The sequence below is a fragment of the Monodelphis domestica genome, chromosome 1 (assembly GCF_027887165.1).
Source record: "Monodelphis domestica isolate mMonDom1 chromosome 1, mMonDom1.pri, whole genome shotgun sequence".
Taxonomy (NCBI): Eukaryota; Metazoa; Chordata; class Mammalia; order Didelphimorphia; family Didelphidae; genus Monodelphis; species Monodelphis domestica.
The window spans coordinates 694726289-695007368 of record NC_077227.1 but is presented as its reverse complement, the minus strand read 5'-3'; the positions used below and the strand labels follow the sequence as shown (position 1 = coordinate 695007368).

At 41.5% G+C, this 281080-nt stretch overlaps 4 protein-coding genes and 1 pseudogene across 8 annotated transcripts in view; 4 read left to right on the top strand and 1 right to left on the bottom strand.

The window, feature by feature from the left end:
* The first annotated feature begins 85151 nt into the window (after positions 1-85151).
* On the top strand, positions 85152-86577 carry LOC100016009 (L-lactate dehydrogenase A chain-like; annotated as a pseudogene).
* Positions 86578-112035: 25458 nt separating this feature from the next.
* Positions 112036-114361, top strand: AGRP (agouti related neuropeptide). The gene is made up of 4 exons (XM_056806027.1): positions 112036-112095; positions 112394-112571; positions 113091-113179; positions 114105-114361. Exons 2-4 carry the CDS (start codon positions 112397-112399, stop codon positions 114282-114284), a joined length of 444 nt encoding a protein of 147 aa, XP_056662005.1. The 5' UTR covers positions 112036-112095; positions 112394-112396; the 3' UTR covers positions 114285-114361.
* Positions 114362-116156: 1795 nt separating this feature from the next.
* On the top strand, positions 116157-225167 carry ATP6V0D1 (ATPase H+ transporting V0 subunit d1). Its single transcript, XM_001364793.4, has 8 exons — positions 116157-116453; positions 177877-178048; positions 208388-208566; positions 212681-212760; positions 223273-223350; positions 223589-223765; positions 224002-224079; positions 224237-225167. Exons 1-8 carry the CDS (start codon positions 116324-116326, stop codon positions 224396-224398), a joined length of 1056 nt encoding a protein of 351 aa, XP_001364830.1. The 5' UTR covers positions 116157-116323; the 3' UTR covers positions 224399-225167.
* A 1132-nt stretch (positions 225168-226299) lies between these two features.
* Positions 226300-240017, bottom strand: HSD11B2 (hydroxysteroid 11-beta dehydrogenase 2). The gene is made up of 5 exons (XM_056805900.1): positions 239575-240017; positions 229834-230046; positions 227801-227986; positions 227552-227689; positions 226300-227235 (listed from the first exon to the last, which is right to left on the bottom strand). Exons 1-5 carry the CDS (start codon positions 239831-239833, stop codon positions 226868-226870), a joined length of 1164 nt encoding a protein of 387 aa, XP_056661878.1. The 5' UTR covers positions 239834-240017; the 3' UTR covers positions 226300-226867.
* A 27163-nt stretch (positions 240018-267180) lies between these two features.
* The window catches only part of ZDHHC1 (zinc finger DHHC-type containing 1), a 58488-nt gene continuing 44588 nt past the window's right edge, over positions 267181-281080 (top strand). Inside the window, exons 1-2 of one of the 5 annotated variants that reach the window (XM_007477161.3) lie at positions 267181-267536; positions 276323-276565. In XM_007477161.3, the coding sequence (XP_007477223.2) occupies positions 267393-267536; positions 276323-276565 (387 nt within the window). In that variant the 5' untranslated portion in view covers positions 267181-267392. Of the gene's footprint in view, positions 267537-276322; positions 276582-281080 lie in introns of all 5 variants that reach the window. The other 4 variants (XM_056805591.1, XM_056805731.1, XM_007477165.3 and 1 more) reach the window with 4 other exon arrangements.

The following is a 281080-nucleotide window of genomic DNA, read 5'->3' as shown; positions in this document are numbered from 1 at the left end:
ACTCATCAGGCAAAGAGGGTGAGAGGAGACATCCTAGGCATATTCTAGGGGCATAAATTGTAAAAGTGTGTCCCTTTCCATGCTGAGTCTGAGCAGAGTGGCTTCTAGGATCATATATTTAGAGCTGGAAGGGATATTAGATATCATCTCACCCAGGAAATCTTATCTTGAGATCTGTGAACTTGGATGGGCAAAAAAATTATATCATTATTTTTACCTCAGTCTAATTGAAATTTGGAATTTGCTTCAATTATGAAGGTATATAAGTGACAACGGTTGTGTTAGTGGTATCTGTGACTTACTTGCCAATAGAAATCAAAGATATTTTCAAATCACAGTTGATGACAACATCTCAAAATATTATTTATCCTCATCACTCTTTTCAAATAACTAAGGGATACAGTGGAGATAGCCCTTGGAGTCAGGAAGACCTGAATTCAAATCCAGTCTCAAACATTTACTGTGTGACTAGGTAAATCATTAGACCCTGTTTGCCTTAGTGTCACATTGTTGGAGGATTTAAATGTTAAACAAAGGAATTCCTCAGGTGAGTCTCCCTGGTTTTCCTGTTTCTTCGTTTTTCCTCTGCTCTATCTGTAGCACTCCCCACAGTGCCCTATTCTATTTCTTAGAAGGACATAACCATCAAATGCTCACCCAAGTGAGCTTTTCAGCTTCTCACCATTTCAACTTCTTAGCTATTCCTTGATCTAAAATAAAGCAATGAGCTAACTAGTTTTGTTATAGAAAAAAACTTCAAGCCATTAGTTGAGCCTGTGGATGGGTGAGACAGTATAGGAACAAGTTACATTTTATGCAATATAATTGTTGCTTTTCTAAAAAATGTAAAGGACCTAATAGTGCACAAAGGGACAGCTAAGTGCTGAAGTGGATAGTGAACTGAGCTTGAAGTTAGAAAGATTTCCCTGGGGTTCAAATCTGGCCTCAGACACTAGCTATGTGACCCTGGGCAAGTCACTTTACCCTGTTTGCCTTAGTTTCCTCATCTGTAAAATGAGCTAGAGAAGAAAATGACAAAGCACTCCAGGATCTTTGCCCCCCCCCCCCAAAACCCCCAAATGGTTTCATAAAGATTTGGATACTACTGGAAACCACTAAACAACATATATTTGTCACAAGGATTTAAAAAAATGTTTGATTTTTTCCAATGCAGGATATAATAGATGGGAAGTAGAAGAACATAAACACAGGAAGGAGCAGAAAATAATTGAAAAAAATTAGAAGCAATAACAACAAAAGAGGTCAAAAGGCTCAACCTCTATGGAATCCTGGATAATATGCTCCTAAAGAGTGTCCATTGAGGCAAGCTGAGAAATGGAAGTGAAATAAGCAAGACTTTAGGGAAATAGGGAGAGAGAATAGTTCCAGTGAGATTTTTCCAGAGGGTCCAGGCTGGCTGACTTCTGAGAGGAAGCCAATTTTCATTCTAGCCAGTGAGTACATTGAGAGGAGACAGGGAACAAAGGGCAGTTTCTTTACTCTATTTAAGAATCACGTCCCTTCCCCATTTCTACATCATCCCTGTCTAGGGAGGAATACAAAACTGTACTCATTTTGCGTATGGGGGCAGGCAGCCTTTGAGAATTTAATTCCTTTCCTTGTGATTCATATTGTTTTAGTTCTTGCTAAAATGTTTTTGCAATTAGGAAAAAGAAAAGAAAAGAAAGCCATGTTTCTTTGAAGAGAGGTAAGAGGAAGCTCTTAAGCTCTAAGAGGTGTATGACAGGTCAATCTGACCCAGTCACCAGTGCATTATTCTTAGGCAATTACTCTCCTGATCTCTGCCTCTGTTTCCTGGTCTGTCAAATAAGGAGGTTGGACCAAATGGAGGTTTAAAGCTTCTTCTAGTCCTGCCATTATAGAATGATCTAGTCCAGGCTTATTATTTGAGAGATGAGAATTGGTTTCTAGGTTCTTATGTCCTCTGGATAACCTTTCTGAGGCTTTAGGACAAAGGGATTACTTAAGTAGAAGAAACCTGAATGTTTCATAGAAATTAACTGCCTTCGATGGGACTTGATGACAGAGGGTTACATAAGAAGTGCATCTGTAATTTAAATCCATCATTGCTCAACCCCAAGTGGTTTAACATTTGTAACAAAGCTCTGGCTGATGTTTAGAGTATGTGGGGCAAGCATCTCTCCTATGAGAACCAAGGAAATCTGCCTTTGGGACACTTACTCATCTAATGACGACTAGAGAGACTGAAACATTTGTAGGCATTCTGGTCGGCTAACAACATGATAAAGAAGAGGTCTTTGATTGGCTGGGGAGTCATTCAAAAAGGCCTGAGAGCTCTTGGGGGAGCTCAGAGACTGGTGAAGGAGTGGAACCTATGACTTCATGAGTTGGAAGGATCCAGATAGCTCCTCAGTCTCCCATCTTGTTCCAGAGTTCTGGGTTTACAGCCAGCCCATTAATCCCAAGACATAAAGGAAGTGGAGTTTCCTTCAGCACTCTAGCACCCCAGAGTCCAGATTTGCAACCAGTTCTGCCTAGGTGTTTCTAAAGAGCAAGAGTTGGCTTTTAGAAATAACTTTTAGAATCTTAGACAAGTATCAGCTGACACAAGGAACTATTATTTATTTATTTACATAATTTTCTTAATACATTTTTCCTACAAGACTATTTAAAAGCCTCTGCAAGGGGAAGCTATGTGACTCAGTGGACAGAGAGCCAGGTCTAGAGATGTGAGATCCTGGGTTCAAATCTAGCTTCAGACACTTCCTAGCTATGTGACCCTGGACAAGTCATATAATCCCCATTTCCTAGCCATAACTGCCACTCTTCTGTGAATCTTGAAATTTCTCAGACTTGTGAATGCTAAAAATTTCCACACTGGGGAATTCTCCATTGGAACAATTCCCTACTGGGAACATTCCCCATTTTGACAGTGAGCACTCTACTTGGATCAGAAATGGGAGGACCTCTACTCCACCCATACTTAAGACTGCTTTAGGGGAGAAAACTCCTTGCTAAACAATGAAAGTACTTAAACCCATACTTATAATGAGGCAAAAAGATCTTTAAGCCATGCCTATTTTTTAGAATTAATACAATGGGGTGCTAAGTACCAATTAAAGGTCAGGCAACTTGTAAACTTGCCAGGAGCAAAGAGGTGAAAACTTATTCAGAAGTTTTTTCTGGTACAAGCTTACTAAAGGGATTAGTCGACCCAGCAGTGTTTTTAGAATGGGCTGTCCTTTGGAAAACGTCTACAGTGATTGGTAGATGGAAGAACTTAGGGGAGGTGACATAGGAGAAAACCCCCTATATAAGAGAGATTTGCTTGAGAAGAAATCTCTTATGAGAATCCTTTTGAAGAATCTCTTGAGAGAGGCTCTGGAGAAGGGAAGCTCTTGGAGGACAATCTCTAAGCAGGTCTCGCTGGAGCTCCTCTGAGGAGACTCTGTCCCTCTGGAGGCTCTTGAGAGAGGCCCTTTGAAACAGTCTCTGGCTGGAAGGCTCTTTGAGGAGGACTCTGGCTGGAACTCTCTCTGAGGAGACTCTGTCACTAGAATCCTTGCTTAGACAGACCTTGTGGTGAGTGATAAAAGACTGATTGACTGATCTCTCTCTCTTAAGACTCAGGTCTAGGCCATGTTGGCTTAAGGCCCTTCATACTTATTTCTTTACTCTTTCTCTCTTTTCTTTAATTCCTCGTTGTATTATTAATTAAATTCTCTATAAAACCCAGTTGACTTGGGTATGTTCATAATTGGGAATATTTCCCTGGCGACCACCTTATATTTGATTTAAAACCAAGACACTGTAGTGAAACATATTTTCTGCGGTCACAAATTTACTCACCCACTCTTATATCTATCACAATTATATCTTCAACTATTTTAACTCTTACAGTTTATGGCATATACTATTTTAAATATAACAGTTTATGGTATCCACTCTTTTAAATGCCACACTTCTGCCTTAGAACCAATACACAGTATTGATTCTAAAGCAGAAGGAAGGTTTTTTTTAAAAAGCTTCTGTAAATTAACATACACATATAGCATAGTAACAATACATTAATGAATTAAATTAACAAAAACCCCATGCTTATTTCAAAAATTATGAAATGCTAACCTCCAAATTATCTGGAATTAGAAGATACAAATTGTTATGAATGCGCTATGCAAATTAAATCCTGAATTAAAGGAAAAACTATATAAAATATTCAACAAATTATTCTGAGCTTCATCCAAACATAAGCCTAGGAACTTGGAAAACTTCTCTCTCCATTTCAGCAATTAAGTTTTCATATTTTTTCCCCACATAGAGCAGCAGCCTAGAGATAAAAGTAGTGAAAAATAAATACCTTACAAAATATCCATTAGATGAAATTCCCTTTGCCTTCACCATTTAAAATTGGTCCTTCATTAAGAAGTGGCAAAGCTGCACAGAGGCTCTCCCAAAGGGGAATAAAGCCATCCTCAACTGAGCAAGTCTTAGGAAATCAATCATGAATTTGATTGGATTCTTTGGATTACATTCTGCTTTTTTTTTTTTTAACCCTACACCTTCATCTTAGAATCAATACTATGTATTGGTTCTAGAGCAGAATAATGGTATGGGCTAATCAATGGGAGTTGAGTGACTTGCCCAGGGTCACACAGCTAGGAAGCATCTGAGGCCAGACTTGAGCCTGGACCTCCCTTCTCCAGGCTTGGCTCTCAATATACTGAACCACCTAACTGCCCCCTTGCATTCTGTTTTTAACTTTTCCTTTGTAGATGCCTGGCTGAACTTGAGATCATGGTGTGCATTCAAAGAAAAAGGTTTTACTCTTGCTCCATCACCTAGTTTTGTTTTTGAGCCTTGCATCCATAAGAAGAAAGTTTGAGATCATCTTTACTTTAGAATCTGAGAATGCAGAAACTTCCAAGTTGGGAGGAAAATCCCCAAATCCATTTCCAAGTCTAGGGAACTTAATAAGAAGTAAATGCACTATGAAATTAGCTAACTTTGGTATCTGAATCCAAAATGTTTACCAACAGTAACTATGGGTAGAAATGACTGAGGGATCTGCAGCATTTAACAAATTCCCAAGGGCCCCTTTATATGCATGTTTGATATACTTTGGAATTCACCTTCTCTGTGAAGTCCAGGCCCACAAAACTTAGGTTTCTAGTTGCATCCCCTCCCCACCCCCTAGAGTCAGCAATGCTGCCTATGGAAATGAATTTGGTGTTGGAACTGAGCTAGGCTGAACCTACTTGTCATTAGGGCCTGAGGCAGAAGTATGCTCCCAAATCATTCCTGAAGAGAATAGTGGTACTTTGCTCTTGCTGGACCTTTAAAGTAAATAGCCCTTTGTCAAAATTATCCAATGGTTAGTGTTTAAGTAGAAGGGGTTCCATGGTCATAGACCTCTTAAATTTGGGAGAAGAATGTAGTCAATGGGAGTTTGAGCCAATGCCAATAGCAAAGAAACACCTTGTACTTAGCTTTGCACAGTACCCAACTAGTCATAGGCATTGAGAAAAAGCTTGTTGTTGACAACCAGATGATTTCAGACAACCCAGACACCACAGATGACCTTAGAATTCTGAGGGTAGTACAGGTCTGGCCTGACACAGTGGGGTCAGGGGGCATCCATGTGTATACATTTGAAATCTCAGGATTATGAAATATGTGGAAGGTCTGTGCTTTGTCTAAAGGTTTATAAAGTGAGGAATTGATCTTTGTGATCTTTGGGGATGACCAGGGTTGGATTTTTGTGGGCATTTTTTTGTGGACGTGTTTACCTTTCTTTTCTTTTCCTATTTTCCATTCCATGGCAGGTGAGGGGGGAGAATGGAAAGAAGGAAGTTGTTCATCTCATTGATGCCACAGAAATGTGGGCAAAGTGGCCAGAACAATTTATGCAAACCAGAGGTCTTCCAGTTGACCTATGGAATTCAGCTCAACACATACCCACGAAATGCCTATTGATAGTAGGTGCTGGGGATAGAAGCACAAAAACCATCATCCTCAGCACAAAAATCTCATCAACCATCATTCTGTCTGAGGGAGGTGGTGATAAACATGTAACCAGATAATTATAATGCAAGGTTATTTAAGAAGACCATTTTGAGTTGGGGCTGAAGAGGAGGTTTAATGGAGGTGGTTGACTCCCAAGCTGAGTCTGGAATGATTCTGAGAAGCAAAGATGGGGAAGGAAGACATTCCAGCTACAATGAGGATGCAAATATCTCCACAATTCAGGGATGAAAGAAGCATCATAATAGGCAGTTCTTCCCTTAAATGCTTCTGGGGACATCCCTGAAGAATCCTGTCAAGCTGTCCTGGGGAGAATTCTCTGGGTATTGGGAGACAATCTGGGGGAGAATCTGAGGTTCTAGACCCATGGGAAGAAGTGTTTTCCTGAGGTTCTAGATCCATGGGAAGCAGGAGACACACTGCCTGCACTCTGGAAGAGAGGATAGCGAATTGTGATTGGTCTTGACAATCAACTCTGCTCCTAGTAAAGAGTTAATCCCTAACCCTTGGGATTTCTCTTAGGTGAGGACAGAACCTGCAAGGGTAGGAGTCCCAAGACTGGAGTTAGATTTTGGTGTTATGACTAGCTACCAGAGACCCCATCACTCAGAGAGAAACAGTGTTTGGGGGGAGGGTAGGAAGGAAGAGGGATGGGTGTGGGAGAAAGGATGAAGGGAGGAAGAGAAAGAGGGAGGAGAAAGAGAGAGAAAGAGACAGACACAGAGAGAGATTGAGAAGGGGAAGACAGACAGATAGAGAGGAGAAAAGAAGAGAAACGGAGCAAGCAGGAGAGAAGAAGAGAGGGAGAGAAAGGGGAGAGAGGATGAGAGAGAGGGAAAGAGGAGAAAGGAAGAGACAGAGAGAGGGACAGAGAAAGTGGAGAGCAGGAGAGGAGAAGGAGAGGAGGAGGAGAAGAAGGGGAAGAGGAAAAGGAAGAGGAGAAGGAGGGGGAGAAGAAGAGGGAGACAGAGAGAGAGCTGGGAGAGAAGGAGAGTAAGGAAGAAAGACAAAAACTGGTCAATTGGAAGAGGGAATGGGGGCCGTTTGCATTTGTTTGGAGCTGAAAAGGCCTGTGAGAAGTATGAGCTGGAAGCAGATCTTTCTGAAATGTGGAGAAAGGACTGAAAGAGAGAGGAGCCTGTCACCACTTGTTCAGAGTTTTTGAAGATAATAACCAGAGGAACCAGGGTAGGGCATCTCTTGACAGGGAGGAGCAATTCCATGTGTCCCTTTATTGAATCCCAATTCTGGCCAAAACCTCCCCTCTCCCATTATAGAAGCAAACAAACAAAAAACCCCAAAACCCTTTAGAGAAAGATGTACAGTTAAGCAAAACACATTCCCAAACAAGTCCTGCAAAAATGTTTGTCTCACTTTGCATCATGAGTCCCACATTTTTTCTTCAGGAGGTAAGTAGGATTCTTCTTCCTTCCTTGGTCCTCTGGAATCACGAGGTGGAGTCATTTCATTGATCACATTTGTTAAGTCTTTCAAAGATGCTTGTCTTTATAATATTATTGTCTAAGTTGTTCTCTTGGTTCTGCTCACTTGGCATTTCTCTGAAACTATCCCTTTTTTTAGTCCTTACAGTGCAAAACATCACATTCATTCATATAACATGTGCCGCCTGAGTCCCAAAGCCTATTGGCATAGGACTGTCTCCTCATTGGTAGAGATCAATCTCCCATGCCTACATCAAGGTTGGAGTAAAGTGGGTGAGAAGAGGGATTCAGACTTGACTTTTTTCTGCCCTTTTCAGTTTCTTCAGATACTATAGTTGCTTTGGGTGCTTCTGGCTTCCAGTTTCAAGAAAGAAGAGTGATGATGCCAACCCCACTTCAGATTGTTGACAAGAGAATAAGACTCTGGGAAGAACCAACAGGAGAGAAAGGGGTTGTCTCCTTCAAGTCCCTATCCTAAGCTTTCCAGAGATTTGAGAGTATTTCCCTTTTGAGTGAGATCTGGGACTCTCTCTTAGTTGAGTGGAGTTATCTCACTCCCAATGGGAGAGTTTCTTTACTCAATATGTCTGTCTTCTGTGTATATATTCTCTGACTTCTGTTTTGCTATTGACATGGATACATGGGTTTCTTTGCTATCTGATATGTGTGTGTTCATTGTGGCACTAGAATTTGGTGGTAAGGGAGTCACGCCCTAGATAAAAAGGTAGAATTCCCCAATTAAGAAATAGCAACCAGAAGTTTAGCTTAAACCTGAAAACCACATTCCCTAGACATAATATTTAAGGAAACAGACATAATTCCAGACTAGTACCAAGCTTCTGGTTCTCCCTCCTGCTTCTCCTCTTTGCAAAAAAATAAAGTCTTTGGATAAAGGTCAGGGAAAAACAGACTAGAGATGTCTATTCTGTCTCCCTTTGAGCCACACAAGGACACTCCCATGCTACATGTTGGGGATAGCTTCTCTACACAGTTTGTTCATTCACAGATATCCCCTTAGCCTTCAGTTTTTTGCCATTACAAGAAAGATCATATATGTGTGTGTGCACATATTTATACATATATGTCACGTGTACAAATACATATGTACACACATATATGTGGTATTTATATAGTTTAGAAACTTTGGGGACATATTTCCAAATTACTTTCCAAAATTATTGAAACAATATATAGTTTATATCAAGAGTACATTAATTTACCTTTCCTCCCAATATCCCTCCAAAAATTGTCATTTTCCTTCTTTTGTCATCTTTGTCAGTTTGATGGAAATGAGGTAGATAGAAACTTAGTTTTTTTAGTTCACATTTCTCTAGTTCTTAGTGATTTAGACCATTTTTTTCAAATGATTATAAATAGCATGAGTTTTTTTCCTTTGAAAACTGCCTATTCATATCCTTCATCACATATAATTTGGGAATGACACATGAATTTGAATTAATTCTATAGATCTGTATCTTAGAAATGATACCTTTATCAGAGGAACTTGTTGCAATGATTCTCCCCTAGCCCAACCTAGCTAATTGGTGCCTTTATAATATTAGCTGGATTCAAACTACATTCTCTATTATATTATAAACAGGGAGAAGTAAAGAGAGAAAGAAAGAAAGGAAAACAATTCTTGCAACATGCAAGTCTCAAAAAATATACAATTCCAAATATTTACAGTTACAGAATCACAAAACTACTATATGTAAATAAAACCTATTCTTATTATACACTATAGAAATAAGAACCTAAAAATATGAATTCAAATAAATCTTATAGCTACTATGCACATATTACATATTAATAAATAATTACATATTAATAAATAAGAACCTTATATACATTAATAAACATCTAATATATACCTTATATACATATTATATACATCTAATATTAGCCCCCTGAGGTGAATCTAATATTAATATCCCCCCTGAGGTGGGTGTTGATCAGCACTTACTTACCATTTACATATCAATTAGTTATTATAATCCCATACAAGTATATAGTTATTAATATAGAAATAGTTATCATAATGCTATAAAAGCATATTACTAATAATTAATTTTAAATGGAAATCCTAAATTTTATAATATAAAAAATTATACCTTAACTATTGAGTATTATTTATTCTGTTTTGAACCTTTATAAGAAAAGAAAATCTTTTTATTGCACAGCAACAAATTAGTTCAGGAGTTCATTGAAATGTTCCTGAAAATGGAGTCCAGATTTCTTTGTAGTCTACTTCTTGATGCCAAGAGTTCATTGTCATTGTCTTTGTAGTCTTGTTCTAGATTGCAGTAGTCTTTTCATGTGTGAACAATGGATCCATAAAGTCCTCTCTCCTATCTTGATGGCTGAGGAGGTTGTTAACAGTACTTGGAATGGACCTTCCCAGGTCTGATGAGTTCCTCCAGTGTGTTGAAAGTTCTTTATATACACTGTGTCCCTGGGATTTAGATCATGTAATGAAAAGTCACAGGTCCAGCTTGCACTACATCTCCCGATTCATGTAGTTCTTTTATCTTAGCTTGTAAATCTCTGATATATGTAGCAATAGTTGTATCTCCTCCTAACAATGACAAATAGACAGGATTAAATGGTTTAACATGCACAGGTGGATGACCAAACAGCATCTCAAATGGTGAAATCTTTATAGATCTCCCCTTGTTCTACTTCACAAATAGAACAATGCTAGCTAACAGGAGAGCATCAGGCCTTTTCAAATGAGTTTCAGTACATAATTTTCCTATCATTGTCTTTAATTCCCTATTAATTATCTCTACTTGCCCTGAGCTCTATGGGTAGTATGGCACATGAAATTTTGGTGTTATAGCTAGGCAAGAATATATTTGGGATAAAACCAAAATTGCAAAATGTGTTCCCTGTCCAAATCAATTCTTGATGGTAAACCAAATCTAGGTATAATTTCTTTTAATATTTTGGCTACAAATGCTGCTGTTGCTCATGTTGTTGGAAATGCCTCCAGCCATCTGGTTAGTTGGTCTACTATCTCTAAATAAAATATGTAATGTCCAGCTTTTGGCATTGCTATAAATCCAATTTGGAGATGTTCAAAAAGTGTGTAGGCTATAGGCTTGGCAAGTTGTACAAGCTGCACATACTTTTGACGTGATGTTTATTATGTCAGGGGCTATCCATACTTTGTTCATTAAATCTACAATGCCTTGTGATACAAAATGACCGTTTTTATGAATTGATTGGCATATTTCTAGATAAAAAGTTTTTGGAAGTATTGGTTTACCTTCTGATGCCACCCATACACTATTAATTTGTTTTGCCTTAAAGTTTTGTTTCCATTTTTTAACCTCTTTCTCATTATACACAAGGGACAAATCTGCTTCATTTATAATTGTCAAATTTAAAATAATTTCAGGGCCTTCCATGGCAGTGAGTTTTGCAACAACATCTGCTCTGTGGTTTCCTTTTGAAACTGGGTCATTTCCACCTGTGTGGGCAGAGCAATGTACAACCACCAGAGATTATGGTAGTTGTAAAGATGCAAGAACTTCAATGATAATTTTGCCATTCATGATGGTTTTGCCAGCTGATGTTAATAAATCTCTTTGTAGCCAAAGGGTACCTACAGTGTGACATATTCCAAAGGCATATTTTGAATCTTTATAGATTGTTGCTTTTTTGTCTCTTGCAGTCATATGGGCTTATTTCAATGTTTTTAACTCTGCACCTTGTGTACTTAGATTTGATGGAAGTGAAGCTAACCACAGGGTTGTAAATTCTGTGACTACAGTTGCTCCAGTATACTGTAAACCATCTCTCATAAAGGACAAATCATCCATAAACAAAATTAGATCTGCATTTTCTAACAGTGTCTAGGAGATTTTCACAAGGCTTTTCTGCCATAGACACTAATGATTCACAACTATGTAATGGTTCTCCTGAGATTGGTAAATCTGGAAGCAATATAGCAGGACTGAGTGTTGTATAGAGTTTCAAAGTGATGTTTTCATTGCCTAGTAAAATTATTTCATATTTTGTAAACCTTTGGTTTAAGAATGTCTGTGTTCTATGTTTTAATAGTAATACTTTTACTTCATGTGGGCATGTTATTGTTAGTGGGCATCCCAACACTAAATCTGCAGCTTTTGTCACTAAGAGGGCTATAGCAGCAACATCTCTCAGGCATGGGGGCACACCAGCAACTATTGGATCTAACTGAACTGAATAATATGCAATAGGACATTGAACAAGTCCTAAAGCTTGTGTTAACACACCTGAGGTTACTCCTCTTCATTCATGCACATGCAGAATGAATGTTTTTTTTTTGTAATCTGGGATACCTAGAGCAAGGGCAGATAAAATTGCCTGCTTTAATTTCGTAACTACTGTTACATTTGGTTAGATTGGTTAGAGTGACTCTTCAAATGCGCATTGCGCCTCGCCATCCATAATGTGCCCAGACAGTTTGCGCATTTTACAATGTGAGTTGTCTTAGAGATCCATCTTATTTGCAAACATTCCAGTCCTGCCTGGATGACAAGCTGTCTGCCAAGGGACCACTCACTGGAAGCTCAACCGAGAAATGGAACCAGTTCAGAGACGCAGTGAAGGAAACATCAAAGGCAGTCCTAGTCCCCAAACAACACAACCACCAGGACTGGTTCGACGAGAACAACACTGCTATTGAAGACCTATTGAGCAAAAAGAACAAAGCCTTTATGGAGAGGCAAAATAACCCAAACTCTGCTCCTAAAAAGGACATATTCAAGTCTCTCCAAGCCATGGCGCAGCATGAGATCAGGAAGATGCAAAACCCATGGTGGGAAAAAAAAGGCAGAAGAAATCCAGTGTTTTGCTGATACTAAAAACTACAAGCAATTTTTCAGTGCCCTCAAGACTGTCTATAGGCCATTAAAACCCACCACCACTCCCTTGCTATCCTCTGATGGTGACACTCTCATAAAAGATAAAAAAGGCATCAGCAACAGGTGGAAAGAACACTTCAGCCAGCTTCTCAACCAACCCTCTTCAGTAGACCAAAGCCCTTGACCAGATCCCCCAAAACTGCACCATTGAACAACTTGACGTCCCTCCTTCAATAGAGGAAGTCCAAAAAGCCATTAAACAAATGAGTGCAGGCAAGGCACCTGGTAAAGACGGGATCTCAACCGAGGTATACAAGGCCTTAAATGGAAAGGTGCGCCAGGCATTCCACATAGTGCTGATGTAAACCTTAAAATTTCTTAGACTTATAAATGTTGGAAATTTCACCATTGGGAAATTTCATACTTGAAAAATTCCCTATTGATAGTGGGAACTCTATTGGAATGTGAACCCTATTGGCATGGGAGATTCCTCCTCCTCTCTTCTTAAGATTACTTTAGGACAGAAACCTTTTGCTGAACAATGGAAAGGGCTTTGACCTATGCTTAAGCACAGAACAGGAATTTCTTTGAGTCATGATTGATTTTAGAATTGATACAATAGAGATACAATTTCCACCCCACTCAGTCCTAACAGGATTTAGGAAGGGCTGCAGCAAAGGATCACGATTTAATTATTTGAGAATATGACCTTCAACAGACATGTGCAAAGCCACAGACCTCTGGGAGGTCCTGGGTTAAGCTAGAGCCACCATTGGCACAGGGAAGACATAGACAGTGATTGGTAGATGTGAGAACTGAGGGGAGGGAACTTGGATGGTTTCCTTAAAGAGAGAAGGGTCTGAGGACTGAGGGGTGGTTGGTTGGAGAGGTTTTTTGTCTGAGAGGTGGTGCTTTGAGGATTGGCTCTGAAGGAAGCTGGAGGTGGAGGCCCCTGAGACTGTTTCTCCATTTTGGTCACGTGAGTAATAGGGACTGATCTCCTTTCTTTGCCCCAGCTATCTAAGGGCTTGGGCCTTTTGGCCCAGCCTAAACAGAAGGGGTATTTAAGCCCTATTCCCTTCTCTCCCCTTTCTCTCTCCCTCTCTCTTTCTATCTCTAATACCTTTCTTCATCCTGTTTGTAATTAAACTCCATAAAAGGTTGACTGCTGACTTGAGTTTTCATTTACGAATTACATAGCTGAATTCCTTGGTGACCTTAAATTAATATATATCAGTCTTTTAAAGTGATTTCCTTGTCACACTGACCAGAATATGGGAAGAGGAAGGCATGCCCCCAGAACTCAGAGATGCCTCCATCGTAGCCCTGTACAAGAACAAAGGCTCACGAGCAGCCTGTGACAACTACAGAGGCATCTCACTACTCTCCACTGCTGGAAAGATCCTCACCCATGTTATACTCAACAGACTCCTGTCATCTGTTTCAGAGCAGAACCTGCCTGAATCACAATGTGGCTTCCGACCAGATCGCAGCACCATCGACATGGTCTTCACGGTGAGGCAAATGCAGGAAAAATGCCTTGAGCAGAACCTGAGTCTCTACATTGTCTTCATAGACCTGACAAAGGCGTTCGACACAGTGAACAGGGATGCATTGTGGATGATCCTCAGCAAGCTTGGTTGCCCAGCAAAATTCGTCAAAATGATCCAACTCTTTCATGTCGACATGACGGGAAGTCCTATCTGGTGGAGAGACTTCCAATTGCTTCAACATCTCCAATGGTGTGAAACAAGGCTGTGTCCTCGCTCCGGTACTATTCAACCTATTTTTCACCCAAGCATTATGACATGCTGTGATGGATCTAGACCTGGGCATCTACATCAAATACCGACGGGATGGCTCACTAGTTGACCTTCGCTGCCTGACTGCAAAAACAAAGACAACAGAGAGACTCATCCTGGAAGCTCTCTTTGCAGATGACTATGCTCTCATGGCCCACCAAGAAAATCATCTCCAAACCATTGTGGACAGGTTCTCCACTGCAACAAAACTGTTTGGCCTATCAGCCTCAGCAAAACAGAGGTGCTGTTCCAACCTGCACTAGGGAGGCCAACTAACCAGCCGTGCATTACAATAGACAGCATGCATGCAGCTTTCTAACGTCAGCACTTTCAAGTACCTGGGCAGCACCATCACCAACGACGGGTCCCTAGACCACGAGATTAATGCCAGGATCCAAAAGGCCAGCCAGGCACTCGGGCGGCTGCGCTGCAAAGTCCTCCAACACAGAGGTGTAAGCACTGCGACGAAGCTCTAAGTGTACAACGCAGTGGTCCTCAGCTCGCTCCTGTATGGTTGTGAGACATGGACACTGTACCAGAAGCACATGAAACAGCTGGAGCAATTCCACCAATGCTCTCTCCGGTCAATCATGAGGATCCGATGGCAGGACCAAATCACCAATTAGGAAGTCCTCGACAGAGCCAACTCCACCAGCATCGAAGTCATGGTCCTCCAAACCCAGCTACGATGGTCTGGACACGTCATCCGCATGGACCCACAGCAAATACCAAGACAGGTATTCTATGGTGAACTGTCAGCTGGACTCAGGAAACAAGGCCGACCAAAGAAAAGATTCAAGGATCAGCTAAAGTCAAACTTGAAGTGGGCTGGCATTACACCAAAGCAACTAGAACTTGCTGCCTCTGTCAGAAGCAGCTGGCGAACCCACATTAACCATGCCGCCGCCACCTTTGAAGATGAGCGATGTTGACATATCGCCACTGCATGTGAACGCCCCAGGCCACAACCGCACCTCCCGTAACAACTGGCGTCCCAGGCCCCATGTGCCACAGACTCTGCGCCTCAGCCTTTGGACTCCAAAGCCACATGAGGGTACACCGTAGATGAAACTGCACAAAGACAATAGTCATTCTCGGTCACCGAGAAACTACCACTATACTGTTAACGTGTTCTGTATCCAACTTAAGTGGTTCAGTGACTGCATTCTTTGTTAATGCTATAAGAGGTTTTGTAATTTCTCCATAGCAAGGAATCCATTGCCTGAAAAAAAACTGTTGTTCCCAAAATTGCTCTCAATTATCTTTTAAGGGATGAGGCATTTAATTTTTGGATATTCTCAATATGTTTAGGAGAAATGAAATGTGAACCTTCGTATAAAAAAATTCTAAATATTCCACTTTGGGGAGACATAACTGAACCTTTGATTTTGAGATTTTGTGTTCTCTTTTATATAATTCCAACAGGAGATGTTTACTATCTGCTTGGCATGTTTCAATATTTGGCAAGGCCAAGAGGAAATCATCCACAAAAATATATTAAGTGACTCTCCTTAAATTCAGTATTTGCCAAATCTTGGGTCAAAATTTGGTAAAATAAAGTAGAACTTTCTACATAACCTTGAGGCAGATGGCACCACATATTTGAGACTCATTCCATGTCAATGCAAATATGTTTTAGGAATCTTCATGGATGGGTATTCAAAAAAAGGCAGAGCATAGATCTATTATTGTGAAATATTTTGTGGTACTAGGAATAGAGGAAGTAATAGTTGATGGACTTGGAACAACAAGATGTCTTTTGATAACATGATTATTAATAGTCTTTAAATCTTGGGCAAACCGATACATAGGTTTTCCATTTTTGTCTGATTTTGGTTTTTTAAATTGGCAAAATAGGTGTATTATATTCTAATTTGCAGGGAATTATTATTTTCTGTTTGATTAAGGAATTTATCACTGGGGTAATTCCTTTGATAGCTTCTTTTGAGAGTGGATATTGTGGTATAGACAGAGGTGGACCACCTCTTGTTCTAATTTGGACTGGAACTGCTGGTTTCAGAAGGCCTACATCTGTAGAAGATGTAACCCAAAGAGATTCAGTTATACTGTTGGTATTTTAAAGGTTGGAGTTTTATCTACTCCTGATTATCTAGAAAGAGTACTAGGAACCAATTTAGAGATTTTTCAGGTAGTTCTAATGTAATATCACCATCCTGAGTACATATTATCAAGGTTCTTAATTTATACAACCAATCTCTCCCTAATAGATTCATAAGGGAGTTAGGCATTAGCAGGAATGATAGTTCCACAGATAAAGGTCCAACAGACACCATTTGTGGTCAAAGATTTTGGATTTCCAAAGATGTTTGGGACACTGACAACACTAATGGAGCCAATGGAATTACAATTAGATTGGATGTATTCATTAGCATAGATCTTGATGCCCCAGTATCTAGAAGACAATCATATAACTAATTCCCTATTTTCAGTGTAACATGTGGTTCAGTGCTATCTAGGGGAGAATGGACTGGGATAACTGGTGAAATTATGTCGGTATCTGGAAAATCAAATGTTTCACTATTTGATTCCAGGTCCTTTCTCCCCTGGAAAACCTTCATAAAGGACCATGTGCATGCCTCTGAGATTCCTCTCATTGAAGAAGATTTACATTTTGGCTAATACATGGATGTGCCCCATAATGGATATATTGTAACAAGTCATTTGCCTCAGTTTGATTACTGTTTCTATCATTCCCATAATTTTCAACATTGTTATTTTGGAAATTGTTTCTGTTATTATTTTTATTTCTAGGATCGTTGTTGTTCCTAGAATGGTTATTCCTATAGTTCCCACCATTATTTCTAAAAATTGCTGAATACTACAGGAGTAAAAACACCAAAGAAAAACAACTGCTTGAACACATGGGTCGAAGGGATATGAATTGGCTGTGGGAAGAGTGAATGGAGAGAAGGGAGGGAAATAATGTGATTATTGTAACCAAGGAATAATGTTCTAAATTGACTAAATAAACTTATTCAAATGGGGAAAAAACAAATGAAAAAAAAAACAAAAAAATAAAAAAATAAAAATTGCTGAATATTTTATTCCATCATCTGCAATGTATCATCGTGTTCCCCTTTTCTGCACAAGTAACACATTGGTCTTTGGTTTGTATAATTCTCTTTGGATTGTACATTCTTGCACTGGAGTCATGGCTACTCCAAAACTTGTATCACCTCTTTCAAGTTTGTCAATTTTTCCCTTTAATGCTTTTATATCCTTTCTTAATGCATCCACTAAATCACTATCATCAGCATCTTTCATTTCATGCCCATTATAAACATAAACTACCACTCTCCTTAATTCATCAAGGTCCATATATTCATTCAGTTAGGGCAACTAGTTTAAAAACAGTTCTTGACTACTTTGCAACAATTTTTTACAAACTGCCTTCTCAATTGTCTTATGTCTCTTTCTCTTGTTAAGTCAATGTCTGTGTATCTTCCTCACAGTTTTATAAGTTTGTCCATGAACTAAGAAGGAATTTCTCTTATCTCTTGTTTTAAATTTTCAAATCTAGTCCAAGTACCAGGTCTATATGAACATGCTCTCATTGCATTCAGAACTGCCTCCATAGCATGACAATCTCTCATATTCCTTTTCATCATTAATGTCCCAATGAGGATAATTTTCATGCCACTGAGTTGCACCTCATTCTTCATTGGTAAGCTTGATAACTTTTTCATTTTCCCCTTAGTTAGTAAGTCATCTAGAAGATATTCAAAATCAATGCAGGTTGGATCAATTTGCCTATATATCTTCACTAGCTTTTTAAAAATCACAGCTATGGACTCCTCCTCAAAAGAAGGAATGGTGTATTTAAATACCTCCATATTCTGAGGGGTAAATGGCTTGTGGTGCCTAATGTTTATGAAATCTCTCTTGTTTGGATTAAAAGTTGGAATAGGCTAGGGTTTGTATCTTCTTTCTTTTGTTTTTGGGGGTTTTTTTCAGTCCTGGTGGGAGAATTAGAAACAGTAGTAGAGTTAGTTTGAGTCAAACCAGAGATAGTTTCAGTCAATTGTGAGATACTATCTTCAACTTTAGAGATAGTTTCAATTTAGTGGGCCATAGTTTTAGTCAGTTGAGAGATGCAGTCCTCAAGATATGCAAATCTAGTCTCTATTAATCTCTCTTTTAGTTGTTTCCTTTTCTTAGTAAGGATTAAACTAAATACTTGATACAGATAGAACCCTGGAAACAATGTGGACAGCACAAATACTCCCATAAGTGGTACTATCTGGAGACAAAAAAAAATCGTGAGATTTAAAATCTCAGTGAAGGTCCCAGGAATTGGGAGTTGTCTGAGGTAACTTGGCACCACCACCTTCACTAATTGTACCATGCTATCAAGAACCATAGTTACATTCCTATCCTATTCCTAATATTGGAAAGAACAAAAGATCAATAGATTAATCAAACTCCTAGCTGGCTCTCCAGGCTGTGAAGGGTTAAATTTTTGGCATAGGATTTTGAACAAAAGTAAGGAGAGCAGCTTCTTAAACACAAAACACTTAGTTTATTATTATTAGGAAAGTATGGATAGGAAATAGAAAGGAGGAGAGTGAGAGTAATCTTATAATAGCTTATAACAATATCTAAGATCCCAATCCTGACTAAAAATTTCTAGAAAACCCTAAATCTATCTGCCTTCAAGGGCAGTTGCTTCTGCCAGAGCTAGGCTCAAGCCCAACTTTTCTACACTCTCTATCTTAGAATATACCCACTATCCATCTACCTATCTATCCAAGATAATCAATAATCAATAAGGCTGTTAAGGCCTTAAATCCATTTCTCTGTCTCCTCACAGTCCCAGAGAGAGAGAGATCCACACATTCCTCTCTCTAGGGGACCCAGAGACCAAAAAACCCTTTTCCAACTGCCAGCTATAACTGACTACCTCTCAGCCACACCATTCTAACTGTCACTAACTGAAAGTTTGCACAGTAGTGGAGCTTCTTCTCAGAAACCTTTTTGCTCCCTTGCCTCTTACACAGAAAAAGGGAGAAATTAAGAAAAACTCTCTTAACACTTCAATTTGCATAATTTCTTGTTATTCGTTCCAGATTTTTCTAAAAGCATCCCATTTGTCATTTTTTATAGCACAACAGTGTTCTGTCACAATTACATACCTCAATTTGTTCAGCTATTCCCCATTTGATAGGTATCTCCTTAATTTTCAATTCTTTGCTACCACAAAAAGAGCTGATAAAAATATTTTGGTACAGATAGGTCCTTATCCCTTATCTCTAATGCCTTTGAAATACAGACCCAGTAGTGGATTGCTGGGTCAAAGGATATAAATAGTTTAGTGACCCTTTGATATGGTTCCAGATTGCTCTCCAGGATGGTTATATTAGTTCACAGTTCCACCAGCAGTGTATTGGTGTCCCAATTTTCCCACATCTCTGCTAACATTTATCATTTTCCTTTTCTGTCATATTAAGCAATCTGATATGTGTGATGTGGTGTCACAGAGTTATTTTAATTTGCATTTCTCTAATCAATAGTGATTTAGAGCATTTTTTCAAATTACTATATAGCTTTGATTTCTTAACCTGAAAACTGTTCATATCTTTTGACCATTTATGAATGAGGAGATGATTTGTATTTGTATAAATCTGAGTCAGTTCTCTATATATTTGAGAAATGGGGTCTTTATCAGAGAAACTTGCTGTCAAATTTTTTTCACAGTTATGATTACTATTGTGTATTTCCCTCCATCCTATTTTCTCCCATTTATCCTTCTATTTTTCCTTTCTCTTTGTCCCTCCTTAAAATTGGTTTGCTTTTGATCACCACCTCCCCAAATTTGTCCTCCCTTTTATCACTCTTTCCCCTTTTCCTATCCTCTTCCCATCCCAATTCCTTGTAGGGTAAGATAGATTTATATACTCAACAAAGTGTGTGTTATTCTCTATTTGAGCCAATTCCAATAAGAGTAAGGTTCAATTGTGGTCTGCTACCCCCTCCTCTATCATCCTTTACCACTATAAAAGCTCTCTTTCCTCTTTTATTGGAGATAATTTATCCTATTCTACCTGACTATTCCTTCTCCTTTCTCTCAGTTGATTCTTCCTTCTCAACCATTAATTTTATTTTTTTAAATATCACCCCATCATATTTAACTAATGCAGATGCCCTCTGTCTATGCACACTTCTTCAAATTACCTAGTAATACAAAGATCCTGGACTTACAAGTATCATCTTACCATGTAGGAATGAAAACAGTTTAACTTTACTGAATTCTTTATGATTTCTCTATCCTATTTAATTTCTATGCTTCTCTTGAGTCTTGTACTTGAAAGTCATTTCTTAAATTCAGTTCTGGGCTTCTATTGAAAATCCTCTTTCATTAAATATCCACACAACCACCCCCCACCCCCCACACCCATTCTACCAAAGGATTATACTCAGTTTTTTGCTAGGTTGGTTATTCTTGGTTATAATCCTAACTCATTTGCTCTCTGGACTATCATGTTCCAGGTCTTTTGATGCTTTAATATGGAAGCTACAAATCTTGTGTTATCCTGACCACAGTATTTAAATTGTGTTTTTTTTTTCTTGGCTATTTACAATATTTCCTGCTTGATCTGGGATATCTGGGAATTTGACTATAATATATTTAGGAGTTTTCATTTTGGGATTACTTTCATGTGGTGATAAATGGATCCTTTCCATTTCTACTTTATCCTCTGGTTCCAAAATATTTAAATATTTTTTAAAATTTCTTGAAAGATGATGTATAGACTTTTTATCATATCTTTCTGTAGTTCTTAATTTAAATTCCTAAATTATCTCCCCACCATCCATTTTCTAGGTCAGTTGTTTCTTCCATTAGATATTTCACATTTTCTAATTTTTCATTCTTTTGATTTCATTTTATTGTTTCTTGATGTCTCATAGAGGCATTAGCTTCCACTTTCCCAGTTATAATTCTTAATAAATTATTTTCTTCAGCAAAACTTTTCCCTCTTTTTCCACTTGACCAATTCTACTTTTTTAGAAGTTCTTTTCTTTAGAGAATTTTTGTACATCTTTTCCCATGTGGTCAATTCTGCTTTTTAAGTTCTCTTCATGGGATTTTTGTACTTCTTTTTACCATTTGGTTTATTCTTTTTTTAAATGAATTAATTTAGTCAATTTAGAACATTATTCCTTGGTTACAAGAATCATATTCCTTCCCTCCCTTCCCTCCTCCCACCCTTCCTGTAGCTGACACGCAATTCCACTGGGTATTACAAGTGTCCTTGATCAAAACCTATTTCCATGTTGTTGATGTTTGCACTTGGATATTCAATTAGAGTCTATATCCCCAATCATATCCCCTTGACCCATGTAATCAAGCAGTTGTTTTTCTTCTGTGTTTCTACTCCCACAGTTTTTCCTCTGAATGTGGATAGTGTTCTTTCTCATAGATCCCTCAAAGTTGTTCAGGATCACTGTATTGCCACTAATGGAGAAGTCCATTATATTTGATTGTAAAACAGTGTATCAGTCTCTGTGTACAATGTTCTCCTGGTTCTGCTCCTTTTGCTCTGTATCAATTCCTGGAGGTCATTCCAAATCCCATGGATTTCCTCTACTTTATTATTCCTTTGAGCACAATAGTATTCCATCACCAACAGATACCATAATCTGTTCAGCCATTCCCCAATCTAAAGCCATACCTTCATTTTCCAATTTTTTGCCACCACAAAGAGTACACCTATGAATATTCTTATACAAGTCTTTTTCCTTATTATCTCTTTGGGGTACAAACCCCGCAGTGCTATGGCTGGGTCAAAGGGCAGACAGTCTTTTAGCACCCTTTGGGCATAGTTCTAAATTGCCCTTCAGAATAGTTGGATCAATACACAACTCCTCAAGCAATGCATTAATGTCCTGACTTTGCCACATCCCCTCCAACATTCATTACTTTCCATTGCTGTCATGTTAGCCAATCTGCTAGGTGTGAGGTGATACCTGAGAGTTGCTTTGATTTGCATCTCTCTGATTATAAGAGATTTAGAACAGTTTTTCATATGCTTATTAATAGTTTTGATTTCTTTAACTGAAAATTGCTTATTCATGTTCCTTGCCCATTTATCAATTGGAGAATGGCTTGATTTTTTTACAATTGATTTAGCTCTTTATAAATTTGAGTAATTAGACCTTTGTCAGAGGTTTTTGTTATGAAGATTGTTTCCCAATTTGTTGCTTCCCTTCTAATTTTGGTTGCATTGATTTTGTTTGTGCAAACCTTTTAAATTTGATATGATCAAAATTATTGATTTTACATTTTGTGATTTTTTTTCTAGCTCTTGCTTGGTTTTAAAATCTTTTCTTTCCCAAAGGTCTGACATGTATACTATTCTGTGTTCACCTAGTTTACTTATAGTTTCCTTCTTTATATTCAAGTCATTCACCCATTCTGAGTTTATCTTGGTGTAGGGTGTGAGATTTTTATCTAAACCTAATCTCTCCCATACTGTCTTCTGATTTTTCCAGCAGTTTTTATCAAATAGTGAATTTTGTTCCCAGAAGCTGGGATCTTTGGGCTTATCATAGACTGTCTTGCTGAGATCACTTATCCCAAGTCTTTTCCACTGATCCTCTTTTCTGTCTCTTATCCAGTACCAAATTGTTTTGATGACCTCTGCTTCATAGTATAGTTTGGGATTGCAAGGCCACCTTCTTTTGTATTTTTTTCATGATTTGGCCTATTCTTTTTTAAGAGAGTATTTTCTTCAATATTCCTTTGTGCCTCTTTTACCAAACTGTTGACCTTTTATTGTGTTTGATTTTTTTTGCCTCACTCTCATTTCTTTTCTCAATGTTTCTTCTGTCCTATTTGAGTTTTAAAATCATTCTGAGTTCTTCTATGGATTCTTTTGGGGGCTGAAACCATTTCACATTTTTCTTTGAGGTTTTGGATGAAGATATTTTTATTTTGTCTTCTGAGTTTGTTTTGACCTTCCATGTTCATAGTAATTTTCTATGATCAGATACCTTTTTGTCATTTTCTCATTTTGCTAGATGACTTCTTGACTTTTAACTTTATGTCAAAGTTCGGCTTTGTTCCTGGGGTACAATGGGAACTGTCTCAAGCTTCACTTTTTTATAATGCTGTTTTCAGAGTGACTTATGGGGGGTCTGTAATTTTTAAGTTCTTCCAATGCTACTGATGTTAGTTCAGTTAAGCATCATAGATTTTACTATGAACTTTTATTTTAACCCTTAATTTTGTTTCAAGTCTGTTTCTTGTAAGCAAAATATTGTTGGGTCTTGTTTCCTAATCTATTTTGTTATCTTCTTCTCTTTTGGGGGTGAGTTTATCCCATTGACATTCATGTGTGTAATTAGAATTGTCTTTCCAGGTCTCTCTTTCCCAGCAGTCACTTTCCTTCTCATGTTACATGCTAATGTAGGGAGGATATAGTAGCTCCACCTTCTCTCTGTTTTCCCCTGATCGAGTTTTGTGGAGGTGGAGTAAATGCCCCGCAGGAGAATTTTTCTTAAATGGTTTTACATAGGCTTTTACTTTTGTTCTTGTATTTTTTCTACTTCAATTATTGATTATTGATAAACTATAAAATATAATATTTGGAGTTATTGGATATTAATTTTAACCTATATTTCTGGCAAGCCAGTCAGGATAGAAACCTTGATTTTTTTTAAAGATAGCCTCTGAGTAAAGATAAAAAAGTAGGTCATTTTGAAAAAATCATGTTTCTTTTCTGCTGTTCCTTTCACCCTTCCCCTCTGGAGGACTCTTTTCAGAGGTGGGGACCTGCCTAGGAGAGGAGTTGAGCCTACTGCCCACACGCTACATCTCTTAAACATACTGCTGGGGTTCCTGTGTGAAAGGTAAAGTATGTTTCCCCCATATTGCTAACAGCTGATCTAGCACTGGCCCCCTGCCTCCTGGTGTGGCTACACCCCTCCCCCCCCCATATTGGTCTCAAGCATGTGGTAGCACTTTAACTTCTAGCTTGCAGCTGAGGCTACTCTTAGACCACTGAGCAACTTTTTCCACACTGGCCAGCCCCACTCTCCTAACTTCCAAGATGATTTTTAAGCTGGGGGTTTTCATGATCTTGTCTGAGAGGGTGGAAACTGAGGGGTTAGCCCACATGAGGGTCTCCCATGTCACCTTCTAGACCCAGCCCAGCACAGGGGTAGCTAGCAGTTCAGTGGATTTAAAGTCAGATTTTGGAAATTAGCCTCTGGGTTTTCTGACCCAAACATGAAGTTAAGCCTATATTCTTTACTCAAACACCCTTTTGTTCTCCATGGTGTTTTGCCCCTAATAGGGAGGGGAAGGGAGAATACTTTCTCAAACCTCTTAGCTAACTCCTAAGGGTTTTTTTTCCACATTCAGGAAAGTGTGTTTTGTTGTATCTGTAATCAAACCATAGAGCTTATCTGAGTAGAAAGATGCTACCAAGCATGGTTCAAACTCTAAGGGAACAGGTTTTGTTCCCAGACAATTTTAATGAGTTAGAAAAACTTACAAGTTCATATTGGCTCTGTTTAATACTGCTCCTGGATCTGTTTATGTTCATTCTATATTTTACACTTTATTTGCTTCTCCTCAAGAATAAACAACAGAAAACTAGCCTGCTTAAATTAAAAACTCAAATGGTGTAAACAGGAGTTCTTTATTCCTTTTCTATAATTTAATGGGGACCCGGAAGTCTTCTTACCATAGAGATGTGTAGGGATGAATCAGTCCACAGTGGAAGGGAGTAGAAATCAGAGAGACAGGGAATGAGGTAAGAAGGGGATATAAAAGGACCAGCATGAGTCAGTCCGGGGAATCAGTTGCTGACAGTTAGGTGCTGGCAGTTGTGGAGAAGTTAGCTGCTGGGAGTGTGTTGGGTTGGTGGCTAGCATTTAGTTGCTGGAATATAAAAGGTTACTGAAAGGGCTTTAGCCCTTAGAGGGATTTTGGACTTTTGGTTTGGACTGTTAGTTTTTTTCTTTCTTAAACTTTTTGGGAGGTGGTTGGTCTTCGTTGACAGACATAATTGGGGTTGAATTAAACATTGATTAGGTTAGTTTTAATTGGGTGGATTGGGTTGGAACTTTGTTGGGTGGTTCTTATTAGCGGTAGTTATAGATAGTTATAGGTAAATATAGGCAGTTTTAAATAGTAATTGTAGGTAGTTATGGGATAACTAGTATAGGCATTAGGAAAATTTCTTTCTCTACCTCTTTCCTATATTTGCCTCCTTTACTATATTCATTTTACTATATTCTTTTACTATCTCTATTTTAATAAAATAAAATTGTTAATTGTTAAAAGCTGCTAGAAGTTTTCTTTTCTCTGGCTTAAAGGGATAATATTAATTTACAACTCTATTATAGTCTCATTAAAATGTAATTCATTATAAGTTGCTCTCTTATTTTGTCAGTCTCCTATTTTAACCCTTACAATGGACAATTTTGAAAGAATCTTGAGTGATCTGAAGATCCAAAAGGAAGATCTAGGCCTAAAGTTGAATTTCTCCTCTCTCACCTTGTGTAATTCCTGGTCACCCCTCCCTACCCCCTTCTCCAACTTCTTCCCCTCCTCTGTCCCTTCTCACTGCCCCCAGTCCTCTCACTCTGCCTGCCCATCCCAAGACCAATCTCTCCCTCTCAGCTCACCTACTCCTCCCCCTACCTTTCCACTTATTTACTCCATAGCAACACAGACATCCAGCCAAGAAACAAAAATTCAATATAATTCTGTTAAAGGCCTATTTCCCTTAAAGAAAGTACCCACTTTCAATAAAACTGGAGATGTGGTGTCCTTAAGGCACCACGCACTTTTTATTCTCCAAGATATTGAGAGATTCAAGCGAAATATTCCTTCTTTTGAAGATGACCCTATTGTAATTATTAAGAAGCTTGGAAACATTTTTTTGTACATATGATCCTGCATATCAGGACATGGAAAATTGGCTCCAAGATTTTTTGACATATAGAGAGAAAAATAAAATTGTTTATCTTGTTAATAAGGCCCAAGGAAAGAAAGTGATTCACTAGCTGGGAGAAGACCCTATATGGGTGGTTATTGAAGAAGATTATTTACAACTATGCCAAGCTAGAGAGTCATTACTAAAAGCAATGAGAGATTGTTTTGACTGGCCAGGTACATGGACAAAGTTTGAGAGTCTTAAGCAATAACAGGAGGAAACTCCATCACAATTTATGTATAGACTTATTGAGCTAGGAGGTATACACATAGATCTAGATCTCTCCAAAGAGAGAGGTGTCAGGCAAATTAAGAGTCAGTTTGTAACTAACAGTAGCAAAGTGGTCTAAGATTATTTTAAGACAAACTGCTCAAACTGGCCTGATATGGACCTTGAGAAATTTAGGAGAGTCACAGTTTATGTATCTAAAGGCCATGAACAGAAAAATGATGAGACCAATGAGTTAGTAGTGACATTAAGGAAGGAAATAAAAGCTTAAACTGAAACATTTGGGAAAATAAAAAGCAGGTCAAGCAGAGGATATTGCCCCTTTGCAGGAATCCAAACATTAATCTTTAACATGTCACTTCTATGGAAAAAGGGGTCACATAATGATGAACATAAGAAGTGGAATTGGTTGATTAGAAATAATAACAACAACAGAAATAATCCAAATGAGGCAAATGCTAATTCATACTAAAATACCCAATAACAATATATCAAAAATGAAGCTTGTTCACGCTCTACTAAGGATAAAAATGCCCCTTGGCAGTCCCAGAGAAATAGCCAAGGATCTTTATGTAGGTGAGTGTCAGGGAGGGGTAAGGGTGCTGGAATAAGAGAGTGAAACCTTTGATTTCCCAGAACCTAATGTTTTAATGCCAATCATCCTTAACCATTCCCCCTTCATAGTAATGAACCTCATGTAACCCTGAAAGTTGGAAATACATATTATCCTGGAGTCTTCAGATCTGTATTAATGAGTATACTTGATTCTAATTGTGATTCCATTGGTTCATTAAATGTAGTGGGGGTATCAGGGGTACCCCTTAAAGGCCCCAAAGCTTTCCCCTTGAATGGTGGGACTCCTATCAGCAGAACATTCTTTCCTTCTAATGCCTAACCGCCCTATAAATTTGCTAGGGAGAGACCTTTTGTGCAAGATTAGAGCCATAATAACTTGCTCTCCAGATGACTCTATGTCACTAGGATTGCCTGAGGAATCCTTAAATTTTCTCCCTGTACTTCTTTCAGACAGTCAGGAGATGAAGGTAACTTACACCTTTGAAATCCCAGCTGATATATGAGTCTCTCTGGGCCACATCAAGTTCCAATGTTGCCTAACTTAAATTTGCTGATCCTGTTCAAATAAAGACAAAAGATGGTCTGCTTCCTTCCATTCCTCAGTATCCTCTATCAAAAAAGGCAATTGAGGGAATTACCCCTGTGATAGATTCATTAATTGAGCAAGGAATAACAATCCTATGCAAATCTGAATATAATACACCTATGCTACCTGTCAAAAAGTCAAAATTAGGAGACTGCACTGAGAGATCTCCTGACAAAACTCCAAGAGGGGAGACTGAGAGAAGACCCCAAAACCAAAAAAGTGAGAGGAGCAAGAGCACAGAAAACTGTGAGGAGTAAAGAAGGGGGTAAATATGAGCAAACAACAGAAAAAGAAATAACAATCTACAGCTTCTATACAGGCAATGAACAGAGAGCAAATGAAACAGAGGAGGATCAAAGAACATCAAGCAAAAACACAGAAACTCCAGCAAATTGGACACAGATTTTGGAAAAACTCAAAATACAATAAAAAAAAACAATTAAGAGAGGCTGAAGACAACTGGGTAAAGAACTTAAAAACTAAGGTAAGTCATCTGGAAACAGAAAATAGTGTCTTGAGAGCCAAAATCAACCAGCTTGAAAATGAGGCAAAGGAGATGAAAGATGGGGTAAAGAGGATGAAAGATGAGGCAAAGGAGATGAGAGATGAAATAAAGAGAATGAAAGATGACCTCCAAAGAAAATCAGACCAGAAGGAGAAGGATGACTAAAAAGCCAGGGATGAAATCCAGTCTTTAAGAATCAGAATACAACAACTAGAATTAAGTGACCTCACAAGGCAGCAAGATACTATAAAACAAAACCAAAAGAATGAAAAAATTGAGGAAAATATGAAGTATCTCATTCACAAAATAGAAAATCGCTCAAGAGACAACTTAAGAATCATTGGTCTACCAGAAGACCATGACAAAAGAAAAAGCCTGACATAATACTACAGGAAGTTATCCAAGAAAACTGCCCCAATATCCTAGAACAAGAGGGGAAAGTGGAGATTGAAAGAATCCACAGATTACCTCCTGTACTTAATCCCCAACTAACAACACCCAGGAATGTTATAGCCAAATTCAAGAACTATCAGACCAAGGAAAAAATATTACAGGCTGCCAAGAAGAAGTCATTCAGATACCATGTAAACATAGTGAGGATAACACAGGATCTGGCTGAATTGACACTGAAGGACCGAAAGGCATGGAATATAATATTCGGGAAAGCAAGGGAACTAGGTCTACAACCAAGAATCAACTACTCAGCAAAATTGACTATATTCTTACAGGGGAAAGTATGGTCATTCAACAAAATAGAAGAACTCCAAGGATTCATAAAGAAAAGAGCAGACCTGAACAGAAAATTTGACGACCAAACACAGAATTCAAGAGAATCACCAAAAAGAATAATAAAGAGGAGGAATTCCATGGGAACTGGAATAACCTCCAGGAATTGATGCAGAGTTAGAGGAGCAGAACAAGGAGAACATTGTACACAGAAACTGATACACTGTGGTACAATTGAATGTAATGGACTGCTCCATTAGTGGCATTGCAGTGATCCTGAACAACTTGGAGGAGTCTATGAGAAAGAACACTATCCACATTCAGAGGAAAAACTGTGGGAGTAGAAACACCAAAGAAAAACAACTGCTTGAATACATGGGTCGAGGGGATATGGTTGGGGATGTAGACTCTAAATGGACATCCTAGTGCAGACTTCAACAGCATGGAAATAGGTTCTGATCAAGGACACAAGTAATACCCAATGAAATTGTGCATCGGCTACAGGAAGGGTAGGTGGAGGGGAGGGAGGGAAATATTGTGATTATTGCTACCAAGGAATAATGTTCTAAATTGACTAAATAAATTAATTTTAAAATGGGAAAAAAGTCAAAATTAGGTTCAATGGAAAAACTGTCTATAGATTTGCCCAGGATTTCTGGGCTGTAAATAATCATGCCATAAAGAAACATCCTGTGGTTCCAAATATAGCCACAATTATCTCCTCTATTCCCAAAACAGTAAAGTATTTTACTGTGTAAGGCCTCTGTTCAGCTTTCTTCTCAATCCCTATTCATGAGGATTCCAGGAATATATTTGCCTTCACCTGGAAAGGTTCCAAATGGACCTGGTTCCATTTTCCCCAAGGATATGTTGACAGTCCCACATTGTTCTCACGGATTTTAACACAGGATTTAACAAATATTATGTTTAAAAAGAGCTACTTGATACACTTTTTAGATCATTTGCTCTTGACCTCACCAAATGCCATTGTATGCCAGAAAGATAGCAAACATCTCCTTTTAGAGCTGCATAAGAGAAACCATAAGATCTCAAAGGCAAAAGTTCAGTGGTCTCTCCCCAAAGTGAAATATTTAGGGTTTATTTTAACTGCTGGGGCCCATTTGATTTCCCCTAAGTGCATTAAAGATATTCAGAAATTGAGTGCACCCTCCACTAAGAAACAGTTGAGGGCAATTCTTATAGCAACAGGGTTTTGTAGGCAGTGAATCCCTTGCTTTGGGGAAATCACTAAACTCCTTATAGCACTGACAAAACTTCAGTCCCTGAACTGCTTAAGTTAGAGGTGGGAACACCTGTCAGTTCTTTCTAACTTAAAACAGGTTATCCTGTCTGTTCCTGCTCTAGGCATAGCAGATTGCAACAAGCCATTTACTTTGTATGTACATGAACAGAGAGAGATAGCTTCAGGTTTTCTAACTCAAACTTTGGAACCTGCTCAGCACCCAGTTGCTTATTAATTGGCCCAGCTGGATCTAGTAACTTCAGTAGCATCACTATGTCTTAGAGACATAACTGCCACAGCCTTGCTAGTAACTAAACCTGCTGATTTAGTCTTGGGATGCTCTATAATCATAATGCGCCCACCTGAAGTTGAAGCATTGTTGCTAAGACATAGAACATAGGCATTTTCTGATCAGACTTGCAAGGTACAAAGTCATCTTGTTAGGTAATGAAAATATTGCCTTGAAACACTGTACAGTTCTAAATCTTGCTGCCTTGCTTCATAATTTACTCATTTCAGGAGAACTTTTTATACAGCTGTGAATTTTTAGTGTCCATGGCAAAAAAGCCTTGAGATAATCTTCTGAACACTCCTTTAGACAATCCAGATTTAATCTTATTCACTGGTGGTTTTTCTTTCATGAGGGATGGCATTTGCCACACTCGAGCTGCTATAGTCACAGAATTTGCCATTGTGTGGTCAGCTTCACTGCCCTCAATTTTAAGTGCCCAAGGTGCAGGACTGATAGCTCTGAAACATGCCTGTATAATTGCCAAAGATAAGAAGGCAACAATTTATACAGGTTCTAGATATGCAGTTGGAATATCTCATTCAGTGGGTATGCTATGGCTTCAAGGGGGATTTTTAACCTCAGCTGGAAAATGTATAGCAAATGTAGAAATTATTAATAAAGTTCTTTCTGCCCTTCAGCTCCCTGAATCCCTAGCTGTGGTTCATTGCCCTGACAATTCAGGTGACACTGATCTTGTTTCTAAGGGGAACAACCAGGCAGATACCACTGCAAAGCTAGCAGCCTTAGAAGGGCCTGAGTCAATTTTAACATTGGCAGACCTGCCATTGCCATTTAACATTGGCATGACTTAAATTTGTCCCTTTCTTATAATGAAAATGAAGTGGGAAAATGGAGGCATAAATTTAAATCAAAATTGATAAATAGAATATGGGTATCATCTGAAGGAAAACCCCTACTCCCTAGAAATTTTTATCACCAAATATGCCAATCCGTTCACAAAAATGGTCACTTTGGTACCCAAGGCACTGTGGACTCTGTTAAAAGAGGATGGAGAGTCCCTGACATAACTATAATAGCCTTTAAAGTGTATGCAGACTGCCTGCCAAGTATATAATCAGCATGCCTTTCATGGTGTATAAATAAAAATCTGTTACCCTACAGGGGAACTACATTTCCCAAGAGCCCATTGACTTCCTGTCATTATGTACTTCCTATAAACCGGGAATAAATATCCAGGAGGCAGTGCTGCTCGAGCTCTCTTTGGCATGATGCAGCAATCAGTGGTAATGGTGGTAAGGTGGAGATTTTGAAAATGGCTAACTAGCCATGGGCATGTAGTTTTTATTTTGTATCCTCTTTATTCCTTGATTCCTAATGATCATTTAATAAACCTTCTAAAATATATTTTTATTATTTGAGATTGTAATTTTAATTTTTACAATGACAGAGCTTTTGGTGGGCATCTCCTGGTTTACACATCTCTTGAACCCTACAAATTGATTTTATCACTATGCCAAAAGCTGGACAGTATAAATTTTGTCTTGCCATAGTGGATCGGCTGACCAGATGGCCTAAAGAATTTGCTACTGCTTGAACAACAGGTGCTTTTGTTCCCAAGATGCTCTTAAAAGATATTATTCCTCACTTTGGCCTGCCAGCACAAATTGATTTAGACAGAGGAATTCATTTTACTGATTTGGTTCCATCTCAGATTTATTCTTGTTTGGGGATAACTCCCAAATTCCATGAACCATATCATCCCCAGAGCTCAGGCCAAGTTGAAAGAATGAATAGAGATCTTAAGACTATGGTTGGCAAATTATGCCCTGAGACTCATTTTAAATGGCCTGAAATTCTCCCCCTAACTCTATTTTATCTTTGAAGCAGGCTCAGGGGAGATCTACACATCTCACCATTTGAGATGCTCTTTGGACATCCCCCTATCCAGGCTAAGCCTTTTTTCTCCTGCATACACATCATTACTAGGGGGATAAACTTCTTTGCCTCAAATATACAGGATTTACAAATCAAACTGCAAGAACGCCATGATTTCTGGATCTGCTGTACAAGCAGGATTTGTAGATTTCTTGCTTCATGACTTACACCCAGGTGACAAGGTAAAGAACTTTCAGCACACTGGAGGAACTCAGCCTGCCTGGGAAGGTCCATTCCAAGTCTTATTAACCATTCCAACATCTATCAAAATTGAAGAAAAGGACTCTTGGATCCATTGCTCACATATAAAGAGAGCACCTTCTATAGATAATAAGTGACTATCATGCTTATTATATTTGCTGATTGTTTATTTTAAGATTTAATTTTGTTTTTAAGTTTACATATTATTTTAATCTATAATATTCTGTTATACTATGTCACTTTCTGTTACTATGTTTTGGGTATTAACTATATATATTCTGTTGCACTGTCTTTATTTCTACTATCTTGTTTCTGGACTGGAGAAAATACCATTATAAAAGTTCATAAACCACTTGGACAAAACCTCTATTAGTAACATTTGAAGAATTAATGTGCTCTTGTCTTTTGGGGATTTTGGTACTTCTTTGAATGTGCATTAGCTGGTGTACTGTTTTATAAAGCTGTTACATGGTGAAAATTATGTACACTCACACTGTGGATCATGGCCAAGTTAAAAAGGAAATGGATCTCATTTTTGAGTGAGAAGCCTTTGTATTGGGTCTCTGTTTCACTAACATAGTGTTTCATGGAATGTGAACTATATATTTTGATTAAAAAAAACTTATTATTGATTTTCCTTGTATGAATATTTGAGTTTTCTTTTTTCTCTCATTTTTTGTACTTGAAGCACATGTTACCAGTATTAATAGTTTTTTTTTTATTTTCTACTAGGATAAGTTTAAAATGTCCATTAGCCTTTATGTCAATGCATACTCAAAAGCTTTAGACTATGGGAACCCACCATTGATTGTTAAATATTATGGGACTTTGATTAATGATTGTGTCTGATTCCAGAAGAAGGGATCACAAAGGAGCCACTGCACAGTGCCAAGTAGCATGAAGTTAACCTGCACAGTGTCCAGGAGCACAAGGTTCAGGACACCAAACAATCTCAGTGGAATTGATGAGATTCTGCATCAAGACAGGGGACTTGAACTTATTTTGGGGTTTGAGGAAGCAACTGTTTGCAAAGTCAGATGCAGGATTCTCTTATGCCAGATCCAGATCTCTACCAAGTACCTCAGTTTGGCTGCCATTTTGACTCTCCTATCCCTGAGAACGAAGGTAAAATCAGACCAGGGAATGATATTTCCCTTTTGCTTCAAAGTCTAGTCCCTTTTCTCTCTCTTTCATAGTATGGAAATTCCTGGGTGAGTGCATAATTGCTACTACATGCTTGTGGGACATAAATCACTTTAATTGGGCCCTGATTCTAGGACCTGTTATAGGTTTGTTCTTCTTTACTTTAGAATTTTTACATGAGACTTTGATATTTTATGTTTCATTCAGAAGTTACTTTTTTCTCTTTTATTTGAGATTTTTTTTGATGTTTTGGTTTTCTTTTGACAATTTATTCATATACTTCATAACTCAGTAATGTATCCTGGAATGATCTGTGTGTTGGTCAACATCCTCCATGGGGCGGGGGGGAGGAGATTGTATTATTGTCATAGAATTCTAGATTTATAAATTTTTTTTCTTGTTTGAGAGTAATTTTAGAATAAGAAACTTGCTACATCCTTGAATTAAGAAAGTGAACTGTTTGGAGAAGGCCCCATAAAGATGCCTGAAAAACCACACACTGTACCAAAAGATCCAGAATGAACTTTGGGATGTAGTGAAATTGAACTGTGAGGGGTTGAACACATTTATTTTGAATGTATACTCTTATGCCTAAGGAGAGTGCCCCCTAATTGACTTTTTGTCAGTGTTCCTAGCAATTATTGGTTTTGTTCTCTTTCTCTTTTATTTACATTTTATCCCCAAATTATTGAATTTCCCTTTAGAAAGTGTGATATTGTATATACCTCTAGTTAGAGATCTTTAGAGATATAAGTTGGTTATGTGTACTGATTCATTGGGGAAACTAGGCAGGTAAATCTGGGATATTTCTACATGTTTGTTTCTCAGTGGAATCATAGGGGGATTGTGTAATTAGAATTGTTTTTCCAGGACTCCCTTTCCCAGCAGCCACTTTACCTTCTCACATTACATGCTAATGTAGGGAAGATATAGTTTGAGTGTAGCTCCACCCTCTCTCTCTCTTTTCCCCTGATCAAGGTTTGTGGAGGTGGGGTAAGTGCCAGGTAGGAGAATTTTTCTCATGTGGCTTTCCTTGGGCTTTTACTTTTGTTCTTGTATTTTTTCTACTTCAAGTTATTATTAATAAACTTTATAAATATAATACTTAGAGTTAATGGGTATTAATTTTAATCTTACACATAGTGTTGATGATTAATTCTATAGTTCTCTCCATCCTACTCTCTTATACTTTTCCTTTTTGCTCACTAACCTCTTATTCTTTCTTTTTACTTTCAAACCTCTTTCTCCCATTCCTATTTTGAGTTTAGGACTGGTTTTCCTTATGGTTAAGCCCTTTATGAATGTGATATTCTTCACTCCTCTTGCTCTTTGCTCCTGTTTCCCTGTTGAGGGATGTATATGTATATCTATACCAAACTTTTATATGTGTGTTGTAGTCTTTAAGAAATTCAGGCAAAAGTGAGGGTCAAGTGATGTCTGCTCTCCTAACTCCTTTTTAATTTATAAAACTCCTTGATTATTTGAGACATTTCCAACTCCTACCTCTCCCCTGCTTATACTCTGTGTCCTTTTTCCCTCCCTTTCCTTTCTTCTTTTAAACTCATCGCAACAAAACCATTTCCATGACCTCTGTCTCTTTCTTATTTGACTCTCTCTCTGACCTATGATGACATGAGAATTCTGAAAGGACACTTGTCCTCCTCCCTCCCCAATTAGATTGTAAACAATTTATCCATATAATATTCCTTCTCATTGTTCACTTTTCTTTAATTTATGTTCCTTTTCCACAAATATATGCTTACCTTTTAATGTTTTTACTGGGCTCTGATCTATTCTTTGGGAATTCTTAGAAATCCTCCATTTCATTGAAGTCCCATTTTTTCCCTCCTTTAGAATTAGATTCAAGTTTTCTAAGTAAGCTATGCTTTATTATAGACCTATATCTCCTAATTTTTGGAATAGTGTGTTCCATGTCCTCTGCCTCTTTATGGTGATAGCTACTAAACCTTGTGTGATTCTGACTGTGGCTCCTTGGTACTTGAACTCTTAATTTCTTGCTGATTGCAATATGTAACCTTTGATGTGGAAGCTATGGATTTTGGCTCTGAAATTTCTATTTTGGGATTTCTTTCAGGAAGTGATTGATGGACTTGTTCTATTTTTACTTTTCTCTCTTGTTCTATTACATTTAGGCAATTTTCTTGCATCATATCTTCAAGTATGATATCTAGGCTATTCTTTTTGGTCAAGACTTTCTTGTATTTTTTTATTCCCATATTGATCATGTTGTGGAAGAAGTACATATACACATACACAGAACCCACAAAGAAAACAAAGAGAAAAACTGTATGCTTTGATCTTATGACCCTAGTTAGAAAGTAAAACGTTCTTACCAATGGGATGAAGATTGAGCTCCCAACCTTGAGACAGGAAAAATTCCTCTCTCCTATGTGATTCCCAACTATGTCCTTATGCTATAAACTTAGGAACCTTGGTAATATAAGTATAGGATTGACTACAAGTGTTTATGAGAAATAATATAAAATTGCAACAATGTATTCTTTAACAGAATAAAAAAAGTTAAAACCCTTATCTTCTGTCTTAGAATTGATATTAAGTACACATATCATTTCCATATCTCAGGGGTATGTAATTATCCTAAAATCCAATATTTAAAATATTTTGGAGAAATTTCAGGAAAAGAAACTTTCCATTACCCCAAATCAAGAAAACAGATCCTTTTGGAGAAGGTGCTATAAAGATGCCTGCAGAAGCCACACACTGCATCAAAATATCCAGAATGAATTTTGGTATATAATGAACTAAACTGAAAGGAGTTGAACAAACTTATTCTGAATGTAACTCTTATACCAAAGGGGACTGTCCCCAATTGGCATTTTGTCACTGCGTCTATCAATCATTTTTTTCTGTTTTCTTCTTCTCATATTTCCCTCTTATCTCTAGCTATTATAGCTTCCTCTTAGAAAGTGCAGTATTTTATGTCCTTTTAACTAGAAGATATTTAGACGTATAAGATAGTTATGTTTAAAGGATCCATTAGGGAGACTAGTCTCCCAAAGGATCACAGGGTGGTTGTGCAGAGGGAATTTCATCCCCTCCCCGTCCTAGATTGCCAACATGATTCATCAACATTTTTCACATGCCAGCTCTGTGTCCATGAATGTAAATAAAAGAGAGTGGGTGAAGCCCACCTGGGTCTTTTGGCACTGATTTACATTTGAGGCACACGATACCAGAGTCAACACTGGCATAATTTTTTTTCCCCTGAACTATCCCAATAGCATGTTTGGTCTGCTCACTTCATGTCTCTCCCAACTCTGGTCCATCCTCCACTCCACTGTCAAATTGATTTTTCTAATGGGCAGGTATGATGTCTCCTGAACTCCCTTTAATCAACTCCAGAGGCTTCTTCTTGCCTTAAGAATAAAGTATAAAATCCTCTGGGGCTTAAAAAATTTTTTATTTTTTAATATTTCTGCCTTAGAATAAATACTGTGTATTGGTTCCAAGAGAGAAAGACAGTGTAGGCTAGGCAATTTAGGGTTAAGCGACTTGCCCAGCGTTACACAGCTAGTAAGTATCTAAGCCCAGATTTGAACCTAGAACTTCCCATCTCTAGGTCTGGCTCTCTATCCACTGAGCCACCTAGCTGACATCCAATCCTTTGGTTTTTAAAAGATCTTCATAACCTGTCCTCTTCTTCCCTTTCTAGTTTATATTTTATTTTCCTCCATATATTTTGAGATCCAGTCTCCTTGCTGTTCCTTACATATACACTCTACCACCTGATAGCAAGTATTTTCCCTAGCTGTCCCTTATACCTAGGATATTCTCTCTTTATTTTCTGGCTTCCCCAAATTCCTTCATTTTCCACTTAAGTGGTATAGTAGATAGATTGCCCAGCCTAGAGTCAGGAAGACCTCCAGTCTCAAACACTTACTACTTATGTGACCTTGGGCAAATCACTTCCCTGTTTGCCTCAGTTTCCTTATCTGAAAAATGAGCTGGAGAAGGGAACAGCAAACTACTTTACCATTGTTGCCAAGAAAACTCTAAATGGGATTACAAGGAGTTGTAAGTGGTTGATTTGGGCAGCTAGCTGGCAAAGTGGATAAAATACTATCCCTGGAGTCTGGAGGATCTGAGTTCAAATCTGACCTCAGGCATTTATTAACTGTATGACCCTGGGTAAGTTACTTAACCCTGTTTGTCTCAGTTCCTCATCTGTTAAATGAACTGGAGAGGGAAATGTCAAACCACCCTAGTATCTCTGCCAAGAAAACTCCCCCCAAATGAGGTCATGAAAGAATTAGACGCAACTGAAACAATTTAATGACAATAAAAGTTTAACCTTCTATAAGATATTTTTCTTGGTCCTTCTTAATCTTAGAACCTTCCCTCTGAGATTAATCCCCCACCCATTTTTTCTATATATATCTTATTTATGTTTGCTTAATAATTAAATATCATTCACTTTCATGATTTAATCTAACTTAATATTTATCTCTAATAATCTTAGTCTGTACATATCATATATATGTACATATATATACTCTATATATAATTGTATGCATGTTCTTTCCATTAGATTAGGGGATCCTTGACAACAGAGACTATTTTTTTACATTTCTTTATGTTCCTAGCTTTTAGCATAGTGCCTAGAATATGGTGGGTGCCTAATAAATGCTTGTTGACAACTCTGATTGTTCCATTTTAATTTTTAGGGAAAAGTCCAGAAGACTTAAATTTAATCCTCCTTCAGCCACTAATAGTTTGACCTGGAGCAAGTCACTTAACTTTTTTCAGTCTCAATTATCTCATCTCTAAAATGCAGATAATCACAGTACCTACATCCCAGGGTTGTTGTAAGGATCAAATGAGATGACAATTGGAAAGTGCCATAGAAATGCTAGTGATCACAAATGTTTGCTTTTTTTTTTTTGCCTGAACATTGGTTCATTTGATTAATGTATATTTGCTGAAGTTGATTGGGGTTCTACTTTTATGCCTCCTCAGAATGTATAAGTATGTTTGCATTTTCAAAGGTTGGAGCAGTAGGGAAAAAAAAAGTCCAAGCAGATCCTACAAGGCTGAAAATGACTCACTCATGGGCCTTGAGATTTCAGGTCTATCATGAATGCCAATAATGGTAAATTTAGAGACAATTCTTCCTGAATTGTTATCTTTGACATTATAACTTTTTGAGGCTCAAAAACTCTTGAAAGTAGTTTTCTAGGATGAGGGACAATTGAGAGCTACATTGTTGGAATGAGTTATGTAGTCTAATGCAATTACAATGAAAACATAAAAATTGTTGTAAAACATGCAGTTGGATCCCTGAATAGAGCACTGGATTTGAAGTCAGAAAGACCAAGGTTTAAATTTTACCTCAGTTGTTCAACTCTGGGCAAATTACATTAATTCTGTGCTTTAGTTTTCACTTCTTTTTTTTATTTAATATTATTTTATTTGGTCGTTTTCATACATTATTCACTGGAAACAAAGATCAAAGATCGTTTTCTTTTCCTCCCCCCCCCCCCCCCCCCCCCCCCCCGCCTTTCCCTCTCCCATAGCCGACGCATGATTCCACTGGTTATCACATGTGTTCTTGACTCGAACCCATTTCCCTGTTGTTGGAATTTGCATTATAGTGTTCATTTAGAGTCTCTCCTCAGTCTTATCTCCTCCAACCCTGTAGTCAAGCAGTTGCTTTTCAGCGGTGTTTTTACTCAAATGTTTGCTTTTTATTACTTGGGTAAGAGCTTAGCTCTTGTGGCAAGCTTTGAATTCTCTATCTAATATTCTGCTCTATAGGTCTCTTTTTCAAATTCTTTCCTCTAGCCTTTTCATCTTATTTGTAATGCCACTGTAATTGGAAAAAAATTATCTTGCATCATTTCTCTTAGGAATTCCAACTGATTTTATGGCAAGGCTGTTTCTTTCTTTGAGCTTTTGTTTGTAGATGCTTTTTCCTTTAAACCTTTACTTTCTTCCTTTCTTTCGTTTTTTTAAATAAACTCTCACCTTCCGTCTTGGAGTCAATACTGTGTATTGGCTCCAAGGCAAAAGAGTGGTAAGGGCTAGGCAATGGGGGTCAAGTGACTTGCCCAGGGTCACACAGCTGGGAAGTGTCTGAGGCCATAAACCTTTACTTTCTGTCTCAATTAGTATCAATTCTATGATAGAAGAATGACAAGGGCTAGGCAATCTGAATGAAGTGACTTACTTAGGGTCACACAGTAAGTGTCTGAGTCCTGATTTGAACCCAGGACCTCATGACCAGTCCTGGTGCTCTATGCCACCTCGTTGTCCCAATGAAGGTGATTTTAAGGTATTCTTTTCTGGTTTGGGGTCTTGGACATGGTGATAACACTTTGTTTTTTGGCTTATTCATTCACCCAGCCTTACTCCCTAGATGGGGATCTTGTTTTAGGACTAGGTTTAAGGCATACCTTGAGGGACTACATTGGCCCTGTCCTCTCTTATCCGATGTCCTTCTCTTGGAGTCAGCCTTCTCTTGATTTAAAACAACAACTTTCTTTCACTCTTGGAGACTGGTTCTGAGATTCCAAACCACCCCTCTTTCTCAGGTCTGGTCAAGCCACTTGACTATGGGCACCATTTGTGATCTTGTGCTGCTCGAAGGATACCCACTATGATTTCTCCTTTGGTTCCTGGTCACTACTCAATCTGGGCTGGGCTCTTCCATAGGGTTGTTGTTAGAGGAGAGATCCTCCTTCCCAAACTGAGATTGTTTCCCTCAATTGTCACTTCTAGACAGATGACTCCCATTTCCATAATCTAGCCCAAATCTGTCTCCTGAACTCTGCTTGGCATTGCTGGAAATCAGCTGGACGTCACCTGCATGTTCTTTTGCTACAGCCACAAACTTAACAAACTTCAAATTGAGTGTAACTGCTTTCCTTTTCACCTTGACTCTCCTCCAAACTTTTCTGTCTCTGTAGAGGATACTACCATTCTGCTAGTTACAGCTAATAAACTGGGGAATTAAGAGTAGAACTTAGGTATTCGGCAAAACAGAACAGGGTTCTTTATGATCATAAAAATAACAAATAACAAAAATTTACATGGCACTTACTATGTGCTGGGTACTGTAATAGAATAGATAATGCCTTCATTGTCCTGCAAATCTTCTCACTCTTCATTTCTCTTCCACAGTACTGTGCTAAAAACTTTACAATTATTATCTAATTTAATCCTCATCACAACTCTAAAGCATTATATTATCTCTTTCATATCTTCATGTGCTTTCATTATCTCCATTTTACAGATAAGGAAACTGAGGCAAGACTTGCCTAAGGGTCACCAGCTAGTCAGTGTCTGAAGCCAGAGACTTTCTCCTACTCACATAGCCACCCTTCTGTCCCCTCAGCTTCCAGGCAAGGCTGAATCCCTAGGCAGAGGGGTTGACATGATAGCTGTGATGACAAAGTGGAGATTTCTGGAAAGAGGCCAAAGTGCTGACTGTCGATTTTTAACTCTGTGGTACATGTCCACCCCAACCCTCTCCCAGAATTCTGAAGGAAGATGACGTGAGCAGGAAGGAATGCTTTTGGCCCTGCTAAGACTAGATGCATCCCAATTCATCCTCAAAAGCCAATGATTCCCCTGAACTCGATGAAGGCAGCTGGCATTAGCTCAGAGTTCCATGGGGCCAGGCTCTGGGAGGATTCTAAGAAGCAATGCTTCCTACTTTCCCAGAATTACAACAAAAACAATAAACATTTATTACTAGTTCCTTCCTGTGGGGCAGGGTGTAGTTAGTTCTCTGTAAATTTAGGCACAATTTTAAATTCCTGGAATCTAAGAAAGTTAGAACTGGAAGGGACCTCAACCATCTAATTTTATAGAGGAGAAAACTGAGCCCTAGAGAGCCAAAATGACTTCTCCCACATAATGGTAGAGGCAGAGTCAAGACTAGAATCCAGGTCTTCTGTCTTTTGCCCAATATTATTTCTACTGTGTTGTTGTTCAGGCATTTTAGTTAAATCTGATTCTTTGTGACTCCCTTTTCTAGTTTTCTTGGCAAAGATACTAGGGGTTTGCCATTTTCTTCTCCAGTTCGTTTGATGGATGAGGTTGAGGCAACCAAGGTGAAGTGACTTGCCCTGGGTCACACAACTAGTATTTGAACTCAATCTGAATTCAGGTCTTTCTGACTCCAGGCCATATGGTGTTGAGAGAGATACTACAGAAATGAGCTATCCTTCAAGGAGTTGGTTTAAATACTATAAAGTGACTGTAATTACTAACTCAAAAGTCTCGTCTCTTCCCAGTTGGAGTTCATGGCAGGATCCTGGAGGGTCTCTCTAACCCCAGCAGCTTGAGGATTGTTCTCCCATAGTACCTTAAGAAAATAAAACCCTTATATATTCTGTCTTAGAATGGATATTAAGTGTTGGTTCCAAAGAAGAATAGTAAGGGGATAGGTGGTTGAGATTAAGTGACTTGCCCAGGATCAGACAGCTAGGAAGTGTTGTAGGTCAAATTTGAACCCAGGACCTCCTATCTCGAGGACTGGCTATCTATCTACTGAGCCACCTAGCTGCCCCTCGCATAGTGTCTCAATTAGGGAAGACTATCTAAGAAAACTTGAGCTGGGATTTCTGGCTACTCCTTTTGCTTTGTTTTTATTAGCTGGATAGTAGTAGGTGACAGAACAGCATATTCTGACTTGGAGGCAACCTTCTGGCTTCTACACTGGGGAAGACAATCATCAAGACAGAGCTCAGTTCCTGGCTTGTTTGGCCAGTAACCAAGAACTTTGAGGGGAGACTGTGCAGAGTGTTCCAGTGTTTAAGCCACAACCTTGCATGAGGGTACAGCTGTAGTTATAACTTGCTGCCTGTTTCATTTCCTATCAGTGCTGGTTTGTGGAAGCCTTTTGTGTTTGGCGTTGTATAGAAAAAATTAATACGGGACAGGTAGGTGGCTCAGTGGATTGAGAGCCAGATCTGAAGAAAGGAAATCCTGGGTTCGAATCTGGCCTCAGACACTCCCTAGCTGGGTGACCCTGGGCAAGTCACTTTAATCCCCATTGCCTAGCCCTTGCTGCTCTTCCACTTTGGAACCAATACATAGTATTGCTTCTAAGATGGAAGGCAAGGGTTTAAAATAAATGAATACCTGCCTCCAATCTGATTTACATTGAATTCTGGGTCATGTAGAGTTGGGACAGGACTAAGAATCTAAATGGGAAAGGAAACATGTATTTGGAGATTTTCCTGGAATTCCAGATTGGGGGTCAGATATAAGACAGTTTGAGGAAAATTTATGAAAAGTCATAGCCAAATGATTCTTACATTCTGAGCTCTAGATTGAGCTGAGAAAAACTTATGCCAAAGTACGGGTGTAAATGCTTCTGAACTCAGGAAAACTTCTTCAACGCTCAGCAACTATAGCATCAGTTTCTTATGTGTGAACAGTACCAAGCCCATCCCCTTGTTCTTGTTGAGTCACTTCAGTTGTGCTTCAGTCTTTGTGACCCCATTTTGAAAGGGTTTTCCCAGCAAAGATACTGGAGTGGTTTGTTATTCCTTTCTCCAGCTCATTTTACAGATGAGAAAACTGAGGCAAACAAGATTAAGTAGCTTTCCCAGGATCACACAGCTGGTAAGTGTCTGAGGCTGAATTTTAATTTAGGTATTGATTCCAAGACCACTGATATATCCACTGAGCTACATACCTAGCTTCAACCATCCATTATGTATTGTAAAATTTAAAATTATATCTCAAATAATAAAAATATTACATTTTAGGAGGTTTATTAAATGATCATTAGAAATCAAGGAATAAAGAGGATACAAAAAATGCCCATGGCTGGTTAGCCATTTTCAAAATCCCCACCTTACCACCATCACCACTGGCTGCAAACCAAAGAGGCAGAAGAGCTTCAATGCCCACTCCCTTTATCCTCTGTCTACATAATGACAGGAAGTCAGTGGGCTCTCTGGATATGTAGTTCTTTTTTAGGGTAACAGATTTTCAATTATACAGTATTATAAATAGTCTACTCTTGTGAGGTACATCCTACTTTATAAGTAACTTAGACTACACTATTTAAGTTTTCATTAGATTTTTTTTTCACTTTCATATTGCCATTGATTAATACCAAATTTGTAATCTCCAAATTGCCTTTCTCTTATAATTAAATTTTTTCAGTTAGCAAGCATATATTTCTCTCATTTCACTTCTCCTTATTAAAAAGAAAAAGAAAACCTTTGTAACAAATATGCATAGTTAAGCTAAATAAATTTTTATATCAACATGTCAAAAATATGTATCTTGTTCTGCATATTAATCTATTACATCTCTGCTGGGTGATGATGGGTAGTCATGGTTTCATTTGTTTGGTCCTCTGGAATTGTGTTTGTGTCTTTTTTTTTTTTAGACTCTTACCTTCCATCTCAGAATCAATGTTCTGTATGGTACCAAGGTAGAATAATAGTAAGGGCTAGGCAATGAAGGTTAAGTGACTTGCCCAGGAACACAAATCTGAGGCCAAATTTGAACCCAGGTCCTTCTAATTTCAGGCCTGGTGTTCTATCCACTGTGCTACCTACCTACCCTGGGTCATAGTATCTTAACCTTAAGTCTTTCAAAATCAATTTGTCTTTATAATGTTGTTATCATATTAATTTTTCTCCTGTATATCCTCACTTCACTCTGTCAGGTCATACAATTCTTCCTAGATTTCTCTAAAATTGTCCCTTTCATCATTTCTTAGAGTTTAATAAGTATCCTATTACATTTATATACCATCATTTATTTAATCATTCTATAATTGATTATCCCTCCTGTAGGTTCTAGTTCTTTGCTCCTAAAAAAAGAACTGCTTTAATTATTTTTGTTTACACAGTATTTTTTCTTCTTTCTATGATCTTATTGGGGTGTAGACAAAGTAGCAATGTTACTCTGCCAAAGAATACTGACAATTTGATAACTTTTCCAAATTGCTTTCCAGAATAGTTGGAGCAATTCACAGCTCCACCAATAATGTATCAGTGAGGCTGAAAGTCCTTCTAACATTTGTCATTTTCCTTTTTTGTCAACTTTGCCAATATGATGTATATGAGGAAGAATTCCAGGGTTTTTGTTAGTATTTGTCTAATTATTACTATTCTGGGAACTTTTCTATATAAAGGACTTAGATTTCTTCCCCTGAGAACAATCTGTTCATATCCTTTGACCTTTAATTAATTGAGAAAGGCCTCTTAAAATATAAATCAGTTTGTCATTTCTTCGAAATGAGACCTTTGTCACAGGAACTTGATGCGAAGATTTTTCTCCCATTTACTTGTTTCTCTTCTAATCTTAGTTGCATTGGATTTGTTTGTGAAAACCCTTTTAAATTCAAATTATCCATATTAACGTCTGTAATCTTCATGTCTTATTTGGTCACAAACTCTTCCCTTATTCATAAATCTGAAAGGAAATTTCTTCATTGCTCCTCTAATTTATTTATGATATGACCTTTTGTATTTAGGTTATATGTCCTTTTGGAGCTTATTTTAATATATAGTATAAGGTGTTTCTCTAAACCAAGTTTCTGACAGGTAACTTTTGTCTAGTTTTCCCAAAAGGTTTTGTCAGAGAGTGAATCCTCCTTCCCCTTAACTGCCCCACCTCCCCAAAGCTATGGTCTTTGGGTTTACTGAGCAGCTGGGGACTTGAATAGAACTTTAGAAAAATTAGAGATAATGGCTCTGTGGTGATTACTAAGTCAGAATAAAACACATTCCTTACCTATATATGGCATCTTCATGAAAATTGACCAAGTCAGGGGACATAACTAACTGACTGAAAATGGGAAAAAGTAAAATATTAAATGCATTGCTTATTGACTATAATGTAATAAAATTATATTCAATAAAGGGTTTTTAATGAGAAAATTAAAAATAATTGGAAACTCAATAACATAATTCTAAAGAATTGGTGTGTCAAAAAACAATTATGGATGGCTCATTAGATATAGAGACCAGGCTTGGAGACAGGAAGTTCTGAGTTTAAATCTGGCTTCAGACACCTTGAAACCAATACTTAGCCTCAATTCCTTTTTTTTTTAACCCTTTTCTTCCACCTTAGAATCCAGATTTTGTATTGGTTCCAAGGCAGAAGAAGAGTAAGGGCTAGACAATGGGGGTTAAGTGACTTGCCCAGAGTCACACAGCTATGAAGTGTCTGAGGCCAGATTTGAACTAAGAACCTCCCATCTGTAAGTCTAGCTCTCACACTGAGCCACCCAGCTTCCCCACTTAGTATTGATTCTAAAAGAGAAAGTAAGGGCTATTAAAAAATTTATGGAAACAAGAGAAAATGTATCAACAAAAATGACAATAATGAGACAACACTCCAAAGTTATGTGATACAACTAAAACAATTCTGAGAGAAATTCTAAAAACTTTAAACAAAAAGAGAGAAAGGAAAAAATAAACTGACCACGCAAGTAAAAAAACATCACCAACAAAAACCAAATTCTTCCAACTTAAAAAAAAGTCTAAATTATGCAAATGTTTAAAAATTAAGGAAATTGAAAGCAATAACACCATTGAACTTAAATGAAAAACCAGGAATTGCTTTCCTGAAAAAATAATAACATTTATAAATGACTAAACTGATTTTTAAAAAATATATTTTATTTTCCCAATTACATGTATTTCTATATATGTTTTCTGAAGTTATAAGAACCAAAATTTTTCCCTCTCTCTTTTCCTTCCCCTCTCCTGGAGATGGTAGGCAATTTGATCTAGGTTATACATATATTATCCTTCAAAACCTATTTCCATATTGGTCATTGTTATAAGAGAATACTCATATAAAACCAAAACCCCCAAATAAAACTTCAAATATACTAAAGTGAAAAATTGTATTATTTGATCTGCATTCTGATTCCAACAGTTCTTTCTCTGGAGGAAGATAGCATTAGATAGCATTCTTTGTCTTAAGTCCTTTAGAATTGTCTTGAATCATTGTATTGTTGAGAGTAGCTAAGTCTTTCACAGTTGATCCATACAATATTGCTGTTAGAGTATACAATGTTCTCCTGGTTCTGCTTATTTCACTCTGCACCAGTTCATGAAGATCTTTCTAGCTTTTTTTGAAATCGTCCTATTCATCATTTCTTATAGCAGCACAACAGTATTCCAGTGCCATCATATACCACAATTCTAACCAATTTTTTTTTTAAACAGGGAAGAAAACCAACTTGTTCATTTAAAAATTAAAACAAGGGGCAGCTGGGTGGCTCAGTGAATTGAGAGCCAGGCCCAGAGACAAGGAAATCCTGAGTTCAAATCTGGTCTCAGACATTTCCTAGCTGTGTGACCCTGGTCAAATAACTTATTCCCCATTACCTAGGCCTTACCTTTCTTCGACCTTAGAACCAACACACAATATTGATTCTAAGATGGAAGGTAAGGGTTTAAAATTTTTTTAATTAAAATTAAACCAGAGAAACCATAACAGTTGAAGAAAAATAAAGCAAATGAGAAGTCATTTTGCAGTTATTAAAATTAATGGCAATAATAAAAATATTGTATTTTAAGGGATTTATTAATGATCATTAGAAATAAAGGAATAAAGAGGATACAAATAAAGACCATGTGCCCATAGCTGATCAACCAGTTTAAACACCCGCCTTACCACCACTAAGTTCGGGCCAGGAAATAAAGCAGAACCCTCCATATTCCCACCTAATATACAGGAAGTACGTAATGACAAGATGTCAGTGGACTCTGGGAAAATATAGTTCTTTTTTAGGGTAACAGATTTTCAGTTATACACAGTTATATGCAAATAAAACTGTTAATTTAGAAGAAATCCATGAATATTACAAAAAATATAAAATGGAGTAGTAGTAGTAGTCTCTCGGTAACCAAGGATGACGATTGTCTTTGTCTCAACTCAAAAAAAGAAATAGACTATTTAAATAACCCAGTATCAGAAAAAGAAATTGAAGAAATAATAAACTCATAATGAAAAAGTCATGGGTACAGATGGATTCAGTAGTAAATTCTATCAAACATTCAGGGAACAGTTAATTCTAGCATTACACAAACTGATTGTAAAAATAAGAAAAGAAAGCACCGTTTTAATATTTCTGAGATACAAATATGACCCTGATACCCAAAGATAAGGCAGAGAAAGGAAACTATAGACCAGTATCCCTAATGAACATTGATATAAAAGTTTTCCTCAAAAAATTGCAAGGAGACTATAAGAACATATTGAAAAGGTTACATACAATGGCCAGATTAAATTTATTCTTGGAATGCAACATTGTTTCAATGTTAAAACAGGCTATAAATTTAATAAGCAGTGCTAATAATGTAAATAATGAAAGCCTTATAATCATATCAGTAGGTGACAAAAAAAGCTTTTGACAAAATCCAATACTCAAAGTCAGAGGAATGAATAGCCTTTCCTTTAATATAATAAACAATATCTGACTAAATCAAAGAGCAAATATTATAATGGAGAAAAGTTAGAAGCCGTTGATCAAGGAGAAAGTAAGAACATCCATTCATGCCATTACTGTGTAACATAACAGCTAGGTGTCACATTGGATAGAGCACTAGGTTTGGAATCAGAAAGACTCACCTTCCTGAGTTCAGATACAACTTCAGACATTTACCATCTATATGACCTTAGGGAAGTCACTTAACCCTGTTTGCCTCAGTTCTTCATCTATAAAATGAGCAGGAGAAGGAAATGGCAAACCATTCCAGTATCTTTGCCAAGAAAACTCCCAATGGGGTCACAGTTGGACCCCATGTCAGTTGGACACAACCAAAAAACAACTGAACAACACAGCATTTAACAGTGTTATAAATGCTAGCTTATAAAAGCTAGAAGAAAAGAAACCGAGGAACTAAAATAAGTTGTTTTTGCTTTTTTTTTGTAGGTACTATGATGTGTAGTTAAAGAGCCCTATTGAGGCCACCAAAAGTAAATTGAAACAGTTAAAAATTAGAGAATCAGGTTTAGAGATGAAAGGTCCTGTGCTAAAATCTAGTCTCAGATACTTCCTGGCTGTGTGACCCTGGGAAAGTCACTTAATCTCCATTACCTAACTCTTATTGTCCTTCTGCCCTGGAACCAACACAGAGTATTGATTCAAAGATAAGGTTTGCTTTTTAAAATTCAGCAAAGTTGGAGGATAGTAGATAAATCCATAGAAATTGGTATTCTTATGTTTACAACAAAACTCATTAGAAAGAGTTAGAAATGGACATTTCTTTCAAGTAACTACAGAAGCTATAAAATATTTAGGAGTAACAATCAGTATCACATCTCAAACTTTACTGCAAAGAAGTCATCATTAAAATGACTGAATTGTAAATAAAGAGACAGAAAAAAAAGATGTTGGGGCAGGAAGAGAGAGAAAGAGAAACAGACAGAGAGACAGGCAGAGAGGGAGAGTCAGAGACAGAGACAGAAAAAGTGACAGAAAAAGACAGAGACAGAGATGGGATAGGGGAGGAAAGGGAGAGAGAGAGTGGAGAGGAAGAGAGGGAGACAGAGAGACAGAGACAGAGTGGGGGAGAGAGAAGGGAAGAGAAAGGGAGAAGGAGAGGGAAAGAGGGAGTGAAGAAGAAGAGAGAAAAACAGAGAGAAAGAGAGAAAATAGAGAGGGAGAAAGAGGGGCAGAGGGAGAGGGAGAAGGAGAGCTAGAGGGAGATGAGTGAAACAGATTAGGTACATAATATGCAGAAGCAAATTAGCCCAAAGACCCCAGTTGCTATACTAAGGACTCACTGTTTATCAAAAACTTTTGAAAAATCTATATAGCTGTCAAGTAGAAAAATTAAGTTTAAACTAAGACTTCACATCATGACATTAAGATAAACTCCAAATGAACAAGACAGTCACTCATTCATTCAAGAAGAGATCACCAACCCAGTGATAGTGTATAGCTAGTGTATCTAAAAAGCCATTTCTACACTTCTCCTCTGATTTATTTGACTGCTATCTCTTAGTTTTCTTTCTTCTGCTCTGATGGCTCCTTCTTAGTTTTGCTGGCTTTTTCTTTCTTTTTCTGACTCTTCATCCAAGTAACATCTTCTAACTTTGAGTGTTCCCTAAGAATCTGTCCTAGGTTTTCTCCTTTTCCTTTTTATACCATTTCTCCTGGTGATCTCTTGTTAATGACTAAGTATGTTATAGAAAGATACTAGATCAATTTGGCAATTTTGATTTTTAAAAAGTTTGCCATTTTTGCACAAAATTAATATATTAAAATTTTTTTAAGGAAGCAGGAAACTGGGGAAAGATCTTTACAGTTTCTTTGTTTCTTTGATTAAGGTCTCATTTTCAAGATATTTAAGGAACTGATTAAAATTGATGACTGATTAAAAGCCATTCTCTATAGATAAATGGTCTAAGAATATAGATAGGCAGTTTTCAATTAAAGAAATCTAATCTTTCAACAATTATGTGAAAATGCTTGAAATCATTCATAATTAGAAAAATGCAAATTAAAACAATTTTTGGTTCCATCTTACACCTTCCAGACTGGTAAAGATGACAGAGAAGAAAATAATAAATGCTGGAGAGGCTGTGAGAAATCAGACACATGAGTGCAGTGTCTGTAGAGTTGTGGATTGATTCAGCTACTTCAGAGATCATTTTGGAACTCTGCTCAGAGAAATGCCAAACTCTGAAAACCCATCACCCCAAGTAGACCACTACTAGGTCTATGTCCCAAAAGATATCAAAGTGGGAAAAGTCCAATATGTACAAAAATATTTGTTTGTTTTCTTGTTTCTCAAAAACTGACATTTAGGGCAAGTGTCCTCCTATAAGGGTGTCAATCTGAAAAACACAGACCTACCAACATAGTTATAATGAAGGTCTTTAATCGAAGTAGGCACATTAAACTGGGAAGACTCACAAAACAGCAGTTCTGGGACTTCCAGTGAACTGTAGAACACGAGGTGCTTATATAGATTTTGGAGATGGGGAAGGGCATAGGCCCTTCCACCCAAGGATGAAGCACTAGACACAGTTTAAAGTGGCTGGAAGAGACCTTCATGCAATAGTCAGAGGCTAGGGTGATGGGATGAGCAGTTAATTAAGATTTTGATTGACTTTAGCTGAGTTCTGGCTTGAGTGACTAAAAGGTACCTGAGGACAAGGGTTAGTCTGGGGGGTTTCAGAAGACAAATTGTCAGGGGAACAGTTAAAAAAATTGTCATATATTAACGCATTAGGAGATTATTGGGTCATAAGAAATGACAAAATAAACAATTTCAGAAAAAAATGAAAAGACCTTGGTGAATGGATACAAAGTGAACTGAGCAAAAATTGGAAAATAATTTATATATAACATTGGCTACTCTGGTCTGCACTACCTCAAGACTAAGTAGTTTAGATTTCACCACTCTTTCAGGGTTCTCTAGTTTCCTTATGGGAAGTTAGTGGGGTTGTCTAGATTAGCCACAAATCCAACAACCCCCCTCAAGTGTATTGGGGTGCTTGCTTTCATTCCAATTCCATTTGGATATTAACAGATTTAGCTTTTACAAAGTAATCTTCAAAAAATATAATAATAAACATATAAACTCACTTCCCCAACATGTGGGAAGCAAACCCCTCTTCTCTGTGCATCCCCTTCATATTCTTGTGAAGGAGAAGAGGATTAGCTTCATAACTTAGTTTAGTTCCTATGGAGTACAATCTCAATTCTAAGTTCACTTCTGCCCCATTGGCTCAAGTCTCAGGCTTCTTAGGACTTCCTTGCACCATTCTGCCTGGAGTCCTAGCTCCAAGGCTGCCATGCTCTAACTTCTGGATCTGGTGAAAGGTCATGGTGTATCCCTGAAGCTGAGAAGGACAAATGGTACAGAGAAGAAGCAAACCCTCTCAGGTCCACTTTTAGTGCCTGGAATAAAAAGAGAAGGGGAGCAATGGAAGGAAATCCTTCTTTTTCCTCTCTTAGCTCATACTGGTCAAGTTGTGGGTAAACACTGATCCTTAATTTCCAGGTGCAGCAGGAAAGAGAGAATGTCCCAGAAAGAAAATGGCAGAGACGTTCTTAGTCTCACCAATCATAGGCTACACCTACCTACATGGTAAGGACTCAGAGCACCTCCATAGTAGGAACAATCTGGGTATGCTTAGGCAAGCCCCCTTAAGGGTGCCTCCATGTTAGATAATATGAGTGTGCTCTAAAGACTCCATTATATATATAATAATAACAGCATTATAGAGGGAAATGATTTTAAAAGAATTTTAAACTGATCATTGTAATAATAAATCACGAGCCCAAAAGAATGAAGATGAAGCACATCTCTACCAGCAATAGAAATTATGTTAGACATACATTTCAGATATTGCTATGTGAATTTGTTTTTCTGGATTATGCAGGTCAGTATTGAGGGATTTATTATTCATTGATTTTTAATTTGCATACTAGAAGTTAGTAGAGGTAAAGGGGCAGATTAATTTAGAAAATATTTGTTAACTAAAAAAATAACAAGCTACTAAAAAAAAGGTTACTTCATTTCTTCTAGGAATTCTAATTGATCTTGATATCAAACTATGTTTTTTCTTGAGGCTTTGCTTATAGTTGTTTGAAGTTATTCTCCTTCTGGAATTACACTACAGTTTTATCTTTGGTATCATAATAGCTTTTCATGAGTTTTTGTTTGTTTGTTTATTCATTCTTCTAGTCTTGCTTCCTGTTTTGGGATTTTGTGTTAGAATTAGGCTCTTTGCCCTTCTGGTGGGCAGCTAGGTGGACTGAGAAGCAGGCCTAGAGATGGGAGGTCCTGTGTTCAAGTCTAATTTCACATACTACACAGTATTCATTCTAAGACAGAAGGAAAGAAAGAGAGAAAGAAAGAAAAAAGGAAGAAAAAAGGAAGAAAGAAATAGTGAAAGAAAGAGGAAGAGAGAGAGAGAAAGAGAGAGAGAGAGAAAGAGAAAGAGAGAAAGAGAAAGAGAGAAAGAAAGAAAGAGAGAAAGAAAGAAAGAGAGAAAGAAAGAAAGAGAGAAAGAAAGAAAGAAAGAAAGAAAGAAAGAAAGAAAGAAAGAAAGAAAGAAAGAAAGAAAGAAAGAAAGAAAGAAAGAAAGAAAGAAAGAAAGAAAGAAAGAAAGAAAGAAAGAAAGAAAGAAAGAAAGAAAGAAAGAAAGAAAGAAAGAAAGAAAAATTGTTTTCAGCTTATTGCAATAGGGATGCTTATTGCACTGATGGGCACAGCCCAAATGCGTTTATAAAGGGAAATGCTTTCTTCTTTTCCCCTAAGAGAACAAGGAAAGAAACAATGAAAAGAAAAAAATCTTGGGTTCTACTCATAAAAGATACCTATAGTGTCAGGACCAATAAGACTTTGGTTTATTACTCAGGAAAGATGACCTAAAAGTCAGTTATTTTGATGGGGTCAAAACAAAAGTATTCAAAGGAATGTTAAGATTAAAATTTAAGGCCAAACTGTGGCAGGTAAAAATTAGTTTTACTCTAGAAGTATTACATTTTTATGAGGTTTAGTAAAGATTAAGAACTTAAGAAAATACAAGTGAGAAAGCATGTGCCTAGGTGGGCTGAGAGGCCCATTCAATTTCATTTACATCATGAGAGATGCGTCTGCTTGGAAGCGGAAACAGGAAGAGAAGAGCTCCTTTAAATAATAATTTGTGATCTTGCCCAGGTGAGAATTCAGGTGAGGTTACAAAGCATCCTCGGAACCAGAGCAAGGACTTCTGGGGATTGGAATCCGGGGTTCAAGTCTCCATTTTTACAGGAGTTCTCTTAAATCTTCAGACCTTCAATATTCTTAGCCACTCTTCAGGTGAGGCACTGCTGACATGTATCTCCTGGAGCTATTATGTTGCCCTCTGGAAAATTCTAGCTCTATATTTGGTGCTGTCTACTAAAAGCTCTTGCATCAGAAAAGGTCAGTAGTCTGAGGCATCAGTTCAGTTTCTATGGAAAGAGGAACTTAGCATTGAAGGAAGCCAATTATATTTCCTTTCTAACTTTAAACTACATTAGATTTGTTTCTGCAAAAACATTTAAATTTTATTTTAAATGTTCCAATTTATCTTGTATGAGCCTCTCTCTCTTGTTTAGTCATATACTCTTCCCAATTCTCAGCTCCTAAAGGTAATTTCTTCCTTGCTTCTTTAATTTGTTGATGATGTGACCTTTTATATCTAGCTCATGTCTTTATTTGGGGTTTATCTTGGTATGTGGTTTGAGGAGTTGGACTAGCGCTAATTTCTACAATCTCTATTGTTTAGTTTCCCTAGCAGTGTTTGTCAAATAGCAATTTCCTTAACTCAGTAACTGGAGTCTTTATTGTTTATTAAACACTATACTACAGTGTCTCTTTGCTTCTATGTGGTGTTTGGTCCCACTGATAAATTTGTCTTTTTTAAAGCCAATATCAAATAGCTTTACTTTTTAAGAACTATTTTGTAGTATACTTTGAAATTTAGTACTGATAGACCCCCTTCCTTCCAGGATAAATTCATCCCTTCTTAACTCATTCTGTCATTTGAGTCATGTTCAACTCTTTGTGATTCCATTTGGGGTTTTCTTGGCAAACATACTGAAGTGGTTTGCCATTTCCTTCTCCAACTCCCTTTATAGATGAAGAAATTGAGGCAAACAGTCTTAAATGATATGTCCAAGGTCACACAGCTAGTAAGTGTCCAGATTTGAATTCAGGAAGATGAGTCTTCCTGTCTCCAGACCCTGTACTCTGTCCACTATGCCACTGAGTTGCTCAAACTAGACTCGTTGCTGTGATGCTAATTTGATTGCCACAATTTTCCTCAGCCTCTTCTTTGCTCTAATTGGAGTGATGCAGGGAAGAGAACCTGATTCCTTCCAATGCCTTCCTTTATAGAAGGTAGAAACTGGATTGTCAGCTCATTCAACTTTGCATTTATTGCTCTGCCTGGTTTCATCTTGATAAGGATGAAAGGAGAGTGCAAAAGTTGGCTTGAAGCTTAACAAAAACAAACAAACAAACAAACAAAACAACCTAAGATCTTGACAACTGGTCCCATCACTTATATGCAATGGAGAAGAAATGGAAGTATGTCAGATTTTATATTCTTGGACTCAAGGTTCACTGCAGACAGTGACTGTTGTCATGAAATTAAAGGATACTTGCTCCCTGGAAGGAAAGCTATGACAAATCTAAACAGCATACTAAAAAGAAGAGAAACCACCTTGCCAACAAAGTTCTGCACAGTCAAAACTATGATTTTTCCAGTAGTCATGTGTGGCTGTGAGAATTGGACTATGAGAAAAGCTGAACCACACAGAATTTACTTTCATATAACACTAGAGAACACTTTTGAGAGTCCTTTGGACAACAGAGAGATCAGATCAGTCAATTTTAAAAGAAATTAATTCAGACATTAGAAGGTCAAACACTAAAGTTGAAGCTTATTCTGTTCAAATAATGAGGAGACAGGACACATTGGAAAAAATCCCAGTGTTGGAAAAGATTGAAGGCAAAAGGAAAGGGGGACAGTAGGGGATATGATAGTGTCAGGAAAGCCATAAAACATGAGCTTGAAAAGACATTGGGAAAGAATAGAAGAGCCTGGTGTGCTATGGTCCATGTAGTCACAAAAAATTGGACATGACTGAACAACTAAACAACAATTACAACATGTAAGGATAATTTTATAGTTGTGACTTAAAATCTATTTTAATTTCGTCACCAGGGAAAATCCCAAATAATAAAATACCCAAGTCAGCTGGAAATTATGGTGATTTTAATTAATATAGAGAGAAGGAATTAAGGAGAAGAGAGAGAGAGAGAGAGAGAGAGAGAGAGAGAGAGAGAGAGAGAGAGAGAGAGAGAGAGAGAGAGAGAGAGGAAAGAGTTAATTTAAACTGCTCCTGCTCAGGTTGAGCCAGGCAGGAGTTAAAGGCCTTGGCCAAAGTGGCCTCCCTGAGACCAAGGGATAGGAAGTCAGTCTTACCCAAGTCACCATGAGACTGTCTCAAGGAAGCTGAGTCTGAGGAAGCTCTTCCAGGCTGAGTTCCACACCTGAACTGACTCCCCAGGCTGCTCATATAAACCTCTTTTTAAAGATCTTTTCTCTTGGTTTACCTCTCCTAAATTTTCATGTCTACCAATCATAGCAGATGTTTTTCTCCAGGACTGCCCATTCCTTAGTTCTCACCTTCTTTGATTAGATTTTTGAGTTACTTAACACTTCTTTGTTAAGCTCACCTTTTGTTAGTTACTTGACCTTTTTGTGATTAATTTAACCTTTATAGGTACTTAACATCTTTTTGTATTAAGGTCTAAAAATAGACTTATCTTAATGTTCTAGCTTCACTATAAGGTGAAAACTAAGTACCTTCATTGTTCAGTCAGGAGATACCAACTTTATCTTCCCCTAAAGTACTATCTAAGTAGGGTGGAGTAATTTTAACATTCACAAACAACTAGTTTCAACTTCACAGAACAAAATGCTTCCAGAGCCAGGTAGCACAGGATGTCCCATTGCCCTTCTCTGCTTTCCTGCCTTCTTTTGTGTGTTGTCTCTTCCCTTAGATTGTTAACTTCTTGTGGGCAGAGACTCTTTTTGTTTATCAGTTGTATTCCTAGTGTTTAGCACAGTGCCTGGCATGCTGTAGACACTTAATAAGTGTTTGTTGGATAAAAATGGAGAGTGGTGCATTTCTGAACCCCACTGTAGTGATTGTGTAGGTCCAAAAAGTCCAATGTATAAGAAAAAACAACTGAGGCAAATCTCCAAGCATATATCAATTTATTAGGGAGACTATTAGTCCCCAATCATTTGGAACCAAGACTCTTCTATCTGTCAGAGATCCTTCTGTTTATCAAGAAATTGATATGGGGCATCTGGGTAGTTCAGTAGATTGAGAGCCAGGCCTAGAGATAAAATCTGGCCTCAGATACTTCCTAGCTGTGTAACCCTGGGCAAGTCACTTAACCCCATTGCCTAGTCCTTACCACTCTTTTGCCTTGGAACCAATACATAGTATTGATTCCCAGACATAAGGTAAGGGTTTTAAAAAAAAGAAATTGCTTCAATAGACATGGGGAGAATACTAAAAATAAAATGAGGCTTTGTGATTCATATTTGGTCATCTTCAAGAGTGGAAGAAATCCTATGATAAGCTAAAGGAGATGTTCATCAATCACCAGTTTTTAGTCAGAGTTAATGAAGAGGATTATGGGTCTTTCCACAAGCAAGATATAGAGAAAATGTGATTTTTCAAGCACAGTTCTCCTAGTACAACCATAAAGGGTAGCACGAATATAACAGATCTCTACCTCTATCTCTAATACAAGTTAATATAGGCCTAATTAACAAAGTATAAATCTACATCTAAAACTATATAAATCTACCCTATAAATCAAATAGAAGTAATATAAGTAATCAATACATAAAGGATTAATTCATTTTAACACACATAACTCCTATTCTTATAATGTTAAATAACTCAAATTCAATTCTGTCCTACTTAACCCCCTTAAAGACTCATTGATGTTTAGTAAAACAAAATGAACTGAGTCAACACTGAATTTGAATAGCTGTATCAAAATTATTCTCACAATTAGGAGGTAGCTAGAGGGAAATCTGGGTTTCTCCATCTTAGCATGCCATGATCTTCCCACTGTCTCTCCAAGACCAGAAAAAGAAATGGAAAAAAAGCCCTTGGATCTTATCAAGTGTGCTCAGACTTAAAATATTTGCTGCAAAGCATTTATCTCACCAAGTTCACTTTCAAATGTAGCATTGTAAATGGGTGAATTCACTTTGGAAAATGGCGCCATATACAGCTCACTCCTGAGTTGATTCTACAGGTCACTGCTTGGACTTACCATGCTAACAAAAGCTGGCACGGTCTCCCATCATAGGCCTTGGCTTTCCTGATGTTCTGAAACTCACGAACTTTATCTGCCTTGTCCATTCTGCCTCTGATATACCTTTGGCTAAGGCAGGATGGATTATACACAATATAGAGAACAATAGTAAGTAGGGAACTCATGGCTTCATGTCATCTAAAGTGGGAGTGACTAGGCTATTGGCATTCTCCCTACTGGGAGACTTATAGTAATTATTCCCTTCTTACTAATAATGCAAGCAGGAAACAGAGAAAACAAGAATGAGTCATGGTGGCCTTTGGTAGGCATATTCATAAAAGTGAGCTGAAAAGCCTTTCTTCCACCCATAGTAATACAACAGAAAACAATTATAGAATACCTGTGCATTCTCTAAAATGGCCTGGCCCCTTCCTAATACCTTGTCAAGCATTTCTAAGAGCTGGCCCACCAAATACACCTGTGCCAGGGGCTGAGCCCCTTTTGGCCAGGTCCTCATTCCACTGAGTGGGATCATAGCAGAAGAGATTAACGTGACCCTTTCAGTAGTAGTGGCAGAGTTTCGTTATTTTTTTAAAACCCTTTACCTTCTGTCTTAGCATCAATACTGTGTATTGGTTCTAAGACATGGGTGCAGTAAGAGAGAGTCAATGAGGGTTTAATGACTTGCCCAGGATCACCCAGCTAGAAAATGTCTGGGGCCATATTTGAACCCAGGATCTCCCTGTCTCTAGGCTTGGCTCTCAATCCACTGGCCAACTAGCTGCTCCAAATAGAGTTGATTTGATCATTGTTCCAGAACTGAAGAGTTGGGGAAATAGGGAAGGGGCTATGCATATAAGTTAGTTGACAGGTGATAAATAGTCAGGGGACAGGGCGGGATGAGGAATTTTGCTAGGGCCTACCTAAAAGTACTGGACAGATAGGTGGTGGAGTGGATAGAGTGCAAGGTCTGAAGTCAGGAAGACCCATTTTCCTGAATTCAAAACTGGCCTCATACACTTACTAACTGTGACCCTGAGCAAGTCACTGAACCCTGTTTGTCTCAGTTTGCTCATCAGTCAAATGAGCTAGAGAAATAAATGACACTAGTTGTGTGACTGGGCAAATCACTGAATCCTGTTTGCCTCAATTTCTTCATCTGTCAAACTAGATAAACTAGAAAAAAGAAATGACTTACTAGTTATGTGACCCTGGACAAATCATTGAACCCTCTTTACCTCATTTTCCACATCTGTAAAATGAGCTAGAGAAAGAAATGACATACCACTGTAGTATCTGCCAATCAAACACCAAATGGAATCAGAAAGAGTCGGATGAGACTGCAACAACTGAACAAACCTGAAGTACTGGGCAAAGTGGAACACACAATTCCTCTAATTTCAGTTTAGCAATCTTTCCCCAGTACCATTTTCCTTTGATAAGATATTTAGTTAATAAGAGCTCTGAGGCACCTTTCCTGATCCTAGCTAACTGCAGGGGAACTTTGGAGACACCTTTCAGTCATAGATGACTCATTATTTGGGGGCTCACAGGAACAATAATATAGAATCCCTTAATTTGTTGCTGAGCTGGAGGAACTGATGACTCAGTGATTTACAAGAGACTGATTCACTCTCTTCCTTTCCAGCTCTGACCAGAGTCAGATTTTTTAAATCTCTTTTGTTCTCTCTCCCTTCCTTCCTTCCTTCCTTCCTTCCTTCCTTCCTTCCTTCCTTCCTTCCTTCCTTCCTTCCTTCCTTCCTTCCTTCCTTCCTTCCTTCCTTCCTTCCTTCCTTCCTTCCTTCCTTCCTTTCTCTTACACACCTAGGGTCGGGAAGGCTCATCTTCATGAGTTCCTATTTGGCCTCAGAAACTTAATTACTTGAGCATCCCTAGGCAAGTCATGGAACCCTGTTTGACTCAGTTTCCTCATCTGTAAAATGATCTGGAGAAGGAAATGGCAAACCATTCTAGTACCTTTGCCAGGAAAACCCCAAAAGGGATCACAAAGAAGGATTCACACAATTGAAAAGACTCAATAAAAACAACAGTGTGTAAGCTGGGTTTGTGTTTGCTTTATTCAAAAAGAATCTCTGTCCCCTCCAGGCTTTGAGGGACTTGGCAGCTAAACTTACGGGGAGATGAAATCTCAGAGTCTAATGGGGGAGAGACATTAGGGTCATTTTTCTGTTTCATAAACAGGGAAGCATCTGAGCTGAGCTGTCCCAAACCCAAAAGAAAGCCTAGAAGATCTCCTTGTGTTAACTTTTTTTGCCCCCAGATGTCACTATGTCCATTCTAGATTTTGGTTGGGCAAGGGACAGTGTTCAAAAACAGAGTATAGGTCAGAGAATTTAGAAGCAGTACATTTAATTCAACAAGCATTTATATGCTGGATATTTAAACCTGGTACAAAATCATTTAACCTCTGAGTGTCCCAAGAACCTTTCAAAGATTCAGAGTTGTAAGAGTTGATAACTTGTATTGCTGGAGGGAGTTTCTTCACTGGGAATTCCCTACAGTGATCTTTGAAGTAGGGAGTGAGGTCCTCTGAAGAACTATGGAATAGCTAAAAGAGTTGTGTAATTGATGAATCCAAAGGTTGAATAATTGACAAATCCAAGGGTAGGAAAATTAATCACATCCCATTATTTCCATAACTGACACGGGATTTTATTCCAGCACAGTCACATTTATCTTTTACCCATTGTTGCCCAGCATCTCCCATTCATTCCCCTTTCCAGTGCTATACAGGATCTCAATATTCCCCTTTTAAAAGCCTAGAATCAAACCTTCAAGGCAGTTATAACCTAACCTCAACCTGGGCACCCATAGGAACATCTGTTTAGGTGCCATTGGGAACAAGCCTCCTCACCTCCATGGGTCAACTAGGTGGATCAGTGGATAAAGAACTAGGAGACAAGAGGTCCTGAGTTCAAAGTTGACCTCAGACACTTCCTGGCTGTGTGACCCTGGTCAAGTCACATAACCCCAATTATCTAGCCTTTCCTACTCTTCTGCCTTGGAACCAATGCTTGGTATTGATTCTAAGATAAAAAATAAGGATTTTTAAAAATAAAAATAATTACAGATGGGGTTTATAATAAAAAAAAAGTCTAATGATCCCTGTCCTACAAGGTGAAATCACAGGTTAGGATTAATAAATAATTTTTATTTTCATTATTTTATGTTATTTTTATTTATATATTATTATTACATAAAAATAATAAATAAATAAATAAATAAAATGACACTAGATATACAAAGCTCTCTAGTCATTTCACTTCCCCAGGCCTTAGTTTCATCTATAAAATGAAACATCTAACATTCTAGCTAGATGGCACCCTGGGGAACAGAGTGCTGGATCTGGAGTCAGGAAGTTTCATCTTCCTGAATTCAAATATGGCCTTAGATACTTACTAGCTGGATGACCCTGCCCAAGTCACCTAACCCTCTCTACCTCAGTTTCCTCATCTCTAAAATGAGCTGGAGAAGGAAATAGCAAGCCACTCCAGTATCTTTGCCAAAGAAAACCCAAATGAGGTCACCAAAAAATCTGTCTTGACTGAAAATGACCGCAAAGCAACAAATTCCTTCCAGTTCGAAATCCAATGATCCAATGAGCCCTACTGCACAAATCCTAGCATGTAGCAGACACATAATGAGGGCTTACTGGTTATCTCCTCCCCAACTCCTAAGTGAAAGAGTTCAAAGAGTAGAAGCTTCTTCTCTAGGGCAGTCTTCTCTTCAGGTTTTGCATAGATTTAATCTATGAATTTCCAGCTTTATCCTAGCTTAACCATCAAATGGTCTAGCTATGCACTGATTTTATTTTATTCATTAAAAACAAACAAAAAATCAACCTTGGGAAGTCCCATGCCCAAGCTGGTTGTTAGGCATTCCACCCCCCTGAAGAGTAGCCCTGGAGAAATGCTATGTTTTTATGCTTTTCATAGCTCAGATGACTGGGTAACAGTACTCTTTTGTAAGCTCTAGCAGGTTGGTGGGGGGGGGGGTTGTTTGTTTGTTTGTTGTTGTTTGTGGTTTTTTTGTTTTGTTTTGTTTTGTTTTTGGTGTTTTAGGACAGCTAGGCAGTACCAGGGCGTTGAATCAGGAAGACCTGAGCTCAAATCCAGCCTCAGCCACTTACTAGTTGTGTGACCTTGAGCAAGTCACTTAACCCTGTTTATCTCAATTTCTTCATGTGTAAAATGAGTTGGAGAAGGAAATGGCCAACCACTCCAGTATCTTTGCCAAGAAAACCCCAAATGGGGTCATAAGAGTTGGACATGACTGAAACAACTGAACAACAAATTTCTGTTTGCCCAATCAAAAGGAACTCTGAACCCCCACCTTCCCAAACCCCTACATCTTTCCTGATTGGATTTCATTCATACCTAATCATGTAATGTCAACATAATAGAGTAATTCTCTTCATCAGTTCCCCCACCCCATGGAAATAGACAGTCATTCTTAGATATTATATGAATCATTTTGCTTTTTTTCTATAGAAAGTATAAGAAAAGGGGGAAAAATACATAATAGAATGCCTACAGCAGGTGTTATACCCATAGCTATGTACTCTGTCAATAGAGTAAACATAGATCTAAACATAGATCAATAGAGTTCTAAACATAGATCTAAACAGTGATCTAAACAGTGATCTCAACATAGATCACTGTCCAGTAACTCAGAGAGCTAAACAAATAAGAGTTAATCTTTGATGGAATTTCCTAAGTAGATGTAACATTCCTGGGTGAGTCTGTGTATGCAGACCCAACCAAGCTACAACCAGAGGCAATGTGAGTCCTGGGCTTAGGATCAAGAGCCTTGGGTCTGGATTCCACAGGTGGGCCATGGCATGAATTTGACCAAAACAAATCCCCACTTGGGTTTATTTCTCAAATAGAGGGTGGAGGTCTGACTATAAGATTTTTTCTAGTTCCAACTCTATGTACTAAGCATAGTGGAGGATACTGATGAAAGGAGCTGAATTCCCAACGAAAAAGATTCAAGAATGATTCCCCTAGAGATAAGTTGTTGAAGGATATGAACAGGCAGTTTTCAAAAGAAGAAACAAAAGCTATCAACAACCATATAAAAAAAATGTTCCACATCACTAATAGTAAGAAATTTAAATTAAAACCACACAAAAGTTTCACTTCCTACCCCTTGGGTTGGAAAAGATGCAAAAGATACACAAGGGCATTGTTGGTAGGGTTGTGAATTCATCCAACCAGCTGGAAAACAATTTGGAAATATACCCCCAAAGTCACTAAATTCTACCTATCCTATGATTTATCAAACTTGTGATTAGGGACATAACCCAATGAGTTCAAAGATAGGGGGATAGGGATCAATGTATATAAAAATATGTAGAGAAACATTGTTATAGCAAAGATCTGGAAACAAAGTGGGTGCCCAGAAATTGGGGAATGACTAAACAAAATGTGATATATAAATATAAGCAAATGGGGTTTTTTGCCATAAGAAACTATAAATACGAATGGAAGAGACTTGCCCTGCATATGCCCAGACAGCCCAACATGGAGGCACCTTACTTTTCCCATTTTTTGCCACATGGGGTAGGGAGGGGGGAAGGACTATTTCCTTTGATTGACTGTATAGCTGGAATAGATGGTGTCTTTAAAAGTGGCTAGTTTGGGGCAGCCTCTATCTTCCCTTCCATCTTTCCTGAGTACTTTTTACTACTACCTTTCAGAGGGTAAAGATCACAGTTCATCCATAGTTCAGGCACCAGGAGCAGAACCAGTGAGAGGGGAAGGACTTTCTTCTTCTGCTCCCCCTTTCTCTTTTTTCTGGGGGTGCTTTTTTTGCTTTCTCCAGGCAGTCCATTCCACTTGGAGACAGCCATAATAGTCAAGATCCTAGGAGTGAATCAGAGCTGAGAGAAAGACTACTAAGAAAACTTGTTGTAGTGTTTTGTTTTTTTTAAACCCTTACCTTCCATCTTGGAGTCAATACTGTGTATTGGCTCCAAGGCAGAAGAGTGGTAAGGGCTAGGCAATGGGGGTCAAGTGACTTGCCCAGGGTCACACAGCTGGGAAGTGTCTGAGGCCAGATTTGAACCTAGGACCTCCCATCTCTAGGCCTGGTTCTCAATCCACTAAGCTACCCAGCTGCCCCCGTAGTGGTTTTTTTAATGGAATTATTTTACCATTTATTTTTATTTTTTACATATAACAATGTGTAACATAATAATATAATACATATGATTTGTTACATAAATATGTAACATATTATATAATATGTACTGTATTATAAATAACATAATAAATTACAATTAATATACTTATCCAAAAGAAACAAATTCTCACATTAGTTATGTCTAAAAATCTCTTTTTTCTTCCTCTATCCTATCCTTTCCCTCTCCCCAAGAAGGTAGGTAATATGATATAGGTTGTACATATATTATCATATAAAACATATTTTTAGTTTATCATGTTGTAAAAAATATACATATTGCTTACACTAGAAAAAAATTCATGAAAGAAATAAAGTGAAGAATGGTATGTTTCAATCTGTATTCAGACTCTGTTCCTTCTATGGCAGTAGATATCCTTTATAGTCTTGAATTCCTTGGAGTCATCCTGGATCCTTGCCTCATTGTTAACAGTTTAGTCATTCACAGTTGATCATCATATATAATTGTTGTTACTGTGTACAATGTTCTCCTGGCTCTCCTTACTTCACTTTGTATCAGTTCATTTAAGTCTTTCCAGGTTGTTGTTTTTTTGTGATCATCTTGTTTATAATTTCTCACAGCAGCAAAGCATTCTTTTACAATCATATACCCCAACTTGTTCAGTCATTCCTCAACTGATAGACATTCTTTCAGTTTCCTGTTCTTTGACACCACAAAAAGAGCTGCTATAAATATTTTAGAACATATAGTTTCGTTTTCTTTGACCATCTTAGGAAATAAACCTAATAGTGGTATTGGGTAAAAAGGTATACAGTTTTATCTTTGAGTATAATTCCAGATTGTTTTCCAAAATAGTTGGATCAATTCATAATTCCTCCAACAATGTATTAAGGTCCCAATTTTTTTCACAACCCCTCCAACATTTGTCATTTCACCTTTCTTCATGTCAGCCAATCTGATAGTTGTGTGATAATGTCTCAGAGTTGTTTTGATTTGCATTTCTCTAATCAATAATGATTTAGAGCATTTTATATTGTTATATATAGTTTTGATTTCTTCATCTAAAAATTGTCTATTCATAAATTTGTATTAAAAAGTGATTGATGACTGTGTTTTAGTTAGGTTTCTTTCCTATATAATCCTCTGTAGTTTATTTTATGCATTTAAGAGCAGGATTCTGAGGAGTCATTAGATGGTCCAGGACACAAGAAAAGTTAAGAACCTCCTGCTGGAGAGCAGATTCCATTCCTGAGAGATGTAACTTTTGTTTTTGTACAACCCTCTAGGGGAATTCTCTGCCCCAGAGATAACAACTGTGAACAGGGAATATTGTTAATTCCAGTTTGGCCCCATTGGATCAGCAAAAATGCTTGGATCAAACCTTGAAAGGAGACATAAAAGTAGAAATCTGAGTTTAGATCCTAGCTTTGCCACTTACTACTTGGGTGACCCTGGGCAAGTCACTTAACTTTTTCTAGTCCCTTCTAGCTCAAAATCTATGATTTAATGACAAAACATCAAAGAGAGAAGGTATAAGCTGCCACCTTCTGGCTAGAGCTGTGAGCTCTGCTAAGAGAGCTGAATCTCTTGACCAGACTCAGAAAGAGATCCCTAGACCTCTTTTGATAACATCTAAGATGATCAGGGCAGCTGGAGAGACCTGAGATAACTGGGAAAAGACCCCAACTAGGAGACCTCAAAAGAGGACAGCATAGTGTCCAAGACAGGTTGAAGATTGAATAGAATGAGGGTGCCTGGGGACTTAAGGAAGTATCTCTCCAAACAATGATGAAAATTTTCCATTAATGGAGAAGTGAGGTTTGAAACAGGAACCATGAGAGGTAGTGGTAGAGGAGGAGGAGGAGGAAAAAGAGGAAAAGGAAGAGGAAATTGGAGGAGGAAGAAGAAGAGGTGGAGTAGAAGGAGGAAGAGGAGGAGGAGGAAAAGAAGAAAAAGCAGGAGAAGAGGAAGAGGAGAAAGAGAAGGAAGAAGAAGAGGAGTCAACTCCTCTTCTCAGGAAGATTCCCTTCCATTTCCAGAACCCCAGAGATATCCATGGGTTACTCTCTTCCAAAGAGAACCCTCTCTTCTAACTTAGGACCACTTAACACGGCACATAAACAATGACATTTCAGTCACTCAAGTTTACAAATCATTTGGCCAGCTCCACAGGGTCATCTGTGCCCTTCTTAATGATAAGTTCTGGTTCATTTGAGCAAATAATTTTGGATTCTTCTTTCCTGGCTGCTGAGGGATGTGGGGAGTGCAAAAGCAGTTATATCTGTGGGAGCTCTGTTTGGGTAGATAGGAGTAGAGAAAATACTTCTTTGGTGCCCTCTACCATCTGTCAGTGGAACTTTCAGAAATGGGGGGAAATAGGTCAGATGGGGGAAACTGGTGAAGCAGTGCCAGCTTGCCTTGGAAAGGAGCAGAGATTTGTAGCTAGAAGGAACCTTAGAGACCATATCCTCATGTGCCCTCATTTTAACAGAGGATGGATGCCCAGAGAGAAGTGATTTGGTCAAGATCATGTATTGTAAGAGATGGATACACCCACAAACCCCTTCTTTGGAGGGAAGGAGACTAGTGTTTATTAAAGTATATGTTATCTACTAGTCACTTGTATCAAGTTTCATAAATATTATCTATCTGAGCCTCACAAAAACCTTGGGAGGTAGGTGTTATTATTAATTCTATTTTACAGTTGAGAAACTGAACCAATGTTAAGTGGTTTGCCAAGAGTCACATGTCCATTAAGGATCTGAGGCTGGATTTGAATTTAGGGCTTTCAGATGCCAAGCCCGGTGCTCTAACTACTGCACTATCTAATGACCACTGGAAAGCAGCACCATGAGAACAGGAAGCAAGAGCCCTTGTTCTTAACTCAATCATCTTTGTTGTCTTTGTTGACACATTCCCCTTTTGGTTACCACCACCTCACATCATCCTCTATATCCTTTGGGAAGGGGTATATGGTTTTCTCCAACTAACTGTCCTCTTTCACAAGGGCCCTTGGTTGAGAAAACCATATGCCCCTTCCCAAAGGATATAGAGAATGATGTGAGGTGGTGGTAAACAAAGGGAAAATGTACCATCAGAGAAGATGACTGTCCAAGTGAATAAAGAGCTGGCCTCAGGGGTCAGCTGGGTGGCTCAGTGGATTGAGAGTCAGGCCTAGAGACAGGAGGTCATAGTTTCAATTCTGACCTCAGATTTTCCCTAGCTGTGTGAGACCCTGGGCAAATCACTTGACCCCTATTGCCTAGCCCTTCACTCTTCTGCCTTGAAAACAATATACAGTATTGATTCTAAGATGGAAGGTCAGAGTTTAAAAAAAAAAAAGAGTTGACCAAAGGGCCCAAGAGACTTGGAGGTCTTTCAGACATATTATAATAGCATGAACCTAGCCAATCCACCAAACCCCTCAATGCTTCAGATAGCTCTCTGAGTTAGGAAGTTGTAGAACAGTTGGTGATCTGTATCAAAAGAGGGAGCTTCCTTGTGGGGCATTTCCTACACTGAAGATACCATAAAATATAAATTATTATTAATAATAATAATCTATTATCATTATCAATTAGATGCCACTATTGTCCACATTTCAAGTGGATGGATGGGGGCAAGGTGGAGTCAAGATGGCAGCTTAGAAGCAATAGAAACTGAATCCTCTGTGTCTACTCTTCCATATCAATTTAAAAGAAAAAAAAGTGCTTCAAAAAAAAGACAGAATTCCAAAACCAACAAGATGGAGCCATAGGATTCTCTTACTCCATACAACTTGAAAGTTACACAGAGAAAGTTGAATTCTAGGGCATAAGGGAAATTCCAAATGTCCTTCCCCTGCCTCCTGTGCTGTGTAGCAGTTAAAATTAGTTTCTCTGCTAGAAGTATTATATTTTTAGAGTTTATTAAAGATCAAGAAGTTAAGAAAATACAAAATAAGAAAGCACATGCCTAGGAGGGCCAAATGGCCCATTCACTTACACTACATCATGAGAGACACACCTGCTCAGAAGCTGAAGTAGGAAGAGAGAGCCAGTATGCTTCACAGCCAGTCTAAATAGAAATTTTGATCTCGCCCAGTTAGGGATCTCCATGAGATTAGAGGGCATCTTGGGAACTAGAGCAAGGACTTCTGGGGATTGAAGTCTGGGGTTCAAATCTCCATTTTTACAGCTGAAATCTGTAGTATGACTTGGGCTGACTGTGGGATTCCAGGATGAAGACTGTAATTAAGACAGAGTACCTTGGTACCACCCCACAAAGCTCAGGGCCCTGGCAGAGGCTTGCAGGGAGGCGCCTGGTAGAGAAGAGTAGAAGGGAGGATCAGCTGGTTACCTTCATCCTCTTGTAAAAATAGACTTGAATCCAGGACTTCAATCCCCAAAAGTCCTTGCTCCACTTCCCTAGAATGCTTTGTAATCTCACTGAATTCTCACCTGGGCAGAGAGCAAAATCATTATTTAAAGGGTCTCTGCCCATGGCAGGGTCTCTTTTCTTCCTGGTTCCGCTGGCAAAGAGACGCGTCTCATGATGTGAGTGAAATTTGGGTGGGCCTCATGGCCCACCTAGCATGGGCTTCTCTTGCTTGTATTTTCTTTAACCCTTGACCTTTAATAAACCTCATAAAAATAATACTCCTTGCTGAGAGAAACTAATTTAATCTTAACACTCTGCAGGCAGCTAGGGAAGATTTGATCTCAGGGCAGATTAGCTCAGCAAATCAGCTCAACTGATTTAATCCAGCATTCCAGCAGAGCAAAAAAGAAGTCCCTTCAGGGCAAAAAAGCTCAAACTCACAGATCTGGCAAACAAACAGAGGAGCAAGTGTACAGTCCACAAATTGAGGGAAAGAATTAAAAATATGAGTAAACAACAGAGAAGAAAAAGGAAATTATGATTGAAAGCTTATATTTGGATAAAGAACAATGAACAGATGGAACAGAGGAGGAACAAGGAACATCAAGCAAAACCTGAAAAAATCCAGCAAATTGGACTCAGGCTCTGGAAGAGCTCAGAAAAGAATTAAAAAAAAAAAACAAGTAAGACAGGTTGAAGAAAATTGGGGAAAGGAGAACTAAAAAGCAAAATAGGTGATCTGGAAACAGGCACATGAACTGTTTTTACAAGAAAATAGTATCTTAAAAGGCAGGACTGACTGGCTCAAAAATGAGGCCAAAAAATTAAAAGATTAAAAGAATGATTTAACAAGAAAAATAAATCAAAAGGAAAAGGAGGATCAAAAAGTCATGGATGAAATTCAGTTTGTAAAAATTAGAATTGAACAATTAGAAGTGAATGACTTCATTAGGCATTAAGCATCTATAAAACAAAATCAAAAGAGTGAAAAAACAGAAGAAAATATGAAATACCTCATTAAAATAAAACTGGCCTGGAAAATAGATCCAAGAGAGATAATTTAAGAATTATTGGACTACACAAAGGCCATGACCCCCCCAAAAAAGCATAGACATCATACTACATAACTTATTTGAGAAATTTGATATTATTCAAGAAATTATCCAAAAAAACCTGCTTTGATATTCTTGAATAAGAGGGTTAAAATAGAGGCTGTAAGAATCTACAGATCACTCCTAGGAATGTTATAGCCAAGTTCAAGAGCTCCCAGATCAAGGAAAAAATATTACAAGCAGCTAGAAAGAAACAATTCAGTGATCATGGAGCCTTAGTCAGGATCACACAGGACCTGGCAGCCTCCACATTGAACCTGAAGGACCAGAAGGCTTGGAATATGATATTCCAGAAAGCAAGGGAACTGGGTCTATAACCAAGAATCAATTACCCAGTAAAACTGACTATACTCTTTCAGGGGAAAATATGGTCATTTAATAAAATAGAAGACTTTTAAGCATTCCTGAAAAGACCAGACTTAAACTGAAAATTTGAGCCCAAATACAAAATCCAAAAGAAACATAACAAGGTAAATAAGAAAGAGGAAAAATTTAAGGGCTTCATGTGGATGGATGTTTGTAGTTTAGCTAGACTTCACTGCTTCAAGGGTTATAAAAATACTATATTCTCCCAACAGTTCTATGACACAGGTATTTCAGGTATTATCTCCATTTTTCAGATAGGGGAACTGAGGTTCAGAGAAGAAAATCAACTTACTCAAGACCACATAATTAGTTGATGTACCTTGCCTTCTTCTTCTAGGCTGCCTTTCCTACCCTCCACCACCAGATTGCCAACCCTGTTAATATTCCTGTTTGAGGAAACTGAGGCAAACAAATGCTAAGTGACGTATCCAGGTCTACACACTCACCCAGGCCCACCCATCCAAATCTAGTATACTGGGAAAAGGGACACAGAGGTAGTGGTAATAGAGACTCTAATTCATACTTGCCACAATACCGCCTTGAATACCTTTTGGTAGGCTGATCCTCTATAGAGACTATATATATATATATATTTCCTCTGTTTTCAGATCCATTTGCTGGATTTTTGCTCCCCACTATTAATTTTGAAAAAAAATTCCCCCTTAGGAACAGCTAGATGGATCCGTGGATAGAGCACCAGGCCTAGAGTTGGGAGGTCTTAGATCCAAATTTGGCCTCAGTCACTCCTAGTTGAGGGACCCTGGGCAAGTCACTTGACCCCTATTGCCTTCTGACTTGGAAATCAATACTTAAGTATCAATTCTAACACAGAAGGTAAGAGTTTAAAAGGAAAAAAAGTCTCCCTTACCCACTGAGTGGCCACTACTTCTGAGTTCTAGTATACCCCACCCTGGCCAGAATTTGTTTTCTCAAACATGTAGTGAAAAAAAAAGTCAACAATAATTTATTAAATGCTTAGTATATGATAGGTGTTTTGCTAAGGACTGGGAATACAAAGAAAGACAAAAAATGGGTTCCTGACTCTAGAAGCTCTCAGTAAAATGAGAGAGAAAACATATGTATTATGTACAAACAAGATATAGATGGAATAACTTGAGCTAATCTCAGAGGGAAGGTAATAAGGGGAGGACTGGAAAAGGTCTCTTCAGAAGGGAGGGTGTTAGCTAAGACTTCAAAGAAGTCAAGTGAAGAGGGAGAACATTCCTGGAATGAAGGTCAGCCAGTGGAACTGGAAGGAGTCAGGAGATGAAATGTTTTGTACAATGAACAGCAAGGAGACCCATGTCACTAATGAGCAGAGTACATGGGATAGGGGTGGGGAGTAAGGGATAAGAAAACTGGAAAGAGAGGAAGGGACCATATTATGGAGACCTTTAAAAATCAAATGGAGTAGGACAGTTAAGAAGATTAAGAACCAGACCTGGAGACAGGACATCCTGGGGTCAAATCTGTCCTCACACACTTCCTAGCTATATGACCTTGGGCAAGTCACTTAACCCCCATTGCCTTGCTAGTCCTTACCATTCTTCTGTCTTGAAACCAATACTCAGTCGTATGGATTCTAAGACAGAAGATAAAGACTTTTTTTTTAAGTCCAATGCCAGATTTTATATTTGTTCCTGGAAGTAATCAAGAGCCATGGGAGTTTATGGAATAGGGGATGACATGCTCAGACCTACATTTTAGGAAGGCTATTGCTGAGTGATGGATGGGCTGGAGTGGGGAGAGATTTGAGGCAGGGAGGCCAGTCCCCAGGCCAGGGTAATAGTCCAGAGGTGAAGTGATGAAGTTCTGCACCAAGCTGGTGAAAATGTCAGAGGGAAGTTGGGGGCATACAAGAGATATTTTGAAGGCAGAACTGACAGGGCTTGGCAATAGACTGGATATGAGGGCTGATATAGACATTGAGGGTGAGATTGAGGTAGGAAGCCTAGGTGACTGACTGAATTACCTCAACTACAATGAGAGCTCCTTCATTTTTTCACTATATTTTCTGGTGTACATACTCCTATGTATGCCTCATGTGGGCTGTCAGTGGGCAGTAAGGGGCAGTAATAGGAAGAGGACCCTCATACTCTGAAATCTAGCATTTCTCACCTTAGCCCTGGTTAAACATCAACTGCAAGACCTGTAGTTTCAGCATTAGTCAAGCATGAGTTGTAGATTGTTCAATAATCCACTCTGTGTCTAGATCTGTAACATTCTACACTGGATATCAGCTTTGTACCTACTCTGTTTTATTAATTATATTGTTCTTAAGAAATAATTAATTACCCATAGTGGTCCTCCAATGTACCACATTCCCCCCACCCCATGTTCCCACTCTACAAGACCTTTCCTGCATTGACAAATGATGACAAGGTGGACAATGGAAGAACATGGAACCTGTGCACTAGGGACTTTGGCATTCCAGAAGAATCCACCCCCCCCCAATTTTGTGCATACTCCTTATTCCCTAAGGCAGTGATGGTGAACCTTTTAGAGCCCACATGCCATGCCCCACCCCCTGACATCTTGAGCCTCACCTCATCCCATCCTGTTGAGTCCTGGGCATGCCCCACCCCACCCCTTACCCCACACAGGAGAGAGAGAAAGCATTCCCCTTGGGCAGTTGGGCAGAGTGGAGGGTGATGTAAAAAAATGTCATCAGGCATAGTGGAGAGGGGAAAGGGAGAAGCTCTGCCTGAGCCCCTCCGCCTTTCTAGTAATGAACTCTGAGTGGGGAACTGGAGGAGATGGTGACATGTGCACCTACAGAGAGCACTCTGTGCCATTTTTTGTACCTGTGCCATTGATTCGCCATCACTGCCCTATGGCAACAAACCGTAAAACATACCTCCACCTGAGGTTGGAAGGGGAAATGCTAAGCTACCAGACCCCAATAAATATACCAACCATGATCCACTTGGTATGAAAGTTGCCACTCCATGGTGGAAGCTGCCATTCTACAATGGAAGCTGCCACTTTACAGCAGGGCTTCTACTCCAAACTATTAGCTCCAAAGAGGCTACTCTACTAGCCCCTGGGCTTGTCCATCAGTCCTAAAGCTACCTGATTAGCCCCTAGTCTATTCTAGCAGTATTAGGCTATTATACCACCATAAACACTTCTTCAAATAAAGTTCCTTTCATACTTCTGTATTGAATGGAGTTTGAATTTCCCCATTCTTAGGGTAAGACCCTGCTACAAACTTGGGTATGATTTTCCCACATCATACCTTCTCTGATTTTTATTTTGCTATCAACTTAATTAAATGAGTTTTTTTGCCACCATCCATGTCCATTGTGAAACTGGTATTTAGTGGGAAAGGAATCAAGTCTTAGATATAAAGTTTGGGGTCCTTTTGCTTCTCCCACTAAGAATCAGCAATCAGAGGTTAAGCTTAATCCTAAAAATCACATTCCCTACACCAATAATATTTAAAGAAGGGTGTATGAGGTGTTCAGGAAAAACTAGTACCTCTGGTATGAGGGCTAGTTGAGCCCTTTTCAGGGCTCCTCCTTTGACATCCATCTGCCTCCCAGTTCTCACCTGTGTCCAAAGCATGTCCAATGGCCACATTCTGGTAAACCATCTCAGCAGGTAAACCAGGTTGAGAGTAACTGACAGACCTCAAACCTGTTGGTGAGTTAGGGGACTTGTTTATCCCAGGCATGTGAAGATTTCTGGCAAAGGGGCAGATGAGAACAATTTGTTTCGATGATCATGAAGGTAGTGGAAGCAGGTTCTATGGAGTACTTAGAGCTTGGTCAGACATAAGAGAAAGTGAGACCTCTGACTGCAACTCTGCTTCACTTAAATCCAATTTATGCTCAAATCAAAAGATGTCACCAGTGATACCATTTTGATCCTCTTCAAGTATTAAAGAAAACAACTAACCGATATTTAAGGAGCATCTAGATATAATTCTAGCCCATTATGTTCTCTCTAAGGCTAATAAGGTAGCTAAACTTCTGACTCTTATTTCCTGCTTCCATTCTTGGAAGGAAATAGTCTTCCTTAGAGAAGAGTGTGATGAGAAAAGGCTAGAGATGTCTATTCTGCCTCCCTTCAAGCCATGCAACAACACTCCCATACTATATATGGGTAACAGCCATCAATCAAGTACAATATAAGTGACAGAGTGATAGATGGACTTCGTAAAGATCCCAAATGCTCCAATCTTCTTTTACTTTGCATGCCACTCTGAGATCCAGACACTGGCCTCCTTGTATGTTCCTCAAACAAAAAGTCCCAACTAAAACCCTCTTTTCTACAGGAAGTCTTTCCCAATTCTCTCTTATTTCTAGTGCCTTCCTTCTTACTTAACTTCCCTGGATCTCAGACCCTTCATCTGTAAAATGAAAAAACTGGGCTGGATAACTTCTAAGGTATATTCCAGTTTGGAATCTCTAATTCATTTAGCAGAAGTTGTTCCCTTCTACTCCATAAAGGGCAAGAGCTGGCAGAAACTGGGGAATATGGATTCCATGCTGGGGGTGGGGAGGGCGTTATAAGAGCCTGCCTTGCTTCTGTGCCAAGCATGGGGATCCCTGCTTGGTTCTATACCATCCATGTGCCCACACTGAACTTGGACCCTGGGCTGTAGCACTGAAGGCTTAAAGAAATGCTTTTGGAGAACAGAAACTGTCTCTAAAAACAAATCACAAAACAGCTGCAGGCCTTTATGTCTAAGGCACTCCTGCCAAAGTGAAGAAAACAAAGAGCTCCCACCTATCCTCTTCTTGGTCACTGAGAGTTGAATCTTTTTTCATTAGGTTACAGTTCCCGTTGTGCCCTTCTTCTTGGTGAGGCCTGACTATTCCAGAACAGTTTGGATACTTTCCCCCTCATCTCTGGCTAGTTCAGATTCCTCTCCTCTCCTTTTGCTCTCTTACATGCCCCTTTCCCCTGCTTGGATATTTCCTTCTTCTGGACCTGCCCATACCAGTTTACAAAACTTTACCCTGGCTATCCTGGGCAACTAGGTGGCAAAGCGGCTAGAGTACCGGTCCTGGTGTCAGGAAAACTCCTCTTCCTGAGTTCAAATTGGAACTCAGACACTATTTGGATGTCTCTGGCTCAATCACTTAACCCTGTTTGCCTCAGTTTTCTCATCTATAAAATGGAGAAGGAAATGGCCAATCATTCCAGCATTTTGCTAAGAAAACTCCAAAGAGGGTCACAAAGAGTTGGAAACACCAGAAAATATTTGAACAACAGCAAAAATCCCAGTTCAAATGCTTCTCTCCACTGAGGCAAGAGAGATGTTCTGAGTCAACTTCCTGGGAGGTTGGGATAACTTTATTGCCCCTTGATGTGACAGCACTCTTTAGCTGGCATATAGTCTATCTTATTCTCTGAGTTGCCTATGGACCTCTGCTTCCTTTGAAATGCGCTAGTGATCTGGACCACCTCGCCATGGTTCCATCTTACTTTTCCTCTATCCTGTATATAAATATAGAGGTATATAGTTATAGTATATACATATACATATGTGCATATGTGGTATATAAATATTTACTTTATTTGTATATAGGTGTTTGCATAGTATTTCCCCCATTAGCTGTGAGCTCCTAGAAAGCAGTCACTTAGCTTTTGTCTTTTTTATATATTCTTATCACTTAGCCCATGTCCAGTACATAGTAGGCGACTGATCCATGGCTAGAGAGCCAGACCTGGAGTTGGGAGGTCCTGGATTCAAACCTGGCCTCAGATACTTTCTAGCAGTATGTCCCTGGGCAAGTCACTTACCCCCAACTGCCTGGTCCTTACAGCTCTTCTGCCTTGGAAGCAATATACAGTATTGATTCTAAGAAGGTAAGTAAATAAATGTGTGTTGACTTTAACTCGTATTTAGTTCCTATCTATTTTTCTGAATCTGGCAATGGTTCGTTATCGAGACTTGCTTAAACAAGGATCTCTGGATGGCCTCCTATTCTTTCAACTGGGCATTTGGGGTGCTTCTACGCCAGGTCCTCACCTGCCTCATCTGTCTTATCATGGATGCCAGTGTCTTCTTCATCAGACACCATTTTCTGCATGTTGTGTCCTCTCAAGTCTTGAACTCCTTAACATTAGATAGCCAGTAAATGGAAGATATAGTGGAGCCAAGAAATGGACATGGGGTGCTGGGAGCTGTGTAGAACATGGAGGAGACATCTTTGCGTCCTCGTTGTTTGCCTTCCTTTCCTCATAGATCTGCATAGCTGAGTTCAATGGCTCACACAGGTATGAAGGGTTCCAGAACAATGGAAAACTCTCAGAGCTGTGGAGATACTTCTGGGCTTCACCATCCCACTTCATATGCTACTCATTTGCTACATTGACTGTCTGAGAAGTCTGATGAAAATATATCTCTTGAGGCTACAGCCTGTGGTTATTGGTTCCTTTTTCTTCTGCTGGTTCCTTTGCCACAGTTCCAACCTCTGCCATCTCTCTGCTCTCAGCTTTCAGTGCTGAATCTGGCCTTGGTCCTATCCTGGCTGCCCACAGTCCCTGACCATGCATCTCCCTCTCATCTTCCTCAGCAGCAATCTGAACTCCCTCCTCTCTGCCTTCCTTGTCTGATGCTTCTGAAGGGCCTGAGAGTGGCAAAGTTGGCCACTGTCATGACAGCAGAGAGGAAGGGGGCCCTTGGACATTCCAGTTGGGGCCAACTTTCTGTCTGGCTTGATCTAGAACCCTGAGAGGTGTTGCTTAGATGGAGGGTAAAAGAGATTGGATCAAGTAGTCCATGGGAAGACTTGACTATAAATTGGATTTAAGTGAGGCAGAGTTGCACAAAATCAGAGGTCTCACTTTCTCTTTCAGAGACATCAAAGTCCAGTGGCAGGACAAAAATCAAAACAACTGGCAATGACCTAGAATGCAATGGATGATCTTACTGTCTTTCATGTCTGACCAAGCTCTAAGCACTCTTCAGAACCTGCTTCCACTATCTTCATAATCATCGGAATGAATTGTTCTCATCTGCCCCTTTGCCAGAAATCTTCACATGCCTGGGATAAACAAGTCCCCTAACACACCAACAGGTTTGAGGTCTGTCAGTTACTCTCAACCTGGTTTACCTGCTGAGATGGTTTACCAGAATGTGGCCATTGGACATGCAACAGACAGAATGTGGCCTTTGAACATGCGACGGACACAGGTGAGAACTGTGGGCAGGTGGCCGTCAAAGGAGGAGGATAACCCTGAAAAGGGCTCAACTAGCCCTCATGCCAGAGGTACTAGTCTTCCCTGAAGGAACAAGATTAGGCCCCCTTTCCACACTCTCCTGGCCATTTGGGTTTACTTCTAGCTATCTGAGGAAGTACCTACTTCCTAGATTCTGGGTTTGCTCCAGCCCTCTGGGTTTTTCTCTTATTTGAGCCCCTTCTTCCCTACCTCTTGCTGATCTCTGCATCTCCACTACCTCGTGGGAGGAAAATGCTTTGGAAACTGAAGCACTATACAAATGTGAGTTAGTGGTGTTCTTCATGAGCTATCTGTCCCCTCCCTCTCTTTGTCTTAGCCTCAAAGCCTTTCCCCTCAGCTCTCCCAGTGATTTCTTTTCCCACTCCCTAACCCTCTGCTGGCAGAGGGACTGACTATATCTGACTATTGGCTGCTCTCTTAGGAGTTTGATTTACAAAGCGAGGCACAAGATGAATAAACACAGGACTGGCTGGCTGCCACAGGACAATAAAGATAGGTCACATTTTTATGTATTGCTTTAAGGCTGACAAAGTGTTTTCCTCACAAGAACCCTCTGTGAGCAAAGAGCATTAGTTTCATCATTCCTCTTTTACAACTGAGGGCCTGGGAGGAGAAATAACTCCCCTGAGAACAATCAGCTGCTCAGTGACAATACCAGGACTCTGAACCCAAGTTGAGTACCTTTCTTACCATACACATAACCTCTCAAAGGCAGGCTGTGGCAGGCTGATGGACATATGGCTACTATTCCAGATCCAAGAGGAATTTGAATAGATAGGAATCATCTCCCTGTGGATAGATTAGGAAGACAAGTCACCCTGAAGGGATATTTGCTTCTTTTTTCATGCTTCCTGATGTCCTTCTTAAGAAGGGTAAAATATTCTGCAGGTAGCCTTCTGGAAGAGTCCATCAGATTCTGGTGCACTTCTCTTGCCATCAAAGGAAAACTTAAAAATATTATTTCTTCACCTTTAGAAATGAGGAATAAGAAAAAAGACATCTACAAAAATAGAAAGGTTTCCTCAAATAGAAAGGTTCAAGACATGGATGAAATTCCAGATTTGGTTGGGTTTTTAAAATAGATTAATATATTACAAGCCTCCCAAGAAAACTGCCCTTCCATGGAATTGGAAACTGAGGGGATGTTCATTGATTGGGGAATGGCTGAACAAATTGTGGTATGTGTTGATGATGGAATAGTATTGTGAACAGGATAGTTTCAGAAAGAACTAGAAAGATCTGCAGGAACTGACATGGAGTGAAATAAGTAGAACTGGGAGAACATTATACACAGTAACAGCAACATTGAATGATGTTCATTTGTGAAAACTTGGCTACTCTCAGAAAGGCAATAATCTGGGACTATCCTGAAAACTTTATGATGGGGAACGCTATCCACCTCCAGAGAAAAGTCTATTGGAGTTGGATGGATGCAAATCAAAACATATCTTTCACTTTGGTGTATTTGGGGATTTTGGTTATATATGACTGCTCTCACAAGGATGACCAATATGGAAGTGGGTTTTGCATGATAATAAAAAGCAAAAATAAAATTTTAAGTTAAAAAAAAGCAAAACAAAAGAACCTGCCTATATGTTCTTTCATACCACTCTCCGTGACATACTCAATGTTCCAGCTTACTGGAACAATTCCCTCCCCATTCCTCCCAACTCTCCTCCTTCCCTCTCTAATTTCATTGCCTTTGTTTTAATAGTTTCCCTTGCTTGGTATAGACTGATGCTGTCTTCCCATCTCCAACCTTTGAAGTCCTTAACTTCTTTCAAGATCTCAAGATTTTAGGCGTCAGCCCCTTTATGGGGAGCTAGCTGGTGCAGTGAATAGAGTGCTGATGCTGGAGTCAATTCAAATCTGACCTCAGACACTTACCAGCTATGAGACCCTGGACAAATCACTTAACCCTGTTTGCCTCAGTTTCCTCATCTGTCAAATTAATTGGAGAATAAAATAGCAACCCACTCCTATATCTTGCCAAGAAAACCCCCAAAGGGATCACAAAATGTTGGACATGATGGAAAACAACTAACCAACAACAACCCTAGGAAGTCTTTCTTCACCCCCAAATAATAACTAGTCTGAGTTGGAAATCCCTAGGCTTAGCATACCAACATGGGGGTGGTTCCGCTTTTCCCCTAAGATGACAGTCATCTTTGTACATTACCTCGGGGCCTCTGGAGTCATGGGATACAACAACTATTTCAGTGAGACTCTTAGGAATAGATAGTCCTCCTCCCTGCCATTCTAATAAGATTACTAGGCCCTGGCTTCCTTATGCAACTCTCTGCTATGCCTCTCCATGTGGTCTACATTCTCATTGAACTGTTTTCTGCCCCCTTTCCTCAAATAAATTCCCTCAAGTGAATTTGTCTAGGTAGCTCTGTCTGATCCCCAGAATTAGGCTATTACTCTTGCTCTAGGCCCCTGGCTAAAAAAAAAAATATATATATATATATGTATATATATATATATATATATATATACATATATATATATTTTTTTCCCTTAAATTTTTCATGACACTTTGGTGGGCCTCTTGCATATCAAAATTTTTGTGATGTATCTTATCTTTCTTTTATCTTTAGTGCCTAATAACTTTATTGAGTAAACTAATAAAAGGATAAATAATTATTACATCTAGAGTTTACTTTGTGTTTTAAGATTTATAGAGAACTTTTAAAAAGTACCTCATCTGTTCCTCCATGATAACAATGTAAAGTAAATATGGCAAAGCAAGAATTGTTATCCTCATTTAATAGAAGAAAAAGCTGAGCTGAGAGGAAGGAAGTGACTTTTTCAATGTCATGCAGCTGGGAAGTAACAAACCTAAGATCTGAATTCAGGTCTCAGAATTTTAACCTAGGGCTCTTTCCAGGAACTACAGCTGGATATTTCCAGATCTGCTTTGGGCAGCTGATCAAGATTTTTGGATGGTTTCTAAGGCTCTTTCATCCAGAACATCTTTTATTACTTTTCAAAGGTCGGCTCAGCCTTAGATTTGGGTCAGGATGACTTACTGTCTTTCTTCCAACAATCTGTTTCTCTTTTGTTGATTATTTTTGTCTGTATTCTTCCTATTGAGTCCCTACTTACTCTCAACAACACCAAATTTAGGAAGGAATTATATTTCAAAGTTCCTTTTTATAAATAAACTTTATAACTCAAGTATTTAGGCTTTGGAGGGCAGTTGCTTGAAGAAAGAGAAAAGGAGAAAGAGAGGGAGGGCAAAGCGGAAGATACAGAGTCAGATAAAAAGAATGAGAGAGAGAGAGAGATTGAGAGAAGAGGGAAGAATGAGAGAGAGAAAAGAGGCAAACATTGAGAGAAGCGAGGAGAGTGAGAGAGTAACAGAGACAAGAGAGACAGAGAGGAGAAAGAGACAAAAGCACAGTGAGAGATACAGAGAGAGACAGAGACAGACACACACACACACACAGAGGCTTGGAGAGAGAGGAAGGGAGGGAGAGAGGCAGGCCAAGAAAGATCTAGGGAGGGAAAGGGAGAGGAAAGGAAGGGAGGAAGTGGGGGGGAGAGAACATTTGTTAAGCATTTGCTATGACTCAGTGGATAGAGTACCAGGCCTGGAGTCCAGAGAACCTGGGTTCAAATTTGAACTCAGACACTTCCTAGCCATGTGACCCTAGAAAAGTCATTTTACCAAGTGACACCCCTCATTCAGAGGATGGGAAAAAAGTTGGGCAAATTCCTGCTGTTTTCTCTGCTTTAGGGTGGGGGAGGGGGAAGGATAGTTTAAAAACTTGGAATGCTCACTGCTACTACCACTCAGTGAATGACATACCTATCACTTGATACATTTTTCTCTTTACTGATAACTTTAATTTTTAAAACAATGCTAGGCTGATGTGCTCCAACTGCAGACATGTCTGGCAACATCACAGAACAAGTGTGTAAATACTGCATTTTAAAAGTATATTTAATAGATATCAACAAAATAATTCTGGGATATCCCCAACAGGACATGAGTTTCACTTCCACATTCTGTTCCCTAGGGCATGCCTGAACTGCCCCAGTGCAGAAGAAGGTAGATGCCAAGGGCTAAGAAAACACTTGTGGGTACTAATGCTGGTACCACTTGGGGCACAAGCCTCCATTGCTCTTTGAGGTCAAGTCCTGATCACAGGTTTACTTGTGTGTGTGTTATGGGGTTCAGATGTGTACCCCTGGGATTTGGGAAGGATACCTTTTGCAAGAATGCAAGACTCCAAAACTTAGCTTAAAAACAAAAAGAGAAATTTATTAATTTAGGAAGTAATGTTGAGAATGGCCAGGAGGATAGCAAGGTGGGACAGCAAGATGGGGAGCAGTTCCTGGGAGGACAGCATGAATGGAAAGGCTGTTCCCCAGAGGACATCAATTCTGGGGATTTTGTACTCTTTACCACTGATGCTATGACATGGTGTGGACTTGACCTATAGAGTGTTAGTCCCTCAGGCATTTGGTGGGGTGGTCATCTGCCTGGAGGCATAAAGATTCATCTCTTTGTCCATCTTAAATCTAGAGGACTATCAAAGAGCATAAACATCTCAGGACCCTAGGGGAGGTATTGGGTGTTTCTAGGATGCAAAGGCAAGGGAGTTTCCCTGATAATAGTTCCCTGGGTTTCTGGGGGTATAGTGCCCATGTCATGTGGACTAGACATGGACTCTGAGAATGTTCTTTGGTCACACTGAATTATGAAGGCTCCTTGTTCTAAATATTTACCTCCTTCTTTCTGAAAACTCAAAACAGATACCTAAAATTTGGATGTATTCTTACCTTTTATCAAAAGACTCCACTAACTAGAATACATATAGACAGATGCTGGAGTTCTCTAGTCCTTACCCAGTGAGAAAGGTTATTTGGTGCTGAACCAGTTGGAAGGAGTGTGAGACTGTTAAATCCACAAGACTACATGTTTGTTTATAGATTTATTTAAAGAAGTAATACAAACAGATTGGATTTTTCTTTTTGATCTTTGAAGACTTTATTGAACTTGTTTCCTCAAATATTTGATGTCTATTTTTAAAGACTTCCAAATAAAGGCCCAGAAGAAGGAAGGAAGGAAGGAAGGAAGGAAGGAAGGAAGGAAGGAAGGAAGGAAGGAAGGAAGGAAGGAAGGAAGGAAGGAAGGAAGGAAGGAAGGAAGGAAGGAAGGAAGGAAGGAAGGAAGGAAGGAAGGAAGGAAGGAAGGAAGGAAGGAAGAAAAGATAGATAGATAGATAGATAGATAGATAGATAGATAGATAGATAGATAGATAGATAGAAAGAAATCATCCCTAATGTCTGCCCTTGTGGGTCTTCTGCCTTGGAGTTCAACTAATAATTAGTATTGATTCAAGACAGAAGATAAGGGTTTAAAAAACAAACAAAAAAACTATGTCAGATAAGGTACTCAGCCCTGAGGAATACAAAATACAAAAGTCTGCACCCAGGATACAAAATAAGCAAAAAGCAAAAGTCTGCACCCTCAAGGAGCTTACATTCTCATAGAAGACAGCACATAAAAGGGAGCTGAGGAGTGGGGGTGGCAAGTGTAGAAGTCAGAGGGCTGAATCTACAGGAATGAACATTGGAATTTGGGCTCAAATGAGGGTTCCAGGATGGAATTCACCTATTGTAGGTTCAGGCAGAGGGAAGAAGGTTGCAGGGATGGAGATGAAATCTGGAGAGTTAGAGCTGAGAGAGGAGAAACAATGTTATATGTGGTGGAATATACCAATACAATGTTATCACTTCATTTTGAGGAAGGTCCCAGATCTCTCATCCTTCCTTTTCTAATCTTTGTTACTTTGATACCTGGCCCCTCCTTCTGATCTCCACACCTAAGCTTTTCTGCTCCCTTTTATAGCTCTCTTCTCCTAAGGAAAGAAAGCTAGAAGGTAGGTATTATCTAGCTTTTTGTTCTTTGCTATATCATGTAAATGCTTAATAAATCTTTGTTGACTAAACTAGTTTTGGGAAAGAGACTTCTGGGCCACAAAAGCCTGATTAATCATTTATTTAGTCCTCATTACACACTAAAATATTTACAGTGGCACCTTTTGTGGTAACAAAGAAATAGAAACAAAGCAGATGTCTATAGATTATAGAATGTCTAACCCAATGATAGCACATGAAGCCAATGGAATATTACTGGGTTAGAAAAAATCATGCATATAATGACAACAGAGAAACATAGAAAGACTTATATGAACTGATACAGAATGAAGTAGAGCCAAAGACAATCACCACAAAACAATGGAGAGAAAATGTTACAGAATTACAAAGAACAAGCTTGACCCCAAAGAAGTGATAAGAGAAGATAACTTTCCTGTGCTCCTTCGAAGAGCTAAGATGTCCAGCTGAAACTATTTTCTGATTTTTTTCAGTATATTAGTATTTTGCTCATTTCACCTCTCCTTTTTTCTCTTAAAAAAAAAAAGATCTTTGTTATATGGAGTGTCTGGAGCAGAGTTGGGGGCAGTGGGAAGAGATACAGGGAAAAAATAGATGATATAAGTGTAAAAGAGAACAATAAAATTATTTTTTCTAAAATTACTAGTGTAGTTGAAGTAGACATAAAAATGTGATGAAAATGTGAAGCACCTATCCAAATCCTACCCATCCTTCACAGACCTTTCCATGCTCTAGAATAGGCTCTAGAAAGCCTGATCTATTATCAGGGAAACTCTCTTGCCTTTGCATCCTTGTGACTCTTAACCTAGAAACACCCAATGACCTGAGATGTTTGCCCTCTTTTGTCCTCTGGATTTAAGATGGACAAAGAGATGAATCTTTATGCCTCCAGGCAGACCCCAGTCAGATGACCACCCCACCAAATGCCTGAGGGACTAACACTAGGTCACATTCACACCAGGACATAGCATCTAAAGAGTATATAAACCCCAGAACTGATGTTGTCTGGGGGACAGCCTTTCCACCCTATCCCCATGGAGGGGCAGCCTTTCCATTCATGCTGTCCTCCCAGGAACTGCTCCTCCTGGCCATCCTCAACATTACTCCCTAAATTAATAAATTTCTCTTTTTGTTTTTAAGCTAAGTTTTGGAGTCTTGCTTTCTTGCAAAAGGTATCCTTCCCAAACCCCAAAGGGATCCTTCCCACCCATAACATTTTGGTGCCCAGAAGAAAGAGGGAAACCCCAGGGGGTACACATCAACCTCTATAACACTGACCACAATGAAATCTCTTTTCTTCCAAACTCCTATAGCATTTTGCTATTAATTTCATGCCTAAAAATAATAGCTACATTTATATGACATTTTCAAAATCTATAAAGTACTTTACCTACAGAATCCCATCTGATCCTTGCAACAACCCTGGGAGATAGAGACCATGAGTATTACTGTACCCACTTTATAGACAGGGGATGAGGGTCAGGTCTAAAGTCGGGAAGAGTCATCTTCCTAAGTTCAAATTCAGTCTCAGACACTTCATATCTATGTGACCCTGGTGTGACCAAGTCACTTTACCCTGCTTTCCTCAGTTTCCTCATCTGTAAAGTGAGCTGGAGAAGGAAATGGTAAATTGCTCCAGGATTCTTGCTAAGAAAAGTCCAGTTGGAGTCACAAAGAGTTGGACACGACTGAAAACTACTAAACAGCAACAAAAATTATAGCTAGGGAAACTTAGATTCAGGGAAGTTAATGGCTTATCCATGTTCTACAACTGGTAAGTTTCTCCTAGATTTACTTACACTGTTATTTCCTACATCATACTACCTCTACTAATGTGCCTTAGGACATAGGATCAAATAATTTAAGGGTGGACCTTAGAACTGTGGTGAAAATTTATCACACCAGTACAAAAACTCCAAGCTAAATGGTTTAATGAGAGGAGGCCAAATTCCCAATAAAGCTGGATCCTGGTCAAGACCAGAATCAGAGACCCCCAAGTCTTGAGAAATAGCCTTTTTGTGCCAAGAAGTCTAATGATGCAGTGACAGAAAAATACGATCAAAATTTTAAAAAGAATAGATATAAAAATCTTTCACATGGGTGGTTCTTTTTTTTTTTAAACCCTTACCTTCTGTTTTTGAATCATTACTGTGTAATTGGTTGTAAGGCAGAAGAGGGTTAGGGCTAGGCAATGGGTGTTAAGTGATTTGCCCAGGGTCACACAGCTAGGAAGTATGTGAGATCAGATTTGAACCCAAGACCTCCTATCTCTAGGTCTGACTCTCAATCCACTGAGCCACCCAGCTGCCCCCAACACAGGTGGTTCTTAATGACACAAGTGCTAATGTGAGTGTAAAAAAATCAATATTATTATAGCTGAACTTTTTAAGGCCTTTGCAATACTCAGTCAGGGTCTTGGTGTTTTTTACTGATGATTATGGCGTAATATTAGGAGTCAGCAGTTTGGTTAACCAATGTGTGTGAACAATAGTAGCCTTCCACCTCCTGTGTGACTGTCTTATTACACAAACAAGACCATACTTCCTCTTTTTGTCTGACCATCTTGTTATACACCCAAGAAGGGTGTGATACAATTAATGGAAACTTCTGGGTTATAGGCTTAAGGTCAAGATGTAAACAAGATTTGATGCTAACCCAGACTGTAATAATCTTTATAATTTCTCTAAAGCAAGCTATATTATTTGAATATTAACTCAAAACTAATGATTGTGTTATGGAAATAATCATAAAGGGTAATACTATTACAATCAAAAAAGGGGATTGGGCACGAGTCCGGGAGCAGCAATCTCGCGTACATCTCTGAATTCTCCGCAGCTTGACCGGCAATCTTAGATTCCCTCCCCCAAGAAAAAGATGGGAACCGTCAAGGATCAGCTGATCTTGAATGTCCTTAAGGAAGAACAGACTCCCCACAACAAGATAACTGTTGTTGGGGTTGGTGCAGTTGGCATGGCATGTGCCATCAGTATCTTAATGAAGGATTTGGCTGATGAACTTGCCCTAGTTGATGTTATTGAAGACAAACTAAAGGGAGAGATGATGGATCTCCAACATGGCAGCCTTTTCCTCAAAACACCAAAGATCGTCTCTAGCAAAGATTATGCTGTGACTGCAAACTCAAAGCTGTTTGTGATTACTGCTGGGGCACGTCAGCAGGAAGGAGAAAGTCGTCTTAATTTGGTCCAGCGTAATGTGAATATCTTTAAGTTCATCATTCCCAATATTGTTAAATACAGCCCTAATTGCAAGTTGCTTGTTGTCTCCAATCCAGTGGATATTTTGACATATGTGGCCTGGAAGCTAAGTGGCTTTCCTAAAAACCGTGTTATTGGAAGTGGTTGCTCTGATGGGGGAGAAACTCGGTATCCACTTTTCAAGTTGTCATGGATGGATCCTTGGGGAACATGGAGACTCGAGTGTTCCTGTATGGAGTGGTGTGAATGTTGCTGGTGTCTCTCTGAAGAGTCTTCATCCTGCTCTAGGAACCGATAGTGATTCAGAGCAATGGAAAGATGTTCATAAGCAAGTAGTTGAAAGTGTTTATGAAGTGATCAAGTTGAAGGGCTACACTTCCTGGGCTGTCTGTGGCAGATCTGGCAGAAAGCATCATGAAGAATCTTAGGAGAGTACATCCGATTTCCACCATGATTAAGGGCCTATATGGCATTAATGAAGATGTCTTCCTTAGTGTTCCATGTATCTTGGGGCAGAATGGCATTTCTGATGTGGTGATGGTTACCCTGACAACGGAGGAAGAGTCCCGTTTAAAGCAGAGTGCTGACACTCTTTGGGGGATCCAGAAGGAGCTGCAGTTTTAAAGCCTTCGAATATGCTTCCACTTCACTGTCTAGAGAACATGATAGTGGTTAAGGGATTATGTATGATGCACATTTCAAGTGGGTCAAATCCTTCCTCTGATGAGTGATACAACACCAAGAGAAAGCAGAAATAGAAAACCTACGAACACACTCTAGTCTCCTCCTAAAGTTAGAGATGGGGAATAGTATAGTGACTCCTATTTGTTAAACTCTGTTTGCTAAACCCCGTTGTTTGCACAGTGATGCTGAGTATGACTTGTCTTGTACCAAAGTCATGGTGTTCTTGTGGTCAAGCTCAGTTGGTTCCCCACAGGTATGTTACTGCCTGCCTAGTAGGTGCTACCAGTTCCCAGTTCCCTTAGATCCAAAAGTCAGTTTTTGGTTCCTGGATTCACCCCACCATACAGTTGTAATGCTCTGCTGATGGACTGATTACCTTTGGGGGCCCCCTTCCTGGTTAGGGTTCTACAGCATGGCCCCATGCATCACTTTTCCAGAGGACCCAGTTCTGTCTACTATATATATATATATATATATATATATATATATATATCAGTAGTTGTACATTTCAATTATATAAAAAGGATCTATATAGGTACAACAATCCAACCAATTCCTCAAGTGTCATACTAACCCAAATATTGAATAAACACAAATAACTTTAAAAAAGGGGGGGGGTTGGGGCCTCCACATTCACAGAACACAATGTTAGAATACAGAACGTGGAATTAGGCAGCTAGGTGGCAAAATGATGGGCCTGGAGTCAGAAAGATCTGAGTTCCAATCCAACCTCAGACACTTACTAGCTTGTGTGACCCTAGGCAAGTTATTTCACCCCATTTGCCCCAGTTTCCTCATCTGTAAAATGAATTGGAAAAGGAAATGACAAACTACTCCAGGATCTTTGGGGAAAAAAACAACCCCAAAACTCAATCAGATTATGAAGAATCAGGCACAACTGAAAAATGACTGAACAACAAATTCCTCTCTCTAGTCCCTTTAGAATGTCAGGGCTGGAATTTCTCTAGGACACATATTAAGTTAGAGTTAGAAGAGAACTCAGAACTCATTTAAGCCTCACTCTCCACTTTTATAAATGAGGAAACTGAAACCCAAGGGAAGGAAATAATTTCCCCATGGTCACAGAGGTAATCAGCAGCAGACACTGGATCTAAATAAATTTCCCTTTTCTATTGCCTTGAACTATATATATCTTTTTGTATGTGGGTGTTCAAACTGCCAAACTAGACTGTGAGCAACTTGAATGAAGAGATTGTGTGCTTACATTAAGTTACTGATGTAGGACTTGGGAAGAGGTGGAAGAAAGGGGGGAAAGCCATCTCTTGGGAAGGAGGAGACATAACAAAACCTAAACAAAGAGGCTCAAGAAGGCAGGACATGGATATTTATTCAGTAAAGGCCTTCTTAAAGTCTTTTTCACAACGGTGTGGGAGATTTGGGAGATGGGAAGGTAAAAGCCTAGGTAGAGTTTTCTTGATGAAAATCTACTGGAGAATGTGTTGACCATGATAGAGAAAGAGGAGATAAGACTTTGCTAGAGGTAGGGGAGGAAAAAAGAGTACTTTCATTTAAATCAGTGGAATCAGAGAATTGAGATTAAAGGCCAGGCAAAGTCTGGTTGCAGTAGTCAGGACAGAATAAGCCACTCTCTCCACCCTCAAACAGCTTTAGAGTATGGATTTGTAAAAAGCTGTGTGTCATTCTAGGAAAAAAAAAAACTGAATTTGGGGACAACAACTAGGTGGCTTAATGGATTGAGAGCCAGGACCAGGGATGGGAGGTCCTGAGCTTAAATCTGACCTCAGACACTTCCTAAATATGTGACTCTAGGCAAATTATTTAATTTCCACTGCCTAGTCTTTCCCACTCCTCTGTTTTAGAATTGATGCTAAGACAGAAGGCAAGGGTTTTATGTTATTGGGACAAAAGCATCTGAGTTGGGGCTTGTGTATTAAAGCAATAGAAAAGTCATTCCTAGGGACAGCTAGGTGGCTCAGTGGATAGAGAGCTAGGCCTGGAGATAGGAGGTCATGGATTCAAACTTGGCCTCAGATACAGACATTGTGACTCTGGGCAAATATCTTAACTCCACTTATCTCATCTTTACCTGTCTTTTGCCTTGGAACCAATACATAGTAATGATTCTAAGACAGAAGTTAAGGGTTCAAAAAAAAAAGGAAAGGAAAAAGTCAATCTCTACCCCTTAAGTAATGCTTGCTTTTCTTTTTAAGTATATAATAAATTTGGCATAACTAAATATATAATAAAATCACATTTTCAAAGCTGTCCTGCTTATTAGTAATTTCTTCTAGCCTTCCTTCTGTTCTACACATTAAAAAAAATACAATGGTCCTTTCTTCTTTTTTTCTTATTCTTTCCATAACAAAAGCTCTGGAGTTATTGTCCCAAGCACTATCTTGTACCAGCAGAGTAGGTCACCAAAATATATCTCCCCAACCTGGTTCTAGGCTAGATACTGATAAAGCCCCAGACCTAGAATTCGGAAGACCTGAGTTCAAATTCAGTTTCACATACTAGCTGTGTGGACCTGGGAAAGTCACTTCACCCTCCTATCCTCAGTTTCTTCATTTGTAAAATGAGTTGTCAAAGGAAATGGCAAACTACCCCAGGATCTTCCCCAAGAAGACCCCAAATGAGATCATGAAGAGTTGGACATTTCTGAAATGACTAAACAATAACAAAATTCCAGATATGATTCATCAATCACCACGTTGTTCTACTGAACTGCTTTTCTTTCTTGTTCATACTTTAAAAAAACAACAACAACCCTTACCTTCTATCTTTGAATGAATATTAAGTATTAATTCCAAGGCAGAGGAGTGGTAAGGGCTAGACAATGGGGGTTAAATTACTTGCCCAGGATCACATAGCTAGGAAGTGTCTGAGGCCAGACTTGAACCCAGGGTCTCCTGTCTCCAGGTCTGGTTCTCTATTCACTGAGCCACCTAGCTGGCCCTTCTTTTTCATACTTTTTATAAACATCAGCAAGTCTCTTCAACTGTTGTAGGGGCTCTTAATCTCTAGGAGACAGAAGAATGAATATAAGAGTGACAGACCATTTCATTGAGAATAATTCACAAACTGACTTTGTGCTCAAGTAGGAACCAGAAAATTTCAACCAGCAGCAATGTGACATGGGAGAAATATTTTTCAGTCTATGGTTCCTCTGCCAGTAGCCAGCTTGATTGAGGTCAAGATTTGAGAACAAACTAATTAAGGAGGTCTTAGCTAAGAGAAAAATCAAGAAATCCAGAGCTGTGGCATAATATCCTCAAGGACACCCCAAATCAGAAGGTTTCTTTTTGTTTTTAATATCAAATTTTAGTTTTCCAAAATTATATAATCCAAATTATCTCCCTCCCTTCTTTCTTCCCTCTCTTGGAGCTGGCAAGCAATCCAGTCTGAGTTAATACAAAGTGTTTTAAATATACACTACTGTATGTGTTGTTCCTGAGATCTGAGCCCTGAATCCAAGGCTCATTATAGTTTGCATATGGTTTTCCCAGTGCATTCATATAATGACAATAAGAATGAAACTACGAGATTGATTCCATGTACCAGTTGATGGTTGAATGAGGACTTCATTTGTTTACTGATCTATTTTCTTGAGTCTAAGAAAACAGAAGGGAAACAGAAATCTCCCAACAAACATACCTCTTAACTGATATTTCTCATAGAAGAGCTAGAAATATAATGTTGCTAGAGACCAGGGATTGTGTTCTTGCTTTCCTTTGTATCTCTAGTGTTTTATGTAGTGCTAGGCACATAGTAGATACTTCATAAATATTTGTTGACTTGCAATCTAGATCCAATATAGGTGTATCATCTTACTTCAGGACTAATTGTCACATTTTTCCTTTTTTTCTAACCTTTGAACATATGTCCCATCTTGAGAGGCAGTATAGTGGGACAAGCACTGGATTTGGAATCAGGAAACTTGTGCTCAAATTCCCACTCTGACATCTAGATTAACTATGCTACTTTTTGAAAGTCACTTTACTTCCTTATCAATTTTGTGATAATAGGAATAGTAATAGTTCTACTCCTAATAAGATTCTCTTAGGGAAATCCTTTTGTAAGCCTTAAAAGATTATATAAGAACAATGTGATTGTTCTTGCTATTATTATTACACAACTTCTCAGCTACTCCCTGGAGAGTGGCTACTACCTCCAAAATCAAACAGTGCCTGATAGACAGATGTCCCTAAAGCTATATGTAGCTCATTTCCATTCAACAGTCAATAAACATTATTAGCCCTCAGCATAGTCATTTTCTATGATAGCAGAGTAAGAAGAATAATTAACCATTCCCCACTCCCTGCCATAAATTTAGGTGCACTCTTTCAGAAATACATATGGTGGGGGCAACTGGGTGGCTCAGTGGATTGAGAGTCAGGCCTAGAGACAGGAAGTCCTGGGTTCAAATCTGGCCTCAGACACTTCCTAGCTGTGTGACCCTGGGCAAGTCACTTGACCCCCATTGCTTAACCCTAACCCTCTTCTGCCTTAGAACCAATACACAGTAATGGTTCCAAGATGGAAGGTAAGGGTTTAAAAAAAATACACATGGCATCCTTAGGTACAATAGTATTGAGTCACAAATAGGGAACACATGGAGATGGCATATCAGAGGCAAACCACCCCAACTCTTTCAACTTTCCCCCCTAAATAACTTTGAAATAACACTTCAAATCAAATTTGAGAGTAGAAGAGACAACAAAAGGTTAGGGTGAGGCATTTTACTTCTTGATTTAAAACACGGAAGATCTTCAGTCAGATCTTTCTGACTAACAGAACTTTCTGACAAAATGAGGACAAAGGAGGGGGGGGGGAATCACTTGCCTCTCTACACCTCGCAAAGATCAGGCTGAGGCATTTTTCCCAGCCCAAGAAACATTAAGAGGTTTGTGTGAGAAGTTTGTGATACCAAGATAGAAGCCTATCTGGAGTCCACACATGTGATGACAGCAATAGTGGCGATAGCAGTAGCAATACCTTCAGGAGTTCTCAGCCCAGAGACAGGAATGAAGTCAAACAGCTGGTCAGAAAGCTATTAGAGGGGACATATTGCTGACACTGGGTACAACTGGCACTGATTGTCAACTCTATTGCCCAAGGGCAGTTTTGGGTCTCAGTTCTAGGGCAGAGAGGAGCTCTAGAGTTTGATCACAAGAAACCAGGGGCCCTGGTCACAGTTCCAAGGTAAGAGGAGTGCTAAAACCTATGGCTGCAGAGGACCAGGGGCATTTCCTGGGTAAAGACCAAAATGTAGAACAAGAGAGCAGTGACCACACCTCTCCTAGCACTATACCACCTTGGAAGCACAAAAAACTTGCAGCCCCCTCTCATAACTAGCTCTCAACGTAACAACATTAAAAAAATGTCTAATGCTTGGCACAGCACCTTCCTACCCCAAGGTGAGTGGGAGTCCAACTTGAACATAAATTTTGAAGTTGAGAAATAGGCTGGGAAAATGAATAATTTTTTAAAGGAATTTGACCATAAAAAGCTACTATGGTGGCAGGGAAAACCAAGAAATAAACTCAGAAGAAGATAATAATGTGAAAATGGCTACCCAAAAATAGTCTTAAAGAAAAATGCTAATTGGATCCAGGTTCAACAAGAATTTCTAGAAAAGTTAAAGAAAGTGATAAGAATGGTAGATGAAAAGTTCAGGAAAGAAATGAGAGGGATGTAAGAAAACTATGAAAAGAAAATTAATAGCTTGATTAAAAAAGGCATAAAAATATCAAAGAAAATGATATATTAAAAAAAATTGGCCTAATGGTAAAAGAGACACATATATTCATTGGAAGAAGGAACTTCTTAAAAAGCAGAATTGGCCAAATTAAAAAAAGAGGTTAAAAGGTTTACTGAAGAAAATAATTTCTTAAAAATTATAATTGGACAAGTGGAAGCTAATGACTCCATGAGATATCAAGAATGAATAAAATACTAATATGTATAGGCATTTTCCTAGGTGTGAGTATACAAAGACATAAAAGAAATAGTCTTTGACCTCAAAAGGTTTATATTCTATTAAAGGAGCTATGAAATAGCAAACCATTTTGGAAATCAATTTGTAACAATGTCCAAAAATTTCTGAAATTGTATATATCCTTAGACCTAACTATGCCTCTACTAGGCCTATAGTATATATAAACATAGCAACTTTTTTTATAGTAGCCCCAAACTAGAAACCAAGAGGAGGAAGAACACCCACCCATGAAAGAATGGCTAAACAAATTGTGGTATAAGAATAGAATATTATTATATCATTAGAAATGACGAAATGGATAGTTTCAGAGAAAACTAGGAAGACTTCTATTTTCAAATCAAACCAACAAGTATTTATTAAATACCTCCTAAGTGTCAAGAATTGTGTAGCTTAGTGGCACAATGGATAGAGTACCAAGGGAGTACTACCTGGAGTCAGGAAGACTTGAGTTCAAATTGGCCTCAGGCACTTACTAGTTGTGTGGCTCTGGGCAAGTCACTTAACCCTATTTGTCTCAGTTTCCATATCTGTAAAATAAGCTGGAGAAGGAAATGGCAGACCACTCCAATATCTTTACCAAGAAAATCCTAAATGGGATCACATAGAGTCAGTTATGATTGGACAACTCTGTTAAGTTTTGAGGATACAAAGAAAGACAAAAAATGAAAAGCAAAACAAAAAAACCACCACATTCCATGCTTTCAAGAAACTTGGCAGTCTAGTGAATAAAATTAGGACAGTTTGTGCAATGATAACATTTTAGAGAAAAACAACTTTGAAAGACTTTAAAATTCAAAATAATGAAATGATCAACCAGAAGTCCAGAGGACTGAAGATGAATCATGCCACCCACCTCCTGCCACATTGCTAATGGACTTAAAAGGCAGAATGAGACATTATCGGCCAAATTGGAAATTTGTTTTGCTGACTATATATATATATATATATATATATATATACACACATATATGTGGTGTGTGTGTATATATAAAAATATTTGTTATGAGGCTTTTGTTTTTGTTTTTCTTGTTTATTGTTCAATTGAGGGAAGAGGCAATAGGAAGAACAGATAATAAATTCTTATAAAAATAATTTTTAAGAAAACTTAAATGAAAAAAATAAAGTTAATTCCATAATAAGCAAGGGTATACTTTATAAATGACATATGTTTGCTTTAACATTATCTTCACTGTCCAACATCTAATATTTACTATTTTTCAGGTATTGTGATAAGCCCTGAGGATACAAAGAGATAAAAATTCATGAACAGCTAGGTAGTGCAGTGAATATAGGTTCTGGGTTCAAATCTGATTCAGTTTCTAGCTGTGAGATCCTAAGCAAGTCACTTAACTTTAATTGCCTAGCCTTTCTTGCATTTCTGCCTTAGAACAGATTCTTATATCATTGTAAGAAACAGTCCTTGGTCTCAAGAATCTCATAATCTAATGAAAATTATAATATTCAAGTAATCATAAACATATGAAATAAATACAGAATAAATACAATGTAATCTCAGAGGCAAGGCACAAGGGTTGTACATTAAACATATTTTGAAACTTTTTTGATGCATCAATCAGTTATTCTGATTCCCCCTCCCCTTTTCTTATTTTAAAAGATGTTTTGTTCTCTGAGAAGAGATGGTTCTCTGAGAAGAAGGAATACAGGAAGAAGCTATAGTAATATAAGAAAAACATCAATGACAGAAAAATTAATGTTATATTATACTCATCATGTATACCAGAAAAGTTAATTTAAAAATCAATACTTTAAAAAGGTTTGAACTGTATAGTGACTTCATAAAACATACCATAGTTACAGAAGACAACAGACAATAATCTCATATTTATTATCAAGTCATCAATGAACATTTTTTAAATGCTTTCAAAATACAATGTGCTTCATAATGGGGAAACAAAGGCAATAATAATAATATCTGCCCACATTCTAATGGAGGAGACCAGAGACAGAAAACTATGTACAGATGAAATATATACAGTGTAAATTGGAAGTAATTTCAGAAAGAGATTATGGAAGAAATATTGGCATTGAAATATAAATGAATTGGAGAAGAAAATAGCAAACCATTCCAGTATCTTTGCCAAGAAAACTCCAAATGGAGCCACAAAGAGTCAAACAGAAATGAAAAAGGCTGATCAAATAGTTGGAATGTCATATGACTAATAAGCTATTTGCTTGAGATAAGAATAGATAACAATCTAATGACTAGGGAATTCTGGGTTGTTCTTCTGACTTAATGCTACTAGATCTATAGAGGACATGTAAAAGGAAAATAAACCCTGTAAATACTGAGTGTTCTAGAATATACTCAATGGAAAAAAATACATGGTATAGTGGATATTTGTTCCTCAACTTATTAAACATGAATTCAAAGGGAAATGATTATTTAATGGACATGGTTATAAGAATGAATATAGAATCAGGCAGATAGCTTGGTTTCTGCCTAGTTTGGAGCCTTCCTTGGCAGTTGCAATGGTTCTATTCCTGTAGCAAGTGTTAGTACTGATACAAATAGTTGGGCAGCCATACCCTGTAGAGGACTGAATGTGGACTTCTTTCTTATTCCACTCCCAACTCTGAACAGTCCTTCCGGATGGAGATGGATGAAGGCTCAAATGTTTATTTAATTAAACTGTTGGTATAGTTTGGTGCTAATTACAAGCTGTCTTTCCTTTCTCTGACTACCCCATGTGGAAGAGAAAATATACATGGGAATACCTATCTATTACAGATTGGCACCCCTAAGACAGACTGAACCCCACAATCCTTAGAAACAGCAGAGAAGAAAAGATATTTAAGCAGGTTATCTGTGGAGCTGTGGTTATGGCAGTTATTACTGGATTCTGGGTCTACAATATACTTTATAGCAAAAAGACCCACATGATATTTGATTCTTTGGATTATATTGGTAACACCACAATGCTTATTCTGCAAATGCCTTTTCAAACTGACACCATACTCTGGCAAATTCTGGCTCAGGTTTATGTTATCTTAATGGCAGTTTTACAGACTCTAACTTATTTGAAAAAGATTTATAGATTTGTGATCCCTCGAAAGGCAGAAAAGATACTGGTTGTTGATAATAATCTGGAAAACATCATTAAGAATTCATTTGAGGAATTGATCAAGGAAAAAGGGCTAGACCAGGTTAAGGAAAAGAACAATGGACAGGCAGATAGTGCACCTAAAGAAAAGGAAAGAAAGGCTAAGAAATCAAAAGTCAATGCTAAGGGAAATGAAGGTGACAAGGACACTATGTCTGACAGTGAACCAGAAAAAAATTTGTCCATTAAAGGAGGTCACCAAGCTATCCAGTACAACTGGTGTGCTACAATCCAAAGTCCATGGGCAATTTACACCTCAGGAACTTGAATACCCAAAAAGATGTTTCCCAAATTTCATAGAACAACCTTTCAAAGCAGAAAAGGAACTGAAATGTGCTTTTAGGATCTTTGACCCAGACTTTGAAGATGTGGAGTTTCTCCTTTCTGAACTGTTTAGCCCCCTTGAACAAAGGCAATTCCTTGAAAGGACCAGGACTGATAACTTGACTAGCTGGCCAACTGAACAGCAAAGGGAAGATCTAGATTTTGCAAACCCCACTAGCATGTCCTACTTAAGGAAATGTAGGGAAGAGTTGCTCCAAGTGATAAAGCAGTGCTGCTGGAAGTCAAATGCATGGGCTAGATTTGATAAGCTCATGCAAAACAAAGGGGAACATTCAGCCACATACATTGATCAACTCTCAGAAATGGCAGAATCAATATTGGGTCTAGAGTCTAATAATGAGGAGTCTTCAAGTCAAGTCACGTGAAAAGGCAGTTTTTGAGGAGCTACACACCTCATTTAAAGAACTTCTTTAAGTACTGTTTCCCTAAATATGACATGGTCAGTCTCATAGAATTACATGAAACTGCTAATTACCTCCATGATAATCACACAGAATAGCACAAACAAATGCAAGACTTGAAAGATAAATTAGAAATAACAGAGAAAAATCTTAGAGAAAAGGAGATAGAGGAAATCAAGAAACTCAACACAGTTAGGACTTACACAAAATCTAATTACACAAAACCAAAACCAGTGCAGAGAGAAACTAGAGAGACCAGGCAATGCTTCTTTTGTCACGAGAGGGCATTTGATTAAAAAAAATTGTTTTTTGAAAAAGAAATATGAAGTCAATGACAAGACTACACAGAATAGACACACACAAAAAACAAAATGCCAAATGCTGTTCTCATTGCAAGCTAAAATCCACTAAGCAAGCAAACGATTTGCAGGAGATGCGACATGCCATTTATTCTGGAGCCAAACCTAAGTCATGGTTAGGAAAGAATTATGAAGCCAGGCCTTTAATGTATGTAATTTGATACATGGAGATAGAAGAAATAGTGAAAAATTTGTGCAAGAAAGTGAATCTGTGAGGGATAGTAAATTTAATGAATCAAGAGAAAATCAGAGACAAGTAATAGAGATAGGTGAAGAAATTAAGGAAATCATTTCTAAAATAGCAAATGAGATGAGACTTTGAGAAAGGACATATAGTAACCACACAAGAAAAAAGTGCAAATGAAGTCAAATAATTATTAGAGAACTTTTTTTCAGTGCAGAGTGGGCTCTGGGATTTCATTTTGTAAAAGACAGTCACAAAAAACTCAAGAAGGAGTTAGTGAAAGATACAGAGAAACAAAATTTCAATTCCCTACAGGTTACTGTTACTAAATATGAAAATGCTTTGAAACCATTCACAGATTTGCATGACATCCCACAAACTCAGTTAATTCTTCCAATAGCCAAATGGCAAAGATACCCTTAGAAATAACATCTAATTTGAATCCAGAAACTGAAACCTTCCATCTAGCAATGAGTGATTTAGATAAGAAAAAATTTACTGAAAATGGAGCTGAAATTACATTTGTAAACAATAATCCTATTCAAAGTAATGGAGGTAACATGACAGTTAAATTTGAAAAGGGGAATGGAATGGAAGTCTTAGTAACTGAAAAAACAACCAACGATTCAAATGGCAGACTTGAAGCCAACATTCTAAGTGGCAGAGGGGAATCTGGCCAAACAAATTTATGTGAGATAAGCAACAGCTATGATTTAAATTCATGTTCCAATGTAGTAGGAAATATAGTATCAACAATCTCAAATGAAGACTTCATAGGAAATGATTTGAATCAAAAAGAATTAATTGATCCACATATATAGCTGGCAGAGGGAAGCAAAGGAATTAACAGTGACTTAGTAATTATACACACCTTAGCTACATAGCCAGAAACAGATGTATGTAGTACTGTGGGAAAGAATGAAAGCACACATCCTACTGATGCAAGGGAAAATGCAGATGTACTGAACGTATTCCCAGAAGATAATAACACCATGAAGGGAAAGATTCCTATCTCTACACAGTCAATAGAGAGTGAAGATGAACATAAACCTCAGACTGGTGATAGAGTAGTATCTATAAATATTAGTAACAACATTGGATATCTGCAAGAAGAAGCTAACCCCATACCATCAAGTTTACCAATTCAAAATGAAAATCTAAAGCTTAGTAGTGAGAAACAATCAGAAACTGATTTGGGAAAGATAAAAGCTGGTGACATAGGCTTAGATCAACACACAAAGTCTGTAAGGATAATTTTTAGTGTTTTGACTTAAAATCTAAATAAGTGGTTGCCATTGGAAATTCCCAAATATGAAAATACCCATCAGCTGGGGATTTATGGATTTTAATTAATAAAGAGAGAAGGAATTAAGGGAAGGAAAGAGAGAGAGAGAGAGAGAGAGAGAGAGAGAGAGAGAGAGAGAGAGAGAGAGAGAGAGAGAGAGAGAGAGAGAGAGAGAGAGAAATTAATTTAAACTGCTCTGGCTCAGGCTGAGCCAAGAAGTAGTTAAAGGCCTTGGCCAAAGTGGCCTCCCTGAGCCTAAGGGAGAGGGAGTCAGTCTTATCACGTACCACAAGACCATCTCCAAGCAAACTCCAGTCCTCCACTGAATCTCCTGAACTGAGTTCAGAATCTAACTCAATTCAACTGCGAACTCAATTGCCTCCTGACTTTTTACCCCTTCCTTTTAAAGACATTTTCTCTTATGTCACCTCCCCTAAATTTTCACATCTACCAATCACAGTAGACACTTTTTTCCAGGACTGCCCATTCTTAGTTCTCACCTTTTTTGGTTCTCACCTTCTCTGGTTAGATTATATCTTCTGAGTACTTCACACCTCTTTGTTAAGCTTGCCTTTTGTAAGTTACTTGACCTTTTTAGGTACTAATTTAACTTTTACAGGTACTTAACACCTTTTTGTATTATATCTAAAAATACTTCTATCTTAAGGTTCTAGCTTTACTAAGGTATGAATTAGGGACTTTCATTGTTCAATCAAGAGTTTACAACTTTGCCTTCCCCTAAGGCACTGTCTGAGTAGGGTGAAGTAATTTCCAAGTTCCCGATACATTCCTGATTCTTGTTAGACCAAGTATCTCCATTGTTACAATAAGGGAATAGCTAAATCAAAATATTCTAAGGTACAGTCTGAGTAGTTTTTAAGATTCACAAGTCAGAGTTAGCAACATAGTCTGACATGTTTACATGACACTGAGCAAAATCCAAAGAACATAATGATTGGATTCAGTGAGTCAGATTCATATACTGAATCAAAAGGAATACCAGAGGGTGTAATAATAATGGATCAAGATGATTTAGAACAAATGCCTTATCAATTTTATAAACTTTATGAAGAGGTAGATGAAGAAGGGGATGTGTGGGACACAAGTGAGAAAACTGAATACTTGGAACCAGTACCAATCAAAATCTCACCAAGATTATGATGATTTGATATTTTCTGGGCACAGAACAAATTGCATACCATTAGAAGAACTTTATGCAAGATTAGGGGTTGGTAATGAAGATGACTTTATAGAGAAACTGAATTATATGGCTTGTACAGATACAGATTTTGAATGGGAAGGTGGATATCAAGAAACACATTAAAGAACAGGAGGAGGAGAGATAGATACACAATTTCACTTCTATTCTCTAACTTCAAAAGCATGATATATATACTATTCATGCTGTAAGAGTGAAACCAAGATTAGTTGAAGTTCCAGAGGGTAACATATAGCACAAGATCATATAAGAATGAAGACTAGTCTTAGGTAGAAAAGAAGAACAACTAAGTAATTCAACAACAAGAACACTTCTAAACTTGTAGCAGAAAAACCATCTTCATAACTATGACAGACACAAACACCTAGAATGCTATGGAAGCAGAAATTCACATTGGATGAATTTATCAAAGACTTTAACATCAAGTTGTATATGAGAACTGAAAAAGGTTATCCATTTCTCTCAACCTTCACCCTAAAATAATCTCTTCTGGGGGAAGGGAGAGAGGGAGGGTATACCATGAAGATAGTATCTCATAGTTTCAGATACCTCACAAGACACAACAATGTGATCATGTCATCAAATGAAGATACATACAAATGAAATCTGAAAAAAAAAAGAAGCCCTAGTCATGAGCAGCAACACGAATAGCCCAAGAAGAAATCAACAACAGTCCTTGTGAATGAAAGCCTATGGAAAAGAAAGGAAAGCACCCTTGAAGCAAATAACACAGTTCAGAAAGAAATACAGCCAGCAACACAAACAAAAAGAAATATGCATTTAAAAGTTTAGCAGCCAAAGAAAATCTCTTCATATTCTATCTGCCTAGATTAGTAACAGGAAAGAAACAATGTTATCTCAAATGAAAATACATTATATCCAAATTCTATCTCCAAGACATAAGAATACATACAATAAGCCTCCTTGTGAAAAAAGTCAATCAAAAAGATAGGCAAACTTTCCTTATGCACTATACTATTAGGCTTACACCCACTCATGAAGATGAGCACATGTATGCTTACTTTTATGCATGAAGATGAACACATGTATGCTTACTTCCACTCATGAAGATAAACACATGTAATGCTTATTTCCACATATGAAGAATAAATAATGAATTCTGACAAGCATTCATGAAGAACTCAGCTTACTTCTATGCACATGAGAATTTCAATCTTACATACATGCACATGTAAAAACCTTACACATATGCATGTTCCCGATTATTCCAGTGGTACCTGAATTTAAGAACATAGGACTTCAATCAAAAGTGAAAGAAGACGACTGGAATGCTGACTAGATGACAAGAGATGAAGGACCAGTTGATGAAGACAGAGTTTATACAAGCAACATAAAAGGACATGGAAGGACTTTGAAAGTTTGGACTTTTGATCATGAGGATATGTAAGAATGTGTCATACATGTTAACATCATATATATGCATACACATCCTACATAGAAAAGGAAGATATCTCATGGAATGGGTAAGTATACAACGTACAGCATAGCTGTATAACACAAAAGTCACACTGATATAAAATTTCTGTGGAAGATTAAAACAGACAAGATATTTCTTATCTGTATGAGTTTGCATCGAAATCATGAACATTGTATAAGGATGTACATATGTAAATCTGTATAGGCACAACCTATGTACACATGTAAATACCAGTTTACTAACACGCTAACTATATTAGGATACTTTATTAATATTCTAATGACTAACAATAGTGACAGCTTAGTGAATTTGTTCAAGTCTTCGGAAAGTAGAGACAGACTTTGAATCTACTTAAGTATAGAGTTAGATTGCATTATGATTTTAGGTTAGCAATTGTTAGTGATAAAAAATTTTACTTAGTTAAATTTATAGACATTAGGAAATAAGACAGTTGCATATTCAAAATGTTATGGAAATTGTTGAAATGGTTTATAAATTGTTACATGATTTGTTATTATGACAAAACCATGTTCATGTAAATCCCTATAACCTAAACCATTTTCCTATGCCTAATCTTAGCATAACACTAGGTAGGCAGAACAGCTAAGATAAGTTTAGGATTTGTTATTTTGGGAAGGTAAAGGAATACTTAAGATAGTATAGGGTAAGAATAGTTAGTTAGCAATATATGAAAGGTAAGTATCATTAAAATTTTGCTGGTTGCAAAATTAAGACAAAAAAAGGAGGTATTGTGGAAGAGAGAATATACATGCATGCAAAGGACATCATCTGTCAGTTAAAAGGAAAATTCCATTTTGGAATGTTACCGGGAAAAACAGTTGGAGCTAAGCCAATGGCTGAGAGGCTGAACTAAACCTTTGGGGCTTCTGAACTGGGCTGAGAGGCTTTTGGACTAAGTGTTGGTTGCTTGTGGCTGAGGGTGAAAGACCCTGAAGCTTTTGCTGACTGGCTGAGACTACCTGGCTGATTGACAGAGAAAGAAAAAGAAGAAAACCAGTTGTCCTCCTATCTCTCTGACTAACTTTGATTCAATATCCTCCTAACCCTCATTTAGAGAATAGGGAAACCTATCCCTCTTACTTTATCCCCCATCCTTTCCTGTCTTCCCCAATAAACCCTTACTTGAGTTAAAGAACAGAAAAGAGTATTTTCTCTAAAGCATCATAGTTCACCCTGAGTGACTTAGAAGAAGGTTGAAGGGAAAAGGAGAGGGGAAGCAGAAAGGCTTTTGAAGTGGGAGGAAAAGGGAGGAGGATAGGTCAAACTTGACCCATTAGTTATCCAGAATCAATTAATAGACACCCTCAGAATTACTATCTATTACACCCATTTGGAAACTTATTAATGTTAAACCAAGAAAAGTGATTTCTAGAACTTGTCTGTATTGGGTTGTACTTGTGCATATATTTTGCAATGTTTAACAGTACAATATGGTAATACAGCCTTATGAGGTAACCTTACACTTTTCCACATTGTAATTAAACATGCTTAATAAGAGTTAAAGCTATTACGCTAAAAATTCAGAACCTGAATTCTGTCAACTTGAAACTTGTATAGAGAATTGATTCTGATTTTAAAATGTGAACTATTAGGTCTATGTATTGGAAATAGTCTATTTTTATATGCACAATGCTGAGTGCAGGACACCAGCTCATGAATAGTGGCTTAAAAAAACACAACTCTCTACTCAGGATATTTGAAACTTTGAAGAATTCATAGTTTGTCATTCTACTTGTTTGCTAAAACAGAAGAGGTAAAAAACAAGTACACAGCCAGCAATATTAGTTTTAGTAGTATATTTGAGCTGTTTTCTTTCCCTGCTCCCTAATTTCATTAAAGTAGTTGAGTTGTTTTTGTTTTTGTTTTTTTTAAGGGGGGGGAAGACCTGAGTTCAAATTTTGTCTCACTTACTGGCTGGGTAACAAGGTTGCAGAAATGATAGGGGTGCTAGAATACAAGAAAAAAAGTAAATAAAATTACTTTGGATCACCAGTCATTCATTATTTAGCTTTCACTTTCTGCATATGGAAGAAATTATCTTTTTTGAGACATAAGTGTTCTTGATGTGAGAGGCAAGATTAGGGTGTTGTCCAAAAAAATAATGACTTGGGCAATCTCCATGGCAAGAGAATAAGCTTTATTGAGAGAGGGAGGAAAGGGGTAGAATGCCTCTGGTGATGAAGTGGCTGTGGTGATGGAAAGGTCTTGGTTATGGAAAGGCTTGGCAGGGGGAAAAAGCTCTGAGAAGTTTTCAGGAATACTTTTTATCTTGATTGGTTACTAAGAAAGGGTTCATTTGTTTGGGCAGTTGTTGCCTCAATGTTCCCAAGAAACTGATGTCACTTTACCCATGGTTCATCTTGATTAGCATGGTTTTACACATGATTCACCTTGTTTACCCATTTGTGGGGTGGGAGGGTAAAAACCACAATGCAAATAAATGCTAATGATATGCTAAACACCCTGGGGTAACTTTAGGTTATTTTTGCCTGCTTCCGAGCAGATTCCAAAGGAGGAAAAGTCCCTAGTCCACTGTGCCTATGTTGATTGGCCAGTTACAGAGCTCTTGCCTACATCCTTACAGCAATCTGTCAACATCTATACATTGATCTGCTTGCATGGCAACCCACATCATTCTGGTGAATTCAATTGTCTCTTAGCTTCTTCACTATCTCTTTGAATTACTTAAACAAGGGCATCAATTGCAGTAAAATTATTCTCTAATGTAGGTTCCACTAGGTGGTTGTACTAAGTCAACTAGCATTTTAAAAAACCCTATTATGTATCAGTCATTGTGATGGGGAAAAAAAAACCAAACAACCCAATTCCTATTCTCAAGGAGTTTGCAGTATAACACAAGAGACATGATATATACAAGGAATCCTCTTTGAAGGTAGATATGATATGAGTTTCCATATATTATATATGCATATATATATAATATATGGATGGTTGGGTGGCTCAGTGGATTGAGAGTCAGTCCTAGAGTCAGGAGGTCCTAGGTTCAAATCTGGCTTCAGACATGTCCTAGCGGTGTGTCCCTAGGCAAGTCACTTAACTCCCATTTCCTAGTCCTTACCACTCTTCTACCTTGTAACTGTGATATTGTGATTTGTGAGAATGTGGAAGTAAGAAAATGGAAAAGCCTGCAACAGAGATGCAATAGGTGGGACTGCTGAGCTGTCATTCAAAAGGAGAACATTCTGATTGGAATGTTACCAGGAAAGGCTGTTGGGAAAAGAGATCTGACCAAGTGAAGTCTTGAGGTCTCTTTGCTTTGGAGACAGAAGGAAGAAGGTGTCTTTTAGCCTTGGAGACAGAAAGGAAGAAGGGTTTCTTGGCTTGGAGACAGAAAGAAAGAAGGACAAAGTCCAGCTCTCTCTGATCTCTCTGCTGTGATACAGTGACTGAACTTCCAGCCTATCAGCCCATTTCCCCAAACTGAACTATATTCCACCATCCTCCAACCTAGGAAATATTCTAGTATTACAGCACAGCTCATAGTAGTGTACCAATTTGGAGACACTAGTTAAGAACATTTTTGAGGAATTCTTAAAGGCAAAAGGACTAGATCAGATAAAAGATAAGGGAAATGGTCAGGCAGACAATGTATCTAAGGATAAAGAAAGAAAGGCCAAGAAAACAAAGTCGGAAATAACAAGGACAAGGACACTCAGGAAACAGGGGCTGAAAAAATCTTTCCACTAAAAGACATTACCAAGATATCAGATACAGCTGGAGTGTTACACTCCAAGGTTCATAAGCAGTTTACTACTCAGGAATTAGATTCCATGAAGAAAAGGTTTCCAAAGTTTATCAACGAACCCCATAGAATGCATAAGGAACTGAGACATGCTTTTCATATTTTTTAACACAATTTTGATAATGTGGAATTTCTTCTGGCAGAACTTTTTAGCCCCCACGAACATCACCAATTTATTGATAAAACTAGATCAGAAAGCACCCTGACAAGCTGGCCAACAGAGGAACAAAGAGAGGACTTTGATTTCTCTAATCTCATTAGCATGACCTATTTAAGGAAATGCAGGGAGGTCTTGCTCCAAGCTATTAAAATGTGTTGCTCAAAACCAAATGCTTGGGGAAAATTTGATAGGATGGTGCAAAACAAGGGAGAACATCCAGAAGCTAAAAAGGGCATAGAAACAAATATAAAGGAATCTGTGGCCCACATTAGGAGACAATTTCTGAAAGTTTGCTCACCACACATCAGAAATTTTTTCAAACACTGTTTTCCAAGATATGATACAGTAAATTTGACAGAATTTAGAGATGCTGCATCATACATTTTTGGCAGTCACACAGAGCAAACTAGACAGGTGACAGATTTACAGCAGAAATTGAAAGAATCACAGAAAAACTTAAAAGACAAGGAAATTGAAGAAATTAAGAATTTGAATACTGTTAGAACATACCCAAAACCTGTTTATCAACCTAGAAAAAGTACAGAAAGAGACCAGGCAATGTTTTTTTCTGCCATAACATTGGACACCTGATCAAAGACTGTTTTCTCAAGAGGTTAATACCAACAAAAACACACAAGCAAAATATAATAAGCAAAAACCCACATGTTGAATCACTGCTCATTAAAATCAAGACAACAAGCAGCAAGTGTTCAGGAAATGAGAGAAGCTATAAATGCAGGGACTAAGTCCAAATATGCAGACATGGTTAGGAGAGAATTATGAAGCCAGGATTATGGTGTATTTAGTTTGGTGCATGGAGATAGAGAATTGCAAATTAGTAAAAGACAGGCATGCTGTTAAACTTAAGAGAAAACAGAAAAGAGACATTGAAAAGGTGATGCAAGAAATTGAATCTGTGAGTGCTGAAAAGTGCAAACCAAGTAAAAGATCAAGTGACAGGCAGAGACAAGTAAAAGAGCTTGATGAAGAAGTTAAAAACATCATTTCTCAAATAAAAACTGAGATAGGAGACTTAGAGAGGAACTGTATAGTAACCACTCATGAAAAAAAGTAGAAATCAAGTCAAAACATACTTGGAAAACTTTTTTCAGTGCAGATTGGGCACAGGGATTGAATTTTGTAAAAGAAAAGGTCAGAAAATTTCACATAAACTTAAGCAGGAGTTGGTAGAAAACCCAGAGAAACAAAATTTCAATTCCCTGCAGCAAAATGGCTATAGCAGAAAATCAAAGTACATGGTTACTGTTTCTAATGAGATTAAAGGAACTGTAGATGATTTGGAGACACTCACAGATTTACATGAAAACCCACAAAACACAGTTAATTCTTCAAATAGCTACATGGCACAGATCTCCTTAGAAAAAACATCTAGTCTGAATCCTGATACAAAAAGTCTCCATCCTACAATGACTAATTTAAAAAATACAAAATTTAATGAAAATGAAGCTGAAATTACATTTGAAAATAATAATCATATTCAAAATAATGGAGGTGGAATAACAGTTAAATCTGAAGAGATGAATAGAATGCAAAACTTAGCAACTGATAGAACAGCCAAGGATTCAAATGACAAACTTGAAACCAACATTCCAAGTGGGGGAGGGGGGTCTGGCCAAGTAAAATGATGTGAGATTAAACATAGCTATGATTTAAATTCATTTTCCAATGAAGTAGAGGATATAGTACAATCAAACTTAGATGAAGATCTCATAGGAAATTATTTAAATCAAGAATATTTAACTAGTTCAACCATACAACTGGCAGAAGGTAGTAAAGGAGTGCAGAGTGATTCAATAACAACAAATACCATAGCTACACAAAAGCCAGAAACATATGTATGGAGTACTATGGGGAAGAATGAATGCACACATCCTAATGATACAGGGGAAAATGAAGCTATACTAAATTCATTCCCAGAAAATAATATCATAGAGGGAGAGGTTTCTATCTCTACACAGTCAAAAGAGAGTGAAGATGAACAAAAACTTCAGGCTGATGATAGGGTAGAACCTATGAATTTTAGTAATAGCATTGCATATCTGCAAGAATCAGTCAACCCCATAACATCAAGTTTATCACCTCAAAACATAAATCTGAAGCTTATTAATGAGAAACAACCAGAAACAGATTGGGGTAAGATAAAAGCTGGTGACATAGGATTAGATCAACACAGAAAGCCAGAGTTAACAACATCTGACACAAGTTAACATGGTACTGAACAAAATTCAATGAAAAACATAAGGATTACAGAATTCAGTGACCCAGAATCAGAATCAGAATCAGATCTAGAAGAAATACCAGATGGTGTAATAATAATAGACCAAAACAGTGATCAAGAACAAGAACCTTATGAATTTTATAAGCTTTATGAGGAAGTTAACAGTGATTGGGATGTGTGGAATACAAATGAGGAAAGTGAATACCTGGAACCAGAACAATCAAAATCTTTTGATGATGATGATGATGATGATGATGATGATGATGATGATATCTCCTGGCACAGAACAAGTTGTTTATCATTGGAGGAACTCTTTGCTAGATTAGGATGGTAATCAAGAAGATTTTATAGAGAAATTGAATTACGTGGCTTATGCAAATAGTGATTGTAAATGGGAAGAAACATATTAAAGAACAAACTGGAGGGGAGATGGATATACAATTTCACATCTATTCTCTAACTTCAAAAACATGACAGGTATAAAAAGAAAAAATATTCTGGCAAAAGAACAACTAAGGAATTTAATCACAACAAGAAAAACTCCTAAGCTTTTAGTATCAAACTCCAACTTCATAACTATGACAAATACAAACATCACAGTAATGGAAAATGGGAAACACCTAGAATGCTAATGGAGCATCTACCCACATTTGGAGGACTGGTTATCAAAGAATTTAACAACAACTTATAGATAAGAACTGAAACAGGTTGCCTATATCTCTCAACCTTCATCCTAAAACAATCTCTACCTGGGGGAGGAAGAGAGGAAGGATATACCATGAAAATATTACCTTATTAGTTTCAGATCTCACAAGAAACAATATGGTCATGTCATCAATGAAGATACCTAAATATAACATCTGAAACAAATAGCCCTAGTCATAATCAACAATACAAATAGCCCTAGCAATAATCAACAACAGTCTCTATGAATGGAAAGCTATGAAAGGAATCAATATGGAAAGCACATGAGAGTACAATTGTCAACAGAAAAGCAATGCTAAAGCAAAATAAAACAGCTCTGGAAAGGAACATGGACAGTAAAACAGAAAGAAAAACATGCATTTTAAAAATTAGCTCCAAGGAAAAGTCTCTACATAATTTACACAAAGTCTCTGCCAACAACAATAGTAACAACAAGGAAAGTAACAAAGTTATTTAACATGAAAACATAATTCCATGACCAAACAAAATACATTATATCAAAATGCTATCTCCAAGAAACTTTAAAGGTCAACATATCTTAACATGAATATTAAAGAGAGCAAACAATAAATCCCCTTGTGAAAACTCAAACATCAAAAGATAAGAGAATATCAAATTCATAATATCTAATAATTTATACCATAACATTATATATACACCCACTCATGAAGACGATCATATGAAAAGCTTACTTCCACACATGAAGAACAACTCATGAATACTGACAAGCACACATGAAGAATTCATACCTTACTTCCATGCACAATGAAAAATTTCAATCTTATATGCATGCACATGTAAAAACCATACCCACATGCATGTTCCTGAATGTTCTGGTATGTTCCTGAATATTAAAGGACACAGGACTTCAATCAAGAGGTGACAACAGACAAAATGTGGCATGCAGCACAGATAAAAAAAACCAAGACACATAGTTTTCTACAATCAACATCAAGGCATGGAAGAACTTTGAAATTTTGGACTTGTGATCATGAGGTCATGTAAGAATGAGACATACATGTCAAATCACATAAATACATGCACATGCTATACATAAATACAATGTGGAAAAAATTTCATGGGCTGGGTAAGTATATAACATTGCAAAACACAAAATTCACACTGATTTCTGTGGAAAATTGAAACAAAGAAATTTATTAACTGCATGAGTTTGCACAGAAATCTGAACAATGAATTATATTTGTACATATGTTAATTTGTATAGATACAACTTATGTACATATGTAAATACTAATGTACTAACAAACTATATTAGAATAATTTATTAATGTTCTAATGACTAACAATAGGGACAGCTTAGAAAAATTTGTTCAAAGTATTAGGGAAGTAGGGACAGACAAACTTGTTAACAATTGTTAGTAATGAAAATTTTTATTTAGTAGAATTTATAAACATTAGGAGATAAGACAGTTACAAATTCAAAATACTATTGAAATTGTTTGTTATGTTAAAAAAAACTATATTCATGTAAAATCCCTATTACCTAATCCATTTTCCTATACCCAAACTTAGCATAGAATTAGGTAGACAGAATAGTTAAGATAGATTCGGATTTGTTGTTTTGGGAGGGTAAAGGAATATTTAACATAGTACAGGTTAGACATTAGAAATGTAACAATATATATCTAAAAGGTAAGTAATGTCAATACAAAATGCTGGTTGTATCTTTTCCAAAGACGAAAAGGGGGATTTGTGAGGTTGTGATTTGTGAGGTTGTGGAAGTAAGGAAATGGAAAAGCCTGCAACAGAGATGCAATAGGTGGGACTGCTGAGCTGTCATTCAAAAGGAGAACATTCTGATTGGAATGTTACCAGGAAAGGCTGTTGGGAAAAGAGATCTGACCAACTGAAGTCTTGAGGTCTCTTTGCTTTGGAGACAGAAGGAAGAAGGTGTCTTTTAGCCTTGGAGACAGAAAGGAAGAAGGGTTTCTTGGCTTGGAGACAGAAAGAAAGAAGGACAAAGTCCAGCTCTCTCTGATCTCTCTGCTGTGATACAGTGACTGAACTTCCAGCCTATCAGCCCATTTCCCCAAACTGAACTATATTCCACCATCCTCCAACTTAGGAAATATTCTAGTATTAGGGAAACCCCAAACCCTCTTTCCTTCCATTTCCCTATCTTTCCCTTCTTCCCTAATAAACCTTATTTAATCTTAGAGAAGAGAAAGAATGTTTTATTTGAGACATCATAAACTCACTCTGAGCTGATTTAGAAAGACCAATAGAAGAAGCAATTAGAAAGGGAGGGAGGAAGGGAGGAGAAAGGGAGGAAAGAGAGGGAAACCAGGGAGGGTAAAGGGAGGAAGGGAGGAAAGAAGATCAACAGCCCTGATCTTTAGTTATCATTTATCATTCAAATAATCCCTTATTACAGAACAAATATACAGAACTGATTCTAAGATGGAAGGTATGGATTTAAAAATTATATATATATATATATGTATACATATATATAAACATATACATATAATTTATTTTGTTAAATACTTCTCAATTACATGTAACCATTTTTTAAAAGAATTCATTGTTTAAAAAATTTGAGTTTTACATTCTCTCTCTACATACAGACCTTTCCCATCCCTTAAGAAGGCAAATACTATATTGATTATACATGTGAAGTTATGTAAAACCTATTTTCCTATTAGCTGTGTTGCAAAAGAAAACACATGCAAAAAAAAGAAAAATTAAAGTTTTAAAAAGTATGCTTTAGTCTGCACTCAGAGCTCATCAGTTCTCTCTGTGGAGATAGATAACATTTTTCATCATAGGTCCTTTAAAATTGTCTTGGATCCCTGTCTTGTTCAGTTGTAGCTAAGTCTTTCACAGTTGATCATTGTTACAATATGGGTATTACTTATATGATGTTCTGGTTCTGTTCACTTCACTTTCCAAGGTTTTTCAGCAGTGTGTTTCTAAATGGGTTCACTGTCCTATTCTAATGTGTTCTCCCAATAATAATCAACAGTGCCAGTTAGTACTCCAATATCATTTACTCCAATATCATTTACCAATTAACATTAACTTTAATAAAGGTATACTTATTGAGAAGATATAGCAAGAAGAGAACAAGTATGTACCCACTCCTCTCCCAAGAAAGGAGCACATTCTATGCTAACTCAGCCCCTAGGGAGAATGGGCTTGGACTTAAGGTATTTGCTACAAAACTTCTGCCCCAACCAAATTCACTTCAGAATGAAATGTAACCAAAAGGCAAGTGGTTCTCTCTTGCCTACCATCAAACCACTGCCACACCAAGTCAGATAAGCTTTTCCTTGTGAGGTTCAGCTACTGGCTGAGACTAAGGTATGGACTCCAGCTCTAAGACTCCTGGTATACTCCAGATCTTCGGAAATTCAAAAGATTGCTATCTAGTACAGAATGTACTAGACCCAGTACTTGACCCAAGAGCAAAAAATAACAGACTCAGAGAGACAGTGTTGGGATGACATGCTTGCTGTCATTTGTGGGCTGGGCAGGTATATAGGCAGTAGGTACAAAGAAAGACTCCCTTGATAGTATTGGGGCACCTTTATATCCCAAACATCTATGAGTGAGAGGTGTAATCCTGGAAATGGCCCCTTTTGGCAGATTTGAATGGATAAAGAGTGGCCACAACAAATGCTCCAGTCTATTAGCAGCAATGAGGCAGGCAGCCCTGAAAGGTTTTTCATCTAGGGCTTCCACGCCTCTTCTCCAGGATATTCAATCACTGGGTGGCATGTACTGTTCTATTTCCATTTCCTTCATTTCCAGGAAAACCTGCTAGTGTTGAGGGGCAGGGGAGTATGCTAGTGGTTAATAGGGATGGTCGGAAGGAGGGCCATATTTTGTAGTAAACACTTGGTGCTTCATCAAGCCTCATTCTCCCACATTTTAATCTCCTCTGCCCCAAGGTTTTTTTCTCTCCCAATGTGGAACAACAGTTCTCATTCATTTTGATTTCCTGGAAGCTGAGGAAATGGAACAGGTTTCACAGGGCCTTGATTATATAGTTCCCATGTACTGTGGGTGGAAAAATCCAAGGCCATAAATTAAAAAGCTCTTTGCTGTCAGCCTGCCTTATTACTCCTAATCACTTCTATGGCACCCACCCCTCCATTATTCTGTTCCCTTTCCTGCTTTCCCCCCTCCCACCATCCTGAAAAACACGACCATTTCTTATTTGCCAAGCTCTCCCTTTTTATTCAAAGGTGGAGTGGAGCACCCCAGACTCCCCCTTGTCAGAGGTTCTTAGGATAAATCCTAAGGTGGCTGAACCCCTATATTTGGTTCAGTACACATAGGGCTTTGAAAACAGGGATAAGGGAGAACAGAGACCCCAAGGGGCTACCCTTAGCACTACCCAACCTAGGACACCACCCCACCCTCAATGCTAGGGATAGAGAGGGGTGGGACCTCAGGGGAGAGAGTCTCTGGCCCAGGGGTGACCTTCCCTCACTCCCCCATCCCAACATGCAATCATGTGACCTGCCTCTTCATTAGGGCCCAGCTATATAAACAGGGGGGATGTGGGGAGGGCAGATAGAAGAGGATATCTCTGAGGACAAGGAAAGGGACAAGAACAAATCATAGGCGGTGAGACTCCTGGCATCAGCATGAATTTCTTAAATTCTTCATGGGGGAGGGAGTGACCTTTGGGACCCCAGCCCCATTATTAATATCTTGGAACCCATGTAGGGAAAGGGAAAAAAGGCCTTACTTCTTCATGGAGCAGAAGGGGTGGCATGAGGGTGAATTCTGGGAGATCACAGGAGACACTAGGGACTAGGTGCTAGGGACTAGGTGCTATGGACTGGGGTTCTGATAAAACCTAGGAACCTTAGGAGCCTGTGTAGGACAAAGTGAATTCATCTTTTCCAAATGCATATGCCAGACCATGTTGAATGCTTTGCTGCTGAGCTGGGCCATGCTGCAGGGATTTCCCATCATCCTGAGTGCCCCGTCCAGTCAGCAATACCCAGATGCCATCGGCTCCAGACTGAGTAGGTCAAGCCAAGCTCTGTACCCTGGGCTCTTGCACTCAGCCGGTGCTGCCTCTCTGGGACTCTCAGGTCAGTACTGAAATCTGGGTAATTATGGAGAACCAAGGGAGCAAATCTTTCTTTCTGAGGCCCACAGAGCCAGCAATTAGAAATGTTTGTGTCATTGTATCATTGGCTAATAGCATTAGCTGCAGTGGGAGACACAATCGTTTCCCCCAAGATTGATGTCCACCCACCTGAGAAGGTAGAAAAGACCTCTAAGATAATTTATCCTATTCCACCATTTTACAGAGAATGAAACAGTTTTGTTCAAGATTACATGGGTAGATAAGAATTGAATCCAGGTCCCCTCTGTCTCCAAATCCAATACTCTTTCCACCATATCACATTGGAATTAGGGACTGTAGCCCACCTTTAAAACTAATCCCTATTTCCTCTTGGGGCTAGACTCTCTTTGTCCCCCTACCCCCACCTCCTTTTCATTTTCTCAAAGTTTTATCCAATATTCCACTTCAGGGATCCTGTCATAGACTAGGTTAGACTGTACTAGGTAGGTTGAATGCCCTTCACCTCTTCTTTTTCTGCCAGGCCCTGGTATACAACCAGAATTGGAGCAGATGGCCTCAGAACTGGCAGGTGAATCCTTCATGCAAGATACTGAAGCTCTGGCACCTGGGGTAAGGAAAAAAACCCATAAGATATAAATTCCTGGCAGAAGGGATAAAACACTCAGCCACTCTTTCCTCCTGGGGTCCCAGAATGTAAATTAGGAAGAAATCTTAGAGATTGTCTTGGTCTAGTTCCTCTTACTTGACAGGTGAGGAAATTGAGGTTCAGAGAAATTAAAGACAATTAAAAGGAGAAAATATGGTGTAATGACAAGAAAGTTCCGGTCAGGAGTGACCTGGGTTAAAATCCTTCCTTCTATAGCACATCACATAGTAGGTCCCTAATAATTTTATACTTGTTGAGTTGATTTGAATCCAGGAGTGCCTAGCTCACAGTTTTGTTGTAACATACACATTAATAATGCAGGTGAAGTGTTTTGTAAAATTTAAAAGTACTCTACTACATCTGCCCTTACTAAATAGCAGGGTAGGATTTGAAGAGGGGGAAAAAAAGAGCTTCACTAAGGGAGGAGATAAGAATAGTAAAAGAAAACTTGGGAGAATAGGGATATTTCATATTCCAGCAGCATTTTTCCTAGAATTAGTGAATTTCAGAAGTAAACCAAGGACTATCCCACTGTTTCTACGTATAATATAGCCAGAGGTCCTCCTGGATTGTAATCATCTATTCCAAACTTTCTGGCAATAGTTGCCTTGAGTAAATTGCCCTCTCTGCCTCTGTTTTCCCAGCTGTAAAATGAAGGTAGAGGAAGTTTTGAACTAAGGGTGGTCCCTTCCAGTTCAAAATTTCCTAACGATAAACTTTGAAATGCTGAAGATTCTCCTTTTTTCTTCATCCCTTTGAAATTTGAGGAGACTATAGAAGGGGTGACATGTGGTGGCGTTGGGCGCCCTCTGGGGACTTGAAGGCAGTGAGTTCATTGCCAGGCTGGTAGACCTAGCCTCAGAATCCTCCTCTCTCCGTCCTCTGCAGATGCTGGACCTACAGGACCGTGAAGAGCGCTCCCCACGACGCTGTGTTCGCCTTCTTGAGTCTTGCCTGGGTCACCAGGTCCCCTGCTGCGATCCATGTGCCACCTGCTACTGCCGCTTCTTTAATGCCTTCTGCTATTGCCGCAAGATCAGCACCAATTACCCTTGTAGCCGAAACTAGTTTGGCTAGGCTAAGGGGCAGTGGGAGGCCAGGGATGTACAAACACCAATAAAGGGTTCTGAGAGCAAAGCTGGAAACCCATGGCTATGAGGCTTTTCCTTACTCCAGGGTTCAGGAGTCCTGTCCAAAACAAGAGCAAACTTTGACTGGTCTTGGGGCTGGGTAGTTACAGAATTAATGGTTATAGGGATAAGGTGCTGACCTGAAGGTTCATGGTTAGTAAATAGGACTGGGGATGGGTGGCGGAAAGCAGATACCATCTCCGCTGGGACAACCTTTCTAAAATTGGCCGTTTCCACACATCTATCCATTTCGTTTGCCTGCACATCACTTCTGATTTAGCCAGTAACAACTACTTGAAATTCCATAGAGCTTTGAGGTTTCCAAGATACTCAGTTGAAAAACAAATATCTTTGGGAAGGATAGGTATTATCCCCACTTTACAGTTGAGAAAGATATGGTTCAGGGAAGTTAGTTGGCCCATTGGTTGAGATTTGAACCCAAGCTTCTTAGACTCCAAGCCCAGGATCCTTTCTATTGCACCACTGATCTCTCCTGTAGTCTCTTTCCTAATAGCACACTGGAACAGACTCCAAGCCCAGGATCCTTTCTATTGCACCACTGATCTCTCCTGTAGTCTCTTTCCTAATAGCACACTGGAACTTTTACTGACCTACCTCATTTCTCCCACATACTCAGCACACCAGCACCATGACCTTTCTTTTCCCAGCACTTGAAGAAAAATGTTTCCAAGTTATTTATAAGTCTTCCATAGTGATCAATTGCATTAGCAGCAGTGGGAGACACAAGCATTGATCTCTGACAAACTAATAATGTTAGATTTGAAGGAATTTCATTAGCTATCTGATCAAATTCCTAATCCCTCAAAACATCCCCAACAAATGGTCATCCAGCCTTTGCTTGTATCTGGGCACTATATTTGAGTACAGGACTTGAGAATTAGCAAGACTTTAGTTCAAATACTGATTTAGACACTCCCCAGCTGTTTGTGGGCATTGATGGAGCAGTTCTCTGCCTCAGTTGTCTCCACTGTAAAATGAGGGTTAATAATAGGACCTAACTCACAGGGTTGTCCTGAGGACAAAATGAGATAATATTTGCAAAGTGCTTTGCAAACCTTAAGGACATATTATTAAGATAGTCTTCCAAATATGTGAATGCATCTAGAATGTCTTCCTGGGTTTTTTTCCTGGCGATGGAAGCTGTAAGTAAAATTTTATAAGTAGAAACTGATCTCTTCCCACAGAATCAGTATTAGAGCTGAGCCGGACCTTCGAAGGTCTCAGCCAGGAAGGAACTGCCTTAAGAAAGGCAAATCAGACGACTTTCTCACTTTACATCGGGCTGAGAGGATGTTGAGGCTCACAGAGGGGAGGGAATTTGCTCAGGACTACACAGCAAGTAATTAGCAGCTCTGGGACTAGAAACCAACTATCCTAGTGGCTTGTATCTTTCCACTACTTCAAGAAGCTTTTCTCACCTTCCAATCGCTCCTTCCAGGTTAGAGGGACGGGAAAGAATTCATTTAATTAGCAAAAAAATCCCCAAACCACCCTTTTTAAAATTAGCACTCCTCCTTACACATCCTAGAGTGCAGGAAGGGAGACAATGCTTCTTCCACAGATAGCGCCTAGGGAGAAGAGACGCAGATCTCGAGGTAGAGAATTCAGGCGTTCTCTCCCGGGAAACCATCCTCTAAAGTCCATTCCCTTTTCCCCGGGGAATAAGGAATCCAGCACGCCGAAGCTTCGCGCACGCGCAATGAGCCATTCCATTTGCACGTGCGCAGTGTACGCCGTGAAGCCAGGAATCATTCATAAGCCAATAGTTGGCTTTAGCCACGCCCTTTTTGCGTCATGTGATCCGGCGCAGAGACGGTCATCTGACCCAGCTGTCAGAGCCACCGCCCCGGCTGCGAATCACCTGATTCTTGGGGGGCGGGATCACATGCCCGGCCCGGTTCCGGTTCGACCGTAGTTCCCCCTTGTTACCTTACCGGAGCCACTGCCGCCGCCATAATGTCGTCTTTCCCCGAGCTCTACTTCAACGTGGACAATGGCTACTTGGAGGGTTTGGTCCGGGGCTTCAAGGCCGGGGTGCTGAGCCAGCAGGATTACCTCAACCTGGTGCAGTGCGAGACTCTTGAGGGTGAGCGAGGCCCGCCCCGCCTGGGGGAGCGCGGGGCCGGGCCCGTGGCTGAGGAGGCGCGGGGGGGGGGGGGGGGAGGTCATCCAGGGGACTGCAACGAGCCCGGGACGCGGCGGGGGAGGCGGGGGGACACCCAAGGGACCCGTACTGAGCCCAGACCGCGTCTCCCGCTCTGTGTTTAGGGGCACCAGGGATTCGGGTTGGTGAAGAAGGGGAGGCTCCAATGGCAGCTGAGCGGCCCCCCGGCCTTCCCCGGCGTTGGGCTGTGGGGGAACCAAGGCCCCAGTGGGGAGCACACTCAGGGATTAAAGGGCTTTGGAGCGCGGGCTACAGGGAGACCTGGAAGGTAATGGAGGAGAATGGGGCCTACTGCCTATTGAGCCGGGAAACGGGACTAGAACCGGAGCTCGCAGGACTCGCCATGGCCACTGTCTGCCTGGATTGCTCATTGCCACACATCTACTCAGCCTAGCCTGTCCGTCTCGTCCTGGCGGTTTCCTTCCTCCTTCTCCAGCCAGCTCTGCCCAGTAGGTGGAAGAGAATTTCCTTTGAGCAGGACTGGTCTTGCATCTTCCCCCGCCCCCAACACCAGCAACCCCCTTCCTGCCTCCTTTCTCTCTATTTCCCTAACCCTCTTTCTTCGGTTTGTGTAATCTTAATTGGGCTTCCCATCTCCACTGGATAAAACCGAGGACTAGCTAGCATTTTAGTAAGGAGGCCGCTGTCCAGCACAGAAGGGGGAGGAACAGGACAGTGGGAGGAGTTTGCCAGGAGTGGGTCTAGATTAGTGGCACCATTCTGTGGGAATAATAATAAGTTGTGCTTGGTATTTGTTGAAGGACGACCTACTTGAGGAAAAACAAGACTGTCAATTGAACTCTTTCTTTCTTTCTACCCTTAGCTTCTATCTTAGTGTCCATTGAGCCAAGAGAAGAGGAGTGACAGCTAGGCAATTGAGATTAAGTGATTTGCCCAGGATCACACAGCTAGGAAGTGTTTGAGGCCAGATTTTAACCAAGTTCACCTGACGCCAGGCCTGGGCTCTATCCCTTTATCCACTGAGCTACTTTAATGCACTTTGTTTTCAAATTCTTGGGGGATTCCTTCAGAGGGTGAATATACAAAATACTCCTTAGTGTTTAGTAATTTGAGGGTGTGTGTGTGTGTGTATGTGTATGTATAAAAAGAGAAAATAAAAGATCTTAAGGCACATAAGCAAGTAATCAATCTCTTCAACTTTTTCATACCCTTTGCCAGTGATGGCGAACCTTTAGAGACCAAGTGCTGTGCTGCCCCTACACACACACCTAGAGCTAGGCATTCCCTGCCCCCCCCCCCCCCTTCCTCCACACAGGGGAGGGAGGAAGTGCTGGGCAGAGGGGTGAGTGGTGTGAAAAAATATCATCAGACATGGTAGAGAGGGGGAAGGGAGCAGCTCCTCTTGAGTCCATCTGCCTTTCTAATAAGGAACTCTAGTAGGGTTGGGAGGGAGGGCATGGGCGTGCTCACAGAAAATACTCTGAGTGCCATCTTTGGTATGTGTGCCTTAGGTTTGTCATCACTGCCCTATCCCAATGCTAGTGCACATGAATGAATTTGCTTCTCCACTTTATCTTCCTTCTTCATATTCACCTCTAGGGTTGAATTTATTGTGACTGCCTTTCTACTTTGTCTTTTAACTGGATTTTATCTGGATAAGACTGGAAGTGAGGTGGGCCCAGAGTATTTTTGTCCTTATTTAGGGATTTTCTATTTCTGGGGTCCTTTTCATTAAGATCCCATCTTTAAAAGAGTCCCTAATGAGCCATAAAGTGAACAGATGTCTTCAGTGACTTACTATTATTTCTCAGACAAAATGCAAACTTTTTAGCCTGGTATCTGTGGACCTTTAAAACTTGGTCACAGTCTTCATTTCTATTTCATCTCTCTCTCTCTCTCTCTCTCTCTCTCTCTCTCTCTCTCTCTCTCTCTCTCTCTCTCTCTCTCTCTCCTCTCTCCCTCTTCCCCCCCCCCCCCCATTGCAGATGAACTGGTTACTACTAATTGTTCCTTGAACCAGGCATTCTGTCCAGGAGTCAGGAAGATGAGTTCAAATCCAGACTCAGACACTTAGTAGCTGTGTGACCTTGGGAAAGTCACTTAACCTTCCTTTTGCCTCAGTTTCCTCAACTGTAAAATGTGGAAAATAAGAGCCTTTACCTCATAAGATTGTTGTGAGGATTAAATGAGATATTTGTAAAGAGCTTAGTATAGTGCTTGGCACATAATAGGTGCTTTTAAAATGCTTATTCCCTTGGTTTTCTCTTCTCCCTCCTCAGATCACCTTGCATTTTCTTATTTGTTATAACTCCCTAGTAGAATGCAAGTTTACTTAGATCAAGGACCATATTGTTTTTTGTTTCCTGTGTTCATCAAATAATCTGTTTTCCTCAGAGTTCTGACTAATCAGTCATCCTGGACTCTTCCCCTCTCCCAGTCTAGCCACTGTTCAGATCTCCCAGATTCCACTTCTGCAAAACCTCAGAATTACTGTCTCTGCTATTTGACATTTAAAGCCATTTACAATGCCTTCAGTCTTCCTTTCCTGAATAATTGTATATCAGTTTCCCTCACACATTTTTCCAGCTAGACTGGTGCTGTTCATTCCCTTACTTGCAGTCTGTATACCTTTGGTATCTTTTTCCTGGCGGTGTCCCCTAAGCTTGGAATATACTCCTTTTTTAGGAGAACTTCCACCTCTTGGCACTCTTTGTTTCCTACAAGGCTCAATTTATATTCCACATCCTACATGAGTCCTTTTTTGTATTCCTCCCTCCTCTTAGTATTCCAATGCCAAAATTACTTTGTACTTATTTGTATACATATTTTCCCCTAGTACAACATAAGATCCTTGAAGACAGAGACAGGATTTATCTTTGTGTCTTCAGTGCCAAGAATAGTACCTTGTGTGCAGTAGGTATAGTGTTTGTTACAGATAGTTAAATAAAATGTTTTCACTATCAAATGGCAGCAGTGTGGTATAGTATAAAGATCTGAGTTTGGAGCCAGGAGATGATTCAAATTCTGATATTTATTTTAGTGGGCAAGTTTGGGCAAGTTAAACTCTGTGTTTTAGTTTCCTCATCCATGAAATGGAGAGTATAGTTGTATTGCCTACCTTACAGAATTATTGAAAAGTTTGTAAACATTAAATCACAATATAAATGTATTATCATTATATTCTTAGCGACCTTCAGGTGGCTCAGGTGGGATCTTTGAATCTAGTGAATGACCACAGCCATCTTGAGCTAGATATTCCTTCCGGACCCACAGACAACTAAATACATTAGCCTCTTTTCTCTCTGCCCTGGGTTGGGACAGAGGATTTGCTTCCCCCTACAGATAATCATAATATAGTGATATCTTTATTACTAGGCTTTTTTTAAAAGGCCTTCCAAAGTCTCTTTTGGCTCTAATGATTTGTGAATACAGTTTTTAAAATAGTGATATGATTACACTTCAAATATGCTGTAAACAGTTCCTTTAAGTAAGAACATCCTGGGTATGGAGGATTTTGCTAACTGCTGATGAGGGTCAGGGGAGGCTTTGAGGAAGAATGTCAGTTGATCTAGGTTTGAGAACTAGGTTTTCTAGTCAAGAGCAGAGACATAGAACTTTCTGAGTTATGTTCAGGAAACTGAGAAAAGCCTATGTTGGCTAAACCATAGAGTGTATGTAGGGGAACCAGTATAAACCTAGTTGGAAAGCTAAAATGGACCCAGATTTTGGGGGAGCTAGAATGCTATGCTAAAGATTGTAAATTTTATTGTATTAGACTAAGATCTATAGCTCCACATGTTATGATTCATTGATCCCTATCCTCTGGTCACAAAATTCATTAGTCTTTGTTATGAAGTATTGATTTTTAAGGTAATATGTGATAAGTGCCAAATAAGTGATCTTGCAGACATACCATTGATGAGTCCAATAATGGATTTGCTCTCTTTGTTTCTTGAAGATTGACCTTGTAACAGAAATATTAGTATGGCTGAACCATTACATGTGTGAATATGGCCTAGGAGTTGGTAAACTTGGATCTTGGCTCTGCCAGTAACTAGCAGTGTGATCTTAGGCAATTTACTTTTCTTTCTGTCTCAGTTTCCCAGTCTGTAAAGTTAAAGAGTTGGACTATGAGATTCTTTTTAAACCCTTTCTTTCTGTCTTAATATGAACTGTTAAGACACAAGACAGCAAGATCTACAAAATAAAAAAAGAAGAAAGGAACTACTTGTACAAAAATATTTATAGCTGGCTACTCTTTTTGTGATGGCAAGGAATTGGAAATTGAAAGGATGTCCATCAATTGGGAATGGCTGAACAAATTGTGGTATATGATGGTGATGTAATACTATTGTGCTATAAGGAATGATGAACGAGATGATTTCAGAAAAAGCTAGAAAGATCTTCCTGAACTTATCTAGAGTGAAATAAGCAGAACCAGGAAAACATTGTACATTCTAACAGCAATATTGTGAAATTATCAACTGTGGTAGACTAAGCTATTATCATCACTACAGTGATCCAGGACAATTCTGAGAGACTTATTACAGAGAATGCTCTCCACCTCCAGAGCAAGAACTGTTGGAGTCAGAATGCATATTAAAGCATACAAAATTTTCAGTTGTTTATTTGGGTTTATGTTTTGGGGTTTTGGTTTTATAAGATTTATAAGACTACTCACTTATAAAAATGAACAATATGAAAATGTTTTGTATGATAATACATGTATTATCCTCTGGAAAGAGGAAAGGAAGAGAGGAAGGGAGATAAGTTCAGTCATATAACTTAGGAAAACTTGTGTGGAAGTTCGTTATTACATATAATTCATAAAAAATAAAATAAGAACATAAAAAAGATTAGTAAAAAAAGAACAGCATGATCTAGACAAGAAGTGGCAGCTACAAGTCAGATGGGAAGGTCCTGTGGTCCTTAGGGAATAGCAGCAGAACAGATTATAATGCCTCTTTTTTGATGTAATTTCCACTAATAAAAATCACGTCTGTTTCTGATGTTGAACCACTTGACACTGCCAAGAACTTTGTTGGCTTGAACTTTCTAATCTAGGTAATCAGTTATGGTTGCTAAGGAATTGGGATCTGCCTCAGCTGCAGAAACTGTTTTTAGGACTTGTCTCTACAGGATTTGTTTCCTAGAATGATGGCCTCTGGGAGTTTGTCAAGAAACAAGTACTGTGGTCTGAGGGATCCTGACATTCCTCAAGCTTAACCTTCCCATTGGTGGGGGGCAAAGATTATTCCCCTCACTGGTACCTACAGGGCCCAGGACTGAAAGTAGGGCTAGTGATCTATGAGTACTACTTTCTCAGGTCTCTTATATTCAAGCTCTTAGTCTTTCTTCTGTAGAGTCTGAAGGGAGCTGATGATCTAGGTGATAGCATTGTTTTGACTTTCCTTGGTATCTGCTGCCTTTTTGTCTTTTCCTCCAGCTACTTTGCTACTTCAGGTAAGGTAGCTCTCTGACCTCCTAGGTAGGCACTTCTGGCTGGGCACTTCTCTGGATGTTGGCTACAGGGGCTGAGCTGGAAGCAAGGACCATACTCTGAGGGTCATGTTGCTCTTCCGAAGACCCTGGAGTCCAGGGTCCTGGGCTGTTTTCATTGAGGTGGGAAGGGAACTGGTAAAAGCAGTAGTTTATAATCCAAAGTCAAGGAACTTCCCCCATCCTCCCACCCCCAAGGCTACAGACCTGCAGGAAAAACAACTCTCAAAAAACAAGTCATAGGCATCATAGAGTGTAGAACTGTAAGGGATCTTAAAGGTCATCTAATTCAGTTCTTTCATTTTACAAGATTGAAAACCGGATCATAAAGAGGGCAAGTTTGTTGCCTAAGGCCATGCAGTTAATAAAAGCCTGAATAAGGAGCTGACCCTCTGACTCCTAGGCCAGTGTGCATTCCATTGTACCCTACTGCCTTAATTTAATTGCTTTTTTCTTGTGTCCTTTGATTAATTTAGCTTGCACATTTAAAGAAACATAACACCATCTTTTTTTGGTCTTTTAAAAAATTGTTTTATTCATATCTTTTACTTTTTGTCCTCTAGTTATTTCCTAATCCAATCTTCATTTATATCAAATGACCACAAAAGTGAACAGTAAAGCATCTTTATTGGCCATTGTATTCAATATTTTTGCACCTATAGTCCCTCATATCTCTACTGAGGAGAAGGAAGTATGTTTCCTCATCTCTTCTCTAGGACCATGATTGGTCATTGCAATTAATCTATATTCAGCTTCCTCTTAGTGTTGTTTTATTATAGTACTATTGTGGTCCTTTTAGGTATTTTTCTGTTGTTTCTGCTCACTTCACTCTTTATCAGTTCATAAGTCTTCCCATGTTTCTCAGGATTCCTCATGTTCCATCTTTCGTGAATTCTTGTTTCCTAAGTGTAATAATCCATTCCATTCATGTGTCATAATATTTGTTTCCTAATTTTTTGTTGTTATAATATGTGCTACTATGAATATATTGGTATGCTTTAGACTTTTTTTTCTGTCTTTACCACTTTGGGGATATGTATCCAGTACCAATATCACTGGTTCAAAAAACATGAACAGTTGAGTGACTTTTATCTCATAACTCCAAATAAATTTATAGAAGAGTAAGATCAGTTGGCATCTTTACCAACAGTGTGTTCTCACAGTCCTCTAACAATGACTAGTTCTGATTTTTGTTATTGTAGCAACTTGATGGATGTGAAATGAACCCCAGAGTTGTTGTGATTTGCATTTCTCTTATTAGATACTTAAATATTTTTCCCATAGTTGATAGTTTGAATGTCTTTTTTTGAAAATTATTTCCTATCCTTTGATCTATTTGTAACTACATTTTTATATTTGGGTCACTTCCCCATATACCTTAATTATAAGGTTTTTATCAGATATTTAATGCAAAGTTATTTTCCCATACAATTTTTTTCTCTACATTGATTTTGTTTGCCCTAAGACTTTAATTTTTATATAATCAGAACTGTTTCATCTTTTGTGGTAATTTTTCTTCTTTGATTAACATTTCTCTCCCTAGTCATAATGACAAAAAAACCCTCCTTCCATTCTCCTTTAAATTATTTTTGATGTGCTCTTTAAAATTTAGGTTGAATATCTCTTTGGACCTTTTATGGTATATGGCCTCCTACATTTAAAAAATTAATAACAGAAAACAAAATGCTTCATTAGCTAGACTATATTCAATAAAGAATAAGCAAACACTTATTTTTTTTTAAAGAAAATTTTATTTAGTCAATTTATAACATTATTCCTTGGTTACAAGAATCATATTCTTTCCCTCCCTCCCCTCACCCTTTCCTGTAGCTGACACACAATTCCACTGGGTTTTACATGTGTCCTTGATCAGAACCTATTTCCATGTTGATGTTTGCACTAGGATGATCATTTAGAGTCTACATTCCCAATCATATTCCCCTCAACCCATGTAATCAAGCAGTTGTTTTTCTTTGGTGCTTCTACTCCCACAGTTTTTCCTCTGAATGTGGATAGTGTTCTTTCTCATAAATTTCCTCCAAGTTGTTCAGGATCACTGCATTTAAGCAAACACTTATTAAGTGTCTATTCTCTGCAAAAACCTTGTCTTCTAATGGGCCTTGATGGAGGAAAAAGTACTGGGGGGGGGGGGGGGATGTGATGTGAGTACAAATTAAGTGTAGGAAAGAGCCAGTTGAAAAGGGGGGGGGGGGGAGAGAGAGAGAGAGAGAGAGAGAGAGAGAGAGAGAGAGAGAGAGAGAGAGAGAGAGAGAGAGAGAGAGAAAAGAGAAGAAATACTAAAAGTGAAAGAGGCCAGTGGCTCTTGCCTAAATGTCCAGTTCTCTGTTTTAATGTCCCAATTTCCTATCTTACACAAAGCTTGCCAAAGACTTCCCTTTACCTAGTTTCTTAAAACTTTTATCATCCAAGCCCCTACTCTGATAAAGAAATCTAATCTTCTCTTGCAAAATTGATGGAGCATCCCTGAACTCTCTCTCCCTTTGAACTCTAATGAAGAGAACCTACTCATTCTTTGGCCGATTTCCTTTTGTGTATATTTTATGGATCTCTTATTGTTAACTTTGGAGTTTCTTGCAAGGTGCCTCTTCCAATTTCTTTTTGGCCTCTTTCATTTCTAGACTTGTCATGTTTTGGAGTTCTTTCCTATTCTTGCTTAGGGAAGGTTTTCTTTTTATGAAAGTTGCCCACTTTCCTATGGGCACTTTTATCAGGATTCTCCTTAAGTGCTTGTTCTTCATGATTCTTAGATTGTTTTTCCTGGACTGCAAAAAAAAAAAAAGTCTTTTTGAATATTCTCCTAAACTGGATTATTCATACCTTACCGCTTCTTTTAATTTTTTTTCTGAATGTCAACATCAAATTATAGTTTATTTATTTATTTATTTATTTATTTTAAGCCCTTACCTTCCGTCTTGGAGTCAACCCTGTGTATTGGCTCCAAGGCAGAAGAGTGGTAAGGGCTAGGCAATGGGGGTCAAGTGACTTGCCCAGGGTCACACAGCTAGGAAGTGGCTGAGGCCAGATTTGAACCTAGGACCTCCCGTCTCTAGGCCTGGTTCTCAATCCACTGAGCTACCCAGCTGCCCCCTATAGTTTATTTTTTAAAAAATTGAATGTCTTAATTTTGCTTCTGCTATCATAATGCAAAGTTAAACTATTCCTCAAGCCTCAGTTTGCTCTTCTGTAGAAGGTAATTGGACTATATGGTCTTAATGGTCCTTTCCCTAATATTGTATAATCCCTTCATTTCATGTAATGGTCACTGTTATTTGGACACTCGCAGAATAAAGCTCTTATGGAGGAAAGAGACCTCTCTGCTGGAATAACATGCTCATTGTGTGTAGTTTTAAAAGCCAAGTTGAGTTTTCACAACAATGGAGATAGGTAGATTTTATCCCTTTTAATACTGGGTAGAGAGGTATCTGATTGTGTAGGAAATTTGTTTCAGGCTGATTGTGCTCAAATTGAGGTCTTAGTTGTAGGTTCTTTACTCATGTTTTGATGTGAATTCCTTTCTTGGTAGGTAGAGACTTCTTAGTATTCATAGCTAGTTTCTTCATCAGACCTAGTAGTTTACATTCTGAAAATCTGTCTTGGATTTTTTCCACCTAAATCTGGGTTTTCTTTTTGGATTTACTGCCCTCTGAGTGGAATGCCCTTTTTTTTTTTAACATCATCTAGCAAAATGCTATAAAGAAACTGAATAAAGCCCTTCTTCTGGTTAGTGATTTCAGTGTCCTTTTCAGTAAACATTCTTTTGAAGGTCTATCAGCTATGTGGCATAAAATCTCACCTAGAGTCCTGTCCTCAGGAAGCTAGAGCTATTTGAGCTTGTGACTTAACAATATGTTGTAGTAAAAAAACAAACAAAAAAAACTCCAGACATTTTAGAAGACCTCATTAAGATTCCCATCTGTGGGGCAACTAGGGCCTGGAGACAGGGAAACCTAGGTTCCAGTGTAGCCTCAGACACTTCCTAGCTGTATGGCCCTGGTCAAGTCACTTAATTGCCTAGCCCTTACTACTCTTCTGCCTTGAAACTGATACTTAGTATGGACTCTAAGATTCTAACGTTTTAAAAAAAAAGAAAGAAAGAAACTCAGCTCTGATGCTTAGACTATATGACCCTGAGCTAGTTGCTTAAATTTTCTGAATCAGTTTCTTTATCTGTAAAATAGGGATAAGCAAGAGCAGTGATTTTGGAGTTAAAGGATTTTGGTTTGATCCTTTACTGCATTATTTATTATCTATGTGACCTTGGGTAACACTTTCTCTCTACAGTTTTCTCCTTTATAGAATAAATTGTTTTTTTTTTTGGTGTTTTCACATAAATGCTTGTTCATGAGTATTTTCATATTAAGACACATCAGAGGCTTTTATAAAACCATCAAGTGGAGAACTGAGGGACTTTGGGAGCTTTTAGCAAAGCTCAGATAGTTTAATGAATTTTAATTCTCAAAATAAAATGTTTCAGTATTGTCAGTGGCAAAAAAAAAATCAAGTCCAATCCTCTTTCCAACCCTCTTATAATCAAAGAAGCCTAAATCCTATGATTAGACTTGATAACCTTTAAAGTACCCTTCATCCCTAAATCCTACAATCAGGTGAATACTTGCACTATTCCATACTTTTAGATTAACAAAATACTTTTAAAGTATGTTACTTTTACCTTTCCATAATCTAGATAAAATATCTCGTATCTTCTAGGCAGTCCATATATTGAATAGCAATTTTAGTATGTTGTTTAATATAGTAGATGTAGCCTGGATTCAGAAAGAGTGTTAAATTCTTACCCGTGTGATTTCAGCTAAGATATTCCCTTTTACAGAGCCTGTTTGTACAGTCAGGTATTTAAGATTTACCTATCTCTATGGACTCATGCTCTCAGGTCTCATGGTCCTATAAGTTATTTTCTTCTATCTTCAGATTGTAGTTAACTGAGAGGAATTGATGAACTTACATGCCCCTTCTATAATATAGTAGACTCTTAACCTCAGGGGTGATCAGACCAATTAAAACAAAGTTAAGTATCATATTCACTGTTCCTATATCCCAAACAAGTCCTCGATTTTATACCAGTGTATTGGTTTACTGTAAGATTACAACCATAGGGGCAGTGAGATGACTCAGGCCCAGAGATGGGAGGTCCTGGGTTCAAATCTAGCCTCAGATACTTCCTAGCTGTGTGACCCTGGGCAAGTCACTTAACCCCCATTCCCTAGCCCTTACTGTTCTTCTGCCTTGCAACCAAATACAGTATTGATTCTAAGCTGGAAGGTAAGTGTTTAAAAAAAAATAAGAGTACAATCTGTCTGAGGAAGAAACTTCAGGGTCAGATTCCTTTCTCTAGCACAGTATTTCACAAAGAATGGTTTGAGGAGGGGGGTAGAATGTAAGTCAAATTATTTTCATAATAATAAAGACATTTTAATGGCTAATGTGAGAAATGTTAGTAGATATAATTCACACAAACAGAAACTCTTTGTGAGGAGGAAGTCCTCAGTATTTTGAGAGTGTAATGGGATCTTAATACCACAGATTTTGAGAACCATTGTTCTAGTGAATTCTGGCATGGAATTCAGATTATAATTGTATTATATATATATATATATATATATATATATATATACACATATGCAATATACAATAGGTACAAAATACTTATTGGAGGTACTTAATCTGCACAACAAAATAAGGTCAAGGTTCTAAATTAGAGAACCAAGGGATTAGATTCCTAGGTCAGTTGGAAGGAATCTTGGAAGTCATCTCTTCAGTCTGTGTTTGAACAGTGTTCTCCACTCCAACATCCCCAACAAATCTGTACTCAGAGACTTCCAGTGGTAGGGCAGCCTATTCTACTCTTGGATAGGTCTGAGTTTTAGTGCATTTTCCCTTACATTAACCTTGAATCTTCCTCTGCAGTTTATAGACATGACTCAAATGAGTCATCAGTGGGAAAGGATAAGGATTGCAGCCCATCATGTCCACCAGCCTATTGTGAGTCTTGTCCACCTCTCCCTAAGGTGAATGCCCCAAGGATGCCCTTCTCTGCTTTCTTCTGACATTGAGAGGCCATCAGTGGTACACCCTGCTTCTCTGTCAGCATATCTCTTGCCACATGGCCAGCCCATTTTCTCTTTCTGCCTTACATTCTTTGATGACATCCTTCATTTGTGTTATTATGTGCTTTCTATGTTGAAGACTTTTCATACCTATGAAGTCCTAATGGGATGCCTCCCTAGCATGGTAGTGACTCAAAGGTCTCAAAAGCTAGACAGAACACAAGCTGTACCATGCTGAAAAGGTTTCCTGTCTGAGCCCAGTAACAGGGAGCTGCTGCTTTCTAAGGGCTAATCAAGCTAATTTTGGACAGGCATATTGTTAGTAGGGGCAGCTGGTGGCACAGTGGATCTGAAGTAAGGAAGACTTGAGTTCACTTCTGACTTCAGACACCTACCAGTTTTGTGATCCTGAGCACCTTTTTGCCTCAGTTTCCTCAATTGTAAATTGGGGATAATAATAGTATCTTCACAAGGTTATGAGGATCAAATGAGATAATATTTGTAAGGTTCTTAGCACAGTGATTGGCACATAGTAGATGCTATATAAAGCTTATTCCCTTCCTCCCAGTAAATCATTACACTTGTAGAAAATACCCAAAAGACCCCAGGGTGTTATTACTCCTGGTCCATTCCTTATAACCAATCCATGTATAGTACTGTGTAAAACAAAACCCTGAGCTCTGATAAATATTGTCTGGATCTTAAGAAGCCTAAGGGCTTTGTCCCTAGATCATAATCATTCTGAACTTCTACAGTGCCCTCTTAATCAGAGGTGACAAGACCTGAAGAAATGGCAAGAGATTTTCTAGTCCAGTTCTCCCATTTTATAGATGGGGTTGTTGAGGCCCAGAGAAAAATTATTTGGTTGAGATTCAACAGGTAGTGAGTATCCAAACTAGAAATGGAATCCTTGTCTTGATTTGAAACTTCTTCACTCCACTTTGTTGTCTCTACCCATCAGGTTTATGTAGCCTCCACCAGGGGTGGCATAGAACGTGCCTTGACTGTTTCTTTCTGTCCAGATACCCCTGTTCTCATACTAGAGCTCATCCTTTTGATGATTTCCTCATTTATTTCCCTAGCTTTCACTTCGTTAGCATTTCCATCTCTTCAATTGATTACATCTTGTTCCAGTTTGTATTTTATACAGACTTGTATCGGCTAAATTGTTTATAGTAATGTCAGCAACAATCCACATTCTACTTTGGTTACAGAACTCCTGTTTCACAATGTTTATAGCAAGGATCCAGGGTTGGAATGGCCCTTGATTGTTATGAACATAAACTTTCTCTCTTTGGTCTTTTTCCCTTCTTTCCTTTGGCCTGGTTTCTAATGTTGTGCTAGACCCCTATAACCTACTGATGAAAACCAGAAAATTAGAGGATTGTGGGATTAAGAACTGGAGAGAAAGGAGCTTAGACTTCCATCTAGTTTTTCCCATTTCACAGATGTTAAAACAGACTCACAAAGATCAGATGACTTGCTTAGGCAATAAAGGATTTAGCAAGGATTCAAACTCGCTCCTCTGACTCCAAATACAATGCTCGGTTGATTCCTGCAGTTTGTTTCATGTATATTCAGTATACATATATTCATGTATATCTTATCCCTCCAGAACCCTAGATGAATTCCTAGATCCATGGATTGTTAGGCTGATAGCCAAAAAAGCTCTTAGCCATTGCACTCTGAGCCCAACCCTTTCATTTTACAGATAAAGAAGCTGAGGCCCAGATTAACTCATTTCCAGCCAAGATTGTCTAAATTGACAAGTTTTCTTTGAGACTTCCCCTTCAGTTACCCTTTTAAAAATGGGATAGAAATCTTTCCAAACCCTTACATACCTCTCTTCTTCTTCTTTTAATTAATTATTTATTTTTCCAATTACATGTAATAACATATTACCACGTAAGTTTTCTTAAGTTATATGATTAAACTCATCTCTCTCCCTCCCTTCCCTTCCCCCTCCTAGTACTTGCAAGTGATTTGATCTGGGTTACGTATGTATTATCACACAAAACAAATGATCATATTGTTCATTTTTGTAAATGAGTAATCTTATAAAACCCAAACCCCCAAACATAAACCAAAATAAACTAAAGTGAAAAATTATATACTTCCATCTGCATTCTGACCCCAACAGTTCTTTCTCTGGAGATAGATAGCATATTGTCATAACCTCAGAACTGCCCTTGATCACTGTTTTACTGATAGTAGTTAAATCTATAAGTGACATAAAATAAAAGATATCAACAAAATTAAAAACAATTAAATTAAGATTAAAAATTTCCCCAAAAAACTAACCTGACAAAACAGAACAGTAAGAGTCTATAAGCATAAAAAATGATGAGTTTCCAGAGCATGTTTCTTTTTTTTGTTTATTTAATTAATTTAGAATATTTTCCATGGTTACATGAATCATATTCTTTCCTTTCCCTCCTTCTACCCCCCCTCCCTTAGTCAATGAGAAAATTCTACTGGGTTTTACATATGTCGTTGATCAAGACCTATTTCCATATTATTAATATTTGCACTACGGTGATTGTTTAGAGTCTACATCCCCAATCATATCCCCATCAAACCATGTGATCAAGCAATTGTTTTTCTTCTATGTTTCTACTTCCACGGTTCTTTCTCTGAATGTGGATAGTGTTCTTTCTCATAAGTCCCTCAGAATCATCCTGGGTCATTGGATTGCTGCTAGTAGAGAAGTCCATTATATTCGATTGTGCCACAGTGTATCAGTCTCTGTAAGGTTCTCCTGGTTCTGCTCCTTTCATTCTGCATCACTTCCTGGAGGTCATTCCAGTTCACATGTAATTCCTCTAGTTCATTATTCCTTTGAGCACAATAGTATTCCATCACCAACAGATACCACAATGTGTTCAGCCATTCCCCAATCAAAGGGCATCTCCTCATTTTCCAATTTTTTGCCACCACAAAGAGCATGGCTATAAATATTTTTGTACAAGTCTTTTTCCTTATTAATCTCTTTGGGATATAAACCCAGCAGTCATGCCTCTCATCTTAAAAATAGTAAACTCAGTATAGCAATATTTTTGTAATAACTCAGACCTGCTATGAACATCTGTGCTGCTGCACTTTGAGTGGAAAGAATCTAGAATTAGGAGGTAGATGGGCTTGTGGTGGTCTTTCCTCTGTCACTAACTCACTGTTGTGGAATCTTGAGCCATTTACTTTTTCTCCTGCCCAGTAACTTCCTCCATTTCTGGCTTGCTAGGAAATGCTGGGAGAGACTTGGTGTCCCCCTGCTGGACTCTTGCTGAAAGAGATGAGGAACTCTCCCTGTGATCTTGTGACCAATTCATTCTGATCCAATAAACATTTATTAAGTGCCTATAGCCTATCTCTGGTTCTGTGCTAAGTGTGAGAGTTGTAATAAAGAGATAGCCCTTAAGGAGCTTACAATCTAAAGAGGGAGATGCAAAATGAGATGAGAAAATGGGGTAGGAGTCAAGGGGAAATATTGCACACCAGGGGGTACTCAACGAAGGGGAAATCTTGTTGTATGGAGTAGGAGCCAGGCAGGGAAGCCGATGCAAAGTAACATGATCTGAGAATCCAGGTTTTGCCCATTCTAAAGGAAAGCCTTGGGAAGATCAGGGTGCTCAATCCTCCAAACATAGGGGAGAGGAGGCCAAGGAAAGGCTTGAGTTGTCAACTTGGTAGGAGTTTAGAAGTGATATCCTTATCTTGGGAGGACATCTTGTTCAGCTTCCAGAGTGATTTTCCTAAAGTGCATTACTCCCCTACCCAATAAACTTCAGTTACACTCTTTTACTTCTAGGATCAAATAAATATAAGCACTAATATTTAAAGCTTGTCAAATTTTATCCACTTCTTGTCTTTCTAGTCATTTTACTCCCCTTCACTCTTTCTAGGCTTAGCCGTGCTCTATTTCATTACATAGTGTGCTTCTTTGTACTTGTCCCACATGTCAGAAAGCTATCCTCTACAGACCCTTGGGATCCCTTTTGAGATAAAAGGTTTCAGGATTGAAGCTTGCTAGTGCCTTCTCCTCTTAAGATTTAACTTGTATCTAGTTTGTATTTATCTTAGCTATACATATTTATATACATATCATCTCCTCCATTCAAATGCAAGCTTCTTGAAGGCAAGATGGTTTGAGGCTTTTTTTTGGTATACTACTCCCCTTTACTTCACATAGTACCATAGACATCCCGTACTTGTTGAGTGTTCAATTGATCCTTGTCTCGCCTGCCTCTAGATATCTTTTTCTCTTGACTGCCTCATTCCTATTAAAGGTGCTTTCATTCCATCCAGAGGTAACTAAGTCTGAGTGACAGGAAGAATGGCAATTAAAAAGAAGGAATAAGATTTGGACATGCTGAGTTGAAATGATCCAATTCAACCAACACACCCACCATCTATCTGAAAGGCATTGTGTTAGATGTTAAAGATACAAAAATAGAGGCAGCTAGATAACCCTGCAGATAGAGAGCCAGGCCTAGAAACTGTCCTGGGTCCAAATGTGGCCTCAGATACTTTCTTTTATTCTTTTTTTTTTAATAAACATTATTTTATTTGGTCATTTCCAAACATTATTCATTGGAAACAAAAATCATTTTCTCCCCCCCCACTCCACCTCTCCCATAACTGATGCATGATTTCACTGGGTATCACATGTGTTCTTGACTCGAACCCATTTCCGTGTTGTTGGTATTTGCATTAGAGTGTTCATTTAGAGTCTCTCCTCAGTCATATCCCCTCCACCCCTGTAGTCAAGCAGTCGCTTTTCCTCAGTGTTTTTACTCCCACAGTTTATCCTCTGCTTGTGGATAGTGTTTTTTAGGTCCCTGCAGATTGTTCAGGGACATTGCATTGTCCCTAATGGAGAAGTCCATTATCTTCGATTGTACCACAGTGTATCAGTCTCTGTGTATAATGATTTCCTGGTTCTGCTCCTTTCGCTCTGCATCACTTCCTGGAGGTTGTTCCAGACTCCATGGAATTCCTTCACTTTATTATTCCTTTTAGGACAATAGTATTCCATCACCAACATATACCACAATTTGTTCAGCCATTCCCCAATTGAAGGGCATCCCCTCATTTTCCAATTTTTGGCCACCACAAAGAGGTGTGAATATTCTATGAATTCCATTCTATGAATATTCTTTTTTTTTTTAACCCTTACCTTCCATCTTGGAGTCAATACTGTGTATTGGCTCCAAGGCAGAAGAGTGGTAAGGGTAGGCAATGGGGGTCAAGTGACTTGCCCAGGGTCACACAGCTAGGAAGTGGCTGAGGCCGGATTTGAACCTAGGACCTCCTGTCTCTAGGCCTGGCTCTTAATCCACTGAGCTACCCAGCTGCCCCCCTATGAATATTCTTGTACAAGTCTTTTTGTCCATTATCTCTTTGGGGTACAGACCCAGCAGTGCTATGGCTGGATCAAAGGGCAGACAGTCTTTTAGCTCCCTTTGGGCATAGTTCCAAATTGCCCTCCAGAATGGTTGGATCAATTCACAACTCCACCAGCAATGAATTAGTGTCCCTACTTTGCCGCATCCCCTCCAGCATTCATTACTTTCCATAGCTGTCATGTTAGCTAATCTGCTAGGTGTGAGGTGATACCTCAGAGTTGTTTTGATTTGCATCTCTCTGATTATAAGAGATGTAGAGCACTTTTTCATGTGCTTATTAATAGTTTTGATTTCTTTGGTTGAGAACTGCCTGTTCATGTCCCTTGCCCATTTATCAGTTGGAGAATGGCTTGATTTTTTTGTACAATTGATTTAGCTCTTAGTAAATTTGAGTAATTAAACCTTTGTCAGAGGTTCTCAGACACTTTATAGCTGTGTGATCCTGGGCAAGTCACTTATCCCCAGTTGCCTAGTCCTTACCACTCTCCTACCTTCCAACCAATACTTAGTATTGATTCTAAGACAGAAGGTAAGGGTTTCAAAGAAAAAGATACAAAGACAAAACAATCCTTGCTTTTGAGTTTAAACAGTACTATTTGAGGTTATTGGGGGCACTGAAAATTGATGGGGATTAGGAAAGGCAGAAGAGGGGGCCAGGATATCCAAGTGAAGTGTCCTATAAGCCTGCAGGCAGGTGAAAGATCTGGGGCTGGAGAGATAGGACTTGTGGAAGTTGACAGTTGAAGCATTTGCATGAGAAACCCTGGTTTCTGAGGGCAGGACAGTTCAAGTCAAGAGGCAGGTCATAGGACCCAAAGGGATCTTAGAAATCAGACCACCAGAGTTTACAAGTGAGGACACAGGGGGTCACAGGTGAGGCACAGAGGGAACAGAGGATCCAAGGCCAAAGAGTAAATTATATGACACAGGCAGAAGTAGAATTTAAATGAAGATTCTGGTATTCTTTTCATCACACCATGACAAGTTCTTAAAGAATAAACCCAATTTGATGAATATGGGAGACAAAGTAAATTGTGTTGCTCTAGTGGAATCAGGCTCACAGAAAGAAAGAATGAGCTCAGTTTGGATTGTTTTGAGTCTGAAGTAATGGTGGTTGGTCCAAAAGGTGATCCTTGGCACCTCTAGATAGCTAACTCTTCCCTGCCCTTACCAAGGGGAAAACTATCTGTATGAACCAAGCATTATCAATCCTTTGTCAACTGAAAAGCCTCTTTGTTTCCAGTTATTTTCTTCTTTTTTTCCTTCCTTTTAAACTCATCCCCCTTCAGGATCTATCTTCTGAAGTTGAAGTTTTTTTGTTATTGTTGATGACTTCCTTCTGCACTGTTTTCCTCCCACTTCCTCCCTTCCTCCTTATTTCTCTACTGAGTTGAATATACTTCCCCTACCAAACTCTGTGTGCATTTGTGTGTGTGTTCAAATCTCCTTTGACTGGTCTACATGAATGAAGTTCACCTGACATTTACCCCCATTTCTTTCCTCCTTTTGTTTGTTTATTCTTCTCCAGTACCTCCTTCTTCCTCCTTTGTATAGCAGTATATTCTTTTTTATCTTCCTGTTTCTTTCTGCTTTTAAAACTAAACTGAACCAACCCATCTCCAAATCCCATCTTTCCTGGAAAAGTTCTCAGTATTCCAGTGCCAACTGTGCCACACCAAGCATTGGGCACTTAACTCTTTGAAAAACATTGGACTAGGTGTGTTTGTGTGTGCCAATAAAACGTAAGCTTCTTGAGGGCAGAGACTTGTTTGTCTTTATAACCCTAATTTCTTACTTTTTTGGATATTTAATAATACTCATTATCTAGTATTTTAATGGATTTCCTTATAAGGAAATACTCAGGGATATGAATTTTCCTCTGAGTACTGCTTTGGCTGCATCCCATAAGGTTTGAAAGGATGTCTCACCATTGTCATTTTCCTCAATGAAATTATTAATTGTTTCTATGATTTCTTCTCTAACTAACCAATTTTGGAGTGTCATATTATTTAATTTCCAATTAATTTTTGATGTGGCTCTCCATGTAACCTTACTGATCATTATTTTTATTGTCTTGTGATCAGAAAAGGCTGCATTTATTATTTCTGCTTTTCTGCATTTGTATGCCATGTTTCTGTGACCTAGTGTATGGTCAATCTTTGTGAATGTGCCATGTGTTGCTGAGAAGAAGGTGTATTCCTTTTTGTCCCTATTTATTTTTCTCCATATGTCTATTAACTCTAATTTTTCTAAGATTTCATTCACTTCTTTTACCTCTTTCTTATTTATTTTTTTATTTGATTTATCTAAATTTGATAGTGGTTGGTTCATATCTCCCACTAATATGGTTTGACTGTCTATTTACTCCTTCAATTCTCCTAGTTTCAAGTTTGTTATCAGACTAAAGGGTGACATCGCTATTTTATTCCTGACCCAATAACTCATTATTAGAAGATTCCTGGAAGTACTTAAAATTGAATTATGAAGGAAGGGGGAAGGAGAAGAGGCATTCTTGCTGCTAGCTTAAGAACTACATCACTTGCAGATAGAATGTGAATCACAATTGAACGTGAATACTAACTGTGGTCCTCTTCTCTTTTAAAAACACCCGTGCAGAAACTAAGTTTAAAAATAATATAGGTATCCATATAAGCAGAATATAAGATTCTAGGGGGACAGAGACTATCAATTTTTTTCTTTGGAGCACAAAGGACAATATGGCCATCCAATGCAGCTGAGGAAGTCTCCAGATGTAACGATTTTTCGTGCCACTGGACCCAGGCTTCCAACGCTGAGAGAGTGGGACTGTCTCTGTGCAACAACTTTTCCACTTAAATCTCCTTCACGCACAAGTGTCTTTGTGCACACTCATCTATACACCATAGATGAAAACGCACAAAGACAATCGTCATCCTTGGTTACCGAGAGACTACTACTACTCTCTCCTTGATAAGATCATTCTTCTTCCAAAGATGCAGATTGCAGTTGAATACAAAGGAAGCTGAGACATAGGTCATGAGTCTATGTCCATTATTTTCTGGAATTCCGTTTTTACATATATAAAGTTAAGGGGTTATATTCCATCTCCTAATTCTTTTCCAACCCTTTCTCTGTACCCCACGCATTCTTGGCTGGACTACTTACCAGGAACCCTTTTAGCTATATCCCAGGCCTGAATTATCCATGGTATTCTCCCTTCCAACGCAAGATGGCAGAAAAGGACCATCACTTATCTTCTCGTGACTACTTCTTCCTTTGGCCACTAGAGGTCCTTGGAGAGAGAGTCAGAGATTGAGAAGGGGAGGGGAATAGGAGAGGAGAGCAGGGACGGAGAAGGAGAGAATGAGAATGAATCAGGCTGATCTTTCCCTAGCTCACCATTTCTTTTCTCTTTTTCTTTGGTTCAGAAAGGAAGACGGCAATGGGTGTTTCTTAGATAAAGGAATGTCAAAGTTTCTAACCCACTCTCTTGGGCCAACCTTTTCTAATCCAGGATTCCAGGTTTCTATCTTATCCCTGCTCATGTTTCCACTTACTAAGATCTTCTGCTTTGTGATGAAGAGTAATTGGTTCTTTTTTAGAGCCAACAGGTTTTTCTGCCTCCATTCTGTCACCCCTCTAATCCATCTTCACCCTTTCCAAACTATTTTCCATAAGGGTTGATCTGGTTAAATCACTGCCTTGCTCAGAAGTCATCAGCAATTCATTTCTGGAGAAACTCCTGAGCTGGACATTTGAGACTCCACTTTCTGGGATCCATGACTGTATCTTACTCATCCTGCTGTCTTCTACCTTAACCTTCATTCTAGGCAAACTGGATTGCTCTTTTCTCTGAATGAGTATTGAGTTTTCTTTCCTTTCACTGTTTGATTTGCCTATAGGGTCCTTTCTCTCTCCCTCATTTATGGAACTCCTTATTAAACCCAAATATCAACTCCAGGAAACCTTGCTTGCTCCTGACATTTTAAAATAACTTTTACCCTGCTCAGCCCTCACAAAGTACTTTGTTTTTGTATATCTTAAAATAATACCCAAAAGAGATCTTAAAGATCATCTATTCCAGGCCCCCATTTTATTATTCTTTCCCATACTGTACTAGACTGTAAACTCCATGAGGGAAAATAGCCAATGCCTTAGTTCAGTTTTTTATCTTCCTGTTTTGCACAATGCTGTGAACCTAACATGCTTATATATGAAGTAGACTTATTCTCTTCTGCCCTGGGATCTTGCTATAATCCTTACAACAAAGTCTGGGCCCTCTTCCTTTCAAGCTTGGTCTTCTAAGCTTGGTGAGAACCTCAGCATGTGAATCCCCACCACCACCCCACCATATGAATTCCCCCTTACTACTATTAACATCTTTGTGACTTCAGAGGGAGACACAGTGAATTCAGAACTGTTTGCTTAGCCATAAACCCCAGTATTGTTTGTGGAATAACCTTGGAGTCCTGATATAAAACCATAAAGCAGAGTTACATGAACCCGCCTTCGTTTTTAAGTAGGTCAAACACATATGTCCCAACACTTACAGGAATTGCAAGGTGGCCAAAGAGCACAGTTTCAGCTAAGGACTTGGGGTGCCCAAAGGGAATGAGGATTAAGAGAAAGAACTTGTCTCAGAGCTGGGGCCTGAGAGGGAACATTACCTCTTTCTTTACCTTTTGCCATCCACTTCTCTAGAATATTTGCCTTATCCTGAAGGATTCATGGAAGCAAAGATCAGGCCTAAGCCCTTGCCTATAAATCACTGATGCCTAGAGCTTACCCTAAGGCCATGGTGGGGAACCTATGGTATGCATGCCAGAGAGGTCTACTCCCCTTCCCTTCTCCACACCTGAGGACATTTCTCTCATCACCCAGTTCTCTGCCCAGCAGCCCAATGAGAGTGCTTCCTCCCTCCCCTGCCTGGGGTAAAGCAGGGAGTTCACATGCAGTGTGAGGGTTGCAGTTTGGGTACTCAGTTTCTAAAAGGTTCACCATCACTGTCATAGGGCCTTACCTACACCCTCCCAGAAGGAGACCAAGAGCAAAGAGGTGTACCATGAGGCCCATTTCCCAGACAGGCAATATTTTAGCATTACTACCAGGTATGATGAAGCCTACTCAGTTCCTTGAACTGTTCTCTACCAGTTATCTTTTGGCTCTACTCCTTATTCCACTTATCTTTTCTGATGAGCCTCTTTGATATGGAAGCAGAGGACTGTGAAGGGAGGCAGTATGCAAAGAGAGGCAAAAAGCACAGTGGAAAAAGCAAAGGAGTGCTTGGGTGAATTTAGTAATTCTAGAAGATAACATCAAAATCTGAGACAGAGGGTGTTCATAGAGAATGGACAGAAGGGAGGGAGGAAGAAAAAGAGGATTTGTTAGGTACTTAGTAAGTCAAACACTTAGTAAGTCAAACAGTGCTAAGTACTTCACAAATATTATCTCATTTTATCCTCTTATTCCCATGTTACAATTAAAGAAACTGAGACAGTCAGAGGGTAAGTGACTTGTCCAAGTTCACACAGCTAGCATGTGTCAGAGAATGAATTTGACTCCAGACCCAGTGGAGTGGTGGCAGTGAAGGGACTGACATAAGGGGAAAAAAAATTTTTTTTTAATTTAAACATTATTTTATTTGGTCGTTTTCATACATTATTCACTGGAAACAAAGATCATTTTCTTTTCCTCCCCCCCCCCCCCCCCCCCCCCCGCCTTTCCCTCTCCCATAGCCGATGCATGATTCCACTGGTTATCACATGTGTTCTTGACTCGAACCCATTTCCCTGTTGTTGGAATTTGCATTATAGTGTTCATTTAGAGTCTCTCCTCAGTCTTATCTCCTCCAACCCTGTAGTCAAGCAGTTGCTTTTCATCGGTGTTTTTACTCCCACAGTTTATCCTCTGCTTGTGGGTAGTATTTTTTTTAGATCCCTGCAGATTGTTCAGGGAAATTGCATTGATACTAATGGAGAAGTCCATCACCTTCGATTGTACCACAATGTATCAGTCTCTGTGTATAATGTTTTCCTGGTTCTGCTCCTTTTGCTCTGCATCACTTCCTGGAGGTTGTTCCAGTCTCCATGGAATTCCTCCACTTTATTATTCATAAGGGGAAAATTTTAAATCAGCTAGAGGATTTCCTAGAAATTGTCCCTTCAGACCCGGCCAGAGGTGGTATGCCAATTAAATAGCTCTTGGGGTTATGCCTTTAGAAATATTAACCTTGTGCAAGGAGTGTGCCTCTAACTTGCTGTTTCCTGTTTTTACCACAAAAGGCTTGGTTAGGTCACCTTCATAAAGATGCTGAGGAGGAACCTAGAATCTCAGAGGTCTGTGAGAGAGAGAGAGAGAGAGAGAGAGAGAGAGAGAGAGAGAGAGAGAGAGAGAGAGAGAGAGAGAGAGCGCTCATTTGGTAGAGGAGAGGTGGATGTATTCAGAAATAAAGATTTAAAAGAACAAGATAAAAAATTTAAGTTAAAAAGATCCTGACAGATTAGAATAGTGGATTGAATATGCCAGTTTGAAATTTATTAGAAATATAGGTGAAATTCTGCACCTGGCTGAAAAAAAAAATTCACAAAGGGAAGTATGATCCCATTTCTTTAACTCCTTAGCTTCATTCATGTGAAAATCTGAGAAAGCTGAGAAAATGTGCCTGCCTTCATTATAGAAGTGGGGGACTACAAGGGTGGGATATATTTCATATTCTATCAGACTGTCAATGTTTGGTTTTACTGGATTGCTTTTTTCTTTTTAAAAAATCTTTGTTACAGAGGATAGTTTGCAAGATATCTATTGGTGGGATATATTTGGAAATGAATGAGATACAAAGAGACTGTACAGTTGACATGATCTAGAAGTTTCAGTAAACTGTAAATATACCATGAATCATCAGTGTGATATGGAAGACTGAAAAGCTACATGTAGAGGCAAAATGTCCATGGCCAAAGAGATGCTAGTCCTGAGGTGTACACTGCAGACCAGCAGAAGACCATCCAGAAAGAGAGCAGATAGGAGAATGAGTGGACTGTTAAGTTGACCACAGGAATATTGCTTGAAGGATCATGGGATACTTATCCTGAAGAGGAAAAGACTTACGAATGGATACAATAATAGTCTTCAGGTGTTTGAAGGATAATCATGGGGAAGAGAGTTTAGAATTGTTCTCCTTGTCCTGAGAGGACAAAGCTAGGAACAGTGCATAGAAGCCTTAGGGAAGTAAAGTTAGGTTTGATATCAGGGAACAAGCTTAGACACAAATGAGCTGTCCATAGGTAGAATTGGTTGCAATTGCAAGAATTGCAAGTTCTTGACATTAGAAGTCTTAGAAATGGGATGACCATTTGTTGGAAATGAAGGTGAGATCTCAGTTCCAGCAGTGGTTAGATTAAATAATTTCAGAAGCCTTTTGAGATTATTTGATATCACTTTTCCTATTTGTGTGTGTGTGTGTGTGTGTATTTTATGAAGAGAACTTTCTGCCATCTCTTAAGCATTGTTGCTGTGCTTAGGGTTGGCTTGATAGCACAGAGAAGATAAGAGGCAGGATGCATCATGCTAAGATCTGAGCCTGGCCTCAGCCTTCATCCTGTCTGGTCTCAGTCTTCCCTCTAGACACAAAAGTGGGAATTCATAGACCTTCCACCCTCCCTACCAGTTCCCATCCCATTCTGTATCTTCCAGTGTGGGAAAGCTGATCATGGAGAAGAGTGCAGCACCGTTTTACAGTATAGTATAGTATAGTATAGTATAGTATAGTATAGTATAGTATAGTATAGTATAGTATAGTGGTAGTCTCTCGGTGATCGAGAATGACAATTGTCTTTGTGCAGTTTCATCTACAGTGTACCCTCATGTGGCTTTGGAGTCCAAAGGCTGAGGTGCAGAGTTTGTGGCACATGGGGCCTGGGACGCCAGTTGTTACGGGAGGTGCGGTTACAGTCTGGTGTTGGCGTTCATGTGCAGCGGTGAGATGTCGATGTCGCTCATCTTCAAAGGTGGTGGCGGCCTGGTTAATGTGGGTTTGCCAGCTGCTTCTGTCAGAGGCAGCGAGTTCTAGTTACTTTGATGTAATGCCAGCCCACTTCAAGTTTGACTTTAGCTGATCCTTGAATCTTTTCTTTGGTTGGCCTTGTTTCCTGAGTCCAGCTGACAGTTCACCATAGAATACCTGTCTTGGTATTCGCTGTGGGTCCATGCAGATGACGTGTCCAGACCATCGTAGCTGGATTTGGAGGACCATGACTTCGATGCTGGTGGAGTTGGCTCTGTCGAAGACTTCCTGGGTGGTGATTCGGTCCTGCCATCGGATCCTCATGATTGACCGGAGGGAGCATTGGTGGAATTGTTCCAGCTGTTTCATGTGCTTTCGGTACAGTGTCCATGTCCCACAACCGTACAGGAGCGAGCTGAGGACCACTGCGTTGTACACTTTGAGCTTCGTCGCAGTGCTTACACCTCTGTGTTGGAGGACTTTGCAGCACAGCCGCCCGAGTGCCTGGCTGGCCTTTTGGATCCTGGCATTAATCTCGTGGTCTAGGGACCCGTCGTTGGCGATGGTGCTGCCCAGGTACTTGAGAGTGTTGACGTTAGAAAGCTGTGTGCTGTCGACTGTAATGCACGGCTGGTTAGTTGGCCTCCCTGGTGCAGGTTGGAATAGCACCTCTGTTTTGCTGAGGCTGATAGTCAGGCCAGACAGTTTTGTTGCGGTGGAGAACCTGTCCACAATGGTTTGGAGATGATTTTCTTGGTGGGCCATGAGAGCACAGTCATCTGCAAAGAGAGCTTCCAGGATGAGTCTCTCTGTTGTCTTTGTTTTTGCAGTCAGGTGGCGAAGGTCAAATAGAGAGCCATCCAGCCAGTATTTGATGTAGATGCCCAGGTCTAGATCCATCACAGCATGCCGTAATACTTGGGTGAAAAATAGGTTGAATAGTACCGGAGCGAGGACACAGCCTTGTTTCACGCCATTGGAGATGTTGAAGCGATTGGAAGTCTCTCCACCAGATAGGACTTCCCCTGTCATGTCGACATGAAAGAGCTGGATCAGTTTGATGAATTTTGCTGGGCAACCGAGCTTGCTGAGGATCACCCACAATGCGTCCCTGTTCACTGTGTCGAACGCCTTTATCAGGTCTATGAAGACAATGTAGAGACTCAGGTTCTGCTCAAGGCATTTTTCCTGCATTTGCCTCACCGTGAAGACCATGTCGATGGTGCTGCGATCTGGTCGGAAGCCACATTGTGATTCAGGCAGGTTCTGCTCTGAAACAGATGACAGGAGTCTGTTGAGTATAACAAGGATGAGGATCTTTCCAGCAGTGGAGAGTAGTGAGATGCCTCTGTAGTTGTCACAGGCTGCTCGTGACTGTTTTACCAACAAACATCTATTAAGCATTTACCCTGTGATGGGCATTGCACTCAGTGCCATAAGGACTGCCAAAATGACCTCGTATTTACTTTACATATATTCTTTGTCTACCCATGTATACATAGAGTAATAAATTTAAAACTGGCAGGTGCCTTAGTGTGATCATCAAGTACAACCCCCTTTTTTACAAGTGAGGAAACCAAGGCTGATAATCATTGTGTCTTGCCCATGGTCACACAGTAAATGCCTGAGGCAGATTTTGAATCCCAAATCTCTCCACTCTTCCCAATATCTTTCTCTCTCTCATTGGAATATAAGCCTCTCATCCCCATCTACACTGAAGGATAGTTCTTGAGTCCCAGCAGAAAAAGTTCACTTGAAGGCCCCTGCATTGTCCCAGAATAAAGTGAGATTGTGTTTATAAAAAGCACTTAGCACAGTGCCTGGCACATAGTAAATGATATCTAAATGTTTATTCCCTTCCCATCCAGAATTCAAGGGATCTTATAGAAGTATACTTATTGCTTACTCCTATTCAGAGGAATGGGATTATGAGAAAAATAATTTCCCCTCCAGTACCAGTTAATCTTGCCTCAGTTGTGTTTTCCCTTTACTGGCTCAGCCCAAGAAATCATTAGCCTCAGCTCCAGGAGCACCCTGCATGACCTCAATTCCCCTTACAGACCCAGAGTCAGAAGGCTGAGGGGTGGAGAATGTCACTTGGAAAGAAAGAGACTTGGAAAGCAATTTTCTGGACTGGGATACCAGACCTCAATTTCCAGAATGTTTTGTGTCGGCAGAAATCTATAGAGTTCTGCTGTTTCCTGGCAGATGGGAAGCAGCAGGTCAGGGGCTCCTGCTCATCGCCTGGGATTTTTAAGATGACTTAGTTCATTGGAGATTAGTACAGGCTTTGGAGTGATGGGTTGGCCTCGAAGGGCTGCTTGGAAGGACTCAAGTGGTGGAGGAAGTCAGACTGTGTCATAGCAGCTGTTTAAGCTCAGCCATTCCAAAGGATCATTCTCACTACTGCTTCTCCTCTTTCCCTCTGACCAGCTCTATTTCCCCTCCCCTGGGGGGTTGCATTGATCAGGATTATCTTTCTGCTCTCCACTGAACACCCAACTCTAGTCTAGAACTCTTGCCTTGTACCCTGTGCGTTTGCCCCAAGTCTTGGCACTCTAACTTCTGCTGCTTCATTTTGGGTTTGCAGAGTGATGAGTGCCAAGGAAAGCCTCAGAAACACTGGGCCTGGTGCCACCCATCCCCCACTTTCCCTACACACACTTGCTTCAGCTCTGGGGCAGCTTTGCTTGGTAAGCTCTTTCCTAGAGTGCTTTGTACTATGATGGCTCCCTGGCCTCCGACCCAGGAGCCCTTCTAGGAGATTAATTCTGGTTAAGATCCTAGGACTCTGAGCTGGAAGGGAGCTGATATCATTTAGTCTGACTCACTTTAGGGAGGACAAATAGCCCCAAAGGGACAGTCATTTGCCCAAAGATGTACAGGTAAATAAGTGAGCTAGGGTTTGAACCTAGGGGTACAAAAGAAAGTGTTGGCTTTAGAGTTGGGGGAATCTGGGTTCAAATTCTACCTTGGATGCTCACTACCCATGTTACCTTCCCTAAGTCACTTAGCCTTCCTAGGTCACATTTTCCTTATCTATAAATGAAGGGGTTAGAGAGGCCTCTGACACTCCTTACAACTCTAGATCCATGACCCCATGACTAAATTTGCTGGGTTGGAGGAAGGTGTGGTGGGTGGAGCCATAGCCTTTTCTTCTGTACCAAGTGTATCCTTGGGCAGAGAATAGTCATAAAAGAGTTGGCATTGAAGAGAACAAGCCAAGTAGTACTGTTGAACAGAAAGGGCACATCCTCAGGAACAGAGACATTATAAATGGGTCACACTGCAAGCTGTCTTGTCCCATCCACAAAGGGCAGGGCTGCTCCTAAAGTGGGTGTGCCCTCTCAGAGACCTGGCAGAACAGGACAGCTGAAGTCCAGATTTCAGCCCTTAGCCTATTTGGATCTGAAGTCAGGAAAGCCCAAGTTCAAAGCTAGCCTTAGACACTTATTATTTCTACCATCCTAGCCAAGCCACTTAACCTTTGCTTGCCTCAGTTTCTCTAACTATAAAATGGGGATAATAGCACCACTTCTCAGGGTTGTTGCTAGGGTCAAATGAGATAATAATTGCTTAGTACAATGCCCAGCACATAGTAGGTGCTATAGAAATGCTTATTCTTGCTCTCTCACCTGCTTCCTCTTGAACTTACCTGTATTCTGTTTGGCATCTTGGGACACATACAGCTATTTTAAAAGGTAACTCTCATCAGCCACAGTGTGAGCTTTCTGAGGACAGGAATTTTCTTATTATCTCTTTTCAGACCAGTCAGTCCTCTCCTCTCCACCCTTCTTGTCTACTGACAGGCACTCAGTAGTAACTAGATACATGTTTTTTATTGTTACTATAATTTGGATATGGGTGAGACCTTGGAGATCATATGGGCCAACTTGTTTTGCAAATAAAGAAATTGAGACCTAGAGAAATTAAATTACTTGCCTAAAATCATATGGGTACTAGGTAGCAAAATCTGGATTTTAATGAACCCAGGTTCTTTCATCTAAATCCAGTGCTCACCTGAGGAATGGATCCCCTCCTCATACCCTTTATTAGGTATCCTTTGAGGCCAGGGCCTCCTTTCTTATGAAAATTTGGTCTGATCTAGTGGGAAAAGCATAGGAATAGGAGTTATTTTTAGCCCTGATTCTTCCACTATCCTTAGTATGATCTAGGCAAAGAAGAGCAAGTTAGCCCTTCTCTCTTGGTCTTAGAATCTTTTGCTGTGGATTAGAGAATTTGGAACAGCTGGCCCCAAAAGGTCTGTTTAGCAACTCTTTAACTCCTAGAACCTCCTTTCCTATTTCCCTAAAGTAGCTAAAAGAACTGGGAAATCAGAGTAAGGAACCTAGGAAGTAAAGAGTAAAGAAGAATTTTGAAGATTATTAAAACTTTCTACCTGGCTAAGTACATTCAAAGAGCCTCAGCCTCTGGGTGCCTTTCCTGCTAAAGGTAATGAATGCTACAAGGAAGGCAGTCCCTCTTTTGGGGCCTGGACCTTTCAGCTTGATCGGTTTGATATGGATTATTCTAGGAAACTCAGCATTTGGGGCATACCTTACTCCCCTGGACTCTGTGGATGCCCACCAAAGGAAAACAGTGGGAAGTGGATTACCAAAGCAGTCTCAAGTGCTCAAGAACCCCAGACTGAATGATCTAAGGAGCCTCTTTACTGACATCTACTCCAAAGAGCAGATTTAAAGCTTCCAAAAATATTGGCCCCACTTTCCCCTACCTTGGGTCTTGCTCTGAATGTTGTGTGAGCTGGCTGTACACTCCAGCTGTTACCCAACACAAACCTGGCTCAAGACCTCTCCCAAGGAGCTCCAGAGCCTATGTCAATGTGCTTCTTGGCCAGTGTGTTCTGTTGTTACTTCACATATGTTCAGGCTCTTCAGCTAAGACCCACGGTCCTATAGAGCACTAAAAAGACTTTGCAGGTTTCCCTTTATTCCTGCCTTCCCTCAGTCCATAACAGGGAGTATGGGCTCAGCACACAGGCTAGAACTTAAATGCTGAAAGGAACCTCAGAAGGGACTTGGCTGGGGATCCCATCTGGCCAGCAATTAAGTTATGGGCTGTTGACTGAAGAATGTGATCAAGCCCCCATTTGGGACATCTTCATGATAATACTCTCCTGCTGACCCCTGCCACCCAAGGACTTCCTTCCTCTCTCTATTTTGCATCCCCTCTTCACTGCCAAATTTGGGGGTGGCTTTGTTATTACCTGTCCTGATCTTCCTTTCCCTGTTATCTCAGTACTTAAAACAACAACAAACAGTTGATCCAATCTTGATTTCAAAGATCAGTGATGAAGCATGCTATTGCCTCCCTCCCTTCCTCCTGAGACAGATGGATGGATGGGCAGAAGGTGACACATGTTTTTGGACATGGCCACTACAGGAATTTTTTTTTTTGCTTGATTTTGCCTATTTGTTTCAAGGATTCAATTTTTGTTTTCTTTTCATTGATGGATAAGAGCTAAAACAGATGTTCACTAATTGAAATGTTTTCATTAAAAATCAAAAGCAACCCCCCCCCAAACCACCACCACCCCCCCACCCCCACCCCCCGGCAAAATTAGAAACCTTCAGTCTTAACAGCAGTAATGATGCTGATCATAATTGATATTGATAGAAGATGTAAGATTTGCAAAGAACTGTACATACACTCATTTGATCTTCCAACCTTGTGAGAGGTACGGTCATTATCCCCATGTTTCAGATGAGGAAACAGAAACTCCAAATTTAAGACTTAGCGATATGGTCACACAACTAGTACAATAAGGGATGTAGCTGGATTTTGAATTTGGGTATCTTCTAATGCTGTGCCCAAGACTCTTTCCATTATGTCACACTGCTTCTCTGTGAACCATAGGAGTTAGAACTGGGAAGGACTTTGGCAACTATCGCTTCTATTCTAATGCCCTCTCAGACATGATGAAATTCAGGCTCAGAGGTAAAGCGATTGACCTCATTTCACATATCAAGATAGTGACAGGACTGGCCCTAGAATTCAGGACTCCTACTCATCAGTATTCTGTTAAGAAGCTTGTATTCTGCAGACCCCTACTCAGGAAACTGAGGAGAAGGAGCTGAGCTGTGGACCATGAAGGAAGTCATTTTCTGAATTTCCTCCCCAGATATTTCCCTTTGGTTTGTGGCTATTCTAGGGACAGCTGAGGAGGGAGTGATGCACAGGTGCCATCTCAGGCCTAGAGAACTGTTCTTGGAACTTGCCCTGGGTGTAGTAGTAACCAGTTCTGCCCCTCCCTACTGGCACAGATAGTCCTTCACACCACCCTCCTGACTGTTACACAGGCCGTCTCCCGATAGGATGAAGGAGATGCTTTTATCCCCTACACATAGTAATGTCCTCATGCACACACATACACCTTGGGACTGGGTGTTCTTTATAGCTCAGATGGTAATTAAGATGCTTCTTTTACTAACCACTGCCCTTTAATTACTTCCTAACATCTCAGGTCAGAGTTCAAAAGCTCAAGTTGTAGCACTTGGACAGTGGGAACAATAGGAAAGCAGGAATGTGATAGAAGCTGAGAAGAAAAGAGATGAGGGTGAAGGAAAAAGGAGAAGTCGAGGATGAAGTTTCAAGGGTCTCTTAAGGAATGGACTCAGAAAGGGGTTTTGGCACAAGCAAGGGAACAGTTGGCTTCTAGGTCTTCCCTGTTAGAAATCTGTGCATAAATAGCACTCCATTCTCTGATTGCCAGCAGGCTAGGAGGAACTGAACTGTGCCATTTGGAGTCAGTGTGACCTGGCTTCATTGCAGGTGACCCATTCCCTGAAGTCAGAGACCCCTGGACATCTCTTCAGAATTGGCCCTAGGCTTCCTTTCATGGTAGCTCACACCAAGTTTCCACACTCCTCACCTCTCTTAACATAGCCTATAATGTGAAAGAAAATGCCCAGTGCAGTGACCAAAGAAAGAGAACTCGGTGTCCTCTCCAGAAAGGGCTGTGTTGGCTTTATTCTGTGCCAGATGAAACCTAGTAATGTGCAGGCAGAGGTGCCAAGGGCTGTTTCCAGGTTTTTCCAACAGCCCATCATTCCCAGCCGGTTCTGGGGTTTCCCACTGAGCAAGTGCTGGGGCCTGCTGTGTCCAGAGTCCCATAGACAGAAAACATTGCAAGCTTCATGTATGAGGGAGGTTCATTCTCCTAAGCTCTTCCCTGTCCATCCCATTTCTCCCCTCTAACCACCCCTTCTTTGCTTTGGCAATCACTCAGCTGGCTTGAGCAGCTGTTCAGTTCCCAACTTCCCCCTCTTTACCTATTCCCCAACAGAAAGATGGGGCCAGGACTATCCCAAGGGGTATAGAGTAAGGCAAATAACACTTTGGAACCCTCTTCCCTCTGGCATATGTGCCTACACTTCTCATAAGGGGTGGCATAAAGTCCAGCCCCCATTGGAGAGCTGAGGTTAAATGGGGTAAGTTACTATGCCTTAGGGATGAGTCTGAATACCAAATATGACAAGTAGGAAAGAACTAATGTAGTTCTCAGTTTCCTTATCTACAGAGTGGGGGGTGCTTTAGGGGTAGACTGATAATAAAAACTACTCACAGAATTAGGAGAAGTAGCATGGCCTGGTAGATAGAGGGCCATTCTGGGAACCAAGCAGAAAACTGCTTCTGCCCCTTAATAGCCATATTACCAAAGGCAAGTCATTTAACCTCTTAAATGCCCCAAGTGACTTCCTAAGACTCAAAGTGGTTGGGGAGCTGTCTCTGCATTTGGTAGTGGCAATGTCCACCATGGAAGATCCCCTAGGGAAATGACAGATTGGGATGAATATTTTTTTCAAAAAACTATAAACTGTTGAAGGTAGAAGGGATCTTAGAGATCACTTAGTCCAACCTTCTCACTTTACAGATTGGGAAATTGAGGCAAATTAGTCTGTGAATCTTCACATCACATAGCTAACAAGTAGAGGAACCAGGCTTTTAACCTAGGCCTCCTAATCCCAAATCCATTACGCTTTTCCCTCATATTCTATTTTCATTACCATGGTATTTGCATACACCACTCTCCTTTCTTTTGAAAGGGGTAGAATTTAGGATCTTATCACCTCCATGCTTCCAAATGGCGATCTAAAGAGCAGATGGAGAAAATTTACACACAAGATCTCTAACAATATAATGACCAAGTATTACATGAGTTGTAGCTGTAAGGAGAGTTATCCAGAATTGTGTGCCAAAGTGTTTGCAAAAGGCCTTTCCGAGTAGGTAGGCCTGGAGCTGGTACCTTGAAGGCTAGGTAGGTATTTGGCCGCCTGAGAAGAATGACCAAGAAGCAAAGGAAACAATATAGGCAGGGATTCAGTGTCAGGAATAGGCACGGCAGATTTCAGGGGACAGTAACAAAGAGTCTAACTTGACTGGAGTTGAAGATTTGTTTTTGTTTTGTTTATTTGTTTGTTTGTTTTTATTTTTCAATTTTTCCATGGTTACATGATTCATGTTCTCTCCCTGCTCTCTTCTCTCCCTCCTCCTGGAATTAACAAGCAATTTCTTGGGTTATACATGTATTATTGTCTTCCAGATTTCTATTCCCACAGTTCTGTCTCTCAGTATGTTTAGCATTCTTTCTCATAAGTTCCTCAGAATTGTCCTAGATCATTGCATTGCTTTAAATAGCAAAGTCAATTAATTATATTTGATTGTCCCATAATGTTTCAGTTACTGTGTAAAATGTTTTCCTGGTTCTGCTTATTTCACTCTGCATCAGTTCATGTAATTTCTTTCTAGTTCTTATAGAAATCCATTGATTCATTATTCTTTTACCCTAATAGTATTCTATCTCCATCATATACCACAATTTGTTCAGCTTTTCCCAAACTGAGGGACATCCCCTCATTTAATTATTTACCATCACAAAAAGTGCAGGTATAAATATTTTTGTGCAAACAGAACCTTTCCCTTTTTTTTTTTAAATCTCTTTGGGATACAAACCTAGTAATGGTGTTGCTGGATCAAAGGATATTCTTTTAAAGCCCTTTGGCCATAATTCTAAATTGCTTTCCAGAATGGTTGGATCAATTCACATGGAGTTGAAGTTTTTGAGAAATCTTGATAGATGAGACATTGGATCGGTAAATTGGGACTAGATAGGAGTTTTTCTTTTCCCCCGCAGTCAGTAGGGATCCATGGAAGGTTTTTGAGTAGGAAAAGGAAAAAAAAAATCAGTAGGTACAAGAGTGCTCGAAGGAAGGATAATAGAAACCAGGAGAACATATGCAGGAGAGTTGTGGAAATTGTCCTGGCATGAAGTGGTATTGGGAGAGAATGGAAGTGGGAATGACAATCAAGTCAAGAAGACAAGCATTTATTATCAACTATGTGGCAGACATTGGGGATGCAAAGAAAGGTAGAAACTGCCCTTGCTGTTGGGAAGCTCACAGCCTGATGATAATAATAATAGCTAGCATTTATATAACACCTACTATGTGCCAGGCATTGTGCTAATGGCTTTATAAATATCTCATTTGATCCTCACAACAACCCTGCTTTTATTATCCCCGTTTTACAATTGAAGAAATTAAGGCAGAGAGAGGGAGAGCAACTCATCCATAAGCCATGAAGCTAATGTTTATGAGGCCCTATAGCATTAAGGGGGAACTGGAAAAGGCTTCTTGCCAAAGGTATGATTTTAGCTGAGACAGACTTGTATGTGAGGAGGGAGAGACTGCAAGTGCAAATGGGCAGAATTCGTAGATGGAGTGTCTTATGTAAAAAACAGCCAGGAGGACAGTCACTGGATCCTGGAGTATGTGGTAGAGAGTAGGAAAGAGATTTTGAAGGAAGACTAGATATGAGTTAGCAACTAATTAGATATGGGGAAAGAAGGAGTAAGAAAAGCTAAAACTTCCAGTTAACAGACTATTTTTAATCAGAGATTTTATCCTGATTCATTAGGAAGACCAGTTCGACAGCAGAGAAAGGGATTGGATGAATGTGAGGGTTAATTTTCCAAGCTTTGATTTCTTGGCCCGGGATTCTAGATTTGGCCATCATACTCTCCTCACCACCAAAGAATACTACACCTTCCTTGAAGCAGATATTTAGATAAATACAGAGTATTTCACCACAACAGCAAAAATGATTCAACAAGCTTTAAGCTGTAGGCGAGGCTAGAGGCAAAAGACATGGTGGATGAAGAACTGCCCTCTGATTCCAGAGGACCTCAGTTCAAGTCCTACTGGAATGTGTATGTGTATGAGGACAAATTTGAACCCAGGACCTCCTGTGTTTAGGCCTGGCCCTCAACCCACTACACCATCTAGCTTCCCCCTCCTTCTGCTTCTCTTTGCCCTAAGCAGCTAATTCTCCATTCTCTGCCTGGGAGGTCTATCTACAGGTACAAAATTACATACCTGAGTTCTGTGAGTAAAAAGCCATAGAATCATTACATACAGAGAGCTTGCGGTCTGTCAAAGACGTGGGGAGTGGAATGGGGAAAGTCACATCCACAAGTAAGTAGAGTACAGCTTAACATTTGATTGTACAAAGAAGATAACTCTAGGAAAATTTCAGAATGAATGCTGACCTTGTGGAGAAGGTACTCTTGAAAAGTTTCCTGAAAGAGGCAGTGCATGTGCTGAGCCTTGAAGAAAGACAAGATGCCCACTGTCCCTATGTGAAGGCAAGAGATAGCAGGAACATTCAACAAGCTATTTTGCTGGAGTATAGAACTTGTGAAAGTGAATAATGGCAAATAGAATTGGAAAAGTTGACTGGAGCTCCAGAAAGTAGAGAGCCTTGAATGTCAGGCTAACCTGAGCTAGTCATGTGTTGGATTCTATAGGGAGATGCAAGCCAGCCCCTTCCTTTCCTAATTGAGAAGGACAGATGCTTAAATGCTTGGTGATCTTTACAGTTCAACTCATTCAATCAAAAGCTTTGACAGAGTCTCTCCCTGTTAAAAGGAGGCCAAAGCACTTGCCAAGGATGTAGAGGGGATTCTTCAGGTATGTATGTCATGGCCCAGATGGCCTCAAAGATCAGGACTTGGGTTTCATTAAGAGGCTTACTAATATTAGGCCCCAGGATGCCAATCCCAGGCATATTCCCACCCTCAACTTTTCCTTCCCAGAAGAGGGAAGCTCAACAAAGACTAAGGCTTTGGCTACCTAGTAGTAGTGGTGCAAGCTACAAGACAGAGGGTACTATTAGGAGTGAAGTAGGAAGTAAAAGTTAGGTTCTGAGTCTGTTTTCTTCCCTGTTTCTCATCACCCCAAACCCAGCCATGATTAAGTTGTAAGGTTCACTCATACTCATTTTTTCTCTCTCCTCTCTGTGTTTCCCCCTCTCCCCCTCTTTCCTTTCCCCCTTCTCCCTTTATCAGTAGCACCAGATTTCATTTGAGGCATGGGTTAGCATTGCCTGAGCTGGCACTTGGGGGCCTAGCAAACCTGAGCCCCTAGAGCTGTTCTTCCCCACATCTGGTTTCACTAAATAATCCCCTCTTCCTGAAAGCCCCTGGAATCCCCAAGAGTTTTTGAGTGACCTCTGAAAAAAAGCAGAAGTGAAAGTCTCAGGAACACACTGTCCTCTCTTACACTGTACTGTGCTCAGCCAACTGGCCAGAGGGGCTCATTAACTTAGTTCTGGGACCCAGTTGGTGATCCTGGAAAGATCCTGAGGCCAGCGCTCACCTCCCCCAGCCCTGGCCCCCTCAGCCACAAGAAGACTGTAGCCAAGCCCCATTGGGCAGCTGGAGCTATTGTAGATAGGTAGTATCTGGTAAGTCCCCCCCCCCCTGCTAGCTCTGTTTCATTCACTTCTTTGGCTTTCAGATTCTTTCTAAGCATTTAGAGGCCCCTTGAGGGTCAGCTTCAGAGATCCAGTTTTACATTGGAAGGGGTAATTCCCAAAAGTTGCCTATTCTGCTGGAGCCTGGGAATGCACATAGCTCAAGGCCATTTCAGGGCATCTGGATTGGTAGAAATCTTAATTGGGGAATATATTCAACTTAGGGAAGATTTCAATGGATCTCTTGCCCAGAGTCTTATAGCTTCTTAAGATAGAACAGGGCTGAGTAGTGGGCAATAGCTAACTCTACTACCTTTCACTGCCTTGGAAAGCCAGCTGCCAAAGACATGAAACTTGAGGTCTCACTGCTTTAGGAAGTAGTGAATACCCTATCATTTGAGCTGAGGCTTAAAAGGGATTTATATTCAGGTATAGGTTAGACTAGATATCATTTTTCCTTTCACCTCTAAAAATCGTGGTTCTTTTCCAATACTGCCTTCCACCAACTCTCCAGAGCCAAATTGTAGGAAATTTTAATGGGAGCACTGAGTCCCAGTAAAGAAAGCAGAAGCATTGAAAAGCCGATTGGCCCCGGGCCAGTGTGGGCCTTCATTCCAGCCTGTCCTGGGTCAGCTTCAGCAGGGCCAACAGCAGGGAAGTTCATAGTAGTCAAGTCTGGGGTGAGCAGGTTTTGTATAGAGTAGCTGCAACTTTCTCAGCATAGCCAAATTTGGAGCAATCCCAGCTGGCCAAGTATTAAAGGTGACATCATGAATATAGCTGCTTTAGCTCTGGCCCACTGGGCCTTTGACACACCCTCCAGCTGTGACCTTGCTTCCTTTTAGCATGCTTAATGCCAGAGTGGCCACTTTTCTACTAACACCTTGGATCTAGAGTCCCAGGTCCAATTTCATGATACCTCTTTTTGTCTTGAACCTTTAAATGTTGTCTCTGTTTCTAACGATATATGAGTGAGTACCAGCAGAGCCAGAGCCAAGTCATAGTCTATAGTGATGTCCTTTGCTCTTGAGGGAGCAAATAGCTGTATACTGCTCAAGAGTTTGTGCCATCATCTCTCTGGTCACTAAATAATTTCTCAGGCCTATAAAGAATACTGCTAATAGAAATTGAGGGGGCAGCTGGGTAGCTCAGTGGATTGAGAGCTAGCCCTAGAGACGGGAGGTCCTAGGTTCAAATCTGGCCTCAGACACTTCCCAGCTGTGTGACCCTGGGCAAGTCACTTGACCCCCATTGCCTAGCCCTTACCACTCTTCTGCCTTGGAGCCAATACACAGTATTGACTCCAAGACGGAAGGTAAGGGTTTAAAAAAAAAAAAGAAATTGAAAATCCCTTATACCTAAGGTCTTGCTGACTCAATAGTAATATATCCTATCAAAGCCAGATACCAATATTGGGGGAAACCTGGGGTAATAAGCAGGGCAGCAATGTAGCACAGTGGATAGAGCACTGGGCCTGGAGTCAGGAAGACTCTTCTTGAGTTCAAATCTGGCCTCAGACATTTCCTAACTATGGGCCCCTGGGCAAGTTACCTTTTTGCCTCAGTTTCCTCATACATAAAATGAGCTGGAGAAAGAAATGACAAAGCACTTCAGAGTCTTTGCCAGGAAAACCTCAAATGTGGTCTTGAAGAATCAGACATGACTGAACAATAACAAAAATAAGGAAAGACTGGCATAGTAAAAAGAACCCTGAATTTTTTAGTGACTCTTGAAGAACTAGAAGTTTTCTGGCTAGATGACTTTAGACAAGTCATCTAAATTCTGTGATCCTTAGTTTACTCATGTGTAAAATGGGGGTAATAGTTTCACATCATCCTGAAAATCAAATATAGTAATGTATGTTAAATGTTCTATAAATCTTAATACACTTCGTATATGATGGTTGTTCTAGTTATAATCATGTTAGGGGAAAGGAATTTGGACTGAGTATAATTTTTTTGTTGTTTTAAAATTTTTTTTCACAGAACTAAGCATAGTAGAGAATAAGTTGGTTGCAGCAACACACTAACAGAAGGAGAACTTGAGGTTAGACTGGATGACTTTTGAGTCATTTTTGTCTTAGGTGGCATTCTGGTTCAAGGCCCCACACTGCTTGAAGCCATTCAGTCCTGAGTAACTAACTGACTTACTCTTTGGGGGCTTTGCTAGCTTCAGAGAACTAGAAAAATAGGTCTACTCTATATAAAACAATTAGATAAAGAGTATAAGTGCCAGTGCCTGCCTGACTTGTCATTGAGAAAATAAACCTGACTCTCTACATCTTACATCTCCTGCCAAATCTCAACTAAAATCCCACTTTTTACAGGAAGCTTTTTTAATCCCCTTCCCTTGGTTCTAGTGCCTTCTATTGATCATTTCCAACTTATCTTCTTTATATCTCATTTGTACATAGCCATTTGTGAATTGTTTCCTCTATTAGTTTGTGAACTCCATCTTATACTTGCTTTTGGAAAAAGGGGAGAAGACCCCATTCCATCTCAACCAGGGTTCCTGTCTTGTCTCCTTCCTTCCACTGGAAGGGGAGGAACATCATTTCATAGAGTACCAGCTTCCTTCCATCTTCTGATGGTCAACTGGTCCATTTCACATGCCTCGTTCCTCTATTCCATCTTAGCTATATAAAGATGGTCATGCTTTCTTAATCTTGCCACGCCTGACAAATTACCACCTCTATGAAAATGAATCCTGAAATTCCCCCAACTGACCATAGTCTATCAATGTCAACACTTTCAAGTACCTGGGCAACACCATCACCAACGACGGGTCCCTAGACCACGAGATCAATGCCAGGATCCAAAAGGCCAGCCAGGCACTCGGGCGGCTGCGCTGCAAAGTCCTCCAACACAGAGGTGTAAGCACTGTGATGAAGCTCCAAGTGTATAACACAGTGGTCCTCAGCTCGCTCCTGTACGGTGGTGAGACATGAACGCTGTACAGGAAGCACATGAAGCAGTTGGAGCAATTCCACCAACGCTCTCTCTGGTCAATCATGAGGACCCGATGGCAGGACCGAATCACCCACCAGGAAGTCCTCGACAGAGCCAACTCCACCAGCATCGAGGTCATGGTCCTCCAAACCCAGCTACGATGGTCTGGACACGTCATCCGCATGGACCCACAGTGAATACCAAGACAGGTATTCTATGGTGAACTGTCAGCTGGACTCAGGAAACAAGGCCGACCAAAGAAAAGGTTCAAGGATCAGCTAAAGTCAAACTTGAAGTGGGCTGGCATTACACCAAAGCAACTAGAACTCGCTGCCTCTGACAGAAGCAGCTGGTGAACCCACATTAACCATGCCGCCACCACCTTTGAAGATGAGCGACGTCGACGTCTTGCCGCTGCGCGTGATCGCCGACACCAGGCCACAACCGCACCTCCCGTAACAACTGGCGTCCCAGGCCCCATGTGCCACAGACTCTGCGCCTCAGCCTTTGGACTTCAAAGCCACATGAGGGTACATCAATAGATAATAATGATGATAATGCACAAAGACAATTGTCATTCTCGGTCACTGAGAGACTACCACTACCTCTCCCTTTGCAACCCTATGCCCTATTCTTCATCTTTATGGTGACTTCCAATCCGTCTACTCCTCAGTTCTTTCTCAGACCATTACCTCTGAACTAGCTACACTTTATTCCCTTCCCCATATTGACTATCTTGGTGAAACAGTTCAAATTTGTGCTGACCTCTTCCTTTAGTACCTATCCCCTCCTTATATTGCTAATCTTGCCCTCCAAGCCTCAGTCTTCAGGGTTCCCACCATCCTTTTTGCCCTTGCTCTCATTTGTGCTTCTAAACAGAGTTGGAGAATATCAAGAAAGTGTGCTAATTAAATCTGCAATAAATTCATGTTAGATAATTTCAACTGGGCCTTCATTACAGCATGGCAATCCTTTTGCAACTCCTTGATTAACTCATCCCACTCACTTCATCCACTTTTCCAGGCCTTTTCATCCTTCCTCAAACTCCCATGGATACTCCTATCCCTACCCTCTTAACTCAGAACTTTGTCTAACATTTCACTGAAAAAATTTGAGACCATTTACTGAGAACTCCTTCTTCCCTCTTTTTCATTTTACATTCCTGAGATGCCTTCTGCCATTCACATGAAGAAATGGTCCTCATCACCAAGTCAACCCCCTCTGCCTATAAGTGAACCCCTTCCATCTGTCTCTTGTTCCCTCTATTATTCCCATTCTTTTACTTGTCTTTAATCTCTTCCTGATCTTTAATATTGTCCTCTAGCTGCTTCCCTACTACCTACAAATCTGTCCATATCTTATCCATTCTCAAAAAATCCAGATTTGTTCTATCAGTCCTTACTGGCTATTGTCCAACATCTCTTTTCTATTTTTGTTATGATCTCACTTCTACTTCCTTTTCTCTCACTCTCTTAATTCTTTTTTTTTAAACCCTTACCTTCTGTCTTGGAATCAATATTGTGTATTGGTTCCAAGGCAGAAGAGTGGGAAGGGCTGGGCAATGGGGGTCAAGTGACTTGCTCAGGGTCACACAGCTGGGAAGTGTCTGAGGCCAGATTGAACCTAGGACCTCCCATCTCTAGGCCTGGCTCTCAATCCACTGAGCTACCTACCCAGCTGTCCCCTCTCACTCTCTTAATTCTTGCCTCATCATTTATCTGAAACTGCACCCTCCAAAGTTACCTATGATCTCTTAATGGTCAGTGGCCTTTTTCCTATCCTCATCCTTCCTGACCTGTTTCTTTTGTAAAGAACTTAGCACAGTGTCTAGCACATAGTAGGTGCAATAGAAATGTATTATTGTTGTTGTTATTGTTATTTCATCTCTTGAGTTTTTGTGACACAACTCCATCCTTGATCTCCTTGTGCCTTTCTGACTGTTCCTTCTCAGTCTCCTTTGCAGTATTTTCATCAAGGTCATACTCACTAAAGATGAAATGTCTCCCAGAGACATCCTGGGGATGTCCTGAAATGATCTGATTCTTTCATTCTCCCTCTATACTGTTGTACTTGGTGATTTCATCAGTTCCTATGGTTTCAGGAATCATTTCTATGGTCTTATATTCTCATATCTATTTATCTAATCCTAACCTTCATACTCTAGCTGCCTGAGTAATGTAATCTTAAACTCAGTTTAAAATTGGTCATGATCTTTCCTGAAAAATCTTTCTCCCTTCTGAACTTCCCTGTTACTATTTAGCATATGCTCACAACCTGGATATCATTCTCAATTCCTTATGTTCTCTCACCATCACCCCCCCATATCTAGTCTATGCCAAGTCCTGTTGATTTTATCTTTGTAACATCTCTCACATATACTCTTTTCTCTCCTCTGACACTGCTCCAGTACTGCCCCTCTTTACCTCATATCTGGACTGTTGCAATAGCCTGCTGGTCTTACTGCCTTAAGTCTTTCCCCATCTCCAGCCTATCTTCCATTCATCGTTTGATTCATCAAATCAATCTTCTGAAAACCTAGGTCTGACCAAGGCTCACCCTGCCTCCCCAAACGGTAAATTCCACTGACTCCCTATCATCTCCAAAATCCAATATAAAATCTTCTACCATTCAGAACCCTTCACAGACTATGTTCTCCCCTCTTCCAGGCTTCTTACACCTTACTCTCTCCATCTCCCACATATAATCTTCACTTTAGTTACTAGCCACTTTACTGCTCCTTGAATAAGACACTTCATATCCAGACTGGACGTTTTCACTAGTTGTCCCCCATGCCTGGAATTCTCTTCTATCTTATCTCCACTTCCCTGACTTCCTTCAAGTTACAGCTAAAATCTTACCTCACGTGAGAGGCTTTTGCTGGTCTCCCTTAAGTTTAGTGCTTTTTCTTTATTGCTTATCTCCAATCAATCATATTTTTTTTTATTGTAAATAGGTGTTTTCATGTTGTCTCCCTCATTAGGCTGTGAAATCCTTGGCAGCAGGAACTACCTTTTGCCTATGTATCCCCAGAATTTAGCATAGTGCCTGGCACATAGTAAATGCTTAATAAATGTGTATTCGTTGATTGACTGGGCAATAGTCCTTGGCCTGCTTCTTCTAATTCTGTATCTCCAGGAAAGCCTAAACCTTAAATTGAACCCCAAGTTACCTCCAATAATAGTGAAAAATAATGATTCAGATTTATAGATGTAGTTTTTATGTGTTCTACCTTCCTTTGACCATTTCGGTCCTACCCCTTCGATATTTGTATGGAGTTCTGCTTGTATCTGTTAATATGTAAGATGAATCCCCCTATACAATTCCTTTTAATTCCTTATTATATCCTTCCTCTTTCTTTTCCTTTCCTCTCATGATCATCAGAAGATAACAAAAATCATAACCTTGTCTTATTTGACTACCTTTATACCTTCTGATGACATGATGCTTAGGAGAATCTTATATTATTGTCCCTCTCCATTTGAATGCTAATATTTCATCCACATAAAATCTTATCCAATTTTTACTTGTATTTGCTTTTTTGTGTTTCTCTTAACTTCCATGCATTTTTTCAAATTTTCTACTCAACTCAACTCCTGGCATTTGATCAAAAATGCTTGGAAGTCTTCTGTTTCATTAAAGGCTCATCCTTCCCTCTTCCCCTAACCCCCTAGTAGGATTATAGGAAGTGTTGCCAGGTGTGTGATTTTTGTTTATAAGCTCATACTTTTTGCCTTTGGAATATTATTTTTCCATGCTTTCCATTCCTTTGTAGTAGTAGCTTCTAAATCTTGTGTATTCCTGACTGTTCCTCATTACTCTGGCTTTTTGCTGTATTTGTTTTATCTTTGACCAGTAAACTCTTGATTTTAGATATGATATTCTGAGGTTTTCACTTTGGGGTTTATCTTCACTTTACCTTTTTGCTCTGATATGTCTGAGAAATTCTCCTTTCTCAGCTCTGCTTTTGGTCATGATTCTCATTTTGCCCAATGATTATTAAATTAAATTAATTCTCTTTAATCTGTTTTCCAGGTCAGTTGTCTTCAATGAGCTGTCTTATATTTTCTCCTTTTGACTTTGTTTTAGCATTCCTTGTTCTCTCATAAAGCCATTAATTTTTGTTTGGTTCAGTTCTAATTTTTAGAGAATCTTACATAGGTGTGGTTTTGCATTTCTTGTGCTAACCTGTTCATTCTTTTAAAAGGTCTCCTATATATTTTTTTAGTTCTATCCTTTATCACTCTCATTTCATTAATAATATCACTTTAAAAACTCTTTGTTTCATTTCTTCTAAGAATTCTAATTGATCTTGTGGCCAAGCTGCATTTTTCTTTGAGGGTTTACTTGGAGGATTTGAGGAGTTATTCTCCTTTTCTTGGTTTTGTGTCTTGGGTTTTCCTGGCATCATAAGAGCTCATTATCTTTTTTGTTGTTGTTGTTTACTCATACTTCTAGCCTTGTTTCCCCAGTTGGTGTTTTGGGTTTGGTCCAGGCTCTGTGCACTTCTGACAGGCCTGTTATGGCTTTGTGTGGCCCTGGTTTGTCTTGTCTGATGTCCTGCCATCATGTTTGGATATTGATTTCCATGTTCTTCTGAGATCAGAGGATCAACTTGATCCAAGGAGTTGCCAACTTTTTGCCTGCCTTATACAGTCAATCAAGGCTATGGTCTGATCACTGTTCTCCACAGCTTTCCAGGTTCCAATTCCTAGTTTGCGTCTAGGCACCACAGCTGCATACATGGCCCTTGGGTGGTCCAAACCACCCAGTTATTGGCCCCAACCCCTTTCAGATAACTGCAACGTTTAGCAGGTTCAGACTAATCCCACTGTTGACCTTACCCTCCTATGGGCCTGGAACTGAATATTGATCTATTCTGGAATTACTGCTTGCCTGATAGTGTTTTGGGCCCTGGTCTAAGTCACCAGGTGAACTCTGTGAAGAAATGGTACTGCTCACCTAGACTGGTTCTAGATCCAGGATTCCTATTCTGCTCTTGCCAGTTCCCCATTTCTGGTCTAGCTGGGCATTCTGGGGGCTGTCTATGATCCCAATGTCTCTGGGAGATGCTACACTCCTGCCCAGAGGTTGGGAGTGGGGAGCCAAAGAGAAGGAGTGAATTCAGTCCATCATTTGCTCTGTGTGAGCCCTGATGTGAGAGACCTCATCCTTCTCACCTGGGTTAGGGGCTGAGTTTATGATCGGCTCTGAGCGTATAGTGCTATAGTAGTTTTGAGTATCCAGTGCTGCAAGCTTAGCTTTAAGATTTAGATTCTAAGTCTATATTCCTAACCCCACTGACCTAGCTCAGAGCTCTGGATACTGAGTCCATGATCCTAGTCCACCCTTGTTCATAGTTCTTATAGAGTGCATTTTCAATCTTGGTCCAGAAAGACATGCTAATGTAATTTCTCCTTTAATTTTACTTCTAGGAAAATCAATACCAGGTTTGGCATTCTTCTTAGATCATAGTTGGAGGACTTGTAAGGAAAGCTGAGCTGGGCTTGCTTCCTCCTACTTTATCATCTTGGCTGGTTCTAAATTAATTTACCATTTACCAAGCTCTTTCTTAACAACACCCCTATGAAATAGGTGATGAAAGTATTATTATCCCTATTTACAGGTGAAAAAAGGGAAGCTCAAAGAGATAGAAATACTTGCCTAAGGTCACAGCTAATAAATGGCAGCAGTTCAGTCTTCTTAGCTAAAATCTCACTTTTTACAGGAAGCCTTTCCCAATCCCTCTTAAATCTAGTACCTTCCTTCTTTCTGTTAATTATTTTACATTTATCCTGTATATGTCTTGTTCTTACATAGTTATTTGCATATTAACCTGCCTACCCCATTAAATTGTGAACTCACCGGCAAGGATTTTTTTTTAACTCAATATTATTGAATTTTTAGTTTTAAATTCTATCTCTACCCCCTTCCACTCTCCCACCCTTTGAAAAGGCAAATAAAACAAAACTCATTACAAATATGTGTTGTCATGCAGAACAAATTCCCGTATTAGCCATGTCCAGAAAAGAGGGAGGGAAGGAATGAGAGAGAGAAGGAGAAGAAATGCTTCAATTTGAGTCCATCAGTTCTCAGTGGGGAGATGGATAGTATGTTTCATCATGAGTCCTTTGAAATTATACTTGATCATTGCATTGATTAGTTACTAAGTCTTTCAAAGTTGATTATCTTGACAATATTGCTATTTCTGTATAAATTGTTTTCCTGGTTCTTCTCACTTTACTGCATTAATCAGTTCATACAAGTCTTTACATGTTTCTCTAAAATTACCCCTTATATCAGTTCTTATTGCACAGTAATATTCTAGCACATTTATATACCATGACTTGTTCAACCATTCCCCAATTAATGAACATCTCCTCAGTTTCTAGTTCTTTGCCACCACAAAAAGAAATGCTAAAGTTGTTGTTTTTTTTACTTCTGGGTCTTTTCCTCCTTTTTCTATTATTAAAAGTATAAACTTAGCATCAGTATTGTTGAGTTATAGCTTTTTGGGTACTGTTCTAAATTGCTTCCTATAATACCGAGTTCACAAGTCCACCAATAATGCATGTGTGTCTTTTCCCATAGCCCCTCCTAGTATTTTCATTTTTCCCTTTTGTCATCCTAGCTAATCCGATAGGTGTGAGGTGGTATCTCAGAGTTGTTTTAATTTACATTTCTAATTATTAGTGACTTATGGCATTTTTTCATTTTGTCTACTAATAGCTTGGATTTCTTCCTCTGAAAACTGCCTTTTCATATGCTTTGACCATTTATTAATTGTTTTTTTTCTTCTGAATTTGACCGAGTTCCCTATACATCTTTGAACTGAGACTTTTATCAGATAAACTTCCTACCAGAAAATTTTTCTTTAGTTTTCTGCTTTTCTAATTTTAACTTTTGGTTTTGTTTGTGAAAAGTTTTTAATTTTATATAATACAAATTTTCTATTTTAGTTCTTGCAAATCTCTCTATCTCTTCATTGGTTATGAGTTCTTTTGTATCCATAGATCTGATAATTTCTTCCATGTTCCCTTAATTTGCTTATGATATTACCCTTTATGTCTAAATCGTGTACAATATCTTGATATAGAGTGTGAGATGTTGGACTACCTAGTTTTTGCTAGACTAATTTTCTAGTTTTCTGAGCAGTTTTTATTGACTAGTGAATTCTTTCCTCAATATCTGAAATCTTAGGGTTTATCAAATACTGGGTTACTCGGCTGTATTATGTGCCTAATCTTTTCCACTGATCATTTTCTCTGTTTCTGACCCAGGACCAAATTGTTTTGATGATTATAGAGTTTGAAATTGGGTACTACTCAGCCCCCTTCCTTCCTATTTTTTAACTAAAAAGTAATTCTTTTGTAGTTTGATTGGTATGATCCTGAGTAAATTTCATTATGTAATATTGTAATTTTTATTATATTGGCTCAGACTACCTATAAATTAATATTTCTCCAATTATTTGATTGTATTTTTTTTGTTTGAAGACTATTTTGTAATTATGTTTATATAGTTCCTGTATGTGTCTTCACAGGTAGTTTCCCAAGTATTTTATACTCCCTGTAGTTGTTTAAGACATATAAATGTGTGTGTGTGTATTTATATATATAATTTTTTTTTTACCAATTATATGGAATGACAAATTTCTACTGTGTGAGGAGAGCCCTCTCCCAAGATCATGCATTGGGAACACACCACTGAACGTGGGTTACGGGGCAGTGAAAGGTATGGGATATTGATCCAAGGTAAAAAGGAAGGAATAAAAGAGGGGGTTCCAGGAAATAGGGGGTCTCCACTCTTTCTAGTGTGTGGCAAAAGGAAGGTGACAGAGGGAGCCATGTGAAGAGCACCCACATGGCTAGTTAGAATAAGCTTTTTCTCTCTGTCTGCCTTCTCTTATTCAAGTAAATATTAATAAGCTATGGAAACCAAGGACCTGAATTTAATTTAGTTATTACACTACACAAGTTTTCCCAACTTATTTATTCAAAATTCCTTCCCTTCCCTTCTGGAGCTGACAACAAATCAATCTGGGTTATACATGTATTGTTATGAAAAACATAAACCGAAACTCAAATAAACTTAAGTAAAAAAGTCATATGCTTTGATCTATATTCTGCTAACTCCCTTTCTCTGGAGGTATATAGCATTCTTTGTCATGCTATTCAGAATTGTCCTGGATCATTGTATTGCTAAAAGTAGCTATCTTTCAGAGTTGATCATTCTACAATATTGCTATTACTGTTACAGTGTTCTCCTAGTTCTGCTTATTTCACTCTGCATCAATTCATTTAGGTCTTTACTTACAGCACAATAGTATTCTATCACCATCAATTGCCACAATTTATTCAGCCATTCCCCAGGTGATGTACATCCTCTCAATTTCCAATTTCTTTGCCACTGTAAAAAGAGCTGCTATAAATATTGTGTGTGCAAGTAGGTCCTTTCTCTCTTTTTTTAATCTCTTTGGGATACAGACCTAGTTATGGTATTATTGGATCAAAGGGTATGCGTTGTATTATAACCCTTCTTCTTAGCAGCTTGTAATATTTTTTCCTTGGTCTGGTAGTTCTTGAATTTGGCTATAACATTCCTGGGTATTGTCAGTTGGGGATTAAGTACAGGAAGTGATTTGTGAATTCTTTGAATCTCCACTTTTACCTCTTGCTATAGAATTTCGGGGCAGTTTTCTTGGATGATTTCCTATAAAATGATGTCCAGGCCTTTTCTTTTTTCATGATCTTCCAGTAGTCCAATGATTCTTAAGTTGTCTCTCCTGAACCTGTTTTCTAGATCTTCTGTTTTGTGGATGACATGTTTCATATGTTCCTCAATTTTTTCATTCTTTTGATTTTATAGTTTCCTGCTCCTTTATGAAGTTGTCTGTTTCTAGTTGTTGGATTATAGTTTTTAAAGACTGAATTTCATCCCTGGCTTTTTGGTCATCCTTCTGATCTTTCATCTCCTTTGCCTCGTTTTCAAGCTGATTAATTTTGGCTTTCAAGAAACTATTTTCGTTTCCAGATTATTTATTTTGCTTTTAAATACTTTTCCCAGTTGTCTTCAGCCTTTCTTAATTGTATTTTGAATTGAATTTTGAGTTCTTCCAAAGCCTATGTCCAATTCGCTGGAGTTTCTGTGTTTTTGCTTGGTGTTCCTTGATCTTGGTGTCCCTTGATCTTCCTCTGTTGCATTTGCTCTTTGTTCATTTCCTGGATAAAAACTGTTGATTGTAATTTCTTTTTTCTTTTTCTGTTGTTTACTCATATTTCCTCCTTCTTTCTCCCCTGTAGTTGCCTGTAGTCTTGTTCCTTTCATTATGTGCTGGATCTGTGGGTTTGGGCTGTTCTGTCCTGACGGGCCTTCTTTGTTTTACTGATTGTGATTAGGTTAGTCAGATCTTCCCTGGCTGTCAGCAGAAGCTGAAAAGGAGCTGGACACTTTCAATTAGATTCAATTGGAGGACACTCTCCCTTGAATTGGTGACCTACCACTAAGGGGTGGGCAACAGAGCTGCAAGATGGCACCCATTACTGCATCCTGTGCTTGCTTAGGAATCCCCTGGAATCTCTCTGGTGCCCATGGCACTGCCAAAGCCTTGCCTCCTGCCAGTCAGTGTCCACAGACCTCTCTTTCCTCTAAACCATCCTAAGCTGGAAAAATGACTTACTATGCTGTCTTGGCTTTTCCCATCAGAAATCAGTCTGCTAAATTCTCCAGATCATTTTTCTCCAGGTCTTTGTGGAGGAGAGAAAGGAGAACTTGACTTTAATGTTTCCTCTTCCTCTTCCATCTTGACTCTTTGCTTTCTCCCCTTCCTCTCTCTCCCCAGTGAGGGACTGTCTTAATTTTCTTTGACAACTAGGTGACTCAGTGGATAGTGCACTGGTTTAGAGTCAGCAAGACCTGAGTTCAAATTCAACCTCAGACAATTGTTCTCTGTTGGACCTTGGTCAAGTCACTTAACTTGTTTGTCTCAGTTTCCTTAAATGTAAAATGGGAATAATAATAGTACCTAGTTCCCAGAATTGTTGTAAAGCTCAAAGTCAAATGAGATAATACTAGTAAAGAGCATAACATATTGTCTCTATAAATCCAAGCTATTATTTATTATTGTTATTATTACTATTATTCCTAGTGCTTAGCATAGTTCCTGGCATGTAGTAGGTGTTAAATAAATGTGATCAAGTGACTATCCCACATTGTCCTTCAAAGTAACTTTAAATGTAATAGCCTTTCTTCAAGACTTGGACTAGCAGGAAAGACCTTAGTAATCATAGGTTTTCCCAGCTTGGGAAGAAAAGAAACAAGGAGGAGATGAATATTGGAGGACCTTTGCTGGCTGCTCTAGTCTTTCCTGAAGGCTCTTAAGGAAATGAGACCTCCTGAGAAAAGGCTAAAGGGGTTCCAGTTGTCTTCCACAGAAGGAAGGTTGAAGGATTCAGTGAAAAAGTTCAAAGTTATTCAAAGAAGTTATTGTTTTCTCTCTCCTAAGGACAGAAGAGGAATATAGGAGGTCCTGTTATTCAATTATAATTGTTTTCAGAAAAAGACCACATAAAGTAAGTCCCTTAACTAGGAACCATAATTTCATAGTAATATATATATACACACACACACACATGTATATTTCATTAAGCTTATTTTAATAACATCATTATTAATGTTATTTAGTTCATAATCACAACTCTGCTAATTCTTAAAATGAATCAAACATTAATTAAGATTTTGCACATAAATGTCTTTAATTGATAGCAATATCTGGCATCTTTTACTTCATTTTAATTGACTTTTGCTGCCCTATTTTCCTAAAAGCCTCTCCATCCTTGGATATTAAAATTATTAACTTTTAAAGCTCCTAGGATATTCCTCCTGGAACTCAGTCTGATTACTTGTTCCTGTCTCTTATCCCACTTAACTCCTGACCCCAACAGCCACCTTCCTCTTTCCATTCCATTTCTATTCCATTCCATTTCTGCTTTTCCACTGTCAGACTTTCTTCTTAAATATTAAATCTTCTCTTGACCCTTCCATCTTCTGGCACTCACAAAGATCTGTCTCCCTACAGATGACACTGCATCTTTGGAACCCTTTCAAATACTCTACATTTTTACTCATTTGTTGTTGTTCAGTCATGTCTGAATCTTTGTGGCCTTATTTAGAGTTTTCTTGGCAGAGATAGTAAACTGATTTGCCATTTCCTTCTCCAGCTCATTTTACAGAAGAGAGAATTGATATAAATAAGAGTTAAGTGACTTGCTCAGGGTAACACAGCTAGTAAATGTCTTTTTTTCCCCTCTTCTTAAAACCCTTACCTTCTGTCTGTCTTAGAATTTATACTTAAGTAGCAATTCCAAGGTAGAAGAGCTACATGGGCTAGCCAGTTGGTATTAAATGTCTTGCTGAGATTCACAAAGCTAGGAATTCAGATTCGAATCTAGGTCCTGGCTCACTAAGCCCCTCTCCCTTCTTTCTGAATGAGTTCTCCAACTAGTCCATAGTCTTCCTTTCCCTCAACTCTTACATTCATACTATAGAATTCTGATATATATATATGTAGTAGTAGTGGTAGTCTCTCGGTGATCGAGAATGACTATTGTCTTTATGCAGTTTCATCTACGGTGTACCCTCATGTGGCTTTGGAGTCCAAAGGCTGAGGCGCAGGGTTTGTGGCACATGGGACCTGGGACGCCAGTTGTTAGGGGAGGTGCGGTTGTGGCCTGGTGTCGGCGATCACGCGCAGCGGCAAGACATCGACGTCGCTCATCTTCAAAGGTGGTGGCAGCATGGTGAATGTGGGTTCGCCAGCTGCTTCTGTCAGAGGCTGCGAGTTCTAGTTGCTTTGGTGTAATGCCAGCCCACTTCAAGTTGGACGTTAGCTGATCCTTGAATCTTTTCTTTGGTCAGCCTTGTTTCCTGAGTCCAGCTGACAGTTCACCATAGAATACCTGTCTTGGTATTCGCTGTGGGTCCATGCGGATGACGTGTCCAGACCATCGTAGCTGGGTTTGGAGGACCAGGACTTTGATGCTGGTGGAGTTGGCTCTGTCGAGGACTTCCTGGTGGGTGATTCGGTCCTGCCATCGGATCCTCATGATTGACCGGAGGGAGTGTTGGTGGAATTGCTCCAGCTGTTTCATGTGCTTCTGGTACAGTGTCCATGTCTCACCACCGTACAGGAGTGAGCTGAGGACCACTGCGTTGTACAGTTTGAGCTGAAGCTGAGGAAGTCTCCAGACGTAACAATTTTTCGTGCCACTGGACCCAGGCTTCCAATGCCGAGAGAGTGGGACTGTCTCTGTGCATCAGCTTTTCCACTTAAATCTCCTTCACGCGCAAGTATCTTTGTGCACACTCATCTATCCTAACCCTGTCCACCCTCTTCAAGACCTGCGGCGATGGGGGAGTGGCGACGCAACAGGTGGAGGTGACCACTGGCAGTTGTAGTCACGATCCTGCACGTAGGCGGCCCAAGGACCAGTGGTCACTCATCTCTGTGGGCAGCAGGGACGTTCGGCAGCATCCTGGGCGACTGAGCAGTCCTCTCTAGGACAGCACTGCTCACCCTAATCAAGGGAGGGGACTAGAAAAGGTGTCCCAAACATTGCCTGCCCTACAAACACCCGGTCAGCACACCGCGGCTGGCGGGTCATCCCTTTAAGCGGTTGAAATCAGAGAAAAAATACAAAGAAACTCCTACTAGGAGCATGGAACATCAGAACATTACTTGATAGAGAGAATACCCCAAGACCTGAGAGCTCTAATCGGTAAAGAACTGGCGCGATATAACATCGACATCGCAGCCTTAAGCGAAACACGCCTACCAGAAGAGGGATCACTCAGCGAACCCACCACTGGATACACCTTCTTCTGGAAAGGTAGAGCCTCAAATGAAGACAGAATCCACGGTGTTGGCCTGGCTATCAAGACCAGTTTGCTCAAACAGCTGCCAGACTTGCCTGTGGGCATCAGCGAGAGGCTCATGAAGACCCGTTTACTTCTCAGCAAAGACCGGTATGCCACAATCATCAGCGCATATCCCCCAACACTGACCAGCACAGAGGAGACCATTGAGCAGTTCTACTCTGACCTGAGTGTCGTCCTGCACTCAGTGCCCACAAATGACAAGCTGATACTACTGGGAGACTTCAACGCCCGCGTTGGCCAGGACCATGAAAGATGGAAAGGAGTGCTCGGCAAACACGGCGTGGGCAAAATGAACAACAAAGGCCTGCTGCTACTCAGCAAATGCTCAGAGTTCGAACTCACCATCACGAACACTGTGTTCAGAATGGCGAGCAAATATAAAACAACGTGGATGCACCCACGATCAAAACAGTGGCATCTCATTGACTACATCATTGTACGCCGGCGAGACATCCAGGAGGTAAAGATCACCAGAGCCATGAGAGGAGCTGAATGCTGGACAGACCACGGATTGGTTAGACGACTCTTCAAATGTGCATTGTGCCTCACCATATATATATATGATATATATATTGATATATATATTGATATATATATATATGATATATATATATATCAATGTCCCTTCAAATACTATACCTTTCCAGTTCCTCAGTCTACTCAGTTCCTAAGCAACCTCTGCTCCACTTTGACCATACACAGAATGGTCATATTCTTGATCCATATCTACTTCCATGTTCAGGACATTTGATAATTTCTTTATCAGATCATAATCTTTTTTTCTTTCCATCTCTCCCTGTACCTTACTTCCTTTAAACCTAAACTCTGAGGGACAATTGTGTGGTATAGTGGGTAGAGCCCTGGGCTTGGTATCAGAAAGACCCAAAGTTAAATCTGACCTCTGCTACTTATTATCTGGGTAACCTTGGGTTTTCCATAAACCTCAGTTTCCTCATTTGTAAAATGGGGATGATTATTGTGCAGATGAAATGAGCTATTAATTGTATAGCACTTAGTACGGTGCCTAGCACATATGTATGAACGTTAGCTATCATCAGCATCTCCAGTCCCTCTATCCATCTATACTATCTCAGAGCATCTCTCCAGCTCTGGCTAACCCCACCTTCCTTTATTTTTACTGACTTCTACCTGAAATTCAGTTATGAATTTTAGAAGGGGATCAATAGAGTTTTCTTGTCCTATCACCAGTCACCCCTTACATTGCTTTTATTCTCTGTCTCCTTCACTTCTACTCACATTCTGTTGAGTGGAACTGGAGGAAATCATAAAACTACCCTGACTGGGTTCACTCCAGTTTTGTTGTACCTCATCTCACCAGACCCTCCACTGCAATAAAAAATCATCCTCCTTCTCTCTAATGTTATTTCTTTTCCCACGAACCAGAGTAGCTTTCCAAATCTCTTTTCTCCTCAAGCCTTTCATACATCCTCTTCCCCTAATAATTTCCTGTTACCTCTAGAACCCTTTCAGTTAAGGGCCTCATCTTATTCTTCACACCCAAAATTCAAGCAATTTGTCATCTCTGGTCCTTTCTTCTCCCACCTTTTCCAGAAGATTCCCCTTCCTGTGTTATTCCTTGATCACTAATCTTTAGTTTCTCCTTCTTTACTATTTTTTTCCTTGTTACTTATAAAAACACCCAAGACCCCTACCATCCTTTTATATATTTATACATATTTTTTTTTAATTACTTGATCCTGCTATGACCATTAGCTGTATTCCTGTATCTCTCCTTAGCTGAACTTGAAAAAGATGTCTAGGTTACACGGTGGATAATGCACCAGACCTGGAGCCAAGAAGACCTGGGTACAAATCTGGCCTCAGATACTTCCTAGCTGTGTGACCGTGGATAAGGGTCACTTAACCCCAGTTGCCTAGCTCTTATTACTCTTTCTTAGAACTGATACTAAAACAGAAAGTAAGGGTTTAGAAAAAAATACTTGATTGATTGCTTGTTAGCACTTTTACTTCCCTGTACAACCTAATAAAAAAAGGTGACATTTTGTAGTGAATCAAGAATTAACCTCAGAGTCTGGAAAACCTGGGTTCCAATCCTGTCCCTGACATACTTGTTAGCAAATCACTTAAACTTGGAGTCCTCTACATAGTTCTCTGAAACTAGTTAAAGCAAGTCGTTGATTAGCATTGGTAAAGGGAGTTTATCATAAATTGGCCATAGTAATGAAATCATATCTCTGAATCATAACAAACAAAAATCTTAAAATTTGGAATATGCTGTTTATGAGAACCCCCTGCTTACATGAAAGCTGATACTAGTTAAAAATTTGGGTCAGATGACAGGAAGAATTTCTGTTAAGGTATTTCATTGGCATTCAAATAGTCCATGAAAGCACCTTCCATGGAGAGCTTTAGAAATAGATGACTCCCAGAAACACAGGAGAAAAACAACTGCTTGATCACATGGGTTGATGGGGATGTGATTTGGGTTATAGACCCTAAACGATCACCCTACTAGTGCAAATATCAATAATATGGAAATAGGTCTTGACCAATGACACCAATGGTGTAAAACCCAGTGGAATTGTGCGTCAGCTATGGGAGGGGGATTGGAAGTTGAGAGAGGGGAAGGAAAGAACATGATTTTTGTGACCTTGGAAAAATACTCTAAATTAATTCATTAAATAAAATGAAATAAAAATAAAGAAATAGACTCCCATGGTGTTGATACGGTTCTGGACTTGGAGTTAGGGAGAACTGGCTTCAGATTCTTACCAACTAGGTGATCTTGGGCAAGTCTCTGGGACTCAGTTTCCTCACCTATAAAATAGGAAAGTCGGACTTAATGGTTTTCTCATGGGCCTTCCAGCTCTAAACCTATTATTCTGTGATTTTCTCTAACCCTCTTTCTTCCTCCATCTTCAACCTTATCCTCTACCCCTTAGCTTTGTGTGTGTTGAACAGGGGATTAGAAGAGAGTAGAGGATAGGGCTGAGTGGATGAATTAGAAAAAATGAGCTGAGGTCCCTGTTGTCCCCAGAATCCTGTACAAACCAGAATTGCTGACTTTGCTGTAGCCTTAAGCATGTTTGAGATTCTTTGTGTCACCAAAATTCTCTGCCAACTCAGTGTGTGTTATCACTGGGATGTTGAGGCATTATGCCCAGCCTGGCATGCTCTTATCATACCATCCCAGAGCCCAGCCCCAGGATGCCAAGCGGTGCGCATCCTTGTAGCCTTCAGGGTTCCATGTGGTGAGTGGCTGCTCCTTAATATCCACTGGGGCAGAGGAACCTGGGGTAGTAGCACCGTGTGGCTAGGTCTCCCACGAAGCCCACAATGAGTTCCAGACTTCCTTTCCTCCCGGAGCTCTTGGATCTTTCTCCATTAGCCCAGTCACATAGCCTTCCTCATGCAGAACAGGACTCTGCAGGAGCCCCTCTGAGGAGGAGCGGCTTGAATCCAGTATAGAATACAGCCTGCAGGATCTCACTGGACCCTCAGACTACCCCAGCTTCCATGCTCCAAAGACTGCGGTGTCAATCAAAAAGGAAGATGTCAAGTTGTTCTCTTGCCTTGTCCCTGGGTGGCTGGTTTTCTAGAGTAGGGTCAGAGCTAGTTCAGAATCCTTGTGTGGTCTCTGTCTGGCTGTCTTGGACTATGGAAAGCCACCCCCTAGAACATGCAGAGGGATTAACTGGCCCTGGCTCTGAGAGTCACATTCCCCAAATCCCTCTTTGAGTCGCCTCAATGACTGGTAAACTGTCACCTCTCTCCAGTTCATGGGGAGAAATGGGACCATGCCAGGAAGAATGGTCTGGAAAGGCCCCTCCACAGCTCCCCCAGTGGCTTTTTAAAATTAATTTCCTGGTAACAAAAACTTCTTGGTCTTTTAGAATGATTCTCAGCAAAGTCCCTTTGGACTTCCTTTGCTCCAAGTAGAAACCACGAGGCAGATCCCATCCCTGTCCCTTATTCCAGAAAGTCTTGGCACTCTACACTTCAGAATGTTCAGTGTCAGCACAGCACAGCACAGCCCTTCAGTTAAGAGAAGCATTTATGAAATACCTACTTCATGTATACCTAGCCCTGTGCTAGGGAGAGGCAAGAAAACCTTGCCCTTACGGAATCTAGTATTGATTAAGGACCTGGGGCAGGCTGGAACACCTACTCTATCATTATTCCCTCATTTCAGCTTCATCCCTTCCTGGGATGATAACAGAAGCCACAACAAGGTAGACACCTGTCTCCAGGGGTGCTAGTAACATTGAAGCTGTACTGCAGAGGTTTTGCTGCCCAATGTAACATTCTGGCCAGCAGGCTGGATATGGACTTTTCAAGATGCTCAGACCCTTCTCTCCCCAAGTGCCAGCCACATCTTTAGTTAAATGTTTCAGAGTTGGGGGAGGGGCTTTCTAAGGCTCAGAGAAACCCTTGGAGAAATGAGGTACAGGAGCTACAGCTGGAAACCATTTGTACCCTTTCAGTTACCCATTGTCTTGTCTGGGTCAAGGTCTAGAGTCATAGCATCACAGAAATGGTGGAGCTCAAAGGGTCCCTGGAGATCATAATCCAGCCTCTACATTTTACAGATGAGGAAACTAAATCCCAGACATCAGAAACTATTTGCCAAAGGGAAGGGTCTTTGTAGTAAGTGCCTGCTACCTGCCTTCAGAGCTCGGTGGGGCCAATTTTTCCCTGTGTCCATCTGGTTCTCATTGTGTAGTCAGAGTTCTGGGATCTGCCTGCTGCACCCAGAAAATCAAGAATTCATTGAGCAAATTTTGTGAGCATAACATTGTGCTGAATACTGGGGGACATGAGAAAACAGCAATGGGTATAAATACACCATCCAGAGTGTATGGTTCTAAGTAAGTGCTCTCAGAGGTCAGGAAGGGGAGCAAATACTGTGATCTGGAGTAGTCTGGAAAGACTTTAAAAGGTAGGATTAGATTGGTGAGGAAAAATGAACAGTGCCCCAAAGGCAGGAATGAAATTAGATTTGCAGGATGCTAGAGACATCTGAGGAGAATAGAAGGTCTTTGTTAAGAAGTCATGGAAACTCAGGTTGTATAGGTAAATTGGGACTGTTTGTGGAGAATCCTTGAAGCTCCCAAGTGGAGCTTAAACTTGATATGCTAGGAAATACGAGGCATTGTAGATCCCCGAACCACTCTTCCAAACAGTGTTTGGGAAGATGAAATCAGTTAAATTCGATTTAATTGATTAAAGGAACTTCAAAATCATCTGGCCTAAGTCTCTCTCTTTTTTTAATAGGTAATTAATTGTGACCTCGAAAGAGAAATTTATGTGCCCAAGAGTCACAGAAGTATTTAGTGGCAGGCAGGGCCAGAATTCAACCCAGGCCTTCTGGTGCCAAATCCAGCAGTCTTTCCACCATATCTCATTCCCTCCCAGTGTTTAAGACCAGGTTATGCCCTCTCTTTGAGAAGTGATACAGTAGGCTTTCAGGGATTTTACCTGAGTACTAGTTTCTGGAAAGCTTCTGTTATTAACCATGGGGTAGCGGGTGTAGAGGAAGTAGCCCTAGCTCTAAAGATAAGCTATCACTGTTGGTTTTATCAGCTGAGTGAATGTGATGGTTAAATAGGTAGGTTTGAGTTGACAGCTGTTGGGCTGGCTTGTATTATTGTGCCAGACTGGTTGATCTAGGGAACATGGTGTTCTTATCTTCCATTCTTATCCACCATAGCTCCCAGCTCTGGTGCTCCCCCTACAGGGACTATACTAACAGTAGGCATAGGATGGGGAAAGTACTTGGGTGTTTAAAATCTTAGGATGTACAGTTGGAAGGGATCTTAGCAATCATCTGATTTAACCCTCTCATTTTATAGAAGTAAAAACCCTAGAGAAAAGAAAGGACCTGAGGGCAGAACTATGATCATTGAGTAGAAGTTACAAAGACATTTGCCAGTTCAAACTTTATGTATCAATAAACTGCCTAACAATTAGAACTCTGCAGAAATGGGATAGGCTGACTTGGGAGGTAGTAGATTCCTTAATGGGGCTCTTCAAGCAAAGGTAAGATGGCCATTTGATGAATGTCTCATAGTAAGCATTTGTCAGATGCTTACTGGCTGGATTACTTGACCACTGAGGCCCCTTCTGGCTCAGAAATTCTGTGCTCTAGGTAGATCCAACTTCAATCTCAGGTCATGTGACTTTAAGTCCAGTGATCCTTTTTCATAGCTTTCTCCTAGGGGTTTGGCCATTCCTGACCTCCAAGCTAGGTTTCCTTCTTTATAAACCTGATATCTGGATTGGTAGAGATAGAAACCTCTGCAGCATTCCTATTGCAGTGCCTTGTCCATTATCTGACCAAATGTGCTCTAAGCCAGTCCTTCCCAGAGAGGAAACCCAGACTTTGAAATAGCTGAGCTATAGTGCTATCCTGTCCATCCCTGGTAGATTTTACCCTTGGCATAGTAAATATTTGATATATTAGTATATCAAAGCAAGTCCATAATTTATCACTTACTTTGTTCTTATTATAGAAACCACCAACAGATGGTCAGATAGTTGAAGTCCCTTAGTATGTCCTGAAGCCAGGAGATAAAAAGTCAAATTCTTCAAGTACAGTTGAAGAAACTGAGGAGTTAGGAAGACCTAACTTCAAATCTGGCCCAGACACTAACTAGCTGTGTAACCCTAGGCAAATCACTTACCTGTTGCCTGCCTTGGTTTCTTCCACTGTAAAATGGTAATAACAATAGCACCTGCCTTACAGAGTTGTTGTGAGGATCCAATGAGGGAATATTTATAAAGGACTTTGCCTAGGACCTGGCCCATAGTAGGTACTTTGTACATGTTTATTCATTCCCTTCTTCCCTACTTCATGGAGGCTTTGTGAAAATCAAATGAAAAAATGTGGAAAGTATTTTACAAAGCTTTAAAGGCCTACAGAAATGCTAGTTATTGTTGTTATATTCTACTTCTCTAAGGTCTCTGTCGAGGCCCACCACCCCTTAAAGCTTCCACCAGGTCAAATGATCTGTAGTGTATTCCTGTAAGAATGTTAAGTTGGGTTTTTCCATCTCTTTTCCTCACCCCTACCCTCTCTACCACTTCTTTCCTGTCATCAATTAATTTCATAGAGTTTTATTTTAAACCCTATAGGGTTCCTAGTACTTAGTCAAAAGAATAAGTTCCTTGAGGGTAGGAACTAGGTTTTTGTTTTTCATTTTGTTTGTTATCTCTAGTGTTTAGCACAATGTTTTGCAACCAAGTGTTTTGATAATGTTTATTTAATTGAAAGGAGGAATCTTCTTTTTTCCTTTTTTAAACCTCTGCTTCTGCCTTAGAATCAATACTGTGTATTGGCTCAAAGGCAGAAGAGTGTAAGGGCTAGGCAATGTGGATTAAGTTATTTGCCCAGGGTCACACAACTAGGAAGTATCTGGGCCAAGATTTGAACCCAGGACCTTCTGTCTCTAGGGCTGGCTTTTATTCCACTGATCCCCAAAGAATCTTCTTTCTAAGAAAATGTCATGATTTGTGAACTTGGGACTGTAGACCCTGAAGATATGTTTTACCTACAGTTTGAAGCATAAGAAAGAAGGAAAGGGTTGACTTGTATATCATCTTTGTACAGAGAGGCTTGTTAGCATGGTTATAGGTAAAGATAGAAAGAAACAAGGCAGTTCAACTTCTATGCTGTTTAACTTCTACCCTCATCCTAGTACTAGCTTTATATGAAGATCAGAGTAACTTCTTGGCCCTTTGGGGTTTGAGGAATAGGGAAACTTATTGAAATGATGCTCTCCTTCTTTGACTTCTGCCAGATTCTAAAACCTAGGTGGGGAGGAGGGCTGGAAATGGTGAGGATGGCTGGAGAGAAGTAATAGAAATGACCACATGCCAAGCACAAGCCTGAGAAAGATAAAGCTTTAATCCTGAGCTTCTGGATAAAAGCAAGGAATTCTGTGAAATGCAAACATGGCCAGCTCTAAAGATGAGGTTTTTACCTTATCTCTGAGATTCTAATTGTCTCTTCAACCTATCTTCCTTTGCCTCTGAATGGGTAGGCAGGTAGAGTATGCTAATCTTACCTCACCCTTTGACCAAGGGCTGGAAATTTGAGGATCCTAGTAGGAGGAGAGCATGGTCCTTATGGACTATTCTCTCCTTGCCCCACAGCCACCAGCAAAAGGGGGGGAGGAAGGGGGGGAAAGGAGAATGTCATATATTCCTGAAATTTCTCTAGTTCTTTAGGAGGAGATGAATCAGACCTTTCCCATCAGTTTCTTAGATTAGGCAATGAATTTCAACCACTCAGGAACTAGAATGGTCTTGTGCTAGGTCTGATTCTTTTGGCCATTATCTCCTTGTGTTTGAAGGATCCCTGTGGCATTCTAGTCCTTCATTCTCTAACATGGATAGGAAAATGAGACACAAAGAATTGCAGAGTTTTGTGGGTAGAACTAGGTATGGTCAAGGGTGCTGATAGGACTTTAGGGGGGTTGTTCTTTGGGACATGGGCCTGAGCTTCATGGCAAGATAGTGTAGTGAAACGGAAGACTTGGGTTCTAGTCTCAGTTTAGCTTTCATGTGGCTTTGAAAAAGTAACCTAATTTCTCTATAAAATGCAAGATTTGGATTTGATGAACTCATAAGATAATAAATATTATGATTTTATCTGCCAAGGTCTATGCCTTGGAGTTGAAACAAGACAGTAAAGGGGTTTGAGTATGGGTCTCTAAGTGAGATACTGGACCTCTTCTGACATGTCCTTCTTTCCCTCCCTCCTGCCCATAACCCTTTGGGCTCTAGATCTGAAATTACACCTCCAGAGCACAGACTATGGGAACTTCCTGGCGAATGAGGCATCCCCACTCACTGTGTCTGTCATTGACGACAAACTCAAGGAGAAGATGGTGATGGAGTTCCGTCACATGAGGAATCATGCTTATGAACCACTGGCCAGCTTCCTGGACTTCATCACGTAAGGATTAGAACCCTTGGTTGAAGGGAGCTCAGTCATTGCAGCATATCAGACAGAGTAGAGTGATGAATAGATCTTAGATTACCAAGTTGTTTGTCCCTTATGCACTCAAAGGCAACAAAACTGGTTAGAGATGAAGGGTGGTATAATGGAACACCATTTTGGGGGGAACCCAGAGACCCAGCTTCTACTCCCCAACTCTGATGCTTCCTAGTTGTGTGATTTTCAGCAAATGACTGTGCTTCTTTGGCTCTCTGATCTTCTAAATCCTGTCATCTCAGCAGGATCCTTTGGCTGATTTGAAAAGAAATATTCCTTGTCTTAAAATGGACATTCTCACTCCATCTGGAGCTTGAAAAACAACCTGCCTGCCTCTTGGCTATGAGTATCTAGCCAAAAGGAACTATAACCCTCAGGGGGGGAGGGGAGGATATTGGGGAAGAGGGTGGAGAAACCAAGTGGCCCTCTAGTCAGATATGTGGCTTCCTAGTTTTTATGAGTGTACTCTAAGTTAATAGAACAGCTGGAGAGGGTGAGACCAGTTCTGATGGTTCCTTATAACCACAGTCTACACAGCCCATCCCCTCTATTAGGAAGCGAATCATTCCAGGATCTGTGTTAAGTACTCACCTGTTACCTAGTTGCCTGTACAAATACTCAGCTCTCTGGGCCTGATGCATTCTGGCTTGTCTGTGTGGCAGACAGGTGTGCCCCAGAGATAGCACCGTATCCCTATGAGGGCCTTGTAGGGAACATGGCTGGTTGCCTGTTACTTGGCTTGGGTTTCCTGTCCCTGGTGCTTCTCACCCCTCCCTCCCTCCCTCCCTCTCCACAGGGAGTGGCCACTTATACAAGCTCTGGAGCAAGAAAGGCTTTGTCCTTCAGATCCTAGAACAGGACACCTGAGCCAGCCCTGGGAATCTGCTTTAGTTTGGATGGCTCTGGTCCTTGTAGCGAGAGAGCTGGAAGCAGCAGGCTTGTTTCACTTTATTCTGGATACCTCCTTGGGGCAACATCTGTCCTGGGACAGAGGGCTTAGTGATTTGAACACATTCCTGCCCAGACTCCTGTCTTGCTACCTTGGATCACTCCCCCAGGAGTATGAGGGTTAAAGGGCATCTCCTGCTATGATTAAAGGAGTTACTGAATATTCCCAGAGCATTACCTAAAAAGCCTCAAGGCTAAGCCCCAAGTGAGCATTTTCTGGGGCCCATTTACAGTGCGGATTGCCCTAATTTGGCCTTTCTCATATGTAGGGTAGCTTTTTAGGGGATGGAAGAGAGGTTAAAGGATGAGGGAGAGGAGAGAATGGAGCTGACCCATTTCCCCAAAGAAGACCCCAAATTCCTTCACTCTCTCTAGTAACAGATTGGAAATTAATGGTTGGTACAGTCACTCTTTCCAGTCATATTGAATTGCTGGGGTTTTGGAAGGAGCACAACCAGAATAGGGGCTGATCTCCTCTGCCCTGTTTTCCCTGAGTTCCTTTTGATGATGGCTTTCTGATAATTAGTATGAATCTATTCAGCTCCAGTTGGACTAGGTTTGGGATAACTGCTTCCTGTCCCTCTGTTCTCCAGCCTATACTGCTGGTAGCTGAGACCCTTGCCTTTCCAAGAACAAACAACTTTGTCTCTTTTGCTGTTTTTATGCCTGTCTATGTAGTTCTATGTTTGCTAGAGCTTTTGGTTGATCTTCCTTGGGTGATCTTCCCACCAGATTTATTATTTATCAATTAAAAGAGACTCACGAAATATACTTGAGGCTTGAGATAATACCAGTGTCCAGAGTCTGTCCTTTTTCTTGTCTTCATCTTCCATTTCAGGTTTCTTCAAAAGGTCAGTACCCTTCTAGACTTTTCCCCCCTGGCCCAGTTTCATTATAAGTAGTTTGGAAGACCAGGACTTCCCCTGATGTTCACTTTGGTCTGAGGAACAGCCTTTCTAAAGGCTAGCTCCTTCCTTCTGTGACGATTTTTGGACCTAAGAATGACACAAGTTGTGAAATTGGAACCAGGACACAAGCAAGTGACTGTATGGTGAGGGACAATATGGAAGTTTGCCTGAAGGCAATAGTGGGAATTAAATGTACTTGAAATGGCAAAAACCACTTCCTTCATCAGCAGGGATATATGGCAACTTGGGAAAAAGAAGACTGTTCTGCCTAGGCTTGGCACTCCCTTCCACTCCCCCTTGTTCATTCTCAGATGAAGAGTTTGGCCTCCTGCATAGTTTGCCCTGGGGGATAGAACTCTCTGTCCTGATTTCTTCCCCAGCTGCTTGTTGGTTTATGTCTCTGCTAAAATCTTTGCCTGTTTGAGCATCGGCCTAGAGGAAGGCTGGAAGGAGTGAGAATGGCCTGAGCTGGCCCTCAGGGGCTAAGAGGGTTGCTGTGAGGCTGTGGGGAAGATTTATCCAGCCACCTTGGTGGCAGAAGCCAGGTCTTCCTAGCTGATATAGATAAAACATGAGAGCAGGCAGGAGTCAAGAGGGCAGGATGCTCTGCTACACCTCCATGTGGGACCTGAGATAACATCATGGAAGCCCTCTGAACAAACCTCTTTCCTTCTCTATCTGAACAGGTTTGCTGAGTTCTTTTAGAATCTTGGGATATGGGCCAGGAGATCATTTAGTCCAAGCCTTCATGTTTTATGTGGGAAAAAAGGCTCAGAAAGAAATGTAGGTAGCAGACAGCAGGGATTGTAGCTGGATCTTTTGCATTTAAATCCAGTATGTTTTCTGCTATAGTCCAATATTCCTTCTCACTCCACAGTATCACTCACTGGAGGAAGCAGATCGAAAAAAAGATTCTGAAAATACTTTGGGAGATGTTATGAGCCACTGTAATCCTGGTGACACCACAAGCCCAGAGATGGTAGTGACTTTCCTTCCACCCTGTGATTGGGTCCTGTGTTTGCATAAACCTCATCTTTGGACTTATTCCTGATGAGTCCCTGACCCTTGTGATGTGACAGAAGAGTGATGGGTTTGCTTCATCCCCCTTTCTAGGAGGATGGGCAAATGGAAAAGGGACATTGGTGTCAAAGAGGGCAGAGAAGGAGTGGGAGCTGGTTCAGGATGGAGAACCATGTGAGTCAAAGAGCCCAATCGAGTGACATTTGCCCACTTTTTTATCACCTGTTTCTCCCCATGAGGACTCTTTCCCAAGACTGTGACAGTTAAGTGTGATATAGTTACTTTAAAAAAAATCCAACTAACTCAATCTTAGAGTGGTGTGATAATGGCTGCTGATGAAAGCTAACTCAATCTTAGGCTGCATAATCCAAGTATAGTGTCCTGATCACGGGAAGTGATAATGCCATTGTACTCTGCTCTCAAGACTATGTCTGGAATATCATGTTCAGGTCTGGATGTTAAAGGAACATTGATAAATGAACATGGCCAGAAGACAGCACCAAGATAATAGTGAAGGGTCTGGAAATCATGTCATGTGAGAAATAGCTAAGGGGAAGAAGGGATATTGAGCCTAAATGAGAAGAGACTTGGACAGAGATATGACCACTAGGTCTTTTCTTGTAGAAAAGGTAATCAGCTTATTCTGAATAACTTTAAGGAGGTACAATTAGAATTAGTGAATGGGACTTAAGAATTGTAGTTCAACAGAAGGAAGGACTTTTGAATAATGAGAGCTGTCCAGCAACAGAACCTGCTGCTTCCTGGGCTAGTTAGTGAGCTCTCCATTACTAGGAACAATTGAACAGCAACTGTTTCATCTTATGGCAGGGGCATTGTAGAAAGCATTCTTGTACTAGCTAGGAGGTTAAACTCCAGGTTACTTCTAGTCTTGTTCAACTCTGATTGTATTTAGTGACAGTGCCACTAACTACCATTTTGATCTTAGGTCACAAAGCCTTTCCTCTCTGAACCTCAGTTCCTGCATTAAAGTAAGAGTGTTGGACTGGTTGGGGTAGTAGCTCACATTTAGATAGATAGATAGCTCTTTTTAAGGTCCACAAACCAGTTTCTCTCTAACATTTCTATAATGTAGTTTTAGTGTAGGTCTCACCACCCTGATTTTACAGATGAAGAAACCAAAACTCAGAAAGTTGTTTTGTTTTTTTTGTTTTTAAATGACGTGCTTCTGGCCACTTATTGACTGGGATTTGAACACTAATCTCCTAAATTCAAACTTCTTATTCTTTCTCCCAGACCATAGTATCTCCCTAGATACAGCCTTGAGGCCACACCTAATTCTAACTTTTATCTTAGATGCCTCGGTGAATGCTCAAGTGTTTTTCAGGGCCCTCCTGCCTGTAGAGCTATCCAGACAAGTTCATTCCCCAAATGCCTTGGCACCATGGGGCTTTTCCTCACTGCCATTATTCTCTGCTTGCTCCAGGGGAAAACTGTTTTCCCGATGGCCCTTTGGAGTCTCTTTTTCCATAAGCCAAGACCACCATCCACATGTCTTTCTAGGTGGTGATCTTTTGGGTTTTCCTCAGGCTCTCTCAGACAGGAATCCCAGTTCCCAGTGGTACCTGTCACCTTTGAATAAGTGGGAGCTCAGACCAAAGAGAAAATGTCCTTATAGCAGGATCTACAGTTCAGTGCTTGCCCTACCTGAGGTTTTTCCTCCTTTTTCTTTCTTTTTCCTATTTAGCCTTTATGGGTAAGAATCTCACACAGCAATTGGAATGGAAAGCCTTCTATATTTTCCTCACATTACACCCACTGGCCTGGACAACCTTCTGTCTTTCCCTTTCCTCTCTTATTTTCAGAGAAGGGTGGTACAGAACACTAGTGGAAACCTTAGATTTGGAATTGGAAGTCCTGGCATTTACTGCCTGTTGATTTTTTACCTTGAGCAAGTCTTCTCAAGGGTTCGGTCTCAGTAAAATGAGGAAATTGAATTTGATGATCCCTAACACCCCCTCGACGTCAAAATGTTGTTTATTTTTTTAACACTTACCTTCCAACTTAGAATCAATAACTGAGTATTGGTTCCAAGGCAGAAGAGTGGTAAGGGCCAGGCAGTGTGGAGTCAAATGACTTGCTCAGTGTCACACAGCTAGGAAGTTTGTTCAGACAAATTTTGAATCCCATCTCTAGACCTGGCTCTCTATCAACTAAGACAGCTAGCTGCCTCCAATGTTACTCTTTTTTGTCCCTGATATGGCACAAGGTTCAGACTAAATAGCCTGCCCCTTCATGAGACTTGGCCACATATGGTCATCACTTTGCTCTGAGATACCTGCCCACCCTGGCGTCCCTTCTCTATGAATGTCTCCAATCTAAATCTTCTGTTACCATTCAAAACTAGACCCTGCCAGTCTTGGAGCCAGTTCTCTTAGTTGTCATAAAGAATTAAGAGCTGGAAAGAACTTTAAAAGTATTATCTAATTGAGATCCCTCTTTTTATAGAAGATTTAAGACTCAGAAAAACAAAATAATTTACCTATTAGTGACATGGCTTTGTCTGCAGAGAATCAGATCGCTAAGTGGATAATGGATCATGTGCTGGCATTGAAGTCCCCAGGGAGACCTTAAAGTGCTTTGCAAACCTTATAGTGTAAACCTTAGCCACTAGCTGTTCATGTTTGATTGTGACCAGTAGTGTCAACAACTCAAGTGTAGGGCAGGTAGGCATTATAGTGGATAGAGTACCATGCCAGGAGTCAAGAAGAACTGAGTTCAAATTTGATCTCAGACACATTTTAGCTATGTGATCCTGAGCAAATAATTTAACTATGTCTGCCTCAGTTTCCCAAAAATGGGGGCTACAAAAGCATCTGCCTCCCAGGGCTGTTGTGCAAATCAGATGAGATAATATTATTATAATATTAGCACAATACTTGGAACAAAGTAAGTTCTTTGGGGTCAACTAGATAGCACCGTGGGTAGAGTGCCAGACCTGGAGTGTGACCTAGCTGTGTGACCCTGGACAAGTCTCTGAATCCCAATTTCTTTGCCCTTGCTGCTCTTCAGTCTTAGGATTGATACTTTAAGTCTGTTATATATTATATATTATATAAATTATATTATACTATTACCTCAGAGAGGATCTAGAGGAATAGAGGGGAGAGAAAAAATGTCAGAAAATATTTGTCAAAATTTGTTTCTACATGTAATTGAAAAAAATTCAAAGTAAAAAAATTTTTTGAATGTCCAAAAAAATTGATACATTAAGATTTTATTTGGTAACATACTTTTTTCAAAAACCAAGTGTGAGTTGTTGTTTGTGCTCATCCCTATGCTAGGCTTTGTAGAGATGAGACTGGAAGTTTAGCTTAAACCAGAAAGATTTTCAAATCTAGTTGGGAAGAAAAGACAAAGGAGGAAAAAATCCAGACCAACCCAAGACATTGAAGGGGCTCGGTCTTACATGTAGTGTAGGCGTTTAGAGAAGGGAGCAATTAGTCACCAGTTTTAGATAATCTTCAGATCTCTTCCAGTTCTAAAATATCCAATGATTCTAAGAAATAATTACTGCACATTGCTACCCTGGCAGACCTCTGGAGGAATTGGCCTGGCTGCCAGCTGTCATGGGTCCCTAGAGGTTTTGGAGACCATTGGGTGGGGAGCTTCAGATTCTCCCCTAACCCGCCTGCACAGCCTTGGACTAAAGCAGCAGGAAGTATCTTTCTCTAGACTTCAGGCTACATTGAGGTGATCAATTAGTTCTCCACCCAGCTTTGCCTTCTCCTACTCACCAGTGGCTACCCCATGTTTCATAGTTTGAATTCTTATGCTGAGCAGCTAAGAACAGTTGATTTCAGGCTTGGTAAGATGGTGAGTCACCCCTGCTCAGACTCCAGAGATGTCCAAAGTGGCCTAGTATTACCATATCAGCCAAGCAACTGATTTTGCTTAGTCAGTACATTATCATCCCTCTCCATAGCCCTGTGAAGCCTTACCCTTGTCCCCTTCCATTACCACCATCCCCACATCCAGTGACCCCAAGATCCAGCCAGGCTGGTGCTAGGAAGCTGAAGGAAAAGTTCTGCCTAGGGAAGGAGCCTTTAGGGCCTGTTTCTGAGAGCACTGAGTCTGAGCCCAAGTGTCAATGGACAGGCCTAAACTGCCTTTCTTTCCACCACACTATAGGATTTTAGTAGCCAGGTCTAGAGCAAGAGTTCTTAAGCTGAGGTCCATGAACTTTTTTTTTTAATAAATTTTAATAACTATATTTCAGTATAATTGGGTTGCCTTTCAATCCTGTATGTTTTTTTTTGTTTTGGTTTGGTTTTTTGGCATTTAAAAACATTGTGAGAAGGAGTCCATATTCAACAGGTTGCCAGAGGGTTCTATGACACACTCAAAAATTAAGAACCTTTGTTCTAGAAGACAAAGTGGGGAGGAGGGGAAGACACACAGAGCTCAAGTCAGATGGGAGCAACTCAGACTAAATTGCTAAGGGGCACAGTCAGGGAAACAACCTAGCCTTGGAGGTCCTGGAGTAATTGTTGCCCAGGCTCAACCCCTCTGCTTTCTCTCCTATGTGACCATCCACTTAGTGGAGAGTCAGCTCTACTCTCCATGAAGATTTTGATTCCAGTCTTCAAGACTGGGTGTGGTAAGATTTGCACTCCTTCTCTGGGCCAGGTGCCTTTGTCACTCCTGGCCCTAACTATTACCCTGAGGGTCATGTAGGGTCCCTTTCCCAGCCCCCCCTCAACAATGAATTTGGAAAGACTCACTTTGCGTGAGATCCCATATCGGGTTTCCCTCTTCTTTGCTATCCCCAGGCAGACCCTCTGCCTCACTGGCCACAGCAGCTGTTTCTGGGAAGCTTGGCTAGGTTCCTGTAGGAGTCCTGGAGAGCAGAGAAGGTTCAAGGAGGCTCCAGTGACTCATCTCTGCAGCTACTTGGCTGACTGGATTGTGCTTCCTGGGATATTCAGTGGGAGCCACACTCTTGCTTCTAGTCTTGTGTCTTTGAGATCAGTTACCAAGTGGTCAACAGTTATTTGCCATGTATTCAGCCTGTCCTAGATTTAGTAGCAGTTAAAATCAGCATAAGGACCAGATTCTACTCTCAGGTAATTTACAGTCTAAGCAGTGGTCAGACTAATACACATGGGATAGAGAGCCAGAAAGGGACCTAGGTTCAGGACTAGCTTCAGATACTTCATAATTATGTGATCCTAGGCAGATCCCTTAACCCCCATTGCCTAGCCCTTACCCTTCTGCTTTGGAACCATTAATGATGAATCTAAGATAGGAAGTAAGGTTTAAAAAAAAAAGTCTCATATACATGAAACAGCAATAGAATATAGGATGGATTGCAGAAAATAAGTCATATTTATATAGTGCTTTAATGTTTACAAAGTACTTTCCTCTGAAATCTATAAGGTAGCTAGTATAATTATGACCCCCATTTTAAAGACAAGAAACCTGAGTCTCTAAAAAGTTGTGACTTCATATCTAGTCTAAATGTCTGAGTCAGAATTTGAACTTTAGCCTTCTGACTCAAAATCTACCATTCTTTCTACTACACTGTGATGTCGACTCAAATTTTTACTTGCCCCTTACTATTTGTGTGACCTTGGCTAAGTCACTTTTCTCTGGGCCTGAGTTTTCTCATCTGTAAAATGAAACGGTTGTATTAGATGAACTTTTAATGAATGAAGTATAATGGTTAAATTGGGATTTTTTTTTTAAACCCTTACCTTCCATCTTAGAATCAATACTATGTATTGGTTCCAAGGCAGAAGAGTGGCAAGGGCTAGGCAATGGGGATTAAGTGACTTGCCCTGGAAAATGTCTGAGGCCAGATTTGAACCAAGGACCTCCCATCTCTAGGGCTGGCTCTCAATTCACTGGGCTACCCAACTGCTGTCCCCTTAAATTGGGATTTGAATTATAAAAAGAGGTTGCCAATTATTATCCCTTAAGTCAGGAAAACTATTAGCAGCTCTTAACAATTTTGTTTAATTGGAATATTAATAAAAAGAGGGAAATGTGGAAGGCAAAGAGGTAAGGAGACTGCCTAGCCTACCCTATATGCTGATTCAGTGAAATGAAGCTTGATCCCCAACAGAGTTCAGTCTCCACATGGGAATCCTAGTCATTCACCAGCAAGCCAGGCAGGATCCAGACAAGGTCCCAATGCAGAAAAACCCTTGTGAGCTAAGCTCAGCAAGGCAGCAGTGAACCCAAAAAGAAAGTCCCCTACTTCAAGAAGCTCCAAAAACGAAAGTTGAAGCCCCAAAGCCGAAAACTCCAATCAAAAGTGCCAAAGCTCCAAGTCAAAGTTGAAGTCCAAAAGCCCCAAGAAGCCATCCTCCAAAGAAGAAATCCAAAGGAGAAGATCCAAGGAACAGAGACTCCAAAGAAAAACTCCAAAGGAGAAGCCTCAAGGAAAAGTTCCTTGGATAGGAAGTTCAAGACTTTTTATAGTCCTTTTTCCATGTCACTTCCTGTCTCTTCCCCACTTTACAGGAACCAATTGCAGTCTTTCAATTTGCCTAGCACTGCAGTGGCCTCTGGAGTTGTCATCCACTCTAGCAAGTGACTTGTGAACTCTCATACTTAGTGACAGGTAAGGTACTAAGTAGGGGTACTTAAGTTTTTGATTGATTAACTTAAAAGTTGCTGATTGATAGACAAAGAGAGTTTGAGTTACTCTTCACAGAAGGAAGAAGCATTTAGAAAGTACTAACTGTGTACCAAGCACTGTGCTAAGGGCTAGAGACACATCAAATAAAGCTAGTTAGTCAATACTCTCAGGGAGGGGAAACCAACTGGAAGCTTCAGGGCATAGAAGAGCCCATTGGAAGGTCAGAGGGCAAGCCCAGGCCTTGTAGATGTAGAGGACTGGAAAAGGGCTCTGAACCTCATGGGAAAAAAGATGCTAGAGATGTCAGTGCCAGTGCCGAGAGTAGAATGGGAGCTCTCAGAGAGACAGTGATAGAAACCAGTGGCATTAGGGGGAACCTCTTAGGAAAGACAAGGCATAGAAGTAGGATTTAGCTAAATAAAAGGAGCCAGAGGAACTCAAGCAGCTTGGATGCCTCAAAGCCAAGAGGCCAAGAGCCACCAAAGTCAGGTGTTTGTGAGGATCACAGACTAAGAGGCTTTCTTATAATCCTCCCATTTTAAAGAAGGAATAGTGAGGTTTACAAGGTAAACAGGAGGTGCTCTAGATCTGTAAGCAGTGGTGACTACCCAACACCCCCTCCCATCCCCCACCCCTGTCTTGTCATTCAGTGATTTTTGTGCTGGATTCCAGGAAGTATTAGAATCAGAGTGAATAAGTCCATCTAGTCCAACCAGAACCTTAACAAGAGTCCCTTCTTTACCTGCCAGTAATGGAAAGCCCACTACCCTTAAAGGGTAGCCTATTCCATTTTTGGCCAACAAGAACCAAATCTAAACCTTCCTCCACAGGACAATCAAGGTAATAAGGATGCTCCCACTGTTTTCTTTTCAGACGTCTCCCTATCCCTGGTTCCTGATCCTGTATGGCATTCTCAGTCCTCTTACTCTTCTAGTCCTTTTTTTTTTTTTAATATGCTCCAGCTAGCTTGTTTGTGTCCTTCTCAAGACTTGACACTCATATGTGTTTATACTTAGACAGTGGATAACCATAGGAGAACTATCTCTTCCCTTGATTATAAGCCATTGTTAGCTGGAAATCAAAGAAGCTTTGGTGACTGCCATGCCACACTGTTCATCACTAAAACCTACAATAGCCACTGAAGGCCACAAAAATCTCTAGGGTAAACCCTACAAATGCTTCTCTCCCCTCTATTCTGCCTGTATCATACTTGCAAGATTGATTATTCTTTAACCCCAAAACTTTTTAGTCACCCCTATAAAGTCCATTATAGTACCATTAATCCTGAGAAATGGCATCATCCCTTCCTTGCTCATCTTCTTTTTAAAGCAGGGTGGGGAACTTTACCTTCTATCTTTGGTTCGAAGGCAGAAGAGCAGTAAGGACTGGGCAATGGGGTGATTTGCCCAAGTTCATATAGCTAGGAAACATCTGAGGTCAGATTTGATCCCAGAACCTCCCATCTCCAGGCCTGGCTCTATATTCACTGAGCTACGTAATGCCTTCCTTGATCTTCTTTTCCTCTTTGTCCCCTCCAATTCCTATTTATCTTTCACACAGATGCTATAGTAATTTTCCTAAAGCTTCTGTATGAACATTTCACTCTATTACTCAGATACCAGTGGTTTCCTACCTCTAACATCAAATACAAACTCCTCTGTTATTTCATATCCTTCACAACCTTGTTCAAGCTTATTTTTTTCCAGACAAGATAATAGTTGGGAAATGCTTTGCAAACATTAAAATGCTTGGTCTTTTTTTTAATTATAATTGTTCTTTCCCTTCAAGTATTCTGTCAATCAAACTAGCCACACTAGGTGGCACTCCATCTCCTAGCCTTTGTATTCCCTGCCCACTAGGTTGGGATTGTACTCCTTCCTTACTTCTGTCTCCTAGAATCTCTAGATTCCTTTTTCTTTTAAACTCTTACCTCCCGAGAGACTCTAAACGGACACTCTAATGCAAATATTAACAACATGGCCATGGGTTCGAATCAAGAACACATGTGATACCCAGTGGAAACATGCATCGGCTATGGGGGTTGGGGGGGAGGAAAAGAAAATGATCTTTGTCTTTAATGAATAATGCTTGGAAATGATCAAATAAAATATTATAAAATTAAAAAAAAAATAAACTCTTACCTCCTGTCTTAGAATTAATTCTAAGTAGCAGTTAAGGCAGAAGAGCAGTTTCTTCCCCAGAGTCACACAGCTAGGAAATATATGATGTCAAATTTGAACCCAGATCTTCCTGACTCCAAGCCTGACTCTTTATCCATTGAGCCACTGAATCCCTAATTTTCTTTAAAAATTCAGCCCTTGCACTACCTTCTACAGAAAACCTTTCATGATCACCCCACCCACCCAAATTACTCTGTATTTACTTAGTATACATTTTATATATTCTTAGATATGTTTTATGTTGAATTGTATCAGATGAGATTCGTGTTACTTAGAGTGAAATGAACAGAACCAGGATAGCAATGATGTAGAGACCATCAGCTTGTCTGATCATCCTTTTGCCTGCTTCTGATTTCTTTGGCCTCCTGATGAAGCAGAACACCTACTTCCTGATGGAGAGGGGATGAATTAAGTAGATGGAGGTATAATTTGGGGGGATTTGGTTCTGCTTGATTCTGCTAGTTTGTAACAGGAGTCTCTTAAGTGAGAGGGAGACAAGGTACATCTTCATTTGGAAAAAAAAATCTTTTTAAATAAGCTTTTGGGGGGAAGAAGCAGCTATATTCTTGTCTTTGTGTCCCTAGAAGCCTGCAATAGGCACTTAACAAATGCCAGTTGATTGATTCCCCAGTACAGATTTTTAAAAATCTTTTTGGTCATCCTTCACATTTTCTGCCAGCCTAGTTTATCCTGAGTTTTAGATCTCCTAACATGCTTCTTTCAAGATCATGCTGTTCTCATACATTCATTTTCACTTACTTCCCCTATGTTTTTTTTTGAATCCATTTAGAAAGAGTACTGGGAGTACGGGCTCCAAAGTCAGCAGACCTAGATTCAAATTCTGCCTTTGACATTTGTGACATTAGAGTGGACAAATGACTTCACCGCCTATAAAATTAAGGAGTTTAAACCGAGGACTTCCAGAATCCTCCCAGCTTTACATCTGTGAGCCTCTCAGTTCATCTCTTTAGAAACATCAGTCTCTAGGCAGCTTCCTTATGAGAATTGTCTTTATTTTTTACTTCAGAATTTCATTCTTCTTAAATAAATATTTGCCTTGATACTTTGTTGTGATAGCATTTATTTCCAAATATATCCATCCCCTTCCCCTCCCTAATGAACCATCCTTTGTTCCAGATTAAAAATAGAAAAGAAAAAAAAACTGGACAAAAAAGCAACTAGCCTATCAACTGTGTCTGATCTTAAAGGCAGTTATTGATCTTTTATTTTTATATCACCTTTATTTCCCAGTATGTCCAGAGAGCCATCCTTTATAGCAAAGAAGAAGAAAAGAATTTGACAAAACTAACCAGTTTATCACCTGAGTTTGACAGTAAATGCTGTGTTACATACCTATAGCCCTGTACTGCTGCAAAGATATGAAGGAGTAGCAAAAATATCAATTTTTTTCTTTAACATATGCACTTAAAAAAAAAAAACCCAAACAACCTAAGGCAAAAGAATGGCAAGGGCTAGGCCATTGGGGGGAGTCACACAACTAGCAAGAGGTCATATTTCAACCCAGGACCTCCCATCTCCAAGCATGACTCTATCCAATAAGCCACTTGGATGCCTCAATATATGTATTTTTATTCTAATTGATCTTAAGTTAGAGTAAAGATAATGATTTTTCCCTCCCCCAAGAACTGATACCAATTTCCCTCTCTCATGGAGACTATATTCTCATCTATATTGGGGAACAGGGAGGAAAAAGGAGGAGCCATTGTGGATTTAAACTGCTCCTCACCTTCACTATTTCAGCTTTTCAATTCTGAAAAAAAAAATCCAAAACATAAATAAAACCATGTCAATCCCACTTCTTTTAGGGGTAGTTATCATATCATATCCTTTGACCAAAATAAAAAAATCTTATTCCATTAAGACACTGAATATTGACACACAGATCTTCACACTTCACAACATAGCATCCCTAAGAATGATGGTTAAAAGAGAGCTCTTTAGCAGACTACTTCTGTCCATCAGTAACTTAGTTCCTCATTGGTCAGAATCAGGTGCATTTTAGGACTTGTTTTCATCACTTCCTCTTTTGTTGTTCTTCAGTCATTTCAGTTGTATCCTACTCTTCAAGGTTTTCTTGACAAAGATACTGTAGTGATTTCCCATTTCCTTCTGTAGCTTATTTTATAGATGAGGAAACTGAGGTCATCCAGATTGTGTCTTGCCCAGGGTCACATATCCATTATCTAAAGCCAGGCTGGAACTCAGAAAGATGAGTCTTCCTAGCTCCAGGCCTAGCACCCTATCCACAGCACCATCCAGCTGTTCATCACTTCTACTGCCTTTTGAAATTTATAACTAAAGCAAGTCAAGAATTTAGTAATTGCTCATCTTGTTAGGCACAGATAACAGTTATCCATATAATTTAAGTCCCTTTTTACTGTTATACCAAATCTTTGTGCTGAAATTGTAAACTATTTTCTCTTATTTTTTCTGTTTCTTCCTTATACCCAAGTAGTCTGCAGTGTCTTACCATAATAACATCATTTCTATTCTTTGTTGATCTGTTCAATCTGACATTGCTGGTCTTTCAGTTTTCTCTCATGAGTGTATCACCACATTATTCAATCTTATTCTATCTATAGACTATAATAAATCTAATTTACTCTGTTCTTTTTGAATAATGTGCCCCTTCCATAGAAGTTTTTTTGTCATGAGTCCCATCCTATCAGTTCTGCTATACATGAGGCCACATTTTCCTGCTTACGTTAAGAAATCTAGTTTTCTTAACTACCCTATATTTTATGCATTGCTGACTATCTCCTTGGAAACTATTTACTGTGAATTACTTTTCTCATATTCTTACATCTGCTCCTTTCTTTGGTATTTGACTTGCTAGATCTATGTGGGCAGTTTTCTTCTCTTTCTCACTATACCTATTTTCATCTTAAAAGAAGCTTAAGATGCTTTTATGTCCATTCTTTTGGGGGGGGAGGGCAGAAGTTCCCTGTGTCCCTGATCATTGAATAAAAGAATAAAATTCCCATCTTAGATGGAGAGTTAGAAAAACTGTGGCCAGTGGTATCTACCCACATCTCTCTGGGGTCTTTGAGTCAGCCACAGCCTGGGTGATCTGTGTTTATGCAGTCTTCCTCTTTTGTTTTTCAACTTCTCAAATCTTGGCTGTGGTTCAATGGATTTATCTCTTTGTGTCTTCACTCTTCTTGGGTCTCTCCAGTCTCTAGATAATTCTCTTAGTGGTTAGAGTCACAGAATTCTAATGTTAGACAGAGTTTTAAATAAGATAGCTTAACTCTTTCTTCCTCTTAGTTCTCTCCTACCTCCATCCCCATACATGTTTTATTGATAAGCAGACCAATTCCCTTGAGATTTTCTCAAAATCCTATTTGTAATAATTCTTATTAATTTAACATCCTAAAGTTTACAAAGCATTTTGCTGACAGCATCTTTATGAGATAGGTATTGCACTGTTGTCCCCATGTGGTTTCTATCATTCTTTTAATGCAAAATGGGTCCAGAATTAATTTTGTTCACTTAGAACAGTGAATATAAGAAAATTGTCTTTACAATAGAGAAATAAAGATCACAACTGAATCAAGCTGGAGATAATTTCTGAATGTAGGATTATATTTTCAGAGTTGATTTCATGAGAAAAATCATTACTCCACTACATAATAGTGCTATATAAATTTAGATATTTGGGTTTTTGAAGTCCATACTTGAATGGTCTCAGTCCATACTTAGCTCATAAACAGAAGCAATGGATAGAAAGAATGTTCCTTCAGCTTCACATAGAAATCATATCTTGAAAAATGTTACCTTTTATTTTATGGACTCCATCAACTTTTAGCAATCATGAGAAACAGGAAAGATTATCTTTGAGTTGGGAAAGACCTTAGAGATCATCTAATCCAACTCAGTGACTTCAGAAATGAGAAAATGGAGACCCAGCAATGTTATGTGACCAACCTGAAGGGACTTTGGCCATTTGGGAGTCCAACCCATCAAGTCCAGTCTTGCAACCTGGTGTCAACCTGGATTCCTTTCTCTTTCTCTAGTCACTTGCCATGTTCTGTCACATCACTCACATATGCCCCTTCTGATGTTGTCATCACCGTGATGCAGGTCCTCATCACCTCAGTTCACACTTGATGGTCTCCCTGCCCAAAGCCTCTCTAGTCTTTCCTCCATTCAGCTGTCAGATTGTCTTCCTAAGGCACGAATCAGACAAGATCATCTTCCTCTTCAGTACACTCAGTGACTCCCTAATCCCTCCAGGATCACTTCTACAATCCTCTGTTTGGGTCTTAAAGCCCTTTATAGCCTGCCCCCTTCCTATCTTTCTAGACTTCTGACACTTTCCTCCCACTATTTTGCAATCCTATGACACTGGCTTGTCGGGGCATTGTTTCACTAGTTGTCTCCTCTTTCTTCCCCTACTACAATACTCTCCTTCCTCATCTCTACCTCTTGACTTTCTTGACTCCTTCCAGGTCTCAGCTAAAGTCCTACCTTTTACAAAAAGCCTGTCTAGGACCTTCTTAATCTTAGTGCCTTCCCTGAGGTACTCCTCTCAATTTATCCTAGGTATGTTTGATTGTCTCTTATTAGACTGAGCTCGTTGAGAGCAAGGAATGGGTTTTTTCATTTGTTTTTTCCCTTAGTATGTGTGTTGACTGACTGTGCAAAAGGAGGTGTTGCTATCTTTAGGACACTGACATTCCCAGGCCCTGTCAACCAAGTTAGCTTTAAAAATGATTTGTGTTCCCTTTTCTGATTATAGCTGACTAGATGGTAAAATTAAAGGCAGACCACAATGTCTTTCCACAGTCTGAAATTCCTCAAAGGCTGGAGTTTTAACCTTTTAAGAGTAGCCCCATGCCAAGCCTGGGAGAATCTTGTCAGAGCCCTAGTTGAAAACTGATGGCCCAGGGCAATCAGTTGCTTACTTCTTTCCAAGATAGATACTTGGACCAAAGCTTCTCTCTCTCTTTGTCTACCTCTTCCTCTGTCTCTCTGTCTCTCTCTCTCTCTCCCTCTCCCTTTCTTCCTTCTTTTTTTAAAAAGTGATTTGGTTATTACAAGGAAGTTTAGATTTGGGGAACCTTGTGGGAGAATCACTCTGTGTCCACTGAGCCCAGCTTGAGGGAAGGGAGAGTCTATTTTTAATAATGTTCCCAAACTCCTGGGTGCCATGCCTATCTATTGTATCTGGAGAAGGGTGTGTGTGTTCACCTAGAACAGAAGACTGCCCTGGGTGTAGTATTTGTTCCTTCAACTCAACAGGTATTTCCTGCGTGCCTACTAAGTGCTCAGCATTGGTTTAGGTTCTGTGATATATACAGAAAAGCATTCATTCAAAAGGAATTACAGTACACACAAGTGGTGGTATTCAGAAGTTGTTTGAATCTATTGGCCTGGAGCTTGCTCAGAGATCAGTGCCAAAGATTCAGATGGGACCCTAAGAGAGCAGGAGACCCAACAAATTCTGGGAACCAAGTGGTCAAGAACTCAGGCAACTGGACTGTCACTCATCTTTAATTCTCCTGTCCTATAGCTACATTTTTTTTAAGATCCATTAGAAAAAAAAATTTTTTTAATTAAAAAAAGGTGTGGAAAGGAAAACTGTGAATCAAGCTTTTGCATTTCTGCCCCCTGAGGTAGAGCAGGCAGTGGTTGGAATGTGATGGAAGGGGGAGTGACAGTTGGAGTGAGAGAAGAAGATTGTGGGAAAAACTGCTAGCTGAAAGGGTCTTTGCCCTCTGAACTCGGCTGAGTGTGGAGCAAAGACCAGAACCTCTATATCCTAACCTGTGGAAAACCTTGCCTCTATTCCCTTACCCTGGAGAAGAAGAAAGCTCCTGTATGTGTGAGAGCATCCATTAGAGGAAGAACAAGACAAAACTAAGCTGCTAAAGGGGGTTGATCCCTTAACTTCAGGGGTTACCCTGAAAATCCTTTCCATCCATTGACCTTCCCAAAAAGGACACTTGCCTTTTGTTTAGTAAGATAGAGATAGATAGTGACTAGCTAAGAAGATAAATAAGCTAAAGCTGAGCCATCTTGGCTCAGCTGAAGAAGCAGCAAGGGTCTCCCATTCTCACTTACCTATCCCCTCTCTTGATTTACTCTAATTATTAAACTACTTGAAAAACAGAAAATTGCAGTCAGATCCGTATTGAAGGGATAACAAAGAGAAGCTGGTGGCTATGCTAGCCATTAACCTAGGCTAAACGATGAAAGCCAACAGTGACAGTCTGCCTGCCAGACAAAGGAGACTTCTGGGTTTGCACCTACCAGACAAGCCTTGTGGAGTAAACTCCACTATTCCCTGAAGTCACTCAAAACACTGGTCTTGTCATCCTTAACCTAACCTTACCCAGGGGTACCTCTCTTGTGGGTTGAGTGGGAGGAAATTACAAAGACAGTCTCTCAGAGTAGGGGTACCTCTCCTTCTACCTCACCAGCCTCCATATTCCCTCTGTCCCTTAAACTCTATTCCCTATTATATCCTTCCTGTAACCTCTGTACTTCTTCAGTCCTCTTTATGCCTTCATTGTTATATAGGGCAGACTCATTAATTCCCAAGAGGGAAAAGGGGAACCTTCTCAGCTAAGTACCAAAACACCCTTTAAGGTTTTTTTTATTTTCCTGTAACTCTTGCTCTCCCAGATCCACTGGGATAGTGCTTCCCTTTCATAGTTGCCCTCTGCCTATCTTTAATCTCCCCTCGTTGGTGAACTCGTTTTGAAAGAGAAACCATTTGGCCAAGGTACTAAAGGACCATAGAGGAACTGGTTGCAGCCACAAAGGAAGAAAGGGGGAAGGATATTTGCAAGCAAGATGATTTCCCCAGGCCCAAAGGTTTGGATCTTCAGTTTTTGGTCTTCAAGCAAAGAAAAAAATACCTTAAACCTGTTGCAGAGCTACCACCCTCCAGGGGCATGAGATTCTCCCACTCTAATTTCCCCAGCCCAATGTCAATGTGAGAAAGCCAAATCTAGACACCAATAATGGGGCAACATAGTATAATGGCAAGATCTTCATGTATGGAATGTCGAGATTTGAGTTTGAATCTTAGTTCTGCTATCAGACCGTGTATGACTTTGGACAAGTTACTCTTAGCCTAGAGAGGAAAACCCAGATAGAAAACCACAGAGCTATTAACTACTCTGACCCTTTTAGCGGTAGTCCTTAGAGTCTATTGACTCTAGAGTCTATTGACTCATAGAGTCTATGAATGTAAAATCTGATGGCTGTTTTTTCAGTATAATTGGTTTCCTTACCAATCCTATGTGCTTTATTTTAGGTATTTAAAAGCATCATTCTGAAAAGAGGTATATAGAGATTCCAGCAGATTGCCACCAAAAGGGGTCCATGACGCCTTTTGTGAAGCAGGTTAAGAACTACTGCTCTAGAGCATAGGCCAGCTTTGCTGATAGGTCAGGGCCAGTTGCTTCCTTCAGGTAACTGAAACTTTTATTTTCTGTGATCCTTTATTATATTTTTATTTAAAGACATAAGTATGAAATGTACCTTATCTCAGTCTCTTCTAAATTTTCTGTGATGTGACTTTTTATACTTGGGTCATATACCCATTTTGAGTCTATTTTGGTATATAGCAGAAGATGATGATGATAGTACATATAGTACCTATGTACCAGGACCCGTGATAAGTACTTTTTTTTTTTTAAACTCTTACCTTCTATCTTAGAATCAATACTGTATATTTTGGTTCCAAGACAGAAGAGTGGTAAGGACTAGGCAAAGTGATTTGCCCAGGGTGACACTGTTAGGAAGTGTCTGAGGCCATATTTGAACCCAGAATGTTTCATCTCTAGACCTGGCTCTCCACTAAGCCACCTAGCTGGCCCTGCTAAGCACTTTTTAAATAATATTTCATTCAATCCTCACAACAACTCTTGGGGGTCAGCACTATTATTATCCCTATTTTAAAGTTGAGAAAACTGAGGCAAATAGAAATTAAATGACTTGCCCCAAATCACATAGCTAGTTAGTTATCTGAGTCTAGATTTGAACTCTGGTCTATCAAGCATTTTTTCTCTCTCTCCCACCTTCCCTCTCCTTTCTCCTCAACTGAACAAAAGAAAATTAAAAGAAAGCACTTGTAGCAAATAAGCATTATTACATAGGACGAATTTAAATATTGGCCATGTCCCAAAATGTATCACATTCTCCATCTTTGTTCCATCATCACTCTGCCATTCAACATTGATTTCAAGAACCCTTTTTCCACTGTGCCAAACAACTGATGCTTTGGGTGGTCAATCAGTCCACAAACCAGCTTTGCTGTCACTCGTTTACTCATGGTGCTTTCTGTAAAACAAACTCTCTCCCTTTAACAGCCCAGGATCCATTGTGTCTCACTTTGAGCCTCATGACATTCCCTCCAGTCTGTATGTTATTATTCTTTAGAAGAAAGCTTTGGGTTGCATCCCTTCATCCCCACCTTACTTTAATTTTTCTAGTTCATCAAGTCATTGCCATGTTTCTCAGCTTTTCTGCTAAACTTTTAGAAAAATTGTCTCTAAGAGATGGCAGAGTTTGAAAGAAGAAGTAGAGTGAGCTCCCCTCAGCCCCTAACACACACTTCCTCTAAACAAATCTAGAAAACTTGCCAGACTATATCCTGATCAGGTAATCCAAGGAAAAAAAATCACAATGAGTCATCTTTCCAGCCAGGTTGGCATGAGGAGACAGAGGTCTGTAGACAGGGTCTAGCTAGGAGCAGCTCCAGAGCATTCCAGTGCAGGGAGAGGCTGTGCACCAGGGCAAGAAGTCCCAGATTCAGCATGGAGGGACCTGATCTTGTGTAGATTGCTTGAATAGATGCCAAATAGCAACTCACTCACTATCCAGTTCCAGGTCCCAAATACAGGGTGGACTGAAAAACCTAGGTGGGGTTCCAGGTTAAGGATCTATCAAGGGTCCTAGGTTATATTCTGAGCAAGGAGCAGCTATATATATGTAGCTGAGACTTCAAGAGTAGAGAAGGTCCTCAGGCCAAAGTTCTGTCACTCTGAATAAACAAAGCTTTCCAACTGGCTGATAGTGACCAAATCCACCAGCAGTTTACTATGTAACCAAATGAGGCAAACCCACAGGCATATTGTTTAGACCCAAACCCAGGTCAAAAGCTTGTAGAACTCAGACCAAGAAAGCAAAAATCAAACTTTGTTCTGAAGTAGACCACTGTGAGTACACCAAAAGCTTGCATGTCCCCACCCTGAGCTATCCCTGAGATCATGGAATAACATAACACTGGATACTCCCAAGAAAGCAACAGCAGGACCAGCCCAGACATTCCCTTCAGAAGAATGCAGAGCCCAGCCCAAGAATCAGTTCCAAGGTCAGCAAGAAGGCTGAAAGAATGAGCAAAGAATACCACCATTAAAATGGTGACAGGGACCCTCAAGACACAAACCCAGAAGAGAATGCCTCTAAAACATCTACTAACAAAGCCTCAAATAAAAACACAACCCATGCACAAATTCATTGGAATTCCTGGAAGAAATTAAATAAGGGTTAAAAATGAGTTCAAAATGTTTTTATAAATGAAACGAGAGAACTAGAGAAAAAAAATTAGAAAAGAAATGAGAGCTGTTGAAAAAAGAATTAGAATGGAAACTAGCAAGGTACAATAAAAGGATTAAATCTTTCCCAAACAACAGATACTTCCTGAAAAGTAGTATAATCAAGTAGAAGTTACTTATTCTATAAGAGAACCAGAAATATTAAAACACAAAGTCAAAACAAAAAAAAATAACAAAATGTAAGATATCTTATTAGAAAAACAACTGATCTAGAAAACAGATTAAGAACAGATTAATCTTTTTTTTTTAAATATATTTTATTTGATCATTTCCAAGCATTATTCGTTAAAGACATAGATCATTTTCTTTTCCTCCCCCCCACCCCCCATAGCCGACGCGTAAGTCCACTGGGCATTAGATGTTTTCTTGATTTGAACCCATTGCCTTGTTGATAGTATTTGCATTAGAGTGTTCATTTAGAGTCTATCCTCTGTCATGTCCCCTCAACCTCTGTATTCAGGCAGTTGCTTTTTCTCGGTGTTTCCACTCCCATAGTTTATCCTTTGCTTATGAATGGTGTTTTTTTCTCCTGGATCCCTGCAAGTTGTTCAGGGACATTACACCACCACTAATGGAGAAGTCCATTACGTTCAATTATACCACAGTGTATCAGTCTCTGTGTACAATGTTCTCCTGGTTCTGCTCCTCTCGCTCTGCATCACTTCCTGGAGGTTGTTCCAGTCTCCATGGAATTCCTCCACTTTATTATTCCTTTTAGCACAATAGTATTCCATCACCAACAGATACCACAGTTTGTTCAGTCATTCCCCAATTGAAGGGCATCCCCATATTTTCCAATTTTTTGCCACCACAAAGAGCGCAGCTATGAATATTTTTGTACAAGTCTTTTTGTCCGTTATCATTTTGGGGTACAGACCCAGCAGTGCTATGGCTGGGTCAAAGGGTAGATATTCTTTTGTTGCCCTTTGGGCATAGAACAGATTAATCTTAAAAGAAAGCTAAAATAGAAAAATCTACTATTCACTTCTTGGGGTGGGAGTAGGGGATGAAAATTCTCAGGAACATTGTCAACAAAATCCAGAACTTCTAGCTCAAACTAAAAAATACTACAAGCAACCAGAAAGAAAGAATTTAGGTACCCAGAAGCTATATGCAGGTATCCCTATATGGGAGTAAAGATATCTATATATTCCAGGAGACAATTACAACAAAGAACAACTTATCCAGAAAAACTAAAATGTAATCCTATAGGGGGGAGGGGGATGAACCAGAGGGACTAATAAATATTTCCTGATAAAAAACAGAGTTACATGGAAACTTTGAAGTGCAAACACTGGAGATGAGAAAAACATAAACAGGTAAATGTGAGTGAACAGTCATAACGGACTAAATAGGGATTCACTGTTTATATTCTAATGTAGGGAGATAATATATGTGTCCCTTTTGAACTCTGTCATCAAGAGTCATAAAAGAAAGTACGGGAGCAATTTTGATCTTAAAAGAATAAAAGGAAATGGAGGAGAAACAAAATTAGGAGGAGGAGAGAGAGAAAGATTAAGGAAAAGCATCTCACATAATCGGGCCAAAATAAGAAGGCTCTACAAACAAGGAGAAATTTGTAGTGGCTTTGGGGGACATGTAAACCTCAGGCTCATATGAAATGGTTAAAGAAGGGAAGACTACATAAGCATACATATGTTGCTAGGTATAGAAATTTGCATTTCATGCAACAGGAAAACAAGACAATAAGGGGACAAACAAAAGGGAAAGTAGATGAAGTGTAGAATTAATCCTAGACAAAAACAAACTAAAGATATACAAAAATATTCCTAGCAGCTACTTTTGTGGTAACAAAGAATTAGAAACTGAGGGCATGCTCATCAACCAGGAAATAGCTAAACAAGTTATGGTGTATCAAATGCTGTAACAAATGATGACAACCCTAGAGATGGGAAATCCTCGGTTCAAATCTGGCCTCAACCCCCAATGCCTAGCCCTTACCAGTCTTCTTCCTTGGAACCAATATGCAGTATTGATTCAATGACAGAAGGTAAAGGTTTAAAAAAAATGATGACAGAAGTTTCAGAGAAATCTGGGAAGACTTGTGAACTGATGCAGAGTGAAGTGAGCCGAATGACAAGACCAATTTATGCCAACAATGTTATAAAAACAAACGACTCTTGAAGATTTAGGAATGAGACTCAGTGCAGTGACCTAATACCATTCCAGAGATCTAATGATGTAACATACTTCCTACCTCCTGATTGAAGGATGAAGTACTCAGAATTGCAAAATAAGATTTTTTTTCTTTAAGTATGGCCTATGTGAAAGGGGAAAGGACCTACTTGTACAAAAATACTTACAGCTGCCCCTTTTGTGGTGACAAAGAACTAGAAATTAAAGGAATGTCCATCAAATGGGGAATGGCTGAACAAATTGTGATATATGATGGTGATAGAATACTATTATGCTATAAGAAATGATGAACAGATGATTTCAGAAAGAGCTGGAAAGACCTTCATCGACTGATGCAGAGTGAAATAATCAGAACGAGGAAAACATTGTACACAGTAACAACAATATTGTGGAACAATAAATGTGATTAACAACAATACAATGATCCAGAACAATTCTGAGGGACTTATGACAAAGAATGCTGTTCACCTCCAGAGCAAGAACTGTTGGGAGTCAGAATGCAGATCAAAGCATTCAATTTTTCACCTTTTTGGAATTTGGGTTTTATATAATTTTTCTGTTAGAAAAATTAACAATGTGGAAATGTTTTCCATGATAATACATGCATAACCCAGAAAAAATAAATAAAATTTTAAACTTAATTAATTAACATGGCCTAGGTGGAGATTTGTTTTGCTATATATGTTCATAACGGGGCTGCATTTTTCTTTGCTTTTCATTTAAAAGGAGAGGATTGGGAGAAAGAGAAGACAGATTTTACTGATTTTTTTAAGTTAAATATTTTTTATGGGAAAAAGAATTGTTTATACTCAATGCTTCCACTACTCACTGTACTCACTGTCTCCTCAGTACCTTGCACATAGTAGGTACACCTTGTCTTATTTGACCACTCCATTGAAACTGCCCTCTATTGTCACTTATGAAATCTTTTTTAAAAAATTTAAATTATGAACTAACTGTAAGTTAACAAACATGACATTTCCATCTAAAAGATGGCTAGAAAATAAGTATTGTTTCTGAAACTTATTGATTATATATGACTTGTTTTTTTTTAATATAGATTAACTTTAGTGACGTAGTAATAACACTCATGTTTGAGTTCCCTTCCAAATTTCAGCCTTCTAATTTTTTTTTCAAATTTATTGATGTTTCAAAATTTATTGATTTTATTGTCTTCTTTTTTTGTACATCACTGTCTATGTCCTCCAAGTCCCTACCCTACTTCCCCCCAAAATCCTACTTTTTAACAGAAGTATACACAAGCAAAGCAAATATATATATTGTAATCATGATGTCTGAAAATTTAGGACTCCTTTTGCACTAGTTGTTCATCACTTGTCCACTAAGAGGTGGGTCGGGGAAAGGCTTCTAGAGAAAAAACTTCTTGGCCATTGTATTGATCTAATTATAATGCAGCTAAAATTAGAAAGGAACCAATAAGTAGTTGTTATTGTTTTTTAAACGTTGCCTTCTGCTTAAAATCAACACTGTATTGGTTTCAAGACAAAAGAGAGAACAGTAAGGACTAGACAATGAGGGTTAATGTAGCTTGCCCAGGGTCACAGAGCTAGAAATTGTCTGAGGTCAGATTTGAACTCACGACCTCCTCTCTCTAGGCCTGCCTCTATCCATTGAGCCAGATAGCTCTTAAGTCTTTTCGAAGTTTTTTTTTCCTTTACAGTATTGTTATCATTATAGAAGTAGTTCTTCTGGTACTGCTCACTTAATGCTTCTTCAGTTCATACAAATATTCTCAGATTTTCCCCAAATTTGTTTTTAATCAATTGTACACCACAGTTGTTTTTTTTTTTAGCCATTCTTCAATTAATGGTTACTCTCTCTGTTTCTATAGCTCTCTTTTGTTTGCTATAGCTAAAAAAGTGAGCTGTAAATCCCTTTGTACATATGGGTCTTTTCCTCTTTTATATTTCTTTGGAGAATATTCTTTATAGTAGTAGGTCAGAGAGTAAACAGGCTGTCATGATATTTGGAGTATAATTCCAAATTGCTTTCAGAATTGTTGGACCAATTCACAACTCCCCTAGCAGTGTATTAATGTTTCTGTCCAACAATAGCACTGCTACTCCTTTTTTGGTCATTTTTGGCAATCTTATAAGGGTATGGATAAACCTTAGGATTGTTTTCATTTGTATTTACCTTATTGTTAATAAGCGAATTGGAGCATTTTTTAAAAATATAGCTGTTGGCAGCTTGATACTTTGGTCATTTGTCTAGTGGAGAATATTCTTCTATATTTCTAGTAATGCCCTGGGTACATTTTATAGCAGACTCTAAATGATCACCCTAGGGCAAACATCAATAATATGGAAATAGGTTTTGATCAAGGGCACATGTGAAACCCAGTGGAATTGCACATTGGCTATGGGAGAGGGGAGGGGAGGGAAAGAATATGATTCTTGTAACCAAGGAAAAATATTCTAAATGACTAATTAAATAAAATTTTCCAAAAAAAAAAAAATAGATATCCCTAAGCCCGTCCTTCAGACATAGTCAACCTTCTTACTTAAATCTGGAGCCACACTGTATGTGATTTCATTAGAGTGGGGACCTCCTGGGGGGAAGAAACTCCCTTTTCCAGCACCATATCAGCACCTGCCTACTCTACAACTGATCATCTTGGAGTTCCCTGGAGCATTGAAGTCCAGTGTGCCCAGGGTCACACAAGCCATTATATATAAGAGATGGGGCTTGAACCCAATGTTTCTGGCTCTTGAGCCAACACAACAGTCTTCTTATTGCACCACACTGTCTTGGATCTCTTATCACTCCCAGGTATAAGTAGGGTTATGTCATTCTTATGCTCAAAATTTTAAAGTAGTTCCCAGTTGCCTCTCAAGAAAACTGAATTTGATGTCAGAGGTACCTTAAATTTTAGCAGCACCCTACCTTTCCAGTCTTATTTTATAGTAGTTTGGTGCAAGTGGACCTTTGTTAAATCCTGTCTCAGACACTGAATAGCTTTGTGACCTTTTTTATGTTTCTGTCAAATTGGACCCCAGCTTACACTACCCTCTCATACCTCCATGCTTTTGCTCATGGTGGTCTCCATCAGTCAACAAGCATTTATTAAGCATCTTCTATGTATCAAACATTGTTCTGAGCCCTAAGAAACACAAATAAAAAACAAAAGCACTCCCTTCCCTCAGGGAGCTGACATTTTAACTGAGGAGACAATGTACACAGCAGACTGTAAAAGAGAAGCAGAATAGAGAGAAGATAACAATAGAGGCTTCAGGAGACTGAATATACTCCTTCCTTCTCTTCACCCATGGAATTCCCATCCATCTTTTACAGGTCAGCTCAAATGCTTCCTTTTCTAGGAAACCTCCCCTGACTTCTGCTTTGTACCAGTAGAGACTACTTTCCCCTTCAGATCTCACAAAGTCTTTTGCTTTATAACTCTGTAATGAACCTTTTTTCTTTTTCTTTTTTTTTTTTTAATCTTTACCTTCTGTCTTTGAATTAATACTAAGGGAGGCAGCTAATTGGCTCAATGGTTTTGAGAGTGAGGCCTGGGAAGGGGAAGTCCTGGGTTCAAATGTGGCCTCAGATACTTCCTAGCCAAATGACCCTGGGCAAATCACTCAACCCCAGTTGCCTGGCCCTTATAATTCTTGTCTTAGAACCAATATACAGTATTGATACTAAGATGAAGATAATGACTTTAAAAAAAAGAATCAATATTAAATGTTGGTTCCAAGTATTGATTCTAAGGTGGAAGGCAAGGATTAAAAAATTTTAAAAATCAATATTAAGTATTGTTCCCAAGGCAGAGGAGCAGTACGGGCTTGGCAGTTGGGGCTAAGTGACTTACGCAGAGTCACACAGCTAGGAAATGTTTGAGGCCAGATTTAAACCCAGAACCCCCAGTCTTCAGGCCTGGCTCTTTCTCTATCCACTGAGCCACTTAACTGCCCCCTATAATGAACTTATAGAATATGCTATATTGTAGTTTTTATCTTACTCCCTACTAGATAGACTCCTTGGGGGAAGGAATCCTGTCTCATCTAAACTCTTTTTTCCTCAGCCTCTTCCTCAGGGCTTTGTGTCAGATTGGTACAGATCAATGCAATAGACATTTGTTGGTTGTACTGTACAGTGTGGTTTCTCCTGAGGCAGCTCGTTTCACTTTGAGATAACTTTCATCATTAGAAAATAATTCTACCTCTGCAAATTCCAACCATAGTTCCAAGTTCTGCCCTCTGAGGCCAACAGAATGAGTCTGTTTCCTCATCCATAAGCTATTATTTATCCTCCTTCCTGAATTTTCTTTTCTCTAAGCTGAGGATTGCCAGTTCTTTTTCACAATCCTTCATTTGTTGTCTCATATTACATGCTGGCTATTTATAGTGTTGGTTGACCTATTTGAAGGGCAGAATAGTAATGAAAGCAGCCCGAAGACCTGAATTCTAGTTCTGGCTCCACTACTTTTGAACCTTATGACCTTGAAATTAACTTCTTTCAGCCTCATTTTCCTTTTCTTTAAACTATAGTTTTTTAACTCCCACAAATAACAATGTCATTATGGAAAGAGACCTCACAGACTGCCTATAACCCAATCAGTATCTGAATAAGGTTCCCCTCTCCACCTTACCCAACAAGTGATCATCCAGCCTTGCTTAAAGTGAGGGGAACCTCTTCCATGACAAAGCTTTGCACTCTGCTTTTGGACAGCTCTCGTTCTGTGAGGAAATTTTTCCTCCCAGCATCTCCAATTCTGCCCCTTTGCTTATACCTATTGTTCTCATTCTGTCATCAAGGACCAAGGAGAAAAAATCTAATGCCTCTTCTAAGGAACTGCTCTTCAAACACTTAGTCAACAGTCATGTTGAACAAATAAATGAATGAAGCACTTCTCAAGCACTTTGGATCCAAAAAGATAACTGAGCTGAAAGCCATATTAAAATAACCTCCAGGTCAGGACTGTTGAATATAAGCTACTTGAGGGCAATAACTGTGTCATTTTTGCTTTCATATCCCCCGTTCCCAGCATGGCACCTCAAACATGAATGAATGAATGAGCATTTATCAAACTCTCACTGCCAAGCACTGAGCTACAAAGAGAAAAGTCAAATGATCCCTATTCTCAAAAGAACTCGCTTTCTATTGGGGGACAAGACAACACATCATATGGAAAATTTCACCTGCAAGTCAGATAGAAAGGTTCCATGACCATGGTGCTGGTAGTTGGGCATCTGCTGACTCCAGGTTCTTCCCTCCCTATACCTTGCCACTTCAGCTAGAAGAGCTTACCTTGACTGGCAAGTAGCAATGGGTTGATATTTGGTGGAAGTAGTTGGGCTCCCAGCCCTCTTGACTCTTCTTGGGAGTTGTTTCCTTGAACAGTGGTAGTGAGGGTCAGGCTGAAAGCAGGTGGTCTTGTTGAGAGGGAGAGAGGGTCCTGCCACCCCAGGACGCTTATGCTTATCTGATTGTTGGTGGCCATTGGTGAGCAGTTAGTTGTTGCTGGTGGTGATAAAGAAGGCAGACCCTTTCTCCATGATTTCTCCTCAGTAATGGCTGGACCATGTCTATTAGAATGAGGGTAGAATCTCAAGGTGGGGTGGTGGCTTGAGTCATCTGGTACATGGTGCCTCCTGTCTCTCTGTTAGGGTGCCTGCCCACAAGTGGCAGTAAACTGGGGGGAAATGGTGGCCATTTTTCACCAATAGTTGTTTCTACCACTGCCCTATCACCCAGTGACGGGGAAAGCTGGGCTGGAAATAGGACAAGTGGTATTTTCCTCAGTCTTTTCTTCTCACAGCTGCATGTTCCTGAGTCTGCCATTTGTCATATAGCATGATCTTGAGGTCTTTCATCTCCCTTTTTGCTCTCTTCTGGATACCCTCCAGTTTACCAATCTCCTTCCTACAATGTAGCAACCAGCACTGAACCTAATCTGTTGAGAGGCAGCATAGATTAATGGAAGGAACACTGACTTGAGAGTCAACTCAGATCTTGCCTCTTATGTTCCCAGTGAGACAATAGAAAAGTCATTGAAGCGCTCTGAAGCTCAACTGCTTTAACTTTTCACACAGGGGCTTGGACAAGATGGCCCCTATAGTTCCTGAAGCTCTCAGTTGATCATTAAGAGTAATTTTTTAAAAATTATTAAAACCTCTTCTTTTGCATTTTATTAGGTTAAGATTTTAAAACTTAAAGTAAGAATTGTTTTGCATGGGAATTCCGAGTTTGTCTTGAAGTGTAAAAAAAAAAAATTATTAGCTGAATTTTACTTATATTTCAAAACCACAATTTGATCCCCATAAAAAATCTGTGACATACATACCAAAAATATTGTGCAGATGAGAAAGCTGAGGCTCAATGAGTCAAAATGATTTTTCTCAAGATCACAAAGTTAGGGGCAGCTAGGTGGATAAGAGAGCTGGGCCTGGAGATCAGAGTTCCCAGACCTCAGATCTTTCCTAGGCAAAAGCCCATGGGCAAGTCTTTTGACTCCAGTTGCCTAGCCCTTACTGCTCTTCTACTTTGGAACTTATACTTAGTATTGATTCTAAGACAGAAGATGTGGGTTAAAAAAAAGTCACAGTACAGAGCGTGTGATCAAGTTGGCCCTTGAACTTTAGTTCTTCTAATTCTATTGGCATTTCCATTCCACTCCACTGCCCATACTGTGATACTCTCTCTAGACTACCATGCAGGAGGTGGAAGGGGGTGGTAGAAACAGACATTAAATATATTTAGCTCTGGACAGTGTTGAGGGAAGGTACTTGTCTAAGAAGAGCTGTGGGGCCTCCATTTAAGGTCTGTCATCTGGGCAGGAGACTTGTTTTGGTGGAGCAGGCATGATTCTGGTCATTGCCTCTACCTGAATGCCCTGACATCCAGTGTGTGTGTTTCCCTTCCAGCTACAGCTACATGATTGATAATGTCATCCTGCTGATAACAGGGACCTTGCACCAGCGATCCATTGCTGAGCTTGTGCCCAAGTGCCACCCACTAGGCAGCTTTGAGCAGATGGAGGCCGTGAACATTGCTCAGACTCCAGCCGAATTATATAATGCTATATTAGTGGACACCCCACTCGGTAAGTAGTGATGACCCCAGACACTTGCCAGTCTGTCTCATTTGTTTATTTAGAGTCAGACCTCTCTGATACCCAGGGCTTTCTCCTTCCTATTCCTATTCCTGCTATTAGACAAAGGATGGAAAGGCATGTTTCAAACCTAGAGAATATAGAGAATGTATTTGGGGAAGGGTTTCTTTTCTGGGCCTATGTTACCTCATGTTTAACAGAAGCCAAGAATCTTAAGAGTTGGAAGGAACCAGAGGCAGCTAGTCCAACCCCTCTAGAAGAAGGATCCCCTGTACAATACAGCTCCCAAGGAGCCTTCCCTGCATGAGACAGCTATTCCACTTTGGGACGGTTCTTATTGTTAGAAAAATCTTCCTCACGTCAAGCCCAGTGGATCCACTCTATACCTCTCACCCACCCACTGCTCCTCATTCTGACTTCTGGGCCAGAGGAATAATTCTAATCCCTCTTCCACACCTTAAACCCTTAAAAATATGTATCATTCCTTTGCCCAGCCCCCTTCACTGCCAGTCTTCTTTTCTCCAGACTAAATATCTCTGGTTCTTTCAACTAATTGGCAGGATCTTGAGGCCTTTTGTTAGTATCAGGTTTGCCCTCTTTTGGATGGTCTCCTCCTTACCAATAACTTTTCTAAAATCAGGTATCCACAACAGTACTCTAGATATCATCCAACAAGGACAGAGTCTTGAGGAATTATTAACCACCATAGTCCTCACATGCTGTTTCTCTTAATCTATCCAAAAACCATTTAGGGTTTTTACTTTTTTCCCCCATCTACCATATCAGACTCTTGATTTATATTGAGCTTTCAGTCCACTAAGCATGCAGGTGTTCAGATCATTTTCTAGTACATGCCCCCTCCTCTAATTTGCTTGCAGAGTTGATTTCTTGGATCCCAGTATAAGACTGTAGATTTATCCCTATTAAACCTCATCATCTTAGATTCAACTCAATCATTTTGACTGTCAAAATTCATTTGGATACTAATTTTATTGTCCCATATGTTAACTAGTGGTCTTTCCCAACTTTATGTCAACTACAAATCTGATGAACATATGACATGTATGTGTTTGTGTGTTTGTGAACTTTTGAGCAATCCGTGACAGCTGCTCATGGATTGTTGTTTGATTTTGACACATGAATTGGAAGTACAGTAGTCTTCAAGAAAGAGTCAACTAAACATTATTTTTTTAAAAAAACGCATTTCCTTATGCTACAAAGAGTATAAAAATGAGGCTTGTATGAGAAACCAGGAGACTCCAGGTCAGACTACTTGCTTTTTTTTCAATTATAAGTTCCACATTCTACTTTCAAAACTATCCTGCTTATTTTTGTTTCCTTTGAGAGGGAAAGAGGGGAGGAAGGCAGACAGAGACAGAGAAAAAGACAGAGAGCCTTGTAACAAGTAATTGTAGCCTAGCAAAATGAATACACACAGTGGCCATTCTGCACCTTGAGTCCATCCCCTCTTGGCCCAGAAGTGGCCTTTAATCAGAATTTTTAAGTGTTTCAGAGTTGTTGGTTTTGTTTTTTAATGATGATGTTGTCCTTCCACATAGTGTTATCCTGGTTCTGTTTCCTTCAATTCCTTGTGCCTCAATTTGTTACTGAAGATAATGTGAAATAATCTCATAATTTCTTATAGTGAAGTATTATCCCATTATATTCACATACCATATAGTTTCTTCAATCATTCCTCAGTTGATGGACACCTTCTTAGATTCTAATCCTTTCCTATTCTGAGTTTTTTCCCCTTCCCTTTCAGGATCAAGAGATTTTGTTTTGCTTGTGGTTATTCTTTCCCCAGTATTATCCTTCCTCTTTACAAACCCATACCCCTCACTTCCATGATGTATTTTTACAGCAAACTCTTGTATGTGTAAGTGTATGTTTTACCTGTTTCAGATTAGATTATGGGATCTCTGATACCTGCTTTCTCCATGCCTTATTCTTTGTTTCATATACTCTTCTCATGCACCTCAATTATGGAAAAATAGCAAGTTCCTTCCCCTTCTTCTTCCCTTGATGTATTCTCTTTTCTCTCTTAAAACACTTAGAACAGAACCCCAATCCATTCCCAGGATTTCTTTTTTTCTTATTTAACACCCTCAGTACTCTTTGAAGACATCAAGGGATACTTAGGGTCCAGTAGAACAATTCTCTCCAGTAGGAGAGAAGAAAGTAGAAGCTAAGCCAACCAGACCAACTTTTTCCCCCCAATTTCTTGGCCCCATTATATGGGAAGAAAAGAAGGAAATCCAATAGTTTTGTTCATCTTCTTTGTTATGTCTTGAGAAGCCAGGACAAGCAACATCCTTCAACATGGGTGGCCTGATCAGCTCCCAACCTAGGAACTCTTGCCTTTTCCCTCCTTCAGAAAAATAGGTCTAGATCTTTAGTGAGGTTGAAATCTAAGGGAACTGACCTTTGGGGACTCCCTTCCTCTTCCTGAGCACTTAAAGTTTCCACCTGCCTGAGAGATGACACTATTTTCAGGAAGAGTACACTGATTAAACCCTATGCAGGTTGAATAATAATTCATATTTTTAAGACTTATAAAAAAAGACCATTCTTCACAATAACTCTCTAAAAAAAGCATAAGTAATATTGTCCTCTTACTACAAGTAAAGCAACTAAGGTTTAATATAGATTAATTTACACAAGGCTAATTTGGAAGTTAGGATTTGAACTCAGGTTTACCAGTTTCCTTATTAAGTCCTCTTTGCTATAAGTGCTGTATATTTTGGTGGAAAGAGGCCTAGTTTGGGAGACAAGAAATATAAGTCTGGCCCTACTTCTGCCACTTACTAGCTCTGGAATGTTAATTTCCTCCTATATAAAATCATAGATTTGGATTTAATAAATACCCACGGTCTTTGTCTATCCCTAACCTTCACCTATTAGCCCTCTGTCCCAGGTGCTCAAATTGTACTAGACTTCTCCACATCGGTGTAACCTTACCTGGCAATGAGAGTCATAAGTGAAGGGGGTAGGTCATACACCTTCCCTGTCCATTTATTCCCCATTCCCCTAGAAAGAATGTTTGGATTTTTCAGTAAGGTTTTACTAACATCTAAAGGAAAGAAGGTACTATCTAGACTAGACCGTTGTTGTTTGATTCTGTCCAACTCTTTGTGACCCCATTTGGGGTTTTCTTGACAGAGACACTTCTCTAGCTCATTTGTCAGAAGAGGAAACTGAGGCAGACAGGGTAAAGTGACTTGCACAGAGTTACATAGCTAGTAAATATCTGAGACCAGATGAATTCACAAAAATGAGTCTTCCTGACTCCAGGCCCAGCACTATATCCATTGCGCCTAGACCATTAGTAGTGGCAATACAGAGAAAGAGATTAGTTTGGCCTGAAATGAATAAGCAAATGAATGAATGATCCCATTAGATTGAGATAGATAGATAGATGAGATAGATAGGTGAAGATTCCCATTAAAGGAATTCCCTTCTTCCCTTGGGTCCCCACCCAACACCTATATTCCTAGGCCCTAGAGTGGAACTTGGAAGAAAGTCACAGAAACTGGTGGTCTCACTGAGTCTTGGCCCTAATGTGGTGGACACTGAGGTGAATGTGTGCATTGGGGAGAAGGGGGAGTTATGGCCTCTTATGCAAGCATGTCCTTGGCATTGTGTGCTTTTTGGGTCAATACCAGAGGCGATTAGATCATGTTATGGCCCCAACACTTGCCAGTTCTCTTATTTATAAATCAGTTCTAGAAAATAAAAGTTCAAGGAAGAAGTCCTAAATCAGCCCAATGTGTTACAGACTCTGCAACACCACTTCCAAGCACTTTGGAAGTCCAAGAGAGAGTTATGGAGATGTTGCTTGGGGGGAGGCTCTTGATTTCCTGGGGTGGGGGGCTCAATCCTGGCAGTCTTGGCAGAATGGACCCTCTGTCCTTTCTTACCCTGAGCTGGCTACTTGCCTGGGCCCCAGCTGCATTGTTAGTCCCTTCCTTGGGCTCCTCTGAGCCTGGCCTCACTCCCTCCATCTCTCTTCTCCCCCAGGCCTCCCTCATAAGGAGCCTGGCCCCAAGGAGAAGTGCCTTAGCTGCCAAATTCTTCCCTACCCTGCCTGTCTCTTCATTTTCAGCTGCATTCTTCCAAGACTGCATCTCTGAGCAGGACCTCGACGAGATGAACATCGAGATCATCCGTAACACACTGTACAAGGTACCCTTCCCCCTAGAACTCAATCTGTGGGACTTGTGGAAGTGTGAGGAGGAAGCTTGAGGAAGCTGCCCAGCCAGCCTGCCTGCCTCCCTCCCACAGTGGTGGCATGGGCTTCTTGGCCTCCACGGGGGTCTGACTAGCTGCTGGCGGATCGGAATGTGGGGGTTGGGGGGGGGCACTGATTTATGCAGCACATTGGAGCTTAGGCTGGGCCAGGTGCTGCTCCCAGAGGCTCAGTGCAGCGTGAAGACCTGGCTGAGAACAGGTTCTCCATCCCTGGGGCGCCCTCGGTGGGGCCCAGATAAGATCAGCTCAAGCACTGCCATGTGCTATGGCCTGTCGGAGCTGGCTCAGGACTGCTCCCCACCCTCCTTACACACGCCCCCTTGCCAGGGAGTGGGCACCCAGTCCCAGGCAGGGAAGGTCATGGAGCCTGGTCCCTTTTCCCTGAATCTCACCAGGGACAGGACAAAGACAAGTGTCATAGAATTGGGAAAGGACCCTAGATTTCTATGCCCTTGGCAAATCACCCACTCCTGAAGATCACTTTTGCCTCAAGCCAAGGCAGGGCCTCAGATGAGTATGATCTCTTGGGCCTCTCTAGCCTAGACCCAATGAGGAGTTGGGGCAGTACCAGTGGGATAGGCCCTCCACAGGTTCAACTGCTGACCCTGGTGGGAAATGGGCTGGCATATGCATGCTGAATTCAGCTAGCCCCTGCCACTGGGTCCCTTTTTACATGTACTTAGCTGGGCCAAGAAAGGAAAGTGGACAGTTCCTTTGCCCTTTGTCCAGGGAAGGAGCTATCCTGGTTCATTAACTCTCAGCCTCCTTAGTGTGTTACAACAGTTCTTCATGGGCAGGAAGGAAAGGAAGGGGTTCTGAAGGGACTGCTGCTGATCTCCTTGGCTCCCCATCTGCCTCAGTTTGAGGAGGTGGACTTAGAGAGGTTCTGGCAAAGGCCTAGCCTCTGTGGCCTGCTCACAGAATTACAGAGACCATCTCTTGGAATGGAAAGAGCCACAGTCTTGAAATCAGAAGCCCAGGGTTCCAACCCAGCTTTGTGGTGTACTCTTTGGCCAGTCACTTAACTCTCTAACTCTCTGCACTTCAGATTCAGTGGTCTCCACAGTCCCTTTCAGCTCTGACATCCTATGTGTGATACTGTCTAGGGCTCTGAGTACCCAGGGAGGGCACCATAGCAGGTGTTATCCTGAGCTTGTGATTGAAGGGGAAAAATTACTCTTTCTTTCTGGAAAACCTCAATTCCCCCCCTAATTTTTCTGACTTGTTTGCTTGGTATGGGTTATGATGTTTAGGTGAGCAGGTGATGATAAACCAAGGAATTGTTAGATATCTCAGACTCCAAATTTACCCCTTGACTCAGTAGGCCAGCCTCTGATCCTGAACATTAGCATCTATAAACCAGCACTAGCTATAAAACATTCTAAGTGAGGCCTGGTCCTGGTGGCAAACACTTGGCTAGAGGAAGAACAGAGGTGGTAGCCAGAGTAGGATAGCATTACCCAGTTTTCCTTGGTCTACAGGGAGCAGAGGTGGCCCAAGGATGGGAGGAACGAGGGAGGAACCTGAAAAAGGTTCCTAGCCTCGAAGAGGCCATATGGAACAGTGAAAACCTCCCTGGATACCAAATCTGAGGACCTGGGTTTGAATCCTATTTGTGATCTTGGGCCAATCACTACATCTCCTAAGACAAGACAGTCTGGCACAGTGAATAGAGCATAGCTTGGACTCGGGGAAAAATTTGATTTAAGTCATACCTCTGTGTGACCACTGCAGCTCTTGGCTTGGAAGTTAGAGATGAGTTCCTGACCGGCATCTGTGGAAAGAGTGAGTTACTGCAGTAAGAGTCCCCAAACTGATGTATTCCCAAGTGGAGGGAGCCTCAAAGCACCCTCCTTATAACATCCCTGGGAGGCAGTGAAGTGTGCATTATCCTTGTTTTACAGATAGAAAAACTGAGACTTCATCATGGTCACCCAAAGCTTAAATGTCAAGGCAAGATTACATCCCAGGGGTCCCAAATTCAAGGTTGGCCCTTTCTAGAACGCCAGGTCACTTCTTCAGATCTTAGTCTTCTCCTCTGTAAACTGATGGGAAGAGACTGGACCAAATTATCCATATAGTCTTTTAATGTCCTCTGACTTCTCCTAGTAATCTATGGAGTGACAAGAATTCAGACATTCCTCTTGACTTTTAGCACATACCTAGATCTGCTTTGATCTCTGAGGTAACAAGAGCCAGAAGCCAGACCTTGGGCAGCTGAGGCTAAGGGACCAGGTCCAGGAACCAGGTCTCCTGGCTCCTACTATTAGCCAGGCAACCCTACCCCCCCCCCCCCAAAAAAAAAAATAGGGGATGGGGATGGGGCTGAGAAACAAAACAATAATGACCAGCTGTTGGGATGGGGGAATGACCCCTGCTGACTCAATAGGCTGACCCCAGGCACCAGGGGAGCCATCTGCTGATTTTATTAACATGCACATCTCTTCCTCCCCAGTCTCCACTGCCAGCTGGACGCTCCTCACCTCCCGCAGACCCTGCCCCACCCTGCTTGGTTGCAGTTGCTGAGGCCTCCTTCTTTCTCTGCTTGCCTCCCTCACCTTCTCTTTTCCCCAACCTACAGCCCCAGGAACCCATCTGGGTAAACTGTAGGACCTAGGTGGTTCACACAATGAACTCTTGGCCTAAGCACCTGTGGATGTGATGACAGCAAGGGAACCTTCAGAGAAGCCTTCCCTAGCCCTTCAGGCAAATCCAGAGAATTGAAGAGGGAAATCCTTCCTGAAAGAACCCTAGTAGCCCTCCTGGAGTGCTTGGCAGGGGTGGGGGGTCTGACCAATTTCCAGAGGGCATTTTCTTCCTAGAGGGTACTTTCCCCTTCCTAGATTCTGATTTGTTAGAGCTTAGGAATATCTTGATTATATGAAGGCCAAGACCAGTGTCCTTGGTCCCATTGGATGGCTCACTGGATTACACAGATCCATACTTTTTACATCCCCAATCTTCCCCCTATTCTACCCCACCAGGCCCTAGTTTGCCTGGCTGAAACATTTCTGCCCCTGGATTGGGCTGAAACTAGGAACACAGTCTCTCCTCCTTCATCACCCCAATGTGTACCCTTCAGTCCTTACTGAGACTGGTTCAAGCTGGAGTCACCAGCTTATAAAACCCTGAGGGGTTAGGGAAAGAGAAAGCACTAATCCAAGCCCTCTCTGGCTCACAAGATTGATTTTATAGACATAAAGACCCTGCAGGGTTGATGCCAAGGATGCCTGCCTGCTTGGCTCCATCCCCAACCTGGTGGCCACAGATGGGGAGATTAGCTATGCCCTCCTACCCCATAATAAATGAGAATTGCAGGCAGCTGACAGACTTTGAGCAGCCAGCTAGGCTCTTCAGAATTCCAAGGAATTTGGGGGTACATAGGGTTGAAGCCTTGGTCATTCTGTGGCTTTTGTTCCTATCAGACCAAGGACCCCAGAAACTGTTCAGAAGGGTTCTGTTGCTTTTCCCTGAGGTCTTCCTTACATTCTGGAATTGGGATTTTCATATAAGGAACTCCACTTGTCTCCCCTAGACCAGAATAGCTTCTTGGGCAAACAATTGAGTTAGAGGAGACAGCATGGAGCCATGGACCAGGCTGGCAATTTCATCTAACAAGTAAGAAACAAGAAGTTCCAGCCCCAGGCTAACTCAGCAGTAAGACTGAGAGACTATGGGCAAGCCCCTGGCCTTTCTGGATACCCCTTAGGCCTGGAAAGGCTCCCTGGATGTAAACAGGTAGGGTGAAGTCATATCCCCAGGGCTTTCCCAGCCAGTTGCCATGTAATATAATACAATATAAGAACTGATTTTTGAAGTCTAAAGATTGGAGTTTGAATCCCAGCTTTATAACATTTGACTCGTGTGACCCTGGGAAAGTAATTTCTTTCCTGGGTCTCAGTGTCTTCTTCTTCCAAATGAAGCAGCAGGCCTAGGTTATATGTAAGTTCCTTCACAGCTCTAAATCCTATAAGCCTTTGACTCTTTCTTCTCTCCTTTGCTCTCCCCTATTACTTATTAGCCTATCCCTATATTTTCTCTGTTGATACAATCAGTTTTGCAAGTCAAGGTGGCATGATGGTCTACTCCCCAACTAGGAAAAGGGCCTTGGCCTTCTGCCATGGCTCCTCCATCAGCAGTTTACCTGGCTTTGATAGTAGCTCTGTGATAGCTGCCTGTTCTGTTGATTTCAGGTTCTGTTGTTTCAAAGAAAGGTCTCCTGGCTCTTTGGACATGACCTTTATACCATCAGCCCCTTTTCTCCCATCACCAATTCAGTTTTTTAGTCATTTCTGAATCATGACCCCATTTGGGATTTTCTTGGCAAAGATACTAGAGTGGTTTGCCATTTCTTTTTCTGACTCATTTTACAGATGAGGAAACTGAGGCAAGCAGGGTTGAGTGACTTGCTCAGGGTCATACAGCTAGTAGTGTCTGAGGCCATATTTGATCTCAGGAAGATGAGTCTTCCCGACTCCAGATCCACACATTATCCACTGCACCACCTAGCTGCTCTCTACAAGTTTGTGTCTGGTAACTAATCTTTTATGTGCCTTGGATGTCCCTAGGCAGACTGGCAACATGCATTGTGTTGTATGCCATTGGCCTAAGTGTAGCCACAGGGTTAAGAAGGAAAGAGAATGCATTTGAAGCTGGTCCCCAACCTGTAAGGCCCCATCCTGTTCCTTGCCATGACTTCAAGGGGCAATCATCCTAAGGGAGCCAGACTTCTTATTAACTAACTTGGAGGCCTTCAGTTGGAGAACAGGTGGTTACTAACTTTGTTTTGTTTTTTTAAACCCTTACCTTCCTTCTTAAAATCAATATTGGGTTTAAGGTACAAGAGTTGTAAGGGCTAGGCAGTGGGGGTTAAGGTTGCTGAGGGTCACACAGCTGGGAAAAGTCTGAGGCCAGATTTAAATCCAGGATCTCCTAACTCCAGGCCTGGCTCTCTGTCCACTGAACCACCAAGCTGCCCCTGTGGTTAGTTACTTGTTAGGCTTGTTATCCTCTAAGGCTCCTTTCAACTCAGATTCTGGAATTTCTGGCCCCAGATTCATCTTAAGCATCCCATTGTTTTCCTTGGGAAGAAGCATTGGCTTCCATTCATTGAGCAACACTGGCATTAGTCATCCTATAATAGTGCCAGGGCTTTGGTGAATGTGCCATCAGGTACAACTTTTGGTGGGGGAGTATAAACCTGGCTGCAGATTGTCCTCAAAGGTTGTGAGGTCATCAGAGGCAACATAAGAATTTAGGTTTTTGTATAGGCCACACACCCAGCTCAAATCAGTGTGTCTGCTGTTTCTCCCTGACCTGTGCCAACTGACTGGAGGAGTCTCTAAGCCAGACAGCCTACATTCTTTGCAAAGTTAGTGGTCTTATGGGATAGAATATGGAGAAATGATTCTACCAGATCCTTCTAAAGAGATCTAGAGTTCACTGTCCCCTTACCTCAGGAGTTAATGGTGAGGAGAACTGCTAGCCCTGAGTAGGGCTGTGGTTCACAGTACTCGTCTGGTTTCCTTCCCTCCTCCCCATACCTCTTAGCCACTCATCACTCTTCCCCGTGTGCTTGGCAATCCAATTTGTCTGGTCAGAAGTGGTTTGTTCCTGCTGGTGGCCCCAAAATATCCAGCCCATGTGATGTGCTTCTGACATCCACACTGGCAATAATAATCTGTCAGCCATGATGGAGCTGACAATTTGGCCTTTGATGTATGAGGTGAGGTGGGGTGAGGAAGAGTTTCCTGCTTTTCAGGAGGTCAAGGGAAAGAGATGGTCTTTTTGGCTAGTCACAGTGGCAGAGCTTTAGGAGAGGCTATTCCTAGACGCTGGGTCACTGCTCAGGGGCCAGTCACCCCAGATTCCTGCTCTGGAGCCTTTGAGCAGGGGAGAGGACTAGTCTTCACTCTACCTCCTACCTCCAATTGCCCCTTCATCAAGATTAGTCAAGGAAGCCAAGCATCAGGGTAAAATTTAAAGAGCAAAGGATTTTTTAAAAAATCTTTACTGTCTTTCTTATTGATTGTAAGGCAAAAGAGTGGTACAGGTTAGGCAATTGAAGTTCAGTGATTTGCCTAGGATCTCACAGCTAGGAAATGTCAAGTCAGATTTGAATCCCAAACCTCCCAATTCCAGACCTGCTGAAGATCAGTGTATTAAAGTCCCAAGTACTCAACTTTAAATACCAGCATTGTTGCTACCTTGTGTTGATTCGTGAGCAAGTTATTTCACCTTTCTTGGCCTCTGTTTTATAATCTGACATAGAAGAGGACAGACTTGATTGCTTCACTAGTCTAGGGGCAACACAGTGTGATAGGAAGAGGCAGGAGCCTTGGCTTACATCCCTGCTTTGAAATATAAGAGCAGTGTGACCAGAGACAAGTGACTTAACCTCTAAGACTCAGGTCGCTAATTTTGGGAAATATAAATGACAGTGTCTCAGGTCCCTTCCAGCCTTAAATTCTAGGAACAGATGAAGGAAGGGGTTATTTTTTCCTGGCTCTGATTCCATAACCTCCCTTTCCCCCAGGTACTCCTATGGTTTAGACCTAAAAGGTTTTCAGGAATTTAGGATTGTATTACCCCCAGTGTAGTCAGCAAACAAAGCCGTGCAAGGCATCCCAGCTTACCTTTTCTTGAAGGTCCATGCCTAAGCCAGAAGTTCAGCTGTTAGATTCTGCCCCTCTCCCCCCTTTGCCCTTGAGCTAAGCTCCATCTGGGAGTCCCTTCAAGCCCTTTAGAAAGAAATAGCCCCTTCCTTCCCTCACTGCATGTGGCTCTAGTCTACACTGCCACACAAGTCCTGCTCTTTCCTCATAGGATGGAGATGATTCTGATGATTGAAGGCTGACAATGGAACGTAAACTCTGGTAGGTTTTATCATGCCACTAAAGTTTTGAATGCAGTTCCAGCAATAGATTTTGCCATCCAAGGATAAAACAAACTAAAGGAGAAACTTGTCACTAGTTTGCCAGCCACTAAGAAAAGAATTATTTTGCCATAATATCCTATTAAAAAAAATTAAAAACAGCTCTCAATTCTCTATGGTCCCCTCTGTAGTAATAATCAGGAGAAGGACTGGAGGTGGCCAAGAATTACAATTTTCAAGCTGCCTATAAACATTATGTACCAGAAAGTAGGTACAGTTATTATCCCCACCTTACAGATCTGGAGACTGAGGAAGAGAGAGAGTAAGTGATCTATCTGTGGTCACCAAACTACAAAATATCTGAGGCAGGACTTGAACTCGGGCCTTCCTGACTCCAGGCCCAGCACTTTATTCACTGGGCCACCTAGCTGTCTCCATGCAAACAACTATGGAAGAAGAAGAAGGGGAAGAGGGAAGAACAGCATTTATACAGAGCTTTTAGGTTTGCACAGTACTTTGCCAGAATTATCCTATTTCATGCTCACAACATCCCTACAAGATAGGTGCTAGTAATATCCTCATTTTTCAGATAAGGAAACTGAGGAAGACAGAGGCGAAGTGACTCACCCTGCCTCCCAGATTTGATGTGTATCTTTCAATCAGGTTTTCCTGATTCCAGATCCTGCGGTACAGTCAATAGATTCAGGCTGGAGTCAAGACTGATTCAAATCTATCCACTGCCTAGCTGTGTGACCCAGGACAAGTCACTTAAGCTCTGTCTGCCTTACTTTCCTCATCTGTAAAATGGGGATAATAATAGCACCTCCCTCCCAGGGACATTGTGAACATAACATGAAATAAGACTTGTGAGGCATTTTAGCACAGTGCCTAGCACATAATAGGCCCTATATAAATGCTAACTATCCGTATATAATATTATTACTATTATTAATCTCAGAGGAAAGTTCTAGGATAAGGGGAGTTGGGGAAAGGCTGCTGCTGCTTCTTTTTCTTCTAATTTTTTTAACCCTTATCTTCTGCCTTAGAGGCAATACTAAATATCAAGGTATGGGCTAGGCAATTAAAGTTAAGTGACTTAACCAGGGTCACACAGCTAGGAAATGTCTGGGACCATATTTGAACCTAAAACTTCCTGTCTCCAGTATCAGTCGAATCACCTATCTGCCCCTTTTGGAAAGGCTTCTTGCAGAAGGTGGGACATTGGCTGAAACAGGAAGCCAGGGAAAGTAGGAGGCAGAGATGAAGAAGAAATAGTTGCAGGCAACAAGGATGGCCAGCAAAAAGGCCCCAAGTTGGTAGATAGAACATGTTGAACAAAAACCAACAAAGAGCCCAGTGTTACTCAACTCCAAGTATTGGGGGGAGGGGAGGATTTTGCAGGGGGGCAAAAGGAGCCCAAAGAGATAGAAAAGGGGTCAGGTTAGGAAGGGCTTTGAAACAGGGTTTTTGATTTGGTCCTGGAAATGAGAGAACTAATTAAGTAAAAGAGTGACTCGTTAGACCCTTGTTTTAAGAGGATCGCCTTAACAGCTAAGTGGAAGATGGCCTGGAGTGGGAAGAGGCTTGAGGCAGAGAGACCAGCCAGAGGCTACTGCAGTTATCCAGGCAGGAGGCGATGAGAGCCTGCATCAGAGTGAGAGCAGAGGAAGAGAGAAAGAAGATTTTGAAGGTAGAAATGATAGGACTTGGTCAGATGGGGGGAGAGAGGGAGAAAGCGTGAGTCCAGGATAACACCCAGGTTGGAAGCCTGGACATGGCATCTGGCTAATGGGGAGTGAGACAGAAGGAGAACTCAGAGATGCAGCCTCAGTAGAGATGTGGGAACCTAATGAGATGGCTACACACTGTCTGTATGACATCAGGCAAGTAACTCCACCCCGTCTCCCTCGATGTCCCTATGTGACTAGATCTGAGAATCATCTGCAGAGATGAGAAATGAATCCATGGGAACAGAGGAGATCACCAAGGGAAATAGAATAGCAGGAGGAGTGAAGAGGGCCTAAGCTAGCATGGAACCATGGCCTAATACCCGTGTCTGCCTGGCCCAGCCTAGACAGAGGTCCAGCAAGGGAGACTGAGAGGGAAGAGTCAGAGAAAAAGGAAGGAAACCAACCAAGAGAGAAGAGGTTTCTACTGACGGGTAACCCTGGGCACTGCCAAGTCAGCTGCTTCAGGTCAATAAATAGCCACTCTGGTGAGTGTCACCATGAAGCATTGCCCTAGCCATGTGGGCAGATAGGCAGCCTGCTGAGCCGTGCTGAGTCTGGCCTCTACCTGCCTGCAGGGGTTCATCTCCACCAAGACCCTTCCTCAAGGCTATTTCTAGCACAAGCTTGTCCATACTAGGAAAAAGTGAGCCACCATAACCTCTATTTACCAGTTGTAGGGCCTGCCTTTCTGAAGTCTCCAGAGAATAGCTTCTCCTAGGTGAAAAGATCCCCTGGTCCCTCAACAGCCACCTTTCCCCCTGGCTTTGGAGGCACCTGACTGCAGAAGGCAACAAGCAGCCAGGGTTGGGGGGAGGAGAAAGGAAGCTGAGGTGTAAGTATCTGAGTAGGTAGGGTGGCAACGTGCCGCCTCACTTTTCTCATCTGCAAAATGGGGAGAGTGCCCCCCAGTGGGAAGGTTATCTTCAGTGGTGTCGGTCCCCATCATCTGAGGTCACTATTCAGTACTGTAGGACCACAGGATGGGTTGGACTCCTAGATGGTCAAAGTCCCTTCAGATTGGTCACATAACATTGCTGGGCCTCCATTTTCTCATTTCTGAAGTCACTGAGTTGGATTGGGTGATCCTTGGGGTCCTTCCTGACTCAGGGAGCCGGGGACATTGAGAGACTAGGAGATGCTAAGAGAACCAGCATCTAGGCAGACCAGAGCAGACTAGAAAGGCAGAGGAGAAGCTCAGCTGCTTTCAAGGCTTCTCCCATTTCCTCCTCCCAAGCACTGTCATTCTGACCCTACAGCCCAGAGTTTTGTCTCCCAAACCTCATGTTGTGACAGAACCCTGGCCCAGGAGGAAGGCCAGGTTTGGTGAGAACTGAGGGAAGAGAATAGAGAGCTCTTGGCTTCAGGAAACTACCAGCAAGTGTTCAGTGAGGCCTCCTGCAGCCTGCTGGGCCCCGTGAAAGGCCAGGGCTGGGGGCCTTGGAGAATAGAGATGGAAGGAATCCTTAAGGGTCCTTTAGGCCGCTTCCCACCCCCTCATTTTACACACGGAAAACCAGGCCCAGAAAAGGTAAGGGGAGCCCAAGGTCACCCAGGGGTGAGCAGCAGAGCCCTGATGGGAAGGTGGGAAAGGGAGAGTATCGAGAAAGAGGGGCACTTGTCAGGGTTTCTGCTGCTTTGGGAGAGGAGAAAGCCCAGAGTGTCCATTGAGAGGAGAGAGATGGGACCGAGGAGGAAGGGTACTCCCATAATGCCCAGAGGCCCAAGGGCCAGGCTCCCTTGCCCCCAGACGCTCCTCCCGTGTGGGACTGGCCAGTGAGGATGGGGATGCCAGAGAAGGAGCAGAATGATCAGCTAACCTGCGCCCCACTGTTGTGTTTCCAGGCCTACCTGGAGTCCTTCTACAAGTTCTGCACCTTGCTGGGGGGCACCACAGCAGACGCCATGTGTCCCATCCTGGAGGTAAGCGCCTCAGCCTCCGAGCCCAGCCGCCTCGGTTTGTGCCAGTTCCCGTTCCATGGCCCCCAGTGAGCCTTTGCCACCTGGGCCCTGCCTTTCGCTGGCCCTCCTCCCCACTAACCTCCCACAGCAGAGGGTAGCGAGGGAGCCCCACCCAGGAGACCAGCTTCCCCAAAGCGGCCTGAGTGCTCGTGCGTTTCCCATTCCGTCCTCACCCCCAATGTATGTTTATCCATGCCAGTTTGAGGCTGACCGCAGGGCCTTCATCATCACCATCAACTCCTTTGGCACTGAGCTCTCCAAGGAGGACCGGGCCAAGCTGTTCCCACATTGTGGGAAGCTCTACCCTGAGGGCCTGGCCCAGCTGGCCCGGGCTGATGACTACGAGCAGGTCAAGACGGTGGCTGACTACTACCAGGTGAGCAGGGCCAGGGGAGCAGCTGCCCCTGCCAACACCAGGACCCCGGCTCACACGCATGTGCACACCCTCATATCCTGGGGGAAAGTGAACTCCTTTGTGTCTCCTCACCTCTCCTCTCTCTCTCCTGTGTTGGCAGGCTCCTGAGCCCTCCCGATCTGATCTTCTTTCCCGTCTTAGCCCCAGGGTCTCCCCCCTGACTCCCACTGTGATTTACCCCCACTCTCTCCTTCTAGGAATATAAACTGCTTTTTGAAGGGGCTGGCAACAATCCTGGAGATAAGACCCTGGAGGATCGATTCTTTGAGCATGAGGTAAGAGGGGGTCTTCGGCCTCCATCTCCCTCCTCCTCCCCACCACATAGTTTTCTTGGGTTAGTGGAAAGGCAGGAGCCGGCTGGCCGAGAGCCTCTGTCCTGTGCCCGGGGCCCCCGGGCACTCCAGGATAACCCACGCCCTTCCACCCTGGCAGGTGAAGCTGAACAAGCTGGCCTTCCTCAACCAGTTCCACTTTGGGGTCTTCTACGCCTTCGTGAAGCTCAAGGAGCAAGAGTGCCGTAACATCGTGTGGATCGCCGAGTGCATCGCCCAGCGCCACCGGGCCAAGATCGACAACTACATCCCCATCTTCTAGCTCCCCCTCCCTCCTGTTTGCTACCCTTCGGCCACGATTCCACGGGGCCCCTGGGGACAGATGGTGGGGCTCCGTGTGGATGGGGTCTGGGTGCGCCCACGGTACTGTGCATGTGTGTATCTGTAACGCGGTCACTGTTCTGGCCTGTTCCATATGCACCTAATGCTGGAGAAGCAAGGCTTCCTCTCCCTCCCTCCATCCCCTGGAGCTCGGCCAGGGCCAGAGTGGGGAGGAGGGGTCTGAGATCCTGGTCAGAGCCGAGCCCCACCCCACACGTAACCTCTGTAACTTGTGTTGTTGGACCCCCTGCCCCGAGACCGAGGAGTCCAGGGCTCCTGATGTTTACAGCTGTTCAAGGCATCTGAGAAGCATGCAGTCACTTTGATCCCCTTCTCCCCCTCATTCAGGAAAGCCAGTTCGACCTGCCTCACAGGCTGCCTGGCCCCTGCCGGCCCGAGGGCCTGTCCCCAGTGGGAGAGCAGCGCGTCTGCATTCGGGGCAGGGAGCGCCTGGCACGGCCGTCCCTCTCCCGGACAGACCCACGTACACACATCTCCACACGTCCCAGACCCCCTCGCCCCTACCAGCACCAGGGTTCTGGCTCTGGAAACTAAGGGGCCTTTCCTCTCCCTGCCACCCCCAGCCAGGAGGCTCCGGTACAGAAGTCAGGGAGCCGTACAGACCCCGCGCCACCAGCTGGGACCTCTCTTCTGTCAGATTCGCCCCGAGTTTTGTGTTTCTCCTCACAATAAAACTGCCCATTCTGTGAGCCCAGTGGCTTGTTCCTTTCCCCATCATGAGGAGCCCCGATGCTGGTCCCCACTCGAGGCTTAGACGTGCTGAGCCGGCCCTGCCCGAGGCCCGTGGGCACGTGTGCCCGCCGTCCTCTGTCACGGTCCTGGGCCTGTCGGAGCCCCCGTCCTTTTTTCTGAGCCCAGAGCCTAGTGAGGAGGGAAAGAGCCTCCTTCTGGTCTGGGACGGAGGTCCCTTATCCACCATAACACTTGCTCATAATCAGACTTCCACAGAGCCACCGGCGTCTAGTGGTTGCAGTTGGGGTTGTCCTGAAGCTGCTGGACCCCGTGCCTACAGCGGGAAGTCGAGGGCTGGGGATGGGGGTCAGGCCCTGCCTTTGGCTTAGGGGGCAGAGGAGGGCCAGGGCTGTCAGTCACTGGCCAAGGGCAGGGACTCGAGCACCTCCCCTGCTAGGAGGGAGAGACAGGAAAGACCTGTCAGTCTGGCTTTGTCCTCCCCACCCTGAAAAGACTTCATGCTGGCACAGAGCCGGGCACAAAGCCCTCCCAGAAGGGCCCTGCTGCCCACGAGCAGTCGGGCGCCTGAGCTAAGAGTAGGGCTGACGGGGAACATTGTTCCCTACGGCACAGGCGGACCTCGCTTTGTCCCCACATTCCCAGGCCCCCGGGACAGGGCTGCACAGACTGGACACCCGCAGCTCACCCCTGACCCCACAGCCAGGCCTATCCAGGGACACCGCGGTGGGCTAAATAGAGCCTCCAGGACAATTCCCCATTTCAACATTCTTTGCCCAATGAGAGGGAGTGCCTAGAGCTGAACATTGGAGCCGTGGCTGCTGCTGCCCACCTAAGTGAGAGCCCCCTGGAGGACCCCTCGGCCTCTGCCTGGGCCCATGCTGGGAGGGGCAGATGAGAGAGCGCCCCCTCGGGGAGGCAAACACCAGCTCTCCCGGTCCCTGTGTTACCCTGTCTGTGTCACCCTGCCTGACAGACACCCTGGAAAATGTCCTGGAAGGGGCAGTGCGGGCAGAGCAGGGAACCTGGCTTCCACTCTGGCCTCAGACACTTCCTAATCCCTTCTCTTAACATGGACACTTAAAAGGGAAGGGTTTAAAAAAAAAAGAAAAAATGGACAACTATCGCTGGTTCAAGAAATAAAAATTCCAGTTTACTTCTGTATTGAAAAGTGACAGTCAGGTAAGTGATGGAGAGAGGAGACAGCTGAGCCTGCAGCTCTGAGGGAGGATTCGAACTCTTGAGCCAGCCAAGATGGGATTGGGATAACCCTTTGGATCCCAGCCACAGGGAGGGCCCCTTCAGGGCACTCTTCAGGGGACAGCAGCCCCCCACAGTTCTTCCCTGGGCTCTGGAGGGAGAGAAGGCTCTAGAGACCCCACTGAGGTGGAAGCTTCGGTCCACTTGGTGGATGAAAAGGCAACAGATTTACCCTGGGTGCCCTGTGCCCACGCCCTCAGCCAGGAGATCAAAGGGCTTCGAGTGGGATCGCTCCATCCAAACCACCTCCTCTAGCAGAAGGAATGGGCTTAGAAAGAAAGGATTTGCCCAAGGTCACAGTAGTCGGGAGCAAAGCTGAGATTTGAACCCAGATCTGACGCCCAAGTCCGCCACTCTCTCCCTTGACCCCCGATGTGTCTGGGCAGGTGGTTCCCCAGCGGTTGGGCCCTGGCCGCTGTAATGGGCAGGCAGGCAGGCTTCACTGGGATGTGGGCTGGCTCTGGTTCGGGGCCGGGCAGCGCAGGGCCCGGGGCAGCTGGTGGTTGATAAAAAACTCCTGCAGAAAGCGGCGCCGCAGCCCTTCAGGCAGGTAGTTGTGAATGAAGTACATGAGCGCCAGGCCGCGGCCCGGGTAGTAGCGGCGGTGGGGCCGAGCCGCCAGCAGCGCGTCTGTGATGGCCTCCACTACCGGGCTCAGGTCGGGCACGGCCAAACGCAGGGTGCGCAGAAACTGGCCGTGCGTGTGCTCGATGTAGTCCTCTCCGTAGGCCTGCAGCAGCTCCCCGGGCAGGCTGGCCACAAGCAGCCGCTTCCGCTGCTCCCATAGGCCGGGATCCTCCATGGGCGCTGCAGGAGCCGCAGCAGGGGTTGGGATGGAGCGGCTGCCCTCCGCCCAGCCCAGAGCCACCCGCCTGGAGTCCCGGAAGAGAGCCATCCCGACCAGCCCTCTCCCCAGCACAGATCCGGAGGAACAGCCTCGAGCTCTGGCCTGTTCCCCCATCTAGAAAGAGGGCGCCCCGGGAGCATCTGGCTGCCTACCTGCCCCTTCCCGGGCCCTGGATCTCCCAGACTCCACCACTGGCCTCTGAGCCACCCTCCACCTTGGCCCCGCCCTCAGGCTCCCAGGTTAGACCCCAGCCCCTGGCTTGCCCGGATTCCGCACCTGTCTTGAAGCAGCCCGGCTGGATGACGCTGACCTTCACCCCCCAGGGAAGGAGCTCGCTGCGGAACGTGTCCATGAGCAGAGCCATGGCCGCCTTGGAGGCCCCGTAGGCCGCCAGGCAAGGATACGGCATGTCTCCTAGTGGGAAGGCACGCAAGCACAGCGTCCTGAGGCTCGGCAGGCCCCCCCTCCTCTCCTGGCCCCCTCCCACCCGAGCCATGGTCCCCAGCCCCGGCGGCCCTCCCTCACCTGCCGGGCTGCCCACGGTGACGATGCGGCCCCGGGAGCGCCGCAGAAGTGGCAGCAGCCCCTTGGTCAGCTCCAGAGCCCCGAAGAAATTGATCTCCATGCAGCTGCGGAAGGTGGCCACTGGGGACAGCTCCACGTCAGCCACTATTTCGTTGGTGCCTGCGTTGTTCACTAGTCCCCAAAGCCCTGGACAGGAGAGGAGAAGTCATGGCAGCCCGGCCTTCATCCCTGCCTGGGCCCTTGACCTCCCTGCCCGGATCCTGCCCCTCTGGAGTCACCTCTCTGTCTCTCTCTCTCTCACACACACATTCTCTTTCTCTCTCTCTCTCTCTCTCTCTCTCTCTCTCTCTCTCTCTCTCTCTCTCTCTCTCTCTCTCTCTCTCTCTCTCTCTCTCTCTCTGTCTCTCTGTCTCTCTCTCTCACATTCTCTCTTTCTCTCTCCCTCTCTCTTTCTGTCTGTCTCTCTCTGTCTCTCTCTCTCTCTCTCTGTCTCTGTCTCTCTCTCTCACATTCTCTCTTTCTCCCTCTCTCTCTCTTTCTGTCTCTGTCTCTCTGTCTCTCTCTCTCTCTCTCTGTCTCCCTCTCTCTGTCTCCCTCTCTCTGTCTCTCTCCCTCTGTCTGTCTCTCCCCCTCTCCCTCCCTCCCTCCCACTCCCTCTCTGTCTCTCTCTCTCTCTCCCTCCCTCGCTCTCCCTCTCTCTCTCTCTCTCTCTCTCTCTCTCTCTCTCTCTCTCTCTCTCTCTCTCTCTCTCTCTCTCTCTCTCTCTCTCTCTCTCTCTCTCTCTCTGTCTCTGTCTCTCTCTCTCTCTCTCTGTCTCCCTCTCTCTGTCTCCCTCTCTCTGTCTCTCTCCCTCTGTCTGTCTCTCCCCCTCTCCCTCCCTCCCTCCCACTCCCTCTCTGTCTCTCTCTCTCTCTCCCTCCCTCGCTCTCCTCTCCTCTCTCTCTCTCTCTCTCTCTCTCTCTCTCTCTCTCTCTCTCTCTCTCTCTCTCTCTCCCTCTCTCTCTCTCTCTCTCTCTCTCTCTCTCTCTCTCTCTCTCTCTCTCTCTCTCTCTCTCTCTCTCTCTCTCTCTCTCTCTCTCTCTCTCTCTCTCTCTCTCTCTCTCTCTCTGTCTCTGTCTCTGTCTCTCTCTCAGGTCTTCTAATTTTACACTCTTGGTGACCACATCGTCAGTGCTGCTCCTATGGAGTCAATGGTCATGTCTGCAGGTGTCTTCTGCTCCCTCTCCGGCAGGCCCCATCACCATCACCATTTCGTTGTCCCCCAGTGTCAGGGTGTCCCCTTCTCTCCAGGCACAGGGTAGCCCTCTGAGTTCAGGGCTCCCCGCCTCTGCCTCACCTTATCACAACTTCATCCTCCACCCGGCCACCAAACTGAAATCCATTCCTACAGCACAAATCGGCCGGTCTGTGTCCCTCCCTGTTCAAGTATCCTCAATGGCTTCCCATGACCTCCGTGATTAAAAAGCCAACCCAAACCCCAAACTCCTCCGCTGGGCACTTGAGGTCCTTCGCCCCCTCTTTCAGCCTCTTTCCAGGATTTCCCAAATGTTTTAATAGAGCTTTAAGCCTTCAGAGCCTCAAACTAAATCGGAGGTTTTGGGAACAGCCTGTACCTCACTCCCTCCCAAGCCCTCGGTCCTGGCCAAATCGCTCTCTGCTCTTCCGCCTCCTTCCTCCATTCCTCGGCGGAGGCTCTTTCCCCGCCTGGGATGTTTTCTCTCTGCCTCCAGTTCTTGGAACCCCCGAGCTCCTTTCAAGGCTGAGTCAAAATCCTTCCCAAAGCCTTACCTTAAGCCCCCATCCCTTTCCTGCCTTCACTTCGTCGGCGAACACACTGTCCCACCCAGCCCCCTCCCAGCAACCGCTCTCTGGAGGGAGGGGCTGTCTCCCCGCTGCTTCATAAACGCAGGTCCATGGACTGGTTCAAGGTTCCCCCTCCCCCATGGCCCCGCTGCTGACCTCTTCCCCTTCTCCACCTGGGCCCACCCCATCCATTTTCCTTTCCAGCAAGGTCCCTAAAGGGAAGAACTGACCGGAGTTGGCGGTTTGGGTCTTGGCAAGCTCCAAGGCACGACTGATGTCCCCCGGTTTGGTCAGGTCCATCTGCAATAGGGTTAGACGGGAGGAGCAAGAGGCCCTCAGCTCCTGGGCCCCTTTGCCCTCTGGCTCCAGCACAGTGGCCAGCACAGTGAAGCCCATGGCGTCTAGCCTTTTGGCTGTCTCCTTCCCGAAGCCGGAGTCACAGCCTGTGGAGCAAGGAAGAAATTATTAGCTGAAGGGGCAGAGCCAGCCGCTTCTGGGCTCTGGGTTTGTAATTAGTGCAGGACACAAACCTAACCCTAAACCTCTAGCCTTCCCTAGCCCCCACCCATCCTCAGCCATCTTCCTCATAGGAAAAGCTAGCGTTGATAGAACACTCAAAGATGGGCCGGGTACTTTACAAATCCTCACAACCACCCTGGAGGGTAGGTGCTACTACTATCCCCATTTTATAGATGGGGAAACTGAGGCAGCCCACTATGAAGTGACATGCCCAGGATGCCAGTATGTGTCAGAGGCTGGACTTGAACTCAGGTCTTCCTGACTCCAGACCCAGTGCTCACCTACTGAGCCATCTAGTGCCCAAACTATCAACCTGAAATGTCTAAAGCACAGATGCAGCTGCGCCACTCCCCTGATTACTACCTTTAGGATAAGACACAAGGTTCTCTGGCATGTAAGGTTAGCTCCAATGCCTCTGGATCAGTCTGGAAAAGACTGCACATTCCTCCTGTTACAGCCTGCCTGGTCCCCTTCCAGTTCCCCAAATATGGCCTTCTGTCCCCAACCTCCATCACTGCCAGGATGGCATCAGTCCTCACCTATACTTCATAGACCCTTCAGCTTCACAGGCTGCTTTCCTGATTCCCTCAGGTGCTAGGGTGCTTCCCCATCTCCACCTTTTTATATGGACAACTGGCAGCTGGTGGCCAGGAGTCAGGAATATCTGAATTCAACCTGGGCCTCAGACACCAACTGTGTGACCCCAGGCAAGTCATTTCACCTTTGTTTACCTCAGTTTCCTTATCTGTAAATTGAAGATAATAACAGCAACTTCCCAGGGTTGTTGTGAGAATTGAATGAGGTAAGAATTGTAAAGCACTTAGCACTATGCCCAGACGCATAGCAGGTAGTAGGTAATTGCTTTTTTCCTTCCCTTCCCCATGGTTTTCCCTGCCACTGGCCCCAAGCCAACAAAATGTGAACTCCCTGAGGCAAAGACTTTTTTGTTTTGGTCATTTTATTCTCCATTGCTCAGCATAGTGTCTGGTACAGTAGATATTAATTCAAAAGTATATTGGAGCTGGAAGGGACCTTAGAGATCATCCAGCCCTTCTTTTACAGATGAGGAAACTAAACCACAAGGAGGGGAATGTGGCTGTACTGGTAGTAGAACTCACAACACATGAGACTTCTAATGCCATGCTCTTATCTCTATAATAACACAGTTCCTAGGAAATGGCACCTCCCTACCAGAACCAGGTCAGTTCCTCTTTCCCTTTCCCCTATATCCAAAGATCTGGACATTAGAAATTTCTCATTCTTCACCTCATTCACCAGAAGCAAGTGATGGAGAGCAACAGAAAGGAAGAAATTGGAGGAGGAGGAAGGGAGGAAGCAAGCGAGGAAAGAAGGAAGGAAGCAAGGGAGGAAAGAAGGAAGAAAGGATGCAAAGAAGCAAGTAAGGAAGGAAAGAAAAAGGAATCAAGGAAGGAAAGAAGGAATGATGGAAGGAAAGAGGGGAGGAAGGAGGGAAGGAAGTAAAGAAGGAAAGGAAGAAGGAAGGAAGCAAGAAAGGAAGGAAAGAGGGAATCAAAGTAGGAAGGAATCAAGGAAGAAGGAAGGAAGGAAGCAAGGAAGGAAAGAGGGAAGGAATCAAGGAGGGAAGGAAGGAAGGAAGAAAAGAAAGAAGGAAGCAAGCAAGGAAGGAAGCCACTCACTAAAAACAAGTGATTGGTTTGACCCTTCCAAGTAACTCTGCTGACACCTTCCCCTGGGTGTCCTAGAGTCTGAGGAAACAACTAAAGGCACAGCTCTGCCCTGTGCCATTCTCTGTTCCATCTGTCCCTCAAGCCATCTTCCCTTCATGTCCCTAACCCAGGAAGAGTGCAGACCTGAGGACCCAAAGTTGCATGCCACCTCCCATTCCTGGGCCTTCCCCTGGAGCACTCTCCATGTTTCCTGACCAAAGGAGCACCCACTCTTCCAGTTACCCACTGTTTAGGCCTTCTACCCCCCCCCCAGACTTGCCCATTCTGTTCCCAAGAACAGGCTGGCCAGGTATAATATACAAGGTGCCCCAAAACAAAGCCTGGCCAAGCAAGGTGGGGCTGAGAGGGCGCACCCAAGGACCTCTGTATGTACCACATGATCCAGCAACTCAACAAACATTTAGCCATACTCAGTAAACACACACACACACCTTTTCCCCCACAAACACGACTCAACCTCAGACTCTTGTTACCTTTGGCCTGACTTACAGTAATCACTTCCTAATTGGTCTTCCCGTCCTGATATACTCAGAACAAGCTGCCAATTACTCTGCCAGGCTTCCCCCAGCACCTAGGACAATGGCTGGAACAGAAGGGCTTAATACATGCTTGTCCCATCCTCTCCCTTGATGTGCTTCTCTTCCTGTCATCATGACTCACAACCCTTCTAGAGTTCCCCACCGCCCCCAGCCAGGTCAGTGACTGGTCCAGGATAGCACGGCCGGGGAGTGCCTGAGGCTGCCAGGTCTGGCACTCTAACCCCGGAGCCTTCCAGCATTTCAGCTCCCCCAGTTTGTCCACATCCAAGCGTCCGAGTTTCCTTGCTCACTAGCGTCCTTGCAGTCCTCCGCACCTCGCTAGTCACTCTGCACCGCCGGGTTTGAATCTCCCTCCACTCTGACAAAATAGTGCCAGCCGTGTGCCCCGGCCAAGGCACTTTGCAGAGCCGCGGAGTGAGCGCTAGCTGGGCTTGGGCAAGTTTCCTTCCCTGCGTAAATTCTACGAATGGAGTATTTAGAGGCACCCCGGCTGTGGCTTCTCCCCACTCCGTGGCCCTCGGGGTGTCCCCAGCAGCCCCTGACCTCTCCTCCTCGGGCCTGAGGTGAGAGCCGGGGTCTTGGGCCTGGTCTCTCTTCCCTGCTCTGGTCCAGCTGGTCCCGGCTGAGTCCTAAGGGGCCTCTCCGGGCCGATGTCCAGCTCGGGATTTGGCCGGGATGGAGGAAGGGAGGGAGGGAGAGAAGAAGGCGCAAGGACAGCCAGCAAGGAAGACGAGGAAGGAGGAAGGGAGAGGAGGGGAGGGGGAAGGAGATAGAAGAGGAAGAGGGGGGCGGCGAGGAGTGCGGATGGAGACGGAGGGGGCTCTTTAGATTGGAGAAAGGAATGTGTCCCAATTTTGGAACTGGCCCAAAGAGGTTCGGGCTGGGAGCGGGGCGGGACGGGTCTCGGCCCCACCTGGGGTCCTGCGAGGGGTGCCCATCCCGCCCCCTTTGCCCTTCTGCCTGGGCTGAAACCTTTCAACCTTGACCCTGCTCCCGACTTGGCCCTCTGCGGCCCGCCCCTCTCCGCCTCCCGCCACCCCCGTCTGGCCCCTCCTCCCGACCAGGCTCTGTCTGGCTCCCGGCCCCGCCCCCTCCCGTTACCTCGGGAGAACAAAGCCGGGCTCAGGGTTACCCAGAGCTTTGTCTGGGCCCGGCTGGCGGGCCTCCCGCAGTGGCCCCACTGTGTGTGCGTGCGTGTGCGTGTGCGTGTGTGCCTGTGCCAGGGAGGTTCACGTGGGCCCCTTAGTCTGCATCTGGGCGCCGACGCCTCTCTTAGCTCCCGTGCACGTGGAGGTGTGTTTGCCCGGGCGTCCCGGTGTGTCGGGGCTCGCGCACGCTGCCCGCGGTCACGGGGTCGCTGGATGGCTTGAGTTCGTGCGCACTTCGGGACCAGCTTCCATGCCTGGACACATGGCGCGGGATGCCCCGTCTACATGGCTGGGCTCCTGGGGGGGGGGGGGGGGGGGGCTGGAGCCCGGGTGTGCTGCAGGCCAACCCCGAGCTCTTTCTGCAGTGCCAGGCATGCAGGTCCGCACAGACCTGTGCCCACCTCCTCTACAGGTGTGTTGTGTGTCCGGAGAAGCCGCCCGGCTGTCCCGCCCTCAGCAAAGCCTGCTAGGCAGTCTCTCCGGCTCAAAGGTTGAAACCAGGCTGGAGGCATCCCATGACGGCTCAGTTCGCAGCCTCGGCCCACCCCTAAGCCCCGGCGCAGTTGACTGAGCAGAGAGGGCGGGTGGCCCCCCATCAGCCGCGGCCTGGTATCTGGTGGCCTGGCTGCTCTTCGATGCACAACCGAGCGAAGGCGAAAGTTCCTGTCGGGTAACCTGGCCCTCTTCCACTTCACCTTTAGAATAGGGAGGAGTTACCCAACTCGGGGTCAGGAGCTCCTTCAGAAGCTGGGAAAGGGCAGACCTGTTGGCCAAATCTGCTAGAATCGGAATGTCAGAGAAGGACGCATCTAGCCCAACCCCCTTTCATTTCGATCTAGAAGGAAACTGAGGGCCAGAGCAGAGCCGAGGATGTCAGCCAGGCCAGCGGGTACTGTCCAAATGCTGTCCAGGAAGGGCTCCTCCAGTGGGCCACAGAGCCTGCCTGCCCTCCAGCTGGACACCTAAGAGCCTGGCCTGAATCTCTCCCTGCCTGTAATACTCGCCTCCACCTACCCTGTCTTAGAACTGTGGGCATAGTCAGGAATTTAGAGATTCCCAGAGTCCTCTGGGCTCCCTGCTTCCCTTTGACCTAAAAGGAATAGGGTGCAAAGGCTAGAAGATGGGGTGCTCCACGCTGGGTCACTTGGTCAGAAAGGGATCAGGTGAGTTCACAGGTGTCTATGGCTCTCCCAGGTCTGTCGGGTCCTCTCTCTTAAACCTGCCACACTTAGAGATCTTTCTTTGGACCCCAAAGCCCTTGGTGTGAGGAATTATAACTGGGAAAATTCCCTCTACCAGTGCAGATCAGCTACTCTCCTCACACTCAGTCTGAAGCAGTTGTCTAGCAACCTGAAAAATTCAACAGTGTGCAATACTCTTGCCAGCGTCCCCCCCATAGAAGATAGCTATTATTAACCCCAAATGGGGTCTGTGGGATCTCTGTTCTGTGGTCCAAGGTGGGACTCATACCAAAGTCTACTGACTACAAGCCTAGTGGTCTTTTTAGCCATCACCCCAGCCCCGAGTTCTAGAGATGGTCACCCAGAGGTGAGGAACTAAGTTCCCAAGAGAGGAAAAGGAGGTGAAAGGGAAGCTTTATAATATTCTTCTACCCCCATAGAACCTGGGAAATATCTGGGCAGAGTAGAGAGGGGCCAGAGAAAGGGAGTCCGGTTTGGGAGGTAAGGGAAAAGTTCCCTCTCCACTGAGATCTGAACAAAGAAAAAAGAAATTGCAGGAGCAACAGAGGGCTTGAGGAAGAGGGCAGATTTCCCACCTACACTGCCAGCCACTGGGATATTCCTTCTAGGAAGCTCTCCAAGTAGGACACGTTCAACTGGGAAACACTTAGTTTCTCTGATCCAAGACAATTCCAAAGATCCCATGGTGGAAAATGCTATCCACCTCCAGGGAGAGAGAGCTGATATACCCTGAATGCAGACTGAAACATACTTCTGATTACCATATTGATTTTTATTGTTTTATTTTGTTTGTGTTTTCTTTTGCACATGGAAATATGTTTTGCATGACCTCACAGGTAGAATGGAAATCAAATTGCTTACCTTCTCAAGGAGGGGTGGCAGGAAGGGAAAGAATTTGGAACTCCACATTTTAAAAAGTGATGATTTAATGAATTTGGCATATGTTTGGGAACTATCTAAAGAAAGAAATGTTGTTAACAAACATTATTTTAAGACAGGATGCCGGATTGGTGCTGAAGATCCTATAGAAAGGACCCCAAGGAAGAGGCTAACTGGCCATCAGTGGAGCCCGGTACACAAGTACTCAGTCCTCAGGGCTATGTCACTAGAAGCAGGCAACCTCCCTCTCTTCACCCATGTGGTTGATCTCATTAGGAACCCTATCAAACTCCAAGTTTCTAGGGGTCAATATCTCTGCCCAGACTCATAGCACCTTCTCAGTTTTCCAAGTTTCTCCAAGGTGCAGATTCTTCCTCCTCATTCCTCCTTGTGTCTCCCTTACTTCTTGTGACTGCTGAGAAGAGGTCGATAACTTCTGAAAATATTGTTAGAAGGACAACAGAAATCATTGTCTCTCTCCCACCTGAGTCCCCTCCACAACATCCTCAGGAGCAGTCATCCCCTCTACTTAAGATCTCCCATGACGAGAAACTCACTACTTAGCAAGGCATCTCATTGCCCCTTTAGAGACAGCCCTGATTCTTAGGACTCAGAGTCCTTAAAGTATCAGCCCCCTTTCCTCCAATCTATTCCAGAAGCACTCTTTTCTTTAATTCTATTCAACTGGACACACATTTATTTAGTCCCTACTATGTGCAAAGGTACTTTGCTGGGTGTGAAGGACAAAAAAGACAAATTAATAATGGTCCTTGGCCTCATGGAGCTTACACTCTATTCTCAAGCCTCTGCTCAAAATCCTTCACTGAATCCCCTAAAAGATCAAGCCCAATTTTATTAGCTTGGCCTTCAAGGCTCTCCATTTTCTTCACCTTTGCAACCTTATCTCCTATTTCTGCCTCCTACAACCCTCAGCCATGATCCAATCTCCTAATAGCTTATTCACAGGATCCTAAGATTTGTGGCTCGAATAGACTTTAGAAACACACCAGCCCAAGCCCTTTGCTGTGGCCATACATTCAAGAAACTGATGTCCAGGGAGGGCACAGTAGCACAGTTGCATTTGAGCTCATCTCGGACCTCATGCCCAATATTCTTTCCTTATACATCCTCCCTCCTTTCTTCCCTTCACAACAGACCAAGTCTACCCCCTGCCCCGCTCAGGACTGAGTCATTGGAGAGGGTACCTAGGAGGTAGAGGAGGGCAGCTGGCAGATCTGGCAGCCCCTGAAATGGAGAAACAGTCCCTTGGGATCCAAAGCCACCCAGAGAAACCTTCTACCCTCTCTACCCACCCCCCATCCCAGCCAAGAAGACTAGATGGGAACGTAATGGACTTCTCCATTAGTGGTGGTGTAATGTCCCTGAACAACTTGCAGGGACCCAGGAGAAAAAAACACCATTCATAAGCAAAGGATAAACTATGGGAGTGGAAACACCGAGAAAAAGCAACTGCCTGAATACAAAGATTGAGGGGACATGACAGAGGATAGACTCTAAATGAACACTCTAATGCAAATACTATCAACAAAGCAAGGGGTTCAAATCAAGAAAACATCTAATGCCCAGTGGACTTACGCGTCGGCTATGGGGGGTTGGGGGGGGGGAGGAAAAGAAAATGATCTATGTCTTTAACGAATAATGCTTGGAATTGACCAAATAAAATATATTTAAAAAAAAAAAAAAAAAAAAAAGACTAGATGGGGGGCACTGTGAGCTGGTGTTCCATGGTGCGCCTCCTCACCACCCTAGGCATTGGGAGTCAATGCCAGTCTGTCAGGAAAAGTCCCTTGGGTCCTTTCCCCTCCCCCATTTTGCATCTACCCCCTCCCCTTTCTGGTGATAGATTTATTCCCATCTCCAAACAAAGGAAGCTCAGCTCAGCTCAGCCCAGAGTCTAGGAGGCACCTGAGCCCCCTGCTCAACCTCCTCCTAAGGCCTCTGCCCAGTCTTGGCCACAAACACTATCCATGACACCCTGGGGGTTAAGATACAAATCAGGCTTCTCCCACAAATCACCCATCTTTCTCCGCTGCTCCTGAGCCCTCACCCATAATAAGTAAGGTATCAGAGACAACCAAGAACCCTGCAGCTGCCACCCTAGCCGCCCTCACCTCACACCTCACCTCACACTCTCCTCAAGTCTGGACACCAGGCAGGACTTGGGGAAGCATTAAGAAGCAGCTGGCTCTGGAGCCAGAGAACCTGGGTTCAAATACCATCTCCATAAAAAATCAAATGGCCCTGAGCAAGTCACTTCCCTCACCTCATCTGAAAAATGTATGCTTTAAACCAGATGCCCTAAATCCTGACTCATTAGTTGTTTCACTGTCAGACCCAAAAGCTCTAGAGAAGGAAGGAGGGGTCTATGCCCAGGACACCACTAATTCCTAAAAGATCAAGCCCAATTTTCTTAGCCTTAGGATTTGTCTTCTACTTCCCCCACATCACCATCCCCAGCTTTCCAAGAAGTTCACACACCAGAGAGCAGGACTAGCAGCATCCGATTCATTTCAAGCTTGGTCTCCCAGTGGACACTACAAAAAGTGTCTGGTCGTGGGGGGGTCAGAGAGTATCAGCCTGCGCTTGCGCCCCATGTGCCAGATAGGAGCATCCTCAGGCAGAGAGCCTGATTCCCATCAATCCAAAATGAAGGGGTTGGTGGGTTGGACAAGCTGATTTCTAAGACTCCTCCAGCTCCAACATCCAGTGTTCTAAGGTTCCTGTCCAGCTGTGAGCCCTCTGGATCTATGATCCTTACAGAGCCCAGAAAGAGCACAGAGTAGAGCAGATAGAACAGCATGCCTGCAGATACATTTACACACATTAACCCAAATACCGAGTTTATTCTGATCTGTCTATCTGCCCCAGCTTGACTGGAAGTTTCAGTTCTGGACAGGCCATTTATGCCACTCCAGAAATGCCCACTCCCAGGAGACAGCTAAGTGAGAAGCAGCAGAGCCCTTTGGGGTGGGTGCCCAATTGTCCCTCATGTGAGCTCATACTATATTCAAGCAAGAAGGGTAGAGGTCAACCCCTTATTTTACAGATGAGAAACTAAATCCCAGTGAAGGGAACTGAGCTGCTGAAGGTTACACAGGTAGAGAACAGCAACCATCTGACTCCAATTCCAGTATCATTTCCACTAACTTGTTCCCACCCCCACCCCACCCCCACTTTCCTCCGTTTCTGTCTGCCTAGGAGCAACAGAACTCACATCTTCTGACTCAGGAAACACTCCCCCCCCCCCATTCTTCTTGATCTTGGGCATCACCAAATGAAGAAGTGTCACTGGTCCCACATCCACCAAGGTCTCCAGTGCAGAAACTGCCTCCTTTCTGAGATTGAAAATACGCCCCCCCCCAGGGTCTGCCCCACCCAATGGCAGTCCCAGTGCCCACCAAGGCAGAGCAGAAAGCTTGGCACAAGACACCCAACATGTCCCTGCATCCCACCCCTGGACAACAGGTTCCCTAGACAAAGCACCTCAAGCCCTGTTCAGCCCACTCTCTGCAAGCAGGGATCTTATTCAGAGATCCAAGAGCACTGAATGGAGTGGAGTCTCTATCCCACCGACAGAGGCAGAGTAGCTTTGGGCACCTCTGGTGACCTGTGCCCACTAGTCTGGAGGAAGCGCTACGATCACAGTCTTTTGAACCCAAGAGGGTCTGTTTCAAGCCTCTTCCCTTACAAATGGAGACTGAGGCACAAAGAGGTGTTGTGCCTCGTCCAAGTTCATTCCTACTAAAGTTGCAAAGTTTCAGATTAGAACCCACGTCTTTAGACTCCAAACTTCCAAGACACCACGATATTTCCCCCGAGGCAAGTTAGTTGTTCCCCCTCCTCTTTCAGGCCCCTCTGGGGGCCACTGCCACCAGCCACTGCCCCGTCGGGTAGGGAGAGGGAGGACGCCCTGCGCCCCAGCTTGCCACACCCACTCCTCCACCTCCCACTCACCAGTGATGAAGACCACCTTCCCCGCCACGGGCAGCCTTGACCGCCGAGCCAGTCGGGACAACACCAGCCAGCCCGCGCCGGCAACCACGGCCACCCCGGGCAGCGTGGGCAGCAGGCGGCGACACAGCCAGTCCAATAGGGCTAGCAGCGCCAGGGCCCCGAGCAGCGCGCGGCTCAGGCGCAGGTCGGAGCGGCGCATCTGGAGCAGCGCCCGGCCGGCCACCAGGAGCCACGCGCAGCCGTAGGGCCAGCGCTCCATGGCCTGGGGGCGGGTCGGGTCCGAGCTGCACCGGGAAGGGGACAGTAGGGAGGGAAAGGAAAGAAAGGGAGCGAGGGAGAAACAGAGGGAGGGAGAGAGGACCGCGGGCTGGAGGGGGCCAGCCAGGCGGCAGGACGCACTCCCTCTCTCTCCCAACTCGCCCTCGCCTGCTCCCCCAGCGCTTTATAAAGGACAGAGGGGGCGGGGCCGAGGGGCGGAGCGGCCCGGGCCACCCGACCCCCCACCCGGGCGGCCGAGGACGCCCGGGGCCGCGAGCTCGCCTCCCCTCCCCCTCAGCCCCCCGCGGGCGGGCCGAGCCCGGGCAGGTGCCCCCCTCCCCTTCCCCTGCCTCCTCTTCCCTCCCCGCCTCGGAGCTGGTGGCCGAGCCCGCCCCCGGCCCTGCGCCCCAGCCCGCCCGGCCGCCTCCCTCCCACTCCCAGCCGGCCCCGCCTCCGCCCGCAGGGCTCGGCTCAGCTTTCGAAGAAGCCGGAACAAAGTTGACTGGAGGAGTTAGCTGCCCTACTGGGCCTGGCCCGGCCCTGCCTGGGTCTGTCTGGCCCGGCCCAGCCCGAGCTTGGACCGCCACTTCCCCCGAGCTTGTCGCCCTTCGCGCTCCGCCTGCCGCCTATGCCCGCCCGTGGGCACCTGGCGCTCGGGACTGCCGGGCGTGCAGGCAAGAGGGATCTGTCCACAGCACCTAATGTGCGGAAAGCTGAACCATAGGACCCTGCGTCCCGCTTTCCTTAAACCACCTTTTGTGTGCTGAACCGCCCGAGGGCTGCTCGGGGCGTTTGCTTGGAGACCCGCGTGGAGTTCTCTCCCCCATCCCCCGCTTCCTTTCCCGGGGTCTATGTACTCACACACACTTTCTCTCGCACTCTTACCCACACTTGCACGCAGCCCCAGCGCTCACGCACAATCTCGCTCCCTCTGCTCTGCCTTCTCGATCTCCCGTGTCTTTTCTTCCCTCCTTTCTTTCTTCGATCTGCCTGTGTCCCGAGCCTTTCTTCTTTCCTTCTGGCTTTTACTTTCTCTCTTCTTTCATCCATCCTCTTTCACTTTCCCTCTCTTCTCGTCTTTCCTTTGTCTTTCTCTTTTCTCTTCTCTTCTCTTCTCTTCTCTTCTCTCTCTCTCTCTCTCTCTCTCTCTCTCTCTCTCTCTCTCTCTCTCTCTCTGTGTGTGTGTTTGTGTGTGTGTCCCCCTCTTCTTTTAGACAGGCACAGGTACAGACTAACATGCATCACAAACTTGTACGCACAGTTAATGTACACATAAGTACCCAGCATACACAACGAAGGTCGCCAGCCCCTCCCCAAGGCTCCTGAGGGGGAAAGGCAGCCTGACTCCTGCAATGGCCCCTATTCTAAGATCGAGCACTTCCAGCTCATGCATCTTCTCAGAGCCTGGTGCCAATCCAGGGATCAGTCTGGGCTTCCGGTCTCTCCCTGAGTCAGGACAATGCACGGGGACAGGAGAGAAAGGGAAGTCCCTCGGACAGAACTCAGCCTGATCCTAGATCTCTGCTTCCTCAGAAAAAGTCTGCTCAAGTTCCCTGAAGCCTATGCCTCATGTGTCCTAATATTTCTTCCAACTTTGTGTTCTATGTTCTTTAGACTAGACACTAGAACCCTTCTGGCTCTGGCATTCCATACTCTGTGTCCTAAAGTGCCTTCCACTTCTGACATTAATAATAAAAAGAGCTGACGTTTATATAGCGTTTTAAAGATTTACAAGGCACTTTCCTGGCTTTATCTCATTTGATGTCCCAGGATTCTTGGATTAATATTCTATGTTCTAAGGATCATTCCAGTTCTGACACTGGCTGACTATAAGGTGCCCAGAGCATACACTCCCCACCTTTCTTGACCCCCCCCCAGCCCCCACTTCATAAGAACACACCCCTGGACTGGAAAGCCTTTGGGAAAGAGAGACAAGGGATCAATAGATGGGACAGGGGAGAAGAAGTAAGGAGCCTCCCTTTTTCGCTGACTCTTCAAACAAGTCCTCTCTTCTACCTAGTCCCACACAAAATGGCAAAATATGAGAGCCCTGGAAACTCTGCCCCCAGGAAGGGATTCAGGGTCCCTGCCCAAGCTTAATCCCAAAAGAGGAATGCCCCTAGCTCTAAGGTGTCACAGGTAAGTGACTGAGTAGAGGGAAGTACCCAGACATTCCAGGACAGCTACCACCACTCTACAAATTAGATTTGTTCTTATGCAACTTTAGCCTGCTGTACCTGTGAGTGTACTATATTCAGAAATGGTTGGAAAGGAGTATTTGGGCCACAAGCCTAGCCAATCTGCCATGTCATGCTGTGCCTTTTCAATTCAGGAATCCCTCTTATTTTTACAAAAGGGAAGGGGCATTTATATAGCCCCTACTATGTGCTAGATTGGGCAGTGAGGTGATGCAGTGAATAGAGCACTGAGTTTGGAGTCAGAAAGATCTGAGTTCAAATCCTGCCTCAGATACTTCCTATATGTGTGGCCCTGACCAAGTCACAACCCCTATTTGCCTCAGTTCCCCATCTGTAAAAGGGGGACTTGCTGGGGAAGGAAATGGCAAACCACTCCAGTAATTGCTGAGAAAACTGCTGAGTTGGACATGACTCAATAACAACAAATGTGCTAGCCGCTGTGCGAGGCACTTTGAAATGATCTAATTTGATCCTCACAACAATTCTAATGAAATTGGTGCTATAATTATCCCCATTTTATAGTTAAGGAAATTGAGGAACAGAGAGGTGAATTGACTTTTTATTTAAACCCTTACCTTTTGTCTGAGAATTGATGCCAAGGCAGAAGAATGGTAAAGGCTAGGCAAGTGGAGTTAAGTGACTTGCCCAGGGTCACACAGCTAGGAAGTGAGTGAGGAAAGATTTGAACTCAGGTCCTCCCAACTCCCAGCTTGGTGCCCTATCTAGAACACCACTCAGTTGGGTAAGAGGGTGGGAGGTGATGAGAGTGGAAGGAGGGACAAACAGTAGACTTCAATAAGGGATGTGGAGGAGTCTGTGTGCACATATCCTGGATGTGAATGGCACGTGTTTGCCCTTTACGTGCATATACTATATATTGTTGAGTGACTCAGTGTGAGTGAGTGTACTGTACATTTGTGGGTGAGTATATGTAGGTGGGCTTCTGGATATGTTTATGAAAATATGTTATATAAGTGTATAAACTCCCCCTCTATATAAATTTCCACTTCTATTTCAGAGATTGATAGTCAACCATCATTTTCTAAGGGGCAGTTAGGTGGCTCAGTGGATTGAAAGTCAGGCCTGGAGGTAGGAGGTCCTGGGTTCAAATCTGACCACAGACACTTCCCAGCTGTGTGACCCTGGACAAGTCACTTAACCCCCATTGCCTAGCCCTTACACTCTTCTGCCTTGGAACTGATCTAGAAGGTAAGGGTTTTAAAAACAATTGGCAGCAGCAAACTGGATTATTCCAGGGCTGTATTGAGTGCCAGGCATACAAAGAGATGCAAAAACTGCCCCTGCCCTCAAAGGGTTCACAATCCAGTGAAGGAGATGGCATGCAAAGTGCTAGTCAGAAATGAGGCATAAAGGTGTAAGCTAGAGTTCATGGGGAGGATGCTGAGCAAGGTCTCCTTGCAGAAGGTGGGATTGGAGCTCATCGAATCAATATTACCTTTGCTACTGGGAATGGTCTAACCATTCTTGGGCTTCACTTACAATCCCCAGGCTTCCAAGATGGTCTAGGCAGCAGCCCTCTTTCCTAGTCCATACTCCCCACTCCCTAACACCCATCCATGGCAGCCCCCTTCCTCCCAATTTTTATTGAACTTTCTAGAAGCTTTGTCTTATTGTTAACCAACTGCCCTTCATAGAAAGCCTGTGCATACCCTCAGAATTGACTTTGTATGAATTTAGTATTTATTTAATACGGATGTGTTACCTTCCCACCAAGAGAATGTAATCTTGGGGGCAGCTGGGTGGCTCAGTGGACTGAGAGCCAGGCCCAGAGACAGGAGGTCCTGGGTTCAAAATAGCCTCAGAAACTCCCTAGCTGTGTGACCCTGGGCAAGTCATTTAACCCCCATTGCCCAGTCCTTGCCATTCTTCTGCCTTGGAACCAACATGCAGTATTGATTCTAAGATGGAAGGTAGAGGTTTAAAACCCAAGAATGTAACCTCCTTGAGTATCTCTAGCCCTAATGCCTGGAACATAGTAGGACATTGATGTTTGTGGAACCAAAGTGGCTGTGTTTGTGTGGTAGTATCTCTATGCCTGAATACATGTGTACTCATGCCTGCCTGCCTTTGTGAATATATGTATGTGTGTGTGTGCCTCTCTGAAAGTAGGCATATGGGTATGTGTAGACGTGGTTGAGGTCCTTGCCCCAAGCTGGAAATACCCCCCATGATCCCTGCTTTTATGATGGCAGAACTCTGCCAAGGGCTGGGGCATCCATGCCAACAAGTGTCTGCCAGGCTCCTTGCTGAGAGTTGGGTGTGAACATGAAGAAGGGGCAGTCCTGGCCATGCCCCGCTCCTTGGGGCACATTGGCAGCACCTAGTCTGATGCAGAGCCCAGAAGATCCTCCCCCTCATTAGGGCTTACATTTCTCTTCGCCAGGGTGTTTGAGAAAAAGGCAGGCACGATGGGCACTGCTGGATGTCCAGTGTCCAGAAGTCTGCTGAGTTGATTTTGCTTTCTGGGTAAGACGGGTAAGAGGCTTCTCACCACTCCAATCATCTACCTTCCATGTTCCCCACCCCAGTGAAGGTCCCAGATTTCACATCTGGAGTTCCCAGCCCCCTCTTCCTCCTGCTGGTCTAGCTTCCAGGGTGCCAAGGCTCCTTGCCAGGCCCACCCGGCAGCACCTCCTCCGCATGCTCTCCATGCCACCCAAGGCAGCTTCCTCCCTGGCACTGTGTCCTAAAGGAAGGGGCTCCCACCCAGAAGAGAGAGAGACTGAAGTACAGGAGAGAAGGGCAGGAATTAATACTCAGGACTTAGTAGCAGCTAGACCTCATCTACCAATAGTTATCTTTGCTTATAGAGACTTTCCCATCCTACCAAGTCATATGTGAGAGGGAATGGAGCATTATGGGAATATTGGAGCCCCTTCTCCCCAAGTGAGGGAGATGGCATCATACAGTGGCCAGAAAACTTCCTTTGTAATTAGATCATCTAGATTCAAATTCTTCTACCTTCGTGATCATGAACAAGTCTCTTTTTGTTTTTTTTTGTTTTTGTTTATAAAGGTCTGTTTGTTTATTTGGGGGGGTTGTCTTAAATTCTTTATTTAATCAATTGATTTAGAATATTTTTCCATGGTTCCATGATTCATGTTCTTTTCCCCCCTCCTCCCACCCCCTTCCCATAGCTGGCATGCCATTCCACTGGGTTTTACATGTGTCCTTGATCAAGACTTATTTCCATATTGTTGATATCAGCACTAGGGTGATCATTTAGAGTCTACATCCCCAGTCATATCCCCATCAACCTATGTGATCAAGCAGTTGTTTTCTTCTCTGTTTCTGCTCCCACAGTTCTTTCTCTGGATGTAGATAGTGCTCTTTCTCATAAGTCCCTCAGAATTGCATGGACAAGTCTCTGAACCCCCCACCTGGGGCCTCAGTTTCCTCATCCATAAAATGAGGGGTTTACACTTGGTCTTCCCAATCCAGGCCAGCTTTAGCTCTATGGTTGGGGTTTAGGGTCATTATCATCAATAATGCACCACTGTGGAATTGCTCCTCGGCTCTGGGAGGAGGGGAGGGAAAGAACATGAATCATGGAACCATGGAAAAATATTCTACATGAATCAATAAAAAATTTTGTTTAATGTGCCACTGTCCCCAGATGAGTAGGTTGGGGGCCCCCACAAGGTGAACCCCAGTGTTCTCTCCCCTAGCTCTTGAAATCAGATTATAATGAACACCCAGGGCTACCTTCCAGGGAGCAGAGAAGCCCCGAACACAGGGCAGATAACCTGAGGTCAGTGGGTGTGTGTGGAAAGAGGAAAAGACAGTTTACTGCCTTCTCTTTCTCTGTGATTTGGGAGGTTCCCAAGCTAATTGTATAGACAGTACATGAGCCTCACAGCCAACTCCTCCCTGAAGGAGAGACCTGGACTAATTATGCCTCTTCTCTCTGTCTCCCCAAACCCTAACTACACACCCCTCACAGCCTGACCCCCGGGGACTCACTGACTTGGGGACTGGCAGAGCTTCTGGGTGAGGCTCTGGCTAGCTGGGTATCCAGGCCTCCACCTGCAAGCATTTATCATCCTGTGTCTTTGGGTATACCTGAGGATCTGCGTTGGACATGTCCAATCAAGTCTACAAGCACTGACTAGCTAATAATAATAATAAGAGCTAATACTTGTATAGTGCTTTAACATTTGCAAAGCACTTTGGTCCTCACAACCACTCTGCGATATAGGTGCTATTATTATCCCCATTTTACAAATGAGGAAACTGAGGCAACTAGCAATTCATTGACGTGCCCATGTTCACACATAGCTAGTAAATGCCTAAGGCAGAATTTGAACTCAGGTCTTCCAAAGTCCTAGTTCTAGCTGCCCCTACTAGGTGCCAGGCATTGTTATAACACCCAAAGACAAGCAAAAGGCTTCCTTCCAGGAGCTCACATTTGGCTAGAGAAGATGAACATCTAAAGGACAACTTTGACAAACAAGATAAACTGGAGATCATCTTAGAGGGAGATCAGCGTGTGTGTTTGTATTTGCATCTGATTGGATGCTGACTTTGTAAGTGTGTCTAGGTGAGTGTTGTGTGGGTGAGAGTGTGGTGGTGAGTGCCAGGGAGGAAGCTGCCTTCTGAGGCCTGTGTGACTTGGTGTGAACCTCCAATTTTCGGGGTTATTGCTGCTAGAAGTGTGGGCACGTATGTTTAGAAGTCTCTGGGTAAATGTTTGAGTCCTTGTTCCAGGTTTTCTTTAGCTGCGTGGGTGTCTCTACATGTGTCTGTGTGTCTGTCTGTCTTTGTATGTGTGTCTCTGTGTCTTCGTGTCCTCCGTGTGACTGGCTCCCCCTGTTTCAGGGAGGCACTGGGGAACATTCCCTTCTCTGTGGCTCACCAGGCTCCTTGGCACGGGGGCTGGATTCCTATGCCCAGGGCTCAGTGCCCTCAGCCGTGGTGGCAGAATCAGAGAGGGCAAGAGATGAGGGTGGTCAGTTTCTTGCTGGGGAGATGGGCTAGTTCTCAAGAATTTGTCTGGATTCCTGTCTTTGTCCTGCTTCCTCCTGTCCTCAGCCTTCATGTTCCTTCCCTCACAGAAGGGTGCAGGTCCCAAATCTTTATAGAATCTAGAGGGTTTGTCTCTAAATCCTCTTCCAACTTTAAAAGTCGGTCATCTGGGGGCAGGTAGGTGAATGGAGAGCCAGGGCTAGAGACGGGAGGTCCTGGGTTCAAATATGACCTCACACATTTTTTTGCTGGGTGACCCTGGGCAAGTTACTTAACCCCCATTGCCAAGCCCTTACCACTCCTCTATCTTGGAACCAATACACAGTATTGAATAGTAAAGGTTTAGAAAATTGTTTTAATTGAAAAAAAATGTGTCATTCCAGAGAAAAGACACAATCTCTCCCCTCCAGGAACATATAATCGAAAATATTACAACACAATATGATGGAGACAGGGCTTGATTTGGAGTCAGGAGATCCTGATTGCAATCTGGTCTCTAAAGCTTGCCAGCTGTGCCATCATGAATAAGCCGATAACTATCTCTGAGGTTTAGCTTCCTCCTCTCTGGAATGGGCTCAATGGCACCTACTGTACCCATCTTACAGGGCTGTTACGAGGATGAAATGAGATAACGTATATAAAGTGGTTGGTAAAAGTTAAAGCTCTTCTTGGTTCCAAAGGAGAGAAAAGAAATCAAACCCACTTCTCTTCTCTGCAGAAGTGAGGGATGATGGGCAGAGAACCTGCACATGCAGTGAGAGTCTGATGCATGTACGGAGCTCCAGACCACTGGAGGGAAGTGCCTTAGAGAGACAGCCTGAAATATGTGCCAGCATTCCGTAACTGGCTCCAGTCAGCTGTTGTTGTTCATCCTTCATTTTTAAAAGAGGATCCATGTCTTGACTTGGCGCATCAATTGGATTTAAGTGACGCTGAGTTGACCAAAGTTCTCAGCCTCGAACTCTCTTCCAGAGTCACCAAAATCCAGTGGCAAGACAAAAGTCAGGGCAATTGGCAGTGGTGGGACCTTGGGATCTTTGATGTCTGACCAAGCTCTAACCAGTTGGCTAATAATGTATTGAAAAGGAACAGTGGGTTGCTCAGTGGATTGAGAGCCAGGCCTAGAGATGGGAGGTCCTGGGTTCAAATTTGACCTCAGACACTTCTAGTCGTGTGACCCTGGGCAAGTCACTTGACCCCCATTGCCTAGCCCTTACTGCTCTTCTGCCTTGGAACCAATACACAGTATTGATTCTAAGATGGAAGATAAGGGTTTGAAAAAAAAGTTTTTCAAAGAAAAAGAGACTCTTTGATTTATTGAAGAAGCATTCAAAAAGCCCCATTTTAAAATTGTGTCTTTGTCTCTTTGGGGAACTTGGCAACCCATGAAGGGAGTAGAACCCAGGACCATCTGAATTCAAAAGGTCCAGAGGGTTCCTCAACATCCCATTGTTAGGATTTGTAGCCAGCAGAGCATTGATGCCTTGAGAAGCAAAAAGTGGCCTTTGGGAATGCCTTTCAGGACCTGGGAGTGGTGGAGGCAGAGCCTGGCCCAGCATCAATGCTGCCTATAGAAATGAACTTGGTGGGACAGATACTATGAAGGAACTGAGTTAAGATGAGCCTCTTCTCCTCAAACACCAAGGTAGGATAGGGTTCAGTGAGCCTCTGTGTTATTTGGGAGTAAGGGAGGGGGTGGAGAAATGTTTGTACTTTGTTTTTTCTGTCTTTAAAAGTAATATTCCTTGGGGGCATCTGGGTAGCTCAGTGGATAGAGAGCCAGACCTAGAAATAGGAGGTTCTGAGTTCAAATCTGGATTCTGACACTTCCTAGCTGTGTGACCCTGGGCAAGTCACTTGACCATCATTGCCTGGCTGTTTATCACTCTTTGGTCTTAGAACCTATACACAGTATTGATGCTAAGATGGAAGGCAAGGGTTTAAAACACAAATATGCCTTTATAAAAGTGTCATGATATTAAGTGGCTAAATAAGAAGGGCATTAGTCAGAGGCTCCCAACAAATGAGGGGAACGAAGCTGCTGGGGGACTGAGCCAATGGCAGAAGAAGAAAGCCTGAAACTCTGCAGGGTGATGTGACCCACCTGATGCAGAGAGAATCTGGCCAGAGCACACATCCTACACATACAGAATCAGATTTTCTCTATTACAGGGGATGGCTGTCTAGGTAGGGAAGGGGGTAGCAATAGATTTGTATATGAAAATTATGTAAATTTCAGCAAAATGAAAACACTGCATACCAGCTGTTTGTTTCTTTAAACTCTTAAGAATCAATACTGTGTATTGGTTCCTAGGCAGAAGAGCAGTAAGGGTAGACAATGGGGGTTAAGTGACTTGCTCAGGGTCACTGGGAAATGGCTGAGGCCACATTTGAACCCAGAACCTCCCATCTCTAGGCCTAGCTCTCAATCCATTGAGCCACCTCCTTGTCCTCATCAACTGTTGTTGTTGTTGTTTGATTTTTAAACCCTCACCTTCCATCTTAGAATCAATACTGTGTATTGGTTCCAAGGCAGAAGAGTAGTAATGATAGGCAATAGGGGTTAAGTGACTTGCCCAGGGTCACACAGCTAGAAGTGTCTGAGGTCATATTTGAACCCAGGATCTCCCATTTCCAGGGCTAGCTCTCAATCCACTGAGCCACCTACCCGCCCCTGTCAAGTGTTTTTAAAAGAAAGAATGTTATGGGGAGGGATACAGCAAGAACGAGCTAATAGATAAAAGGACTTCCAAGATGAGAGAAAGAAAAGGGAATATTAGAAAGGGCAAGTTCTCAGGAAAAGCTTAGAAACCTCAGAGACTTAATCCAATGACTTCATTTTTACAGATATGATTTCTTCCTCTTCTGAATTTTTACGTATACAGCCTAGTATTGGAAGTTATCTTTTCATGGGCACAGATGACTATAAATGTCATCCACCACATATTCATTACTTCCATTTCCTGACTCCTCACTCATTTCTCAGTCTCCAGTAATTCAATTTGGCTTCTGACTGTTCCATTTGAAGCTGCTTCCTCAAAGATTATCAATGGTAATCTTCGAGAACTATCCAATCTGAGGCTTTTTCTTGCTACATGACCAATAGTTTCCTCCTCTTGAATTCTCCCTCTTCTCTTGGTTTCTCTCATGGTTCTCCTCCTACCTGTCTGACAATGCTCCTCAGACTCCTTTGCTGAATTATCATCTTTCTCCCACTCACTAAGTATGGGAATCCCCTCAGAATCTTCCCTGGGACTGCTCTTCCCCGCCATTCTTCTTCCCTCCCTTCTTCACCTCTTCTCTCTTCCTTTTTTCTTTTCCCTTCTCTCTTCTCATCTTCTTTTCCCTCTCTCCCTCTATCTAGGTATGATCTATATTCATGAAAATATAACTAATGGTACCAGGCTAAGTATAGACCAGCACAGATTCTAAAGCATAGAACCATAGTAGAGCCTATTGGGGCTAGTCCTCTCTCCCTCTATAAAGGGGCACCTATCTCTAAGTCCAGACAGAAACTAGGGGGGAACCTGGCCTCTAAAGAGAAGGATCAGGCTCTTTTCTTTCTTTTTTTTTTTTTCAAACAAACCCTTATCTTTTGTGTATTGGCTCCAAGGCAGAAGAGTGGTAAGGGCTAGGCAATGGGGGTTAAGTGACTTGCCCAGGGTCACACAGCTGGGAAGTGTCTGAGGCTAGATTTGAACCTATGACCTCCCATCTCTAGGTCTGACTCTCAATCCACTGAGCTACCCAGCTGCCCCAGGCTCTTTTCTTAAACTCTCTAGCTCTTTACAACTCATTCTAGGATTCCCAGGAGAAATGCTTAAAGTTTAGGTTTGACTGATGCTGGATAATCTACCTGATATATCAGAACACTGAAAAAAGGTATTCAATATATAATATAGGTCAGGAATAGGCCTGATATTTCTTTCTTTTCTTTTTTTTTTACATTTAACTTCCAGGGGCAGCTGGGTAGCTCAGTGGATTAAGAGCCAGGCCTAGAGATGGGAGGTCCTAGGTTCGAATCTGGCCTCAGCCACTTCCCAGCTGTGTGACCCTGGGCAAGTCACTTGATCCCCATTGCCTAGCCCTTACCACTCTTCTGCCTTGGAGCCAATACACAGTATTGACTCCAAGACGGAAGGTAAGGGTTTAAAAAAAAAAAAACATTTAACTTCCATCTCAGGATGGAGTCTGCATGTCTGTTCTAAGGCAGAAGAGCAATAAAGGCTAGGTAATGGGGGTTTAGTGACTTACCCAAGGTCACCGAGATAGGAAGTATCTGAGGTCAAATTTGAACCCAGGACCTCCCATTCTCTTGGTCTGGCTTTCAATCCACTGAGTCACCTAGCTGCCCACCCCCATGTATTTCCTTTAAATAAAACAAATGCCTAACTCTCAAAAGACTTACAAGCATGCATTGACAAAGACTTAAATGGGAAGCAGAGCTCTCATTATCTTTTCCCAGGAGGTTGATACTTAAAACCTAAAAACTTGGAACCATTTTATAGGACTTCTCAACAAATAGGCTTTCCACCTTCTCCTTGGCTCTGCCTGTCAGAATCTCTCCTTCAAAATACAATGTCTTCTGGCAAGCCAGGCCAAAGGCTGTGCTCATTTTCCTGTCCATGGCCGTCTCTTCTCCCCAAAAGCCATAGTAGGCATGTTGAGCCTTGCAAACAGCACCACTGGAGGACCCAGGCACTCCAGATCCCTCCGACTCAGAGCACTGCCAAGGCAAGAAATATCTATTTCAGCATCACCCATGGTTTGGTCACCTCTGCTCAGGAAAAAGAAACCCAAGCCAAAAGAGGCAGCCCGAGCCAGTCTTTCCAGGTATATGGATTCAAATCCACCATAACTTCCAGGGCAACAACAAAGAGGAATGGAGAGAGACAGAGAAGCAGGCAGAAAGAGACAGACACTTGGAGAGAGACTGAGAGAGGGAGAAAGATGGGGAAGAGAAAGAAGGAGAAAGGGGAGTGGTGGGAAGAGAAGAGAGAAAGTGAAAGTGAGAAAATGAGAGAGAGGGGGAAGGAGGGAGGCAAAGAGAGACAGTGAGAGGAAGAGAGGGGCTGGGAAAGGGAGGGGAGGATGGAGGGAGAGGGAGAGAGAGAAAGAGTGAGGGAGGGGGAAAGAGAAAGAAGGAGAGAGGAAAGAAGGGAGGCAGAGAGAGAAAGAGAGAGGGAGGAAAGGGGGAGGGGAAGAGAGAGGGAAATAGAAAGAGGGAGAAAGGAAAGAAGGGAGGCGGGGGAGAGACAGAGAGGGAAGGAAAGGGAGGAGGGAGAAGGGAGAAATGGGGGAGGGGAGGAGGAGACATGGGGGGAGAGAGAGAGAGAGAGAGAGAGAGAGAGAGAGAGAGAGAGAGAGAGAGAGAGAGAGAGAGAGAGAGAGAGAGAATTTTTTAGGCTATACATTCTGGAGATAGGAAGGAGAAAAGCACCAGAGGGTAGAAGTCAGCCCTTTAATGTTCTAGGGGAGTGGGGTGAGGGATGGTGCATCTCCCGCCTCTAGTCGCCCATGTCTTCTAGCTAGGGACAGGGTAAATGTTTCCCTGGAAGGGGCCCCAGCCCCAGGCATGCTCCATAGGATGTACTGGAGTCTAAGTCAATGGGTAGGGAAGAATTCCCCGGATTATACCTATTACATATAAATGAAATCAAAGGAGAGAGAAATCCCATCTGTAGCCTAAAGGTCTAGGATTAAAGTCCCTAAACTTTCTTCGGAACTTTTTTCTCCATTTGTCTTTCTCCCTTATCTTCAATCTCTCCTTATCTACAGGCTCCTTCCTGCCCCCCCCCCCACCCTCCCGGGACACCTCTTTTCTTTAAAACCCCCCTTCATTTGACCGGAGCAGCCCCTGGAGCTATTTATTGTCCTACACCTCTTCTCCCTTTCACGACTGAATTCCTCGAAAGGGTCATCTGTCTTGATTGCCCGTATTTCCTTCGGTCTCTCCCACTCACTTCTCAATTTTCAATCTTGCAATCTGACTTTTGACCTCCCCACTCAACTGAAACTACTCTCTCCAAGGTAACCAATGACCTCTTAACTCCTAAATCCAAGGACCTTTTCTCAGGCATCATTTGAGTTGGTCTTTCTGAAGCTTTTAACCCTGTTGGTTGTTTTCTTTTCCTTAATTCTCTTTCCTCCCTTGGCCCCTGCGACTCACTAACCCTCTATTCTTCTATCTGTCTGCCCAGCTATTCTCAACATCCTTCTGCCCACTAAGGGTGGCCATTCTCCAAGACTTGACTTGAGATCTTTTAAAAGTGCCCAGTATGAGTTTCCATCTGATCCAGCGTTCTGGAGAGCAATTTCGAACTGTGCCCAAAGGACTCTGAAACCATCCATGCCTTTCAGTCCATCAATATTACTGGGAGAAAGGACCCACTCGTACAAAAATATTTACAGCTGCTCTTTTTGTAGGGACAAAGATTTGGAAATTAAGGAGATGTCCATCGATTGGGGAAGGGCCCAACAAATTGTGGTATATGATGGTGATGGAATACTATTGTGCTCCAAGGAATGATGAACGGGGTGATTTCAGAAAACTCTGGAAAGACCTACATGAATTGATGCAGAGTGAAATCAGCAGAACCAGGAGAACATTGTACACAGTGACAGCAATATTTCTTAATGAACAACTGTGAATGACCTAGTTATTTTCAGCAATGCAGTGATCCAAGACAATCCCAGAAACTCATGATGAAAAATACCATCTGCCCTTCCAGAAGGGACTGATGGAGCCTGAATGCAGTCTGAAACGCACTATATTTCATTTTCTTTCTCCTTTTTTTTTCATTTGAGATCTCTTCCACAAAATGACCAATACAGAAAAATGTTTTATATGATTATACAGGCAAAATCTACATCAGATTACTTACCAACTCTGGGAGGGTCGAGGGCAAGGAGGGAGTAAGGGAGGGAAGGTCAGAAGAAGGGAATTTGGAACTTGAAATTTAAAAAAATGGCAAAAATTATTTTTATATGTAATGGGGGGAATAAAATATTATTTAGAAAAAGATGGAAGCTTAGCACTGAGCTTCAAGGGGGTAAAGTACCCACCATGTGCCAAGCCCTGTGCTAAGCAATGGAGATATTTTATTTAATTTTTATTTTAGTTTATTTTAAACCTTTACCTTCCACTTTAGAATCAATACTATATATTGGTTCTAAGGCAGAAGAGTGGTAAGGGCTAGGCAAAGAGGGTTAAATGACTTACCCAGGATCACTCAGCTAGGAAGTATCTGAAGCCAAATTTGAACCTAGAACTTCCAGTCTCTAGGCTTGGCTCTCAATCCACTGAGCCACTCAGCTGCCCCTGGGGATATTTTTAAAAGGCAAAAAAACCCCATCAGTCCCAGTTCTCTAGAAGTTCCTGCTGTAATGGGATCAACATACAAATAACTAAGTTGAAACAAAATCTATAGGAGATAAATTGGAGAGAAAGACACCAAGTTAAGGAGGACCAGGAAAGGTTTCTTGAAGAAGAGGAGACTTTTAGCTGAGACTTGAGAGAAGACAGGGAATCTAGGAGGCAGAGCATTTTAAGAATGGCAAACATTCAATAGGAGGAATAAGGAGGCCAGTGTCACTGGAGTAACCAGAGCAGAGTAAGAAGCCTGGAAAGGTAAGGGGGATTAATTTATAAAGAACATTAAATGCTAAACAGAGCATTTTATATTTGATCTTGGGGTAATAGAGAACCACTAGAATTTAGGGGATGATGTGATCAGTCCTGCATTTTAGGAATATCAATCTGGCAGTTGAATGAAGGAGAAATACCTGAAGCAAAAAGATGGTTACAGTTGTCCAGGCATGAGGTGATGGGGACCTGCACCAGGTGGGTAGCAGACAGAGGACAGAATGGGGCACTGATAAGAGATATTATAAAAGTAAAGTTGACAGTATGGGGAAACAGACTGGATTTGAGGTGCAAGAGTGAGAAGACATCTAGATTTAGCAGGACACGATAGGAATGTTAGGAAGAAGGGATGGTTAGTGAGTAAGAGGTGGAGAGATGAATTTAGTTTTTGACATGTTGCATTTAAGATGTCTAGAATTCTTTTTATTTCTCCAAAACCCATCCCTACTTCAAACTATTTATGTTCCATTTTGTGTCTCTATTTGTGTTCCAATTACCCAGGTTCTCAACCTCAGAGCTCTCCATGGCTCTTCCCTCCCTCTTTGGCAACTCGGTGGTACAATGGGTAGAAGGCTGGGCTTGATATCACAAAGACCCAAATTCAAACCCAACCTCAGACACTTACTAGCTGTGTGACTCTGGACAAGCCACTTAACTTCTGTTTGCCTCAATTTCCTCAATCTCTAGCTCACAGGATTATTATAAGGATCAAAAGAGATATTTGCAGTGAGTGGCACATAGTAGATGCTTAATAATGCTTGTTTCCTTCTCTCCCCCTTTTCTTCACACGATCCAGATCTAGTCAGTCCCCAAACCTTTTCCATTCTATCTCTACAACTCTTACACAAGTCTCTACTCAGTAGTCTCTACCTTAGTGCATTGCTTTTCAATGAAGTAGCCCTTTGAATTTGCCTTTCAGCCTTTCCCTTTCCAGGTCATCCTTTATAGAGCTGCCAAGTTAGAATAGGGGTAGAGTCTAGATCTATGATTTCATTGTTATAGTCAACTCCAAAATAAAGAAACTGTCACCCCATCTCTGCAATTTATAGTTTTAGTGAGCTTCCTAGTAAAGTACTGCAAAATCAAATGACTTTTCCAGGGTCATTCAGCCAGTATGGGTTAGAGTCAGAATTTGAACCCATGTCTTCCTATCCACAACATTATGCTACTAAGCTAGTATGCCTACAACATACAGCTGATAATGTTATTTATTCTGCTTACAGATTTTCTTTCTTTAAACCCTTGTCTTCTGCCCTAGTATCATTTCTAAGACATAAAAGTGGCAAGGCATAAACAACCGGGGTTAAGTGACTTGCCCAAGATCACATCTGAGAAGAATCTGAGGCCACACTTGAACCCAGATCCTTCCAACTACAGGTCTGGTGCTCTGTCCACTGTGCTAACTAGCTGCCCCTGCTTACAAACTTTTACAAACTCCCTATTCTCTCTAGGATCAAATATAAACTTCTCACAATGACAGTTGATCTTCGATGACTTGGTCTCTGACTTCCATTCCTGTATCATTTCAAATGAAGACTTGTAAAATACCATTTTATGATTTCCTCCCTTCATTTTATTTCATTTCTCCCCCCAACTACATGTAAAACCAGTTCTAATATTTTTTAAAACCGTTACCTTCCGCCTTAGAATCAATGCTGTGTATTGGCTCCAAGGGAGAAGAGCAGTAAGGGCTAGGCAATGGGAGTTAAGTGACTTGCCCAGGGTCACACAGCTAGGAAGTGGCTGAGGCCAGATTTGAACCTAGGACCTCCCATCTCTAGGCCTGACTCTCAATCCACTGAGCCAAACAGCTGCCCCCCCCTAACATTTTAAAAAAGAATGTTGAGTCTTGATTTCTCTTCCTCTCCTCTCCCCCACATTGCCCCCAGCTGAGATACAATCCATTCAGATAGACTCTGGGTTCCAATCAAAGTGGTCTATTAATTGTTTCCCAGAGGTACCATTTCATCTGCTTCTATAGTCTTTCACAGGTAGACTCCCCCATGTCTGCAATGAACTCCCTCTCATCACTTCTGCCTTTTAGAACTTTCTTGGCTTTCTTCAAAGGCCACCTCCGGTGATACCTCCCATTCTACACAGGCTATCTACCTACCTAACTACCATTGCCCTTCCCCTACTCCAAGGGAAACTGAGAGGATTACTCTATTCAACTTTAGAGTAAGTCCTGGGGCAGGATTGTCCTAGAAGAAGGTCAGTACTTCAGACAAGGCTTATACTCTCTATAACTAGCCTGACCCTAGGAAGGGAGAGGAAGGAGAAACAAGTGCCTACTAATTTTGTGCCAGGCACTATTCGGAAATGTGTTACAAATATCTCTTTTGAGCCCCTCAAGAACTCTGTAGGTAGAGATGCTAGCATTATCCCTGTTTTACAGTTGAGGAAACTAGGGTTTAAACTGAGGTTGAGAGATTTGCCCAGGGTCACACAGATATTGTGTCAAAGGTTGGATTTGAACACAGATCTTCCTGACTCTAGGCTCATCACTCTGTCTTCTGTACTACCTATCTGCCTCTCTGCCTCTATTCCCTTGACCACTAGGTGAGGCCAGGATCTGGATATCTGCTCTATTGGTTTTGATAATAAAATCAACATTAGTTTTGCTATTATGAAAGATGTCACTAATATTTTCTTAAGGCTTCACCCAGAATTCCTGAGCTTCTGAATTGTAGACTGACTAAGGGAAAACTCCCTTCCCTTTCTGTCAGCTTCCTAAAGGAATATTCCAACCATGACAGTCCTATTCCTCTAGTGCTGAGTTGGTGAAGGCATGGCTTGTGTGCCCTGGGGGCATAGAAGGGGCTGCTCCCTTTCTCCCTCTTCACAGTACCCAAGGGCATTTTTTACATGACCTGCCCCTCTGTCCAGCCACCTCATGCCAATACTTCCAACATCTAATGTCTTTGCTAATGTGAGGTCTCTCAGACAGCTTGCAGTTTGGGCATGCGATCTCAAAAAGGTTCACCAACGCTGCTCTAGTGTGTCTATTCTCTGAACTTCCATTGTGCCTAAGATTTGTGCCCTCTAGAATACCTGTTCTATTGGTAACAAATGGCTCTATTAGACTTTCTCCTTCTCCCCTCCCTGAGATTACTTTGTATATAGTTTGTATTTATTTGTGTCCATGTTATTTCCTTGTATCCTTAGAGTCCAACCCATCATGAGAGTTAAATTAATTATTGAATTGAAACCTTTCTTCATCACTCTTGAAATTACTTTGTATTACTTTGTACAGACTTACTTGTTTAGAAGCTATTTGAGAGCAAAGACTTTTATTTTTGGATTTGTTTCTCGTTGTTTCATAAAAGATTGATCTTATTGAATCTAGGACTGGGTTGGGGTGAACAGGGAAGGCTTCACAGAGAGGTTCAATATGAATTGGGCATTAGAGAGATAGAGAAGAGAGGAGACAGTGGAAGGAGAGGAGGAAGAGAATGCAAAGTCAGGAAAGCAGAGGTTTATATAAAAAGGACAGAGATGAGACCAATCTGGCTGACTTTAGGATAAAAAAGAAATAGTGGGAAAGTTAGACTCATGAGAGACAAGGATGGATGGGATTTCAGAATATCAATCCAGTAGCAATGTATAGATGGATAGATTGGAGGGGACAAAAGCTGATGACTAATGGGAAGGCTATTTTGGTTGTTTTAAATGGTTATAGCTATTAGAGATTTGGACATGAGAAAGACCAGACCAATCCTCAGTGTTTTAAGATGAGAAAACAGAGATCTAGGTTAAGGAAATGATTAATCCAAGGACATACTATCTGACTCATGGGCCAACATTCATTACCCCACTTTAAATAATCTCCAAGGGAAATGCCAAGACTGAAAGTTGAGCAGTCCAAGGGCAATAGGTATGTACCGTGTGTGCCCTACCCTGGGGGTGGGTAGTGAAATGATACCTATAGGCTAGGGGAGCAGGGCCTGTTTAAACCACTAATCTTCTTTTTCTAGCAGACAAGAAGGATCTAGAAATTGTATTTAAGAGCATTCTTGATCCTTTCCTGCTCACTGCTGCTCCCGACCTCAGTCAGTCCGCCCAGTCATGCTGGAACCTTAGAAAAAGTATTAGGTCATTATTGTTCCAGTCCCAACTCTGCTGCCCCAGCTTTCTCTAGGAGTGTCCCTTTGCCTTCTCCCCAGCAAGGAGAACTCCACTCTTTCCTTCCCTTCATCTAACAGGACTTCATGGTGGTGGTGGAAAATTGAAAAGGAGTGAGTCCCCGGTAGAAGAGAGAAGGTTTAGGGAAGGCAGCTAGTTTGTTTACTTGGGTCTAAAGTCATCCATGGATGGCTAGGTAGCTCAAGGGATAGAGGGCTAAGCTTGGTGTCAGGATGACTCTTCTTCCTGAGTTCAAATATGGCATCGGACACACACCAGCTCTGACTTTGGGCAAAGCACTTCACCCTGCTTACTTCCATTTCCTCATCTGTCAAAGGAGCTGGAGAAGGAAATGGCAAACTACTCCAGTATCTCTGCCAAGAAACCCCCCAAAGGGGATGGAGTCTAAGTGCAGATTGAAGCATACTGTATTTTACTTTATTTTATTTGTGCGTTTTTATTTTGTTTTTAATATAGGCATTCTCTCACAACATGACCAACATGGAAATGTGTTTTGCATGATCATATATGTGTAACCCAGATCAAATTGCTTACTATCTCACGGAGGGAGGAGAGAAGAGAGGGAGACAACTTGGATCTTCTCATCTCAAATTGTTGTGACTTGTAATTGGTAAAAGAAAATATATCTAAAAAAGAAGAAAATCTAAAAAGGGTTAACAAGGAGTCAGACAGGACTACTGAAACAACTGCTGAACAATGTCATCCAGGTGCCTTCAGGTAGTGTCTTCCCCTCACTATCCCTACCTCTGCCTTCCATTCCTGGGACCCATGCAAAGAAAAGGACCAAGGCACAGTCCTCCTCTCTTTACTCTGGGAGAGGGAAATCCTAGTATTGTAGGATTTCAAGCTGGAAGGAATTTTAGAGGATATTTAGTCTAACTACCTCATTTCACCGATGATGAAAGCCGACAGAGGTAAAATGTCTTGCCCGAGTTCACAGTATAAAACTGCAGAAGTGCTGAAATTTGAACTCAGAGGGCCTGGAAGACTGGACTTGGGGATTCTCTTCTGTCTTGGAATTCTGATCACTTTCTGTGTTGAATGAAGAATGGTAGAAAGCCAATCATGGATGCTGGAGTTAGGTGGTTGGATGGAGCAGATACCTTGGATCTCCTGTAACGGTCACAGAGACATAGGGTGTACCACCCACCTTGCCCCAGCCCCCAATTTCATAACTCTTCTCCCTATACATACAAATTCCATACTCCCTCTTCTATTCCTTCCCACAACACGCCATGGAATCATGGTGTGAGCCCCCCTTCAAGCATCTCCCTGGACAATTAAAATAGCCCTTTCCTTAGTCCTCTTACTTTCTCCTTTCTCTTTTCTCCCATCTCCTTTTGGGAGCCTCAATAAGCACAATATGACAGGCATCCCCAGGTCACAGAGAACCAGTCCTAGCTGGCTCTGGCCACCTTCTCTTCCAGAGGCCACTGGTGAAAGGAGTAATGGGGCGGGGGGGGGGGGGGGGGGGGGGGCAAAGATATGGTCAGAATGCAGAAAGAACGTCAGAGATCAAAATTCAGTGTCAAGGCCTATCCAAGAGGCAGAGTCAGTGACTCAGAGCAGGAGACTCTCATTTAGGATCTGAGGGTCCTTCTCATTTCCCCCACCTCAGCTGCCCCTCACTAATGAACATAGCTAGGTGGGTGGACTCTGGCAGTGCCCAGCCCTGGGGACACTGGGAAATGAAAGGGGGCAGGTGGAGACACCCATAATAAAGTGTTGTTATATGGTTGGGAGGGTTTGGGACTTTATCTGAAGGCTCCAGAATGCCTAGCAGGTTTCTAACCCTGAGGTACTTCTATCCCAAAGGCGTCCAAGCCTCCATTCCCAGACTTCATTGCTCCTCTATTTCATCTTTGGGCTCCTCTCCCTCTCAAAACTCCCCATTCCCTGTGGGAGCTCCTCATTCATTCAGAATCCCCAAACTGTTGAGGTCTCTTGGGGGCACGGTGGGAAGTCGATTAAATTTGGAGTCAGAGCACCTGGGTTAAAATGCTGGCTCATCTACTTCCTGGAACTGAATCCAGGCTTAATCACTCCCTCTGAGACTTTGGGGGTGAATTACTTAATGACTCTGGGTCTCGGGTTCCTTCCCTGTACACTGGCGGGGTTGAACTAGGTAACCTCAAAATTAGGTTCTTTCCAGCTATAAATCGATAATCTCTGGGTTACAGTCTATAGCCTGTGTGACCTTGGACAAGTCATTACCCTTCCTCTGGCTCAGTTTCCTTATCTATAACATTAATGGGTTGGGTTTGATAATATCGAAATTCCCTTCTAGCTATAAGCCTGGCAGTGATCCATGGCACTGTTCTCTTCCTTCCAAAGCCTTCTTCCTTTCTAACCCAGCAAATCTCATTCTCCAACTTCACCTCTCTCCTCTGACCCTACCTTTGTCCTAAGACACAGTCACACTGGACTGGAAGCTAATAAGACCAGGAAGGGACTCTGGGGTAGCTCAGTCGAGGAATATGAGTTGACCCCAAGGTGAGATTGATAAATGGCTCATTGGCTCCCCCTGCTGGGCTGATAGAGCTCTCGGAGCCTCAGGCAGGAAAGGAGGGGAGAGAAGAAAAAGAATTGATGGATACCAAGCGGGATTAAAGTGGGCAGAGGGCGAAGGGGCCCTCAGTGCCTTGAGCCGTGTGTGTGTGTCAGTCATGGAATCATAAGATTTCACAAGTCATCTCTAGAACCTGAGTTTATTGAATCTGAACTCGATTTCAAGCATGACTCTCCTTTCCATCATTTCCACAAATGGACATCTAGTTTCCCCTTAAAGACTTCTAATGACTGAGAGTGCACTACTTTCCAGGACAGCCCATTGTTTTTGTTTTTTGCTTTTGTTTTGCTTTTGTTTTGAAGCCCTTACCTTCCACCTTAGAACCAATAAGAGCAATAAGGGCTGGGCAATGGGGTTTAAGTGACTTGCCCAAGGTCTTCCAGCTAGGAAGTATCTGAAATCAGATTTGAGCCCAGGACCTCCCATCTCTAGGCCTGGCTCTCAATCCACTGAGCCAACCAGCTGCCCCCTCAGTCCATTGTTAGAAAGCTTTACAAGCATATTTTATTTTATTGTGCTTCAAAGATACTATGTTTTGGTTTTTTACAGATTGAAGGTTTGCCACAACTCTGCATGAGGCAAGTTTTTCAGCACCATTTTTCCAACAGCATGTGCTCAAACCGTGGCTTTGTGTCACATTCTGGTCATTTTTGCACTATTTCAAACTTTTTCAATATCATGATATCTGTAATGATCATCTATGATCAGTAATCTAATATTATCATTGTAATTGTCTTGGGGCTCCACAAACTGTACCCATATAAGACATCAAACAACTGATAAATCTTCTATGTGTTCTGACTCCTCCTCTGTCTCTTTCCCCCTCTCCTCGGGTCTCTCTGTTGCCTGAGACACACCAGTTTTGAAATCAGGCCATTTACTAACCTTCCAATGGAGTCTCAGAGTTCAAGTGAAAGGAAGAATCAATCCAAGAAGCAAACTTTGTTGTTGTCTCATTTTAAGAAATTGCCACAGCCACCCCAACCTTCAGCAACCCCCTCCCTGATCACAGGTATCAACACTGAGGCAAGATCCTCCACCAGTGAAATGATTCTAACTCACTGAAGGCTCAGATGATGGTTAGCATTTTTTTTAGCAACAAAGTATTTTTTAATTAAGGTATATACATTGCTTTTTTAAAAATTTATTTTTAAAATGTATTTTATTTTTCCAGTTACGTGTAATAACAGTTTTCCACATACATTTTCTGAAGTCATAAGATCCAAATTGTCTCCCTCCCTTCCCTTTCCCCTTCTGGAGATGGTAAACAATTTGATCTGTGTTATATATTCATTATCATGCAAAACATACTTCCATATTGGTCCTTGTCAAAAGAGAATACTCACATAAAACCAAAACCTCCAAATAAAAATACAAACAAAAGTGAAAAATGACATGCTTTGATCTGCATTCTGACTCCACCAGTTCTTTCTCTGGAGGTAAATAGCATTCTTTGTCATAAGTCCCTCACAATTGTCCTGGATCATTGCATTGCTGAGAGTAGCTAAGCCTATAACTGATGATTGCTGCTTTATAGTACAGTTGGAGATCTGTTATGACTAGGCCACCTTCCTTCACATTTCTTTTCATTAATTCTCTTTATATTCTTGACCTTTTGTTCTTCCAGATGAATTCTATTATCTTTCTAGTTCTATAAAATAATTATTTAGTAGTTTGATTGTTTTGGCAATGAATAAATGACCTTTGATTTAGATAGAGCAGAAGGTAAACTGAAATGGGAGTTGGGAGACCTGAGTTCAAATCTTAACCTCTATACTTGCTTAATTAGTTGCGTGACCACAGAAAAGGCGTTTTACCTTGCTAAGTATAAATTATCCTAATTTATAAAATCAGGATAATTACTCATGTATTTCCTACCACACAGAGTTTTCAGGAAATATGTGTAGACCATAATGTGCTCTGTAAATATGGGTAATTGTTACTATTTGTAGAATTGTGATTGCTTAGCATAGAGCCAGCTCTAAGCAAAAGAAGTATGCTGGCCAGTGTAGCAGTTTCAGAGCTGGTCTTAGATCAGGGAGGTTTGGGTTCAAATTCCACCTCACACCTTTATTAAAGCTTATTAAGTTATTAAGCTCTATGAGCTTTAATAGCCACAATATTTCTAGTGCTTAATTTACAGGGGTGTTCTCAGACTGAAACAAAATAATTTGTGTTAAACATTCTGCAAACTTTAAAGTTGTCATGTAGTTCAGAATTTGAAAACAGCCAAAAAATAAAGTCACTATATAAATATCAGCAGTTACTAGTTAAGTAGACCTCTCCTTCTTGGTAGTTTCCGGTCAGGACATTCCATCCCTCTGTGTGTGTGTGTGTGTGTGTGTGTGTGTGTGTGTGTGTGTGTGTGTGTGTGTGTGTGTGAGATCAGTAAAATTTAAACAGAGGATTACAAACGAAACTATGTATATATCAATTTTTTAAAGTTCATAAACTCCCTAAACTCTATCCAGAAACTTTAGGGGGAGGTCTACCAACTTGAGGCTAACAATCCCCGTCCTAAGCAGTCCATTAGAGATTTTGAAGTTATTTCTCTTGTTCCAAGAGTCCTTGAATGGGAAAGAGGAAAGACTTTGCCCTAGGAGACCTGCCTACCTTCCATAATTACTCCCAACTACCTGTTCTTTCTAGGAATTTTCTTATCAGTTTGATCACACATACCTCCCAAGTGTTCTTCCCTGGTCAGTGCTACATAAACTGGTGAAACAGGGGTGGGGAACTTTTCATCTTAGTTACTGGACTGAAGCCCAGAGAACACGCCAGTTTCCTCCTGATGGAGTGTTCTAGGATCCCCCATCCAGAATGTAATCTCCTCAATACCCTTGACATGACTTTGCTGAGACACTTTATGTAAGGTAGAACTAACTCACTTGGCAGCTTGGTCCATCCAAGGGTGGCAGGGGTCTGTCTCCCTAAAGGAGAGGGGCCCTGAGAATCTAAAGATGAGATCATGGGGCTGGGGGAGGACTAAGATGTCTAAGAGTGGGACTAAGAGGAGGGACTGAGTTGACTAAGGGTAGAGCTTTCAAAAGGGGAGGGACTGGAATGTCTAGAGGGCAGGAAAAAGTAAAACACCTGCTGTATTCTGCCCAGGTGATAGCACCTCTGAATCATTATCAATTCTGGGAAGGATATCGATAAGCTAGAGAACACTAAGAAAAGAATAACCCATATAGTAGAAACCCTTGAGTTCAGACCACATGGAACTCGGTCGAAGACACTTTGGTCCAGGCAGACAGCACTAGAAGCAGTTTGGGTAGATGTAAAAGGGACAACTTGAAGCTTGATATCAGGAAAAGTTTGCTCATAATTAGAGCTAACCATGCGGGTTCTCCCTCTTGGAGAACCTCAAAGAATAATCATGTAACAAGTTGTTTGGTGTGTGTGTTAACTTGGAAATAACACAGAACTATTAAATAGTCAGAAAAACCAAGTCTTTAATCAGGATAGGGATAAATCCAATTTGGCCCTTTACTCAGAGTCGGCGCCACAACCTTTACAGGGTGCAAACCTAGATGACAACTCAGAGGAACAAAAGAATTTGAGGAACCTATATACCCTTTGGGAAATCCAGGGGCAGGGAAAGATGATTGGCATCACTATGGCTACAAGGAAAATGGAAGTGTTCAAACTACACTGACAAGATACAATCAAGCTAGAAGCTAGGGTGCAAGAGAAGGGGGCCGCTTAATAGTTACTAAAGGATGGTTCATGCCCAGGTCTGACCTTCCTGAGAAAGGTTCTAATACAATAGGGGATGCTACCTAAAACCAAGAATGTCCTTAGCATATGCTTATCTCACCCAGGATCATCATTTCCCTTCAGGGTAGATTCTCATGGGAACAGGGAACAAGGACAAGCTTTCAGGGTCTCCAATCTACAAGTTAAATCTAAAATTGGGGTTCATCAGATCCCACTAGGCCACAAGTTTGGGATTCCTAAATTCCATGTTGACATGTGGGGTTGGGAAATTCCTTTTCTAGAATAAGCTGGACTGAACTGCCCTCTCAGAAACCATCCAACTCCAAGATGACATCATTTGATGGTTGCTTCAAGGACGTTGAGGAGACTGCATTCTGGATGGAAGAGCCTAGAGCAGACCATTAAGAGGAAATCGGCATTATCTCAGAGCTTTAGTCCCATAATTAAGATGAAAGGGTAGAGCTGTTTAAAGGTAGGGCTAAGCAGAAGACCTGGAATATCTAAGGGTAGATCGTCTTCTAGCAAGGGCCCTGCCAGAGAGTTTTTAAAGGGGACTGTCTCCGATTGTGGAACTTGGGGTATCTTAGAACAAGGGAGTGCAAGAGTCCATGAAGGAGGAGACAGGGCATCTAAGGGCAGGGCTGTATAAAGGGGTGGGATTTGAGATCTTTTAGGGAGAGGAAATAGGATGTCTAAGGGTGGGACTGTCTAAAGGGGAGGGGCTAGGATGTCTAAGTAGGTGGGACTTGGTACATCAGGGGAAGGGAGTCATATCCATGGTGGCCTAAAGGGGAAGAGGCTGGCTGCTAGAGCATCCAAGAGTGGGGCTGTCTAAGGGAGAGGAATTGGGATGTCTAAGGGTGGAGAAACCTAAGGGGAGTGGGGAGTAGGGATGGGAGGGGGTAGAATAGGGCAGCTGGGTGCTGCAGTGAACAGGGTGTAGACTCTAGAGAGTCTAGAGTCTGGAATATCTGAGTTCAAACTCATACTAGCTGTGTGACCCTGGGTCACTTAAGCCCTATTTGCCTCAGTCCCTTATCTATAAAATGAAGACACACTGAAGAAGGAAATGACAAACCACTCCAGTAGCTTTTATATAATTTTATTTTTTAAACATTTTCCCATGATTATATGTTTCATATATGTTTCATGTTCTCTCCCTCCCCTCTTTCCTTCCCCCTCCCAGAGCTGTCAAGCAATACCACTGGGTTACAGAAGTATTTTCACTCAAAACCCATTTCCATATTATTCATTTTTGTGATAGAGTAATCTTTTAAAACCAAACCCCCAATCATAAAGCCATATAAACAAGTGATACATCATATATTTTTCTTCTGCATTTCTCCCACAATTCTTTCTCTTGATGTGGATATTATTCTTTCTCATTGCATTGCTATTAGTAGCAAAACCTATTACACTTGATCATCCCACAATGTTTCAGTTACTGTATACAATGTTCTCTGGTTCTGCTTATTCCACTCTCATCAGTTCATGTAGGTCTTTCCAGTTTTTATAGAAATCAAGCCAGTTCATCATTCCTTATAGCACAATAGTATTCCATCCCCATCATATACGACAATTTTTTCAGTCATTTCCCTCATTTTCCAGTTTTTCCACCACAAAAAGTGCAGTTATAAACATTTTGTACAAATAAATCCATCCCCATTAAAAAAAAAATCTCTTTGGGGTACAAACCCAGCAGTGCTATGGCTGGATCAAAGGGCAGACATTCTTTTAGCGCCCTTTGGGCATAGTTCCAAATTACCCTCCAGAATGGTTGGATCAACTCTCAACTCCATCAGCAATGTATTAGTGTCCCAATTTTGCCCACATCCTCTTTGCCAATTATGATTTTCCTTTACTATCATATTGGCCAGTCCGATAGGTGTGAGGTGGTACCTCAGAGTTATTTTGATTTGCATTTCTCGAGTCAGGAGGGATTCAGTTTTGATTTCTTTATCTGAAAACTGGCTATTCATATTGCTCACTCCAGTGGTTTTGCCAAGAAACTATCATTAAAAGTCCGACAGGACTGAAGGGAGGCGGGAGGAGGCTCAGCGCGGATGGAAGGGGCGGAGCTGTATGTAGGAGGAAAGGTGTCTGGGGCCCTCCGCTGTAGGAACGCATCCGGCGCGCTTTGGCCGCTGTGCGGCGCCGTAGTCCTCAGCGGTTGCCAGGGAGACAGTACCCGCGCCCGTCCAGCCAGCGGAGGCCTTGCCTCGGCTGCTCAGGCCGCTCCCGTCTGCGCTACCGCCGCCGCCGCCTGGTCTCCTCCCCGGCTCCTCTGCCGGCTCCGGGGATGCGATGGAGCCTCTGGGGAAGGGGATGCGAAGGTCGCGGAGCTGGAGCCCGCGAGCCGCGGCCGCTGCAGTTCGGAGGTTCTGACGCTACTCGGCCGCCTTGGGTCGGAGAGGGCCCCGGTCCGGTCGGGCCGCCGGACAAGGTGAGAGTCGGGCTGGGGCGGAGACCCAGGGAGCCGGGCCGACTGCGGCAGGGGGGACCCGAGCAAGGGAGGGGGACTGGGGCCGGAAGAAGGATGAGGGGCAGTATGGGGAGGGGGCGCACTGGTAAAGCCCGGGGAGAGTGAGCACATGGAGGGGCAAAAGACCCCAAGAAAGGGAGGAGGACCGGAGCCGGGGGTAGGATGGAGGGTGGGGTGGGGTGGGATAGAGCCCAGAGGCAGGGAGGGCATAGGGAGAGGGAACCAGAGCTGGAAGAAGGAAGGCGGGGGAGGATAGTGGAAGGGAAGGGTAAAGCCCAGGGTCATCGAAAATGAGAGGGTTTGGGGACCCAAAGGGAACGGGAGATCAGTGCTGAAGGATGGGGTGGGGAGTGGAGGGAGTAAAGCCTAGGGACATGGAAGACAAGGAGAAGGGGCTACGACCCCAAGGAAGTAAAGAGGGACCAGAACAGGAGGAAGGATGGGGGCAGAGGACAGTGGGAGGGAAGGTTAAAGCCCAGGATCATCAGAGACAAGGAGGAAGGGAGGGGGGACCAGGGCTGAAAGATGTTGGTACAGTGGAGTTGGGCCTGGAGTGTGAGGACTCAAAGGGGTAGGGGAACTTGAGGAGGGAAGGTAAGACCAGGGCAGAAGGATGATTTAGGGGAGGGGATGCCATCACAGAGCTAGCCAGGACTCGGGCACAGACAGATATGCACCTGGGAGAGAACACTAGGGGGATTATGCAAGGGGAATATAGGGTGAATCAGGGGACATTCAAGTGTTCTCCTTATGCCAGCTCTTGCTCATGTCCTTCCCTTAACCCATCTCCTTCAACCTTATGTCTTCCCTCCCTCCTCCATGTATCCTGGTTACAAGATGGGAGGTGACAAAGAGCCAGCTGCCCAGGACACTGAGTGAAGGGTGGAACATAGGATGACAACACAGATGGAAGGAGAGACAGCAGGGTGAATCTAGTAAATCAGGACATGGGCATTGGCAGGAAGCACAGGTGATGTGGGGGCAGGGAGCCATATCAAGGGAACAGAAAGAGACTAACATGGAGATGAAGGGATACATAGTTAGAGATGACAGAGGCTGCAGAGGTTAGGTTACCAGGATACAAGAAGGAAAATATGGGGGAGGGAAGAGAACAAAGGAGAAGGGCTAAAGGAATGATAGGAACAGAGAGAACATAGGGTAAGAGACTTAGAACCAGGGAGGGATGGAGAAAGGTACCCAGTTTTCCAGGATAAGTATGAAAATACAGTGCTTGAGGGAATAGTAGACCCGGGGCTGAGATTTGGGGCATGTGGGGACACAGGTAAAAGATATAAGCCTAAAGAGGAGACAGAATTAGGAGAAGATGGAGGATGTGGAACCAGGGGTACAAACACTTGGAGAAGATACTGGGTGGGATTCAGAATTGGGGAGCACAGGGGAAAGTAGTGAGGACTCTGGAATTTGGAGTGTTTGGAAGGATTATAGAACTAGAGCTACAGAGAACCCCAGAGACTTGTAGTACAAATTCTTCATTTTACTGATGAGGAGGCTAAGGTCCAAGTTAATTGACTGGCCCAAAGTCATACAGATAGTAAGTATCAGAGAGAGGCTTTGAAACTAGAACTTCTTGATTTGAAATGTGTTTGGAGATGGTGAGGAAGAAAAGAATATAGGGAGAGAGTGGGGACAAGATCTGGGAACACAAAAAAGTCAAGGGTGTGTGTGTGTGTGTGTGTGTGGTGAAACATGGAATAGTAGGGACCAAGGACTGGATGCAGGCCTGGGTATAATCCGTAGGCTACTGAGATGAGCCAGGAGATGAAGGGCCACCAAGCCAGAGTGTGCAGCGTATCTGTGTATGATATGAGAAATCTCTTCTCACTCTTCAGTTAGATAACAAGAGCTTAGGTTAGGAATCTGGATGGAGGAAATGGAAAGCTGAAGCTCGGAATTTGAGCAGCAGAATAGTGAGAAGAAGGGACCATATTTCCCTCTCACCAGTTAGGGAAGATGGACTGGGTAGGGCTAACGCTGGGAAAGGGTACTAGGATCTCAGGTATAATGGGAACCCATGGCCATTAGAGGGTGTGTATTAGATGCAGTATAGCTTATAGGGAATTTACACCTGGACCCTTAGAGAAGGAAGGGGATGTTACTCAGATAGATTCTTCTACCTTCTATATCCCATGGATGCCCTTGGCTTTTCTTCCAGAACAGTATTCAAGACTGTTGGCCACATATCTGTGATTGGGAACTTTAAATGAGATCACTAGAGGAGGCAGAATAAGGACCCTCCTGGGCCTGATGCCTCCTGGCTTCCTCATTAGCTGGCATAGTACCTTCTGTCTTCATCTCCCCTTGTTTTTCCTTCTTTATTTCACAAGGTCATCCTTTATTAAGTTGTTGTTGTAACTCTTATCTTCTGTTAGAATCATTACTAAATATCAATGGAAAGGCAGAAGAAAAGTAAGGATTAGGCAATTGGGTTAAATGACAAGGTCACATAGGTAGGAAGTGTCTGATGCTGGATTTGAACCCGGGACCTCTCATCTCCAGGCTTGGCTCTCAATCTACTGAGCTACCTAGATGCCTCTCATATTAAGTTTAAGGAAGAAAGGAAACAAGAGTTGATTTAAGTGTTTACAATGTGCGAGGCCCTGGGTTAAGAAAAAAAGAATTCCTGGACACTGTTTTGAGATGTTAGCATTTGCCATGTGTACTGTAGCACATATGTTGCTTGACCCTGTGTGGCCATAGTCCCTGCCAGCATTTTGCCATAAAAGATTAGATCCCCAAGGACCAGGAATGTGTCTCTTTCAAACTCACCTCGTTGTGTAGAAGCATGGGGCTGTGAGGGGCCAGTCGGTGTTTGCCAACGATGCTCCAGTGGGTAGAATGCATCCCATGTGGCAGAGTTTTTTCCTGGGCCACACTTGGCACTGAGCTCGAACAACTGGAGTGGAATTGGCAGGTTTAGTCTCCCAGAGTAGAGAAGTTTCTTTTCAGGCTAGGTCTCCCAGGGAAGTGCTGAAAGGGGAGGGGCTGCCTAGGGAACTCATCTGGATTTCATTGACACATCTTGTGCCCCAGATGTGGGGCTTTTGTGTCTGGCTGTTCTCCCTCCCCTTTTAAAAATCAAAATCATCCATGTCGAAGGAATTCATGGCCATAAACTCCTTAAATGAAATTGTCATAAGTTGTTAAAAACTGGCACTGGATTTTGAGGGCAGGCTTTGTTTCTTGGCCAGCTGGCTTCAGTTTCTAGTGAATTATTCAGGGGCCCTGCTAGAATCAGGCCTTGGCTAGTCACTGTCAGGAAAGACCTCCCTCCCCTACTACCCTCTACCCCCCATCATCCCCACTAGCAGGAAAGCCTTAGACAAACAGTATCACCCTGGGCCAAACAGTGGTCTCTAGTCTGAAGACATTTTCCACCTTTGATGGCCTGCTGCCAAAGGCACCTAGACTTTGGGCATTGCTGTGCCTCTGGATGAGTGGCATGGATGACTTCTAAACCACTTTCTCTGTGGTTCTCAGGGTTGCCCATTCAGCTGACTCTTCAAGAAATGGATTTCCTCCATCTGTATGGCTAAATATAACAAGGCAACTTTTTAAAACAAATAGATCAGAATTTACAACATTCAAATAAATGCTGCCCTTCAAAATACTCACTTTGGAGACTTTATTCTAATGGTTGCAGTTAGTGGAATGAGTGGTAAATTAGTTGCCCCCGGAGGAACAGAATGACTAAAGCTGGAAGAGGATTCTAGGAAATAAGCATTTTGTAAAACTATTTAAATGTTATTTTATACTCCCATTAAAGACATCATTAGCAACTCATATGAAAAAATTACATCATAATAATAGCTAGCAAAAAAACAGTGCCATATAGCTCACAAAGTATTTTACCTACATTATCTCATTTGATCCTCACAACAACTGTATAAGGTAAGTAGTGCAATTAATATCATATACATTCTGCTGATTAGGAAGCCTCAAAAAGTGAAATAACTTGCTCATGTTTACTCAACTATTACAGAGCGGGAAAGGAACATTATTGGGTCCAATCCCATTCCTTTACAAACTGAGGCCTAGAAGGGTTGTGATTAAGGAAAATTGTGATCAACCATTCCACATCAACACTGAAAGGAATTGAGGAAATGGGTTTAATTGTAGCAGGAAAAGAGATTATTTCTAAGGAAGAATTTCCTGCTTGTAAAGAGTAATGATGGAAAATGAAAAAAAAAAACTGTAGTGTTCATAGGATCATATATTTGGAGCTGTGTAGTCCTTAAAGTTCATCTAGCTTATTCCCTTCCCCACCCCCACCACCATTTTAGCAGGAGATATTATGCCTTCAGAGAGGTAGGATGTCTTGAAGAGAACATGAACAAATGTACAGAACACTTCTGAGAGCAATCTGCTGTGCATGTGAGGTTAGGCTAGTATGGCACCCACATGCATGTCCCTAGCCACATAAAGAGCTGTCCTTTCACCTAGTGAAGACTCACTCAGATGCCATTCCTTTTGGATTGCCTGGGGTGGGTCAGTTGGATAGGATTTTCTTTTTCTCTCTTAAAAAAAAAATCCTTCTATCCTAGTATTAATTCTAAGACAAAGAACAGCAAGGATTAAGCAGTTAGGTTAAGTGACTTGCCCGGGAATACACAATTAAGAAGGGTCTTAAGACCAGATTTGAACCCAGGTCATCCCAATTCCAGACCTGATGCTCTTTCCAAAAGCATAATATTCAAATTGTCTCTCTCCCTCCCTTCCCTTTCCTCTCCCTGAGATGGTAAGCAATTTAATCTGGGTTACATGTATATGATTTTGTGAAACATTTACATATTGGTCATATTGTGAGAGAATACTCATATAACAAAATTCAAAACCAAAAACATACACACACAAAAAAAGAAGAACAATATGTTTCGATCTATATTCAAATCCCATCAATTTTTTTTCTAGAGGTGAGTTGCATATTTGTCAAAAGTTCTTCAGAATTGTCTTGTATCATTGTGTTGCTGAGAATATCTAAGACTTTCACAGTTGATCATTGTACAATATGGCTGTTATGGTGTACAGTGTTCTTCTGGTTCTACTCACTTTACTTTGCATCTTTTCATGTAGGTCTTTCCAGATTTTTTGAGGTCATCTTGCTCATCATTTCTTATAGTGCAGTAATATTCCATTACCATCATATACCCCAATTTGTTTAGCCATTCCTGAATTGGCGGACTTGATTTCCAGTTTTTTATTAGCCCAAAAAGAACTTTTATAATTTTTTTTTTTACAAATAGGTCCTTTTCCATTAAAAACAACAACAACTCTTTGGTGTGGACAGACCTAGTAGTGGTATCACTGGATCAAAAGGTATATGCATAGTCTAATAGCCCTCTGGGCATAGTTCCAAATTGCCATTGAGTGTGGTTGGACCAATTCGCAACAATCAACAATGCATTGGTGTCCCAAATTTGCCCCATTCCCTTCAGTAGTTATCCATTTCCTTTACTAGCCAATCTGATAGGTGTGAAATGGTACCTCAGAGTTATTTTCATTTGCATTTTTCATATGACTATAGAAAGCTTTGATTTCTTTATCTGAAAATTACCTGTTAGTGTCCTTTGACTATTGTCAATTGTGGAATGGCTTGCATTTTAAAAAATTTGTTCTCTCCATATTTGAGAAATGAGGTCTTTATCAGGGATATTTGTTGTAAAAATATACATATATATTTTTCCCCTTACCTTCTATCTTGGAATCAATATTGTGTATTGATTCAAGGCTAGAAGAGTGGTAGGGGTTAGTCAATGGGGGTTAAGTGACTTTTTCAGGGTCACACAGCTAGGAAGTATGTGAGGTCAAATTTGAACCCAGGACCTCCTATCTCTAGACTTGGCTCTCAATCCACTGAGCCCCCTAACTGCCCCCAATTGGATTCTTTCAATTTATATTTTACCCTCTGGTTTAAGAATGTTGGGGCAGTTTTCTTTAATAATTTCTTCTAATATGATATCTAGGGTTTTTTAAAATCCTAGCTCTTTGGTGATTCAATAATTCATAAATTATCTCTTCTGGATCTGTTTTCCAGATCAGTTGTTTTTCCAGTGAGATATTTCATCTGTTCTATTTTTCCTCATTCTTTTGAATCTGTTTTATTCTTTCTTGAAGTCTCCTAAGTTTATTAGTTTCCACTTGCTCAATTCTAACTTTTAAGCAATATTTTCTTCAGTGAGCTTTTGAATTTCCTTTTTAATTTGACCAATCCTGCTTTTTAGAGTTCTTTTCTTTATTGGATTTTTGCACTTTTTTTTTCATTTGGCCAATTTTGCTTTTTAAAGAATTCTCTTTGATGGACTTTTGTGCCTGATATAATATTTGGTCAATCCTGTTTTTTAAGGTATTATTTTCTTCTTGCAGTGCTTTCATTTCCTTTCTCCATTTTTCTTTTGCCTCCCTTATTTGACTTGAAATCCTTTTTTTTCAGCTCTTCTAGAACCTAAGATCAATTCCCATTTCTTTGAAGTTTTGTATGTAGCTGCTTTGATCTCACTGTCTCCTTCTGAGTTTGTGCTTTCCTCTACCATGTCTCCATAATACTTTTTTATGGTTAGGTTTGTTTGTTTGATGTTTGATCATTTCCCTAGCCTTTTTCTTTATGTTTAATTTTAATGTTACAGGTGGTCTCTGTTCTCAGGAAAGGGAAGGCACTCTTTTCAACATCAGTATTTTCTTGGGGCTACACTCAGATTTAATTTTAGGTGTTTGCAAGTTTCAGTTCTTCCAAGGTGGTATGATGATCTGTGGGCCAAGAGCTATAGAAGCCATCTTCTACTGATGATTTAGTCTTCCTCAGGGCCTGCTGTTGGTTTGCAAAGCCAGGTACACTGTCCAGGCTCAGGGCCTCACTGTGGGCTTCTTCTGGCACTCAAGGCCTCATCAAGGGCCTCACTGCAAACTTTCACAGGCTAGGTACACTGAAGGGTTGTGCTAGGGCTCAGAACTTCAAGGGGTGGGAGTGCCCCTCTTTTGGCTTAGGCAGAGTCTCAGTGTCTCTCTACTGACCTGGATCAGAATCTTGAGCAATGGGGTCATTAGAGGGCCTCACACAAACCTGTAATTGCAGCCTGCACTCAATTCTCACTCCAGTGAAAGAAACCATATTACCCTACCTTCCAAGTTGTCTTCTGCCAAAAAATTGCTTCACACTGCCCCTTTGTTGTTCTGTCACTCTAGTATTCATTTTGAAACTTTATTTTAAAGTTGGTTTATGGGGGTTCTCAGAGAAATTCAGGCACTCCTACCATTACTCTGACATCCTGGCTCCACCTCCTGAATTCTATTTCTTTTAACAACAGTCCTTCCACCCTGCTAGTGTGTGTCACCCTTTGCAATTTCTTTATAGGTTTAAGTTGTTATATAAACTTTTTAGAAGTTATTTTCTCCTAGGCTGCAGGTCTATAACATGGGTAACTGCCATCTGAGGACTGCCTCATTAATGGCATTGTAGATCAACCAGCTAGGCTCTCCCTAAGCATTGGATATCCAAGTCAAAAGAGCTTTATAGCACATGATTTAGTCATTTCATGCTTATCCAATGGATTTGAAACAATAACATTTGAATAAAACTTTTTAGAGATAGGTAGCCCCAAAGGGTGGAAATATTTGATAGTGATGCTCCAAGCCATTAAGATCACAGCCAGCCCTCCTGGTATTTACTCTGAAACATGGTATGCTGGATAACACTAAACTAAAGTCAGAAAGGTTCTGGCTTTACCCCTTATGAGCCATGTCACTAGGGGAAAGTCACTTAAAAAGTAGAGCTATCCAGAATGGGTTTGCTTTGAGATCTAGTCCACTTCACTTGAGGGCTTCAAACAGGCACTGGGTGACCTCTGGCTGGATATGTTGTAGAAAAGGATTCTTCAAGAATGGATGAGATGGTTACAGAGAGTCCTTTGAACTTGGTATTTTTGTGAATTCTCTAAGCTTTAATTTTCCTTTACAAAATGGAGATCATGCATGCTACTTAGGCTGCAGGTCAGAGTTGTTGTGAAGAAGGTGCTTTCTAAAATTCTTTTGAAACAAGTTAGATTAATATTAATAATCATCACAATAATGATTTCTGGTCCCTTATCTAAAGTTATTCCTGATTCTCCTGCTACAAGGGAAATTAGCATGATATAGTGTTGCTTACGTGGTAATAATGATGATGATGATCATCAGCAGCAGCAGCAGCTTGGCTTTCTTCTGTAAACTGACTTTCTAGATCAAGGCACAAGTATCCCTCATACAATTCCTGCACTAAAAAGAGGGATCTCCCTTGCTACTGGGGTGCTGCTAGATTAGCCAAAGGTAGAGAAGCCCTTTCTAACAGGTTGATTGGGGACCTCAGGTTTAATGATAAACTATTAATAGGAGATGACTAACTAATCTTAACAGAATCAGCATGTGTTCTTTTTTCTTATTGGCACAACAGGCCATGCCTTACTTTGTTTATGCTTTGATTGAAGGAGAAGAGAAAACACTTAGTAACAAACCACTCTACTCTGTAGACTTTGAGAAACTCCTGTTTAATCTTGGCTCAGTGACTTGCCCTATAGTTTTTAAGCAACTTATCCATCTCTCCTCCAACTTCCATGTTCACATACCTCAGGTTACCCACTTGCAAAACAAATATGAAGAAATCATGTTCACTAGGACTTTTTTGGGGGTTATGGGTTTTGAGGGCAGTGTCTACAGGAATTAAGGCTAATAGGATTTTCCTTTTTCTCTTTTCTCTGGAGATGAACATCTGCAACAAGCCCTCCAATAAGACTGCTCCAGAGAAGCCTGAATGGACAGCTTCAAACAAGGACAGTGGTCCATCCCCTGAGCTCTGTGGTCAGCGTTCCCGGAGAAATGGTTGGAGCTGGCCCCCACACCCATTCCAGATTGTTGCTTGGCTGCTGTACCTCTTCTTTGCTCTGATTGGCTTTGGGATCCTCGTTCCCCTCCTGCCTCACCCGTGGGTACCTGCTGGCTACGCTGTATCCTTGGGAGATGGTGAGGTGTACTGGTAGTTTTAGGGGGTCAGCTTCTTGAGGGTCTGAATGTGTATCTGAGGAAGGTGGAATATCGGGTCAATGAGCACAGGCAAGTCCCAGCTCTGCCACCAAATAACTACCCATAGGACTAGGGGCAAGTCACTTCCCCTCTCAGAGCGTCCCTTTCTTCATATGTAAAATAAGAGAGGGACTCTTCAACAAATACTTATTAAACTTCTACTATGCTCAAGGTATTGACTCTCTGGGGTGCCAGTAATACAAAGATAAAAATGAAATTCTTTCTGACCTCAAGAAGATTATATTTTTTACTAGGATGAAACAGCATGTCTTTGGATAAGTAAATGTAAAGTGTATACAAAGTAATCTTAAGAGGAAAAGATAAGATAATAGATAAAGGGGAGGATATTAGAAAAAGTGTCTTATAGGAGGTAGCAGGTGGGAAGAAAGCTAGGGATTTTTAAAAGGCAGCAGATGATTCCCAAATTTTCTTTATGATGATATTTAATGCTTCTTACTCTTTTTGAGCCTGTTTCCTCATATATAAAAATGTTAGTAATGGAGTTAACTCACTAAGTTTTTGTAAGATTCTACTATCTGATGAGATAGACACTGTTAAGCATTAAATGCGATTGAAACAAAAGTAATATTTACCAGGTTATTAGCTATATTATTATAAGTGCACTCTTTAAATAAACTCAGCATCTGGAAATCCAGATTTGACCAAAGTATAAAGTACAGAGTGAACATAATAAAGAATTAATAATTTTACAAAGGAATTTACAATAGAATTCCCTTAAATAGCAAATGCCTCAGGGGATTTGAAATGTGATTTATGATCAGTTGTGTATTTGGATTCCTCAATAGAAGTGACCCTAGTTATGTCTGGAGAATACAAGCTTTGACAGGTCCTAAACAAAGGAGTGTGTGGCATCTGGGGACTATCCGGGTAAGAACAGAGACACTTAATCCGATGATCAACCTGAGATGACTTAAAAAAAGGCAACCCAATAGCAATTCAGAAAGACAATTTACTAAGACTAAAAGGGGTAGGATCTTTGGAGAAAATACTGAAACTGATGAAATCCTTAAAATCCGGATCCTCAAAGTACTCAAGTATTGTGTGTGTGTGTGTGTGTGTGTGTGTGTGTGTGTGTGTGTGTGTGTGTGTGTGTGTGTGTGTGTGAGAGTGTGAGTGATCCTCCTTGAGGAGCCTAGGCCACTTAAAAATCTTGGTAACCCCCGGGCTTGGCAACCCTGCCTTATATAACCATCATTATTGTCATCATAATTATAGGGCAATAGGTTTTAAAGCTCAGAGAAATTTTAGAGAACCTCTAGTCCAATTTTCTCATTATACAGATGAGAAAAATGTGGGCCAGAGAAGTGAAGATTATTCATATGGGTAATAAGTAGCAGAGTTGGAATTTTAGTCTAGATTCTATGACTCTTAATTAAATGCACTTTCCATGACCCCATGCTGCACAGTAAGAGCTTAATATATCTTTATGAATAGAATTGTTTTGAATTTGCCCAAAAGATGAGATATTTTTATGAACCTGTGTGTCTTTTAAGTCCAAATATAACTGAATAAGAGCCTTCTTTAACAATCTTTAGCTCTTGTTCTTATTGAGTTTTTCCTAAGACAGCAGTTGGTGCTGGGTTCTGATAGCTTCTCCTACTTTACAAAGAGCTACTTACTAATCAGTCAGGCACATATGCTAGTGAGAAGAGGAGATTGTTGGTCCTTCCCACTCATGTTACTCTCTCTTTTTCCCATTTGAAGGTGGACTTGACATATACATGAGGGTCAATGACTATTGTATATATTATATGACTTGTGAGGTAGTTGTTCTGAGCCTCTTTGATGTGAGGTTGGGAGAGTCTTCCCCATCTCTGTGCCTCTATTGCCTCATATTTAAATAGAAAACCCAACATTCATCATCTTTTTTCCTTACATTGACATTGTACTTGAGTTTTCAAAACCTAAGATCACATTGGGTTTTTTGGTCTCTGTGTCACATTTTTGACTCCTACTCAGAGCATAAAAATAAACTGATCTTTTTTAGTCCAACTGTTATCTAGCCAATTCACTCTCAGTTTTAAGTATCTAGATTTATCTTTCTTAAGTATTTACATTTGTCTGAAGACTCTCCGACTTCCTTTCTAATCTGTGAAAGTCTTTCTGGATTTTGATTCTTGTATCTTTTGTGTTATCTACCAACTTCCTAGTTTTTTTTCTGACAAATTTATTTGTATCTATCCAAGTTTTGGATAATGACATTGAATGGGGCAGAGAAAAGCAGGGCTTCCTGAAGTAGTCTACTTCAGACCTACTTCTACAGGATACTGAAGGACTAATGACTCCTGGTTGTGTCTGGCTATTCACCCTGTTAAAATACAAATTTTACACAGTTCTGCCATTCTGGGAACTCTGTCAAAAAGGGAAATGTATTTAATGAAGCCATGTTGGCCATTTGCAACTGTTGCTTCCTTTCCTGGGTGTTCATTACCTTTAATATAACTTCTATAATTTTTCCAGGAATTGAAGTAAAAACTCATTGATCTAAAGTTTAAATTCCATTTATTTCCTTTTTTCTTTTTGACAAAAAAGTTGCCCTTTTCTAAACCTGGAGTACCTCTTCCCCAGGTATCAGTTATCCACATCTCCTTTATCCTGAGCAGCAGGACCTTCTCTTTTTTAATTTATTTTATCTCATAGAGCTTTAAAAACAAACACTACCTCCTCCCCTTTTCTTATCCTTGGCTCTTTCTTGTCTTGGTTTGTTCTGAGCTTAGGCAGTTCAGATATCATTTTTATATTTGTATTGATTGTTCATTACATGTTTTCATTCCTATGTTCTTTACACATCTTTTAAAAAACCAACTTGATTGTTGGGTTCTACAGTGGTCCCTTTAAACAAATCCCCTTTTTTCTTCCTCATAGAACTGTTTCTCTTCATGCCTCCTGAATTTTGTCCTTTTTTTAATATTTTATTTTCCCAATTACATGTGATAACAATTTTCAACATAAGTTTTCTGAAATTATAAGCTCCAAATTATTTCTTTTCCTTCTTTCCCTCCCCACTCCCTGAGATGGTAAACAATTTGATCTGTGTTATAGTATATGATCAGGCAAAGCATATTTCCATATTGGTCATGTTGTGAGAGAATACTCATATCAAACCAAACCCCCAAATAAAAACATACAAATAAAATAAAGTGGAAAATAGTATGCTTTGATCTTCATTCAGACTCCATCAATTCTTTATATGGAGGTGGATAGTGTTTTTTTGTCATAAGTCCTTCAGAATTGTCTTAGATCATTATATTGCTGAGCCTAGCTAAGTCATTCACAATTGATCATTGTACATTGCTGCTACTGTGTACAGTGTTCTTTTGGTTCTACTCACTTCATTCTGCATCAGTTCATGTAAGGCTTTCCACGTTTTTCTGAAATCATTTTGCTCATCATTTCTTATAGCACAGTAGTATTCCTTCACAACCATTCTTTAGTTCCCTTCAGTTTCCAAGTGAATTTTATTCTTGAAAAGCCTCCCCGCCTTTCTGGGCTGACTTCCCTGTTTGTTGTATTTTAGGCCACAATGTCCTATTTCTTCTTTCTTTTTGCCAGATCTTATTTCTGCCTTCAGGTCATCTCTTGAATGTGTCCACTTCTTTCCACTCCCACAGCTTTAACCCTAGTTTAGGTTCTCATCACTTCTAACCTAGACCACAGCAGTAGTTTCCTGACTTGTCTCTCTGTTTCAGACCTCCCTCCAATCATTGCATCCTCCATTCCAGCAAAGATGTTTTTTTCAAGTATAGTTCTGACCATATCAGCTTCCAGGGGCTTCCCTGTTAGCTTCAGGATCAAATCTGAAGTGCTCTGTTTTTCATTTAAAGCTTTTCTTAGTGTGGTGCCTTCTAACCTTTCTCATACTTTACTTCTCTCCATGCATTTTGGAATCCATTCATACCCTCACCTCTTACATCTCTTCAGACATGAGCTATCAACTTTCTATAGGCCTTGGTACTGTCTCCTATGACTAGAATTCTTGGCCCTTCCACTTCTGGGCTTTTCTAACTTCCATCAAGTCTTTGTAGGAGGCCTTTCCCTACTGTCAATGCTTCTCCTTTCAGATAACCTTCCATCTCCTTGGGCTCTCTTATGTATACCTCATTATTGGTTGTTGTCTCCCCATTAGACTGTGGTCTCCTTGAGGGCCAAGCCTGCCTTTTTTGTCTTTCTTTGTACCGCCATCACTTAGCACAGTGCCTGGCAGGGAGTAAGCATTCAGTAAATGCTTAGTGCCTGACACCACTCCAAAAATCAAGGGTACTTGGCAGATCTTGCCCATTTTATCCTTTCTTTATAACACATTCTAAACTGTCCGGGCAATTTCCCCTATAGCTCTCATTTTTTATCCCTGCAGCTACTTCTTTGTTGGTAAGGATAAGATCCAGAATAGGAGTTTCCCTTACTGGTTTTCAGCCTTT

Excerpts from the sequence above, each read along its gene's own strand:
- AGRP (XM_056806027.1), top strand. The coding sequence starts at position 112,397 with ATGTTGAATGCTTTGCTGCTGAGCTGGGCCATGCTGCAGGGATTTCCC. Across the intron at positions 112,572-113,090 it reads TGCCTCTCTGGGACTCTCAG|GCCCTGGTATACAACCAGAA; the intron begins GTCAGTACTGAA and ends TTTTTCTGCCAG. Across the intron at positions 113,180-114,104 it reads CTGAAGCTCTGGCACCTGGG|ATGCTGGACCTACAGGACCG; the intron begins GTAAGGAAAAAA and ends CGTCCTCTGCAG.
- HSD11B2 (XM_056805900.1), bottom strand. The coding sequence starts at position 239,833 with ATGGAGCGCTGGCCCTACGGCTGCGCGTGGCTCCTGGTGGCCGGCCGG. Across the intron at positions 227,987-229,833 it reads GACCCAAACCGCCAACTCCG|GGCTTTGGGGACTAGTGAAC; the intron begins GTCAGTTCTTCC and ends TCTCCTGTCCAG. Across the intron at positions 227,236-227,551 it reads GCCGGGCTGCTTCAAGACAG|CGCCCATGGAGGATCCCGGC; the intron begins GTGCGGAATCCG and ends CGGCTCCTGCAG.
- ATP6V0D1 (XM_001364793.4), top strand. The coding sequence starts at position 116,324 with ATGTCGTCTTTCCCCGAGCTCTACTTCAACGTGGACAATGGCTACTTG. Across the intron at positions 178,049-208,387 it reads AGCTTCCTGGACTTCATCAC|CTACAGCTACATGATTGATA; the intron begins GTAAGGATTAGA and ends TTTCCCTTCCAG. Across the intron at positions 212,761-223,272 it reads TCCGTAACACACTGTACAAG|GCCTACCTGGAGTCCTTCTA; the intron begins GTACCCTTCCCC and ends TTGTGTTTCCAG.